We start from the raw sequence: 288,358 nt of genomic DNA on the forward strand, positions 1-288,358 counted from the left end.
CATGATCATTCTCATTATGTTTGTAAATATTTAGATTAGTGTTATTAAATGTTGATTGTATAAATACATTGTGTTTGTCTTGTTATTCTGGTAAAGAACTCTCAATTGATTCTCAAAATAATTCATACCTTCAGATAAGTCAACTATTACTATTGTTCCTATTTTACTCTTAAGAGTTATTACTAAAATATCTCATAAACCACATCTTCTTAGAATACTGTTTTTGTCCATTACAGGACTGATGCCTTGTTAATAATCTCATAGACATGTGTACCACTACCACACTAGGCTAAATGTGTGATTGAGAAAGGAGCCCCAAAGTTTCACTTTCGCTTGGGGGTAGAATGACAGAGACGGTGGAGATTGCCCAGTGAACATGCCGACCAGTGGAGGCTCCTTAGGGGAGGACAGCTCCTAATAATGACTGGAAAAGAGCAAATGGGAATGGCATCAAACATTTGGAAACCATGTGTTAGATGTATTTGATACCATTCCACTGATGCTGCTCCAGCCATTACCATGAGCCAGTCATCCACAATTAATGTGTCACCAACCTCCTGTGATGCCGTCTCCTGTGAATGTCTACAGAGAGACTACAATTTCCATAAGTGATGGAGGCAGGCGATGGCCCATACCTAGCCCATTTAACCATCTAATCAAGGGACACATTACATTTTTTTCTTTGAGGGATACTTTTTTTGCAGGCGGGGTGAGCAGATTATGTTCCAAAACAGATTCCAAACTAACAACATGGCTGTGCAGACATAATCATCTTTTTTAATGGAAAATAAATCATGCATTTTATTTTTCACAACCAGATCTGACCTACCCTATATACCCAGCTACCTCAAGAGTAGCCCCTAGGTGGCAGCAAATCTATGACTCACAAGAAATGAAAAGACAAAACTACTATTGTTAACCCAACCTGTAAATGGTGAATGTACACTAGATTGCGGTAAATTGCCGGGTGCCGTTCAGGCCGCCCATTGTGACTCGCTTGCTGGCAGCATGATCGATTGTGCGTCAAGAATTCAGCATAGCAAGTATGTATGAAGGTCTGGTTATTAAATGGGTACATAGTTCAATAGTAAAATCCTCTAAAACACTATGGTGATGAACACTTTGCTGCCCTTTTTCCAATTGTCCACATGGCTGGGAGAACCTATTCAAGTAAGTAAATACTTTTCGAAGAAAAAAAAGAGGTATTATTAGCTACAGTGCAGGCTAGCTCAAATGAGCCAGCTGGTTGGCTAGCTAACATAAACTTACCCCATTCCGTACAAATGTGCGCAACCGTAACATTCACACGAGGCTACAAAGAAAACGAATGGGACTGTAGCGACTGTGTTGACTTCAAAATCGGGGGTGTGAACTATGTTTCTATTCAAGTGTTGATCGACATGGTAATGGCTCTATAGTATTGGAGAAAAGTTGAAAAAACGGACCCTCCGTTACTTCGGGACGTGTCATGTCGTAACGTACAGCACGCATAAAGCAACTATTTCTGTCTCAACTATCTCTCCCCACCAGGTGTAGCACTTCTCTCATCCTTTAAAAACAAGAAATGGACAGTGACAGGGGGATACCTAGTCATTTTTTGTTTCATCATTGCATGTGATCATCATTCTCAAAGCCACTCTTTACTTCTAAGATCACTTTAGCACCGCCCTAAAAACCTGATTCAAATTCGACACAAACCTTCAAATAATATAAACTCTTTATAGTGTTTTACTTACATTTTAGAGGCGATAAGATGATAAGTTGGACAGATCGAGTGAAAAAAAGCAATTTTCCCACACAACATCTCTCCTTCTCACTATCACGCATTAGTTTCGCTTCCCCACCTCCCATTTTTAAAAAGACCCGACGGGGCTCATTGTTTTCTTGAATCATGCAGAAACGGGCAGCGTGGGGGTCATTTCATTGATTCTGTTGGAAAGGAGAGAAATTGTGCTTTACAATGGTATTGACATAACAGTTGATCTGGAAGTATTACGTTTTTGGGGCGCTAAAATAAGGTCAATTGTACAGACCAAGGCGATGTACAAAAGTGAGTGAGTTTACGTTAGCTATCTAGCCAACTTCACATACTGTATAGAAAGCTAGCTAAGTGAATTAAATATCACCAGCTACATAACTTCATATTAGCTAGCTATCTTGATGTATTTATCACTATAAAAAACAAACTCCAAATGCATTTGTAGGTAGCTAGCCAACAGCCATGGAGGAGGGTGAAAGGATAGCAGCCCCAACTGTCAAAGTGAGAGAGTAGGCTATTCTGGATAGGGCAGGTAACGTTACTTTTGTGTAGTTCCTGTCCCTAAAAGTGAGGACAGAGATAATAGTAACATAATATTCAGTGCGGTGTAATTTGGCTATAATGAAGTCTGTTTCTTGTGAGGTTTTCTGTCCTCAGATAAAGAGAGCTATGAAAGCCTGTCTACATATGAAGAGGTCCCAATGAAGAGCAGTGGTTCTCAGTCCTGGTCCTGGGGACTCAAAGGGGTACACATTTTTGTTTTTGCATTAGCACTGCACAGCTGATTCAAATGATCAACTTATCATCCAGCTTCAAGTGGTATTTATGTATTCATTTGTGATGCTATCCTTGATAGGATCCTGTTATTATCATATGCACATATGTGTGCCCATGCATCTATATATCCAATGTTATCATGATTTGTTATCAGGGATATTATACTTTAGTATTCCACAATGACCTGGTGATGTAAAAGTCAAATAATTACATTGTCTTCCATATTCCTAGATACCTTGTAACTGGAGATTCCTTCAAAACGATTGCCTACAGTGACCAGGGCTATCTGGGACTGCATCCTGGAGAAATTCAGGTGTGTGAAGGCTACCCGGTGTCCTGCATAACTTCATGAAGATGGACACGAGATCCAGGAGGGGATCTGCAGCTCGCCGTCGTGTGCCAGAGGAGAAGTCTGCTGCTCTGCAGGATGTTTCAAGGATGGGGTTCAACAACACAGCAAGAGAGGCAATCCGTGTGCAGGAGATCTTCACCTCCTACTTCTTCGAAGAGGGTGCTGTTCCCTGGCAACACCATAGACCACACTATGCACAACCAAAGGCTATTGTAATAGTCATTCACATTGCAATAAGAGTCTTCTTCCATTTACTTAGCTATGTCAACTGAAGTTATTCAATTCTCAGTTTCTCTCCCTTTGATTTCTACTTCTCAGGTGAGGGTCTGTACAAAAACAAAAGAGGCTATTTCAAATCACCCATATTGAAAAAATGTAGAACAATTAGACACCCTATAACCCACACCTACACACTCATGTATCAATCTGATTGATTGTGTTGTGCACTAAGCAGGCTCGTGTGTATAACTATGTTTTTTTTCTACCTTCAAAGAATAGGCAAGAGGGCCACCCATGGAGAATAGTAAGACACTTCATTATTTCTATAACTACGCTATATTATTTGTCCTCGTGTGTCCGTTCATGTTTTTCAGCATAAAGTACTCTGCAGCCACTTAGTGTGGTGTGGACACCAGGTGAGGCCACACACACAGATTCCTGTTGAACACTGTCTCTTTTAACTACCTTATTTTCTCAATAAGTCTTTCTCCTTCACTTCATCTCTCTCTCCTCTAGGTTATCAGCTGTGCCAGTGAACCCCTCCCACATCCGAACTATCTACATAGAGGGCACAGCATGATCAGAGGTGAGAGGTCACTTGGTCAGGTCAACAGGAAGTATTGTTAGAGATGCTTTACATTGAAATACAGATAGATGCAGTAGTCCCAGAATTAATGATCCAAGGTCAGTTTTGCATTTCACCTCCTGATTATTATGATGACTAACAATGTTAGAATAAAAAATAAAAACAAGGCTTAAACATGCTCGCTCTCTCTCCATCTCTCTCGTCTGCAGAATATGTTTTGATGTGAGAGGATGCCAACCCCTGTGATTCATTAATCATATGCTGCCTTCCCTGCTCCTATGTTCTTACCTCTTTCCCTGTCTGTCTTTTACACCTCTCTCGCCACCTCTTTCTTCCGGATTTTATAATGCACAACAGAAGTACAGATTGAACATGTATTTATAACATTACAATTATAATATTTATAATGCATTTATTCATAACACTTGAATAATGAACTTTCAATAAGGAGTTTCACATCCTCTACTGGTTGAAATGGTCTAATTTGATGAAATACTACACCTATCCTGTTTATCAGATCAATGCAGATGAAGGGCATTAGATATTGAGATGAACTAGTTTTAGAGTATTTACATGATGCGTAGTGTAGTGTGTAGTGTAGTGTACTGTTTTTTAAAATTATATTTCTTTATATATGAATTACAAAGCCATTAACTAGTAAAATCCTGTTTCTAGTCTATTAGTTAGAATGTGTAACCATTGATGTCCCAGGACCAAATTGGTAAACACTGTTGTGCACAAGTGTATAATTGTAATACATACATGCAGAGACAGCATCATACAAAGACTGGAAGACTGAGGTTCATAGCTAGGCTCGGAACTAATATGTATACCGAACTTTTGGGTCTAAACACAGGTCGGCAAGACAGCTAGCTACACATCCATAGGCATACAGGTATTTAAAAAAATATTCCACTGCACAATAAGCAAGAACATAGCTAGCTACGTTATTTAATCTATCTGCATTGCATAGCAAATATCAGCAAGGAAAGCTTACAAACTTGTACATTCAATTTGCAGTAAATGCTTTATGTCACGTTCTGACCTTTATTTCCTTTGTTTTGTATTTATTTAGTATGGTCAGGGCGTGAGTTGGGTGGGCAGTCTATATTTGATTTTCTATGATTTGGGATTTCTATGTTTCGGCCTAGTATGGTTCTCAATCAGAGGCAGGTGACATTAGTTGTCTCTGATTGAGAATCATACTTAGGTAGCCTGGTTTGCACTGTTTGTTTGTGGGTGATTATCTATGTTGATGGCTTGTTTCAGCGCAGCTCGCATTAGCGTCACGGTTGTTTTTTTGTTTACTGTTTTTGTATAGTGTTTCAGTGTTCAGTGTTTTCTTTATTAAAATTCATGCACACATATCACGCCGCATTTTGGTCCTCTGATCCTTCTCGCCTCTCCTCTTCAGATGAAGAGGAGGACGACCGTGACACTTTAGCTAGCAAGATTCTTTAGATCCACTGTTTCACAAGATGACAGCCTGGTTTGCTGGTTGTTTCAGGAGTCCCTCAAACATGAAACAACCAGAATTACAATTTCATACTCATGTCAAAACACCCATAAAGCTAGCCAACCAGCTGGCTAATGTTAATGTAAGCTAGTTTACTAAATTGCGATTTTCATAAATGAACTTTATGATTAAAAAAATATGCATAATTGTTTGTCTCTACATTAACTAACATATTCCTGTCAACTGTACATTTTTTGCATGATTCATCATGATGTTATAATCACTTACATTTGCTTCCAATCTAGTATTTTTGTCTGCCATCTTTGCTGAAGAAAGTCTCCGGCCTTGGGTCGCATAGCATCAAATTTGTCATGGCAACCACTCAATATGATTGGTCATCGCCCAGCAGTCGCCGCTGGTGATTTGCATAATGTTGGGAAAAGTGTATATTTTTCACCGCCTTCCACACTACCTTCACACCGCCCAAAGGTCCCCTGCCCTCTCCACTTTCCTTCCATTGAAATGAATGGGAAGCTGTGTTTCACCGTGCTGCATCCTGTGCTAGTGTATCATACCCGTAAGGGTGTTGCACCCATTCATACTTCTGTAGGCCTATACATTTTTTTAATTCTTCTGTTTTTGTTGAGGAGGGGGGATACATTGAAAGGATGCATTTTTCAATGCATGAGAAGCTAAAATGGTTTGTTTCTCTCGTGCATATTTACTGCAGGTTTGAAAGCATAGCAAGACTAAGCCTACCGTAATTGCTGGACTATTAAGCGCACCTGAATATAAACCGCACCCACTGAATTATTAAAAAAGATGTATTTTGTACATAAATACGCTGCAGGTGCCTACCGGTACATTGAAACAAATGAACTTGGTCACTATCTTCCTCCTCCTGTGCACTGAAACCACTGAAGTCATCTCCTTCGGTGTCGGAGATGAATAGCTTCAGAATTGCTTCATCCAATGTTGGATCGTTTTCATTGTTGCTCTCGTCACTTTCATCCGGAGGCAAATACCCCGCTGAGCTCATGCTGCCCCTTCAACACGCAGCAGTCCAGCCTTTCGAAACCCGTTGATGATAGTAGATTTTTGGACAATGCTCCACGCTGTCAGGACCCACTGGCAGACTTGACCATAAGTTGCTCTTCGCATGCAGCCCGTTTTAGTGAAGGATTTCTCCCAACTTGTCATCCAAGACTCCCACTGAACAAGGAGCGCCACCTTAAATGCACGATTTACACTGATGTCGAGTGGCTGCAAATACTTTGGGCCATCTGCTTTTCTTCCCTCTGAAAGCCTTTGTTGTCTTTTTGCACTGAGTCAGTTCCTCACGCTGCTGTTTCCAACGTCTTATCATCGACTCATTAAGGCCAAGCTCCCGTGCAGCAGCTCTTTCCTTTTCCAACAGCCAGATCGATCGCCTTCAACTTGAAAGCTGCATCATATGCATTTCTCCGTGTCTTTGCCATGATGAGGGTGACAAAATTACTACCGTAATCAGAATGATGGGAAGTTTGAGCGCGCTCGATTTTACGTCACATTATGTGACGGTGCTCAGTTTTTTGGCGGCATGAATCTTGTGAAAGTGGGAAAATCCATAAATTAGCCGCGTCGTTGTATAAACCGCGAGGTTCAAAGCGTGGGATTAAAGTAGCGGCTTATAGTCCAGCAATTACGGTACTTTGCGGGTTTGTGGTGCTTTCAAGACAACTGGTGCCATGTTCAAAACAACTGGGAACTTGGAAATCTCAGACTTCAGTGCGTTCAAGACAACTAGGAACTAAGGACAAAAAAATTGCTCCGACTGGAAAAAATCGTTTTCAATGAAAGGTCATCCAACAAGGGGAACTCAGGCCTCTTTCTAGAGCTCTGACTTTCCGACCTGAAGATCACTACCGTCATGATTCGACCTTGTATTTTTCTGTAAAAAAAAACGAGGTCATATCATAATGTTGGTGATCAGAGCTTGAAACATGGAATTCCGAGTTGGATGACCATTCAAAAAGATTTTCCCCTGTCGGAGCTCGTTTTTTCTGAGTTCCCAGTTATTTTGAACACACTGAAGTTAGAGATTTCCGAGTTCCCAGTTGTTTTGAACGCGGCATAGAGCTCGCCAGTTTGTAGTCTTAAAACCGGGAAATAAATTACCTCTGGTTCATTCAGCCATCCCTTTGGGGGAAATAAATAGGGAAAGAGTAGCGTTTTGGAATAAATTGCGAAAATAAAGTCTGAAGTTAACACAAGTTTAGGAGCAGGGTTGGAAATGAACACCCCAAAAGCTCAATCAGAGCTCAGTGTCGCTGCTCTTCAATGGCGGTGTTTGTGGACTCACGCGACCTATGTTTCTTGGGTTTGGGACCACAGCATTTTTTATTTTTTTTATTTCACCTTTATTTAACCAGGTAGGCTAGTTGAGAACAAGTTCTCATTTGCAACTGCGACCTGGCCAAGATAAAGCATAGCAGTGTGAACAGACAACACAGAGTTACACATGGAGTAAACAATTAACAAGTCAATAACACAGTAGAAAAAAAGGGGCAGTCTATATACAATGTGTGCAAAAGGCATGAGGAGGTAGGCGAATAATTACAATTTTGCAGATTAACACTGGAGTGATAAATGATCAGATGGTCATGTACAGGTAGAGATATTGGTGTGCAAAAGAGCAGAAAAGTAAATAAATAAAAAACAGTATAAAAACAGTATGGGAATGAGGTAGGTGAAAATGGGTGGGCTATTTACCAATAGACTATGTACAGCTGCAGCGATCGTTAGCTGCTCGGATAGCTGATGTTTGAAGTTGGTGAGGGAGATAAAAGTCTCCAACTTCAAAGATTTTTGCAGTTCGTTCCAGTCACAGGCAGCAGAGTACTGGACGAAAGGCGGCCAAATGAGGTGTTAGCTTTAGGGATGATCAGTGAGATACACCTGCTGGAGCGCGTGCTACGGATGGGTGTTGCCATCGTGACCAGTGAACTGAGATAAGGCGGAGCTTTACCTAGCATGGACTTGTAGATGACCTGGATGAATATGTAGCGAGGGCCAGCCGACTAGAGCATACAAGTCGCAGTGGTGGGTGGTATAAGGTGCTTTAGTGACAAAACGGATGGCAGTGTGATAGACTGCATCCAGTTTGCTGAGTAGAGTGTTGGAAGCCATTTTGTAGATGACATCGCCGAAGTCGAGGATCGGTAGGATTGTCAGTTTTACTAGGGTAAGCTTGGCGGCGTGAGTGAAGGAGGCTTTGTTGCGGAATAGAAAGCCGACTCTTGATTTGATTTTCGATTGGAGATGTTTGATGTGAGTCTGGAAGGAGAGTTTGCAGTCTAGCCAGACACCTAGGTACTTATAGATGTCCACATATTCAAGGTCGGAACCATCCAGGGTGGTGATGCTAGCGGGTGCAGGCAGCGATCGGTTGAAAAGCATGCATTTGGTTTTACTCGCGTTTAAGAGCAGTTGGAGGCCACGGAAGGAGTGCTGTATGGCATTGAAGCTCGTTTGGAGGTTAGATAGCACAGTGTCCAATGACGGGCCGAAAGTGTATAGAATGGTGTCGTCTGCGTAGAGGTGGATCAGGGAATCGCCCGCAGCAAGAGCAACATCATTGATATATACAGAGAAAAGAGTCGGCCCGAGAATTGAACCCTGTGGCACCCCCATAGAGACTGCCAGAGGACCGGACAGCATGCCCTCCGATTTGACACACTGAACTCTGTCTGCAAAGTAATTGGTGAACCAGGCAAGGCAGTCATCCGAAAAACCGAGGCTATTGAGTCTGCCGATAAGAATATGGTGATTGACAGAGTCGAAAGCCTTGGCAAGGTCGATGAAGACGGCTGCACAGTACTGTCTTTTATCGATGGCGGTTATGATATCGTTTAGTACCTTGAGTGTGGCTGAGGTGCACCCGTGACCGGCTCGGAAACCAGATTGCACAGCGGAGAAGGTACGGTGGGATTCGAGATGGTCAGTGACCTGTTTGTTGACTTGGCTTTCGAAAACCTTAGATAGGCAGGACAGGATGGATATAGGTCTATAACAGTTTGGGTCCAGGGTGTCTCCCCCTTTGAAGAGGGGGATGACTGCGGCAGCTTTCCAATCCTTGGGGATCTCAGACGATATGAAAGAGAGGTTGAACAGGCTGGTAATAGGGGTTGCGACAATGGCGGCAGATAGTTTCAGAAATAGAGGGTCCAGATTGTCAAGCCCAGCTGATTTGTACGGGTCCAGGTTTTGCAGCTCTTTCAGAACATCTGCTATCTGGATTTGGGTAAAGGAGAACCTGGAGAGGCTTGGGCGAGGAGCTGCGGGGGGGGCGGAGCTGTTGGCCGAGGTTGGAGTAGCCAGGCGGAAGGCATGGCCAGCCGTTGAGAAATGCTTATTGAAGTTTTAGATAATCATGGATTTATCGGTGGAGACCGTGTTACCTAGCCTCAGTGCAGTGGGCAGCTGGGAGGAGGTGCTCTTGTTCTCCATGGACTTCACAGTGTCCCAGAACTTTTTGTAGTTGGAGCTACAGGATGCAAACTTCTGCCTGAAGAAGCTGGCCTTAGCTTTCCTGACTGACTGCGTGTATTGGTTCCTGACTTCCCTGAACAGTTGCATATCACGGGGACTATTCGATGCTATTGCAGTCCGCCACAGGATGTTTTTGTGCTGGTCGAGGGCAGTCAGGTCTGGAGTGAACCAAGGGCTGTATCTGTTCTTGGTTCTGCATTTTTTGAACGGAGCATGCTTATCTAAAATGGTGAGGAAGTTACTTTTAAAGAATGACCAGGCATCCTCAACTGACGGGATGAGGTCAATGTCCTTCCAGGATACCCGGGCCAGGTCGATTAGAAAGGCCTGCTCACAGAAGTGTTTTAGGGAGCGTTTGACAGTGATGAGGGTGGTCGTTTGACTGCGGCTCCGTGGCGGATACAGGCAATGAGGCAGTGATCGCTGAGATCCTGGTTGAAGACAGCGGAGGTGTATTTGGAGGGCCAGTTGGTCAGGATGACATCTATGAGGGTGCCCTTGTTTACAGAGTTAGGGTTGTACCTGGTGGGTTCCTTGATGATTTGAGTGAGATTGAGGGCATCTAGCTTAGATTGTAGGACTGCCGGGGTGTTAAGCATATCCCAGTTTAGGTCACCTAACAGAACAAACTCTGAAGCTAGATGGGGGGCGATCAATTCACAAATGGTGTCAAGGGCACAGCTGGGAGCTGAGGGTGGTCGGTAGCAGGCGGCAACAGTGAGAGACTTATTTCTGGAGAGAGTAATTTTCAAAATTAGTAGTTCGAACTGTTTGGGTATGGACCTGGAAAGTATGACATTACTTTGCAGGCTATCTCTGCAGTAGACTGCAACTCCGCCCCCTTTGGCAGTTCTATCTTGACGGAAGATGTTATAGTTGGGTATGGAAATCTCTGAATTTTTGGTGGCCTTCCTGAGCCAGGATTCAGACACGGCAAGGACATCAGGGTTAGCAGAGTGTGCTAAAGCAGTGAGTAAAACAAACTTAGGGAGGAGACTTCTGATGTTGACATGCATAAAACCAAGGCTTTTTCGATCACAGAAGTCAACAAATGAGGGTACCTGGGGACATGCAGGGCCTGGGTTTACCTCCACATCACCCGCGGAACAGAGAAGGAGTAGTATGAGGGTGCGGCTAAAGGCTATCAGAACTGCTTGCCTAGAGCGTTGGGGGCAGAGGATAAGAGGAGCAGGTTTCTGGGCATGGTAGAATATATTCAGGGCATAATGCGCAGACAGGGGTATGGTGGGGTGCGGGTACAGCGGAGGTAAGCCCAGGCACTGGGTGATAATGAGAGAGGTGGTTGTAAATGGGTGAGGTCACCGCATGTGTGGGAGGTGGGACAAAGGAGGTAACAGGGGTATGAAGAGTGGATCTAGGTGCTCCATTGTGAACTAAAACAATGATAACTAACCTGAACAACAGTATACAAGGCATATTGACATTTGAGAGAGACATACAGCGAGGCATACAGTAATCACAGGTGTTGAATTGGGAAAGCTAGCTAAAAAAAGTAGGCGAGGCTAATCAGCTAGCACAACAAACAGGAGGTAAAATGGCGTTGACTAGGCAACGGGGCCGACAGATAAAACAAACAAGCAGAATGGAGTACCGTGATTAATGGACAGTCCAGCGTGCGTCAGCTAAGTAGCCAAGAGATCAGTGTCCAGGGGGCAGCGGTGGATGGGCAGGGAAGCTGGACTGGCGAGTGTTATCCAGGTTTTTAAAAAACTAACAATTACTAAATAGTTTGTAGCTAGTTAGCTGGTTAGCGTCTGGAGGTTCTTGAGTGTGTCATAAAAATTAAATAAAAATTAAAAGTAATAGCGATTCCGTATCACATTGGGTGAGGCAGGTTTCCGGAAGGTATAAACAAATTAAAAATCAAAAAGAGATAGAAAGTAAATGGGCCTAGAGAGTGTTTGGGACGCGGTGATTCAGACGGTTAGCAGGCCTGTGCTAACAAGCTAACAGTTCGTAGGCCCGGGCTAGACAAGGTAGCAGTTAGCGGACCGGAGCTAGACAAGCTAGCCGTTAGCAGGCCGAATTAGCAAGCAGGGAGATAGCGAGGGCTAGAGAGTTAACCTTTGGGGGACGTCGCGATGGGGTGAGTCTGTTTATTCCTCTTCATGCGGTGACATCGACAGACCGGTCGTGGGCCCGGGTAATTGTAGCCCAGGAGTATGCTACAGGTGCTCTAGTACGCTAGGTGAGCTGGAGACACAGCGATTCAGAAAGCTCGCGGGCCTTGGCCAGCAGATGGATCTTTGGCGATGTCGCAACTGAAAAGCCTGTTGAAACCACCTCGGACGATTATGTCGGTGGACCAGTCGTGATGGATCGGCGGGGCTCCGTGTCGGCAGTAAAGGGTCCAGGCCAATTGGCAAAAGAGGTATTTGTAGCCCAACAATTTGCTGTTGGACCTCTTCGGCTAGTCGGGAGATGGGCTTAGCTCGAGGCTAGCTCAAGGCTAACTGGTGCTTGCTTTGGGACAGAGACGTTAGCCAGGAGTAGCCACTCGGATTGCAGCTAGCTAGTTGCGATGATCCGGTGTAAAGGTTCAGAGCTTGCGGTAGGAATCCGGAGATGTGGTAGAGAAAAAGCAGTCTGATATGCTCTGGGTTGATGTCGCGCTGGTGTCCTAGTTAACTTTGAAGACCGCTAGCAGTGGCTAACTGAGTACTAGCTAGTAGCTAGTTAGCTGGCTAGCTTCTGATGGGGGTTCCGGTTCTAAAGTATAGAAAAAGCAGATCCGTACCACATTTGGTGAGGCGGGTTGCAGGAGAGTATATTCAGCCTGTAGTTGGTGAGATTAAAGTGAGATTAAAATATGTACGAAATATATACCGAAAAAAAACGAGGAAAACTATATTTACACCAGACAGGACGGGACAAGACAAAACACACGTCCGACTGCTACGCCATCTTGGATTGCCCAGGAGTGGCCTCACGGATCCTTTTTTTCAGGAGGCAAGAGGACGTACTCTCAGTATCAAGAATATGCATATCCTTAGTTTCATGTCCTCAGCTACAGACAATAAGATTTGGGTATGTCATTTTAGGCGATTTTTTTTTTTAAAGGGTCCGATCCTTGGGATGGAGGAGCCTATGTGTTGTTTGCTCCATAAAGAGATGACTGTCACAAGAGAACCTCTCTCTCTCTCACTCACACACCCCTCTGGTTGTAGGACTGCCCACCACGGGTGCGTAGTTTAGCACTCACACAAGGTTGGTTTGAGTAGGGCTAATGACAAGGTAGCAGAGTGGACACCTTTAATGAGCCCCGCGCTACACTTCATAAAAACCTCACACCACAGTCTCCTATGAGCAAGGTGGCTCGGGTTTCACATAACAGCCTGCATACACAGCCCGTTTCTGGTCAGGTGACGCAATCCTTGTTGGGGGACGGCGCTCTGACTCAAGCGAGCGCCTCTGTCAGTGCAGTACAGACCCGTGCTGCAATCACGGAGGGCTTGGACAGCAAGGTTACAAGTATAACCAATCTGTCATCACCCCTGTTTCTCACAGAATGCGCTATTGTTTCCTCTCCCTTTCATGGGAGGCCCGCCTTGGGCTGTACCGCCGCTTTATTGTCGGCAGACAGCGGCGGCAAGGGCTATAGGGGATTACAGGCATTTTCTACTGAATGCACCAAAGCTTAGCACTCTCCGCTTTGTCATTTATGGGGTTCGTGTAGACGGTAATGAAATCGCACCAAAAAGTCACCGCTCGTTGCAGATATCACAGAACTTTTGGCGAAGGATGCGGTCACAGTGGTTTCATGAGAGCTAAGGAACAGCGGGCTATATTCGCTCTACTTCCTAGTGTCAAAAAAAGATGGGGGGGGGGGGGGGGGGGGCGATACTGGATCGACGCATTCGCAACAAGAGCGTAGCCAAATGAATGCTCGGAATGCTCACGACAAAATGTCTGCTGGAATGTGTCCATGCGAAAGACTTTTGCATAGACCTGAAGGACGCATACATTCATACATTCAAACGGTGCATCCGTTTTGCCTTTCAATGGGTGGCATACGAATACACAAGGATGCTGTTTGGGTACGCCCTGGCACCTCGCATCTTTTCCAAATGCGTGGAGGTGGCAATAGAACCATTGCATTGCCAGGGGATAAGGGATTTGGATTACCTGGACGACCTACTGGTGCATGCCCGGTCAGCAGAGATGCCGATCGCACACACAACACAGATGGTGATTCATCTCACACATTTGGGGTTCATGTGAATTGTGAAGAGCGCACCTTGGCCCAGTCAACAGGATTGTCTACCTGTGTATACAGCTAGACAAATCAAATCAAATTTTATTGGTGACATACACATGGTTAGCAGATGTTAATGTGAGTGTAGCGAAATGCTTGCGCTTCTAGTTCCGACCTTGCAGTAATATCTAACAATTAATCTAACAATTCCACAACAACTACCTAATACACACAAATCTAAGTAAAGGGATGGAATAAGAATATGCACATATAAATATATGGATTAGCGATGACCGAGCGGCATAGGCAAGATGCAATAGATGGTATAGAATACAGTATATACATATGAGATGAGTAATGTAAGATATGTTCTCCTGTAAACATTTCCACCACTGTCCTCCATTCTCCTGCTAATAGCTCCGGTGAGTTCAGGCGGGTTGTCAATCATATTGATAGCTCCCGATCGCTCAGGGGCTCCATAGTTTGCGGAGATGATTCAGATGCTGATTTCGCCGCCTCGTCTCATTCCACATCGATGGGACACGTTGTTTCAGGCAGGAGGCTGAGTGGTCTGATGGTCTGGTTCCTGAGAGGAACAGGTTAGAGTGCTGTGGGTTATCTGATGCAGTGATCAGAACCATACAGGGCTCACGTGCCAGTTCCACATCCAGGAGCGTGTTTTCACAGTGGTGCGTCACAAAGAACGTTGACCCGTGTGCTGTCAAGTTGAGAGCGTCCTCTCATTCCTACAGTGTATATTTGATAAGCAGTGCTCACCTGTCACTATTAAGGTGTTCGCGGTGGCGAATTCAGCTTGTCATGAGGGTTTTGGCAGAGACACCGTCTTCAGTCACCCACTAGTGAAATGCATCCTATTGGGAACGCTTCGGCCAATGCCTAGAGCCACGCTCCCTCAGTGGGATAAGACTTTGGTACTCTAAGCGCTTTATAAGCCTCCGTTCGAGCCATTGAACCAAATCCCCTTCAAAATGTTCTTTGAAGATGGCACTCACTCTGACCACTGCTAAGCGTGTCAGGGATTTGTGCGCTCTTTAGATGAGCCCCGACCGCCTTACCATTAATGGCAATCAGAGCAGGGCGGTGTTACGTCCTAACCTCTTAAATGTATTAAGATTTCATACAGATAACAGATTGTAGATTTGTGGGCCTTCTCTACCCCTCCGCATGTTGATAGGAGAGGAACGGCTCCATCGCCTGTGCCTTGGCGTACCACTTGGAGCGCACGGCGGCCATTAGGTCATCCCCTCAGCTGTTTGTGTGTCACGGTGCTGCGGCACTCGGTAGACCACTCTCTAAACAGCGTCAGTTTCATTGGCTTTATGAAAGCATTGAGATGGCTTATGAGGCTGCAGAGCCTCATGGGTTTGCCTCCATTGCCTCTGGGTAGAAGAGCCCACTCCACCGATGGAGTTGTGGCTTCTGCTGCTCTTTTCAGAGGAACAGGGATAGAGGATATTTGCTGGGCGGCATCCTGGTCCTCACAGTCCCCTTTTATCAGTTTCTATCTTTCAGATATGTCTTCCAACTCTCTGGCTCAGTCCGTACTCAGTGTTGCTGATGGGAGGACTTGAACTAAAGGAGAAAGATGCTGGGTCAATGGGCATGTTCCCAAGAGGCCCGCTTTTTCTCTATTAGAGTGACATATGAGACTTGTCTCCTGACTGACGTTCAGTGCAGTAGAGTTCATGTATTTTTTTTTACATGCCAACAGTTTAAGACTGTGTTGGGGCAGAATGATGAGGGAAATAGTATTTGTAACCTTGTATTACATTACTATTATACCAATCTTTGAAATGACATTGGAGCGTTATTACTGTCTGAGCGTTCAGTTCAGTATTTGCCCATGTTTTATATACTCTTACCTATCATCATATATTAACTGTCTGCATGTGCAGTACAGTTTCTGGGTTGATGTTTTTTGAGTGAAGCGGATTTACTGATAATACGGTCTAGGGTGACACCTTGTGACGATTCACTGTAATATCAGTTGTGCGGGAATATTGGAATGCAAACTGCCTGATGGTTCAGGTCGTCCTTTTCTTTGCCCGCTAGTCTGTTGATTATTCCTCAGACTAGGTGCGATGGATTTACTGATGACACGGTGAAGGACGACACCTTGAGTTGCATCACTGTTGAGTGTCAGTTATTGAAGGAATATTGGAGAGGTAACTGTCAGCTTGTTCAGTTCAGTTGGGCTCGTGTAATTACTTTTCAGCCCACTAGTCTTCGGTTTCCTTAAGACTAGGGGAGGCGGATTACTAGAAGCACACTGTAGGGCGACACCTTGTGTTGCAAACACTGTAGTGCCAGTTGTTATAGGGATATTAGAGCATTAATTAACGTCTGCTTGGTTCAGTTAATTTCAGCTCATGTCCTGCATCTCTACCCACCAGTCTTTGTGTTCCTCAGATTGAGTGTGGTGGGTTACCGAAAACACAGTGTAGGGTGACACTTTGTGTCACTTCTCTGGTGGGTCTGTTTTTCTTGACAGGATATTGGAGCACTATCTATCTGCTTGTTCAGATTAGCTGTGTTTCATATTCTAGTTGTCTGTTCACTAGTCATTGGCTTTGCCTTAGACTGAGTGTTGCAGATTTACTGAGGACACAGTATATTGTGAGACCTTGTGTTACTGTACTGTGGGACTCGGTCAGGGGCGGACTGAAACAATAATTCAGGCTGGGAATTTGACTCCATCCCAGGCCAACCTGTTCATGCATACCACCAAACCGCTAATTTTGTAGGCTAACCCTATTTGTTGATGCAACGGGTACCAAACTAGTTATACATTTGGACACTATGTTCATCTGGGAAGGAAGTTATCCACATTACAAAATACAAACATTTGGGACTGACCAACAAGTAGCCTATCTGAAAACTGAGTTTTCAAGGTATGCTATGGCTATGGGTGCACCCTCAAAAACTCACTAGGAATGCACCAATCATAGCACATACAAATGTACAAGGTATGCCCCCGATTACAGTCCTACTGATAATCTCATAAATACAGCACATATTAATCTAAAATCATAGCCTACATGTTTAGGTTTGTGCCTTTAAATTGTACCTGAAGGTTCCTGCTCTGAGTCTGACTCTGAATTGACCACCATCTCCAGTTCTGCAGGAGCAGCTGAAGCTCTAGTGCTGCTGCTGCTTCCTTCTTCACCTTTGCAAAGAAAATTACTGTAGCCTGTTTCTCTGTACAGTGTATGTGCACTTTCCCTAGCTTATGTGGCATGAGTCATGACCGAATGCTGGCAAGTCCATAGTCTAGGTTTACTATTTTTTACTAGTTTAAACATATTGCCTTCAAATGTCATATTATGATCGCTATGTTGCACTCATTGCTATGATATAATTACTCCACGAAGACGTGCAAACTGTTTAGCCTACTGGCCGTTATGTCACCATTATTAGCTAGGCTACTTAGCTAGCCATGCTGGGTGTCGTGTGTGTGTGTTTTAGCTAGTGGTTTTGACTGACCTGTTCCCTTACTAGCGAACATGTCGTTTATTTTGCAGCATTTAGCTGCGTCTGTGGCAAGGGCCTTTCTCTTTTTTATTATCTCCCTCTCTGCTCCACCTTTCCTTTTCTGACCGTCCATTTCACCGTACGACTTGTCTAAAATGTTATCGGTAGAGAAGCAGGTAGACGGTTGCTATGTGCGTCGCGGAGAGACCTGATGTCATTTTTGGCGTGGGGACACTGCAGCGAGAGAGTGTAGCGCTTGATTCGTGGCTTCTCCGTCAACTCATTCCTGCTTGCAATATTATCGCTGGTCAAGTTGACTATTCACCTAGAGGCCAAAACGACCCTCAGGCCACCGGGAAATGTCCCGGTGCTCCTGACGGCCAGTCCGCCATTGGACTCGGTCACAGCTATTGCTAGGCCCAACCTTGTCATTACGTGGGAAGTGTTGGGCTCGGCAGGGAGTACATTAGGGAGCGTTTCGCTACGCCTTAAACCAATAGGAGAAGAGGCGGAGCTCCACGATATAGAACGATAGTTATTGAAGTTGTAACTCCAGCTCTATATGTGGAGCAGAGCCCCATGGGCCTTAAAGGCCTTGCCAACCCACAGTCTCACTGAAGATCATTTTCAGGAGGCTGATTGAGGGGAGGCAATCCCCATATATAGGGACACCTGTACTCCCATTGGCTGCAGGTGTGTGCATAATACATTTCTCTGGCTACTCACTGCCTCGGCAGCAGGGTAAACCAACAAGAGCAGAGCTGCATTATGGGGCTCCCCGCCACTCATAGAACTGGAGATACAATTTCATTAACTGTCGTTACCACGGGCCACCTGAAATGTTTTTGGCTCACCTAATGATTGTGCTCGATTATGGATCACTCCCCAAAATGTTTATTCATTAAGTTTTAGTCATTGTTCTCCTAGATTTATTTGTGTGCTTCTACCTTTCTAATTCAGAGCACATCACGTAGGCCCTATCCTTGTAAAAAAAAAAAAATCATCATAGACCCCTGAACTATAATTTTTTTGTATTAATTTTATTTCATCTTTATTTAACCAGATAGGCTAGTTGAGAACAAGTTCTCATTTGCAACTGCGACCTGGCCAAGATAAAGCATAGCAGTGCGAACAGACAACAACACAGAGTTACACATGGAGTAAACAATAAACAAGTCAATAACATAGTGGGGGAAAAAATAATCTATATACATTGTGTGCAAAAGGCATATGAGGAGGTAGGCAATAAATAGGCCATAGGAGTGAATAATGACAATTTAGCAGATTAACACTGGAGTGATAAATGACCAGAGGAACATGTGCAGGTAGAGATACTGGTGTGCAAAAGAGCAGAAAAGTAAATAAAATAAAAACAGTATGGGGATGAGGTAGGTAAATTGGGTGGGCTATATACCGATGGACTATGTACAGCTGCAGCGATCGGTTAGCTGCTCAGATAGCAGATGTGTAAAGTTGGTGAGGGAGATAAAAGTCTCCAACTTCAAAGATTTTTGCAATTCGTTCCAGTCGCAGGCAACAGAGAACTGGAAGGAAAGGCGGCCAAATGAGGTTTTGGCATTAGGGATGATCAGTGAGATTCACCTGCTGGAGCGTGTGCTACGGGTGGGTGTTGCCATCGTGACCAGTGAACTGAGATAAGGCGGAGCTTTACCTAGCATAGACTTGTAGATGACCTGGAGGCAGTGGGTCTGGGGACGAACATGTAGCGAGGGCCAGCCGACTAGAGCATACAGGTCGCAGTGGTGGGTGGTATAAGGTGCTTTAGTAACAAAACGGATGGCACTGTGATAAACTGCATCCAGTTTGCTGAGTAGAGTATTGGAAGCTATTTTGTAGATGACATCGCCGAAGTCGAGGATCGGTAGGATAGTCAGTTTTACAAGGGTAAGTTTTGCGGCGTGAGTGGAGGAGGCTTTGTTGCGAAATAGAAAGCCGACTCTAGATTTGATTTTGGATTGGAGATGTTTGATATGAGTCTGGAAGGAGAGTTAGCAGTCTAGCCAGACACCTAGGTACTTATAGATGTCCACATATTCTAGGTCGGAACCATCCAGGGTGGTGATGCTAGTCGGGCGTGCGAGTGCAGGCAGCGAACGGTTGAAAAGCATGCATTTGGTTTTACTAGCATTTGGAGCAGTTGGAGGCCACGGAAGGAGTGTTGTATGGCATTGAAGCTGGTTTGGAGGTTAGATAGCACAGTGTCCAAGGAAGGGCCAGAAGTATACAGAATGGTGTCGTCTGCGTAGAGGTGGATCAGGGAATCGCCTGCAGCAAGAGCAACATCATTGATAATAACAATAATGAATAAGCTGTATCACTCAGCAATTTGTGGAAGGACATGCACTTTATTGATTCTTGATGTTTATCTTTTTATTATTGGATCTAAATGATTTATTTTAACACATTGAGGCAGGTCACAAAAATGTTATTAAACATTATACCCTATTAATAGTAATACATCTCGTCTTTTAAACATCAGAAAGCATGCTCACCGTTGTTTATGTATTTTCTTTGCGTAATTATGGAGCAAAATATTATTTTGATAGGTAAAAATCTGAGTGGCTGCTAGATTTTTTTGTATCTAACGTTACCTACCACATTGGCTGTTGAAAGAAAAAGTTAAATTTCCCACCGTGCTTATGAGATCTTCTTTGTTTTGATCTATGATATAATGGCAGTCAGTTAACATGACCTTTACGAATTATGAAGCATTTGTGATTTGTTTGTATTATTACATATTCTAAATTCTTCAAAATTCAAAAAAGTGAGGTTAGATGAAGATTACCTCATAGAACAAAACATATAAGATGCCTAAACCTGTGTTAACCATAGACCGAACGGCGTTCATCCAAAAACACCATCCATTTTCCTCATAGGCTTTGTCCAACGAACCATTCATTGCCTACAAAAAGACGCCATTAATATTTCTCTCTATCGTTGGTAGCAGTAGCTCTTACCCCCGCTCCCCAACAATTCGTTGTTTACCAAAATATACTTTGCCCTATTCATCTGTGATATACCTTGCTACAAACACGCTGATTCATGTAACAAATAATTATTTCGTCTTCATAGACTGCTGGCTTTCCACCAAAAATTAAAATAGGGAGGGAGGGTATTTGATTGGCGTGACATTTCCCCCCAAATTTGAGAGAGCAATGTGATCCAATGACAACAGCGATAAACACAACAAACCAATCAAACACGGTCCTCAACTACTCTGATATGCACAGAAAATTCAGGCCAATGAGGGTTCATCTCTTTCAAGCAGTTACCTCTCAAAGCCAATTATATGCGCCTTCTCATTTCAATATCCAATAGGATTTGAAGGCGGGATTAAATTGCAGTGTTTATATTCCGCAGTAGTTCCTTTAGCGTTCATTATTTCCTTGAACCACAGCCTGTTTGACATCTGTCACACCTGAGTCTTGAGAATCTGCATCATGTCTGGAAGAGGAAAAACCGGAGGAAAGGCCCGCGCTAAGGCAAAGTCCCGCAGCTCCCGCGCTGGTCTTCAGTTCCCCGTAGGTCGTGTCCATCGCCTACTGAGGAAGGGCAACTACGCTCATAGAGTAGGTGCTGGTGCTCCCGTGTACATGGCTGCTGTCCTCGAGTACCTGACGGCTGAGATCCTGGAGTTGGCTGGCAATGCCGCTCGGGACAACAAGAAGTCCCGTATCATCCCCCGCCATCTACAGCTGGCCGTTCGTAACGACGAGGAGTTGAACAAACTACTCGGCGGTGTAACCATCGCCCAGGGAGGTGTGTTGCCGAACATCCAGGCTGTTTTGCTACCAAAGAAGACAGGGGCGGCCGCTGCACCAAGCGGGAAGGCGGGAAAGAAGGCTTCCTCACAGTCCCAAGAATATTAGTTGGCGATTTAAATAAACCTCCACCGAACTCTTCAACCAAAAGGCCCTTTTAAGGGCCACCCACACATTCTGAAAATTGTTAAATTTCCATTCCTATTTTCCTTTGTTGAAAATGTGCTGTTTTTTTCGCGCTTAAAATTCTTTAGGTTGCAATAAATGTTCTTTTGATACATCTTGTCACGTTTTGTATCCATTCGAAGGTTAAACAAGTGAGTGAAATGTTTGTTTGAGAGAGCTAACCTTAAGTGTTTGCGACAGGGTTGAGCATGCTAACAATAGCCATTACACTACTGTTGGGGGAACTTGGCTAACCAATATACCAACCGTAGTTCTCAAAAGACATGTCATTGCGATTACCTTTGCCTAGTTTGTCGAGACCACAAATTAACTAGATAACTATGTGTACTGTGTCTCTACATCTCGATGTGACAAGTTCGCGTGTACTCCAGACAATTTGATGAAACAAAGGCGATGTGTAGGTTGTACCCAATGAAGTGTTCAGGAGCCGCACTCCTGCAGCTGAATTATCTAACAACATTGTTTCCAGTGCTGAGCAATTAAACGATTAACTGACCTACATCGGTTCAATTTGAATTCAATTTCGTTCTTCCTGTGCGCAGTTTCTCTAGAGAAATCAGATCAAACCCAAACGATTTAGGGTGTTGTAGTTTTATACAGTTTAACGCAGAAGGTAATGAACTACAATGACCATTATCCAGAGCGCATACGCGGTCTGTTTCTCTTTTACTCCTGCTACAGACATTCAAGAGGGATACATGAGCTCTACCTGATAGTTGGTATTGACAAAAGTATGCACTTCAGTAACTAAAACAGCAGCTCAGCAAATGAAATATCAAACAAGTAATATACACATGAAGTTTGGTAAACTGATGGGCAGTCACCATCATGGGACTTTTGTTTTAGTCTGTTACTGCATTTAATGTATAACTTTTAAATAATTGAAACGACCTCAAAAAGCACTAATCACTCAGTACAACTGGTCGGTATTTATAGAGCTGAAGCAGATAAAGGCTTCATAGAAAGCACATAATGTATACATACATGGCACTATCGGTATGATACATTTTCCAGTAAGAGTTGATAGTTATATATTCACTTGTGACAACATTCTCTTGCTGTCAATAGATTCCAGATTTGAACATCATTTTGTTCTTGCTTAGAAAAGTGATTAAAAAAAGGCCAGGGGCCTTGCCTGAGATGTGTCATACGGTTCAGTTGTAATACTGTGTGTGGAGTTGGTCACAGAAATTTTTGTTTGGTACATTCTTAACCCTCAGCATCTATACAAATTTTCACCTAGTATTTACCCAGAGTAGTAGCTCATACATAAATAGGATCATATACATGTAGCTTATACAATACAACTGAGGTGAATCTATACATATTCAGAGTAAATATTATTCAAGACCCTGCCGACTTCTGCTGGTCTTGGATGCTGACGATGGCTTGCACAGTGTTAGGCAGCCAGTCCCAATCCACTCCCTACTTGTTCCCCTTGGCCAAAAGGTTAGAGAGCCAAAGGAAGGGGTAGGGAGCAAATTGGGACCCGCTGTAGGAGTGGAGAGAGGGCCTTAGCGTGCGTCGTTGAGTTTCCGAGCAGTGGTCAGGATCTCCATGGCTCCTTTGCTGAGCAGGAGATCGGCCAGGTCCACCCCCAGCTTCTCAGCTGCTACCTGGGCACACTGAGGCACATTGTGGGCTGTAACCCCAACATGCTGGATGTCTGCCGCCGACACTAACTGAGAAGAGGAAAATGGAGACAATCAATTGGCTAAAATATCACATTCACTTTCTAGGAATAAAATGAAACTAGCCATAAATCCAAACGTTCACCACAATGTTGAAACTGAGCATATCAGTTTAGATTCCAGGATAATCGTAAGCATGACCACCATACAAAAACAGAAAATATCACATACAGTAAATATTACATTAAGAATATGGCATGACAGCCATATAAAAATAGGTCCTGTCCCCAACCTTATTTCCTGGGTCTACACTGGTTTCCATGGCCTCCTTCAAGCTGTCAGCTCCATCTAGGCTGTACACAGCACCAGTCAGAGAGAGCTGGAACAGGAGAGAAGAGCATTAAACTCATGAGCACACCCACTCATCAATTACAGAAAACTTCCATCTGTAGATAATTTCGACAGTCTACTGATTATTTTAAATAGGCCATTGGAAGTGACTGAATAAAATCAGCAATCTGCTTAGAGGTAATTCTGCTCAGCTCTACGGTTGGTGGTTTCTGCATCTATTCCCGATTCTGATTAGATGTCTAACTATTTCCTTACCACCGAGTCCTTCACTTCTGTGTTCACAGCAACTGGTACACTGCAACCTCCCTCCTGTGTACAAAAAGGATCAAAGCAGCAAGGGTCAGAGTGATAATATAGAAGGCTTTGTAATATTGATGCACACAAATTATGATCCATGCAACAAATTGATTGTGTGAGGCAAGAAAAATACACATTCAGTTCTATAAGCGGCAGCTTTTGAACCGCAACTATTCGGCATCAGCAGGTGCAGCTGCCAGCTAGTGTCCTGTTTATGTTTTTGTCAGGCGTGTGTATGGGGAAATGCATGGTTAACTTGCCAGGCGTCTGAGAAAGGCCCTCTCTGCTATGCAGCGCAGCACAGTCTCTGAGTGGTGCAGGGTAGACACCATCTCCAAGATGTCACAGTCTCGCGCCCGCACCTCCACGGCAAGGGCACCCTGGGGGATACAGACTCTCTTAAAGTCTCAGTGCAGTCAAAAATGTGATTTCCCTGTGACACATTGGTGTCCTTTAGTAGTGGTTTCTTTGCAGCAAATCGAACATGATGGCCTGATTCATGCAGTGTCCTCCGAACAGCTGATGTTGAGATGTCTGTTACTTGAACTCTGAAGCATTTATTTATTTGTGCTGCAATTTCTGAGGCTGGTAACTAATTAACTTATCCTCTGCAGCAGAGGTAACTCTGGGCCATCCTTTCCTGTGGTGGTCCTCATGAGAGCCAGTTTCATCATAGTGCTTGATGGTTTTTGCAACTGCACTTGAAGAAACTTTCAAAGTTCTTGACATTTTCTGGATTGACGGACCTTCACGTCTTAAAGTAATGATGGACTGTCATTTCTCTTTGCTTATTTGAACTGTTCTTGCCCTAACAAATAGGGCTATCTTCTGTATACCACCCCTACCTTGTCACAACACAATTAATTGTCTCAAACGCATTAAGAAGAAAATAAATTCCACAAATGTACCTTTAACAAGGCACATCTGTTAATTTAAACAAATTAAAGCAGCATGGCCCCATCCTACCTTTTGTCAACAGTACAGGCTGCTGGCAGTGGTGTAATGGTGTGGGGAATGTTTTCTTGGCACATGCCCCAAAGAATTCAGGCTGTTCTGGAGGAAAAGAGGGGTCCGACCCAGTACTAGATGGGTGTACCTAATAAACTGTCCACTGTGTGTATATTTCCACATTGATGTTGGAATAATACTGTGAAATTGTGAAAATGATAATGCCCTTTTAGTAAATTAGTTAATAAACCAACAAGAAAGAGATCCAAAGTTCTCTGCCAATAATAGCTAGTTTTCAATGTTCCCCTCCCCAATCAGACCACTCCCAGACAGTCCTAACAGAATTCTTGCTTGAGAAATGTCTCTGCTATTTTTGTGATTTTTTTTGAATATTTGATTGAAAACAATCAGAGTAATGTGCTTTATTGTTACCAAGACATTTTTTCATATTGAGATAAAAACAGCTGTATTGGACCTTTAAATTTCATCAAAGGATTCATAAGCCTTCAGTCTCGCAAGATGAAATATTTTACAGTGAATCTACGCCAACATGCAGAATAGATGTGCACGGTGTGGCACTCATGGTGTAACGGTTATAACGGCTGGCACCCCAGGTGCTTCCTGTAAACAACAACAATAGCTAAAAACTGTACCCACCTGGCCAACAGCATACATACAGTCCTCAGGGCCAAGAACCTGTGGAGACAAACCCAACAAACATTTAATTTCTACAGCAGCTTCTATAGCTACCAAGAGACATACAACACAACAACATTATCAAATAAATGTTCCTGGCATATTTATCAACTTAAGGAAAGGGGGATATCTATTCAATTTATAGGTATGCACTCTGAAATTGTATTGTTTGGTGAAACGTATGTGTCTTGTGTTATGCCATGACATTTGCCTTGAGGGCCAGGCACACCAGAGATGTTTGGGGAGGCTGGTTGCATTGTACCTGGCTGACTCGTGCCTCCCACCCCATCCTCTTCAGCCCTGCTGCCGCCAGGATGATGGCAGCATAGTCCTCCTTTTCATCCAGCTTCTTCAGACGAGTGTTGAGGTTACCTCGCTATAGCGCTCAGGTTAAGGAACAATTACTAGGGGAGATTGGGGGCAATTGTAACACCTTGAATTTTGCCAAACAGAAGCTAGCTAGAGTGATGAAACACACAGTACATGCCCATTTAGTTTTTTTCCTGCTTGAAATATCTCACATTCTATGGGCAATTTTGTAAACTTATTTTTTTTAGGGGTGAAAGTAGTTTTGTGTATTTTAAAAAATTGGCTGTATTTTTCGTATATTGCGCTGAGCATTAATGTCTAATAAATCCAACTAGCATAATTTGTTCACTATATGTTGGCTAAATATTGACGTGGTCACTATTCAAGATGGCACGACAGATATGGCCGCTCTGCTTCTAGCGCCTAAGCAACTTTGCAGTATTCTGTTTTTTTGTGTGTTATTTCTTACATAAAAATGTTCACAAGCGTTTCACTACACCGCAATAACATCTGCGAAATTTGTGTATGTGACCAATAAAATCTGATTTAATTCGTTGTCTCTTGCTAGGCACATGAGGTTGTGACATGGCTGCTGGGTTGGGGGCATTCGTAACACAGTGTTAAAATGACCCTGAGCCAAGCAGCCAAATGATGAAAACAAGTGAATTTAACTTTAAGATTGTATGAATTCTACATATAATAACTGTAAATAGCCTTGGGGTCCTGTAAAGTGCCAAATAAGTTGTAAACGGATATAATCTCGGTACCATCGACTATTCAGATGTTTTGAGAGGAACCAAATGGCCATGTAATTTTTGGTTACGTACGTAGAAATTGTCATATTTCTTGCAAAATCATTACATACGTCTCTGATATAATTATTCATAAACATGACTTTTTTTCATTTTAATACATGTATTTGGTTGATTTTGTAGGTGTTACATTTGACCCCAGCTACTATTACAATTGCCCCTGCATGACTTTTCGGATTAAAATCAATATTGTGATCCGACAGGTATGAATGATTAGGTGAAAGATATATAAGACACTTGAATGACTGGCCGAGTTCAAGTCTTCTCTGAGCAATAGAGTAGGACAAAAACTGTTATAGTTGCCTCCAGTCTCCCCTGCAATAGCTACATGCACGAATACCGACAGCAATAAGACACACAGATGGACAGACAGTAAATCATAGCAGTTCTGCATTAGAAAACGATACAATGTCTTTAAACTCCAGATGAGGAAACCTCTTCTTCAGCTGAGCAGCTCGACGCAGAGAGCTAGTACCAATCACACTGTGAGAACAGAACAGACACAGACGTCAGTGGAGTTTGGTCTGAAAAATCATCCATTGAAGTTCTCAAAAGGATCAAATATAGATATACACATTGACCATTGCATTGTAACAGTCAGTAATTCAAAAGGACATGGTCGCAAAAAACAAAACAAAAAAACAACTAAGTTTTGTCTTTTTTTGCAGGTGCAGTTTTGCAATTGCTCCAACTGAATATCATAGGATATGTCATGTCCTAGTCTTAAAGCTTGATGAAGACATTATAGGCTGTGTGATGTGTGTCAGTTTACCACAGAACACTGAGAATTGGTCTCTTTCATTCACTATTCTCCCTGGCATAGTGGCACACCTACCTGCCATCTGGCAAAGTGTCCAGGGTCAGTCCACTGTTCTTTGGATGTAGCACGACTGCATCATGTGGGCTTTCACGCCTTTGAGAAACATTGGAAAGGAAGAGAAAACATATACACAGAGAATCTTAGTATTCAAAAGGGAAACTTATTTAGCAAAAAAAGACATAGGCCCAGACTCAATGAATGTGAAAACTAAAACGAATTTCCATAGATGGACATTTATTGGAAGACATCAGCTTCCGGCTGTTGTTGTTGGTACTATCCATCCCACAACACTGTCACTGCTTAGTCCAACTATAAGAAGAGTGTGGATGACAATGGACAGTGCTGATGATGTACTAAGTAGGGTTTGTACTCACTGAAGCACTGCTCCTATAGTGAAGCCATTGGGCAGAGTTGTAGGGAGGTCTTTGAGAGAGTGCACTACTAGGTCTACCCTGTTAGAAAGAGAGATGCTGGTTATAGAATAGTTGTACACTCCAAGTTTTTGCATTAACTCCACAGCCTTGTCATTTCCAAACACCAAAATAAACCCCCATTTCACAATATAGTTAATACTATAATAAAGAACTGCTCTTTATTTTCCAACCTCTAACGCACTCATCTACAAGTTACTGTTTTGTTGATGGTGGTAGAAAACGCTTCAGAATCTTCCTTAAGTGTTCAAGTTGGTTGAGATCTGGTGGTCTAGCCATGGTAGTCAAAATAATGGGCAACTGAGCATTTTTACACATGACTCTAAGCATGATGGGATGGGGGCTTTGTCATCCTTTGGGGACATAGCCATGGTAGCCAAAATAATGGCCTGCCCACCATTTTTATACATGACCTTAAGCATGATGCAATGTTAATTGCTTAATTAACTCAGGAACCACACATGTACGGAAGTACTTGCTTTCAATATTCTTTGTATTCTTTGTTTCTTTTATTTTGGCAGTTACCTGTACGTGTTCTTACGCAATGAAATCTGATAAAGTTCAGAGTTGTGTCAACAGAGGGAGCTATTTATCACTTGCTACTTGTCACCAGGAGAGTGTCAGTCAAATCAATACTTTCATTAACATTGTCCATACTTACTCATTCCTCTCCAGAGCATTCTCGAGCTCCTTTGTGAAAAGACTTTTCTCACCTATCTGAAACAACCAAGACACATTTTGAGACGCTAAATACAGACATACCAGCCACGTTGCCATACCAACAGCACTGATAAAGTTAATAAAAATAGCATCCTGCAATGGATTGACAATGATCTCAAACCTACAAATACAATTCAAGCATTATTTATTCTGAACTAACCTTTGATAATGCAGTGTCCAAGATTTTGTCACCAATTGTGGACATGGCAACTGGAATGAATGAAAAAGTAGTGTATTACAATCATGACTATGAATGACAGTGGTAGTGAGGTCATCAGTTCCATTTCAGCAGATTCTCTTTAAAAGACAGTCAGAGCAACAAAGCCGAAAGACAGTAAACTGTGTGTCAGTACAGTTGTATGCTTTACACCATCTTCTCCCAAACACAATCTACTATTTGTTCAGTAACTGAAAGGCTGACAAACAGAGGAAAGAAATACAGAGAGAGAGTCAGGGAGGGAAAGAGAGAGCGGGAGGAAAAGTGAGAGAGCGAGAGAGATTGTATGGCTGTATGAGTGTTCTTGTATTACGCATCTCTACTTTTCTCACCTATTTCAAGATGGACATCTGGATAAAGTGTCTTCAGTTTCTCTGCCACATAATTAGTCTGGATGCGAGCCAACTGAAATATAAAAATACATTATTTTATATTATTACATACATTATGTAGATATGAAAGGAATGATGTGCCAGGTGAAACTGATTTATCATCATTGCTTAGAGCAAATGTGGGCACTTTCCTTGATAAAGGCTACGACATGGACATTAATGTGAAAAAATAAAAATAGTGAACATTGAACAGTGAACCATCGTATTTTTATATAAAAGATCTAATAATGAGAGAAAGAATAGCGGGTTTTGCATTTGGTCAAGTTAGTGTGGGAGAGGTTGAAGAACTATTGTTATCCATCAATAATGATAAGCCACCATTTATTGGTATTGACAACCTAGATGGGAAACTATTGAGAATGGTAGCAGACTGTATTGCCACCCCTATTTGTCATGTCTTTAACCAAAGCCTAAAAGGAGTGTGTCCCCACAGGTGTGGAAGAAAGCTAAAGTAATTCCACTACATAAAATTGTAAAGCACCATTTGCTGTCTCTAACAGCCATCCAATTTGTTTGCTGCCTATTCTTAGTAAATGCTATTTTTCTAAATAACAAGTTAACTACTGACCATTCAGTGACCACTCGTGTCCTGTGGATGGGGGCTATGTCATCCTATGAGGGCATAGCCATGGTAGCGAAAATAATGGCCTGCCCAACATTTTTATACATGATAAGCATGACGCGATGTTAATTGCTTAATTAACTCAGGAACCATGCCTGGAAGCACCTGCATTCACTATACTTTGTATCCCTCATTTACTCAAATGTTTGCATTATTTAGGCAGCTAGCTGTAACTCTCCAACCATGTGATGTAAAGGTGATGTTTTTTCAATAACAAATGAGGATCAATAACATTAAAGGCTGCACTGAAATCTAACAAAACAGCTCCAACTATCATCTTATTATACATTTCCTTTAGCCAATCATCAGTCATCTGAATCAGTACAGTACAAGGGGGAGTCCACACCGGAGTAGGCAGAAAATATTTTGGTATCTCGGATTGTTCTGGCAATTTTCACATGTAAAATTAATTGGGAGGAAGGATGCTTGACAAACTTTTTATTTATTTTTATCATGATGAAAGTGACCATTTCAGGTCCTTTTTTAGATCTATACATGACTCCTGTAATGTGAATCGTACATAAGACAGACAACATCTTGGTGTCATTATCCTCCTTATAGTGTGGTCTAACATATGGAGTATATCTAGATTCTGAAATAAAAATGTTCACATTGAACATAAAAAATATTAATATCTCAAAAAGTACACTTTCGTATTTTGCCTCTATAGACAGTATTTGGAACAATATACTCTTTAAACATGTCACATTTCTAGAGTAGGCTCTCTGCTAATTCTGAAGTGATGATACATTTTATGAGCAACACCAACACAGTAAATGGGTCAATGTCAATGGAGCTGTGCATAACGAGTGTGACCATTGAGCAAGTTGAGGAAGCTGAGCTCCTAGGAGTAACATTGGATGGTCAAGTAAGTCATATTGACTAGGTTGCATTAAAGAAGGGGTGAGGTATGTCTGTTACAAAAAGTTTGTGTTTTTGACTAAACTCGACTGTACTAGTTGTTCAGGCGCTGGTCTTGTCCGATCTTGATTACTGGCTCAAAACAGAGCAGCACAACTTGCCCTTAACTGCACACACAGAACTAATATCAACAACATCAATTATAGTCTTTCCTGGTTGAAGAGAGATTGACTATTTCTCTTCTAGTCTTTTTAAAAACATTTGTGTATTGAAAATTCCAAACCACTTGTATAATATATTTGCATACACTTCAGTTAGACATACATATCCCACTAGACACGCCACTATGGGTTTCTTCACGCTACCCCCCCCCCCCCCCCCAAAAAACAGATTTAATGCGTCAATCAGTTATGTAGAGCAATGTCATCATGGAATGTTCTGCCACCAGAGGTGGCAAAAAGCAAGTTCAGTAAAAACTTGCACCTCTTCTCTTTCTAAAGATCTAAATGAACTGTACTGTATGTACAGTTGAAGTCGGAAGTTTACATACACTTAGGTTGGAGTCATTAAAATTTGTTTTTCAACTACTCCACAAATTTCTTGTTAACAAACTATAGTTTTGGCAAGTCGGTTAGGACATCTACTTTGTGCATGACACAAGTAATTTTTCCAACAATTGTTTACAGACAGATTATTTCACTGCATCACAATTCCAGTGGGTCAGAAGTTTACATACACTAAATGGTGTCATGACTTTAGAAGCTTCTGATTGACTCAAATGATGTCAATTAGCCTATTGGAGGTGTACCTGTGGATGTATTCAAGGCCAACCTTCAAACTCAGTGCCTCTTTGCTTGACATCATGGGAAAATCAAAAGAAATCAGCCAAGACCTCAGAAAAATAATTGTAGACCTCCACAAGTCTGGTTCATCCTTGGGAGCAATTTCCAAACCCCTGAAGGTACAATGTTTATCTGTACAAACAATAGTACGCAAGTACAAAGACCCTGGGACCACGCAGCCATCATACCGCTCAGGAAGGGGACACGTTCTGTCTCCTAGAGATGAACGTACTTTGGTGCGAAATGCAAATCAATCCCAGAACAACAGTAAATGACATTGTGAAGATGCTGGAGGAAACAGGTACAAAAGTATCTATATCCACAGTAAAACGAGTCCTATAATCGACATAACCTGAAAGGCCGCTCAGCAAGGAAGTAGTCACTGCTCCAAAACCGCCATAAAAAAGCCAGACTACGTTTTGCAACTGCACATGGGGACAAAGATTGTATTTTTGGAGAAACATCCTCTGGTCTGATGAAACAAAAACAGAACTGTTTGGTCGTAATGACCATTGTTATGTTTGGAGAAAAAAGGGGGAGGCTTGCAAGCCGAAGAACACCAGCCAACCGTGAAGCACGGGGGTGGCAGCATCATGTTGTGAGGGTGCTTTGCTGCAGGAGGGACTGGTGCACTTCACAAAATAGATGGCATCATGAGGTAGGAAAATTATGTGGATATATTGAAGCAACATCTCAAGACATCTGTCAGGAAGTTAAAGCTTGGTTGCAAAAGGGTCTTGACCCCAAGCATACTTCAAAGTTGTGGCAAAATGGCTTAAGGACAAGAAAGTCAAGGTATTGGAGTGGCCATCACAAAGCCCTGACCTCAATCCAATAAAACATTTGTGGGCAGAACTGAAAAAGAGTGTATGAGCAAGGAGGCCTACAAACCTGACTCAGTTACACCAGCTCTGTCAGGAGGAATGGGCCAAAATTCACCCAACCTATTGTGGGAAGCTTGTAGAAGGCTACACCGAAGCGTTTCACCCAAGTTTAAAAAATGTAAGGCAATGCTACCAAATACTAATTGAGTGTATGTAAAATTCTGACCATCTGATGAAATAAATAAAAGTTGAAATAAATCACTCTCTTCTATTATTCTGACATTTCACCTTCTTAAAATAAAGTGGTGATCCTAACTGACCTAAAACAGGGACTTTTTACTAGGATTAAATGTCAGGAATTGTGAAAAACTGAGTTTAAATGTATTTGGCTAAAGTGTATGTAAACTCCCGACTTCAACTGTAGGTATGTGAATATGTATACATGAAGAGTGTGTAAATAGTTTTTAAATAATTGTCTCTTGGTGCCTTGACAATATATTACTTTTAATGTAATAATATCTAAGGCCGTTTTTATCTATAACTGTTCTTTACCTTTTCATGTATTTTCTGTTTTATGTGGACCAAGGAAGAGTAAATGCTGCATGTGCAACAGCTAATTGGGATACGAATAAACATCAAGTTAACCACAAATGTATGCATTGTCATCAGTTATATAGCCTGTGCAGTATCTGTGACACATGGCCACAGACACTTGTGTGACTATCACAATGGTGACAGATCAGGGATGAGCTCTTATCAGATGAGTACACACAGACCCACCCTTTTCAAGTTGACCTCCCTTCCTAACCTCTCAACTGAAAAATCCTTACTAATATAGAGGTTAATACAGGGGCTTTTTGAGAGGACATTTTACTGTGATGACTGAATGATTTTAAGTCAACATTTGGTGACCAGAATTAGTGAACGGTAATATTAATGACATGAAGTGTTCAAATATCCTACAGTGGATCATCTGAACAAGCTTGTGAATCAATTAATGATTCCATTTTTATTTAGTCACATGCACAGATGTAGTTGCTGTGTACAGTGAAAATCTTAAGCTCTGAGCGCCAACAGTGCAGGTGTGAATAAAAATAATTATTATAATGATATACATTTACAACTAAATGAATGAATGAATTTACCTGGCTCTTCCTGGTCCCCATCCTAATGACCCGATTCACTGTTCCGTTTCCATCCTGTTAAGAAAATATAAAAAAATACATCAACTTCCTTATAAGCCATCTTCCTAATAACTCCAGCTTATTAGGCAAGTACCAGGTTAAATCACTCACTCTAACACACTTATAAGGTCCTTCCTCCATTCTTTCGGGTGACTTAAAAAGGGGGATCTTCCTGGTAAGGGTGAAAAAAGACGAGAGCTCTTCCTCAGGCTCTACAATGATGTGTCTGTGAGGAGTATGTGAAGAGCACTGCTATGAGTGTCCCTGCCCTGTAGTGTCTTAGACTCTAGCCTCCACCCTCCTGGCATATGCTGATAAATTAAGAATGCAGATTCATTGTGTCAGTTGTTGGGTGGTGTGTGGTAAGCCTACACATAGCCTTCACACTGTATTATTTAGGGACAAATTAAGAATTTAGGCTATTCTTTTCGCATTTTTTTCTTGTCATTGTCAGTGCATGTAACACTTATCAATCCAATAATAATACAATCATTCAAATTGAATTACATAATATTATTTTAAATGTTTAAAAAAAATGTCTGATCCACTCATAAAATTGAAAATGTTCAACCCTGCAAAATTGAGATTGATATAGTTTTTCCAATTTTCTAGTTGATCTTTTTTTGTTTGTAGAGTAACAGCTAGGCCTAGCCTGTATGTCAAAACGGAAGGTTAACTTACAAATCTGCACATAATGACATTTTATGTACACTTCCTATGAAGTCGCCTTATAGGCCTATGCTTATCTTGTGAATTTAGCCTAATGCATGGATTGCGTAAAGAAGAAAGATTAAGCTTCCCTGCCAGACCCCGAACCCCTGTGATGGCTACCTTGCATAGCCACTGGACAGGGGGCATGGGTATAGACCCATCTGGGACAAAAATCCGAAAAAGTCAAGCGGTCTGAATACTTTCCGAATGCACTGTAGACAGGTGTGTGCCTTTCCAAATCATGTCCAATCAATTGAATTTACCACAGGTGGACTCCAATCAAGTTGTAGAAACATCTCAAGGATGATCAATGGAAACAGGATGCACCTGAGCTCATTTTCGAGTCTCATGGCAAAATATCTCAATACTTATGTAAATAAGGTATCTGTTAATTTTTTTTAAAATGTGCAAACATTTATAAAAACCTGTTGCCACTTTGTCATTGTTGGGCAATCTGTGTATATTGATAAGGATTTTCTTTTTTAAATCAATATTAGAATAAGGCTGTAACGTAACAAAATATAGTAGGAGAAAAGGGGTCTGAATACTTTCTGAAGGCACTGTATGTAGCCTATTGGCCTACTGGATTTAGTTTTTTAATGCAGTCATCTCGGTTTGCATTTGAAATATATTTGTATCCTTTGCTTGTTCAATTGCAAAGACATTGCCAATTTTGTATTGTAGTCAACTTTGTTTCCGAATTATCAACGGTCACAGAGAGACAAACAAACAGCTTGATTCTATGTTGAGCAGAGATCTTGTGTATAAAGTGATGCAGAATTGAAAAAAAAAAAAAACATCTTACGACGCTGTTCTAGGAGTAGTCTGAGGCAATCAGTAAATAAATAGCAACTTTAGTAACGATGGTTTTGGGAAACAGCTTGTCGATTTAACAATGCTCCTAAGAAGGTTCTATAAATTAAACTTAGCCTTAAAATGCTTTTGGGAAACTGGACCCTGATGAATTACAGATACTCACGGCCAAGACTCTTTGAACGCGTTAATTCAGATTTCCACGCCAAAGATTTTTATAACTAAACCAATATAGACCACAGCCTGTCGTTTCCAATGGGAGCAAATTAATCAAAGTGGGCACAACAAGCAAGGAGGTGGGCAGAGCCAAGCACGAGCTAGCGAAATCCTATTGGCACGCTCTAGCATGTATTTGCATATTTCTGTTAGGGAATGCCTGCTCTGAAGTGCGTGTGTGCAATAACTCAATCCGTCCTTACACTCCAAACAAAGTATAAAACAAACTGTTTTGTATTCCAGCCAATGTGGCAGTTAGATTTATTTATTTTAATATACCAGCCACTCAGATTTTTTACCAGACAAAAAAAAATCCGCCATAATTACACACAAAAAATGGATGAGCATACTTAATTATGCCTTACTATTAAGAAGTAAATGTGGTATATTGCTCGATTTAATATTCTGCGACCTGAATCTTCAGAGACTAAAATGTTCAGCTGCCCCTTTTAATTGGTAACAGGGCCACTGAGCATAGATAGAACAATTAGAATACTTCATATATAAATGTGAAGCATCCAGTTGGTTTCCACTCACTACCAAAATATGGTGGCGAGAACAAGCCCAGTGGCCGGCAGTGGGGAGAAATGGATTTGGGTCGACGTCCTGCAAATGTGGGGAGAAATGGATTTGGGTCGACGTCCTGCAAATTCTCTCATCGATGAAGCATTTAATGTCAATACAGTTCTGTTTCCAAAACTAGAATATGTTACTAACAGAGTGGACTACCTTTTGTAAACTTTACCCTTTGCCAAAGATTTTTTTAAATGGGTTGTTTAGGAGTGCAAGGGCGAATTGAGTTATTGCACTTCACAGAATAGGTGTTCCTTAAGGGAAATATGCAAATACATGCTAGAGCATGCCAATAGGCTCTCACCTCCTTGCTTGTTCTGTGATTAATGATTAATTTTCTTCCATTGGAAAAGACAGGATGTGGTCTATCTGGCGTTAGTTATACAAATATATGACTCGAGTCATCACGTCTGCCTGTGAGAATCTCACTAGTAGAGGCTGACGATGTCTCTTTCTGCTAGCTTGTGAACAAAACAATGTAAATATCCAAGATACACAAGGACAAAGGCTCACTTTAGTAGACTTGAGTAAATTAGACCAACTTTTATGCCTGTGCGCATTGCTTCTAAAAACATATTTTAGCACTGCACTAGCAGTGCTCACAGCCCCCCAGACAGGCAGTGTTGCTGCGTAAGGTGGGATAACGTTAAGATTCAGATTTCTTTGTGCATTACAAGATATGAAACAAAACGGCAGAAATACTTTGAAAACAGATATTGCAGCATTTATTTAGCCACAAATCACAACTCGCACTATTTGTATGAAATGCTGCACTGTTGAGCCTTGACTGTGAACCTCCACGGGTGTCAGCTGTTAATTTTAGGCCCTGATTTAGGCAAAAGGGTCAAGTCTACAAAACGTACTCCACTCTGTGGGTAAACTGAAGAAAAATACACTGATTTACAGTTCATATAAGGAAATCAGTCAAATAAATGACTGACTGGCTTTATTACAGACAGAATGGATACACGTGGTCTGCGGTTGTGAGGCCGGTTGGACATTCCTGCAGTCAGCATGCCAATGGCACACTTCCTCGAAACTTGAGACATGTGTGGCATTGTGTTGTGACAAAACTGCACATTTTAAAGTGATCTTTTATTGTCCCCAGCACAAGGTGCACTTGTGTAATGATCATGCTGTTTAATCAGCTTCTTGATATGATTATCTTGGCAAAGGAGAAATGCTCATTACAGGGATATAAACAAATTTGTGCACAAAATCTGAGAGAAATATGAAAATGTCTGGGATTTTTTCATCGGACCAACACTTTACATGTTGTGTTTAAATTTTTGCTCAGTGTAATTTTGGGAACAAGAAAAACGTATTGACATCAAATGTTTAATTGATCAGAACATTTGCAGAATGTTGGCTAAAATTTATCTCGTTCCATCTTCTCCCACTAGGCTTCCTCTTGTCACCATATTTGGTGGCGAGTGGAAATGCCAACTGGATAATTATACATCCAGTGAAACATCTGGCTCATTGTTCCATCTGTGGCTACGCTAGCTTCGACCTTATGTTGGTGCTAGCAAGTAGGCAAGGTGTCAACAGACCCCTTCAAATTAGTGGATTCGTTTATTTCAGCCAAATTCGTTGCTGACAGGTATATAAAATCGAGCACCAAGCCATGCAATCTCACTAGACAAACTTTAGTAGTAAAATGGCCTTACTGAATAGCTCAGTGACTTTTATCGTGGCACCGTGATAAGAACTAGTCAGTTAATCAAATTTCTGCCCTGCTAGAGCTTCCCCGGTCAACTGTAAGTGCTGTTATTGTGAAGTGGAAACATCTAGGAGCAACAACAGCTCAGCCGCGAAGTGGTAGGCAACACAAGCTCAGAGAACGGGACCACCGAGGGCTGAATCGTAGAACAGAATGGTCTGTCCTTGGTGGATTGCAACAATCACTACAGATTTCTAAACTGCCTCTAGAAGCAACGTCAGCACAAGAACTGTTAGTCGGAAGCTTCAATGGGTTTCCATGGCCGAACAGCCGCACACAAGCCTAAGACCAGCATGCGCAATGCCAAGCGTCGGCTGGAGAGGTGTAAAGCTCGCCGCCATTGGACGAAACGCGTTTTCTGGAGTGATGAATCACGCTTCACCATCTGGCTGTCTGACGGACAAATCTGAGTTTGGTGGGTGCCAGGAGAACGCTACCCACCCGAATGCTTAGAGCCAACTGTAAAGTTTGGTGGAGTAAGAATAAGGGTCTGGGGTTGTTTTTCATGGTCCGGGCCAGGCCCCTTAGTTCCAGTGAAGGGAAATCTTAACGGTGCAGCATACAATGACATTTTAGACGATTCTGTGGTTCCAACTTTGTGGTAACAGTTTTGGGAAGGCCCTTTCCTGTTTCAGCATGATAATGCCCCCATGCACAAAGCGAGGTCCATACAACTTTTTTTTTATCGAGATCGGAGTGGAAGAACTTGACTTCGCCCAACATCAGTGCCTGACCTCACTAATGCTCTTGTGGCTGAATGGAAGCAAGTCCCCGCGGCAATATTCTGCTAGTAGAAAGCCTTCCTAGAAAAGTGGAGGCTGTTATAGCAGCAAAGGGGAACCAACTCCATATTAATGCCAATGATTTTGGAATGAGATGTTCGACGAGCAGGTGTCCACATATGTACACTACATGACGAAAAGTGTCTCTCCGCCCTAACAATGGCAGTCGTTGTCCACCAAGCGGCACTACGGCATCTTCATGCTTGTGTGACACTTTTGAATTTGCGTCAAAAAGGTTTAAAAAAGTGTTTTTAGACCGTGTCCTTCGCTTCCCGCCTGCCGAACACCTGCCCTCACTGTCGTTAACAGAGCTGCAGGAGAACAGTGCCCGACAGGCGGGGGTGAAGAACACCGTCAACCTGTCGTCCCCACCTCCCGCTAGCACAGCATCAGACAGAAGGCTAAGACAACACTGTGTATTAGCTGGCTTGCTAGTTAGCTAGCACACGGTGTCGCTCTTGCCTCCAACCTGCTGTGTACCGGAGTCCTCCTGAGGACTAGCTGGCAAAGCTACCACAGAGTCCTTTGCTCCCGCCTGCCGAACACCTGCCCACGACATCTTTAACAGAACTGCGAGAAAACAGTGCTCGACAGGCGGGGGTGAAGGACAGTCTACCAGTGTACGGATAACTACCTACCGTTAGGTTGGACAATAGAATGAGTCAAAATTCACCCAAGGCTGAAAAATGTCCAAGGAACGTTGGCTGAGCTGGAACACTAGAGCAAGGCCATAGAATATAAACTTTGCCAAGCCTCTTCTGATTAGAGTGATGCTTAGAATTCCATTTACCCTAAATGTCACAAAAAATGTATCCCTATTTATTTTACCACTACAATCTGTTCTTAGGACAAATCTGAAAAAGAACAACTTGTGTAGAAAATAAACATCCGCACCTCGATGGTGTCAACTGTGCTTACATCTGCATAATGAGAAATTATTGAAAAAAATGAAAAAAACTTCTGACTATTTCTCTAAAATGAATAACATAAAATACAAATCCTCAGCAATCTACACATTTTTTGCAAATGAGACTCAAAACTGAGCGCAGGTGCATTCTGTTTCAATTGATCATCCTTGAGATGTTTCTACAACTTGATTGAAGTCGACCTGTGGTAAATTCAATTGATTGGACATGATTTGGAAAGACACACACCTGTCTATAAAAAGGTCCCACCGTTGATAGAGCATGTCAGAGCAAAAACCAAGACACGAGGTTAAAGGAATTGTCCTTAGAGCTCTGTGACAGGATTGTGTCGAGACACAGATCTGGGGAAGAGAACCAAAACATGTCTGCAGCATTGAAGGTCGCCAAGAACACAGTGACCTCCATCATTCTTAAACGGAAGAAGTTTGGAACCACCAAGACACTTCCTAGAGCTGGCTGCCCGGCAAAACTGAGCAGTCAGGTAGCAGACAGAGAGGTGACCAAGAACCCGATGGTCACTCTGACAGAACTCCAGAGTTCCTCTGTGGAGATGGGAGAAGCTTCCAGAAGAACAACCATCTCTGCAGCACTCCACCAATCAGGCCTTTATGGTAGAGTCACCAGATGGAAGCCACTCCTCAATAAAAGGCACATGACAGCCCGGTTGGAGTTTTCCCAAAAGGCACCTAAAGACTCTCAGACCATGAGAAACAAGAAACCAAGATAGAACTCTTTGGCCTGATTTCCAAGCGTCATATCTGGAGGAAACATGGCACCATCACTACAGTGAAGCATGGTGGTGGCAGCATCATGCTGTAAGGATGTTTTTCAGCGGTAGGGACTGGGAGACTTGTCAGGATTGAGGAAAAATTAACAGAGCAAAGTACAGAGAGATCCTTGATGAAAACCTGCTCCAGAGCGCTCAGGACCTCAGACTGGGGTGAAGGTTCACCTTCCAACAGGACATTGAGCATAAGCACACAGCCAAGACAACACTAGAGTGCCTTCAGGACAAGTCTCTGAATGTTCTTGAGTGGCCCACGCAGAGCCCGGATTTGAACCCGATCAAACATCTCTGAAGAGACCTGAAAATAACTGTGCAGCAACGCTCCCCATCAAACCTGAGCTTGAGAGAATCTGCAGTGAAGAATTTGAAAAACTCCCCAAATACAGGTGTGCCAAGCTTGTAGCGTCATACCCAAGAAGACTCGAGGCTATAATCTCTGCCAAAGGTGCTTCAACAAAGTACAAGGGAAAAGGGTCTGAATACTTACGTAAATGACATATTTCCATTTATGATTTTTAATAAATTAGCAAAAATGTATAAAAACCTGGGGTATTGTGTGAATAAGGGGGGAAAAACTATTTTATAATTTTTATAAATAAGGCGGTAACCTAACAAAATGTGGAAAAAGTCAAGGGATCTGAAAACTTTCCAAAAGGTACTGTATACTAGGTTGAGGTTAGTTGTATTACTTTTACCCATTTTTCTCCCCAATTGGTAGTTTACAGTCTTGTCCCATTGCTGCAACTCCTGTACGGACTCGGGAGAGGGGAAGGTTGAGAGCCATGCGTCCCCCGAAACACGACACTGCCAAGCCACACTGCTTCTTGACACACTGCACACTTAACCTAGAAGCCAGCTGCACCAATGTGGCAGAGGAAACACCATACAGCTGGCATCTGAAGTCAGCGTGCATGCGCCTGGCCCCCCCAAAGTCGATAGAGCGCAATGGGACAAGGACATCCCGGCTGGCCAAAGCCTCCCCTAACCGAGACAATGCCGGGCCAATTGTGCTTTGGTTGCATGCTACTTTATGTCAAACATATTGCTGCTATAGCCTATACCTGATGCTTAGTGGTCTTATGCTGCCATCTATTGGAAATATTTATCAGTTAATTTATTCATTCATATAAAGACTGAGAAATAAAGTGTATTTTTCTTATTAATACCTGAGATCAGTCTCAAACCTGCCCCACCTATCTCACCCCAATTGCTGGACTTTTACATAGAGGTTACTAGGTCACACCCAGTTCAAACCACATTTGAAATATAAAACATAACATGTGGCTTGTTTATCAAGTGTTCTGCCTTGCAATAATAAATACACTGCTCAAAAAAATAAAGGGAACACTTAAACAATATAACTCCGAGTCAATCACACTTCTGTGAAATCAAACTGTCCACTTAAGAAGCAACACTGATTGACAATACATTTCACATGCTGTTGTGCAAATGGAATAGACAACAGGTGGAAATTATATTAATATAAATTAATTAATAAATTATTATTATTATATATAATTATATAAATTATTATTATCCACTGGCTTCCAGTTGAAGCTCGCATCCGCTACAAGACCATGGTGCTTGCCTACGGAGCTGTGAGGGGAACGGCACCTCAGTACCTCCAGGCTCTGATCAGGCCCTACACCCAAACAAGGGCACTGCGTTCATCCACCTCTGGCCTGCTCGCCTCCCTACCACTGAGGAAGTACAGTTCCCGCGCAGCCCAGTCAAAACTGTTCGCTGCTCTGGCCCCCCAATGGTGGAACAAACTCCCTCACGACGCCAGGACAGCGGAGTCAATCACCACCTTCCGGAGACACCTGAAACCCCACCTCTTTCAGGAATACCTAGGATAGGATAAAGTAATCCTTCTCACCCCCCTTAAAAGATTTAGATGCACTATTGTAAAGTGGCTGTTCCACTGGATGTCTTAAGGTGAACGCACCAATTTGTAAGTCGCTCTGGATAAGAGCGTCTGCTAAATGACTTAAATGTAAATGTATAGGCAATTAGCAAGACACCCCCAATAAAGGAGTGGTTCTGCAGGTGATAACCACAGACCACTTCTCAGTTCCTATGCTTCCTGGCTGATGTTTTGGTCACTTTGAATGCTGGCGGTGCTTTCACTCTAGTGGTAGCATGAGACGGAGTCTACAACCCACACAAGTGGCTCAGGTAGTGCAGCTCATCCAGGATTGCACATCAATGCGAGCTGTGGCAAGAAGGTTTGCTGTGTCTGTCAGCGTAGTGTCCAGAGCATGGAGGCGCTACCAGGAGACAGGCCAGTACATCAGGAGACATGGAAGAGGCTGTAGGAGGGCAACAACCCAGCAGCAGGACTGCTACCTCCGCCTTTGTGCAAGGAGGAGCAGGAGGAGCACTGCCAGAGCCCTACAAAATGACCTCCAGCAGGCCACAAATGTGTCTGCTCAAACGGTCAGAAACAGACTCCATGAGTCTGTGCTTACAGCCCAACGCCGTGCAGGACGTTTTGCATTTGCCAGAGAACACCAAGATTGGCAAATTTGCCACTGGCGCCCTGTGCTCTTCACTGATGAGAGCAGGTTCACACTGAGCACATGTGACAGACGTGACAGTCTGGAGACGCCGTGGAGAACATTCTGCTGCCTGCAACATCCTCCAGCATGACCGGTTTGGCGGTGGGTCAGTCATTGTGTGGGGTGGCATTTCTTTGGGGGGACCGCACAGCCCTCCATGTGCTCGCCAGAGGTAGCCTGACTGCCATTAGGTACCGAGATGAGATCCTCAGACCCCTTGTGAGACCATATGCTGGTGCGGTTGGCCCTGGGTTCCTCCTAATGCAAGACAATGCTAGACCTCATGTGGCTGGAGTGTGTCAGCAGTTCCTGCAAGAGGAAGGCATTGATGCTATGGACTGGTCCGCCCGTTCCCCAGACCTGAATCCAATTGAGCACATCTGGGACATCATGTCTCGCTCCATCCACCAACGCTACGTTGCACCACAGACTGTCCAGGAGTTGGCGGATTTTTTAGTCCAGGTCTGGGAGGAGATCCCTCAGGAGACCATCCGCCACCTCATCAGGAGCATGCCCAGGCGTGGTAGGGAGGTCATACAGGCACGTGGAGGCCACACACTACTGAGCCTCATTTTGACTTGTTTTAAGGACATTACATCAAAATTGGATCAGCCTGTAGTGTGGTTTTCCACTTTAATTTTGAGTGTGACTCCAAATCCAGACCTCCATGGGTTGATACATTTGATTTCCATTGATAATTTTTGTGTAATTTTGTTGTCAGCACATTCAACTATGTAAAGAAAAAAGTATTTAAGAATATTTCATTCATTCAGATCTAGGATGTGTTATTTTAGTGTTCCCTTTATTTTTTTGAGCAGTGTATAATAACTAATAAAAAATAATACAGCAAAAAAAAATGTTTTGATTTTTTAAATGATCAAAATGCTACTAAGTACTATAATGGCATATACTAACGTAATATTACTACTAAAATAGTTTCTAAAAGTGTTTTAGGCTACCCTACCCTAGAATTAGGTTTTAGGGTTAAGGCTAAAATAGGTTATACATAGGTTTAGGGTTTTTAAGGCAAAAACCAGTATGGGTTTATGGCCTTCTGCAAGTACTAGATAACTCATTTGCGACACTTTTTTCCCCTCCCTTTTTTATTAACAACAAATCAATACAGGAAGTACATGAGGGACCACAAGTATATATGGATAATAATATGGATAATATACAATGGACAATTGAGCTTGGGGGTACAATATCACAATACACTTGTAATTCTAACAGCTTTTTTGTTAGTAGAGTATTTAATTATTTTTGTAGGGTAAGAAATTTTGTTTTTTTTTGTTTGTAGATTTACATTTGTGAATATGAAATTTGGCCAAAAGAATAATGAAATGAATTACATAAAAATGTTTCAGCTTATTCCTAACGTAGGTAAAGAATCCAAGCAGTACATCTCTCCACAATAATGTTAAACCTTCATAAAATTGTTCAATTATAAATCTACTGATGTCTTGCCCCAGTTTTCTTACATGAATACAATGCCAAAGAAGATGCACTGTTTCTGGGTGGTCATTACAAAAAGAGCAATTTGAGTTGATGTTTTCCTTAAACTTCTTCATATAGTGGTTGGCAGGATAATATTTATGAATAATTTTAAAGGAAACTTCCTTAATTTTGTTAACAAGTAGGTATGTGTGTGGCAACATCCAAACTTTTTTCTAACGGATATGATCAATAAATCCATTCCAATAAGAAATGACATAAGGTATACAACATCCTGCTGCAACAAGGTTTATATCGCTCTGTTGTTGAATGGACCAAAAGAGAAACAAATCTTTCCTACTGATAAGTCAACAGGGTCAATACAAGGTAGGCTTTGAGGGTCAGGTTTTGACACGTTCCTGAATAACAGAGCAAAACCTGAGGGAATGGCATCTAAAACAATTGCAAAATCTTACATGGACCTTGTAAAGTGATAAGAATTCCTTATAACTGAGTAAAAGACCCTCTGCATTTACAAGTTGGCTCACCAATAGGATATTATTTCGGAACCAATATTCTAAAAACAAAGAAGTATTTTTATACAATATATCCCAATTATTTCATATATAATATCTGTGTGGAGAAAAATTGTGTTTATAAAATAAGGGCCATGACAAGAAAACCTGCCGATGAAAAGCAGAAAGTTTCACTGAAACTTTGTCAATATTATAATTGCAAAACAACATGAAGGCCACCAAAAGTAGAGATTATATGATGATGAACACAATTCCAGATAGAAGTGGGTCTTCTTAGGAATTGTTTTATCCAAATAAAAGTATTATTTAAGGTAGTAAAGTCCAGAAAATTCAGCCCACCATTCTAATCAGTGTTCATTACAACAGTTTTCCTAATGTAATGGGTACGGTTTCTCCACAGAAAGTTGAAAAGCATCTGGTCTATCTCTGCTTATTTTACTGTCAACATAGAAAAATAGAGCTCCATATGTTAGTCTAGAGATACCTTCAGCCTTGGTTATTAGGACTTTTCCTTTTAAAGATAAGTCCCTCTGTAGCCATTTATTTAGCTTCTTCTGGGTTTTTTTAATAAGAGGGTTCAAATTTAGTAAGCCTCTAGACTTCTGATCCTTTATAATGGTTATGCCTAAATATGTAAGTTCTTCTTTTACTGGAATACCATAATATGAAGGTGTCGCAATCTTTGACAGCCATGAGTTCACATTTATTAATGTTAAGATATAGACCAGACACTTTGGAAAAGGATTGTATCACATTGATCGATATGGGAATTTGGCTAGCATCTTTCCGAAAAAGTGTAGTATCGTCAGCCAGCTGGCTTATAATCATTTCTTTACCAGCTATGGAAATACCTTGTACAGGACTATTATTTAAATAATTTGCAAAAGGGTTGGGTGATTAATAAAAACAGGTACGGAGAGATAGGACAACCTTGCCTGATTCCTCTCTTTCACTCAAATCTAGGTGAGGTGCCATATTTCAATTTGATAGAGCTGTTACCATTTGCATAGAGAGTCTTAATAGCATTACAGAAAAAAATCCCCAAAGCCAAGTCTCTCAAGGGAGTGGAAGAGGAACTGATGTTCTACTGTGTCAAATGCTTTATAAAAATCTAAAAAATAATATAAAGCTATCCTCGGTTATTAGGTCTGAGTAGTCAAGTATGTCTAATACTAGTCTGACATTGTAAGAAATATGTCTGTTCCTCATGAAGCCAGACTGTGTTTCATCAATGATTGCATCCAGGACTTCTTTAATTATTTTTTGCAAGTAGTAAGGCTAATATCTTATAGTCATTATTAAGAAGACAAATTGGACGCCAGTTATCGATGAGCAGCACTTCTTTTTTAGGCTTAGGTATCAGTGTTATTAACCCCTGACTCATTGTAGGAGGGCGAACATTGTGTTTAATACTCTCTAAAAAAGACTTCAAATAGGAAGGGAGCTACTTTTTCAGAAAATAATTTGTAAAATTCTGATGTAATTCCATCAACACCTGGTGATTTATTGTTCTTTAGATGTTTGATAGACTCTATAATCTCTTCAAGTTTGATGGGTTCATCACACTGTTTATATTCTATATCACTGATAGAGTGAACATTATTCAGTGAGTCAAAAAACATATCTGTGGATTCCTGACAGTACATAGAACTATACAATTATGTAAAAATTGCTACAGTATTTAGCGATAAATTTTTGGTCATCTGTAATAACACCATCAATGTTTAACTTATGGATAGTGTTATTTTCAGAGTGAAATTTCTCAAGTCTAAAGAAATAGTATGAATTCTGTTCTCTTTCCTCAATCAATTTTTTCCTAGATCTAATAAAGGCCCCTTCTGCTTTTAATCTATATATATTATCCAATTTATTTTGTACCTCAATTAATTCCATCTTCTCCTCCCCCGAGAGGCCGGCTGGGGACCTCTGACAAAGGGAAGTTATCTTAATGATCACCTTTTCCTCCTCAGCTCTTCTGGTCTTAGCAAGATTACTCCAATATTTTCTAAGGTATTTGGACACCTCAAATTTAAAGAGCTCCCAGTTCTTGCAATAAGATTTTTCTTCACAAGTCCTTTCCCAAAAGTGTGAAAGCAGATCTTTAACCTCAAACTTAACTATATCATTATATAATAATGAGCTATTTAACTTCCAGCAGGATGCTCTACCAAGGTTAGTATCAGGGGTAAATATTTTGATATCAATGTAAATGGCCCTATGGTCTGTGAGGGGAGTAGTACAAATATTTGTAGTAACACACTATCAATACATTTGGATAAAAGCCAAAAATCTATTCTGGATTGTCTGGAACCTGTTTTGTTACTCCAAGTGAATGATCTGTCGGCCAGAAACCTCTCTCTCCATATATCAGTATAATCAAACCTTTCCATAAAAAGTATTAAACCCAAATTCTGATTGGTTGGCCTACCTTGGGGCCATCTATCAGTTAAATTATCTATAGTAATGTTAAAGTCCCCTCCTATTAATAATAACGAATTGGGAAATTTAGATAACCAATGAAGTATATGTTTCCCTATAGATTCAAGCAACTCATCATTCTCATGTTTGGTGTTGTACCCGTAGAAGTTTACAGTAATGAGCGTACTGTCATTGTAACTGATCACAAGACAAATAAAGTGACCAAAGGGGTCACATTCCGAGTGTAGAATATTACCACCAAAGGTATTTCTCATTGTAGTGACACCAGCGGAGGGTTCAGATCCATGGGAGTGCAAAATATTGTTGCCCCACTGTGACCTCCAGAAGTTGGCATCAGCCGAAATTGAGTGAGACTCTTGCAAAAAATCTAAAAGCTGTTTGAAATTGTTTAGCAAATAAAAATAAGGCCTTGCGCTTCCCATTTTTTCGTAACCCCCTAGCATTAAGAGAAACTATAGACAAAGACAAAACAACAAAGATTATATAAAAGTATTAACTTTGGTAGGATAGGTCAAAAACGTAGGAGCAGTGAATATAAATGACAAGGAACAGAGATCTGCACCATTTAAGTCAATTTAAAGTGAAAATAGTTTATTCCATAAACTTTGAGCTAGACGTTATCCAGCTTTTGAAATTCAACTCAACTGGAAATTATGTTCAAGACAAGGGTTCTTGTAGTAAGAGAGACTAAAAACCCTCTTTAGTGTAATCAGGAACTATTCTGAGAAATAAAATACAAAATAATATTTTAAATAAAAGGGTACCTATTACTTTAAGTGCATATGAAAACTGATCATTAAAAAAAATGAATAAAAAATGTTTTACATATTGTATATATATTACATGTTCCTAAGACCTTTTTCACTTGGAAATAAGTATTAATAACTAAATAGAAAAATAACCGTGTAAAGTCAGAGCAGACCTGTATGCCCTTTAAAATAGTATCTTAGTTACTATATACATAAAAGATAAATACTGCTTTCAGTCTTCTTCGTCAGTTTGTAAACAAAATAGGTTTTCTGGTCATACAAGAACAAACTAATAAATTGAAGGACCTGAGTATTCCGAAAAATTGTCAAAATAGTCATGCCACACTTGCTAGACTCATAATCTGAGTTAACTGCGTCAGATTTTACAAATCAATGAGCTCGACTTCTAGATTCCTAAAAATGAACAGATTGACGCATATAAAATTACTCAGCAGCCATTTAGAAACAAATCACCCCAAAAAGTTAGTTATTTAAAAAAAAATGTACTGTCTGTTTAAAATCGGCCACATCTTTAAGAAGAGGACAGGGACATGCGTTTTGTTTAGGTTTTACAACTTTTTCTTAAAAAAAAAAAAGTGGTTAACCTTGACCAGAAAATGTTTAATGGTTGAGGGCTATGCGCCAGCCATCACTAGCACTGTGGGTTACCACAACGTATACCCAGGAGAACAGTGAGCTTGCTCACCAAGTAGCCGTAACCCTGTTAATAATGAATTACCCGAGGTAAATCTACAGGGTTAACGCCCTAAAATAACATCTGCTTTTTTCAAGATTACTTCAACTATGGCAAGTAGCTGTGACATATGGCAATATTATGAAACTGAGCTCCATGGCGGATGCATTTAACTCGTTTTTATCAGAAAAAAAGCGTTAAAAATGTAATGTGTCCAGCCTACTACCGTTGTCGCAGCTGGAATCAAACATTATTTTTGCATTAACGTCACCTACTATATTGGAGCGTCCCCGCCTCCCGCTAATTTAACATTTACCGATATATAAAATGTATAAGTACAAGTACCCCTCCCCAAAAACATTCCGGCAGTTATTTGTCGGACGCTGCATATTAACCACACAGGACGCCCATGGGCGGCGTCTTTTATATGGCTATTAACTGGCTAGCTACACAGAAACAAGTCTATGTGCGATATATATCTGGAATGATTAATTGAACGACAACTAACCACTTCAGAGGAATACATGTTTTTATAACTCTGATATTTTTCGGCAGTACGTAATCGCATGCTAGATTATTTCTTGAACGTTTCCTCCCCGAGGAGCCAATAACAAATACCCATTCATTTGTTTAGCCAATAGCAGCGCGTGTTATGTAGTTTTCCACCAATCGATGTTCAATGAAGGCTGTCCCAAAAACTAAACTCCTCGTGCACCGTACTCTCAGATTCTTACCTGTGCGTTTAGAACTTCACCAGACATCTCCTCGCAAACAAACTGCCCAGAGATGTTATCAAAATGGTGTTCAAAATCATTAAAATATATATGCTGTTATCGTAACGAAATAGTAAATGAATGTCAAATTCCAATCCACCTTGGATCAGTGACCTCGACGACCATGTCATTTCCGTCAGAGTAAAAATGAGGCGTGGCGAGTGTAGTTATGTGGCGCGTTCAAGGGAGTTTGACAATGTAGGCAGCGCTGCCCTGTCTGTCCGTTAGTTTCTTTGCTCACCATAGTTGAGAGACCCAAGGCATAAGCCTACTTTTCTTACTGATAGCATGGCATGTAAGTTCATAACTAGTGTAGCTATATAAAAGGCATCTTTCCCATAATATTTATACACAGACAATGGTTTCTCTGCTAATAGTAATATATTGTATTGAACATTAGCTACTTATTTCAATTGACAGTCTTGTGTAAACACATTTATTTGTATAATGACTGTTTTGTTTGTTTATTGTAATGGGTAAACCTGGGAAATAAGATGATGTCTGATGGGTTGCAGTGCACTTAGTTAATAAGTCTGTGTCATTTGGATTCAATGCACTTTCGGGGGAATCATGGCGGAATTGGATGTCGATATTGAAACGAAAAGCGAGTCGAGTGGAGTTGCAGAAGATGAATGGAAAACAGTAGTGTTGAAGAAAGTGTTGAAAACTGAAGGGGATGATGAATGTGTGTCAGACAAGTTTTTGTTTCTTGTTTGGATGCGATTTTTGGATAACAATGTTTATCTGGGATATCAGTTTGGGGGTTTCGAAGAAGGTGAATCTTGTGCTGGTAAAAGTGGGATCAGTCAGTGTGACCACGAGTGGACTTGTCCTGATTAATAGTGTGTCTGAGGAACAGAGGAAGAAGGCAGTGACCACTGGGCACAGACATCAATTCAACATTTATTCCACATTGGTTCAACACCATTTCATTGAAATGACATGGAAACAATGTTGATTCAACCCGTGTGTGGGCATCACAAGAGTTGTGTAGTGCTTCGAACTCCAGAGTAGAGCACCTGTTAAAGGAGTCATCTCTGGGGTGTTGTTGGATACCCTTGCGACAAGAATCCCCAGTGTGGTTAGTGCCCGTCACACTGGCATGGGCACAGTTTTGCAGGTCTGAGCAAGCCCCCCCCACACAGTTTAATAGTTAATCTAGTTCTATTTTACACATTGTGATCATTTTGCAGTTTTAAAGCAAATTTCCAATAAATAAATGTTTTATCATGGCTTATGTCGTGTTTATATGCTATCTGGGGGGCCTAACCCCCATGGCCGTGATGCAATTGTGGTGGGGATCATGACTCAGAGTTCATGGAATGCCCTGTAAAGGCATTTTCATACATAGGGTTGGTTTACTTCTAGCAGAACTTGGCTAAGTGAAGCGAATATCTGTGCTCGCAAACTCCCTAAAGACCTTCGCTTGAAAAATTAGAAAAAAAACAGCAACATTACTGTTGTTTGAGCTACTGTAGCAACAACATAGCCATAACACTTCCTCAAAATAATCTGAATTGATCTAAGATAAATCAAGAAATCTGTAATAAATGTATGTTTTTGCCAAAGAGGTCTTAATCAAGGAATTTTTCAATCTAACAAAGATCATGAAAACTAGTAGTCTCGCGAATGACAACAAACACTTCACTGAAGAATCCCCTTCCATAGTTCATTCCTACAAGGAGTAGTACTGTTGACCAATCACCGACCGAAGGGGCGTAGATGTTGGCAACCGAGCTTCAACTTGTGTCAAGAAAAAAGTGTGTGTGCAGGGAATAGACAAAAATGTGGACAATAACTTCAAAATATATTGGCATAATATATGCGCAAACTGTTTAGACTGGGAAGCATGCGACAGGCTAAAGAAAGTAGGATGTTGATGTGGCAAAAGTTAGGGTGGTCCATCAGATTTGCTATGTGTAGGCAATTAAAATAATTGTGGGAGCTAGTGACACTAGTGTTGAAGATATGGTAGTGGATGTACCAGAGCCCACAGTGAATATCCGTCAATCAAGAGCACCGGATATGCTACATGTGAAGAAAGTGGATTTGTGGCATTCATTGCAACTATGATAAACTGCACGGGTCAAATAAAAAGGAAGACGAAGGAAAATCTTTGTGGATGCTGAGGAAAAATATCTCGGTCTTCAGGAATTCAGATCTGCAAGGGTTATTGGCGACGGAAAATGTGATGGCCCTCCCAGGCTCCTGGATAATTAATTTTAACAGACGGAGGGAGCATTTTGATGAGTGATTTTGGGGTAGTTAAACGAGTTTTTTTTCTTTCTAAATATTTTATTTTATGATATTTTTTTGCTGCACAGTAGGTGGCGGCAATACAACTTTTTGGACGTAGTCCGCTGCAAAACCCCAACGAAGACGATTCAATCAAATACAGAAGGGGAAACCCAGAAATGTCACAGGGGCTATAAAGCTGATGCATCTGTTTAGAATGTTTTCTCAGCACAGAGCTGAAGATGGAGTTACATCGGTATGTCACTGATAGCAAAGCCCGGAGAAGAGGAATATTGGAACAGGGACACGGAAAGGTTGATTTCGGTCTGTGCCAAGCAACTTGACTAAAGGTAATTGAAAGGAGTGATTTCTGGGGTAGTGTTAAGTGTGAAGGTGGAGCAACTGAAGTTGAAGATTCCTGGTATTTGTAATGCCCATCATTTGGTGCGACACAGACTCGGTGGGGAGCGTGGTGAAACGGAGGTGTCAGTCTGTCCTTTTGAGTTTTGATTCTTTACCTAACAAAGTCATGTTAGGATATATAAGTTATGCGGTTGGAGCTTTTGTGCCAAATCCCACTGCGGTGTTACAGGTGCCACGATTATGTGTTGGAGAGAGATTCCAAAATGTGGAAAGTGTGCAAGAGGGCATTGGACAGAGGATTGCATAGTTTCTGTGGGAAAAGTTGTGTGTCATCTGAAGGGGCAACCATGTTGCTAGGGATCGGAAGTGTCTGGTAGGAGAGAGGCAGGTTGAAGTGGCCATGCTCAGAAGTGAAGAAGGTGTTTTATGCTGAAGCAGTCAAGAAAGTAGAGGAAGATGGCTCAAGGGTGAGATCCTGAGAGGGTCCCTGTGAGTAGTAGATCTGTGCCAGCACAGAGGGATAGGCCAACCTGTACTTGGGTGTACGAGATTTGACTTCAGAAGAGTTACAGAGTGTGTTGAGAGGTGGTGTCCCGTCCACCCAGGCCTTTGGCGTGGTGCAGGAGCAGATAGGGTCAAAGTAGTAGGGTGGGGTAGTGGGTTTTTTAATGACTGTAGGGTTAGTTGGAAGGGTGTTTATATTTTTTCTATACATTTTTTTCTTCCATTTTGTATCACAAAGTGTAACGTATTTATACTATTGTCCAGTTGGGGACGATAATGCACCATATTGGATGCCCACCACCATTAAAGCCCACTGCAGAAGAATAACGTTTTCTTACCACCAAATATGGTAGTGACAGGAAGTTCAGTCGTAGGTAGTGGGAGATTTTGTCAACAATGAAACATCTGATCTCAATACATTTTTCTATTCCCAAAACTACAATCTGTTACAAACACACTACACTAAGTCTTATAGACTTGACACTTTGCTAAAGTGTAAAAAAAATGGTTGTTTAGAAGGAGTGCAAGGTCGAATTGAGTTTGTGCACACACAGACTTCACAGAGGAGACGTTCCCTAACGGAAATATGCAAATACAAGCTACAATGAGCCAATAGGATCTCGCTAGCTCTTGATTTAACCACCTCCTTGCATTTCTGCCCACTATGTTTTGCTCCCACTGTAAACGACACAGATTAACCATCTTGGGTTAGTTGTAAATATCTTTGATTCAATGCATTATTTTGAATGAGTGTTGCTTGCTGTTGATGGTGAATAGGGCTCCAACGAGGGGTTCCGGAAGTGGATTCTCACTATTGTTATTTTACTGCTGCTCTTTAACTACTTGTTATTTTATTTCCTTTTATAATTCATATTTAGACTGCATTGTTGGGGCCTGTAAGTATGCATTTACTTACTGTAAACCTGTTGTATGCAGCGCATGTGACTAATAACATTTGATTTGAGCAAACTCCAAGCGGGCTGTCATTTACTGAGGAATGGCTTCGGTCTTGCCACTCTACCATAAAGGCCTGATTGGTGGACTGCTGCAGAGATGGTTGTCCTTCTGGAAGGTTCTCCCATCTCCTTAGAGGAACTCTGTCAGAGTGACCATCGAGTTCTTGGTCACCTCTCTGACCAAGGCCCTTCTCCCCCGAATGCACAGTTTGGCCGGGTGGCCAGCTCTAGGAATAGTCTTGGTTGGTTCCAAACTTCTTCTATTTAAGAATGATGGAGGCCACTGTGTTCTTGGGGACCTTCAATACTGCAGAAATGTTTTGGTACCCTTTCCCAGATCTGTGCCTCGACACAATCCTGTCTCTGAGCTCTACTGACAATTCCTTCGACCTCATAGCTTGGCTTTTTCTCTGACATGCACTATCGACTGTGGGACCAAACCATGTCCAGTCAATTGAATTACTGCAGTTTAACTGATTCCCGGCCCAGAAAAAGGCCATTTCCATAGACGGCCACAGAGAGAATTCAAATTAGAAAATGACTAATAAGACACTTTAGTCATCACATTTGCGCACAAAACATCCATTGAATTATTCAAATTATTGTCGCAGAGGCCGATTTTTTTTTCTCCAGCACTCATAAAGATATTAACTTTTTTTTTTTCATTTTCAATGTTTGCCATGTTTTTGGATGACGTCGCCGTTGCTCACGCTGCTCCCTGTACGCACTGAGTGCTAGTGCGCATGTGATGTTGGTCCATATAATCCGGATGAAACCTGGAAGGTCTATGAATCAGTGTATGCGTACATGAGGGCATGCTGCTCCAGTTTCAACTGTACTGCCTGCGGCTATGGAATCTTGACCTGTTCACCGGACGTGCTACCTGTTCCAGACCTATTATTTGACCATGCTGGTCATTTATGAACATTTGAACATCTTGGCCATGTTCTGTTATAATCTCCACCAGGCACAGCCAGAAGAGGACTGGCCACCCCTCATAGCCTGTTTCCTCCCTAGGTTTTTGCCTTTCTAGGGAGTTTTTCCTAGCCAACGTGCTTCAACACCTGCATTGCTTGCTGTTTGGGGTTTTAGGCTAGGTTTCTGTACAGCACTTTGAGATATCAGCTGATGTACGAAGGGCTATATAAATAAATTTGATTTGGTTTGATGAGTAGATTACCTTAAAATGAGGGAAAGGCTGCTTACTTCGTCGGAGGACGAGGCTTCATCAACGTTTAAGAAATCCATATTCCTCCCTAAAATCTCACCAGAAGGAACAGATTGATGGTTTCAGCCATGGTATTCTCATTTTCCTTATATTGTTTAACTTTACCTAACAAGCATCAATTGACCATTTTTCGGAATACTCAGGTACTTCAATGTATTAGTTTGTTCTTGTATGACCAGAATACCTATTTTTTTTACAAATGTACGAAGAAGACTGAAAGCTGCATTTATTTTTTATGAATACAGTAACTAAGATACTGTTTTAAAGGGCATACAGGTCTGCTCTGACTTTACACGGTTATTGTTCTATTTAGTTATTAATACTTATTTCCAAGTGAAATAGGTCTTAGGAACATGTATATGTAGGAACATGTATATGTAAAATATTTTTTATGATCAGTTTTCATATGCACTTAAAATAGTACTGTAATTGCTGGACTATTAAGCGCACCTGAATATAAACCGCACCCACTGAATTATTAAAAAATATGTATTTTGTACATAAATAAGCCGCACATGTCTATAAGCCGCAGGTGCCTACCGGTACATTGAAACAAATGAACTTTACACAGCCTTTAAACGAAACACGAATTGTAACAAAAATTAAACAGTGGCCTACCAAGAAAGTCATTGGTCACTATCTTCCTCCTCCTGTGCACTGAAACCACTGAAGCCATCTCCTTCGGTGTCGGAGTTGAATAGCCTCAGAATTGCTTCATCCGATGTTGGATCGTTTTCATTGTCGCTCTCGTCACTTTCATCCGGAGGCAAATACCCCGCTGAGCTCATGCTGCCCCTTCAACACGCAGCAGTCCAGCCTTTCGAAACCCGTTGATGATAGTAGATTTTTTGACAATGCTCCACGCTGTCAGGACCCACTGGCAGACTTGACCATAAGTTGCTCTTCGCATGCGGCCCGTTTTAGTGAAGGATTTCTCCCCACTTGTCATCCAAGCCTCCCACTGAACAAGGAGCGCCACCTTAAATGCACGATTTACACTGATGTCGAGTGGCTGCAAATACTTTGGGCCATCTGCTTTTCTTCCCTCTGAAAGCTGTTGTTGTCTTTTTGCACTGAGTCAGTTCCTCACGCTGCTTTCCAACGTCTTATCATCGACTCATTAAGGCCAAGCTCCCGTGCAGCAGCTCTATTTCCTTTTCCAACAGCCAGATCGATCGCCTTCAACTTGAAAGCTGCATCATATGCATTTCTCCGTGTCTTTGCCATGATGAGGGTGACAAAATTACTACCGTAATCAGAATGATGGGAAGTTTGAGCGCGCTCGATTTACGTCACATAATGTGACGGTGCTCAGTTTTTTGGCGGCATGAATCTTGTGAAAGCGGGAAAAATCCATAAATTAGCCGCGCCATTGTATAAACCGCGAGGTTCAAAGCGTGGGAATAAAGTAGCGGTTTATAGTCCGGATTATTATTTTGTATTTAATTTTTCAGAATAGTTCCAGAATAGTTCCTGATTACACTTTTTAGTCTCTCTTACTACAATAACCCTTGGTTTGGTATTGAACATCATTTTCAGTTGAGTTGAATTTCAAAGCCGGATAACGTCTACCTCAAAGTTTATGGAATAAGCTATTTTCACCTTAAATTGACTTAAATGGTGCAGATCTCTGTTCCTTGTCATTTATATTCACTGCTCCTACGTTTTTGACTCATCCTACTACAGTTAATACTTTGTTGTTTTGTCTTTGTCTATAGTTTCTCTTAATGCTAGGGGGTTACGAAACAATGTGAAGCACAAGGCCTTATTTTTATTTGCTAAATAATTTAGAACAGCTTTTTCTTTTTTCAAGAGTCTCACTCAATTTCGGCCTCGGGTCACAGTGGGACAACGATATTTGGCTTTCCAGTGGATCTGAACTCTCCGCTGGTGTCACTACAATGAAAAATACCTTTGGTGGTAATATTCTACACTCGGAATGTAACCCCTTTGGTCATGTTATTTGTCTTGTGATCATTTACAATGACATTATGCTCATTACTGTAAACTTCTACGGGTACAACACCAAACATGAGAATGATGAGTTGCTTGAATCTATAGAGAAACATATACTTCATTGGTTATCTAAATTTCCAAATTCGTTATTATTGATAGGAGGGGACTTTAACATTACTATAGATATAGTAGGCCAACCAATCAGAATTTGGGTTTAATACTTTTTTATGGAAAAAGTTTGATCTTACTGATATATGGAGAGAGATGGTTCTGGCTGACAGATCATTCACTTTGAGTAACAAAACAGGTTCCAGACAATCCAGAATAGATTTTTGGCTTATATCAAAATGTATTGATAGTGAGTTTGTTACTACAAAATATTTGTACTGCTCCCCTCACAGACCATAGGGCCATTTACATTGATATCAAAATATTTACCCCTGATACTAACCTTGGTAGAGCATCCTACTGGAAGCTAAAAAGCTCATGATTAAATAATGATATAGTTAAGTTTGAGGTTAAAGATCTGATTTCACACTTTTGGGAAAGGGCTTGTGAAGAAAAATCTTATTGCAAGAACTGGGAGCTCTTTAAATTTGAGGTGTCCAAATACCTTTGAAAATATTGGAGTAATCTTGCTAAGACCAGAAGAGCTGAGGAGGAAAAGGTGATCATTAAGATCAGAGGTCTCCAGCCGGCCTCTCGGGGAGGAGAAGATGGAACTAATTGAGTTCCAAAATAAACTGGATAATATATATAGATTAAAAGCAGAAGGAGCCTTTATTAGATCTAGGAAAAAAATGATTGAGGAGGGAGAACATAATTCACCCTGTTTCTTTAGACTTTAAAAAATTCACTCTGAAAATAACACTATCCATAAGTTAAAGATTGATGGTGTTATTACAGATTACCAAAAATGAATGCTAAATACTGTAGCATTTTTTACAGAAAATTGTAAAGCTCTACGTACTGTCAGGAATCCACAGATATGTTTTTTTGACTCACTGAATAATGTTCACTCTATCAGTGATATAGAATCTAAACAGTGTGATGAACCCATACAACTTGAAGAGATTATAGAGTCTATCAAACATCTAAGGAACAATTAATCACCAGGTGTTGATGGAATTACATCAGAATTTTACAAATTATTTTCTGAACAAGTAGCTCCCTTCCTATTTGAAGTCTTTTTTTAGAGAGTATTAAAAACAATGTTCGCCCTCCTACAATGAGTCAGGGGTTAATAACACTGATACCTAAGCCTAAAAAAGAAGTGCTGCTCATCGATAACTGGCGTCCAATTTGTCTTCTTAATAATGTCTATAAGATATTAGCCTTATTACTTGCAAAAATAATTAAAGAAGTCCTGGATGCAATCATTGATGAAACACAGTATGGCTTCATGAGGAACAGACATATTTCTTACAATGTCAGACTAGTATTAGACATACTTGACTACTCAGACCTAATAACTGAGGATAGCTTCATATTATTTTTTAGATTTTTATAAAGCATTTGACACAGTAGAGCATCAGTTCCTCTTCCACTCCCTTGAGAGACTTGGCTTTGGGGATTTTTTCTGTAATGCTATTAAGACTCTCTATGCAAATGGTAACAGCTCTATCAAATTGAAATATGGCACCTCACCTAGATTTGAGTTAAAGAGAGGAATTAGGGAAGGTTGTCCTATCTCTCTCTCCATACCTGTTTTTATTAATCACCCAACTTCTTGCAAATTCTTTAAATAATAGTCCTGTACAAGGTATTTCCATAGCAGGTAAATAAATTATTATAAACCAGCTGGCTAACGATACTACACTTTTCCAGAAAAATGCTAACCAAATTCCCATATCGATCAATGTGATACAATCCTTTTCCCAAGGGTCTGGGTCTATATCTATATCTATATCTTAATATTAATAAATGTGATCTTATGGCTGTCAAAGATTGTGTGACACCTTCGTATTATGGTATTCCAGTAAAAGACGAACTTACATATTTAAGCATAACCATTACAAAGGATCAGAAGTCTTGAGGCTTACTAAATTTGAACCCTCTTATTAAAAAAACCCAGAAGAAGCTAAATCAATGGCTACAGAGGGACTTATCTTTAAAAGGAAGAGTCCTAATATCCAAGGCTGGAGGTATCTCTAGACTAACATATGGCGCTCTATCTTTATATCTTGACAGTAAAATAAGCAAGGAGATAGACCAGATGCTTTTCAACTTTCTGTGGGGAAACCGTACCCATTACATTAGGAAAACTGTTGTAATGAACACCGATGAAAATGGTGGGCTAAATTTTCTGGACTTTACTACCTTAAATAATACTTTTAAGATCAATTGGATAAAACAATTCCTAAGAAGACCCACTTCTATCTGGAATTTTATTCCTCATCAAGTCTTCTCTACTTTTGGTGGCCTTAACTTCATGTTGTTTTGAAATTATAATATTTACAAAGTTCCAGTGAAACTTTCTGCTTTTCATCAGCAGGTTTTCTTGTCATGGTCCTTAATTTATAAACACAATTTTTCTCCACACAGATATTATATATGGAATAATTGGGATATATTGTATAAAAATACTTCTTTGTTTTTAGAATATTTGTTCCGAAATAATATCCTATTGGTGAGCCAATTTGTAAATGCAGAGGGTCTTTTACTCAGTTATAAGGAATTCTTATCACTTTACAAGGTCCCTGTAACACCTAAAGATTTTGCAATTGTTTTAGATGCCATTCCCTCAGGTGTTGCTCTGTTATTCAGGAACGTGTCAAGACCCTGTTGACTCATCAGTAGGAAAGATTTGTTTCTCTTTCGGCCCATTCAACAACAGAGCGATACAAACCTTGTCGCAGCAGGATGTTATCCTGCCAACCACTATATGAAGAAGTTTAAGGAAAACATCAACTCAAATTGCTCTTTTTGTAATGACCACCCAGAAACAGTGCATCTTCTTTGGCATTGCATTCATGTAAGAAAACTGTGGCAAGACATCAGTAGATTTATAATTGAACAATTTTATGAAGGTTTAACACTATTGTGGGGAGATGTACTGCTTGGATTCTTTACCTACGATAGGAATAGGGTGAAACATTTTTATGTAATTAATTTCATTATTCTTTTGGCCAAATTTCATAGTCACAAATAGTCACAAAAAAAAAAAAAAACATTTTCTTACCCCACAAAAATAAATTGAACTGTATTTTAAGACAATTAAATACTCTACTAACAAAAAATCTGTTAGAATTATAAGTATATGTATGTCCCTTAAGGTCCTTGTGTAATGTGATATTGTACCCCCTAGCTCAATTGTCCATTGTATTTAATCTATATATACTTGTATTCCCTCATGTACTTTCTGTATTGATTTGTTGTTAATAAAAAATACATGTTCAATATTTTAAAAAAAAGATTACCTTGAAAGATTACCTTCAGCTAACATCAGTTATTGTGAATATTGAAGCATTTGTGTAATCATAAAAAGCGTATTATTTATGAAGGTCATGTTAACTGATTGATAAATCATAGAATTAAACGTATTGGATCTCTTAAATCTGTGTTGACCTCAGATCTTATTTTCGGCGTTAATCCCAAAACTTTATTATTTCCCCATTGCCATGGCTGAACTAAGAGAGATAACTAATTTCCGGGTTATTTGACTACATGCTGGCGAACTCTATTATACATCAGTTACATTGGTGTCTATGGGAGACCCACCCCGTTAAGTAGACCGGAACTGATCATTTTTTTCAATGGTAAACGTCTTGAGAGGACTATCTTCATTTATCCACCATCATTGACCCTATCCTCCACATGTTCCTTTTCTCGTCGCTGCCTTTTCTGGTCGTCACTAGTTACCACAGCCACAAAGTCATAAACCCGGCCCATTTATACACTTTCTCTTCTTAAAATCCGATTTTAAACCTAACTTTGATCATAATCACACTGCTACATGTGTCTAACCTTAAAGTAAGACCAAAAAGCGATTTAGTGTTTTCATGAATCTTTACGACATAGCCCATTTGTCTTTGTGGCTGTGGTAACTAAGTGATAACCCTTTTACCTTGCTGACGAGCTCTTTCCGGTGGAGACGTGGCTAGAGGTCCTTCCATATTGAGACAGTAAATCAAACAGACGCAAGTTTCACTCCGCATAAATATTATAGTTTAGACACTAATACGTGGTATTACATTACGGAAACGGCACAAGGATTTGTAGCACAAGGAATAACAAAAAAATGGTGAGCTATGAAATGTAATTGATCTACTGTATTTAGCTTCTAGCTATCTGTCTTGTTCCGCTTGACTGTGAACATTGCATTTGCTTATAGCTAACAATCTAGCAAGTTAACATAGCTAATTTTGCTGCGTATGCAGGCAAATATACTCCCCTTTAGTATATATTGGGCTTTATATCATTAGCAAGCTATCAATAGCGCTTTCAAGCGCCATCTCGTCGATTAACGCCAGCTCAGCTAACGTCAGCTAGTTAGCCTTTGCGTCTGTTTTGTATCAGCAGGCCTAGGTAGCTAATGTTATATTAGCTGTTAATTGTAAGTCATTTAACTGGTATTGGTTAGATTGCAGAGTTTACAAAATAGCCACTCTGTAAATGACTGGTGAAAAGTCTAGATTCCCTATTATGTCTCGAGTTAAAATTGAGGATCCCAGCTTCTATACCAAGCTTGCCAAGTTGATAGCTGTGTGAAGCTAGCCACAATATTGGAATAGTCCATGCTATCTTGGATCCTTGGGACGCCTACCCCGTTGAAGTTGACATGTTAAAATGGTAAGGGTTAGGTGGAACCAGTACCTGAGTTTGAGGAGACGATGAATATGACGATCTCTGACGCCCAGGATCCTTAAATTCAAAGTCAGTCCCAACATTAGCCAGCTCTGCAAACGTTGTCAAAAAACGATCGGTACTTACTATACATATTTATTTGAACCTTTTATTTAACTAGACAAGTCAGTTAAGAACAAATTCTTATTTACAATGACGGCCTGGGAACAGTAGGCTAGCTGCCTTGTGCAGTGGCAGACGACAGATTTTTACCTTGTCGGCTCGGGGATTCGATCTGGCAACCTGGCCCAACGCTCTAACCACTAAACTACCCACAGCCCCGAATTATTGCCGTTATGCGTACAAAAAAATGTCTAAATACAAATAAAAATCTATGATTTTTAGGGATACTGTAGCGCTGCCGAAGGTGAATTTGGCGCATGCGCACTTGGTTAAAGTTATTTTATTTAACCTAAATTTAACTAGGCAAGTCAGTTAAGAATACATTCTTATTTACATTGACGGCCTAACCCGGATGACCCTGGGCCAATTTTGCACCTCCCTTATGGTACTCCCAATCATCATGGTCGGTTGTGATACAGCCTGGAATTGACCCAGGGTCTGTAGTGACGCCTCTAGCGCTGAGATGCAGTGCCTTATACCGCTGCACCTCTCAGGAGCACCCCCCCATTAAAAAATAAAAAAAAGAATGCTAAAGAAGGTTGGAATGTTAGATCATTTACAAGGATTACAATAATTAATTAACGTTTCCCACTGGATTTATTAGACTGCATAATTGCATTGGGGGTGTACATATATTCAATGTACAGCGTTTGCTACGGAGTGTGCACCCATGATACAGGATATCACCTAGAGAACGACCAATATAGATTGTTTTAGGGCCGCTACCGATATTTGGGCGCCAAGGAGGTTGATGGATGATATTTTAGGTCGATATTCAATGTCATTAAATTTGAACATTTTGAATGAAAAAAATTACCAAAATGTACCAGTCTTAACTACATAACATCGGTGGTAATTTTATTTCAATCATTAATCTCTTGACCCCAATTAGTTGACTGGTCTATTGTTTGGTCGATAGGCTGTTGGTCGACCGTTTACATTTTTTTTTTTTTAAGTCGAGCAGTAGCAGATATTTATATTTAACTTTTGACTGGTACTGTGTATGCATGTGTGTACATACTTATTCCAGGGTTTTTAATTTTTTACAATTTTCAACATTGTAGAATAACAGTGAAGACATTAAAACTATGAAATAACACATGGAATCATGTAGTAACCAAAAACATGTTAAACAAATCAAAATATATTTGCAATTCAACAAAGTAGCCACCTTTTGCCTTGATGACAGCTTTGCACACTCTTGGTATTCTCTCAACCTGCTTCATGAGGTACTCACTTGGAATGCATTTCAGTTAACAGGAGTGCCTTGTTAAAAGTTCATTTGTTGAATTTCTTAATGCTTTTAGACAATCAGTTGTGTTGACAAGGTAGGGGTTGTATATAGAAGATAATCCTATTTGGAAAAAGACCCAAATCCATATCATGGCAAGAACAGCTCAAATATGCAAAGAGAAATGACGGTCATCATTACTTTAAGACATGAAGGTCAGTCAATCTGGAAAATGGCAAGAACTTTGAAAATTTCTTCAAGTGCAGTCGCAAAAACCGCCAAGAACTGTGATGAAACGGGCTCTCATGAGGACTGCCACAGGAAAGGAAGACCCAGAATAACCTCTGCTGCAGAGGATAAGTTCATTAGTTACCAGCGTCAGAAGTTGTCGCCCAAATAAGTGCTTCAGAGTTAAAGTAACAGACACATCTATCTCAACATCAGCTGTTCAGAGGAGACTGTGTGAATCAGGCCTTAAGGGTTTGTAAGTAAACATTTTACGGTAAGGTCTACACCTCTTGTATTTGGTACATTTGAGTTTTCTCCTGTAACTGTTTTAAAGTCACCATTAGCCTCATGGGGAAATCATTGAGTGTATTTTTTTCCCTCTCCGGAAACCGAATTAGGAAGGACACCTGTATCTTTGTAGTGATTGGATGTATTGATGCACCATCCAAAGTGTAATTAATAAAATGTCTGCTTTTAAAATTTTTTGTAGCCATCTACATTTGTGAGGCTAAGGAAAACCTCCCTGATCTTTGTGGTTGAATCTCTGTTTTGAAATTCACTGCTCAACTGAGGGACCATTTTTATAGATAATTGAATGTTGGGTACAGAGATGAGGTAGTCCTAAAAAATCATGTTAAACGCTAATATTGCGCAAGGTCCATGCAACTTATGTGACTTGTTAAGCACATTTGTACTCCTTATTTAGGCCTGCTATTACAAAGGGTTTGAATACTTAAAAAATTTGAAAAACACGGAATTCCACTTTGACATTATGGGGTGTATTGTGTGTGGCTGTTGACCAAAAAAAAACAATGTTATCCATTTTTTAAATCACCTTGTAACACAATAAAATGTGGAAAAAGTCGAGGGCTGTGAATACCTCCTGAAGGCACTGTACATCCAAACATTTCAGGCCAACTGAAGTGTCTAGTAGGGGCTGTTTGGAATTTAGCGATAGACTTGAGTTGGCACTCATTGACACCTTTTCCATGATCAAACAGTTATGGAGTCATAGACTTCCTTATATAACAAGAGAGAGACAGGAAGGTTGATTTTTAGATTAGGCCTAGTAATTGGTAGTGTGGCTGAACTTTCCCAAATGTATTTATATACATTAAATCAAATTCAGGCCACAGACAAACACTTACTGTCAGAATTAATTTAGGCTATTTTACAAGTAACAAAAACCTGAAGTCAACTTCTTGGTGTTCTGTTTCCAGTCACACTAAAGGAAACTGAGACTATGTTTGTGCGTGTGGTCAACCGTATTTGCGGTGGTTCATTGTGTTAGTATTAGCCTACCTCTGAAAAAGATGATTGAAAACATAAAACCAAGGTAACACAATGTGCTCATTTAACTGAATCTTTGAGGTTGAATGAAAATAACATTTGTTTTTCTCTCAGAACTTAAAGAGCAGCTACTGCTATGTTACCTAACCAGGATATTTTTGCCCCTTATGGTGTTGATGTTCATTAATTCAAGACATCTCATGTGTCTTGTTAGAAGTGACCACTGTGATAGCTGACTTCAAAAGCCGTACACCGAGTGTACTAAACATTAGGAATATGACACTGACAAGGTGAAAGCTATGATCTCTTATTGATGTCACCTGTGAAATCTACTTCAATCAGTGTAGATTAAGGGAAGGAGACAGGTTAAAAAAGGATTTTGAAGACTTGTGACATTGAGGATTATGTATGTGTGCCATTCAGAGGGTGAATGGGCAAGACAAGATATTGAAATGCCTTTGAACGGGATATGGTAGTAGGTGCCAGGTGCACCGGTTTGTGTCAAGAACTGCAACGCTGCTGGGTTTTCACGCTCAACAGTTTCCCGTGTGTATCAAGAATGGTCCACCACCCAAAGGACATCCAGCCAACTTGATACAACTGTGGAAAGCATTGGAGTCAACATGGGCCAGTATCCCTGTGGGACACTAGCGAAACTTGTAGTCATGCCCTGACGAATGGAGGCTGTTCTCGTGCAAAAGGGGGAACAACTCAATATGGTGTTCCTAATGTTTTGTACACTCAGTTTATATTGTAATATTAGCTGAATAGGAGCAACACTTGAATATTTTGTCTACACGTCTTGAATCCTATCCATGCATGGACTCAATCATTGCTTTTCTGTAACTATGGCCTCTTCCTCTTGTCCCAGGTGCTGTTGGCAGCAGCGGTGTGCACCAAGGCGGGCAAGGCCATCGTGTCGCGGCAGTTTGTGGAGATGACCCGGACGCGCGTGGAGGGCCTGCTGGCCGCCTTCCCCAAGCTGATGAACACAGGCAAGCAGCACACGTTTGTGGAGACTGAGAGCGTGCGCTACGTTTACCAGCCCCTGGAGAAGCTCTACATGGTGCTGGTCACCACCAAGAACAGCAACATCCTAGAGGACCTGGAGACACTACGCCTCTTCTCACGCGTGGTATGACATACTCTCACAGATGCCCTGTTCACACGCACGCACCTTCACAAATATCCTCAGTCGCCGACTCACACATGGTCTCACCCACACATACTTCTAGAAGTGGCAGAGGACACACATTATGTAAACAGTGTTTGTTACGCGTAGCCCAAACAAACTGTTTCTAAGTTTAAAGTAAAAAACAGTTGTTGTTTTTTCAGTTTGGCAGAGCCAATACAAAGTTTGCCGCTGAGTAAAAGTATCAGTAGGAATTTGTGATGAGTTGAGCATGGATGACTAAATGACCAAATATATTTCTTCCTTAGATCCCAGAGTACTGTCGGGTGCTGGAGGAAGGGGAGGTCTCGGAACACTGTTTTGACCTGATCTTTGCCTTTGATGAGATCGTGGCGCTGGGCTACAGGGAGAATGTCAACCTGGCCCAGATCAGAACATTCACAGAGATGGACTCTCACGAGGAGAAGGTGTTCCGCGCCGTCCGAGAGGTGAAAAGAGAGCAGCAGCAGAACTAATGAACAGATTTACATTACGTTATTACTGAGTCTGAATGAAGGGGAGCAGCAGAACTGAACAGCAGAACTGAACATAATTACATTATTATTGTAATGTAGCTGAATTGCTAAATACAACACTAGTCTGAATGAAGGGGTTTTGGTCCAAAAGACATTCATGTTTTATTCCGAAAGTCTCCTTTGTTCTCTCTCCATCTCAGACCCAGGAGCGAGAGGCTAAGGCAGAGATGAGGAGAAAGGCGAAGGAGCTGCAACAGGCCAGGCGGGACGCGGACCGTTCAGGGAAGAAGTCTCCAGGGTTCTCCGGCGGGTTCGGCAGCATGTCCAGCAGCAGCAACGCTACCATCATCACAGACACCCTCATGGAGCCAGAGAAACCCAAGGCTTCACCTGTCCCTGCCAGGTACTACCCTCAGTATATTAGGATTTTGAGGTGTTTTGATTGTTATGATGAATGTATCCTGTGTTCTATGTGTAAGACGTATTTGTTAGTATATTTCTTGGTTGGTTATGCTCAATGGAATTTGTGAAACTTGTTTTGTCATGTATTTTTAATATTGCAGAAAGTTCATGAGCTATGTATTCCTCCGTAGGGCTAGTGGTCCCAGTAAGGCCCTGAAGCTGAGTGCCAGAGGGAAGGAGGTAGATGACTTTGTGGACAAGCTCAAGTCTGAAGGTCAAGTCATCATGCCCAGCTCAGGGAAGAGGCCCTCCGAGGCATCCAAAGCCCTGCCTCCACCAGTTAACACAGAGAGGTAGGTTTACCAGGTTTTATATTATATCCCACTGATTACAGGCAGTGTGTTTGAGGAATCAGTTTGCACAAGGCAAGGCACAGAATCGCTCATCTTGATCCCATAATGCAGAGTAATTTGGGATGCAAAGTGATTGTAGATCAGTGATTCTACACAGTCCAGACTGCAATGTAGTTGGACTCAAACACCTGCAGGTTGATATGTTCAACTGTATCTTACCTCTGCCCCCTGGTTCCCAGTGTGCACCTGCGTTGTGAGGAGAAAATCAGCCTGACCTGTGGGAGAGATGGAGGGCTACAGAACCTGGAGGTCCTGGGTATGATCACCCTCCGAGTGGCCGACGACAAGAACGGACGCATTCGCCTCACCATCAACAACGGTGACAAGAAGGGAGTCCAGCTGCAGGTAGGTTCCAAACAAATACATAATTTGTTCCAAAGGGGGAAAGGTTCACTACCTCAACACAACAGATATACATGTCAAGGCATTCATGGATTTGGCCTGTGTCAAGATTTAAAATGGTACACAACCACAGTTGTATTTGCTTTTGGTGCAGCATGATGCCATGGGAATTTTAACAATGTGTTTTTAAAATATTTTTAAAATATTTTTTTTACCCCCTTTTTCTCCCCAATTTCGTAGTAAAAAAAGTATCCAATTGTTAGTTGTCTCATCGCTACAACTCCCGTACAGGCTCGGGAGAGACGAAGGTCGAGAGTCATGCGTCCACCGAAACACAACCCAACCACTTCTTAACACAGCGCGCATCCAACCCGGAAGCCAGCCGCACCAATGTGTCGGAGGAAACACCGTGCACCTAGCGACCTGGTCAGCGTGCACTGCGCGACAGGAGTCGCTAGTGCGCGATGAGACAAGGATATCCCTACCGGCCAAACCCTCCCTAACCCGGGTGACGCTAGGCCAATTGTGTGTCGCCCCATGGACCTCCCGGTCTCGGCCGGCTGCGACAGAACCTGGGCTCGAACCCAGAGTCTCTGGTGGCACAGCTAGCACTGTGATGCAGTGCCTTAGACCACTGCGACCTGTGAAGCCATTAACAATGTGTATCTATCAATTTTTCCCTCCCTGCACTGTCCAGACCCACCCTAACGTGGATAAGAAGCTCTTTACCACAGACTCCGTGCTGGGCCTGAAGAACCCAGACAAGTCCTTCCCTCTGAACAATGATGTGGGCGTGCTCAAGTGGAGGCTACAGACCACAGATGAGACCCTCATACCACTAACGAGTCAGTACACTTTACTAGAGTTTTAAGTATTTCTATACTAGTGTATACTGTTTTTCCTTAGTGTTTCTCTCTCTGGAGAGCTGGAACCCATTATGTTCCAAGCATTCCAACTATTTTGTTCCAAGCATTCTAATAGGTTGTTATCAATATAGCATCACAAGGTGTAGTGCGTTAAATTGGCCTGCTGGGGGGCAAGGAGACCCCCAGCTCCGCTAAAACCATTGACAACCGTGTCATTTTCGAGGGATTGTTAATTAAATGTTAACTATTTGGTTGTAACATCACCTCTTGAGGAGCATAGTCACAACTACAGATTTCTGATTATTCCATGTGAAACAATTATGCACATTTAGCTCTTGTCATCAGAGTTATACAGCAAGTAACTGCATGCTTTTCATGATCAGTAAACATAAATTAGACTTCAGTGCAGCTTTGGATGTTATTGATCATAGTCTGCTGTTGGAAAAATGTATGTGTTTTGGCTTTACACCCCCTGCTGTAATGTGGATAAAGAGTTACTTGTCTAACAGAACACAGAGGGTGTTCTTTAATGGAAGCCTATCAAATATAGGGTAGCTGTTTAGGCCCCTTGTTTTAAAAATGTTTACTAACGGCATGCCACTGACTTTGAGTAAAGCCAGAGTATCTATGTATTCTATATATACACGACAGCTACTACAGCGACTGAAATGCCTGCAGCACTCAACAAAGAGCTGCAGTTAGATTCAGAGTGGGTGACAAGGAATGTTAGCCCTAAATATTTCTAAAACTAAAAAGCATTGTATTTAGAACAAAACACTCACTAAACCCTAAACCTCAACTAAATCTTGTAATAAATCATGTGGAAATTGAGATGACTGAACTGCTTGGAGTAACACTAGATTGTAAACTGTCATGGTCGAAACATATTGATGAAGTAGTAGCTAAAATGGGGAGAAGTCTGTCTATAGTGAAGTGATGCTCTGCCTTAACAACACTGTCGTGTGGTCAGGTGCCACAAAAAAGGACTTGGCTTTTGGCTCAGAACAGGGCAGCACGGCTGGCCCCTGGATGTACACAGAAAGCTAATATTAATAATATGCATGTCAATCTCTCATGGCTCAAAGTGGAGGATAGATTGACTTCTTGACTACTTTTATTTATGAGAGGTATTGACAAGTTGAATGCACCGAGCTGTCTGTCTAAACTACTGGCACACGGCTCGGACACCCATGCATATTCCACAAGACATGCCACGAGGTCTTTTCACAGTCCCCAAGTCCAGAACAGACTATGGGAGGCACACAGTACTACATAGAACCATGACTACATGGAACTCTATTCCACATCAAGTAACTGACACAAGCAATAAAATTAGATTAAAAAAAACACCTTATAGACACATGCACGCACACACACACAAAATAACATACCCACTATACATACACATGGATTTAGTGGTGGAGTAGGGGCCTGAGGGCACACGGTGTGTTGTGAATGTATTGTAATGTTTTAAAAAATTATATGAACTGCCTTCATTTTGCTGGACCCCAGGAAGAGTAGCTTCCTGCCTTGGCAGCAGCTAATGGGGATCCATAATAAATACAAATTGATAATGTAATTTCAGATACGTGAGGGTATACTCATGACATCTCTCCACCATTAGCTGGATATTTGAGTGATAGAACATTTAAAAAATAACTGTACTTGACAAGTATGAGTGGTGTCGGTTAATTTCCAATCCTTTGTGGGCTCTGCCTGTCAAGCAGCAGAAGGGAGCATTTGCTGATGTACTGTTATCTGATAATGTGTACTTTGCCAGTTACCGGTAAGAAACTTTGTACCGTTGGCTAAACATAGTGGTAAGTAGACCTGATGTACTTTTTCTCTCCAACTTAACATAGGCCTAGCGAAGTTTGCTAACATTATCCCCTTTTCAACATTGTTTTTAATGTTGTTTAATCAAGAGTTCTGCTGACAGACCATGGACCACATCAATATGGCTAGTTAACAAGTTACCTTTCAGGGGATTAACTAGATGGCTATATCCAAATATTGCGTGATTTGCTTGCCATATATAGTGGTGAGGACAGTGGTCCGACTGCCAACTTTACCAGGACAATGACTTGCCGAAGTGAAGCTCTTTTCAAAGTCCTAACCTCTGGTGAAGCAAGCTGATGCATGTTGTGTGCTTAGCTAGCTAGCTAACTACATGCCAAATGGATAGGCTACCCTCGTGTATCATGAACATACATGATCAATTGATGTTTACTGATCATGAAAATCATGCCGTTCTTGCTGTATAAAACTCTGATAGTTATATGTGTAGTTCTGACTATGCTCTTCAAGAGGTTATGTTAACCAAATAGTTATGACATTTTATTTCACAATCTTGTGAAAACGGCACTTAGTTGTCAATGGGTTTAGCGGAGCTGGGGGTCTGCACCGTATTGTGACGGTTTATTGATAAAGGCCTCTTGTGTTCAAAACATTCTAAATCTTATGTTCTAGGCATTGTCAGCATTCTATTTTTAAATTGGAACTGACAGCATTTTAACTACTTTGCAAATATGAAACAGACATGAAACAAACAGACAATCATTTGAGTCAAAAATATGAAATTCCAAGTTTATGCTTCAAAACCAACTTTAAGAAGTAAAAAAAAAAAAAAACAGGTTATATTTGACTCAAATCCATGATGTACAGAAAGGCAGAATAGTGCCTTTCTTACTGGCAGAATAGATGGATACAGTTTAATGCATAATTAATTTAATTCATCAATACCATTTCATGGTAGTCAAAAAAATACTGCTGTCAGGTTGTAAATCACAGCTGGCCTGGTAAATTGTTTGCTGCTGCCACCAATTCGGGATGCACTGTTTCAGTTTCAATGACTCACTATTTTGAACAAAGACATACAACTGTCTAGCATCACAATACAATTAAACTAGCAAGGGCAATGATCACAAGTCAATCATAATGTGGCTAATAGCCTAGCGCACGTGTCAAACTCAAGGACCGCTGGCCAAATGGGACGCACAAATAAGTATTAATCAGTCAACAGTTGAGTTTGAATGTGAATTCAGCTTCACTTGTGCTGCTTTCCTGTGTTCCGTTTACAGCCCCTCCCCGAGGGAAAGTGTACAGACACATGCCACTGTCCTAGCTAGGCTACTAAAATGTTGCAGTCTGGCTACATTTTGAGTGCACCGTACAGCAATGCTGCATTCAGCTGCACTGGTGATCCATGCAGTGGAAAAAGGAAAAACATGTTTTAAGTTTAAATTAGAGGTTGGTCGATTTTAAGATTTTAACGCCGATACCGATTATTGAAGGACCAAAAAAAAGCCGATACCGATTAATCGGACAATTTAAAAAATAAAATAAAAAATAAATTAAAAAAACATACAACATTTTTATAAATTAAAAAAAAAGAAAAACACGTTTACTTTTAAAAATTATTATTTGTAATAATGACAATTACAACAATACTGAATGAACACTTTTATTTTAACTTATAATACATCAATGAAATCAATTTAGCCTAAAAAAAATAATGAAGCATGTTCAATTTGGTTTAAATAATCCAAAACAAAGTGTTGGAGAAGAAAGTAAAAGTGCAATATGTGCAATATGTGCCATGTAAAAAAAGCTATGTTTAAGTTCCTTGCTCAGAACATGAGAACATATGAAAGCTGGTGGTTCCTTTTAACATGAGTCTTCAATATTTCATGGTAAGATGTTTTAGGTTATAGGAATTACAGGACTATTTCTCTCTACCATTTGTAATTCATATACCTTTGACTATTGGATATTCGTATAGGCACTTTAGTATTGCCAGTGTAACAGTATAGCTTCCGTCCCTCTCCTCGCCCCTACCTGGGCTCGAACCATCGACAACAGCCACCCTCGAAGCATCGTTACCCATCGCTCCACAAAAGCCGAGGACCTTGCAGAGCAAGGGGAACAACTACTTCACGTCCTCAGAGCGAGTGACGTCACCGATTGAAACGCTATTAGCGCGCACCCCGCTAACTAGCTAGCCATTTCACATCGGTTACACCAGCCTAATCTTGGGAGTTGATAGGCTTGAAGTCATAAACAGCTCAATGCTTGAATCACAGCGAAGAGCTGCTGGCAAATGCACGTAAGTGCTGTTTGAATGAATGCTTATGAGCCTGCTACTGCCTTCCACCGCTCAGTCAGACTGCTATATCAAATCAGACTTAATTATAACATAACACACAGAAATACGAGCCTTAGGTCATTAATATGGTCAAATCTGGAAACTATCATTTCGAAAACAAAATGTTTATTCTTTCAGTGAAATACGGAACCGTTCCGTATTTTATCTAACGGGTGGCATCCATAAGTCTAAATATTCCTGTTACATTGTACAACCTTCAATGTTATGTCATAATTACGTAAAATTCTGGCAAATTAGTTCGCAACGAGCCAGACGGCCCAAACTGCTGCATATACCCTGACTCTGCATGCAATGAACGCAAGAGAAGTGACATAATTTCCTAGTTTAATATTGCCTGCTAACCTGGATTTCTTTTAACTAAATATGCAGGCTTAAAAAAATATACTTCTGTGTATTGATTTTAAGAAAGGCATTGATGTTTATGGTTAGGTACATTCGTGCAACGATTGTGCTTTTTTCGCAAATACGCTTTTGTTGAATAATCCCTAGTTTGGCGAAGTTGGCTGTCTTTGTTAGGAAGGAATAGTCTTCACACAGTTTCAACGAGCCAGGCAGCCCAAACTTCTGCATATACCCTGACTCTGTTGCACAGAAGGCAAGAGAAGTGACACAATTTCCCTAGTTAAAAGAAATTCATGTTAGCAGGCAATGTGAACTAAATATGCAGGTTTAAAAATATATACTTCTCTATTGATTTTAAGAAAGGTGTTGATGTTTATGTTTAGGTACACATTGGTGCAACGGCAGTGCTTTTTTCGCGAATGTGCTTGTTAAATCACCCGTTTGGCGAAGTAGGCTATGACTCAATGATAAATTAACAGGCACCGCATCGATTATATGTTGCATATACAGGACAAGCTAGATAAACTAGTAATATCATCATCCATGTGTAGTTAACTAGTGATTATGTTAAGATTGTCTTTTATAAGATATGTTTAATGCTAGCTAGCACCTTACCGTGGCTCCTTGCTGCACTCGCATAACAGGTAGTCAGCCTGCCACGCAGTCTCCTCGTGGAGTGCAATGTAATCGGCCATGATAGGTATCCAAAAATGTCGATTACCAATTTTTATGAAACTTGAAATCGGTCGACCTCTAGTTTTAAATGTAACAACAACCTACAGCTATGTTTTTGTTATCTGGAGTTAACTACTTTTTGATTAGGATCACAGCATATAATGCACATCTGCAAGCATAGCAGCAAAGGCTGGACAAATATTATGTATCTCTTGTTTGAATGTTAAAATGCTACATACGGCATCCTATGTACATAAGTGGACATTATAAAAGGCCATATTTTATCTAATAAAACAATGACCAGTTTGGGTCGCAGTTGCATGTTTTCTTTTTTTTTTAAATCAAATAGGCTATGTCTGGCTTGTGAAGTCAGAAGTTTACATACACCTTAGCCAAATACATTTAAACCTAGTTTTTCACTATTCCTGACACTTAATCCTGGAAAAAAATTCCCTGTCTTAGATCAGTTAGGATCACCACTTTATTTTAAGAATGTGAAATGTCAGAATAATAGAGTGATTTATTTCAGCTTTTATTTCTTTCATCACATTCCCAGTGGGTCAGAAGTTTAAATACACTCAATTAGTATTTGGTAGCATTGTCTTTAAATAGTTTAACTTTGGTCAAATGTTTCGGTGTAGCCTTCCACAAGCTTCCCAAAATTAGTTGGGTGAATTTTGGCCCATTCCTCCTGACAGAGCTGGTGTAACAGTCAGGTTTGTAGGCCTCCTTGCTTGCACACGCTTTTTCAGTTCTGCCCACAAATGTTCTATAGGATTGAGGTCGGGGCTTTGTGATGGCCTCTCCAATACCTTGACTTTGTTGTCCTTAAGCCATTTTGCGACAACTTTGGAAGTATGCTTGGGGTCATTGTCCATTTGGAAGACCCATTTGCGACCAAGCTTTAACTTCCTGACTGATGTCTTTTCCAAAATGCCTTACTATATGTCATTCCCAAACATTCTATGATTTTGTGAAAATAACCATTTCTAAGTGCTCACTTGTCAGAAAATGTTTTTTAAAAAATATATATATATATATATATGTGATATATATCTTCCTAGGGGTGTATATGAATAGATTTTAATAAGATTGAATGTAGCTAAAATCCTGTCAGTTCCGCTTGAAGTATTCTATCTGTTGTGTTCTTCTACTTCTCCCCAGTAAACTGCTGGCCCTCTGAGAGTGCCACTGGCTGTGATGTCAACATAGAGTACGAGCTTCAGGAAGAAGCACTTGAACTGAATGATGTAGTAATCTCTATTCCCATCCCGTAAGTAAATCGCTCTGAAGCACCTCTGAGATCCCATTTCTCATTTTATCTTTTCCATTCTATACAATGGATTCCGTATTAATTTCCAGTACTAGGGTCTTAGACACTGTTGCAGTCTGTCATCGGAGTTTAATTTCATATGTTTATCTGTCCCTGCAGGTCAGGTGTGGGTGCACCTGTGATTGGTGACCTGGATGGAGAGTATCGTCATGACAGCCGGCGGAATGTTCTAGAGTGGTGTTTACCCGTAGTGGACGTCAACAACAAGACAGGAAGTCTGGAGTTCAGCGTGGCAGGCCAGCCCAATGATTTCTTCCCTGTCAACGTCTCCTTCGTCTCCAAAGGAAACTACTGTGACATAACGGTCAGTGTTTTTTATTTATTTATTTGTATTATATTTCACTTTTATTTCACAAGGTGAGTCAGTTAAAAACAAATTCTTATTTACAATGACAGCCTGTAAGTCTGTTTAGCAGTTTGTGAGACCATGTAGATCTCCATCTATTGTGTTAACCTAATGGTATTTGGATTTTATTTCCATTGTGACGATGTGACTCCTGTTCTCCCTCCAGGTGGCCAAAGTGTCCCAGGTAGATGGAGAGGTTCCAGTGAGGTTCTCCTCAGAGACATCGTTCCTGGTCGACAAGTATGAAATACTGTAATATATTCACATACAGTATTACCAACAAACATCAAGATCAGTGGATTGACATATGAAAAAATGAAACAAAATGAAAGTGAGAAGTGGACTTGAAACCCTTTTCAAAAAGAAAAACCCTTCCCACCATGGCTTGGCTTGCCAGCATTTAGTGTCTTTGTACATTTTTACCAGAAATCTATCAACTGATCGGCCTATAGCTGTATGTATAAAGAACCGCTCGATGCACCTGCAAGAAGGAATGGTAAAGTCAAACAGGACAACGTTAGATAACTGTATCCGGGTTAGGTTGGGTGGACCTGGGGGGTGATGACATCTGGGGTGGGCTATGTGAATGACCCTCTCATTGGCCCAGTTTGTATCAAATCCATTGACAGACAGATTCTGTGAACTATTGGCTAATAGTTTTACAGATATGTCGTAATCATGTACGGAAATACTCTTTGATTACACATACTCCAATACAAACAGGCTTGCGGTCCATGGTAATAACACTACAACCACATTTTGTGATTGGTACTGAACTGATCTGAACTGCCTGTCTCCCGCAAGGCTAAATCTTAGCTAAAATTATTAAGATTGCATGTTTTATAGTTTAGCTTCGCTCGAGTTTGAAAGACCTCATTATTAAATCATTTATTTTTCATTACACTGATCTGTCTACAGGCTAGTTAATGTATAATGGCATATTTTGTTTGTGATATGCTATCAAATCAAATGCATGGAGTAATTCAATGCTGAAATAAGTTTTTATACCAGACCAGTACAACTCAAGCACAGTAGTTGTATGTACTTTTTGCAATGGCGGGAGGTCATTCAAAGAAAAAGTCCTGTCTGAGATTTCAACTGTTTTGAGTCTACTTATCAAATGCAAATGATCTATCCAAGAACCATGACTGTCTAACACTCCAAACATCAAACCTTTTTATATGTCAATTATCAGATGCTTTTATCCTAAGCGTCTTGGAGTACAGTGAGTGCTTACATATTATAACATACGTAACCCCAATGGGAATCGAACCCACAACCCATGCTCTTATCAACTGTGCCACAGGAGAACCCTGTCCATCAACATCACCCACGGTCCAACCTCAAACCAGCCCCGTTACAATAAGCCCCCATGGTTATTATGTATGTATGTATGTATGAATGAATGTCAGGGCTCTTCTTGTTTCAGAGTGTATCTATATAGATGGCCATATTCACCTTGACTTTGCTTATGAAATACAATTGAGAGAGGGAGAAGTTAAATAATATTTGTCTTTGTTGGATTTTTTTGAATTTCTGAATTGTATGGGATTCAGATTGGCGGTAAATAAGTGAATCAGACTTTTGTAACCCTATAGAATAATGATCATGGGTAATTAACATTCCAATGTAAACATGAAAAAGATTAAAGTGTATTATAAACTCTGAAGAGGGTCTTTTATAATGAAGTATTTTCAGAATCATGCGCTTTACCAAGGTTACTTGTCGTCATTTCAATAATCAGTTATCTAGTGACTGCATATAAAAAATGGTTTCCACAATCAAAGTGTGTTTGAGTAGTGATAGATGTGGTACTATGTTCTGTGATTACTAGAGTAGTGACAGCACGGGGGGGGGGGGGGGTTACATGATTTGATATGGAATTGATGCGCAAGTGAACTTCAAGACCAGAGTTTAACGTTTGTCACGTGCGCCGAATACAACCGGTGTAGACCTTAGTGAAATGCTTACTTACAGGCTCTAACCAACAGTGCAAAAAAGGTATTAGGTGAACAATGGGTAAGTAAAGAAATAAAAAGACAGTGGAAAAATAACAGTAGCGAGGCTACGTACAAGCACCGGTTAGTCTGGCTGATTGTAGTAGTATGTAGATATGGTTAGTGACTATGCATATATGATAAACAGAGTAGCTGTAGCGTAAAAGAGTGGTGGGTGGCGGGACACAATGCAGATAGCCCGGTTAACCAATGGGCGGGGGCACTGGTTGGTCAGGCCAATTGAGTTAGTACACACAATGATTCAAATAATCCCAGTCATGGTGTATGTGTTGAACCTTTTTGAGGTGAAGCTTTGAGGGAGCTGTCCCTGTCTACTGTTCACTAGGGCAACACCGTAGCAGAACGCTTTGCAAAATGAAAAACAGTGATTCTATTGGGCAAGTTCAGGTAGTACCTCCCGGTTTCACTCAATTTCTAAAAAAATTCTCCCTACTGAACAGGCGGTCCCATGAGCTCAACCCGCCTCCACAGAGGATATTCGGGTCACTAGAGCAACAGGATGATCCCCCAGGGACAGGGCAAGTTCTGATTGAATCTCGCTTTTATTCCATCCCTTTTCTGTCGTAAGTGCATTTTATAAAGGGATTTCAGTGGCAGAGAATGCATGTCGAAATGATCTGTTTTACTGCTCTGTACTTGAGAGAGAGAGAGTGTGTGTGTGTGAGAGAGAGAAAGTAAGGGATTAATGATTTGGCTTCCCTGACCAGCTTTCGTAGCGTGTGTGATGGAGACACACGATCAGGAATACGTAGAGAGTTGAAAACAGGAGGATTGGAGGGTGAGTTGAGTTGAATGCATATAGCTAAATCAAAGCAGGATATTACAACTCTAATGAGAGAAAGGCAGACTTATTATAGCTAGGGAGTGTTTTCCATGCGCCTCACACACACACTAATGCATGGAATTAGTATCTGGAGAAGGTTAGAGAGGCAGCAACTTCCTTCTTTGAGTGCGTGGGACGAGAGAGCGGGTGTGTCGCCTTTTGGAAATTAATGGACGTACTGTTTGGTGTGTGACGGACAGTGTCTCAGAGAGAGAGGTATGTCGGATGGTGGCCACAACCCGAGGGCTCTCCTGGAATAAAGTGTTCTCTGTTATTAGATCTGAGGAAGAAGCTCTTTCTTTTGGACTATTGGCTTTCTTCATCTGTATTTCTTATTGTGGCTGGGGTGTGACAGTCGTGGAGTGAACCTGTAAGGAAAACTAAAGGGGAGACACCTGGGGATGTATTGTGATTCTCAGTTGGATGATGGCACAAAGACAGGGATGATGATTATCCCAGGATACTGCAGTGACGGAGGAGAGGCTTTCTCCTCACACCCAGCACCCAGACTAAAGCTCAAGCGGGTCAGATTCAAGGTAAGTTATTTATGTTTTTTATTTGGCATATTACGCAATGCAAGTTTATTTTGTTACTGATCACACAAATATTGTGTTTTATTGGGTATATACAGTAAAATGTTACATTTAGATATGATCATCTGTATGCTAGATACACCGATGTGCAGATGCAGCTGTACTAGTAGGCATACTTTAAAATTAAAAACACTGATAATTTCTCCCTGATTTTATTTTTATTCATTTAGCTTAGGTTTATTTCAACATCTTGGTATATATGCAGAAACACAGTGCCATTAACAGTATTCCCACCCGTTGACTTTTTTCACATTTTTCAGGTAACAGACTGAATTTAAAACGTATGGATTATATTGGATAATTTGATGGTCATTGGGCTACACATAATACCCCATGATGTCAAAGTGGAATTGTGTTTTTCAACATATTTTACAAGTTAAAAAATGTAAAGCTCATGTCCTGTATCAATAATTATTCAACCCCTTTGTTATGGCAAGCTTAAATAAACTCAGTAGTAAAAATGTGCTTCACAATTCACATTAAAGTTGTATGGACTCACTCTGTGTGCAATAATAGTGTTTGTGATTTTTGAATGACTACCTGATCTTTGTATCCCAAACATACAATTATCTGTAAGGTCCCTCAGTCGAACAGTGAATTTCAAACAGATTCATTCACAAAGACCAGGGAGGTTTTCCAATACCTCGCAAAGAAGGGCACCTATTTGTACAGGGTAAAAATAAATAAGCGGACATTGAATATCCTTTGAGCATGGTGGATGTTGGATTAATACACCCAGTCACTACAAAGATACAGGGATTTCACCATGAGGCCAATGGTGACTTTAAAACAGTTAGAGTAGAGTTTAATGGCTGTGATAGAATGAGTTACTCCACAATACTAACCTAATTGACAGAGTGAAAAGCAGGAAGCTTGTACAGAATTAAAATATTCCAAAAGATGCATTCTGTTGGCATCAAGGCACTAAAGTAATACTGCCCCCAAAAATGTAACTTTTTGTCCTGAATATAAAGTGTTATGTTTAGGGCAAATTCAATACAACACATTACTGAGTACCGCTCTCCATATTTTCAAGCATAGTGGTGGCTGCATCATGTTATGGGTATGCTTGTAATCGTTAAGGACTGGGGAGTTCAGGATAAGAAAGAAACAGAATGGAGCTAAGCACAGGCAAAATCCTATGGGAATACCTGGATCAGTCTGCTGTCCACCAGACACTGGGAAATGAATTCACCTTTCAGCAGGACAATCACCTAAAACACAAAGCCAAATCTACTCTGGAGTTGCTTACCAAGAAGACAGTAAATGTTCCTGAGTGGCAGAGTTATAGTTTTCACTTAAATCTATTTGAAAATCTATGGCAAGACCTGGAAATAGTTGTCTAGCAATGATAAACAACCAATTTGATAGAGCTTGAAGAATTTTGAAAAGAATAATGGGCAAATGTTGCACAATCCAGGTGTGTTAAGCGCTTAGACTTACCGAGAGAGACTCACAGCTGTAATTGCTGCCAAAAGTTATTCTACAAAGTATTGACTCAAGGGTGTACTTATATAAATGATATATTTCTGTATTTAATTTCCAATACATTTTCAAACATTTCTCTGAACATGTTTTCACTTATTCATTATGGGGTGTTGTGTGTCGATGTGTAAGATGTTTTATTGTTTTAATCAGTTTTGAATTCAAGCTGTAAAACATGTCGAATATGTCAAGCGGTATGAATACATTCTGAAGGCACTGTACATAAAATGCAATGTCATGAAATATAAAACACAAGTAAAAAGATATGTTCGGCCTAACTTTAAGGGCAGTGCATCATCAGTAAGTCACAAGTCATAAACAACAAATTAACATACCAGTAAATCAATAGGTTGAGTTAAATGCGGAAGACACATTTCAGTTGAATACATTGTTGAACAACGGACTAGGTATCCCCCTTCCCCTAAATATGCATATCAAATGTCTTAGGTCATAGAGAGTGTAATTTGCATAGTTTGACAGCCCTAGCCAGAAAGACCTCTGGTGTGATGTGGCTTGTTACAATAGATGATGATTGCCTTGAACTCCTCAGATCATACTCTCTCTGTGTAAGGGTTGTAAACTTGTGCATTGGACTTGTGTGGTCTGCTCTACAGAGATGGGAGTGAGTTGTAGGGAGTGCCAATGATGCGGCAGAAGAACTCGAAGTTCTGCTACAAACATCATTGCCTGAGTCTCTTGGTCTTCATCCGTAATGATGAGGAGTTGCATTATAATTATAAGTCTGTTCAGCATCAGCTGGGTCCCCTCCATAACAGGTCTTTGTTGTCATTGCCTTCACTGCCCTGTACGGTGTACTTTCCAGCATGTACTCAAGCCCTCTCAGCTCAGGTATGTACAATGCCTTTCTTAGAAACCTTAGCCGGCCATAAGGAATGAATGAATATTTTTCCTGGCACGGATGTGACGTTCTTCTCTTGAGCGAGCAAAGTCCATTAAGTTCAAGAGGTCCATAAAGAGCTCATTTATAAAGTATTTGCTTCCCCTTCACTGGCTCTGGGTTCATCCCTCACTCCCTCTAGTCTACATAACAGACTCTGGCAGATTGGCACAGGGATGAGAAATAAGCATACAATATATAAGGCATAGCTACAGAATGGTTCAGCAAGGGGGAGAGTATATTTTGAGCAGTTTGGATATTAGGGTGTGTTTTCACAGGCAGCCTAATTCTAATCTTTTGCTACTATTTGGTATTTTGACCAATTAGATGCTGACCTGTTGCACCCTCTTCAACCACTGTGGTGATTATTTGACCCTGCTGGTCATCTGTACACTCGATCCCTCCGATGTCAACAACTACAGACCAGTATCCCTTCTTTCTTTTCTCTCAAAAACTCTTGAACGTGCCGTCCTTGGCCAGCTCTCCCGCTATCTCTCTCAGAATGACCTTCTTGATCCAAATCAGTCAGGTTTCAAGACTAGTCATTCAACTGAGACTGCTCTTCTCTGTATCACGGAGGCCCTCCGCACTGCTAAAGCTAACTCTCTCTCCTCTGCTCTCATCCTTCTAGACCTATCGGCTGCCTTCGATTACTGTGAACCATCAGATCCTCCTCTCCACCCTCTCCGAGTTGGGCATCTCCGGCGCGGCCCACGCTTGGATTGCGTCCTACCTGACAGGTCGCTCCTACCAGGTGGCGTGGCGAGAATCTGTCTCCTCACCACGCGCTCTCACCACTGGCGTCCCCCAGGGCTCTGTTCTAGGCCCTCTCCTATTCTCGCTATACACCAAGTCACTTGGCTCTGTCATAACCTCACATGGTCTCTCCTATCATTGCTATGCAGACGACACACAATTAATCTTCTCCTTTCCCCCTTCTGATGACCAGGTGGCGAATCGCATCTCTGCATGTCTGGCAGACATATCAGTGTGGATGACGGATCACCACCTCAAGCTGAACCTCGGCAAGAAGGAGCTGCTCTTCCTCCCGGGAAGGACTGCCCATTCCATGATCTCGCCATCACGGTTGACAACTCCATTGTGTCCTCCTCCCAGAGCGCTAAGAACCTTGGCGTGATCCTGGACAACACCCTGTCGTTCTCAACTAACATCAAGGCGGTGGCCCGTTCTTGTAGGTTCATGCTCTACAACATCCGCAGAGTACGACCCTGCCTCACACAGGAAGCAGCGCAGGTCCTAATCCAGGCACTTGTCATCTCCCTTCTGGATTACTGCAACTCGCTGTTGGCTGGGCTCCCTGCCTGTGCCATTAAACCCCTACAACTCATCCAGAACGCCGCAGCCCGTCTGGTGTTCAACCTTCCCAAGTTCTCTCACGTCACCCCGCTCCTCCGCTCTCTCCACTGGCTTCCAGTTGAAGCTCGCATCCGCTACAAGACCATGGTGCTTGCCTACGGAGCTGTGAGGGGAACGGCACCTCAGTACCTCCAGGCTCTGATCAGGCCCTACACCCAAACAAGGGCACTGCGTTCATCCACCTCTGGCCTGCTCGCCTCCCTACCACTGAGGAAGTACAGTTCCGCGCAGCCCAGTCAAAACTGTTCGCTGCTCTGGCCCCCAATGGTGGAACAAACTCCCTCACGACGCCAGGACAGCGGAGTCAATCACCACCTTCCGGAGACACCTGAAACCCCACCTCTTTCAGGAATACCTAGGATAGGATAAAGTAATCCTTCTCACCCCCTTAAAAGATTTAGATGCACTATTGTAAAGTGGCTGTTCCACTGGATGTCTTAAGGTGAACGCACCAATTTGTAAGTCGCTCTGGATAAGAGCGTCTGCTAAATGACTTAAATGTAAATGTAAATCTGTGAACATTTTGAACATCGTGGCCATGTTCTGTTATAATCTCCACCCGGCACAGCCAGCAGAGGACTGGCCACCCCTCAGAGCCTGGTTCCTCTCTAGGTTTCTTCCTAGGTTCTGGCCTTTCTCCTGAGTTTTTCCTAGCCACCGTGCTTCTACATCTGCATTGCTTGCTGTTTGGGATTTTAGGCTGGGTTTCTGTACAGAACTTTGTGACATCAGCTGATGTTAAAAGGGCTTTATAAATACATTTGATTGATTGATAGATCATATATTTTGCCAATAATTAAACAATGGATCAGAATTGGACTGCCTGTGTAAATGCATCCTTAGTGAACTTGAACCTGTTCTCCGTTTGAAGCAAGATTAGCAGAGGGACTGCACTTCATTGTTTTAGCCACAAGGGGACACTAGTATAACATTCCTCCCAGGCATACCCTCGCTCCTGTGTGTCGTTCTGAATGCCATCAAGAAATCAGTCAGATGTCAGTCACACAAATATTGTGATGCATTGATGGTTTTTATAAGTCCTATGCTTTAAAATCAATGAATTAATGTGTGCTCCTTCAGTCACTGAACAGTGGCGCCAAGGGTAACATCTTTGATAAATCCTTGTGTGTTGGTTCATACCGGTCATATGCTGTTGGTAAATTCCACTCTGGATGGACTGGACCTCATCCCTACCCCACCCCACTCCCCCAATGTAGTGCTAATTAGCTCTCTTTGTGAATTGATTAAAAAAATCAAATCACCTTAGAACAGCTGCCCCCTCCATTAGCCTGCCTACCTTTCATGTTCTCAATGAGAGCTTTCATCTAATTCTTCCCTGTGGCCGTACATTGGAAGTTAGGGAGCTTAACTTTGACTGCATGGGAAAGGAGGTAAAGGGCTTCCTGCTCTTATAATACAGTAGAACTTTGTCAATTTGTGACCTTACCCCATCTGTTAAGACTCATGATGAGACCAGTGTTTCCTGGGAAATGCAGTATTGTAATGTGTGGCTAGTTATGGTGATTGTTTTGGTATCAGACAATGAAGTTCCTATGGTGCATTTTGAGACACTTTCTCCCATTCCTTGTTTTTGGATGTTAACCGGTGGGCTATGTATCCATTTAGGATGCAGGGTGTCATGTCATTGCAGTCTCTATGGGGGTGCCACAGGGTTCAATTCTTGGACTGACTCTCTTCTCTGTATACATCAATGAGGTCGCTCTTGCTGCTGGTGAGTCTCTGATCCACCTCTACGCAGACGACACCATTCTGTATACTTCTGGCCCTTCTTTGGACACTGTGTTAACAACCCTCCAGGCAAGCTTCAATGCCATACAACTCTCCTTCCGTGGCCTCCAATTGCTCTTAAATACAAGTAAAACTAAATGCATGCTCTTCAACCGATCGCTACCTGCACCTGCCCGCCTGTCCAACATCACTACTCTGGACGGCTCTGACTTAGAATACGTGGACAACTACAAATACTTAGGTGTCTGGTTAGACTGTAAACTCTCCTTCCAGACCCATATCAAACATCTCCAATCCAAAGTTAAATCTAGAATTGGTTTCACAAATAGCACAGCTATTTTCAGGTCTCTCCAGAGATGTTTTATCGGGATCAAGTCCAGGCTCTGGCTGGGCCACTGAAGGACATTCAGAGACTTGTCCCGAAGCCGCTTCTGCGTTGTCTTGGCTGTGTGCGTAGGGTCATTGTCCTGTTGGAAGGTTAACCTTCACCCCAGTCTGAGGTCCTGAGTGCTCTGGAGCAGGTTTTCATCAAGGATCTCTCTGTACTTTGCGCCGTTCATCTTTCCCTCGATCCTGACTTGTCTCCCAGTCCCTGCCACTGAAAAATATCCTCAACCATGCTTCACCGTAAGGATGGTGCAAAGTTTCATCCAGACGTGACGTTTGGCATTCAAGCCAAATAGTTCAATCTTGGTTTCATCAGACCAGAGAATATTGGGTGTCATGTGCCTTTTTCTGAGAAGTGGCTTCCATCTGGCCAATATCATAAATGCCTGATTTGGTTGAGTGCTGCAGAGATGGTTGCCCTACGGGAAGGTTCTCCCATCTCCACCTCCCTGACCAAGGCCCTTCTCCTCCGATTGCTCAGTTTGGCCGGGCGGCCAGCTCTAGGAATAGTCTTGGTTGGTTCCAAACTTCTTCTATTTAAGAATGATGGAGGCCACTGTGTTCTTGGGGACCTTCAATACTGCATAAATGTTTTGGTACCCTTTCCCAGATCTGTGCCTCGACACAATCCTGTCTCTGAGCTATACTGACAATTCCTTCGACCTCATGGCTTGGCTTTTTCTCTGACATGCACTATCGACTGTGGGACCAAACCATGTCCAGTCAATTGAATTTTCCACAGGTGGACTCCAATCAAGTTGTAGAAACATCTCAAGGATGATCAATAGAAACTGGATGCACTTGAGCTCAATTTCGAGTCTCATAGCAAAAGGTCTGAAGACTTATGTAAATAAGGTATTTCTGTTTTTTTAAATATTTAATACATTTGCAAAAATGTTTAAACTGTTTTCACTTTGTTATTATGGGGTATTGTGTTTTCATCAATGAGGGATTTTTATTTATTTAATCAATTTCAGAATAAGGCTGTAACGTAATAAAATGTGGAAAAAGGGAAGGGGTCTGAATACTTTCCGAATGCACTGTACATTTCCCTGTTACCAATAACAATAATTCTGGGTAATTAATGGCTGCCTGTGAGTGGAAGATGTTTATAAAGTTAATTTATTTACAATTCAACCCCAGATTTAGTAATGTAGTATACTCCACGCACATTACAGACATAGGAGGGAGAAAGGCCCATAACCCAGTGGAAGGGGTAGAGGGAATGTTTGTGTTTTATTTGTGGCAAAACCAGCATGACGCACCACAGAACTGAACCAAACCCAGGACAGCAGGAACCAATTACGGCGTCCTAGGCAACATGTCCAAGAGAAACAGGAGTCTACAATTTCCATCTATGAGGGAAAAAATGTGAAAATCTCCACTGCTGCGTTAACTATTATTTCCGTACTGTCGTTCTCTCCAAGGCTGTCTAAATTTAAGAGCACACCATTTCTCATTCACATATGTCACAAAGTTATTTTGTTAACCATTCCAAAATAGTTTTCATAATCTTTTGGGTTTATTCTGGTTGTGTTGTGGTCATGGTTTAGTCTCAGGAGCCGCCTGGTCTCGCGACCTTACATTAATGGTTCGCAACACGGATATCGAACCATTAATGTAAGCTCGCGGCATCAGGCGGCTCGCGAGGCTAGTTATGGTTGGTGTGTTTTGTAAATTATGTTTCCTTTCCCGATATTACCATATACCTTCCTTCCTAAATGAGATATTACAAAGAGGGATGGAGAACTCTCCTGACAGAAGGAGAGAGAATCTGTCAAACAGCTCAAATGAACCCAGATTATGTCAAACAAGAGGTGCACATTGCTATATTGTTATAGTCTTTAGGAGAAACCCATGACTATATGACTCTGGAACCCTGTGACGGCACAAATCAAACTGTCTTATCTGAGTGTGTCAATGTGTTGTCTCATCCTCAGTTAAATCTCTCTCTCTCTCTGGTCCAGGGGTCCGAACAAGTGGGCTACCGCTCAGCTAGAGAATAAATAACACCCTTGTGTTAGCTCAGAGAGGGAGAGAGAAGGGAGGTGGGAGAGAGAAGGTAGAGAGAGAGAGAGAGAGAGAGAGAGAGAGAGCAAGAAAAGGAGTAGAAAGAAAGGGTGGGTGGATGCAAATGGTAAAAAAAAAAGAAAAGAGGGATGGGGAGGGAAAGAGAGTGGTTGTAAGAAAAGGGAGGGATAGAGGGTGGGAGCAGGGAGGGAGAGATATGTAAAGAGGCTGGCTGTCTCTTTCCCATCCTCTGTCTGACAGTCTGTACAATGTGTTAATCTCTAACCACTTTTAGAATGTGTAAACTAAAGTGAACTCTTCACTGGAGAGACAGCATAACAAAAACAATCAGGATACGTCTTCCTAAGGATATCACCAGCTAGGACATTTCTCTTCTCTCTCTCTCATGCAATGTTGGAATCATGCCTTGTCTCTGAAAACTATTGGATTTTACCATTTCTATGACTAAAAACTCTTCTGAGACCAGGTAATTATATTTTCATTCTATTTGCTGTGTTTGTGTAAGGAGGTATTAAATGTACACTGAATGTACAGCACATTAGGAACATCTTCCTAATATTGTATTTGCACCCCCTTTTGCCCTCAGAACAGCCTCCATTTGTTAGGGCATGGACTTTTCAAGGTGTCGAAAGCATCCCTCAGGGATGCTGGCCCATGTTGACTCCAATGCTTCCCACAGTTGTGTCAAGTTGGCTGGATGTCCTTTGGGTGGTGGACCATTCTTGATAGACAAGGTAAACTGTCAAGCGTGAAAAACCCATTAGCGTTGCAGTTCTTGACACACTCAAACTGATGTGCATGCACCTACTACCATACCCTGTTCAAAGGCACTTGCATCCTTTGTCTTGCCCATTCACCCTCTGAATGGCACACACACATTCCATATCTCAATTGCCTCAATCCTTATTTAGCCTGTCACCTCCCCTTCATCTACACTGATTGAAGTGGATTTAACAGGTGACACCCATAAGGGATCATCGCTTTCACCTGGTCAGTCTATGTAATGGAAAGAACAGGTGTCCTAATGTTTTGTACACTCAGTGTATATGTGACACACCGTGCAACCTGTCTTTCAGTGCTTGTAAGCATCAAAAGGGTATTTGTCCCCTTAGTTTGCTGTCCTACAGCAGAATGAGTTTATGAGTGAGATTGAGGAAAAAAATGAGGAAAAATGTAAAGAGAGAAAGTGTCAGGGGAAATGGAAAAACTTAGGAGAGAAATGTCATATTTACTCATCACTGAATACAAGCAGTAGATCATGCATACTTTTGGTCACAAATAAAGGGTAGAAATGGCGATACTAGACAGTGTAATGCAGAGGGAGCAGAGCTGGGATAGAGTGGTGGCTTTGTCTTACCTCAAGCAGAAGGATAATGGATCTATTGTACCAGTGTGTGCCAGGGTTCCTAGCCTCACATGGCCCACTTATTCCTGCACTGTGTGTGTGTGTGCTGACCATCACAGTAGGAGTAGACCACAGAGCTCCACCAATTGAGCGCTCATATTTATAATTGTGGAAGATCAACCAGGAATGTCTGGTGGCATTGACATTTCTGAAACTCTGAATGCTCAGATCAGATGTATGGTGCGATTATAGTATGAGTGCCATGTTTGTGCTAGTCCAAGTTACACATGTGCACTATAATAGCCAAGAAACACAGCTGTTGAACTCCCATGGCCGGATATTGGTGTAGGACTAGAGAGCACAGGTGTGTGTGTGCGTGCCTCCGTGTATGTGTAAGTAAGCCAATGTGATTCTGGGCCAAACCCAGCAGGCTCAGTGAATGGAGGCTTTCATGTGTGGGAGATCAAGCTGCTTCATTGGCACACAATTTTCTGCAGCTTTGCATTCTTGAATCAATTGTTTCTCAGACTGCAGTAGTGTGAGTGTGTAGTGAGTGTGCAATGTTATTTTAGTAAAATGCTGAAAAAGAAGAACTTGTCTTTCTGAACTGCTGTGCTCCCACCATTGGGACAGAATCACTACGTGTGGATTAGAAGCCATATGTAATTGTAAAAAGTTGAAGTGTGTGTTTGTTCATTTCTTTGTGTGTGTGTTCATGAATTCCATCAGAGAGAAACAGCATAAGAGAAGGAGAGATGAGGGCTAGAGTCGCTGTTGGAAACATTACACCTACTTTACCCGGGTGAATGTGATGTGTCTTGTTTTGTGAGAGCTATTTTGCATGCAGTAGTAGATCATTGAACTTGGGTATAAATTGGCGGAGTGTAAAGACATCTAGCGTGTTCGTAAGATGATGTTGCCTATTCAGTGATGGTACAGTGGTTGCGATGGTGAAATAAAAAATAAAATAAAATAAAATAAAAAAAGCACACATTTTTTCCACTTCTCACAACTTCTTGTTTATTCACTGAATAGAAACTTGCCTGAAGCTAATTGAATTGAAGCAGCTGGATTATGGGTTTCAGTGGCGAAGCAGGAGAACAGTAGTCATCTGAATGTGCTCCAGTTTAGGTGGAAATAACTTCTCCTCTAGGCCAAGTCTGTCTCCATTTAGTACTCACTAAGTCACTGCTCATCGCTGTCTAGAAATATAACCAGGTGTGCAATCCTTATAGTAGCTGCCATTCCGCATGTGTTGGGTTGGGAATATAAAATACACTGAGTATACAAAACATTAAGAACACATGCTCTTTCCATGACAGACTGATGAGGTGAATGATCCCATATTGATGTCACTTCTTAAATCCACTTCAAATGGTGTAGATGAAGGGGAGGAGACAAGTTAAAGAAGGATTTTAAGTCTTGAGAAATGTATGTGTGTCATTCAGAGGGTAAATGGGCAACTCATTACTAGGAAGGTGTTCCTAATGTTTGGTATACTCGGTGTACAGCATATTTTTTATTGATTCTAAATGGTTTTCTTTTCATTGTTTCTCAATGGCTATTTGGAGACAGCTGAGTTAATGTTCATGAATGTGTTCCCTGTTTACGCTTGATCCAACCACAACTCCCATCCCACCTGTGTTCTCCGGACCCCTACCTTCCCAGACTCAGTGAGAGTGTGCATGCTTAAGTGCTTTAATGCTGACTCTATTCACAGTATGCTTCATAATCTCCAAAGTGAAAAGAGCTCTCACTGCCAAAGGAAAGTGACTGGAACATGTGGAGCCCTCTGAATCCGTGGATAGGAAAAGCGAAGCGTGACAACATAATACACAACGAAACATTTGGAACCCAAAAATGTGCAACAGTAGAATAATGTGTTCCCAATGTTCTACCATCCCATTTCCCCCTGTCCAAGCCTTCCTTTGAACAAACACGCATTCCATCATGCGCCATTGCCAGGGAGGCAACCGGCCTTCTCACATACTTGCACATAAACATGGACACACACACACACACACACACACACACACACACACACACACACACACATATACTGGCCGAGAAGAACCAGAGAAAGACTGACTCATCCCCAGTATAAGTGTAGCTTCCAGACCCGAGGCTATGAAGCTATGGTATTCAGACACACTGGCACACCATGCAGCGGGGCAACCATACTTTTTCACGGAAGCAGACCTGGGTTCAAATTCTATTTGAAATCGTTCAAATACTTTGAGCGTTTGCTCTAGCGGGTCTGGAATGCCTGCAGATGGTCTGGGTTTACAGTTTTGGATCTCTTGTATTGGTCAACTAAGTCAGGCAAGCTCGAACAAGTGTTGGGAATTGTTTCAAATAGTGTTTGAACCCAGGTCTGAACTGAGGAGAAGTGTGGTCACACGAGGACATGCTATCCTCTACTGATAATGTGCCCCAGACCCAGACTTTATGGTGAGCATTTGTGGTGGGAAATTCTGGAATCTCAGAGACTGATCTTATACCCAACACTTTGAATTAAGATCCAGAGGTCTCCAAGGAGTCAGTAATAATAGATTGGAATTTTTGATTGGTAACTTTGAACTATAAAATATAGGCTGGACTACCACATTTGGGACTCAGCTAATTTACTGCATTTCAACAACTTTTGCAACGGTGCAGGGAGGAAAAATGTGCAGTTTTATAATCCTATTTTGTTAAGAGGCTAAAAGAAGATTTTGCAATTTAAAAGATAATGTCCTACTATTCTACACATACCATGAGGCTGAGAGAAAAATGTGCAGTTTCAAGACTAATTTCCTGCAATTCTACACATTTTGCTATCATATGCTGTCTGGGGTAGGGCCCAACGTCGTCCAGGTTAAGGGAGGATTTGGCAGGCTGGGATCTCCTTGTCCCTTCGCTCTCTAGCGACTCCTTGTGGCGGCCGGGCGCATGTGCGCTGACTTCGGTCACCAGCTGTACGGTGTTTCCATCGACACATTGACGCGGCTGGTTTTCGGTTTAAGCAAGCAGTGTGTCAAGAAGTAGTGTGGCTTGGCGGGGTTGTGTTCCAGAGGATGTATGGCTTCCGACCTTCACCTCTCCCGAGTCCGTACGAGAGTTGCAGCGATGGGACAAGACTGTAACTATCAATTTGGATATCACGAAATTGTGGAGAAAAGGGTTTAAAAGTACCAAACAAATAAAATGTAATAAAAATGCATTTGTAAAGTTATTTGACAATAATTGTGCTAGCCCTAATCTGAGGGAACGGGTCACATGCCCTGCATGCCCGTTCGGTAATCTGGCCCTGATAACGTCTTTGAATTCCTCTTTTGGGACTTTGAACCTCTTATGAAAGTTCCGTATCAAATGAACATAGTACTCCTACTACAGTACTTACAGTGGGGAGAACACGTATTTGATACACTGCCGATTTTGCAGGTTTTCCTACTTCCAAAGCATGTAGAGGTCTGTCATTTTTATCATAGGTTCACTTCAACTGTGAGAGACGGAATCTAAAACAAAAATCCAGAAAATCACATTGTATGATTTTTAAGTAATACATTTGCATTTTATTGCAAGACATAAGTATTTGATCACCTACCAACCAGTAAGAATGCCGGCTCTCACAGACCTGTTAGTTTTTCTTTAAGAATCCCTCCTGTTCTCCACTCATTACCTGTATTAACTGCACCTGTTTGAACTCGTTACCTGTATAAAAGACAACCGTCCACACACTCAATCAAACACACTCCAACCTCTCCACAATGGCCAAGACCAGAGAGCTGTGGAAGGACATCAGGGCTAAAATTGTAGACCTGCACAAGGCTGGGATGGGATACAGGACAATAGGCAAGCAGCTTGGTGAGAAGGTAACAACTGTTGGCGCAATTATTAGAAAATGGAAGAAGTTCAAGATGACGGTCAATCACCCTCAGTCTGGGGCTCCATGCAAGATCTCACCTCGTGGGGCATCAATGATCATGAGGAAGGTGAGGGATCAGCCCAGAACTACACGGCAGGACCTGGTCAATGACCTGAAGAGAGCCTGGACCACAGTCTCAAAGAAAACAATTAGTAACACACTACGCCGTCATGGATTAAAATCCTGCAGCGCACGCAAGGTCCCCCTGCTCAAGCCAGCGCATGTCCAGGCCCGTCTGAAGTTTGCCAATGACCATCTGGATGATCCAGAGGAGGAATGGGAGAAGGTCATGTGGTCTGATGAGACAAAATTCGAGCTTTTTGGTCTAAACTCCACTCACCGTGTTTGGAGGAAGAAGAAGGATGAGTACAACCCCAAGAACACCATCCCAACCGTGAAGCACGGAGGTGGAAACATCATTCTTTGGGGATGCTTTTCTGCAAAGGGGACAGGACGACTGCACCGTATTGAGGGGAGGATGGAGGGGGCCATATATCGCGAGATCTTGGCCAACAACCTCCTTCCATCAGTAAGAGCATTGAAGATGGGTCGTGGCTGGTTCTTCCAGCATGACAACGACCCGAAACACACAGCCAGGGCAACTAAGGAGTTGCTCCGTAAGAAGCATCTCAAGGTCCTGGAGTGGCCTAGCCAGTCTCCAGACCTGAACCCAATAGAACATCTTTGGAGGGAGCTGAAAGCCCGTATTGCCCAGCGACAGCCCCGAAACCTGAAGGATCTGGAGAAGGTCTGTATGGAGGAGTGGGCCAAAATCCCTGCTGCAGTGTGTGCAAACCTGGTCAAGAACTACAGGAAACGTATGATCTCTGTAATTGCAAACAAAGGTTTCTGTACCAAATATTAAGTTCTGCTTTTCTGATGTATCAAATACTTATGTCATGCAATAAAATGCAAATTAATCAACTTAATACAATGTGATTTTCTGGATTTTTGTTTTAGATTCCGTCTCTCACAGTTGAAGTGTACCTATGATAAAAAATTACAGACCTCTTATGCTGGTTCTCCCCACTGTATATCCGTCTCTAAGTTCCACCTCTTTAATAGCTAAGCTGAACTCTCGCTATTTAACAGACATATCTATTAAAATCCCCATATATGTTCCTTGCAGACTGAAGGTGGATGTTTAGTGAAAGGTTTCTCGAGGTCCAGCTGGAGCATCCACTTCACCATTCCCAAGAGACTTCCACGTCCCTGGGTTGTCTCACAGGAAACAGCCCTGCTTTCTTGGCCGGATCCTGGAGGAATCCATTCCATCTGGTTACTTGGTTGTCTGCCTTTATTTGTTTATGTTTTTATGATCCATCATCTGTACTCCATTTGTTACATCACTCCTTTGGGCTTGACCATGGGAAAAGACATGAGAGATCAGAGATAGTGGACTCTCTCTCTCTCTGATTGTTCCTGAGGGACATCACAACAACAGGCTCATACATTCTCTCACATCCTATGGAACGATAGTTGTATCTCTATACGTATGTCATTATCAATGCTACAATGATCATCTATGTCATATAAAACCATTCCCAAATGGCCCTGAAAATGTGCAAATATTACCACATTTCCAGTTTGCCCCCCCCCCCCCCCCTTTGTTTTGCCAACAATACAGAGACCAACAGCAGGAAGCTGCCTGGTGGAATTCCACTTATGACTCAAGGTCTTTTCCCTCTTTTCTGTCTCCTCCTCTTCCTGCGCCTACGCTACAACTCCACGTATTTCCACTGTGGGTCCCCGACCTCCTGTGACTGTCAATGTCTGCTTTTATAAAAAGACTGGAAACACTGAGTGTTCAGTGTTATTAGTGGTTCGTATCCATAGCAAACCAGAGTTGGGCTGTTGGGCTGTCCAGCTGGGCTCATCTGTCCTGCCTCAACTCTCCCCGATCAATGGTAGGACTGTCTGTGGATGAGGAACAGATTGGGTTAGGTCAAGTTCACTCTCTCTCTTTCCTTTAGACTTGACCTCATGGCTATTTGCTCTGTGTGTGTTTAGACCACAGATGTTGGCGCTGAACTTTAAATTACACCCAAGAGTTACACAGGGTGTCTGAGTAGGAAGTTTAGGGAAGTCCTGGGAGGTACAACCTTTGACCTGACGGCATATCTACTTCGGAGGACACCTCTGATGTTGTTGCCCCCCAGTCATTAATGACGAGGGTGTAACGTTGCACCCTGGGGCCCCCTAGAGTTCAGCTTAGTGAGTGACTGAAGTGAACGAGAGGTTAGACGTAAACAACCATGTGTCCGCTTCGCTGCTGCAAAAGCTCTGTGGAATATATTACAGAAATTACAAGAACTTTACTGCAACTTGTATTCCCTATGAGTGGAGATGGTGAGTGATTGTCTGCTATACCCGCTGAAGTTTTTGACATGTTAGCAGTATTGACCTTTTATACATCGGGGATCATTGATATACTCAGAAGTCAATTCATTTAAATCCTGTACATTTTATATTACAGCACCACTCTATACATGTGCTTTTTAGATGTACAGTATCCAAGTTTTTCTCTGTTTTCCAATGTCCCCTTGTCTCTCTCTTTCTTAATTTCATTTCTCTTTACTGTGAAAGGGGAGCAGGGATCAGCCCAGAGCAGAGCCCAGACTGTGTGGCTGGCTAGGTCTATTTCTAGCAGCCCGTGGCATAATTGCCCCCGTAATCACACGTTACAGAGGAAGGCCCAACGTTTACAAGCATGAGACATCTCTCCCACATGGGTGTGTGCACTGTATGAGATCAGAGTGGCCTGTGCTGTGTAGGAGTGTGTGTGTGTGTTTCTGTGTCTGTGTGTATGAGACTATGTGTGTGACACATTACACTGTCCAATGCTCCCTGTCCCTCTGTGTCTGAGTTCTTCAGTCCATTCCTCTGTGTGGATGGGTCTGTTGACTACTGTTGCTGTGTTGTGTGCAAGGTGGTAAGGCAGGGTAAGACAGGGTTAAGGAGCCAGTGGCCAGAGCCAGTGGTGAACAGGACAGGAGGATACTCTGTTCTCCATGCTATTGGCTCTCTGAGAATCCAACAATGGAGAGGATTGTCAGAGATGCCCATGTGGCACTGCCCAGCTGCCTGGGCTGATATGACATCACAGAGAGACCGAGGGAGACACAGTGGGAGAAAAATGCTTTTAGCCTATTTTGCTTAATTACTCTAAAGTTATATGCACAAGATTATAAGGGGGAAAGCAACAGGTAACACCACTGTATTACTATAGTAATATCACCGGGGCGGCAGGTAGCCTAGTGGTTAGGGCCAGTAACCGAAAGGTTGCTAGATCGAATCCCTGAGCTGCCAAGGAAAAAACTGTCGTTCTGCCCCTGAACAAGGCAGTTAACCCACTCTTCCTAGGCCGTCATTGTAAATAAATGTTCTTAACTGAGTTCCCTAGTTAAATAAAGATAAAAAATAATGAAATAAAGATAAAACAACTATTTTCATCAACTGAGCATAACCAAGGATTCTCAGTCATACTATCTCCAATAACTATCGTATTGTGAGAAATGATTCCTGAAATTCACACTAGCTCTGTCTTTTCTTGCTTGAGCGAGCAAAGCTCCAAATTCAAGCAATCTCCCTGATAAAATGCAGAACATGCATGAGAGGGAGAGAAAGAGACAGAGGCTTTAGAAAAGTTGTTGTCCTCAGATAGCATTTTTGAGGGGGAAGGAGAGAAGGTGTTTTAAGGTGTGTTCCTTATCTACTCTTTAGCCATAGAAACCATAAAACTGTTTGCTTTAGGAGTTGTTCCCCACAATGTGGATCAGTCTCTGTCTGTTAGCACTTTACTGCGTTCGTAAGTTAGTCTCACGCGATATCTCAGACAGCACTGGCTCGATTTTGACTAAACTTCGGTGATGCGTCTGGATAGAGATCCGCATTTACAAAACTACACTGACTGACAGGCTAGGTGGTGGCGCTATATAACATCATTGAAAATGCTAAATTTGAAAGGTCACACGCCTCACCCTATATAATCTAAAGTCATGCAATTCGTTACACAAGTCCCTCTCCTCACGCGGAACAAATTAGCCTCTTAATACAACATTTTACAGACTACAATCTAAAATATGGCTGCTATTGACCAATAAACATTTACGTGGGCAAGGTCTGGCACACAAGTGCTTATAAATCAGCCAATGATATTGGTATTGTAACACAATTTGGTACACATCAAACCTCCAAGACTCAATATTTTGAAGAACATTCATATTGATCACACGGTCGTGCTATAACAGGCACATGTTTATATCTCTTGATCTGTTCGATTGAGTGATGAAATTTGGCACACATGCTCAGGGATATGAATCTAGCTAACCCAGGTGATATCTCAGACACCATTAAACCAATTCTGATGAAACATGGGTGAATGATGCATCTTGCCATAGAGATCTGTCATTTACAAAATTACACTGATTGGCCCAAGGATGCTGCATCCTTCGTGGGGGACGACATGTTTACTGTTGCCTTGTTTAACTTTACCATAGGATATGGTTTAGGTTTCTAAAACAACATCCTAGATGGATGAAGTAGGTGGTAATGGAGGGTTATGCTAAATGTTTGTCTGCTTCCGTTTGTGGTTGAGACAGCTCACTGGATATGTTTGTAATGGGAGACAATTACTTAAATTCAAGTGTAGAGACTAGAGTGGAGTAGAGATGAGCAGGTGGAGTCTACATAGCAGTCCACACAGTCACTGCTGTGACATAGAGCATTTTATGTGTATGGTAGACTGGTAGCCATAAAAGGTTTAGAGTTAAAAACAGTGTGTGCAACATCAGCTATCAACTGATCATATCAACCGTCTTTCTATAGATACAGTAGTTCCCTTTCAGTCAGTACTCTCTGTAAAACGTAACTATGGGGAGTTGTACTCTCGCGACTTAGACTCAAAGTCCCGCCTTCCACAGGTGATAAGCCCGAGATTTGGATTAATTCCATCAATTCTTCCGCTCTTCACCTCGATATGAGCAGGAATGATTCACACTACTAAAAACAAACATTCTGTGAGACTATCTGACTTTGCACCAACTAAACTGTCCCTTTGTGGAAGCGCGTGTTCACCCCCTGGACATTGTGTGCTGGAGTTTGTATTTGTTCTCTTAGTTTCCTAACCACAAACCAATGTATTATTTTTTTGATCGTTTGGCCTGGCTGTAGCAATGAGTAAGATGGCTAACGCGACTGAAACGATGAAGGCTAACAAGCCGGGTTTGGGTTGGCGACCATGCCCAAATGAATAAAAAGATACTCAAGTGTGTTGTCTTGTATGTCTCGGCTCGGTGCGTGCTCTGGCTGCTCTCGCTTGAATCAGTTTGTGTGAGAGACTAGGAGATGGTGCCAGTAACAGTGGCTTGTCCGCAGCTGGCTCTGTTCCCCTAGTCCACGGCTCAGGTTCTCTTGACAACCCTGTAACATTCTAGAGAGGGCTATGCCGGTAGGTGCCCTCGCTCAACCCAGCTCCTGTGCATTCTGTCTCCGGTTGTGGGAGGCTACTCGAAGAGAGAGGGCGGCCAGGTTCAGTGGGTACACACCCGCAACCTGTGTCTGCCTTGGACAAGCACCGCTTGCCTCTCTTCCCAGACTTGTTGATGAAGGGTCAGGTCCCACATTCATGATCCAGTCCTACGCACACTTTCGAGACCAGATTAGCTAAGCAAGCACTGTTATGCTCTTTGAGACTGCGGTCAACGAGACTAGGTAGCCTAGCTTAGACTAAAAAGTCTACTGGCTTATGTCGGCTAACATGCCTGACTTACTAACTTTCCCACGATGTTATGGGAACCCCATTCCTATTTCCATATCCTGGAGTTGGAGGGAGTGGAGGAAGCGGTGCTTGCGTGCACCTCAGGTGAGGAAGCAGCCACCGAGTGAACCTCCGGAGCAAGGGGCACGGGCCTGAGCGACAAAAGCATTACTGTGACAACAGTGTCCCCACATTTGGTTACGGCCAAACAGGGTACTACGTCAGCCATTACTGAAGCCCTGTATGCTTGTAAGGGAGACGGGCTTCATGCAGGCTATACAGTCTCATGGAAGCACAACGTACTGTATGTTGGAAGCTTGTCCAAGTTTAATGCCCCCCATTGTTACACCGTGTTCCATGGTGTTTACTTGGTCCAAGGGGTATATCAATCTCCCCAGGGTGAGAGTAATAAGTTGGGCAAATCGTTCTCTATCCACAAGGAGGTACCCCTCCCCAATAGTTGGGTCATTACTGAGATTCATTGCTGATTCGTGCCTGTGGCTCATTAGTCCCTATGCGGTGTCTAGTGATACATGTAATGGGCTCTATAGGCAATTGGCTGTTGGTAGCGGAGTCGAGGGAACGTGCAGGTTGGACATGACCCTGCTATTATTCCACACACAGTCTCTGTAGTTCATATGAACTCTGTAATGAGCTGTCTGTCTCCAGCTCAATACTTTTAATTAGATTAAATTACAAATCTCCCCTATCTGTTACCACAGAAGCCGTCTGTCCCATTCCCAGCTAGGTTACTAGGCGCTTTGTCACCAGTACCTATGACTGGCCAGTAGAGTAACCTCCATGATAATGAAATTGTATGTGTGTGTGTGTGTTCAGCACTGGGCACTGCCAATCGGGGTACATCACAGATCGTAGGAGCCCTTGTACCCAGACTGGCCCGGGGCTTTAGGCAAATCTTGGCACATAAACAAAACATTTTCAACCCCAAGTTCCACAGTATTCACGGGTGTCAAAAGGGTTGTGAGTTCAATGAAAGGTGTCTCTTCTCCACATTCAGACAGACGGTTGTCAACAGTGGTGGAAATTGAAAAAATAATCAGTCTCTCCCTGTCCACAAGGTGGCATCTTGCCCCTTCAGATGGCACTTCACGCGAGGCTCACTGTCTGCCACGACCAATGGGGGGCGCATGCACGGTGTCGCACTGGATCATGGAACATGGACGTTGGGGTCCGGCTACAATTTGTTGTGCGTCATCACTTTGACTGTTTCCAAGTCCGCAGCGCCCGTTTTGGGGGAGAAAATATCCTCCCTTCTCCAGAAGCAGGCAATCCGAGTGGTTCCTATGTCAGAGATCCAGGACGGCTGGTATAGTCGGTGTTTTCTGGTTCTGAAAAGGGACTTTGTGTCCCATTCTAGACCTACGTGCCTTCAACAGGCACTTCAGAGTCGACAAATTCAGAATGCTCACAAGCCACCAGCTAATATAGTCGATAGCTACAGCCATGCTAATGTCCCGTATTCAGTCTCTAGGGGGGCACTGCATGTCACATGGCACTGCATGTCATTAACGTGGAGCTCCTAACGGTGTATATGGCGCTCAGGCGCTTCCTCGTGCTTTTGTCGGACCAGCTTGTGCTGGTCAGAACCGACAGTATGTCAGTGGTGGCGTACATCAAACAACAGGAGGAGACTAGGTCTCTCTCCCTCCTTACCTTGTCTCGCTCCCTATTGCTGGGGAGCAGTGCACACATGCTCTCGCTTCAGGCGACGCATGTTCCCGGTTGCCTCAACTTGGTGGTGGATCTGCTAACCAACTTATAGTTGATTTACGTGGCTCCCCGTTGACCCAAGCAGCCTTGTTTCGCCTGTTGGGCTGGGTCCTGTGGCAACTCCTGTTGCGCAGGGACCTGTTGTCCCAGGAGCACGCGCAGTTTTGACATGCAAAGCCAGAGATTTGGTTCCTGTTGGTCTGGCCCTTGAGAATGCCAGTCTGATGGCTAGATGTTTAACTCTGAACATTATTGCTACTATTCAGTCCGTCTCTGGCGACTCTTAATGTGACTTTGCTTCCGAATGCGGCCTTCGTCCCGAAAAGTCTTTAGCGTTGAGCTATTCCCTTTGAGCCTTCTCCTTTTGCTTCTGAAGAGCAACATAGTCTGCATGCCCTGTGTCCAATACAAGCTTTGCATAAGTACATTGAGCAGACCCAAGATATTAGTTTATGTGACCAGCTTTTTGTCTGTTTTGCTTATCCAGCTTGCGGCAGGGCGCTCTCTTTAGTTAAGTTTTTTCTTCATTTTTTTATTTTAAGTGGGTGACAGTGCAACTCCCCATAGTTGTGTTGTACCTTGTTTCCCTCCTTCAGGGAACAATATTTATGACTATTTAAGTTTTGTTTGGGCTCAGATCAACTCAGAGTTATGGAATGTTGGTGAGATTAAAAGTGAGTGAGTGAATGGTTGGAGGATTCTTGAGCTAGAGCAGACCAGACAGACATGACTCTTCAGAGTTGTCTATTGTTTGTATTTGTGTGTCTACAACGTCTATGGGTTGTGTATATTGCAGTAGACATGTCTGATCCTCAGAGGCTTTTCCTCTTCACTGAGGTGAGAACGTGTCCACAGCTGGGCCTTATCTACAGTATCTGTGTGTGTGTGTCTGTGTGTGTTGTGCGAGGCTGAGTCAAAGACAGTGACCCATGGTGAGGGGAAGCAGCCAGGGTAAATATATAATTATTTACATTTTAGTCATTTAGCAGACGCTCTTATCCAGCTCTTATTCATCTTAAGATAGCTAAGTTGGACAACCACATATCACAGGCATCACAAAGCTAATTTTTCCTCAATAACATAGACGTCAGTAGTCAGAGCGGGGATCAAGTGCTGCATGTGCTGGGGTGCCAGGACAGAGAAGAACTTGGGTTGAGCGAGAGCTACCCTCCTGTTGGGGTGGCAGGGCCAAGAGACCTAAGGTGGCAGAACAGAACGGAGTGCTCGGGTTGGGGTGTAGGGTTTGAGCATAGCCTGAAGGTAGGTAGGGGCAGTTCCTCGTGCTGTTCCTTAGGTAAGCACAATGGTCTTGTAGTGGATGCGCGCTTAGACTGGAAGCCAGTAGACTCAGACATTTACGAAAGATGCATTTGTGTTTAGTGAGTCCGCCAGGCCAGAGGCAGTAGGCGTGACCAAGTGTTCTCTTGATAAATGTGTGAATTTGACAATTTTCCTGTCCTGCTGAAATTGCCTTTCGCCATATGCCTGATAGACAGTATGTGGATCCCATATTTGTATTTATTATGGATCCCCATTAGTTGCTGCCAAAGCAGCAGCAGCTACTCTTCCTGGGGTCCAGCAAAATTAAGGCAGTTTATACAATTTTAAAACATTACAATACATTCACAGATTTCACAACACAATGTGTGTCCTCAGGCCCCTAATTCACCACTACCACATTCAGTGGGGCAAAAAAGTATTTAGTCAGCCACCAATTGTGCAAGTTCTCCCACTTAAAAAGATGAGAGAGGCCTGTCATTTTCATCATAGGTACACTTCAACTATGACAGACAAAATGAGAAAAAAAATCCAGAAAATCACATTGTAGGATTTTTAATGAATTTATTTGCAAATTATGGTGGAAAATAAGTATTTGGTCAATAACAAAAGTTTATCTCAATACTTTTTATATACCCTTTGTTGGCAATGACAGAGGTCAAACGTTTTCTGTACGTCCTCACAAGGTTTTCACACACTGTTGCTGGTATTTTGGCCCATTCCTGCATGCAGATCTCCTCTAGAGCAGTGATGTTTTGGGGCTGTTGCTGGGCAACACGGACTTTCAACTCCCTCCAAAGATTTTCTATGGGGTTGAGATCTGGAGACTGGCTAGGCCACTCCAGGACCTTGAAATGCTTCTTACAAAGCCACTCCTTCGTTGCCCGGGCGGTGTGTTTGGGATCATTGTCATGCTGAAAGACCCAGCCACGTTTCATCTTCAATGCCCTTGCTGATGGAAGGAGGTTTTCACTCAAAATGTCACGATACATGGCCCCATTCATTCTTTCCTTTACACGGATCAGTCGTCCTGGTACCTTTGCAGAAAAACAGCCCCAAAGCATGATGTTTCCACCCCCATGCTTCACAGTAGGTATGGTGTTCTTTGGATGCAACTCAGCATTCTTTGTCCTCCAAACACGACGAGTTGAATTTTTATCAAAAAGTTATATTTTGGTTTCATCTGACCATATGACATTCTCCAATCTTCTTCTGGATCATCCAAATGCTCTCTAGCAAAATTCAGACGGGCCTGGACATGTACTGGCTTAAGCAGGGGGACATGTCTGGCACTGCAGGATTTGAGTCCCTGGTGGCGTAGTGTGTTACTGATGGTAGGCTTTGTTACTTTGGTCCCAGCTCTCTGCAGGTCATTCACTAGGTCCCCCGTGTGGTTCTGGGATTTTTGCTCACCGTTCTTGTGATCATTTTGACCCCACGGGGTGAGCCCCAGATCGAGGGAGATTATCAGTGGTCTTGTATGTCTTCCATTTCCTAATAATTGCTCCCACAGTTGATTTCTTCAAACCAAGCTGCTTACCTATTGCAGATTCAGTCTTCCCAGCCTGGTGCAGGTCTACAATTTTGTTTCTGGTGTCCTTTGACAGCTCTTTGGTCTTGGCCATAGTGGAGTTTGGAGTGTGACTGTTTGAGGTTGTGGACAGGTGTCTTTTATACTGATAACAAGTTCAAACAGGTGCCATTAATACAGGTAACGAGTGGAGGACAGAGGAGCCTCTTAAAGAAGAAGTTACAGGTCTGTGAGAGCCAGAAATCTTGCTTGTTTGTAGGTGACCAAATACTTATTTTCCACCATAATTTGCAAATAAATTCATAAAAAATCCTACAATGTGATTTTCTGGATTTTTTTTCTTCATTTTGTCTGTCATAGTTGAAATGTACCTATGATGAAAATTACAGACCTCTCTCATCTTTTTAAGTGGGAGAACTTGCAAAATTGGTGGCTGACTAAATACTTTTTTGCCCCACTGTATCTACAGTACTAAATCCATGTGCATGTATAGCGCGTATGTTATCATGTGTGTGTGCCATATGGCACCCTGTTCCATTTTGACCAGAGCACTATAAAGGGAATAGGGTGACATTTTGGATGGCGCTATCGTAATCTTCTACTGTTGTCCATGTAGGCAACGTTCATTAATATTGAACATCAAAAAAGCTGACAGCATATTTCCTACGTTAACAAATGATCAGCTGGACAAATATATACAGCTTCTGTCTCATGGTCAGGAGATGGCGATAGAGCCTATAGGATCCATTCATATCACTTAATAGACAGCCTACAAAGTTACAAATCAATGAGATTACTATATATTTTAGGATCTTAATTTCTCTAGTTGAACTGTTATCTGGGACAGCAGGGATCTCTAAGGAGAGCAGTGTTTCTATAATGAGTATGTCGTGTGTGTGTGTGTGTGTGTGTGTGTGTGTGTGTGTGTGTGTGTGTGTGTGTGTGTGTGTGTGTGTGTGTGTGTGTGTGTGTGTATGTGTATGTGTGTTACAACAGGATGTCTTCATGTGTGTCCTCTCCTCTGTGTGTGTTTCCGTCAGGATCTTCATGTGCCAGTAGGTGTGATTGACAATCCAGACAACATGGACAGCCTGAAAAGGAACGTATTGGAACATAATGGACGACAGACTCGCCAACACCAGGTCTTACAGGTGAGTCCTGTGTGTGTGTGTGTGTGTGTGAGTGTGTGTGTGTGTGTGTGTGTGTGTGTGTGTGTGTGTGTGTGTGTGTGTGTGTGTGTGTGTGTGTGTGTGTGTGTGTGTGTGTGTGTGTGTGTGTGTGTGTGTGCACGTGCCTTACAGGTAACTCAGGTGCCATGGGTGTGATTCAGGTGCCATTTTTCACATGCAGAAAGCAGTGCAGATCTATTCAACTTAGCTGTCATGAGAAATCAAAAGAAAAATATTGAAGAGTGACTGACCCATAAGGAACAATGTGTAAGGCACAGTAAAGCGTAGTTCAGTGTGGTAAAGCGTAGTAAAGGTCAGCAAACAATAAAACCAGCGCTTACAGCGAAGGTCAGGGGGTGGCCAGGGAGGAGAAATGGCTTAAATAAACTTCTGTGACATTATGAATTCTAGGAGAGAAATGTTGGTTAACTTTAGACAGACAGGAGAACCCGAAAGGTCTGGGCTCAAGAGGTGAAATCAGTGGTTACTGACTAAATCCAGGGGGAGCAAATTATGCTATAGCAAAAGCATTTCATCATGTAAAATGTAACAAGTAAAGCTTCTAAAATTGCTTTATCAAGTACTTACAATAAAAGTAGTAGTGTCTGTGTAATTTACACATACACGCACAGGAAATACTTATCTAGCTTGTTAAACTGCAGGTGAAAGGCTGAAACAGTGCCTTCTGGCATATTGGCTGCTTGATCTGGGCAACACTAGTTTTATCTTCATACCTTCTTCAAAGAGCAGGGGAAATTGTAACTACTTAAAGACAGACTCCAAAGGCATGATGCCAAGACCTTAATTTAATGTAAGCAGTCCAAAGGTGAGTCATCTAGATGCCATAAAGCTACTCTGTTTTCTTTCTATGCATTACAGGCTACATATGGAGTACATAGACTTGGTTCAAATGCAAGAAAACATGTCAAATAGGCCTACATTTGAAGTTATTAAATATGCTTTCATATGTCATGATTTAGTGTCCTGATAGTGTACTGTAAGACCAGTCCATATTTGACTGACACGCATGGACAGTCTTGTGCTTTTGTCTTCAAAGCTGAACAGATTGGTCTCTCCCCGCTTGTCTGGAGGGGGAGGGGGGGGGGGGGGTGAACCCACTTATCCTGTCTAGCTAAAGCCTCTTATTAATCCTGTAAGGGGAGCAGTGGGGTGTGGGCCATGGGCAGACATAACACAGCTTAGATTGGGCAGACACACACAGACCAGTCTGCCCTATTGTTCCAGTAACGCTTCAAGGAGTAAAGAAGAAGGGGGATCACTGGGACTCTGCTCTCAGGAAGATCGCAATGTGGACATGGGTATGCAGTCACTGAAATGCAAAGATGAGGGAGTGCTAGGACTGAGCAATCATAAGTGGTGTATCCTCTAAAATAAGGCTCATCTAAAAATTAATGTCTCAGGTCTCATGCCAGTTTTCTTCTGTCTTGTTTGTGTCATTACCAGAGTACTCCATTGGACCTGATCGAGATGGGCAAGTCACTGAGGTTCCAAGCAGAGCACCCCCACCTGGTCAGTCTGGGTAGTGGCCGTCTCAGCACAGCCGTCACCCTGTTACCCCTGCAGGAAGGTAAGCACTTCTGCATCTCAGAAACATTAAAAGGGGTCTTCTATTCAGTACTTTGTTCATGCAGACTGGTCTTGAAAAAATACCTTGTGCTGAAAGCTTGAAGAAATATTGATAAATAGAGAGAACTCCTAAATGGTTTGACAGTTACACCAAGAAATATTATGACCATAAGTGACAAAAGGTCCATTACAGGAAATGAGCTGACAAAATGTCCATTAAAACTATTAAACAAATCATCCCAGACTGGTTTCCTAGAAGCATTCAAGTCTTTCCATAAGACGCTGATTGAGAATGATACCGGACACTCTTACACAGTAATGACCAAAGCTGGTACTTCTGAAGAGAAAAATCCCCTACTGATTTATTTATGGCAATATCCATCCATCCATGAACTCACTTATTTCCTGGCATAGAGCCAGCTGGTGGATGATATCATAGGCATCGGGGAGGAGGAAGAGGAAAGAGGGAGGGAGAGAGGGATGAAATGAAAGTGACGTGCTGTAGCTGAACAGTGGAGCCAGTGTATTCAGAGCCCTGCCATATCTAATCATCCTAAGAATGACAACTAGAGGACTTTGTGATACGGAGGGGATGGAGAAGCTGAAACTGAAAACAGGGATTCATTCGAAAGGTTTGAGATACACCATAAAACACTGAGAGGGAAAAATAGGACCATAGCCTGACCTTGTCTTCACCCCCTGAAAAAAACACAGTTGAAGCACACTCTCTCTCTTTCTCTCTCTCTCTCTCTCTGCACACACTCCCCCTCTGCCCTTCTCACCCTCAGCATTGTAACTCTGCCAGTGCCAGTGTGTTAGTTCCTCCAATGTCTTGTTATTCCTTTATCCACATCTGTCCGTCTGGAAGGCCCAGACGCCAAAACAAAAGGAGCAGTGCTGGGAGGCTGGAAGGAGGTGAAGTGGAATAGCCCACTGGACATGGAGATAGTGAATAGGAATCTAAGGCAGCCTGCTGGGGTATTCTCAGTGGTGTCTCTCCCCTATGTTCCAGGGCTATTTTAACAGTGTGGTGAGGCCAGGGGAAAGGCAAGGGACTTGTTAGATGAAGGTTTGATTTGTCTAATCTTAGCAATTTCTTCTTAGCTAGCTACATAGCCGTCTTTGTATCATAGATAATTGCGTAATTATCGTATTTCGTCATCCTAACGCAGTCTACACTGCCCTGCAGCTAGCCAGCTAGCTAACGTCCACCGTTAGCTAGTCCACCGTCTACCGATTAGCAGCACAACTATTACACTCAACTGAACGACTTGATTAGTGTAGTGTTAGCTAGCTACATAGTTGTCTTTGCTGTCTTCGTATCCAAGATAATTGTGTAGTTTAGAGTGTGTAGTTTTAGAGTGATTATCTTAATTTACCGAGGTTAGCTAGCCAGCTATTTGTCGTCCTTAACGTAGGAGACACTGCTAGCTAGCCAACAGCTAGCCAACGTCTACCGAACAGTACTTCCGCACTCAACAATCCGGTCGCATTTCGCTTCGCTCCACAGGTAGTATCACATTTTTCATTTCATTTCATTACAGTACAACGACTTGATTTGTTTGATCGTAGCTAGCTACATAGCTAGCTACATAGCCGTCTTTGTATCAAAGATAATTGTGTAGTCTTGAGCGATTTCCTAGGTTAGCTAGCCAGCTATTGTCGTTCTTTTAACGCAACGTAACGTAATCAACACTGCTAGCTAGCCAGCTAGCCCCGAATAGCAGCACAGTAGCACAGTAGAAACTATTACACTCAATGGAACGACTTGATTAGTGTAGTGTCAACAACGCAGACACTGCCAGCTAGCCTACATAGTCAACAACGCAGCCTCTGCCAGCTAGCCTACTTAAGCAGTACTGTATCATTTTAATCATTTTAATCAATAAGATTCTTGCTACGTAAGCTTAACTTTCTGAACACTCGAGACGTGTAGTCCACTTGTCATTCCAATCTCCTTTGCATTAGCGTAGCCTCTTGTGTGTCTGTCTATCCCTGTTCTCTCCTCTCTGCACAGACCATACAAACGCTCCACACCGCGTGGCCGCGGCCACCCTAATCTGGTGGTCCCAGCGCGCACGACCCACGTGGAGTTCCAGGTCTCCGGTAGCCTCTGGAACTGCCGATCTGCGGCCAACAAGGCAGAGTTCATCTCAGCCTATGCCTCCCTCCAGTCCCTCGACTTCTTGGCACTGACGGAAACATGGATCACCACAGACAACACTGCTACTCCTACTGCTCTCTCTTCGTCTGCCCACGTGTTCTCGCACACCCCGAGAGCTTCTGGTCAGCGGGGTGGTGGCACCGGGATCCTCATCTCTCCCAAGTGGTCATTCTCTCTTTCTCCCCTTACCCATCTGTCTATCGCCTCCTTTGAATTCCATGCTGTCACAGTTACCAGCCCTTTCAAGCTTAACATCCTTATCATTTATCGCCCTCCAGGTTCCCTCGGAGAGTTCATCAATGAGCTTGATGCCTTGATAAGCTCCTTTCCTGAGGACGGCTCACCTCTCACAGTTCTGGGCGACTTTAACCTCCCCACGTCTACCTTTGACTCATTCCTCTCTGCCTCCTTCTTTCCACTCCTCTCCTCTTTTGACCTCACCCTCTCACCTTCCCCCCCTACTCACAAGGCAGGAAATACGCTCGACCTCATCCTTACTAAATGCTGTTCTTCCACTAACCTCATTGCAACTCCCCTCCAAGTCTCCGACCACTACCTTGTATCCTTTTCCCTCTCGCTCTCATCCAACACTTCCCACACTGCCCCTACTCGGATGGTATCGCGCCGTCCCAACCTTCGCTCTCTCTCCCCCGCTACTCTCTCCTCTTCCATCCTATCATCTCTTCCCTCTGCTCAAACCTTCTCCAACCTATCTCCTGATTCTGCCTCCTCAACCCTCCTCTCCTCCCTTTCTGCATCCTTTGACTCTCTATGTCCCCTATCCTCCAGGCCGGCTCGGTCCTCCCCTCCCGCTCCGTGGCTCGACGACTCATTGCGAGCTCACAGAACAGGGCTCCGGGCAGCCGAGCGGAAATGGAGGGAAACTCGCCTCCCTGCGGACCTGACATCCTTTCACTCCCTCCTCTCTACATTTTCCTCTTCTCTCTCTACTGCTAAAGCCACTTTCTACCACTCTAAATTCCAAGCATCTGCCTCTAACCCTAGGAAGCTCTTTGCAACCTTCTCCTGAATCCTCCTCCCCCTCCCCCCCTCCTCCCTCTCTGCAGATGACTTCGACAACCATTTTGAAAAGAAGGTCGACGACATCCGATCCTCGTTTGCTAAGTCAAACGACACCGCTGGTTCTGCTCACACTGCCCTACCCTGTGCTCTGACCTCTTTCTCCCCTCTCTCTCCAGATGAAATCTCGCGTCTTGTGACGGCCGGCCGCCCAACAACCTGCCCGCTTGACCCTATCCCCTCCTCTCTTCTCCAGACCATTTCCGGAGACCTTCTCCCTTACCTCACCTCGCTCATCAACTCATCCCTGACCGCTGGCTACGTCCCTTCCATCTTCAAGAGAGCGAGAGTTGCACCCCTTCTGAAAAAACCTACACTCGATCCCTCCGATGTCAACAACTACAGACCAGTATCCCTTCTTTCTTTTCTCTCCAAAACTCTTGAACGTGCCGTCCTTGGCCAGCTCTCCCGCTATCTCTCTCAGAATGACCTTCTTGATCCAAATCAGTCAGGTTTCAAGACTAGTCATTCAACTGAGACTGCTCTTCTCTGTATCACGGAGGCGCTCCGCACTGCTAAAGCTAACTCTCTCTCCTCTGCTCTCATCCTTCTAGACCTATCGGCTGCCTTCGATACTGTGAACCATCAGATCCTCCTCTCCACCCTCTCCGAGTTGGGCATCTCGGCGCGGCCCACGCTTGGATTGCGTCCTACCTGACAGGTCGCTCCTACCAGGTGGCGTGGCGAGAATCCGTCTCCACACCACGTGCTCTCACCACTGGTGTCCCCCAGGGCTCTGTTCTAGGCCCTCTCCTATTCTCGCTATACACCAAGTCACTTGGCTCTGTCATAACCTCACATGGTCTCTCCTATCATTGCTATGCAGACGACACACAATTAATCTTTTCCTTTCCCCCTTCTGATGACCAGGTGGCGAATCGCATCTCTACATGTCTGGCAGACATATCAGTGTGGATGACGGATCACCACCTCAAGCTGAACCTCGGCAAGACGGAGCTGCTCTTCCTCCCGGGGAAGGACTGCCCGTTCCATGATCTCGCCATCACGGTTGACAACTCCATTGTGTCCTCCTCCCAGAGCGCTAAGAACCTTGGCGTGATCCTGGACAACACCCTGTCGTTCTCAACTAACATCAAGGCGGTGGCCCGTTCCTGTAGGTTCATGCTCTACAACATCCGCAGAGTACGACCCTGCCTCACACAGGAAGCGGCGCAGGTCCTAATCCAGGCACTTGTCATCTCCCGTCTGGATTACTGCAACTCGCTGTTGGCTGGGCTCCCTGCCTGTGCCATTAAACCCCTACAACTCATCCAGAACGCCGCAGCCCGTCTGGTGTTCAACCTTCCCAAGTTCTCTCACGTCACCCCGCTCCTCCGCTCTCTCCACTGGCTTCCAGTTGAAGCTCGCATCCGCTACAAGACCATGGTGCTTGCCTACGGAGCTGTGAGGGAACGGCACCTCAGTACCTCCAGGCTCTGATCAGGCCCTACACCCAAACAAGGGCACTGCGTTCATCCACCTCTGGCCTGCTCGCCTCCCTACCACTGAGGAAGTACAGTTCCCGCTCAGCCCAGTCAAAACTGTTCGCTGCTCTGGCCCCCCAATGGTGGAACAAACTCCCTCACGATGCCAGGACAGCGGAGTCAATCACCACCTTCCGGAGACACCTGAAACCCCACCTCTTTAAGGAATACCTAGGATAGGATAAAGTAATCCCTCTCACCCCCCCCCCTTAAAAGATTTAGATGCACTACTGTTCCACTGGATGTCATAAGGTGAATGCACCAATTTGTAAGTCGCTCTGGATAAGAGCGTCTGCTAAATGACTTAAATGTAAATGTAAATGAAGAGAGGGAGGGGGCTTTTGGGGTAAAGTGTTTCACCCCTCTTGGGCTGGTGGAGTAATGTGCTCCACTCCTTGTTTCTTGTCTTGTGTCTCATCCCGACAGACAGACAGACAGACAGACAGACAGACAGACAGACAGACAGACAGACAGACAGACAGACAGACATGTAATTTATCTATTTGAAAATTAAGGTCCTGGAAGTATTCAAAATAGGAAGACAGTGGTTATTCTAATACATTCCCTCTAACCATCATTCGTCTGCCATCTGCCAGTGGTCTGTCTCTCTCAGGGCTAGCACCTGCTGTTAGCTTGAATCTACACTCTACAAGTGACTTGGACCCGTGATGGCCTTGACCCCAGGCTCTATTCCTTTACTGTGACATCAGAGGGATCAGCGTTCCACTGACTGACTGTGGCTTTGAACTACAGTCCAGTCCTTCTCGAAAATAATTTACTACCAAACGTGGGCATGATATAATAGAACAGAAGATAATACAATTGAATAGAATAGTTTAATATCCCAGTGGGATATTCTTTCTGATGATGTGTATAAAGGATTCATGTTGACATGTATGTGTAACTCATCATTGTGTTGTTGCAGGGAGGACGACCCTGGGCAGTGGGAACACAGACATCCCTCTGCAGGGTCCAGGCATCACTGATCAACACTGCTATATCGACAATAGGGCAGGCAATATCACCCTCAACCCCTGTGGGAACCATTGCTCCATGGATGGTCTCCCCATCTCCAAGCCTGTACACCTTTCACAAGGTACTAAACTGGTTAATAACACATTTTGTACAATGTTATAAGAGTGATTTGGATTATTATCTGACATTTCATGCCATAGTGTCTTCATATATCTGTACCTGTATGTAGCCTAATATCTCCAGTTGGTCATCTCAAAATGAAACCAGGTTTCCATTTCACTAAATCACCATGCTCATTAATTGAATACCTAGCTAGCGTTTTCTCCTTTAATAAGAAACACAGGCAAGACATAGAGAACCGCCCATGCTTTATGGCTCATGCATGACCTTGACCTAGATGGAAGGGAAACTTGATTAAACAGGCTGTAATAATTGCTTCACACAGTCAGCCTCTCTCTCTCAATTTTCAATTACATTTCAATGTCAATTTAAAGGACTTTATTGGCATGGGAAACATATGTTTACATTGCCAAAGCCAGTGAAATAGATAATAAACAAAAGTGAAATAAACAATACAAAAATGTACAGTGCACTCACAAAAGTTCCAAACTAATAAAGACATTTCAAATGTCATATTATGTCTATATACAAAAGGGAAAATAAATAAACATAAATATAGGTTGTATATTTACAATGGTGTTTGTTCTTCACTGGTTTGCCCTTTTCTTGTGGCAACAGGTCACAAATCTTGCTGCTGTGATGGCACACTGTGGTATTTCAACCAATAGATATGGGAGTTTATCAACCTCATATTTGTTTATGAGAACTTTGTGGGTCTCTGTCTGTATATATATAGGACAGCAGAGTCCTCCCTCCCTCCCCTGCAGTTCCACATTTGATTTAGTTAGGTTTGCTGCATATTAATTCTGATTTCTCTCAACAAGTAAGACAGAAAATCTCTATACTCTCTTCAGTAACGTGTGGACTTTCATTCCAACCAAAAGAGATGCCTGTAAACTGTTAAAATGACCCCAATTAGACTTGTATTTAAAAAAAATCTCTAAACGTTTAAGGGCCGGCTATTCATGAATCATGAATATATTTTCATATAAAATAGCTAAGTGGAGTAGGGATGTATCTTTGCATGTAACCTAACCACCAAATATATACATAGGCCTAACTCTAGTCTACCTTTTCCAACATTATTTGCATGTTATAGGCTTAACACTTAATTACTTGTTGTAGTGTAAAGTGCTAGGAATTGGGTGGGCTGCAGCATTAATGAGAGAAGTGGTGAGTAAGAGTAAGGCTCAGGTTATAATACAATAGAAAACTAAACCAATCTCTTATCCTGCCCCGGGTTATGCATTCCATTTGTAAAACTCGCAGCTCACTGGGACATGGTCGCATAATAAATAAACTCCACGCCCCCCTCCGGCGTTATGCAGACAGGGTTGGGCAGGCAGTTTGACAATAATATCATTTGTGGACTGGACAGCCGGTGTGTGGGACACGGAGCCAACAGACAGCTCTTAGGACGACACCGACAATAAGGCATTGGTACTCCGGATTCAGCGTTGTTGGCTATCTGCGTTATTTTTGGAACTTGGATCATTGGCCAGCAAAATGCTATTGATGAAGCATATCACAAAAGCCTGCTTAGCCTAAAGGGTCTTCTAATTCACTTTAATCGGACGCTGGACATCAGCGCTTTTTGTGCTGAAGAAGCAGGACGTCAAGGAACGCACGGAATTGTATTTATTCGTACAAAGACGCTGCAGACGCACGTGCTACATGCACGTTATAATTACATTTCAAAGGAACGTGAGCTCTTGCTTTTAAATGACAATTATGCCAGTGAATGTATCAAATTAATTGCAGATACACGTAAGTGCATATACCTATTTGATTATTAGAGAGCAATTCCGCCACTTTTCAACCTCATATTCATTATCTCCATAAAAAGAAAAAAACGCGTTTATATGATCTGTGGTTAAAAATATATGAAAGGTCCTATAAAATGCTTCTTTGTGACATCACATTGTAGGATTAAAAGTAAGAAAAACAGTGATTCTCATAGTGTTTTTTAAAATGTTTTAACTTTTTAACATGTTTTTTTTTCTATGCAACGTAGAAATGTACCGTTTTCACATATGTAGACTAGTATTGTGCTGGAGATAATTACAATTAGGTTGGAAAGTGGTGGAATTGCCCTATTGACTGTTACTCATTATTTTTCAAAAGCTCTGCCAGATTCCTAATTGTGTGAGAGTCATTTTCATAAAGTGTGCTGAGCACCAAGATTGGATATGTTGGGGTGTGTGGTCATTGCTTTGTTGATGAAAAAATACCAATGCTTTATTACACAGACACTGTTTGCAAACAGTTTATGAGCTGTTATTGTAGTGACAGGGATTATTTAAAATACTATTTGAAGAGGTAGAGTTTCAGATGTTTTCGGAAGGGACTCTGCTGTCCTAGCTTCAAGGGGAAGGTTGTCCTGCCATTGGGGTGCCAGGACAGAGAATAGTTTGGACTGGCCAATAGACTAGAGGTGGCAGAACGGGGTACTCGGGATGGGGTGTAGGGTTTGAGCGTAGCCTGAAGGTAGGGAGGGGCAGTTCCTCTTGCTGCTCCACAAGCAAGTACCATGGTCTTGTAGTGGATGCGAACTTTGACTGGAAGCTAGTGCGGAGGAGCGGAATGACATGTGAGAACTTGGGAAGGTTGAACACCAGACAGGCTGCAGCGTTCTGGATAAGTTGCAGGGGTTTGATGGCACAAGTGGGGAAACAGCCTATAACAAGTTGCAGTATTCCAGACGAGTATGGATGACAAGTGGCTGCATTATGACCTGCGCTGCTTCCTTTGTGAGGTAGGGCCATACTCTACGGGTGTTGTAGTGCATGAATCTGCAGAAGCGAGTAACTGCTTTGATGTTTGCAGAGAACGACAGGGTGTTGTCACACCAAGGTTCTTTGCACTCTGGGAGGGGGACACCGTGGAGTTGTCAACCATGATGGAGAGGTCTTGGAGCGGGCAGCCATCCCTGGGAGGAAGAGCAGCTCCGTCTTGTTGAGTTTGATGTGGTTGCCAGACATCTAAGATGAGATATCTGCCAGGCACACAGAGATGTGTGTCACCACCTGGGTGTCAGAAGGGAGGAATGATAAAAATAGTTAAGTGTCATCTACATAGCAATGATAGGAGAGACCATGTAAAGATATGACAGAGCCGAGTGACTTGGTGTGCAGAGAGAAGAGGAGAGGGCCTAGAGCTGAGCCCTGGGGGACACCGGTAGTGAGAGTACGTAGTGAAGACACAGATCCTCGCCACGTCACCTGGTAAGTGTGCTGAGCCTGAGACGCCCATCTCTGAGAGGGGTAGGATCTGATGGTTCACAGTGTCAAAGGCAGTGTATAGATCTGGGAGGATGAGAACAGAGGAGAGAGCTTTGGCAGTGGGGAGAGCATCTGTGACACAGAGAATAGCAGTCTCGGTTGAGTGACTCATCTTGAAGCCTGACTGTTTAGGGTAAAGAAAATCGTTCTCAGAGATAGTGAGAAAGTTGGTCAGAGACAGCACCCTCAAGTGTTTTGGAAAGAAAAGAAATAAAGGACTGTCTGTAGTTTTTTTTACGTCAGAGGAGTCGAATGTTGTTTTTTTGAGGACGGGAGTGACTCGGTCCATTTTGAAGTCAGAGGGGACGCAGCCAGTGGTCAGGGATGAGTTGATGAGGGAAGTGAGGAATGAGAGAAGGTTTCAAGAGATGTTCTGAAGAAGGGAGGAGGGGATGGGGTCGGCAGGCAAGTTGCCAAGCATTTTATCAATGTTATATGTCACATTAGTACATTGTTATTTACAGTATGTCTTGCATATGTTTTAACCTTGTGTTGTCTATGTGTGTCATTCATTTAATTAAATTGTATTTTAATACAAACCTTGGCTGTCATCTCCTACACGACGCGATCATCTCTGTGCCTTGACTCGTTCCCTCAGCACATTGGCACATTCGAGGGCGCCGAGTGCACTTGCCTTGGTGCTCTGTAGGGTCCTGGCGACTGCTTCACAGGGCCCGAACAGTGCTTCACTACACAGCTGAGCGCCTGTTTGTGTAGTCACTCGATTTTTGCTCTTGTTTCCCCTTGACACTCTTGTCATCCTTCAGTATGTTGAGTGTGGAGAGGAGAGTGCTGCAGACAAGCGAGATGGCTTTTGTGCGCATGCACCTCCTGGTTGGACACAGACCTAGGATATTGGTCACTACTTCTTCCACACCAAAAAGAGACTTGCACAACTGTTTACGCTTGCGTGATTCCCTTATGACGACTGCCACGCCCTGCACAAAGTTCAGTGTGTCAGACACAAGGCTTACCTTGGGCAAAACGTCTTGCAAAACCAGATCCAGTGAATGGTTACTACAGTGCACACACTGCACATGGACCCTGGACATGCCTCTTTCAGTCGAGTCTGCACACCTGAAAAATGGTTTGACATGCTTGCTCCATCAAAGCAATATCCCTGGAACCGTTCCATGGGAATGTTTAACAACGCAAGAAGATGCCCTTCACACACAAGAACAGATTTTCAGCCGTAGAGTCGGGGGCTTTGTAAAACCCCCAAAACTCAGTTTGACACCAGGTTCTGGTTGACGTACTGGAGATTGTTCCATAGTGCACACGTCAGTGGTGCCACCATCAGTCAGGCCATAGAAGAGACACTGATACGCGAGACACAATCACCCTCTGTACGGCGTGAGCCAGTTGTTGAATAATCTCATTCTGTATCGTGTCCCACATTCAGTTGTCTCTCCTGAGAACCCATTCCTGTTCCTTTGGTAGATTGTAAATGGGCTCTATCATCAACTTGTAAAGCACACCGTCACGAGTTTTGTCACCCCTGAAAGGAACAACAGCTTTGTTCCTGGCAATGCACTGTTCTGTAACAGCCATATCTGAAACCTGTAATCCGCTCAAACATTTTCCTCACTGATAACATTTTTCTTCACTGTTTTAATGCATGTGAAGCAAAGCACTCATTCATCTTCCTAAACATAATGCAGCCACTGACATTTTGCTAATCAACCTGACTTAAAAGCACAGGAGAAGTTTTCTGTTCCAAATTGCCTCCCTGGGGAAGGCAGTCATCCTACAGCAGTTATGGCTGATTAGCTAGCTTAGCCTTGGGTGCCGGAATGCAGTAGGCTAACGGGGGCTCTTACAGTTGGTGGAGTTAGCATCTTGCTCCATGGAGGCTATGGTTTCTGTGCCAGTCACATTACTGGTGGCTTACTGCTGCAGGTACTAGATGCAGCAGACCCACGGATTTCATCTGTTAGGGCTGCTGTGATGGCAGTTTTTTTTGGTTGGCTAGTACCAGGATTGAAGAAATCTGAAATGATTTGTGATACATTTTTGATTGACCTTGATCTTGTAAATGCTAACTGCTAGCCTACAGGAAGGAATGAACCGGAAAACTTCAACATCACGGTAGTGCATTGTCAGTGATTGGTTGTAGCTTACAGTATAAAGATTTGATTAAAAATATATATTTATCTCCCCTACCCCAATCCCATTATAATTTATATCAATAATGCAATGGACATTTTTGGATTTTTTTTTTTGGGTGCAACAACACAAATTCTGACACCTCTTCTGTAGGGGGTGCTGCCGTTTTGCCATTTCACCACAACTTGATGACATCAAGACAACTTGCGGGCAGTGGGTTCAGAAAAACAACATAAAAACTGTATAACAACAAATGTATATATATATATACTGTATACCACCACCTAAAAGGGCACTTGGCAAGTGGGAAGGCAAAGGGACATGTGCTCTGCAGAGGTAGACTCTATATGTGTGTGGGAGTGAACTATTTTAAGGGTGAAATTTAACAATATACTTTAGGCTACTCACCTGTTGTTCATCTCTCTCTCTCTGCCTGCTATTCATCTGGCTTGTTCCTAGAATGTATGTGCTGTTCTTGTTATCGATAAAACATCTCCCCTTGACCCTTTCACCCTGGATCTGGACCACCACGTGCTGTCACCCTAGCTCCCTCCCTTCACACCTGTCCGAGAGTGGAATGTGGTTCACATTCCACTGTTGTTGTGTCAATACAGTAGGTTGTCACTAGCGCTAAGGAACATTTTGACCGGGATCCTCTGACCAACCAAATGTTGGCTAACAAATATTTATTGTGCCATATTGTATTTTCAGGTATTTTTTATTTATTTTTAGTTCATTTGTAAATCTAAGAGCAGTGTGTAACAGGGAATCCTAACCATTCAACCAATACATTGATTAGTGACCTTTCAGAATTTACGGGACGTGGTACTAAGATGAATTTGTGGGAGAGTTATACTTTTTCAATTTCAGCCCGGGAAGGGTTTAGTATTTTTTTTTATAGTATTGTATTTTTTTCTCAGTGTTTCTGAATTAATTGCTTATTAAATCTCAATGTGTGCTCAATGCCTCCCATCATTTCTGATCCTTTGCTGGGTGCGCAATATCAAGTGTGTGTGCGCCTAATTATTTAGTGTGGTCTCAATCAAGTGAGCCATAGGCTATACGAAGTGCATTAGTGGAGAAGCACATGGTAAAGTCATATTTATAAGACAATTTCCTAAATATGATAGGCTATTAACATCAAACATCCATTTTCATTTTTTAGTGGTACAATTTTCTCCATGTACCACTTATTATAAATAAAGCACAGTCCCTTAGGTCTACATGACATTATGTCATTTCTCTCTCTGTGATTTTGTGTTGGCTGAGACTTGTCCTACACAGCATCTCCTAACATGTTACCTCAGACTTACGACTCTCTCGCTCTCTGTCTCTCTCTCTCTCTCTCTCTCTCTCTCTCTCTCTTTCTCACTCTCTCTTTCACTGATTGTTCTGCTCACACAGCCAGGGACATTTTCATAATTAAATGGCCTTTAGAAGTCATAACTCACCACGAGGTGTCTATCCTCCACTGAAACACACCTGGCTGAGATTGATTAATCAGCTCTTTACTCACTACAATGTCACCAGCCAGCCCCGAGGTCTGAGTGGTCTGAGTGGTGTGAGTCAGAGACAATGACTGTGTATGAAGGAGTCGGAGATGACGAGAAGAGTATGAATAGAAACAAGGACTAAGCTTCGTCATTCTGTTTTGATATAGGTTTGTGTGTGAGGTGTGTGGAAAGCTTAAAAATGCAGCGCTGGCTATCTATATCTATCATGATGGATGTGAACCACACCTGGAAGTACTAGCTTGACTCTCAGATGTATAGAGCCAGGAGAAGTAGTAGACTAAGGACTGGATTAAATCCGTAGCTCTTCAGCGGTGTTGCGCTGTTGAAATGTAAAAGTAATTTTCGATTGAGCCGAAAATTATGCAGCGTTATTATGCAGCGTTTACCGTGAATTAAGTCTCTGCAATTGCGGAAACATGGCCTATAAATATCAATCAAGCTACAACACTGATGTTGGGTGCTGTGTAGTTTGTCCAGTCCTAAGTGGTTTGAAAAGCACAGCACTGAAATATGCCCTCCTGCCCTGAAGAACATGGTGTTACTTTGTTTACAGTACATGTAATAGAGGTGGTATAGGATAGGCTCTTGTTTGTGGTAGCAGGGAAAGTATCAGGCACTCTGGCCAGTGACTGCAGAAGTGAACAAAGGGACATAATATGGTGCTTTAGCTGTTTTCACAACACCGTTGTCAAGTTTTCATGTAAAATTATTCATTATTTTCTCCCCCAATCTTATGTTCTTATCTGCCTTCAGCAGTCTTCGTTTCCAGAGTGCTCCTGACCCACTGTGGTGTCGGGCCTATGTTTCATGTAGGGCGACCCTATCAAACTTACATACCTAGCAAGCAAGCATAGATCGGATCATTGTCGTTTTGGAAAACGCGTTTCACAGGTGACAAATTTCCATTTCACCCATAGAAATCCTATTTAATTCCTAATTATATGGTTCCACCACCATTGGGAATGCATGTTAACACAGTCTTGGAAGCCTAACCTTCCATCTCCTACAGTAGTCCTTCTCTTGTCCCTCCAGGGTGCATGCTGTGTTTTGGTCAGTCAGCCTTTTTCCGCTTCAACCACCCAGAAGAGGCCCTCAGAATGAAGAGCATGCTGCCTGGAGGAAGCCAGGGGCCCAGCGCCTACAAGAGCCATCACACAGGTAACCATCACACCACACCAACTCACATCACACTACACTACACAGCATGCTGCCTGGAGGGAGCCAGGGGCCCAGTGCCTACAAGACCCACCACACAGGTAACCATCACATAGGAACCACACAGGTAATGATAGAGCAGGTGTACTCAACTCTTATTTGAGAAGGTCCGGTAAAAACACATTTAGTAGGTGGCAAAGATCCGGATGGATGTTTTCATTTATTGGCATAGTAACAATAAACGTCTCGCAATCCATGCAACCCCAAACTGTTCAAACTGCTCACACCCCTCTTGTTGGACATTTTAAATCTCAGTTCCTGCAATTCTACACATTTTGCCATGGAGCGGAAATAACAGTTTTGTTCAGTTTTCTAAGCTAATTTGCTGCAATTCTATACATTATACAATGGCTTATGTGTGTTCATATGATACCTGAGTGACTCAACAAAATCAAATGGTGGTCCCCTGGGGGTTGAGGCCCCTGGGCACATATTCTGGCCATGATAACTACAAGATTTAGATTGTTAAATTAAGCTAACAAGCTATCTAACAAGTGTCACTGTTCCAGACTCAGATGTTCTGTTAGCTGGTTACAATATCTACAGAGCAGATAGAGTGGGTAGAGGAGGAGGTATTGCCATTCAGTGGGGCAAAAAAGTATTTAGTCAGCCACCAATTGTGCAAGTTCTCCCACTTAAAAAGATGAGAGAGGCCTGTAATTTTCATCATAGGTACACTTCAACTATGACAGACAAAATTAGAAAAGAAATCCAGAAATTCACATTGTAGGATTTTTAATGAATTTATTTGCAAATGATGGTGGAAAATAAGTTTTTGGTCACCTACAAACAAGTAAGATTTCTGGCTCTCACAGACCTGTAACTTCTTCTTTAAGAGGCTCCTCTGTCCTCCACTCGTTACCTGTATTAATGGCACCTGTTTGAACTTGTTATCAGTATAAAAGACACCTGTCCACAACCTCAAACAGTCACACTCCAAACTCCACTATGGCCAAGACCAAAGAGCTGTCAAAGGACACCAGAAACAAAATTGTAGACCTGCACCAGGCTGGGAAGGCTGAATGTGCAATAGGTAAGCAGCTTGGTTTGAAGAAATCAACTGTGGGAGCAATTATTAGGAAATGGAAGACATACAAGACCACTGATAATCTCCCTCGATCTGGGGCTTCACGCAAGATCTCACCCAGTGGGGTCAAAATGAACACAAGAACGGTGAGCAAAAATCCCAGAACCACACGAGGGGACCTAGTGAATGACCTGCAGAGAGCTGGGACCAAAGTAACAAAGCCTACCATCATTAACACACTACGCTGCCAGGGACTCAAATCCTGCAGTGCCAGACGTGTCCCCCAGCTTAAGCCAGTACATGTCCAGGCCAGTCTGAAGTTTGCTAGAGAGCATTTGGATGATCCAGAAGAAGATTGGGAGAATGCCATATATATATGATCCCAAACACACCGCCCGGGCAACGAAGGAGTGGCTTCATAAGAAGCATTTCAAGGTCCTGGAGTGGCCTAGCCAGTCTCCAGATCTCAACCCCATAGAAAATCTTTGGAGGGAGTTGAAAGTCTGTGTTGCCCAGCAACAGCCCCAAAACATCACTGCTCTAGAGGAGATCTGCATGGAGGAATGGGCCAAAATACCAGCAACAGTGTGTGAAAACCTTGTGAAGATTTACAGAAAATGTTTGACTTCTGTCATTGCCAACAAAGGGTATATAACAAAGTATTGAGATAAACTTTTGTTATTGACCAAATACTTATTTTCCACCATAATTTGCAAATAAATTCATTAAAAACGCTACAATGTGATTTTCTGGATTATTTTTTCTCATTTTGTCTGTCATAGTTGAAGTGTACCTAAGATGAAAATTACAGGCCTCTCTCATCTTTTTAAGAAGGGAGAACTTGCACAATTGGTGGCTGACTAAATATTTTTTTGCCCCACTGTATATACACTACCTGTTAAAAGTTTTAGAATACCTACTCATTCAAGGGTTTTTCTTTATTTTTAATATTTACTACATTATAGAATAATAGTAAAGACATCAAAACTATGAAATAACACATATGGAATCATGTAGTAACCAAAAAAGTGTTCAACAAATCAAAATATATTTTATATTTGAGATTCTTTAAATAGCCACCCTTTGCCTTGATGACAGCTTTGCACATTCTTGGCATTCTTTCAACCTGCTTCACGAGGAATCCTTTTCCAACAGTCTTGTAGGAGTTCCCACATCTGCTGAGCACTTGTTGGCTGCGTTTCCTTCACTCTGTCCAAATCATCCCAAACCATCTCAATTGGGTTGAGGTCGGGTGATTGTGGAGGCCAGGTCATCTGATGCAGCACTCTGTCACTCTCCTTGGTCAAATAGCCCTTACACAGCCTGGAGGCGTGTTTTTGGTCATTGTCCTGAAAACAAATGATAGTCCCACTAAGCCTAAAGCGGATGGGATGACGTATCACTGCAGAATGCCGTGGTAGCCATGCTGGTTAAGTGTGCCTTGAATTCTAAATAAATCACAGACAGTGTCAACAGCAAAGCACCCCACACCATCACACCTCCTCCATGCTTCACGGTGGGAACCACACATGGAAAGATCATCCGTTCACCTACTCTGTGTCTCACAAAGACCAGATTAGTTTGGACTCATCAGACCAAAGGACAGATTTCCACCGGTCTAATGTCCATTGCTCATGTTTCTTGGCCCAAGCAAGTCTATTATTATTATTGGTGTCCTTTAGTAGTGGTTTCTTTGCAGCAATTCGACCACGAAGGCCTGATTCATGCAGCCTCCTCTGAACAGTTGATGTTGAGATGTGTCTGTTACTTGAACTCTGTGAAGCATTTATTTGGGCTGCACCTGAGGTGCAGTTAACTCTATTGAACTTATCCTCTGCAGCAGAGGTAGCTGTGGGTCTTCCTTTCCTGTGGCGGTCCTCTAGAGATCCAGTTTCAACATAGAGCTTGATGGTTCTTGCGACTGCACTTAAAGAAACTTTCGAAGTTCTTGACATTTTCTGGATTGACTGACCTTCATGTCTTAAAGTAATGATGGACTGTCGTTTCTCTTGCTTATTTGAGCTGTTCTTGCCATAATATGGACTTGGTCTTTTACCAAATAGGGCTATTTGAGAACATAGCCCAGCAGACAAATCATTATAAACAGTAACCAGCCAAGTAGAAGAATTACACAAGTCAGAAATAGAGATAAAATTAATCACTCACCTTTGGTGATCTTCATATAATTGCACTCAGACATTCATTTATTCAATAAATGTTCATTTTGTTCGTTAAAGTCTCTCTTTATATCGAAAACCTCTGTTTTGTTCGCGTGTTTTCTTCAGTAATCCACAGGCTCAAACGCAGTCACAACAGGCATACAAAAAGTGTATCCGTAAAGTTCATAGAAGCATGTCAAACGATGTTTATATTCAATCCTCAGGTGTTTTTTTAGCCTAAATAATCGATAATATTTCAACCGGACAATAACGTCGTCAATATAAAAGGTAAACAAGAAAGGCACTCTCTCGGGATTGCTCATGAAAAAGCTCTGTGACACGGCAGGGTCCACTCATTCAGACTGCTCTTACTCCCTCATTTTTCAGAATACAAGTCTGAAACAATTTCTAACGACTGTTGACATCTAGTGGAAGGCATAGGAACTGCAATTTGAGTCCTAAATCAATGGATACTGTAATGGCATTGAATAGAAGAAAAAAAACAACTTCCTGAATGGATTTTTCTCAGGTTTTTGCCTGCCAAATCAGTTCTGTTATACTCACAGACATTATTTTAACAGTTTTGGAAACTTTAGAGCGTTTTCTTTAATTAGGGCACGTTGCTCCCTACCCTAGTGAAGTTAAGAAGGAAAGAAATTCCCCAAATTTAGCAGACAAATTATCCAGATCAACTTAGTTTGTGCATTCATCTGAAGATGAATGCACAGCTCGGTGGGACAACCACATGTCACAGGCATAGTAAGTATACGTTTCCTCAATAAAGTAGCTATCAGCAAAATCAGAGTAGGAAAAGGGGGAAGGGAGGAGTCAAGTGCAAGTGTTGGTTCAGGAAAGTGTGGTGAGGGGGGGGACTCTGCTGTCCTAGCTTTAGGGGAAGCTGGTTCAACCACTGGGGTGCCAGGACAGAGAAGAGCTTGGACTGGGCTGAGGGGAGCTGCCCTCCTGTAGGGTTGGGGGGGCCAAGAGAATAGAGGTGGCAGAACGGAGTGCTCTTGCCGGAAGCAGTAGCAGCAGAAACAGCAGTAACAACAACCAACAATAACAAAAGGATGGAAATAGTGCCAGGACCATCATCACAAGAGATGAGTCATTCGGCAGCTTGAGGATGTCCTACTTCACCATTAATGGCATCGTCCATTTTAATTTCAAAAAGTAGCTGGCAATACAGCTAGCTCTGAAGAACCTAGCAAGCTAAACTGGTTAAGCGCTAACTCACTAACATCACTAACAACTAATTCAATTATTGTCATCATTTTTTTTTACTTGTGTTTTTGTAAAAACAAAACAAATGTTTTACATTGATGGAACATATTTTTTATGCCATTATTATAGGCTTAGTCAAAAAAACAATCACAGATCTGAGTTATCTTGTTGCAGGTGTGTTGGACACAATGCAATAACTTAAAAGAAAAGAGAAACAAACACACTGCTCTTGTTATATTAATGCAATACATTTTGTATGCCATCATCTACACTGTAGATAGCTAAGCCTTATAGCCTACAAACTAGCTGGCGCTAGTGCTGTCAAATAGTCCCACGTGTGCAATCAAGGGATGTGCTACTTTGATGAGTGAAGAACCTTAGCAAGCATGCATAGTGTTCGAAACAAACGACTGGATCCATAGATATAGAACAAAAATAATGAAAGACTGGGTCACGTCTCTGGCATGTATGAATTTACTTATCAAAATGAAAATATCAATGAAAATATGTAATTTCTATTCCAGTAAATATGTGCTTTAGTATTGTTTCTTTGGCAGCTGTGGTATAATCAAATAACATTTTATTGGTGGCAGATGCTAATGCGAGTGTAGCGAAATGCTTGTGCTTCGAGTTCCGACAAGGCAGTAATATCTAACGAGTAATCTAACAAATTCACAACAACTACCTTATACACACAAATGTAAGGGATGAATAAGAATATGTACATATAAATATATGGATGAGCGATGGCTGTGCGGCATAGGAAAGATGCAGTAGATGGTATAGTGCAGTATATACATATGAGATGAGTGATGTCGGATATGTAAACATTATTAAAGTGGTGTTATTTAAAGTGACTAATGATAGGCATAGGCAAGATGCAGTAGATGGTTTAGAACAGTATATACATATGCGATGAGTAATGTATGATATTTAAGGTGACTAGTGATACCTTTATTAAGTCCATTTATTAAAGTGGCCAGAGATTTGAGTCTGTATGTTGACAGCAGCCTCTCTATGTTAGTGATGGCTGTTTAACAGTCTGATGGCCTTGAGAGAGAAGCTGTTTTTCAGTCTCTCGGTCCCAGCTATGATGCACCTGTACTGACCTCGCCTTCTGTGGACCTATTGGGGCGGTAAGCAAATTGGAGTGTGTCTAGGTAAAAAGTACCAAATTTGACTTTTCTGTTTTAAAATGCCTGTGTCTCAGGTAGGGTGGAGGTGATATGCTCCTTGACTAGTCTCTCAAAGCACTTCATGATGACATAAGTGAGTGCAACGGGGCAGTAGTCATTTAGTTCAGTTACCTTAGCTTTCTTGGGAACAGGAACAATGGTGGCTATCTTGAGGCATGTGGGGACAACAGACTTGGATAGGGATTGATTGAATATGTCCGTAAACACACCAGGCAGCTGGTCTGCGCATGCTCTGAGGACGCGGCTATTGATGCCGTCTGGGCCGGCAGCCTTGCGAGGGTTAACACATTTTAAATGTTTTACTCACGTTGGCCACGGAGAAGGAGAGCCCATGGGCTTTGGTAGCGGGCCATGTCAGTGGCACTGTATTGTCATCAAAGCGAGCAAAGAAGTTGTTTAATTTGTCTGGAAGCAAGACATCGATGTCTGCGACAGGGCTGGTTTTCTTTTTGTAATCTGTGATTGACTGTAGACCCTGCCACATACGTCTCCTGTTTGAGCCGTTGAATTGCGACTCTACTTTGTCTCTATGCTAACGCTTTGCTTGTTTCATTGCCTTGCGGAAGGAATAGCTGCACTCTTTGTATTCGGTCATGTTTCCAGTCGCCTTGCCATGTTTTTAAGCGATGGTTTGCTCTTTCAGTTTTGCGTAAATGCTGCCATCAATCCACGGTTTCTGGTTAGGAAATGTTTTAAAAAGTCACAGTGGGTACGACATCTCCGATGCACTTGCTAATAAACTCGGGCACCGAGTCAGCGTATGCATCAATGTTTTTGTCTGAGGTTATCCAGAACATATCCCAGTCCACGTGATCGAAGGAATCCTGAAGCGTGGAATCCGATTGGTCAGACCAGCGTTGGACGGACCTGAGCACGGGCGTTTCCTGTTTTATTTTCTGTCTATAGGCTGGGAGCAACAAAATGGAGTCATGGTCAGATTTGCCGAAGGCAGGGCAGGACTTTGTATCCATCGCGGAAGTTAGAGTAGCAATGATCCAGAATGCTAGCAGCCCGTGTCACGCATTCGATATGGTGATAGAATTTAGGAAGTCTCGTTCTCAGGTTAGCTTTGTTAAAATCCCGGCTACAATAAATGCAGCCTCAGGATGTATGGTTTCCAGTTTACATAGAGTCCAGTGAAGTTCTTTCAGGGCCGACGAGGTGTCTGCTTGGGGGGTGGATATACACGGCTGTGACTATAATCGAAGAGAAATCTCTTGGAAGATAATGCGGTCGGCATTGATTATAAGGAGTTCTAGGTCAGGTGAACAAAAGGACTTAAGTTTCTGTATGTTGGTGTGATTACACCATGAGTCGTTAATCATAAGGCATACACCCCCTTCCCTTCTTCTTACCAGAGAGATATTTGATTCTGTCGGAGTGATACATGAAGAAACCGGGTGCCTGTAACGACTCTGACAACATATCCCGAGTGAGCCATGTCTCTCTGGAAGGCAACTCGTGCCCTAATTTCGCCCACCTTGTTATCTAGAGATTGGACATGCTCGGGAGCGGTGGATGGTGTGCTCTCCTTCTGAGTGTGACCAGTAAGCCGCTCCGGCTGCCTCTCCTGTTTTGGTCGGCCTCCGGGATAAGATCCCATGTCCAGTGTGGAGGTCCGAACAAAGGATCCGCTTCAGGAAAGACATATTCTTGGTTGTAATTACTTTTATATCTAATAGATCTTCTCGGCTGTATGGAATAACACTTGAGATTTCCTGGTGATTTCTGGTGCTAACAATGTAAGAAATAATATATAAAAACAATCACTGCATAGTTTCCTAAGGACCTGAAGCGAGGCGACCATCTCTGTCGGCGCCACCTTGCAATCGTATAAGCGGGATAAAACCCTCCACACTGTACATTACCTTGGAAATAATTAACTCTGCGGAGGGACTCCACTCCGAATCGTCCCACTGTGTTTTCCATTATTCCTAAGGTAATGTACAGAATGTCGGCATTTATGCCTTACTTATACTATAGGGACTTTTTGTACCCTCTATACACTTTATTGTGTCTTAATTCTGGCCCTGTGCTGATGATGTCTCTTGGCCTGTGCTGTGGGTGGTGCTGACTGAGAGTCCATTCTCCTCTGACCTTAGTGCTGCAGCTGGTCTGAGAGCCACACCCGATCGTGTGTGTGTGTGTGTGTGTGTGTGTGTATGTATGTGTGTGTGTGTGTGAGAGAGTGTGAGTGAGAACCACACTTTCCTGTCTGGGCCCAGTGAGATTGAAGTAGAGAGTGTTTAAATTTAGCAGCCCCAGATCCCTATAGGATTACAGCACACACAGCTGAGAAACAAAACTTACAACACACACAGGGTGTTGCTACAGTAGCCAGTACTGGATGTTTTAGTAGGCTATAAAATACTTTTGGGTGTGTCCGTCTGTCTGTCTCTCAGTCATTGTTGATGTGTGTAGACTACTTTAGAAACATACAGTATATACCTTTAAAACACTGACTGGTTCCTTTTCCTGTCTTACCATAGACTCCCACACGGTGCTCAATGGGAACCACCAGCCTGCCCCCCATGAGAGGACCCGTTCCGGCTCTGGCCCACACCAAGGCCCCCTGACCAGCACCATAGAGAGGGACCTCCAGGACATCATGGACTCTCTGGTGATGGATGACCCCCAGTCCTCCGGGAAGCTGGACCACCACCCCATCCCTCAGTCCCCCCTCTCCCCCATGCTGAATGGGGGAGGACGTTACCTGCTCTACCCTCCCACCAGCCCTGGGGCCATGTCCATGGGCTCCAGCTATGAGAACGTCTCCCCGCCCGGCCCCTTCTCCCCGCTCTCCTCACCTCTGTTGGCTGCCAGTAGTGATGCTTTCCCGGGGCCTGGTACTCCTCCAGTGCCTGCCCGCTCCTCCAGCTACACACTCACCACCCAGACCCCTGTCACCCAGCCACGTACCACCCCTCCTGGGGGCTACAGTGGACCTGCTGATGTGCAGAGGGTCCCGGAGAGCCCCAGGCCTATGAGGAGGGCCCTAGCGGAGTCCTTGCCAAGCCCCACTGCTTCCCGTAGAGGTGTGGGTCAGGACAGCCCAGTAGGCAGTTCAGAGACTCCTAGAGCAGTACATGGACCATCTCACATCCCAGTCTCCAGCGCCAGACTAAACTCTAAGTTCTCTGGATGTCAGGCATCCATGGCCCCCTCCAGCCCTAGGGTGAGGGTGGGTGGCTTAGGCTCTCGTCCTCCCAGCCCACAGCACCCCTTCCAGGCCCAGTCCCACACAGACAGCCCTCAGCAGACACGTAGGACCCCAGAGCCCTCTGGACCCTCCAGCCTGAGGGAGCTACCCCCTCCCAGCCCCTCCATGTCTCGTAGAGGGGCTTCTCCAGCACAGGGCTCCCTCCAGGATAGGGGGCTGCGAGCCAGGAGTCCCTCTCCCACCTCCGGGGGAGGCAGGCAGCAGAAGGGCAGCCCGGGTATCGCCATTACCCCAGCCTTGGGCTCTCTGTCTGGGTCTGGGACAGGAACTGGGCCCTCTCCTCTCACGAGCCCCCAGGGACAGAGGAAGAAGTCTGGTAGTGCTGGGGCCACCAGGGACCCAGCTGGAGCATCTAGGGACCCCAAGGGGCCTATACGGCCCCGGACCCGGGAACGCAAGAACAGCATCTCAGAGATCAGTGACAACGAGGATGAGCTGCTGGAGTACCACCGCTGGCAGAGAGAGGAGAGACTCCGCGAGCAGGAGATGGAGAAGCTGGTGAGTATTCAGGTGTGGTGTGTGTGTGTGTGTGTGTGTGGGTGTGTGTGTGATAGCTGTGTTTTTGTTTGTGTGTGAAGGTGGGCGGCTATATGTGCTCAGAGGAGTTCTATAAAGAGGGGGTGGTGTCTATATGTGCTGGGTGGGTGTTCCAGTCTAGAGGAAGCTTGCCTTGAAATTGACTGCTGCTCCCCCGCTCCTGTGTTGGGTATATATGGCAGTCAGGGAGACACCCACGCCCTCAGCACATGGACTTTCAGACTCCCTAAGGAATTTACACAAGCATGTCACTCTGATTGCATCCCAAATGACACCCTATTCCCTACAGTGGGCTCCAAAATTACTGGCACCCCTGACTGGCAATGCACAAACAATACTTTAAAAAATATAAATAATATAATTACAGAGAGAAACTCAAAATACCAACATGTGAGAAATAGTAGAGTCCACCAAAATAATTTATTGATTTAATTAAACATCTATGTCCTCTAAATCAAGGTTTCACAATTAATGGCACTCTTAAAGATGATTGTAAACATCTATCAACATTATTGTAAATTGTAAACATCTACCAAAATCACACCAGGAATTAAATTCCACTTATTTATGTTTATCTTAGTCTTAAGGAACTATATTGTGCCATTACATCCCTTCCTGTTTCACTAGGGTATACAAATGAGGTAACATGCATGCAATATCCCTTCAACATCCAAAACCATGAAGAAAACAAATGAGCTGGCAATTCAAAAGAGACCGATGGCTGTAGACCTTCATAAATCTGGTAGTGGCTACAAGCAGATCCACAAACGATTGAATATACCACTGAGAACTGTCAGGGCAATTATTTAAAAAAATCAAAAGATAAGGAACAGTTGAGAACCTCACGGGTAGAGGACGCAAGGATAGGGAGGAGGATGGTGAGAGAAGCAACAAAATCCCCAAGAATCACTGTGAAAGAATTGCAGGCCTTGGTGGCATCTTGGGGTCATCAGGTTTCAAAAAGCACCATCAGATAGGCTCTTTGGAAGCGCTTGGAGTTTCCTAAATGTCATTTAAATTATGACTGGAAGAAGATGATCTGGTCAGATGAGACCACAATTGAACGTTTTGGTCAGATACAGCATCGGCATGTTTGGCATCGAAACAGAGATGCATTCCAGGAGAGGCACCTCATACCCACGGTGAAATATGGTGGTGGGTCAAATATGTTTTGGGGCTGTTTTAATTCCAGATCTCCAGGGGCACTGATTAAGATTGATGGCAGAATGAATACCACCAAGTACCAGTCAATTTTGGCTGACAATCAGGTTGCCTCTGCCAGAAGGCTGTGACTTGGCCGTAGGTGGACTTTCCAACAAGACAATGACCAAGATCCACACAGAAATGGTTCTTTGTCAACAAAATTAATGTTCTGCCATGGCCATCTCAGTCGCCGGACCTCAATCCAATCGAAAACCTGTGGGCTGAGTTGAAGAGGGCAGTTAATAAGCGCAAACCCAAAAATGGGAAGGATCTTGAAAGGATCTGAATAGAGAAAGGGTCCAAAGTATTGTTTGTGCATTGCCAGTAATTTTGGAGCCCACTGTATATAGTGCACTACTTTGGACCAGAGCTCTATGGGCCCTGGTCAAAGGTAGCTTACTTTTTAGGGAATAGGGTGCTATTAGGGAATAGGGTGCACACACGCACGCACGCACACACACACACACACACACACACACACACACACACACACACACACACACACACACACACACACACACACACACACACACACACACACACACACACACACACACACACACACACACACACACACACGTAGCTCAGGGATCTGGGTTCATGCTCCTGGCAGATAGCAGCTGATGAGACCACAGGGGGGGGGGGGGGGGGCGCTATTTCTGGAGCCAAGAAGTCTCTGGGAACAAACAGGACAGTTATTGACAGCATTTTGCAATAAGCATGGGAGAGAGCCAGAGAGGGGGCAGAGTGTTAGCATGTATGGAAGAAAGGTCAGTGTGGTCAGAGCTGTGAGTTGGGAGGGAATGTGTCAGGGGCCTCATTTATGAACTTTGCATACGTACAAAATATACCCCATTTATAAAAAACGGAACTTGACATGAGAAAGTGCTTATCTTACCACAAACTTTAGACAATTCGTACACACAATATCTAGTGGTTGAAGTTTTGCATTACAAGCATGTATTTTGTGAAAATAGGTTATATGATGACACCCTTATGCATAAAAAAGGGAAATATAGTAACAAGATGCAAACATTTGCCGTTAGCGAAATGAGCTAAAATCTTTTTCTTTTATCTTTGCAATCTAAAATAATTACAAATAGGAATATATTTCATATGAATGTATTTAATTTCCATTAACATTTACAGAATACATTCCTCACCTTTTCTGACTGTGATGGTTTCAAATAAAATAATACAGTGGGGCAAAAAAGTATTTAGTCAGCGACCAATTGTGCAAGTTCTCCCACTTAAAAAGATGAGAGAGGCCTGTAATTTTCATCATAGGTACACTTCAACTATGACAGACAAAATGAGATAAAAAATCCAGAAAATTACATTGTAGGATTGATGCATAGTCACTTTACCCCTACCTACATGTACAAATTACCTCAACTAACCTGTACCCTCGCACATTGACTCAGTAACAGTACCCTATGTATATATACTATGTGTATATAAACTCAGCAGAAAAGGAAGCTGTCTTTCACAGATCTTGATTGTGAAGGGTTAAAACACTGCTTCCCATGCTTGTTCAATGAACCATAAACAATTAATGAACATGCACCTGTGGAACGGTCGATAAGACACGGACAGCTTGCAGACGGTAGGCAATTACGGTCACAGTTGTGAAAACTTAGGACACTAAAGAGGCCTTTCTACTGACTCTGAAAAACACCAAAAGAAAGATGCCCCAGGGTCCCTGCTCATCTGCGTGAACGTGCTTTAGGCATGCTGCAAGGAGGCATGAGGACAGCAGATATGGCCAGGGCAATAAATTGTAATGTCCGTACTGTGAGATGCCTAAGACAGCGCTACAGGGAGACTGGACGGACAGCTGATCGTCCTCGCAGTGGCAGACCACGTGTAACAATACCTGCACAGGATCGGTACTTCCGAATATCACACCTGCGGGACAGGTACAGGATGGCAACAACAACTGACCGAGGTACATCAGGAACGCACAATCCCTCCATCAGTGCTCAGACTGTCCGCAATAGGCTGAGAGAGGCTGGACTGAGGGCTTGTAGGCCTGTTGTAAGGCAGGTCCTCACCAGACATCATCGGCAACAATGTTGCCTATGGGCACAAACCTACTGTCGCTGGACCAAACAGGACTGGCAAAAAGTGCTCTTCACTGATGAATCGCGGTTTTGTCTCACCAGGGGTGATGGTCGGATTCGCATTTATCGTCGAAGGAATGAGTGTTATAACGACGCCTGTACTCTGGAGCAGGATCGATTTGGAGGTGGAGGGTCCGTCATGGTCTGGGGCGGTGTTTCACAGCATCATCGGACTGAGCTTGTTGTTATAGCAAGCAATCTCAATGCTGTGTGTTACAGGGAAGACATCCTCCTTCCTCATGTGGTACCCTTCCTGCAGGATCATCTTGACATGACCCTCCAGCATGACAATGCCACCAGCCATACTGCTCGTTCTGTGCGTGATTTCCCGCAAGACAGGAATGTCAGTGTTCAGCCATTGCCAGCAAAGAGCCCAGATCTCAATCCCATTGAGCACATCTGGGACCTGTTGGATCGGAGGGTGAGGGCTAGGGCCATTCCCCCAGAAATGTCTGGAAACTTGCAGGTGCCTTGGTGGAAGAGTGGGGTAACATATCACAGCAAGAAGTGGCAAATCTGGTGCAGTCCATGAGGAGGAGATGCACTGCAGTACATAATGCAGCCGGTGGCCACACCAGATACTGACTGTTACTTTTGATTTTGACTCCCCCATTGGACACATTATTCAATTTCTGTTAGTCACATGTCTGTGGAACTTGTTCAGTTTTTGAATCTAGTTATGTTCATACAAATATTTACACAAGTTTGCTGAAAATAAACGCAGTGGACAGGGAGAGGACGTTTCTTTTTTTGCTTAGTTTAGCTTCTTTATTGTTATTCTAGTGTTCTTAAAAAAAAAATATTTACATTTTTTACTTTATTTAGTAAATATTTTCCTATCTATATTTTCTGAAAACAGTGTTGTTTGCAGTGTTGGTTAATGGCTTGTAAGTAAGCATTTCACTCTAAGGTCACTACACCTGTTGTATTCGGCGCATGTGACAAATAAAGTTTGATTTGATACAACAAGGATACTATTCGTCCCATCTCTCATTTAATTGGAACTACTTCACAGTAGTAAATAGATAAGCTATTTAAAGTATTTTGCTCTATGCGATCCGGAGCATGATTCAAAAAATAGGCAACAGGAGATCTTAAAGGAATACTTCCGGATTTTGGCAATGAGTCAGATAAACTCGGGAATACCATTTGTATGTCTCTACGTGTTGTGTGAAGGGAGTTGCTAACTAGTACTAGCGCAATTGCTAACTAGTGTTAGCGCAATGACTGGAAGTTTACAGGTTTCTGCTAGCATGCTAGCCAATACCCATCTGCTACGGTGCTGATGGTCTGTCTATCTGTGTTTCTGGTGTCTGTGTGTGTGTGTCTGTGTGTGCATGCATGTGTATGTAATCACGAGTTGATCAGATATCCAAATTCTTTACACAAGATTACACTTATCCTCATAATGTTATTTTATGAGTAAGAGAGATAAAGAGAAATGCGGGGAGAAGGATAAGATAACAAAGCTAAAAGGATCAGAGAGAGAGAGAGAGAGAGAGAGAGAGAGAGAGAGAGAGAGAGAGAGAGAGAGCGAGAGAGCTTTTATTTTGTCCTCTCTCCTGTCCTGTGCTGTCAGTGAGGTAATGTGGGTCATGGTGTATCTGTGGTCTAATTCCCAGAAAGAGTAGGGGCAGAGCAGCCCATAGAAATTGAATTGCTAAAATGGAAAAAGACCCTCAGACCACAGCAATTGACTGTACAGTCACAGCGCTGACTGAAAATAGAGCCAGTCTGAAAGACAAGTCCGCTCACTCAACAGTTTTAACTAACTCAAAGATATCCAGTTTCCAGCAGAGCCATAGATAGAGATTGGTTTCTGTTGTAGATTTAGGTCATTATCAGAGGCCCATACCTTTGTACTGTATCTGTATCTGTTCCTGGTTTACCCCGGCCTACCCTGGCTGTTTGACTGTTGTTGCCTTTGGAACTGTTTGTAGTTTAGGCTACTCACCATCAGGGGGCAACCAAGTACCATATCCTTGAACCTACAAACATGGAGGAATTTTTAGAGTAGGATTAACTGGTGCTAGGAAGGTTATTAATTGTACCTGTTATTAGATATAGTGATGTCAGTTCAGCCTGCTCTCTTTGTGTCATGCTGTGGTGCTTTGGTAGACTGACTGCCGACATCTCCTTTTTACATTTTTATCATATTCACTTTGGGATTAACAGATCCTTCTCCCAAGACTGGAATGAATGACACAAAGAACAAACTGGCAGTTACCTTTCTCACTGTTCCACTGAACAACATTTGGGAGTCTTGTTGCTGTTGTTAAACTCTGAATCCACTCTTAAGGAATTTGACTTTAGGACCCTATGTAAATGCAATCAAAATATGTAATATCCTGACAAAAAGGCTGAGTGTTCCACGCTAAGCCATAAGGAATGTCTGAATGTTTGTAGATACTTAGAAAGTATATTATAGTTGGGCATTCACAGGCTTTTCTCTCGTCACTCTCTTGTGCATTTCCTCCCTGGTGGTTTCACAAACATGTTACATGGGTCATTAGTGGGTGGGTGGCATGAGACATTTGTTCTTTTGTTTCAGTCACAGTGTTGTTTACACACACACACACACACACACACACACACACACACACACACACACACACACACACACACACACACACACACACACAGCGTTAAGTACCCTATTCTGACCCTCATGTTGTAGACTTAGACTTAAGACACAGCTATGTATATGGTTCTACATGCTGATTCGGACACATCTTTTCACAAGAGTTGGCCTTTTACAATATGCCTCTATTGATTTGAAATCCCTTTTCAGTCTGGGCTACAGTGGTCATGAGTTCATATGATTTTAGCTGTTTGCCAAGAGTTTTGACAAAATAATATACTGTAACACTGTCATAATATCTACAAATGTACCTATACTGAGTTGTACTTTGTAGGTGCAGTATGATTCAATTTGTTATATGCAGAGTGACAATACATAGCAGTATGTGTCTGTGAATACATTGCATGACTCGATCAACCTGTTTGCAGGTCATGGTGAGCTGTGGTGTCTGTCATCTCATGCCACTATTATCATTTAGCCTAGCTTCTCTGGCCTGAATGGTGTGGAGTAATGGGTGGCATGGGTGGCATGTCCTTCCAATGGTACTGCCAACCTGGCTGCTCTACAGGCAGTCTAGAGGCCATATGTATATGGTAGAAATGAAGTAGGACCTACATACACGATTACTTCACTAGATACCTTTAATCAGTCTAGTAAGTACACAACATTTTAATCAAAGTTTTCTTCAGCAAGCTCAGCACCCCCTAACAAGTGATGTTTGTTTAACTATACAGACTATATGTACTGTGTGTAGTACACAGTGTAGTGGGGCAGAGTGGAGATACATGTGAGGGTAAATGACTGCAGCAGATGGTGAGGTCAGAGGTGAAAGGTCGGCTGAAGACACTGATGGGGTCACAAAATGGGTAGCAGCAGGGGGTACTAAGGGAATGATGGCAGCATCGTGTGTGTGTGTGTGTGTGTGTGTGTGTGTGTGTGTGTGTGTGTGTGTGTGTGTGTGTGTGTGTGTGTGTGTGTGTGTGTGTGTGTGTGTGTGATAGCTGTGTTTTTGTTTGTGTTACTTAATGTGTCTATATTGAGTGTGTGCATATCTGTATATTTGTACTGGAAGTAGGTGCATTGGTTTACACCTTTATTTGGTTGGTGTATATGGGAGTTAATGTTAGTTAGGTTTAGCTTAGGTGCTCTCAACATATCTGTTTCCTAAGAATAGTGCTCTATGGAAGTCTAAAATATATGTGATTTAGAAGAAGAAAGCTCTAGCCTGGGTGGGGCCAGAGAGAAAGTTGAACACTTTCCCTGTTCTATATCAAAATACAGACCTAGCCTATACAGTATGATTCTGGCATGATGGCTAGAGGACCCCTGTAAAGGAACAGTTATGCTCATGCCTGTTCCGTCACTTCTGGTGTCTGGTTACAGTCAGCCAATAGGAACAGCCGATCGCTCTGAGACAGCTGCCTGAACGGGACAATGTCACACAAGGACAATTTTAGAGGCAATCTGAGCTGTGTCATTGTGTGGTTTGTAGGCCTTCTTACCACTTTGCTCTGTGTGTGTGTGTGTGTGCGCGCATGTGCGTGTGGATGTGTGTGTAGGAGCGACAGAGGTTGGAGACCATCCTTAGCCTGTGTGCGGAGTACACCAACTCTCCCCAGTGTCTGGGTGGTGAGACAGGGAGTACAACAGGGCACTTCCCTGGACCAGGGGAGGGGGGCGCTAGAGAGAGACCCTGTACAGAGACAGGTGGTGGGGCGACTCAGCGAGGAGGAGTGACTCAGAGGCAGAGAGAGAGTGACGAGGAGAACCAGAGAGAGGAGTCCAGCAGCACAGAGAGCACTCACCAGGAGGTGAGAAAAAACACACGCACAAACAAACACACACACGCGACACAGGCACTCACACACACACACAAGCACACATGCATGCTCAAGCAGACAAACACACGCACACACTCATTCTCAGACTGTGCAATTGCCGTACCATGTGGTAATACAGACTGACAGGATGCTCCCGACGGTGCATCTGTAGACGTTTGTGAGGGTCTTAGGGGCCAAGTAGAATTTCTTCAGCCTCCTGAAGTTGAAGAGGCATTGTTGCGCCTTCTTCACCACACTGTCGGTTTGAAGGGACCATTTCAGGTCCTCAGTGATGTGCACGCCGATGGACTTGAAGCTTTTGACCCTCTCCACTACGGCCCTGTCGTTGTGGATCCCTTCACACCAACGTGCTCTCTACTGTGTCCTGTAGTCCACGATCAGCACCTTCATTTTGTTGACGTTGAGGGAGAGGTACCACGCTGCCAGGACTCTCACCTCCTTCCTGTAGGCTGTCTTGTCGTTGTTGGTAATAAGGCTGTTGTGTCATCAGTAAACTTGATGATTGAGTTGAAGACATGCGTGGCCACACAGTCATGGGTGAACAGGGAGTACAGGAGGGGGCTGAGCACACACCCGTGTGGGACCCCCGTGTTGAGGATCAGTGTGGCAGGGGTGTTGTTGCCTAACTTCACCACCTGGGGTTGGCCCATCAGAAAGTCTAAGACCCAGTTGCACAGGAAGGGTTTCAGACCCAGGGCCCAAGGCTTGGTGATGAGCTTGGAGGGCACTATGGTGTTGAAGGGTGAGCTGTAGTTGATGAACAGCATTCTTATATTGGTAATCCTTCTTCCAGGTGGGATATTGCAGTGTGCAGTGCAATGGCGATTACGTAATCTGTTTAACTATTGGGCGGTATGGAAATTGTAGTGGGTTTAGGGTGTCGGGTAAGGTGGAGGTGATATTATCCTTAACTAGCCTATCAAAGCACTTTATGATGCCATAAGTGACTTCTATGAGGCGATAGTCATTTAGCTCAGTTAACTTGGGTACAGGAACAATGGTGGACATTTTGAAGTAAGTGGGGACAACAGAAGGGTAGGGAGTGATTGAACATGTCCGTAAACAATACAGCCAGCTGGTTGGCATATGCTCTAAGGGTGCGGCTTGGGATGCAGTCTTGCGAGGGGTTATTAACACACTTAAATGTCTTATTCACGTCGGCCACGGCGATCAGGAGTACACAGTCCTCGTGAGCGGCGTGGGCCCATGTTGGCGGCTCAGTGTTCTCTGAATGTTCTCTTTTATTATGTAAGTACTCACATTGGTGCATGTGTGCTTTATCCAGCAGGAAGACTCAGGGTCAGGGTTAGGTCTGGGTGTGTCAGGGTTAGGATCAGGATCAGGTGTGTCTGGGCGTCAGGAGCAGCAGTACCTGGAGGAGGAGAGGACCAGGGTTCTGTCCAGGGTGGATAAGCTGAAACACAGAGTCACAGAGCTGGAGCAGCAGCTACAGGAGTCCAGACAGGAGGTAGGTTAACAAACAGCAACCCTTGTCCATTTCCCATAAGCACTGCAATACTCTCCAGTTGTAAGTGCACTGTTAAAATAAAGTGATTTGTAAAACTTAAACTAGTGGCAACTGAGCTGCCACCAACTTAATCAAAACTAAATCTTAACTTTGCGGGAGGTAGCCTTGAGGTTGGAGCGTTGTGAGTCGGTAACCAAAAGTTGGCTGATTCGAATTCCAGAGCTAACAAACATTTAAAAATAATAATTTCGCTGTGCCCTAGGCGCTTAACCTTAATTGCTCCAGGGGTGCTATACAATGACGACCCTGGCCGTGACCCCACTTTTTTATTACAAACTTTATATATATATATTTAACTTTATTTAATTAGGCAAGTCACTTGTGTGTAACAGGAAAAATAGAAGCACCCCCCAAATTATATTATTATAGGATAAACAGTAACTTCTACCTGATACAGCTAGCTAAGGATGGACTTTAGAGTCTGGTTCCTCTCCAGGTTTCTTGCCGCTGTGCTTCTACTTGCTTTTTGTGAGTCTAGGCCGAGTTACTGTAAACTAAGCACTGTTGTCTTGTTTGCCTGTCTGTCCCTCCTAGGCGGAGATGGAGAGGGCTCTGCTGCAGGGGGAGAGGCAGGCTGAGCAGGAGCAGGTCGAGGCAGAGACAGAGATCATCTCTCAGCTCCAGTCTAAACTCAGCCAGCTGGACAGGGCCACCCAGAGGGAGAAAGACAAGGTAGGACCATCTAGTAACAGATCACACAGCTACCTACACGTGCACGCATGCAAGTGTGCATAGAATTTGTACTAGTAGTTGTACATCAAAGCTCTGTATCAATGATCAACCTTAATTTATATGGCCAAGTGTGTTGAGTACTGATAGCTATACACTTTTCAGCTTATTTTTTTCCTTTTGACTCAAAAAGATGCTTGAAGCCTTGCAACCTTAACCCCCGGCACCCTAATCCTCCTACCCCGTCACTCACCTACTGCCTTTGACCTCTCTTTAAAGCTGCTTGGCTGCATGGCGTGGTTTTGAGCTGTGTGTTTTGTTTCTCCCTGGGACGATGTGTGCGCTTGTGTGTGTACGGTGTGTGCGTGTGTGTGTATGGTGTGTGTGTATGGTGTGTGTATGTGGTTTGTGTTCTAGGGGAGGGCTAATGTGTCTACTGAGCGGCAGCTGCTGGAGAGACTTCATGAGGGGTACAGTGAGCTGAAGAGCCAGGTTCATAACTGTCCTGAATCTCTGAGGGAACAGTTACAGGAGCAGCTACGGAGGGTCAGTGCTCTTCACACACCCTAGTCTACTAGAAATAGAACACTAGGAAATAGAACACTAGAACTAGAACACTAGAACTAGAACACTAGAACTAGAACACTAGAAATAGATCACTAGAACTAGATCTCTAGAACTAGATCACTAGAATTAGAACACTAGAATTAGAACACTGGAACTAGAACACTGGAACTAGAACACTGGAACTAGAACACTAGAACTAGATCACTAGAACTAGATCACTAGAACTAGAACACTAGAACTAGAACAATAGAACTAGAACACTGAAACTAGAACACTGGAACTAGATCACTGGAACTAGATCACTGGAACTAGAACACTGGAACTAGAGCTAGAAACACTAGGAACTAGAACACTAGGAACTAGAACACTAGGAACGAGAACACTGGAACTTGAACAGTGGAACTTGAACACTAGAAACGGAATACTAAAAATTGAACACTAGAACTAGAACGCTAGAATTAGAAGACTAGGTAGGGGCTGTATTTTTGGCTGTGTCAAACGCACGTTAGTTTGCAATTTCGCATTTAAAAATTGGCGCACTGGCATTTTCCAGCACAATGCCAGGTTCGGCAATTTATCTGTCTAACATAAGCTCACTTGCACTGAGGTGGGAGGGGTGGCAATATTTGAGGTGTGTTCTTTGAGGTGTGTCCAAGCACAACAGTGTAAATTTCATGCAGTGCTAATTGTAAGTTTTAAGACCCACAAAAAGCAGCTCTTAATGGTTACGCAGTGTATAATGGCATGGATTTTGAGAGCTGAAGCGCAGCCTATCCAGCCATGACGCACAGTGCCCATGGAAGGAGAGATGTACCTTTTTGTGCCAGTGAATCTCGTATTTAGAAACATAAAAAATATTTTATTTAGTTTCCCACCATTTTGTTTAATTTGATTAAAAACCAAGCCTACCCTTAATCAAGGCTGGTTTAGCAGCATCACATAGGTGCATATTTTTATCCTTGCCATTAGCCAAAAGTAGCTTATGAATAAAGGGGTTTTAAATGGTCTACAGTTGTGGCCAAAAGTTTTGAGAATGACACAAATATTAATTTACACAAAGTTTGCTGCTTCAGTGTCTTTAGATATGTTTGTTAGATGTTGCTATGGAGTACTGAAATATAATTACAAACATTTCATAAGTGTCAAAGGCTTTTATTGACAATTACATGAAGTTGATGCAAAGAGTCAATATTTGCAGTGTTGACCCTTCTTTTTCAAGACCTCTGCAATCCACCCTGGTATGCTGTCAATTAACTTCTGGGCCACACTGATGTTAGCCCATTCTTGCATAATCAATGTTTGAAGTTGGTCAGAATTTGTGGGTTTTTGTTTGCCCACCGCCTCTTGAGGATTGGCCACAAGTTCTCAATGGGATTAAGGTCTGGGGAGTTTCCTGGCCATGGACCCAAAATATCGATGTTTTGTTCCCCAAGCCACTTAGTTATCACTTTTGCCTTATGGCAAGGTACTCCATCATGCTGGAAAAAGCATTGTTCGTCACCAAACTGTTCCTGGATGGTTGGGAGAAGTTGCTCTCGAAGGATGTGTTGGTACCATTTTTTATTAATGCCTGTGTTCTTAGGCAAAATTGTGAGTGAGCCCACTCCCTTGGCTGAGAAGCAACCCCACACATGAATGGTCTCAGGATGCTTTACTGTTGGCATGATACAGGACTGATGGTAGCGCTCACCTTGTCTTCTCCGGACAAGCTTTTTTCTGGATGCCCCAAACAATCGGAAAGGGAATTCATCAGAGAAAATGACCTTTCCCCAGTCCTCAGCAGTCCAATTCCTGTACCTTTTTTAGAATATCAGTCTCTCCCTGATGTTTTTCCTGGAGAGAAGTGGCTTCTTTGCTGCCCTTCTTGACACCAGACCATCCTCCAAATGTCTTCACCTCACTGTGCATGCAGATGCACTCACACCTGCCTGCTGCCATTACTGAGCAAGCTCTGTACTGGTGGTGCCCCAATCCCGCAGCTGAATCAACTTTAGGAGACGGTTCTGGCGCTTGCCAGACTTTCTTGTGCGCCCTGAAGCCTTCTTTACAACAATTGAACCGCTCTCCTTGAAGTTCTTGTTGATCCGATAAATGGTTGATTTAGGTGCAATCTTACTGGCAGCAATATCCTTGCCTGTGAAGCCCTTTTTGTGCAAAGCAATGATGAACGGCATGTGTTTCCTTGCAGGTAACCATGGTTGACAGAGGAAGAACAATGATTCCAAGCACCACCCTCCTTTTAAAGCTTCCAGTCTGTTATTCGAACTCAATCAGCATGACAGAGTGATCTCCAGCCTTGTCCTCGTCAACACTGTCGTGTCTTTGGCTATGCAGGATTAAGTGATATGACATGCTATTCTATAAAATAATTTATCCGTAATTAATATTACCTGATTGAGCTAATCATGTAAATGTAATTAACTAGAGAGTCGGGGCACCACGAAAGAACATTTATAGAGCTGTTATCTTCCGAATAAACTCTTAAAGACCTAGTAATATTTGACATCAATAGCAATCAATATTAATCGTCATCTTAATTCAGTCTCATCTGAAAGTTGTAAATTCTTGGTTATCTGCACGAACCCTGGCTAACAAGTTGAATCAGCGATACAAAATAGGGTTTAATTGTTTATGTACTAAATACATAACTAATCACACATACACATAATTAAATCATAACTTGATTACAAATGACGTCATAAAGGAAAACGGCCCTAGCGGGCAGAACAGATATGACAGCTTGTTACACAAAAGAAAAGGGGCTGGGTTTGAGTGAAAGAGCGGGAAGACTGAGGGACACAGGGAGAAGCTGTGCTATCGTAAATACAGTATCTTATTCATTCTAAATTACCGCCCATTTGGAAAAGGAAAATGCAATAAATATTTACTCTGAGCTGCGCTTCGGTAGGTTGGTGGTAGATGGAAGGCCGTGTTGCCCAACCGAGTCCTTTGTCCTTTGAAGAATGTCTCTGCTGGTCAATTGGATACGTTGTAGTAACTTCGTTGTGTGGTAGACGGGATACTCTGTCTGTTCCTTCCTATCCCTCGTTTGCATCTGCTGTTGCTAACTCAACGGCTAGGAGGTATCCCTTCTGTAGTGAATAAGAGTTCAAAGTTCATACCATTTGCAACCAAAGCTCACGCTGATGTTGGCTTCGTTCTGTAGTTATTATCTGAACCATTCTGACATCGGACCGTTGTCCTCACATCCTCGGAACAGCAGGTTACATTGTCGTCAAGGCTTTATATAGCAAGGGAGAGGAGGTTGTGTTTGAAAAGTTTTATAGCCCATGTCCCTTCACAGCCACTGATTGAGCAGAGCCCTACCTTATTAAAACCCAAATCTCACAGTTTAGAAGCTAAAATCACAATTCACCCCATCACGAATAATTTCATATTCAAACATTTAAATTGAACAACAATTCCATGTGAATCCGATAACTCTGATGTGTAGACTTTCCACTGTAGAGTTTATGTTATCTTATCATTGATGAGAATGTCTCCGATGACCACCGAACTGACACCATATTCATTAATTACCACCGCATATGTTCAATTGGTCGGATTACCAGAATATAGTTAATTTCCCCCCACCTTCTGAATCTCTATGTTAACCAAGGGTTTTGCAAATGTAACATCAGTAGGGTAGAGAGGGGAAAAAGGGGTGAAGAGGTATTTATGACTGTCATAAACCTACCCCCAGGCCAATGTCATGACAACACTCACACCTGTGTTAACGAGCGAATCACTGACATGATGTCATCTAGTCCTTTTATGGCAAGGCTGAAATGTAGAAATGTGGAAATGTTTTTTGCATGACAAAGAGGGACTTTGCAATTAATTGCAATTCATCTGATCACTCTTCATAACATTCTGGAGTATATGCAAATTGCCATCATACAAACTGAGGCAGCAGACTTTGTGAAAATTAATATTTGTGTCATTCTCAAAACTTTTGGCCACGACTGTACTTAGAGTGCCTTGAAAAGTTTTTGCCCTCATTATTCACAATTCACATACCTGCATTTGCTTGTTCAAGTAGGCTATCCATCCCCATTTAGGGCAGCAGGTAGCCTAGTGGTTAGAGCATTGGGCCAGCAACAGAAAAGTCACTAGTTTGAATCCCAGAGCAGACATTGTGGAAAATGTGTCGCTGTGCCCGTGAGTGAGTCACTTAACCCTTATTGTTCCAGGACAGCCGTTGATAATGGCAGACTCTTGCCGTGACCCCATTCTCCGAGAGTATCTGAGGGAATGTTGGATACGCAAACAACATTTCCAACATACACATGCGTATACATTACATGCACACTTGTACATGTGTGAAATAGGACAAATGTTAGCACACGCCAAATTAGTGTTTTCAAAGAGTGCCCCTCGTCCGATTACCAAAGACACGCCCCTATTCAGTCATCCTATAATGTTATATCAACGACAGTTTTCTGTGACAATCTGGCTTGCATATCTGCAAGGATACAACTGACAGGAGCCTGACCCTATCCTATTTAGAAATATTGTTTTTGTTTTTAAAACAGATTGATTGTTTTTTGTTTAATTTCTTTAACCTCTCTGCGAGTAAGGCTAGTTTCCTGAATTTCCGCCTGTCTGACGTGCCCAAAGTAAACTGCCTGTTACTCAAGCCCAGAAGCTAGGATATGCATATAATTGATAGAATTGGAAAGCAAACACTCTGAAGTTTTTAAAACTGTTACAATAATGTCAGTGAGTATAACAATACTGATATAGCAGGTGAAAACCAGAGGAAAATTGATCCGGAATTGTTTGTTTTGGAGCTCACAATGACTTCCAATGCAATGCTATTGAAAGATTCTAATTTCCACCTCCCAGATTGCAGTTACTATGGCTTCCACTAGATGTCAACAGTCTTTATACAAGGTTTTAGGCTTGTTTTTTTTTTTTAAATGAAGAAGTGTTTGTAGTCGTTCCAAGTTGAGCGCTAGGGCAAATGTAGTCTTTTGCGCGCGTGAACGTGGGCGCACTCTTTGTTCTTTTCTTTTCCTTTGCTATTGAACATCTATTGAACATCTCCGTCTGAAATATTATCGTTAATTTAGATATTAGACAACCTGAGGAATAATTAAAAACCTTGTTTGACTCGTTTGGACAAAAATTGCTGGTATCTTTTTGGAATCTTTTGTATGCATGTTGAAGGACTGGATTATTGAATTCAATGGCGCCAACTAAACAGCGTTTTTGGGATATAAAGAAGGACTTTATCGAACAAAACGACCATTCATTGTGTAGCTGGGACCCTTGGGATTGCAAACAGAGGGAAAGTAAGTAAGTCAAAGTAAGTGATTTATTTTATCGCTATTTTGTGATTTTGTGTCGCCTGTGCTGGTGTGAAAAGGATGTTGTTGTGGGGCGCTGTCCTCAGTCAATCGAATGCTATGCTTTCGCCGTGAAGCCTTTTTGAAATCTGACAACGCAGTTCGATTACCAAGATTCTAAGCTAAAGAATCATGTATGACACTTTTATTGTCATGAATGTTTAATATTACGATTTTGTATTTTGAATTTGGCGCGCTCCGATTTCACCGGATGTTGTCGAACTTTATCCCGCTAACGGGATCTCCGCTCTAAGAGGTTTTAACAACCAAACTTATTAGAACGATTCACTGTCTATGGGTTTATGGCTGAAATACAATGCAATTTCATCTGCTATTTCTGGAGAAGAGCAAATATGATCTGTAAGATGGTTCCATGATGGCTATAAAACACTATATTTGCCTTTCTCTTTATCCAGTTGCCTTGTCTGTATTATACACCCATGGGGAGCAGTTATGGTGCCTGTAACTGTATTTAGACATAGCCTATTTAAAACAAGTTATTTTTTTATTTTTTTTAATTATACATTGTCTTTTTAGGCTTTATCAATAGCCTAGTGAATTTAATCTTGCTTATTGAGTATGTTTGGCATGTCAGACTGCAATGTACAGTAGACCTAGCCACTATATCAGTGCAAATGTTATAATCTATGTTTAACAATGTATTTCCATATTGAAGCAATGCAATTAGAACAATGGGGACTGAAAACATGTTCAACATATTTTGCAAATATGGGCAGGCTATTTAACGAACTAGGCTATAATGGGACTAACATTTTAATTGGAGTTGATGACAAAGCAATACATGAAATACAGTAAATACACAACTTGAAGCAGCTACTTATTTAGCCATGGAGCACGTTTTGATTGGTCATTGAGGGGCCAAGCCTCAACTCACCCACAACTTGTTTATTCATAAAAAAACCAGCCCTTTCGCGCCACTGCCAGCTACTACTCCCATAATTCCGGTTCTGAAGATATCTAAAATATTTCTGACAGCCCCCTGAACCTATAACACTACCTCCAGCGCTAAGATTTACCATTGCGATAGGTTTGTTAAAATAGAGCCCTCGAACTTTAACACTAGAAATTTAACACTAGAACTTGACCACTAGAATTAGAATACTACAACTAGAAAACTGTAGAACACTAGAACTTGAATACTAGAACTAGCTGCCTCAAAACAGAACAGACTCCAGAGTCATAACAAACCATGGGCTACAATCAGACAGAAACACCTGAAGAACAGCAGATACAATCATAACACATCATACAGTCATACTGTCAGAACCCCTTACAAAACATCACCCATCCTCAACAAATAGAGCTGGGCCTTTCCACGAAATGAGTCCATTTTGGGTAGTGTAACTTCATGAAAAGAAGGCGTTTTAATTCACATAATTTTAACATTCTGTCAGAAAGGGCATGTGTTCAACTTAATAAAAAACTAGTTTTTGCGTTGACCCATTCAGTTTTCCACCAAAAAACACCAGAAAATGGACAAAAAGAGCAGAACCAAAACCACTATGATTTTACTATTAGATGTTTAATGTTTCTTTAGATTTTTTTTTTAATGAATATTTCACCATATTGAAACATTAAATCAATTCATTAAATCAATCAATTTCCTAGAAGTCACAGAGGGTACACAGAGGGACATGCCAAAATGTTGAATCTTGGAACAAGTTTATATAATTTTACATGTGGTCTATATTAAATGGCACTTCATTGAACATAACAGGCTTTTAAATGCAATATTGGTGCTCAATTGCTACTTAAGATATCAAAGGGACCCAGAAAGTACCCAGCAACTGCTTAAATGTATTGCCTTGGAAAAGAGCAAGCATATCAAAGCTGTGAATGAAAGGACATTTGGACACTGGACTTCATTCAGGACTTTGGAAGTTGTATCGCTTTGCATGTGCTTGTTTTATTTTAAAAAACGATTGTGAAGTAGCCTAGAAGTATACTGTGCCCTTTCTGCTATGTATGTTGCAATACCATATAAAAATGTACTTTACTAATGAAATAACTAGCTGCATGCTATAGGATTTTAAAAAATCAGAGAACATGTTTTCATGCTGTTATTACTCCTATTTGTCAGTGAATTAGACCTCTCCATTTTGAATTGGTGTGACCTGTCTGTGTGTCTGTCTTGCCTCTTGTCTGTCCGTCTGTCTGTGTCTCTGGCAAGATGCAAGATGGCACCGACAGACATCGCAGCTCTTTTTGTTAGATACTGCGCTGTTGGAGCTAGGAACACAAGCATTTCGCTACACCCGCAATAACATCTGCTAAATATGTGTATGTGACAAATAACATTTGATTTGATCTGTCTGTCGGTCCATCTGTCTACCTGTAGGAGGCAGATGCGCTTGAGGTGGGGACCAAGCAGTTTGAGGACTTGGAGTTCCGTCAACTGGAGAGAGAGAGCGGTCTGGAGGAAGAGAAGGAGACGCTCAGCAGACAGCTGCTCCTGGAAAGGGCCGAGTACCACCGCAGCGTGGCCAAGAGAAAGGTAGAACAGGACACACTGCTACACAGTAGTCTACACCATATTGGTCATGATGAACCTTTTTCACACTACTGAGCTGAGCTGAGCTGAGCTGAACTGTAATACGCTGGCCTGGTTAGTTGTTAGCCTCTACGGGATTGGTGTCCCTATACTGGGATAGTTGCGCTAATGTGATTAGCATGACATTGTAAGTAACAACAAACTTTCCAGGACACAGACATGTCTTATATGGGCAGAACGCTTAAATTCCTGTTAATCTAACGGCACTGTCCAATTTCAGTAGCTATTACAGTGAAAAAATACCATACTATTGTTTGAAGAGAGTGCACAACAACAACAAACTTATCATGGCAACTGGCATGATACATTCACCTCTGAAGGTAAATAATGTACTTATATTCAGTAATCTTGCTCTGATTTGTCATCCTGAAGGTCCCAGAGATGCATGTTTTTTTAATATAAAATCCATTTTTATATTAAAATGTAGGAACTGGGTTCCACAGTTTGAACCCCTGCTTTCTCTGTCTCCACACCCACCCCGCCTGGCCATCTAGATGTGTGAAAGTTAGTGTTTAAGCTAATGATCCATCATGTATGACATTCCTGGGAGTGTGTAAACTTAAATAGTTTATTACCATAGCATACCATATCATTGTTGTATGTTCTCTATAGTTATGTACTTGAAAATGTATCAATTGACCAATTCGGCATATTGGGCAGACATAATATTGTCCAGTATTGCAATGCTTCACTGGATCAATCTGAAACTGCACACAATTTAGATGTTGGCCATCTATTGGCCAACATCTAAATTGCGGCTAAACAGCAATATTATATTATGGCATTTCTCTTGCATTTCAAAGATGATGGAACAAAAAATATATAGAAAACGCATGTTTTTTTGTTGGTATTTTCTTTTACTAGATCTAATGTGTTATATTCTCCTACATTAATTTCACATTTCCACAAACTTCAAAGTGTTTCCTTTCAAATGGTACCAGGAATATGCATATCCTTTGCTTCAGGTCCTGAGCTACAGGCAGTTAGATTTGGGTGTCATTTTAGGCCATTTGTTTTTAAAAAGGGTACGATTCTTAAGAGGTTTTTAAGCATCCACCACAGTTGCTAATACCGTACTGGAAAGGACAATGAGAAAATAAAATATCAAAACTAGTTCAGTATGGTTCAGGTTGGGACAATAGTGTGAGAGCGATAATAGTCATACCATCATGGAAAAAGTATGTAATTAAAAAATAATTTGAGCTTGCATTGTAAGATGGGATGTAAAGCGAAGTGCACCTTGTTCTTTAGGAGAAGATGGCTGCTCTGGAGGTGCAGGCCAACCAGTTAGGGGTGCAGGCAGCTCAGGACTGTGAGAGGATGGCTAAAGACAGGACCCTGGCCCTGCAGCTGCTTCATAAAGAGAAGGACAGGCTGTCCACTCTGGAGAAGAGATACCACACTCTGACAGGAGGACGGAGCTTCCCCAAGCCCTGCAGCACCATGAAAGAGGTGAGAAGGAGGAACACAATCAATTGAATTCATCTTGATTTGTCCAGATAGTATTTAAATTATTTAATTATTCGTTTCTTAGGCTTAAAAATCTAGATACTTTTTTGTTTGTTTTTGTTTTAGAATCATTTGAAAGGGGGAGGTGCTTTACAAGCCTCAGTTTTTTTAACCTCTTCGGCACATGCTCTTTTTGTTTGCCTTTAAAGCTCTCTTTATATTGATTTACATTTTCTTGTGTGCAAATAAATAAACACATAAATAAATAGTCCACTCAGCAGCAACTGTCACTGTTTCCTAGAGAGTCATGGGATCTATAAAAACAACCCACAAGTGAGGCCGCAGTACCTCAGAGATGCTGAGGACTCTTGTTAGTGTAAATTGCTGACATCACTGAGCTGGCCTCTCTTACTGAGAGGTGATCAGCTATGTTTGTCAAGCTGGACTCTAGTCTAAATTATATAGGTGAAGGCTTTTCTACTGCTGTGTTGCTGTAATGAATAGAGGATAGTCATTAGGGTTAGTATGTGTTGTTTACAGTGTATTTACAATAGTAGGGTAACAGGTTAAACCATAGACATTTGAGTACACGTTTGACTGAAAACTTTTACTGAAAACAGGAAGTACCAGTGCTGCATATTAGCGAACCTGACCTGGTACAGGGGGAGGTTGTCCCTCCTCCACATCCTCCCTGCCCTCCTCCTGCCTCCTTCTCTTCTTCCTCATCATACACCCCCTCCCCTGACCTCTGTCCCACCAGGCCACAGGAGGTAAACACACTGACGCATGTGGACTGACTAAACTACCCATAATGCAGCCTGACTACACTACCCACAATCCCCCTTCCTTTGGGGATGTATCCTACCTGGCTTGCTCTGCATTTGTCTTGTGTCCACTAATAGAAATGGACATGAGAGGAATATTTCACCTTTATTTAACAAGGCAAGTCAATTAAGAACAAATTCTTATTTTCAATGACGGTCTAGGAACAGTGGGTTAACTGCCTTTTTCAGGGGCAGAACGACAGATTTTTACCTTGTCAGCTTGGGGATTTGATCTTGCAACCTTTCGGTTACTAGTCCAACGCTCTAACCACTAGGCTACCTGCCGCCCCAATATGTGTTTTTGAGAAGCTTGAAAAATAATCCCTTCTTTGTATTAGTCTGTAGGTGTGTCTTATGACAAGGTGGCCTGTGCCTGAATGTTTCTGCATCTACATTTGTATCGTTTGTGTTGGGGTTGTCTCAATTTGTGACTTTGGATCCAGTGTGTTTGGACCAAGTGTCTGTTTGTTTTTTTGTGGCTTGGCTGGCTTACCTTTACCCTTTGTGATGAGTACCTGTACTGTAGTTTGAGGTGAGTTATTTTTTGTGTGATAATGATCAAATACAAAATTAATTTTAGGAACTCGTGCATGTGTGTGGGAATCTCTGAATCTGTGTGTGTGTGTGTGTGTGTGTGTGTGTGTTTGTTTAACTATCCTTGTGGGTACAAGAAGTCCTCACAAGGATAGTAAAACAAGGGATATTTTGGACATTTTGCCAGTCCCACAAGGAAAAATGCAATTTTAGGCTTAGGGGTTGGGGTTACAATTAGGGTTAGGGTTAGAATTAAGGTTAGGGTTAGAGTTTGGGTTATGGTTAGGTTAAAGGTTAACGTTAAGGTTAGATTCAGGGTTATGCGTTAGGGAAATAGGGGGGAATCAATTATTTGGTCCCCACAAGGATAGCAATAGAAAAGTGTGTGTGTGGGGGGGGGGGGGGGGAGTACAAACATGTATGCATTCCCTACTGTTAGTAGCTCTGGGTAAGAGCGTCTGCTAAATAACTAAAATGTAAAAATAAAATAAAAATTATGGGAATGTAAGGGTATTTTGTCTTTAGGTATACAATATATCCCTTATTTCAACTTGTGTGTGCTTGTGTTGTGGGTGTTGGTGTTGATGCAGGAGTACCTCAGGCTCGCTGATGTCTATAAGATGTATGGGAGCGGTGGTCCTCTCCCGACCTACTCTACCTCCCCTGCTCCTCACTGCCTCTCTCTCACTGTTGCTGCAGCAGCTCTGCCCGGCGAGGTAGAATATACCACCTACTTTCTATTATTCCCTCTGTTTCTGTTGGCTTTCTTGGACATATACCCTTGGTTAACATTCCTACCTCTCTCTGCTCTCTCCCAATATCTACAACCTTTGCCTTGTGTTTGTGTCTGTGCGCATTTGTGTGTTGATTATCTTTGTAAAGGAATACGTCACAGTTAGTCAGTTAAGCCAGATGTTGGGGATGCAGAAACTTGGCCCCTCCCCCGCACTTTCTATCCAGTCATTCCAGCTTGCGCTCGCTGATGCTGCCTTCTCCTGCCACACAACTCCATGTGACACCTCCCCCACTATCTCAGTTGAGGTGTGTGCATCCCTCCTGGCTTTAAACCCCTCTTACCTTTCAGACTGTCACACGTAGACCACGTTTATATGGTTTATGAAGATATGGAATAAAATGTATTGTGGATGAAGTTATCTTGGGATTTGGTATAGATAAACTGAGCTTTCTCCTTTTTCATATAGTGTGGTTAGAATTTAGTTTTTGGTGAATGGACCAACCTTTCTGCGCATAGAATGTTCTGAAATAACTTTACTTTATTCACTATGTTATGGATGGTTTCTATTACTGTCTGGGTAAAAGAAAGTATTCGCCATCAGCTTTATATTACTCATATCAAGGAATTTCCGTTCTATTACTTCTTATTTTTCCTGCCTCCTACCTCTTTTATGCTTCTCATCCTGTCTCTGTTGCTCTCCTTCTTTGCTCTCCTCTGCCTGGACTCTCTGCACCACCACCCCCCTCAGAGCCAGCCTGAGTGGATTAGACCTCACAACCCGGCCCTTAACTTAGAGCGCTGGTACCAGGACATAATGTCAGCAGGCGAGCCCCACCACCAGTCATGCCCTCCCCCTCTCCCTGCTAAGTCTCACTCCTCACGCAGACCTAGCCAGGTAAACCTCTCGCCTCTCTTTGCTTTAATCTACTACGCTATTTGTTCTATTCTTTATTTCATTCCCTGATATTATGTTTGGCATTTTGATCAGGGTTGGGTTGCTGGCCAGTGTTGGTTATTGTTGACATCAGTCATCTTGGTCTCCGGTTGTGTCATGGAGACCTCTTCTGGTCACCTGTCTAACTGACTTGTTTGACTCCTCTGGTTTTGTCTTCAGGTGTACCGGTCAAAACCAGATGGTGATGTAGGTCAGACAGCATCACGCTCAAGTAGTGTCAATGGTACTGCCAGCCCTCCACAGTCCAATGGGGTTACACTGGGCCGAAGCACACCCATCAAGGTAAGGGACTCTCTTATACATCCTCTACCCATAGATCATGGTGGTAGGAACTATTTTATTCTACTCTATGCTCTTCCCTTCTCTTTTATTATATTCTAATCCATATTATATTCTGATATTCTCTATTATATTCTACATGTATATGTAATACCTCTTCATAACTCCCAACTCTCTCTGTCCCCTCCCAGGGTCTCCAGCTGGTGTCCAGGGAGCTGTCGGCATCAGGCCCTCCAGACATGGTGATGGACACCAGGAGACAGCTGTCACTGCAGAGCAAAGGTAACAGAGCCCCTCCCTTTCCCCTGTCTGGTTCCATCTAAACTCAGCAAAAAAATAAACATCCCTTTTTCAGGACCTGTCTTTCAAAGATCTTTATTGTAAAGGGTTTAAACACTGTTTCCCATGCTTGTTCAATGAACCATAAACAATTAATGAACATGCACCTGTGGAACGGTCGTTAAGACACTAACAGCTTACAGACGGTAGGAAATTAAGGTCACAGTTGTGAAAACTTAGGATACTAAAGAGGCCTTTCTACTGACTCTGAAAAACACCAAAAGAAAGATGCCCAGGGTTCCTGCTCATTTGCGTGAACGTGCCTTAGGCATGCTGCAAGGAGACATGAGGACTGCAGATGTGGCCAGGCTAATAAATTGCAATGTCCGTACTGTGAGAAGCCTAAGACAGTGCTACAGGGAGACAGGACGGACAGCTGATCGTCCTCGCAGTGGCAGACCACGTGTAACAATACCTGCACAAGATCGGTACGTCTGAACATCACATCTGCGGGACAGGTACAGGATGGCAACAACAACTGCCGAGTTACATCAGGAACGCACAATCCCTCCATCAGTGCTCAGACTGTCCGCAATAGGTTGAGAGAGGCTGGACTGAGGGCTGTAGGCCTGTTGTAGGCAGGTCCTCACCAGACACCATCGGCAGCAATGTTGCCTATGGGCACAAACCCACCGTTGCTGGACCAGACAGGACTGGCAAAAAGTGCTCTTCACTGACGAGTCACGGTTTTGTCTCACCAGGGGTGATGGTTGGAATCCCGTTTATCGTTAAAGGAATGAGCGTTACACCGAGGCCTGTACTCTGGAGCGGGATCGATTTGGAGGTGGAGGGTCCGTCATGGTCTGGGGCGGTGTGTCACAGCATCATCGGACTGAGCTTGTTGTCATTGCAGGCAATCTCAACGTTGTGCGTTACAGGGAAGACATCATTCTCCCTCATGTGGTACCCTTCCTGCAGGCTCATCTTGACATGACCCTCCAGCATGACAATGCCACCAGCCATACTGCTCGTTCTCTGCGTGATTTCCCGCAAGACAGGAATGTCAGTGTTCAGCCATGGCCAGCGAAGAGCCCGGATCTCAATCCCATTGAGCACGTCTGGGACCTGTTAGATCGGAGGTTGAGGGATAGGGCCATTCCCCCCAGAAATGTCCTGGAACTTGCAGGTGCCTTGGTGGAAAAGTGGGGTAACATCTCACAGCAAGAAGTGGCAAATCTGGTGCAGTCCATGAGGAAGAGATGCACTGCAGTACTTAATGCAGCTGGTGGCCACACCGGATACTGACTGTTACTTTTGATTTTGACCCCCCTTTGTACAGGGACACATTATTCAATTTCTGTTAGTCAGATGTCTGTGGAACTTATTCAGTTTATGTCTCAGTTTTTGAATCTTGTTATGTTCATACAAATTTTTACACGTTACGTTTGCTGAAAATAAACGCAGTTGACAGTGAGAGGACGTTTCTTTTTTTGTTGAGTTTACTAGTACACATCACTGCTTCTCCCACTTCTACAGTATAATTCCCTCATAGCCAAAAGACCATGGACGTTACCGTACCTCTGAGACTAGAACCAAAACTATGATGTTGTTGGAGAAAAGATCAACTGTAGGGGGAAACTGTTGGGAAATTGTTTGATGAATTGCATGTATACAGCAGGATTCATTTGTAAGAGACCTGGGTCTCAATATGACTCCCTGTTGAAATAAAGTTTAAGTAAAATAAATGCAAAACCAGATAAAATGCCTCATATAGTAGAATGCTGCACTTAAAAGGGTGCCGTTGTTCTTCACTTAAATTGTTCTTACATTGTGGTTTCACAGAGTCCCTCCCACCTAACTCTGAACCTTCCCCAGTTGTAGACAGTCCAACAGGTAGTGGGTATTTTCTTCCTCGTGGCGCCTATGCGCTAGAAAAAATGTATGTTTTTTTTTGTATTCGAGCCTATACCACAGAATTCAGACCAGCTATGACTATGATGCGAAAATATAGCCCTCCAAAATGTCTGGATCAATGATATGGCATCAACAGAGCCATACAGTGCATTCAGAAAGTATTCAGACCACTTTAATTTTTCCACATTTTGTTACGTTACAGACTTATTATAAAATCTATTAAATACATTTTTCCCCCTCATTAATCTACACACAATACCACATAACGACAAAGTGAAAACAGGATTTTAGAAATTCTTGCATATGTAATAACAATAAAAAACAGAAATACCTTATTTACACCCTTTGCTATGAGACTCAAAATTGAGCTCAGGTGCATCCTGTTTCCATTGATCATCCTTGCGATGTTTCTACAACTGGATTGGAGTCCACCTGTGGTAAATTCAATTGATTGGAGATGATTTGGAAAGGCACACATCTCTCTCTATAAGTTCCCACAGTTGACAGTCCATGTCAGGACAAAAACCAAGCCATGAGGTCGAAGGAATTGTCTGTAGAGTTCCGAGACAGGATTGTACATCCAGGCACAGGTCTGGGGACGGGTACCAAAACATTTCTGCAGCATTGAAGGTCCCCAAGAACAGAGTGGCCTTCATCATTCTAAAATTGAAGAAGTTTGGAACCACCAATACTCTCAATAGCTGGCCGACCGGCCAAACTGAACAATCGGGGAGAAGACCCTTGGTCAGGGAGGTGACCAAGAACCTGATGATCACTCTGACAGAGCTCCAGAGTTCCTCTGTGGAGATGATTGTCCTTCTGGAAGGTTCTCCCATCTCTGCAGCACTCCACCAATCAGGCCTTTATGGTAGAGTGGCCAGACGGAAGCCACTCCTCAGTAAAAGGCACATTTTGCTTTGTCAGTATGTGGTATTGTGTGTCGATTGATGAGGAAAAACAACAATTTAATACATTTTAGAATAAGGCTATAACGTAACAAAATGTAGAAAAATTCAAGGGGTCTGAATACATTCCGATTGCACTGTATATCATTGAGCGTTAGCATTCTAGCTTAATGCTGCATCCAATGCACTGTAGATAGAAGAATGATATAGATGTAAATATTTCCTCTGCTAAATATCTGTCTGAGTATTTCATGCTTTCTCAGCTGACGCTGCTGTTAATATGTCCTTTACAGATAGTTGTTTCAGAGTTGCCCAGATGTTTGGCATGTGTAGGTGCTCTTGACAATGTTCCAGACCTTAATTAAAATAAAGCAAAGTAATAGCTTAATGCACTGTTGCAAATCTGAAAAGAAGCAGATTATTTATTGTACTCCATCTGATTCAACACAATACACATCAGTTACCACAGTAAGTGAAATCACTGCAACACTTAACAAAGAGCTGCAGTCAGTTTCAGAATGGGTGGCTAGAAATAAGTTAGTCTTAAATATATATAAAAAAAATGAAAATCATTGTATTTGGGACAAATCATTCACTAAACCCTAAACCTCAACTAAAACTTGTAATTAATAATGTGGACATTTTGCAAGTTGAGTGTAACCCTGGATTGTACATTGTCATGGTCAAAACATATTGATGCAACTGTAGCTAAGATGTGGACAAGTTTGTCCATAATAAAGGACTGCTCTGCCTTCTTAACAATGCTATCAACAAGGCAGGTCCTACACGCCGTAGTTTTGTCGCACCTGGACTACTGTCCAGTCATGTGGTCAGGTGCCACAAAGAGGGATTTAGGAAAATTACAATTGTCAATCTCTCCTGGCTCAAAGTAGAGGAGAGATTGACTTCATCACTACTTGTATCTGTGAGAAGTATTGACATGTTGAATGCATCAAGCTGTCTGTTTAAACCACTAGCACACAGCTCAGACACCCATGCATACCCCACAATACATGCCACCAAAGGTCTATTCACAGTCCCCAAGTCCAGAACAGACTATGGGAGGTGCACAGTACTACATAGAGCCAAGACTACATGGAACTCTATTCCACATCAGGTAATTGATGTAAGCAGTAGAATAAGATTTTTTTTTTAAACAAGTAAAAATATACCTTATGGAATTAACGGGGACTGTGAAGAGACAGTCACAGACACACGCATGCACACACGATAACATATGCATTATACAAACACGTCCACATGGATTTTGTGTTGTAGATTTGTGGTAATCGAGTAGTGGTCTGAGGGCACACACTTAATGTGTTGTGAAATGTAATGTTTTTACTATTATATATTATTTAATTTTTTAATTATTTTATATACACTACCGTTCAAAAGTTTGTGTTCACTTAGAAATGTCCTTGTTTTTGAAAGAAGAGCAAATTTTAGTCCATTAAAATAACATCAAATTGATCAGAAATACAGTGTAGACATTGTTAATGTTGTAAATAACTACTGTAGCTGGAAACGGCTGATTTGTTATGGAATATCTACATAGGCGTACAGAGGCCCATTATCAGCATCCATCACTCCTGTGTTACAATGGCATGTTGTGCTAATCCAAGTTTATTATTTTAAAAGGGTAATTGATCATTAGAATACCCTTTTGGAATTATGTTAGCAGAGCTGAAAACTTTTGTTCTGATTAAAGAAGCAATAAAACTGTCCTTCTTTAGACTAGTTGAGTATCTGGAGCATCAGCATTTGTGAGTTCGATTACAGGCTCAAAATGGCCAGAAATAAATAACTTTTTTCTGAAACTCATCAGTTTATACTTGTTCTGAGAAATGAAGGCTATTCCATGTGAGGAACTGCGTAGAAACTGAAGTTCACGTACAATGCTGTGTACTACTCCCTTCACAGAACAGCGCAAACTCTCTCTAATCAGAATAGAAAGAGGAGTGGGAAGCCCCGGTGCACAACTGAGCAAGAGGACAAGTACATTATAGTGTCTAGTTTGAGAAACAGACACCTCACAATTCCTCAACTGGCAGCTTCATTAAATAGTTCCCGCAAAACAACAGTCTCAACGTCAACAGTAAAGAGGCGACTCAAGCCCACAGGATGCTGGCCTTCTAGGCAGAGTTGCAAAGAGACTGGCCAATAAAAATAAAATATTAAGATGGGCAAAAGAACACAAACACTGGACAGAGGAACTCTGCCTTGAAGGCCAGCATCCTAGAGTAGCCTCTTCACTGTTGACATTTTTACAAATATCCTGGCCTCTGTCAGGTCTAAACAATGGCCTGCTATGACATCTCAGTACCACTGGGTGGTGCTTGCGCTGCAGACATTAGATAACCATTTCACTGTCCTGTTTTCACCTCCTCCCACAGGCCCTTCTCCCATGGTCCACCACTCCATCCTGCACCACCAGACACCCCCCTCAGGGGACCCGCAGTATGACACCCTCAGCCTGGAGAGCTCTGACAGCGTCGAGACCTCCGTCTCCACCGGCAACAACTCTGCCTGTTCTCCAGAAAGGTGAGAGACGAGAAGGGGAGAGACGGGGATACCACGGCAACTCAGTCTGTTTCCATGGGAACACTCAAATCTGCCCTCTCTGTGTCCCTGACGATGAGGGGTCACTGTGTTCACTTTTGTTCCCCTGACAACATGTTTTGTTACACGTCTGTTCCCTTGACAACAAGTTTCACTCTAGCTTGTTGCTATGCCAACCCACTCAAGCGGTAGGCAAGGAGAACCTCACCTGTTTGAGTTGTTTATGGAGTTCCCCCGGGGAAGATACTACAGTAGAAACTGTTTCATATATAACTGAGGCAGATATAATAGCAGTTCCATAGTGTTGTACAAAAGCTTCTTGAATGTTATCCACAGAGGAGTGCTACTCTGGTAACTGGTTCTGCTTTGGAGCTTTGTTGTTTGTAGAATGTTGGATTTGGAGTCATGTTTTTATTTACTTCTCATTCCCAGTGCAGTACTGTAGTAAACATCTAATTTGAGATTCACCCCCCCCTCCCTGTGTAGTAGTAACATAACATCTCTCTTTCTCCATGTAGTGGCAGTGGGCTTGAGGCCCTGAGGATCGAGGAGATGGAGAAGATGTTGAAGGAGGCTCAGCAGGAGAAAGCCAGGCTGGTGGAGAGCAGAGTGTGTACAAACAACATGTCTCCCACCAACACCAATGGAGCATATAACCTACAGATAATTATGGCAAATGGAGATTCCTTCTACTACAATGCAACTGAATTTTAGTTGTCTCAACACCCTTATTCTCTTCTATGTGTCTCACTCTCAATCATTAACCCTTATTTCCCCTGACCCTACCATTCACCTTGTTATTGTTTACGTCCTGCACTCTACTAACATGTCTATACTTCCTGTCTCTCTCATCTCTATTACTCCACTCTCCCTTCCTCCATTCTTCTCTCCATCTGTTCTCCTCTCTTTTCCTCCCGCCCGTCCCCAGGAGAGGGAGGTGCAGGCGCGGAGGCAGATGTTGGAGGAGGAGCGGAGGAGGCGCGAGGAGGCCGAGAGGAGGTTGCAGGACGAGACGACCCACAGGCAGAGACTGGTGGAGGAGGAGGTGAAGATGAGAGAGAAGCACTTCTCTCAGGTTAGTGTAACAACGCAGCAGGAGAGGAGGACAGGATGGAGGGGAGGGAGGATGGAGAAAGAGGGGGGTGGAGAGAATGAAAGATAAGAAATGGGGAGTGAGGGTGGGAAGATCAAACGGTGAGTGAAGAGAGAAAACAAAAAGAGAGGGAGGGGAATGGAGAGTTTGAAGGAAGAAGAGAGAGAAAAAGACAGAGGGAGAGAAGGGAGAGAGTGCTAGAGAGAGAGAGAGGGTTCACGCTAAGGTATGATATATATCACGAGTGCTTTTAGTTGATTGGGTTTAATTGTCTATATTTTCTGCCATGAACAATGAAACTAAACAAACATCCTCTGGGATGATGAAGGTGCACCTGGTGTGCCTAGTTAAGTAATACTTATATTATCATACATATTAAGTCTCCCCACTACACTGCTGCCTCAGCATGTGCAGTATATGGATGGAACTTTCATTCACACGGGGATAGACATAAAAATAGAATTACTAAAAGGGACATAGCCGAGCCTCAGACCACTACAGTTGAAATAGAATACTCATGGGCACACTCAACATGGCCGTCGGTCCACCCATCACAAACCATTTATTTGAACGGAATATCCATACTAGTCATTCTAATTTTATGGTGAAGCCTCTTTTGTGGGGTGTGTGTTAGTGTGTCTGGGGGGGTTTGGATTAAGGAAACAGACACATGTAAGTGTCTCTATGATAATAAAGTAATGTTCTTCACCTCTCTGTCTGTCCTCTTCCCAGGCCCGCCCCATGACACGCTACCTACCCATCAGGAAGGAGGAGTTTGACTTGCGTTCGCACGTGGAGTCATCGGGTCACAACGTAGATACCTGTCCCTATGTCATCCTCTCAGAGAAGATGTGCAAGGGACACCTGGTCAAGATGGGTGGCAAGATCAAGTCGTGGAAGAAACGCTGGTTTGTCTTCGACCGCCTCAAGAGGAACTTCTCCTACTATGCTGGTGAGGAAGGAAGCCATTCCTTAATTAGTAATCACAACATTTATTTCTATGAACCACATAGGAAAGAGGCAATGGCCTAACCACTCTATTAGTGGGTTAATGACAGATTTCTGTTATGTAGCCCCGAAGATAAGATATGGCACCCTATTCCCTATGGTGTGGTTTGCCCACTTCTGCCCTATTCTCCGAATCTCCACTCCTCTCTCTCTTTCTCCCTCTCTCGGATCACTTCCGCCTAGCCTTTTCACCCCCTCACTCCTGACGATGATGATGGTGATGAAATAAGCTGCAATACTTTCTGGTGCTGTGCGTTTCTAAGGGAGGCAAAGAGGCTAGGCTAGCTCCTGGCTGGCTTGGTCGTGACTAACAGAACCAAACTCACAACATCTTCAAAAACATTTATCTCATTACGAAGCAGATTTGGCTAATCAAAAAAGGCAAGATGGTGAAAGAGAGAAAGTAGGATGGGTTTCAAAGGATTTGGTTTTTAATTGTTGTCAGCTATTGGTCTGCTTTCTTAGTTTTCCATGTACACTAAAGTGCCTCGCTGGCTGAATATGGATAAATAAATAAATAAATATATATATATATATACACACACACACACACACACAGTCCCAGTCAAAAGTTTGGACACACCTACTAATTCAAGGGTTTTTCTTTATTTTTACTATTTTCTACATTGTAGAATAATAGTGAAGGCATCAAAACTATGAAATAACACACATGGAATCATGTATTAACCAAAAAAGTTTTAAACAAATATATACAGTTTATTATTTGAGATTTTTCAAAGTAGCCACCCTTTGCATTGAGGACAGCTTTGCACACTTTTAGAATTATCTCAATCAGCTACATGAGGTGTGCCTTGTTAAAAGTTAATTTGTGGAATTTCTTTACTTCTTAATGCATTTGAGCCAATCAGGTGTGTTGTGACAAGGTAGGGGTGGTACACAGAAGATAGCCCTTTTTGGTAAAAGACCAAGTCCATATTGTGGCAAGAACAGCTCAAATAAGCAAACAGTCCATCATTACTTTAAGACATGAAGGTCAGTTAATCCTGACATTTTCAAGAACTTTGAAAGTTTCTTAAAGTGCAGTCGCAAAAACCATCAAGCACTATGAAGAAACTGTCTCTCATGAGGACTGCCACAGGAAAGGAAGACCCAGTTACATCTGCTGCAGAGGATAAGTTCATTAGAGTTACCAGCCTCAGAAATTGCAGCCCAAATAAATGCTTCACAGAGTTCAAGTAACAGACACATCTCAACATCAACTGTTCAGAGGAGACTGTGTGAATCAGGCCTTCATAATCGACTTGCTGCAAAGTAACAACCACTAAAGGGCACCAATAAGAAGAGGAGACCTGCTTGGACCAAGAAACACGAGCAATGGACATTAGACCAATGGAAATCTGTCCTTTGGTTTCATTTGAGTCCAAATTTGAGATTTTTGGTTCCAACCGCTGTGTCTTTGTGAGAGGCAGAGTAGGTGAATGGATGATCTCCGCATGTGTGATTCCAACCGGGAAGCATGGAGGAGGAGGTGTGATGGTGTGGGTTGCTTTGCTGGTGACACTGTCAGTGATTTATTTAGAATTCAAGGCACACTTAACCAGCATGGCTACCACAGCATTTTGCAGCTATACGCCATCCCATCTTGTTTGCACTTAGTGGGACTATCATTTGTTTTTCAACAGGACAATGACCCCACACACCTCCAGGTTGTGTAGGGGCTATTTGACCAAGAAGGAGAGTGATGGAGTGCTGCATCAAATGACCTGGCTTCCACAATCACCCGGCCTCAACCCAATTGAGATGGTTTGGGATGAGTTGGACCGCAGAGTGAAGGAAACGCAGCCAACAAGTGCTCAGCATATGTGGGAACCCCTTCAAGAATGTTAGAAAAGTATTCCAGGTGAAGCTGGTTGAGAGAATGCCAAGAGTGTACAAAGCGGTCATCAAGGCAAAGGGTGGCTACTTTGATTATATGAAATTATATTTTGATTTGTTTAACTTCTTGACGCTACCCATCCCTTAACAACACTGTCATCTCAGATTTTCAAAGTATGCTTTTCAACCATAGCAAAACAAGCATTTGTGTAAGAGTATTGATAGCTAGCATAGCATTAAGCCTAGCATTCAGCAGGCAACATTTTCACAAAAACAAGAAAAGCATTCAAATAAAATCATTTACCTTTGAAGAACTTCAGATGTTTTCAATGAGGAGACTCTCAGTTAGATAGCAAATGTTCCGTTTTTCCAAAAAGATTATTTGTGTAGGAGAAATCGCTCCGTTTTGTTCATCACGTTTGGCTAAGAAAAAAACCCGTATCCGGGAGTGTAATTATAGCCTCAAGCTCATTACCATAACGCAACGTTAACTATTCATGAAAATCGCAAATGAAATGAAATAAATATATTGGCTCTCAAGCTTAGCCTTTTGTTAACAACACTGTCATCTCAGATTTTCAAAATATGCTTTTCAACCATAGCAAAACAAGCATTTGTGTAAGAGTATTGATAGCTAGCATAGCATTAAGCCTAGCAGTCAGCAGGCAACATTTTCACAAAAACAAGAAAGCATTCAAATAAAATCATTTACCTTTGAAGAACTTCAGATGTTTTCAATGAGGAGAATCTCAGTTAGATAGCAAATGTTCAGTTTTTCCAAAAATATTATTTGTGTAGGAGAAATCGCTCTGTTTTGTTCATCACGTTTGGCTGAGAAAAACACCCGAAAATTCAGTCATCAAAACGCCGAACCTTTTTCCAAATTAACTCCATAATATCGACAGAAACATGGCAAACGTTGTTTAGAATCAATCCTCAAGGTGTTTTTCACATATCTATTCGATGATAAGTCATTCGTGGCAGTTTTGTTTCTCCTCTGAATCACATGGGAAAATACATGCAGCTGGAGATTACGCACCAATTTCGACGGAGGACACCAGGCGGACACCTGGTAAATGTAGTCTCTTATGGTCAATCTTCCAATGATATGCCTACAAATACGTCACAATGCTGCAGACACCTTGGGGAAACGACAGAAGGTGTAGGCTCGTTCCTGGCGCATTCACAGCCATATAAGGAGACATTGGAACACAGCGCCTCAAAAATCTGGCTCACTTCCTGTTTGAAGTTTCATCGTGGTTTCGCCTGTAGCATTAGTTCTGTGGCACTCACAGACAATATCTTTGCAGTATTGGAAACGTCAGAGTGTTTTCTTTCCAAAGCTGTCAATTATATGCATAGTCGAGCATCTTTTCGTGACAAAATATCTTGTTTAAAATGGGAAAGTTTTTTTCTCCATAAATTAAAAGAGCGCTCCCTATATCCAAGAAGTTAAGCAGTACAATTGTCATCAGCAACCGCTGTCAAATAATATTAGTCAAAAAATATAATATACAGTCAAATAATATTACAAAAAATATTGATATTCATGAAATATCAAAACAAATATCAAAACACAGCTTAGCCTTTTGTTAATCCCCCTGTCGTCTCAGATTTTGAAATTATGCTTTACAGCGAAAGCAATCCAAGCGTTTGTGTAAGTTTATCGATCGCATGACAAAACATTAAGTACACTTAACATCAGGTAGCTTGGTCACGAAAATCAGAAAAGCAATCAAATTAATCGTTTACCTTTGATGATCTTCGGATGTTTTCACTCACGAGACTCCCAGTTACACAAAAAAATTCATTTTGTTCCATAAAGATTATTTTTACATCCAAAAAACCTCCATTTGTTTGTCGCGTTATGTTCAGAAATCCACAGGAAAGAGCGGTCATGACAACGCAGACGAAAATTCCAAATAATATCCGTAATGTCCACAGAAACATGGCAAACGTTTTTTATAATCAATCCTCAGGTTGTTTTTAAAATATATAATCGATAATATATCAACCGCAACGGTCTTGTTCAGTAGGAGAGGGAAAGGAAATGGCTGTCCGAACTCTGTTGCGCGAGCAAAACTCATGTGACCACCTGACGCGATGTTATCTCTCTGGCTCATTTTTCAAAATAAAATCCTGAAACTATGTCTGAAGACTGTTGACACCTTGAGCAAGCGATAGGAAAATGAATCTGGTTGATATCCCTTTAAATGGAGCAATGGGAGGCTATGGAACATGGAGTTTTCAAAATAGAAGCCACCTCCTCGTTAGATTTTTATCAGGGTTTCGCCTGCAATATCAGTTCTGTTATACTCACAGACAATATTTGGACAGTTTTGGAAACTTTAGAGTGCTTTCTATCATAATCTGTCAAATTCATGCATATTCTAGCATCTGGTCCTGAGAAATAGGCAGTTTACATTGGGAACGTTATTTTTCCAAACATAAAAATAGCTTCAAGAGGTTAACACTTTTTTGGTTACTACATGATTCGATATATGTTATTTCATAGTTTTGATGTCTTCACTATTATTCTACAATGTAGAAAATAGCCAAAATAAAGAGTAAGTGTGTGTAAACTTTTGACTGGTACTGTATATAAAAATCCTTATTTTGCCACACAGGAGGCAGAATTAATTATTAACTCCAATATCAGTTTGGCTCTATTAAACTCAGTTATCTTAATTAAGGGCATTTTTAGACAGTTCCACATCCATCCTAAGACTTATTTTAAGTATATTTATTAATTAATTTGCAGTTTATATTTTGGACTGCACTTGACCATTGAGTATGTAGGAAAATCAAAAACAGAACACTTAGAAATTCTTGTTGAATTCCAATTCAATACAGTACAATGAAAAATAGGGTAGATTCATTCAATATCTTCATTTCACGATTTCTTATGTTTGTTTTTGCCTTGAAGCAGCAAGAAAGCTTGACACAATTAAATTCAGTGTTATTTTGTCTGAGTTCATACTGAAACCGAAAGGCCTGTTATTGCATCAGTATAAGACTATGAAATACTGTGATTCTCCCTTCTCTCCTCTGAGACAACTTAAAACACTGTTTTTTTCTCTTATTCTCTCAGATAAGCATGAGTCCAAGCTGAAAGGACTGATCTACTTTCAGGCTATAGAGGAAGTGTACTACGATCACCTGCGCAGTGCCACTAAGGTACAGAACCCTTCACTCTATCCGCTACAGCTCAATACTCAATACATTGTCATTACATTCTTCAGTCATCTTTCTGAGATAGTTCTGAATTTATTTTGAATGTCTGATCATTATAAATACTTTAAAGGTAATTAACAAGAATGTGGAATTTTTGCAAAGAATGCTCTTACTAGATGTTATTTACTGGAGATATATGTGAATTTTCAAATCACAGAAGAGTGTGTGTAAGAGCTCTCGACAAAGAGAGAGCTGCAGTAATTAACTTATTTGTCAACAAAATGTATTAATATTCAAAGACAAGTTACCAATTATATTCTTATTCTTGCCCAATTTGTAAGTGGCTCTGGATAAGAGCGTCTGCTAAATGACTTAAATGTAAATGTAAATGTAATTTTGTGATAATTAACACACTGTCAAATAAAGTTGAATTGATGGTGCAATTTATTTTTACAGAGTGACTGTGTGTTCACAATATACTCTTTTCCACAAAGTATTCTTCACCTTGATAATACTTTATTTTATTTTCCTTCCCCTCTCCCTCTCCCTTTCTCTCTCTCCAGAGCCCCAACCCGTCGCTGACCTTCTGTGTGAAGACTCACGACCGGCTCTACTTTATGGTGGCCCCATCTCCAGAGGCCATGAGGATCTGGATGGACGTCATAGTAACCGGGGCGGAGGGATATACACAGTTCATGACCTGAGGGACTGAGCTCTCCGGGTGACAGACCTTCCAACCGGGTTGTGTTTGTTAGGGCATGTAATGGAAAAACATTTTTAAACCATTTGCAACAGAAAACAAAAATGTTCGTTTATTTTTGGACAAGTCCTAGTAGTTCCTCTATGTTTCAGTCCTTCTTCTTCCGTTTGGTGCCTAATGAACATGACCCAGGAGAGAGAGAGACCATGTGCTTGCTGCTCCCAGATTTCTGTCTGCAGCGCTGCACTCCACTACTGCTGTTCTTTGAGTCCTTTGTTTATTTGGCCTTTATTTAACTGTGCAAGTCAGTTAATAAGAACAAATTCTTTTTTCATTGACTGCCTAGGAACAGTGGGTTAACTGCCTTGTTCAGGGGAAGAACGACAGATTTTTACTTTGTCAGCTCGGGGATTCGATCTTGCAGCCTTTCGGTTACTAGTCCAACGCTCCAACCACTAGGCCTACCTGCCACCCCTCCAACCACTAGGCCTACCTGCCACCCCTGTACCTTTCAGACGTATAGATCTCTGTAACTCACATGGATAGGACTCACATGGATAGGATGCAAAATTATCCAATAAACAGGTAACTGCATAAATTAAAGGAAACGCTTGAGAAAATTAGTGATCCCATCATGCTTAGGGTCTTGTACAGTATAAAAATGCCTGGTTGCCGATTATTTTGCTATGTTGGCTAGAATAGGAGATCTCAGTGACTTTGAAAGAGGGCTCTCAAAGGAGCACTGCCTCCCGAGGGGCACAGCAGTCTAAGGCACTAGGTGTGTCACTACAGATCCTGGTTCGATTCCAGGCTGTGTCGCAGCCGGCTGCGACCGGATGACCCTGCGTCATGGTTCAGCGTTGTCTGGGTTAGGGGAGGGTTGGGCTGGCCGGGATGTCCTTGTCCCTTGTCTCTCTAGCAACTCCTGTGGTGGGCTGGGCGCATGCAGTGCGACTTGGCGGGGTCGTGTTTTGGAGGATGCACAGCTCTCGACTTTCGCCTCTCCCGAGTCCGTACGGGAGTTGCAGCGATGGGACAAGACTGTAACTACCAATTGGATACCATGAAATTGGGGGGAAAAATAAAGAAGCATATGGGGTTTAGAGGGTGTGTGTGTGTGTGTGTGTGTGTGTGTGTGTGTGTGTGTGTGTGTGTGTGTGTGTGTGTGTGTGTGTGTGTGTGTGTAAGTCACTCTGGATAAGAGCGTCTGCTCAATGACTAAAATGTAAATGTATATATATATCTCAGTCACCAGATCTCAACCCAATTGAACACTTATGGGAGATTCTGGAGCGGCGCCTGAGACAGCGTTTTCCACCACCATCAACAAAACAACAAGTGATGGAATTTCTCGTGGAAGAATGGTGATGCATCCCTCCAATAGAGTTCCAGACACTTGTAGAATATATGCCAAGATGCATTAAAGCTGTTCTGGCGGCTCGTGGTGACCCAATGCCCTATTAAGACTCTTTATGTTGGCGTCTCCTTTATTTTGGCAGTTACCTGTAGCTTTCCAGAGGTAGCCCTGGGTCTCAGACCAGTAAAGATCATAAAGGAAGAAAGGTTTTACATACGATACTTAAAGGGATGTGTTTTTACTCACTCTGTTTATTATAATAGTCAGTTTAAGGGCTCTATTCAATCCGTATCGCAGAAGTTCAGCATTACAGGGTGATTGAAATGTAAAGGCAATGTTCCTGCATTTAGCGGAGACTACATTCATGGTAAACATGTCGGCTCAGTCTGAAATTACTTTTACATTTCTAACGCTTCAGCGACACAGATTGAATAGAGCCCCTAAGCGCTGTATTTATATTATAGAATTTTAGCCAGACTAGCTAAATGAGAGTTTATACTACCTGACTGTCTCTGGATCTATAAAGGGAACTTTATAAAGACAATATGAACATTTGTAAAGGATCATTTCCCTTTTTTTGCCAAATGTGTTTAACAGAGTGTATGTGCTACTATATTGCCTCTGAAAATAATTCCTATTTTATTGAATTTGTCTAATATTTGATTAACTATAAGTCATCATATTAATGGCATATTATTTAGATTTCACTCATTCTGATGAAATCTAAATCTTTGTGCCAGCTATTGTATGCTTTATGTATGTTTGGTCAGACTGTCAGAAAAATTGTATTAGTTTTTTATATTATTTTAAAGACCTTTCATATGGAAAATAACATAACACAAGCACACCAACATTTAAAACCAGTCTTCTACACCGCGAACAGGGCGGTACTGACAGTGTTGACACTTTCTCCACATAAACACTTTTAAATAAAATTTGCAAATGCATAATTACCAATTGTGTAATCTTAATTTTGTCACTGACAAATCAGGCAGCTAGAACAGTGAATCAATGTGTACTAAATAGATACAACAAAGTTCAATAGTTACTTTGTACCTTTGCGGATGTGAATGCCATACAAGGCCTTGTTGTTTAAGCAGACATAGCTTATTCCAGGCAGTTCTACAAAGAAAAGCTCATTTCTTTCCTTTTTGTATTTTTTTATTAAAAGAAACTACAACAGTGAATTAACAGTTTATTTATTTAAAAATAATAATAATAAAAAACATATTCAACATTTTTTTTTTTTTTACATGACAACTATTCTGGATGGCATTTATAGGTGAAGGTGCATTTTAAGAAGATCCTTCATATGCAATACATCTAGGATAAGATAGAGAAGTCCAGTGGGATGTAACTATCTATCTCCCTCCCACTTCCCTCCACAGGACCTATGGGATTAGAGTGATTTTCTCTACCTGCAATGTTATACTTTATTTGTTTCATTCCTTGTAATACAACAAGAACGGTTCAAATACATGCATATGCACAACACACACCCACACACACATAAAGCGTTCAGCAGCTTTCCCTCAATATTGCCACAGCACTAACCAGAATGAGTGGTGGGCGGGTGATGGGATGGTCTGAATAAAATGGGCATTGGATTCTCCCATTCCCACTCCTGCTATTGCAGTCCTTGGGCTTTCCAAATATTAGATTTTGTGCTGGCACCCTCTTTCAATAGGGGCTGAGATCCCCCTATGGCTATTGTCAAACAACAGCCAGCCAATGTCGACAGTCAGCCGGCCGGTGTCGACTGACAGCATGCCAGTGCCAACAGACAGTGTCCTGCGGAGTGACCTGAGGCTAACGAGGGTGGGCTAGGGGTCAATGGATGGGTCAGGGAGGACCCCCGCGGGGCTACGGGTGCACAGCCCCCAACCAGTCTGAGTTTGTCTGGGCAGAGGGCTCCCACAAAACTAACTATATACACTACTGTTCAAAAGCACATTTTTTGTTCAATAAAATAACATAAAATTGATCAGAAATACAGCGAAGACATTGTTAATGTTGTAAATAACTATTGTAGCTGGAAACGGCAGATTTTTCAAAATGGAATATCTACATAGGCGTACAGATGCCCATTATCAGCAACCATCGCTCCTGTGTTCCAATGACACATTGTGTTAGCTAATCCAAGTTTATTATTTTAAAAGGCTAATTGATCATTAGAAAATCCTTTTGCAATTATGTTAGCAGAGCTATAAACTGTTGTTCTGATTAAAGAAGCAATAAAACTGTCCTTCTTTAGACGAGTTGAGTATCTGGAGCATCAGGATTTGTGGGTTCGATTACAGGCTCAAAATGACCAGAAACAAAGTACTCTCTTCTGAAACTCATCAGTTTATTCTTGTTCTGAGAAATGAAGGCTATTCCATGCGAGAAATTGCCAAGAAACTGAAGATCTTGTACAACGCTGTGTACTACTCCCTTCACAGAACAGCGTAAACTCTCTCTAACCAGAATAGAAAGAGGAGTGGGAGGCCCCGGTGCAAAACTAAGCAAGAGAACAAATACCTTAGAGTGTCTAGTTTGAGAAACAGACGCCTCACAAGTCCTTAACTGGCAGCTTCATTAAATAGTACCTGCAAAACACCAGTCTCAACATCAACAGTGAAGAGGCGACTCCGGGATGCTGGCCTTCTAGGCAGAGTTGCAAAGAAAAAGCCATATCTCATAAGATTACGATGGGCAAAAATAAACAGACAGCCAGCGGTGAGACACACAGAGGTTTGTGTCTCACCGCTAGCTGTCAGCATATGATGGCATCAGCAACAAGAGAATGGCGGAGGAGGAGCATTTGCGTACCGATAGGATACAGTCTATCACAGTGCCATCCGTTTTGTCACCAAAGCCACATATATTACCCACCACTGCGACCTGTACCCGCTCGTTGGCTGACCATCGCTTCATACTCGTCGCCAAACCCACTGGCTCCAGGTCATCTACAAGTCTCTGCTAGGTAAAGCCCCGCCTTATCTCAGCTCACTGGTCACCATAGCAGCACCCACCCGTAGCAGGTGCTCCAGCAGGTATATCTCACTGGTCACCCCCAAAGCCAATTCCTCCTTTCGCCGCCTCTCATTCCAGTTCTCTGCTGCCAATGACTGGAACGAACTGCAAAAATCACTGAAGCTGGAGACTCTTATCTCCCTCACTAGCTTTAAGCACCAGCTGTCAGAGCAGCTCGCAGATCACTGCACCTGTACATAGCCCATCTGTAAACAGCCCTTCCAAATACCCCCATACTGTATTTATTTATTTATCTCGCTCCTTGCACCCCAGTATCTCTACTTGCACATTCATATTCTGCACATCTACCATTCCAGTGTTTAATTGCTATATTGTAATTACTTTGCCACCATGGCCTTTTTTTAATTGTCTTTACCTCCCTTATCTTACCTAATTTTCACTCACTGTATATAGACTTTTCTTTTTTCTACTGTATTATTGACCCTATGTTTGTTTATTCCATGTGTAACTCTGTGTTGTTTTATGTGTCGAACTGCTTTGCTTTATCTTGGCCGGGTCGCAGTGTAAATGAGAACTTGTTCTCAACCAGTCTACCTGGTTAAATAAAGATGAAATAAAAAATAAATAAAAATGGGAAGAGTCTAGCTCCGTTTTGTAAGAGCAAGACTGTGGTTATATGAAGAAACCAGACAACATATGCTGAACAGAAATATAAACACAACATGTAAAGTGTTCAAATGTTTAATGAGCTGAAATAGAGATCAAATACATTTTTCATACGCACAAAAAGTGTACTTCTCAGAAACAAATTTGTTTATATCCCTGTTAGCGAGCATTTCTCCTTTGCCAAGTGGTTTGCTGATGTAAACGTTGTGAACAGAGTGCCCCGTGGTGGCAGTATGGTATGGGCAGACATAAGCTATGGACAACAAAATATCATTTTATCGATGGCAATTTGAATGCACAGAGATACCATGACAAGATCCTGAGGTCCGTTGTCGTGCCATTCATCCACCGCCATCAGCATGTTTCAACATTATAATGCATGGCCCCTTGTCACAAGAATCGTTCTTCCGTGGCCTGCACATTTTTTTATTTTATTCTAGGATCCTTTCTAGTCCTCATTTGGACTAATCTTCCAAGAGTTCTTAAACATTAAAATACAATTTCTAATATGTCACCCATTGCCATTGAGCAGATTTGGGATGCTCTGGATCGACGTGTATGACAGCGTGTTCCAGTTCCCACCAATATCCAGCAACTTTGCACATCCATGGAAGAGGAGTGGGACAACATTCCGCAGGCCACAATCAACAGCCTGATCAACTCTATGAGAAGGAGATGTGTCGCGCTGACTAGTGGTTACACTAACTGAGGAAATACTTTTTATTCTTCTGGATTTCATTCTTTAATAGCTCTTAAACAAAGTGTGTCTTGACTAGGAAACATGTATCTAAGACCAACAGATGGATTTCTGTATTCCCAGTCATGTGAAATCCATAGATTTGGGCCTAATGAATTTATTTCAATTGACTGATTTCTTTACATGAACTGTAACCCAGTAAAATTGTTGAAATTGTTGCATGTTAAATTTATAAATTTATATCAGTGTACTCTAAATGAAGCCTTTAAAATTGATAAATCAATATACACTGCATTTGGAAAGTATTCAGACCCCTTGACTTTTTCCACATTTTGTTACGTTACAGCCTTATTCTAAAATGACGAGGGGGAAAAAACTATTTAATCCATAATTGCAAAGTTAAAACATGTTTTTATTTTTTTGGGCAAATTTATGAAAAAAAAAAAACTGGTATCACATTTACATAAGTATTCAGACCCTTTACTCAGTACTTTGTTGAAGCCCATTTGACACCGATTACAGCCTTGAGTCTTGGGTATGACGCTACAAGCTTGGCACACCTGTATTTGGGGAGTTGCTCCCATTCTTCTCTGCAGATCCTCCCATGCTCTATCAGGTTCAATGGGGAGCGTCGCTGCACAGCTATTTTCAGGTCTCTCCAGGGTTGTTGTCCTGTTGGAAGGTGAACCATTGCCCCAGTCTGAGGTCCTGAGCACTCTGGAGAATTTCACGGGTCTCTCTGTACTTTGCTCTGTTAATCTTTCCCTCAATCCTGACTAGTCTCCCAGGACCTGCCACTGAAAACCATCCCCACAGCATGTCCCGAAGGGATGGTGCCAGGTTTCCTCCAGACGTGATGCTTGGCATTCAGGCCAAATCTGAGTTTCATCAGACCAGAGAATCTTGTTTATTGTCTGAGAGTCCTTTATGTGCCTTTTGGCAACCCCAAGTGGTCTGTCATGTGCCTTTTACTGAGGAGTGGCTTCCGCTTTCCACTCTACCATAAAGGCCTGATTGGTCGAGTGCTGCAGAGATTGTTGTACTTCTGGAAGGTTCTCCCATCTCCACAGAGGAACTCTGGAGCTCTGTCAGAGTGACCATCGGGTTCATGGTCACCTCCCTGACCAAGGACCTTCTCCACCGATTGCACAGTTTGGCCAGGCAGCAAGCTCTAGGAATAGTCTTGGTGGTTCCAAACTTCTTCCATTGAAGAATGATGTGCCCCCTGTGTTCATGGGGACCTTTAATGCTGCAGAAATATTTTGGTACCCTGCCCTAGATCTGTGACTCGACACAATCCTGTCTCGGAGCTCTACGGACGATTCCTTCAACTTCATGGCTTGGTTTTTGCTCTGACATAAACTGTCAACTGTTGGACCTTATATAGACAGGTGTGTGCCTTAATTGAATTTACCACCCGGTGGGTCAATGGAAACAGGATGCAATACTTGTGTCAATAAGGTAGTTCTGTTTTTTATTTCTAATACATCTGCAACATGAAAAAAACAACAGTTTTCACTTTGTCATTATGTCATATTATGTGTGAAGATTGATGAGGATTTTTTCTATTTAATCCATTTTACAATATGGCTGTAATGTAACAAAATTTGGAAAAAGTCAAAGGATCTGAATACTTTCCGAATGCACTGCATATGTCGTAAACGCCTTTAGTAATGAGTTGATACAATTCTAAGTCTGCAAGGTTAAAACCACCCTCAGATTTAGGAAGATGAAAAACTTTCCTTTTTATTCTGTTAATTGTATTTGCCCATATAAAGTCTGTTATGACAGAGTGTACGTTTTTAAAGAACGGCTTCGGTGGGATAAGTTAATCCTTACCATTGTGACAATGAGTCGTCATAATGCTGCATCAAATGTAAATGATCTTAGGTGCATTGAATACATCTGTTACAGCTATTGTAAGCAGTAATAATGAGCCTATAAACCAGAGTTACACTGTTAGCACTGAGGTGGTATGCAATAGTAGGAAGACCACTTTATGCAGTTCACCCTGCACTATTAGCTCCAATGTAAATAACACGAGTAAGTCTAACTCTGATAAGCTTCACAGTAAAGCATTAAAAACAATCAAGCAACCAAGAAAAGTGCTACAAATAGCCCATATTAACATATGTAGCCTAAGAAACAAGGTCCATGAAGTCAATAACTTGCTTGTAACAGATGACATTCATATTCTGACTATCTCTGAAACTCACTTAGATAATACCTTTGATGATACAGTGGTAGCAATACATGGTTATACATGGTTATAACATCTACCGAAAAGACATAAATACCAACGGAGGCGGTGTTGCTGTCTATACTCAGAACCACATTCCTGCAAAGCTTAGAGACGATCTAATGTTTAATACAGTTGATGTGATATGGCTACAGGTTCATCTGCCTCACCTAAAGCCCATTCTTGTGGGAAGCTGCTATAGACCACCAAGTGCTAACAGTCAGTATCTGGATAATACGTGTGAAACGCTTGATAATGTATGTGATATGAACAGAGAAGTATATTTTCTGGGTGATTTAAATATTGACTTGCTATCATCAATCTTCCCACTCAGGAAAAACGTCAAACTGTAACCAGTGCCTGCAAACTTGATCAGGTTATCAGTCAACCTACCAGGGTAGTTACAAACAGCACAGGAATGAAATCATCAACATGTATTGATCACATTTTTACTAACGCTGCAGATATTTTCTTTAAAGCAGTATCCAAATCCATAGGATGTAGTGATTACAATATAATATCCATATCTAGGAAAACCAAAGTTCCAAAGGCTGGGCCTAACATAGTGTATAAGAGGTCACACAATAACTTTTGTAGTGACTCATATGTTGATGTAAAGAATATTTGCTGGTCTGTGGTGTGTAATGAGGAGCAACCAGATGCTGCATTTATGAAACTACTTATTCCAGTTACTAATAAGCACGCAACCATTAAGAAAATGACTGTAAAAACTGTTAAATCCCCTTGGATTGATGAGGAATTGAAAAATTGTATGGTTGAGAGGGATGGCAAAAGGTATGGCAATTAAGTCTGGCAGCCCAACTGATTGGCAAACGTACTGCAAATTAAGAAATCATGTGACTAAACTAAATAAAAATAAACTACAATATGAAACAAAGATAAATTATATAAAGAATGATAGTAAAAAGCTTTGGGGCACCTTAAATTAAATTTGGGGAAAGAAAGCCAACTCGGCTCCTTCATTTATTGAATCAGATGGCTCATTCATCACAAAGCATCCAACTATATCGGACCCAAATATGAAAGACAAGAATTGTACTTTTGAATTCCGTAAAGTCAGTGTAGAATAGATGAAAAAAATCATTGTTGTCTATCAACAATGACAAGCCACCAGGGTCTGACAATTTAGATGGAAAATTACTGAGGATAATAGCAGACGATATTGCCACTCCTATTTGCCACATCCTCAATCTAAGCCTACTGGACAGCGTGTGTTTAGTAGGCTTAAATTGTAGGGAAGCTAAAGTCATTCCGCTACCCAGGAATAGTAAAGCCCCCTTTACTGGCTCAAATAGCAGACCAATCAGCCTGTTACCAAACCTTAGTAAACTTTTGGAAAAAAATGTTTTTGACCAGATACAATGCTAGTAAACAAATTGACAACAGAATGTCAGCATACTTGTAGAGAAGGACACTCAACAAGCACAACACTTACACAAATGACTGATGATTGGCTGAGAGAAATTGATGATAAAATGATTGTGGGGGTTGTCTTGTTAGACTTCTGTGTAGCTTTTTACATCATTGATCATAGTCTGCTGCTGGAAAAACGTATCTGTTATGGCTTTACACCACCTGCTATAATGTGGATAAAGAGTTACTTGTCTAACAGAACACAGAGGTTGTTCTTTAATGGACGCCTATAAAATATAATCCAGTCAGAATCAGGAATTCTGAGGGTAGCTGTTTAGGCCCCTTGCTTTTTCAATTTTTACTAACGACATGCCACTGACTTCAAATCAAATCAAATTTTATTTGTCACATACACATGGTTAGCAGATGTTAATGTGAGTGTAGCAAAATGCTTGTGCTTCTAGTTCCGACAATGCAGTAATAACCAACGAGTAATCTAACCTAACAATTTCACAACAACTACCTTATACACACAAGTGTAAAGGGATGAAGAATATGTACATAAAAATATATGAATGAGTGATGGTACAGAACGGCATAGGCAAGATGAAGTAGATGGTATCGAGTACAGTATATACATATAAGATGAGTAATGTAGGGTATGTAAACATATAAAAGTGGCATTGTATAAAGTGGCTAGTGATACATGTATTACATAAAGATGGCAAGATGCAGTAGATGGTATAGAGTACAGTATATACATATGAGATGAGTAATGTAGGGTGTTATTATTATTATTGCACATTATATTAAATGGCATTGTTTAAAGTGGCTAGTGATACATTTTTTACATCCATTTTTCCATTATTAAAGTGGCTGGAGTTGAGTCAGCATGTTGGCAGCAGCCACTCAATGTTAGTGGTGGCTGTTTAACAGTCTGATGGCCTTGAGATAGAAGCTGTTTTTCAGTCTCTCGGTCCCTGCTTTGATGCACCTGTACTGACCTCGCTTCTGGATGATAGCGGGGTGAACAGGCAGTGGCTCGGGTGGTTGTTGTCGTTGATGATCTTTATGGCCTTCCTGTGACATCGGGTGGTGTAGGTGTCCTGGAGGGCAGGTAATTTGCCCCCGGGAGTGATGCGTTGGCATTGTGCAGACCTCACTACCCTCTGGAGAGCCTTACGGTTGTGGGCTGAGCAGTTGCCGTACCAGGCGGCGATACAGCCCAACAGGATGCTCTCGATTGTGCATCTGTAAAAGTTTGTGAGTGCTTTTGGTGACAAGCCGAATTTCTTCAGCCTCCTGAGGTTGAAGAGGCGCTTCTGCACCTTAATCACCACGCTGTCTGTGTGGGTGGACCAATTCAGTTTGTCCGTGATGTGTACGCTGAGGAACTTAACTTACTACCCTCTCCACTACTGTCCCGTCGATGTGGATAGGGGGGTGCTCCCTCTGCTGTTTCCTGAAGTCCACGATCATCTCCTTTGTTTTGTTGACGTTGAGTGTGAGGTTATTTTTCTGACACCACACTCCGAGGGCCCTCACCTTCTCCCTGTAGGCCGTCTCGTCGTTGTTGGTAATCAAGCCTACCACTGTAGTGTCATCTGCAAACTTGATGATTGAGTTGGAGGCGTGCATGGCCACGCAGTCGTGGGTGAACAGGGAGTACAGGAGAGGGCTCAGAACGCACCCTTGTGGGGCCCCAGTGTTGAGGATCAGCGGGGTGGAGATGTTGTTACCTACCCTGGGGGCGGCCTGTCAGGAAGTCCAGCACCCAGTTGCACAGGGCGGGGTCAAGACCCAGGGACTTTGTCCTCAAAGCGAGCAAAGAAATTGTTTACTCTGTCTGGGAGCAAGACATCCTGGTCCACGACGGGGCTGGTTTTCTTTTTGTAATCCCGTGATTGACTATAGACCCTGCCACATACCTCTTATGTCTGAGCCGTTGATTTGCGACTCTACTTTGTCTCTATACTGACGCTTAGCTTGTTTGATTGCCTTGCGGAGGGAATAGCTACACTGTTTGTATTTGGTCATGTTTCCGGTCACCTTGCCCTGGTTAAAACCTTTTTGGAATAGGGGGCAGCATTTTCACTTTTGGATGAATAGCGTGCCCAGAGTGAACTGCCTCCTACTCTGTCCCAGATTCTAATATATGCATATTACTATTGATATTGGATAGAAAACACTCTGAAGTTTCTAAAACTGTTTGAATGATGTCTGTGAGTATAACAGAACTCATATGGCAGGCGAAAACCTGAGAAAAATCCAAACAGGAAGTGGGAAATCTGAGGTTTGTAGTTTTTCAAAAGCTTGGTCTACCGAATACACAGTGTCTATGGGGTCAAGTTGCACTTCCTAAGGCTTCCACTAGATGTCAACTGTCTTTAGAAAATAGTTTCAGGCTTCTGCTATAAAGGAGGGGGGAATGGGAGCTGAATGAGTCATGGGTCTGGCAGAGTGTCTCAGGCTCGTGACGCGCGGTCCCGACAGAGTTAGCTCTCGTTCCAGTGCTTTTCTACAGACAATGGAATTCTCCGGTTGGAACCTTGTTGATGATTTATGTTAAAAACATCCTAAAGATTGATTCCATACATCATTTGACTTGTTTCCACGACCTGTAACGGAACTTTTCGAGTTGTTGTCTGGACGTAGTGCTCGCGCCTCATGAAGATGGATTACTGGGCTGAACACGCTAACAACAAGTGGCTATTTGGACATAAATGATGGACTTTATGGAACAAATCAGTCATTTATTGTCAAACTGGGATTCCTGGGAGTGCATTCTGATGAAGATCATCAAAGGTAAGTGAATATTTATTTCTAACTTCTGTTGAATCCAACATGGCGGATATTTCTTTGGCTGGAAGGGGCTCTGAGCGCCGTACTCAGATTATGCTTTTTCCGTAAAGGTTAAAAAAAAATATCACACAGCGGTTGCATTGAGGAGAAGTCTATGTTTAATTCTGTGAATAACACGGGTACCCTTTATAAATGTTTATTATGAGTATTTCTGCAAAATCACCGGATGTTTTGGAATCAAAACATTACTGCACGTAATGGGCCAGGTTTTCCTTGCAAAACGTTTAATACTGCAAAGTGTTTCACTATGGTTGGCTATGGTCTTCACTAAGGAATTACACCCCAGTCTTCAGATGCATTCAACACAAATGGAGATGTCTTTGAATATGAATTACGTTTGTCAAAAATATCTAGATATAGCTACTAAGAGACAAAGCCTGTATGTATAATGACCCTTATGTAATGTATATGCTTGGAGTCAGAAAGCAGGTGCAGAAAGTAAGTTTAATGATAAGAAGGGTTATAAATAAAAACAAGAGAAGCGTACTGAATGTGACAAAAACCAATACTGCCTGAACACTGAGCCTACTGAGGGCTAAATAAAGGGAGAGTAATCAAAGTGATGATGAGGTCCAGATGTCCATAACGATGGGGAGCAGGTGTGCGTAATTGCCAGGACCGGTGATTAGTAGAATGGCGATGTCAAGCGCTGGAACAGGGGAGCGGAAGTAGGAGTGACACATTAGCTAGATACAGTCTAATAACAGAGCTAACGTTAACTAGCTAACTAGCTGTTGTTCACGCACACTGACTTTCATACACTTCTTTTCACATTACATTTAATTAATGTACCGTTTTTTAAAGTGTTTTTTTTTTACAGATAATTAATGTTATCACTGCCCATTAAATGGGTTGGCATCAAATAAAATAACTACCTTAGCTTTCAATAAAACATACCTACGAAGTCCTGTCTTGTCTCTTCCATAGAGGTATAAAACAACGGTATCTGTCCGAACAAAAATAATGCATCATTTTCTATAGTTTATTTTTCTTCTATGATATAAATAGTTGCTCAAACGCAACTGGTTCAGCTCACTAGCGCATCACTGAAAGGAAGAATGTCAGAGGAATATGTCAATAGTCACCTGACAGTTACTAGACAGTTGGAACGGAATGACCTCAGCCAAACTGCCTTTTTCTCTCATTCGGGACGATATCTCTTCATAAATATCTTTATTTCTAAATGTGTGAACTAATTTCGATTGGACAGTGGCATCCGACCACAGTGTTGGTCTTCCATCTGTTATGACCCCGTTTCGCTAGAAAATCCAACTTTGAAAACGGTTTCACATACAATATGTTCGCCATACTGATCACCAAAAGGAAGCAGATGATAGGCCATAGGCAGGAGCGAGCTCTGCCTGTCCTCCTTCCTATCCCATTACTTTTTTAACAGCAATATGCATGCACATTTATTATTTGAGTGCAATGAAAAGTAATGGGACATATTGGCCTTACTTGAGAGCATCAAAACGACTGCAGGCGACTGCCGACTGACTGATCTACAAGTCACCTTGCATCATAAATAACGACTCATTATTTGTCTGTCAGTCAGTCACAAGTTACCTCTGATACATTGAGGTTTTGATCCTATCAAACACAGTAGAAACACGCATGCACAAGTCATGTCAGTGGGCGCATTCGAGCAGATCACTTCTGTCAAGTCGGTGGCGCCTTTCAAAGGGTGCTGCATTATGGGGATAAAAAAAAATCAGTTTTGTGTCTACATGTTCGACTGCATGAACGTTGCAAAAAACGTGATCAAAGGTCACTGTATTATGAGAGGCTCTATTGTCAAGCAATCATTAGGGTGTTTTGTTTGACCCACGCGAACGTGACCAAAGACGTGACTGAAACAGGAACCAACTTTGCCGAACTTCATTTATACAGTGGATATGTACAAATAAGTATGATATGAGTCACTCTCTCACCAATTGATTGTACAATGTACACACATACAGTTTATTAGGTACACCCATCTAGTACCAGGTTGAACACCCCTTTGCCTCCAGAACAGTCTGAATTCTTTGGGGCGTGGACATGTTGCTGAATTGGTATAAAGGGACCTAACGTGTGCCAGGAAAACATTTCCCACCGACGAGTTGTGCATTCCGAGGTGCCGTTTCTGCACACCACTGTTACACTGCGCCCTTATTTGAGAGTTTGTGGCCTGCCTATCAGCTTGCAGGGTTCTTGCCATTTTCCTTCGACCTCACATCAACGAGCTGTTTTCACCCACAGGACTGCCGCTGACTGAAAATCGATTTTATCATGCAGAAAAAACTAAGATGAAAACATTTATATGTATTTTTTATTAGTTATTTTTTCATTCATTTGTGTGCCTACCCTGCCTACCCTGACTGCAAGTCATTGCGTTGTCCACAATTATGGCGCCATCACGTGCTAGTCGGAACTAGGAAACTCTGAAATGTCGCACTTGCTAACTGGTTGAATGTGGCACTTGTATAACTACAACCAATTTGCAAGTTATTTCGTGACATTGGCCAAACGTATATGCTTTAGTTGTCAGGATTAATTTACACTTCAAGACTATCTGTACAACACACGCCTTCGACTACCTCTGGATGTGGTCAGGAAGATCTCACAATCAGATCACAATGTGTCTTGATTGTCTACACCTGCCGACAAATGTGGGCACAATCAGAATGTGGACAAGATCGGGACAAACAGACGCATGTTAGAACCAGGTATTAACTTTTGTGTTCATGTAGATTATTTCAGGAGAGGGAGTTTTGGGAAAATCTGGTTTGAATTTGAGAAAGTTAAAGGGGGAGGTGTTGTTGACAGACGAACACTAGCGTGTGACATTCTATATGATTAATGTATGAACACAGATCCCCAAAGACTAGTAAAGGCTGAAACAGACACACGCAGGGTAAGGTCATCAAAGGCACACACTTAGTGCAGGTTAACAGGCAAATACTTTATTTTGAGAGGTAGATTAGATGGAATTTAGCGCTGCTGAAGAACCCAGTCAACTTGTCATTCCCTCGCGATCTAGAAACGGAGCAGAGGTGCAACTGAAAAACACCCTAATGCTCTTTCCTCTGATGGTGATAGAGTCAGACAGGTACATGGCACACATACAGTCCCCTCGGTTCAGCACAGGTGACGCTATAAACCTACACTCCAACAGCCATATTAACCTTACCTGAAAACACTTATCAACCATAACAGGTTCTCTTTTACATGTCTCTGTGAATAACAATAAGAGCTGTTTGAGAACCTATAGTGGGTCTTTGTTTGACATTGAGAATTCCACATGCCAACATGAAGTAATACCTGTGAGGCTTCAGAGACCTGTGAGGATGCCATATTGAATAATAAACAGGATCTTTAAAAGGCCCGTCTACGCTCATTACCAAGGAGAGCAGGTGTTGAGTGACACCCAGGTTCAGTGTGGGTGAAATATAGATGAGCAGTGAGTGAGTGATCTCTCTCCAGTTTCACACGCACGCGTTGACATGGTCCCTCCTTGAGCTGTAGAGACGCATTAATAGGAGGGTCTGGTTCTGAGTAAGCAAAGCGGCATCTTATAGGATGGCATGGTGTCAATCAATATTCATGGAAAATGTTAAGGCGGGCTAAAAAACATCCGGAAAATATGGTGAAATTAAGAATTTGGCATTCGAACAATATAGTACTGCATAACAAAAATACATAGGTGTGCCAAACTGAAAAATTCAAAAGTTACTATGTCCATGCTGGGTGAATATTTCTCATAGCATAGGGCAGTGTTACCCAACTCTGATCCTCGAGTACCCCCAACATTATATATTTTTGTTGTGGCCATGGACAAGCACATTTGATTATACTTGTCAACTACTCTTCAAGCCCTTGACAAGTTGAATCAGTTGTTTTTGTCAAGGAGCTAAAACAAAAATGTGTGCTGTTGGAGGTACTAGAAGACTGGAGTTGGGAAACACTGGCATATGGTCTGAAACAACCACAGGCAACCTAAAGTGCAAATCCCACCTTGGCCAGAAGAGGGCAACATATGTCCAATATCATTCAATTTATCTGTTTTACAATCTACTGTAGCCTAGTTTCATATAAGATTACTAACTGAAAGTCAAGACTGTTGCCAAGTGAGTTTTCCACAACACTTAATCATTGTCTTTCTACCACCACATTTACCACCACTTTTCAGGACTACCACAAAGTTTAATAAATGTATGTTATATTTATTTGTATTTATCTGTGTCATGTCGATTGTATTTACACTATTTTAACTTGCATGCTTTACATTTGAATATTAATAATTTAAATCCTATGACTGAACCAAAGAAACAGAAAATGTATCATGGAGGTATAGCCTATATGTCGACAATTATAGGCTACTGTTAGGCTACATTTTTAGACCTGAGTTACAACACAATTGATTTATTATTATTTATATTACTTTTTAAAATGGGCCCCCCCCATTTTAAAAAGGGGGGGGGGCAAATGTAGGCCTAGATCATGTACAAAAAAGACAAATTACAATTTTCTAATTATTCTACTTTGAGTAATTTCCCTACCTTTGAATGAGATGTATAGGCCTATACCCTATATAAGTATCTACTGCCCGAGCTCAAAGGTGAGAGACGAGCCTGTCCAAGGGCTCTCGCGGTCTCAGAATGTGAATATCAACCTGACGAATCACGAGCGCAGTTGATGACAGAGGGGACACCTGGGACAAGATTGCACTTGAATGTGAAACATTGCTTCACTGAATAGATTTAAGTCATGCCTCAAGCTGACAGAAGGTTAAATAAGATGCCATAGACCTGTGGCCCATAGGGCCCCTACCTCTTGTGAAATTGTTTGTCATTAGTGTACTTGATACATAATTAATTCATGGCCATTATATTCCTTCTTTACCAATTATATACGTTGTGAGGATGAAAGAACAACTGATCTCGAGGTTTGGAAGTTTTGCACCTTATTGAGCCCGGCTCCACTGTGGTTTCGGGTTCCTGCTTGTCGCGCTATGGCCGCGCCTTTTATTTGGGATGCAAGAAGCGCTCTCGTATTCCTAACACCCTGCCATCCCAAAGGAGGACAAAAACAAATGTTCGTCCACAAAATCAAACAGTTCTCATTTACCACGGTCTCCTTGTGGAATATTAAACAGATCAACCTCCCTGGCTGTGCCACGGTTTTAATATAGGTTACACCAGTCCAGCTTACTTTACGGTGATTTTTACGCAAGCATGCATGATGGAAACAAATTTGGAGATTTTAGCTTTAATTACATATTTCAAACCTATTTTGTTTGGGTTCATCGTGACTAATATTTTCATTAATGCAGACATGGAAAAAAACATGCAAGCTACACAGCTTAATGTTAAAATCACAAATCCCTATTGAAATGCATGCATACCCTTCACAAGTCAGTCATTCTTTCAGTTTCAAATGTTTTGATCGTATGTTCAATGAGGGGATGTAAAAGTTGTAGACAACAATGAATTCAGAGAGAGTTGGTTGGTGTGTGATGAAATGGTGATGAAACCCGTACTAATGTGCCATACATGCACTTGGCATGCTGTGCTCCTAGCTTTCTGACTTGCTTACTTCATGTGCTGTATGTTCACTTTAGACTCATAAATAAACTAAATAACTCGCAGACAAGGCATTATATCTGGCTTTGACTATTTCAAATAGCGACGGGAGCAATGTTGAGGACATTAATTAGGTTATAATTTTCTAATTTCACCCGAAGCTGGTTTGGATGGGTGACGTGTGATGTAGGCATACGGTTGCTTAGTTAATTGACAGAAACTATACATTGAGAATAGATTGATTGGTAGACCTATCGATTTGTAACAACATTCTTTAACCAACGTAGTCGTTGTGTTTTCAAATTGAAGGCCAAATAAGAAAATCCACAGTTTTTTACCCCTTGTAGACAAGGCTACTTTAAGTAGGCCTACCTTGCGTTTCTTTTTTTTTAAAGCTTCAATATTTGCTGCACTTGTATACACTTGTGGAGACTGGGAGATAAAAAATATTGACAGAGGGAATTAAATCTAGGTTTAGTGGAGTGGAGACTTGGGAACAAATCCAGCATAAGGCCATGTGCGGTACACTGGATACCTCTCACACTGCGCAAACAGTAGTGCTCTCCGTGGACCAATTAACACGGCCCGCGAGAGGAGTCAGCGCTTTCCTGTGAGACATACTCACTTTAACAACCATTATTATATCTCACTCTCGTCTCCGTTACGATCGCGCTTATCTAGATTGCATCAGGTCGCTCTTCTACAACTCAACTGTGAACCGTCATGTGCGTTAGTACAGTGTTACAACTTCAAAGGACGTGCTATGATACTCGAAGGTTTAGTGTTATTTGGGACGGCAGGTGTAGAGAGGTTGTCTCCATCCTTTGGCTGTAATTAGCCTTCTTGTCTCAATGAAACAGGGTGTTTCCCATGCAGATTATACCCCATTGACCTTTAGTAAATACTCTATTTTGAGTTAGGCTACTCTAACTCTCTGGGTAGGGCTGCTGGTTATCGGGAAGCTTATAGATGACAAGTTAATAAATGATCACCTGAAAACATTACCTCTAGACAACAATATAGGTAGGCTATGCGACCAAACATAATGTGGTGATGCTTAAAACCATTTCCCTGAATAGATTACATAAGGTGAGGTCCACGTTATCCATATGTTGTTATTGTTTATGTTTTTAGTTAGACATCCAAAAAACAAGGACTCAAGAGCCTTAGACATTGTACACAGCCATAAGCAGTTTGTCCTTATGGATGTGGCAAAAGAATACTGCAAACATGAAAACTTTTTTCGGAGATGCAACTCAGCAGGTGTGAGCTGGTAGAGGGGAAACATGGTTCGAGCTCGAGACAAGAGGAGAGAGGAAAGGAAAGAGAGCAAGCACTGCAAATCCCATGGCAACAGCAACCAGAAAACACGTCTAAAATAGGGGGCAGTGTTCGCTATTACTATAGCAACAGGAAGACACCGCTCCTTCAAATCAGCTTTTGGATTTGCTGAAAGGGGCGAAAAACAAGGCATTATTATTTTCATAATCGTCATTAGCTGGATTTAATGTATCAGTGTATTAATTTGATTAGACCAGCTGTGTCTCCCAGGGCAAGCCTTTAGGCTTCTAAGTACAGACATAAACCTATGCCTAAACATAACCCCCATGAGATGCATGCCATTTTCAAGTGAATTAGGATACTACCAAAACAAAGAATTTAGCCTAACACTTATCCAGTGCGGTTTGTTTACATCACAACCTATCATCCAGTTACAGGAGCGCGCGTGTCAGGTGTGCCAAGGCAGCAACAGGCAGAGGGGAGTAGGGGGTGCGAAGCGGAAGATTCCTTCAAGCCAACCCCCTACAGGCTAAATAAAATGTGCTGAAGATGCGATTAAATGAGTCGTTTCCACTTGCTATCGTTTAATCACAATAGGTAGCTACACTTTCCACATCACCCTGTGGGTCTAGAGTGTAAATTGGTCTACATATGATACAACATTAGGCTACGCACGAACAAGGGATGGGGTGATTGGAGTGGTTGTTTTTCTTCGTCTGTTGTTCATTTACTCACCAAGCAGTTGTCTATAGCCTAGATAAGACAATTGAAATTGAATACAGGTTTAATAGGTGTTTAATCGGTGTAACCGTGTTATCTTTTTCAACGTGGATTTGGGGATTTTGGGCCGCATGAATAATTTCCCATAGCCTACATTTCTCACACGTTCTTTGTAGCACATCTTTATGACAATGTTACAAACCAGGTATAATCCACTTTACATGAGTAATGCTTGGGCTACAACGTAGTTTATAGTGGAATCCCAATACAACATGCTAACCCTTTTCAAAACATAGATGATGTGCCGCAAGCCGCCTTTTTAGAAACGTTCCGTCTTCCTCCGTTTACACTCGGGATGTTGTTTACCTGGAGCATGTGCACACAGAGCGGTAAACTGAAAAACCACCGGGATGAATCAATAGCACCGGGTAGCCAATCGGGCAACATATCTCTCCTTCCACAGCCAATAGCGGAGCGACAGGTTCGGTGCATCCAGCGAATCTGCGCTCTGCCTGAAGCGCTGATGCAACTGAGTTGCAATAGCAACCAAGCATCCCCTGTATAGCATATGGTGTCCTTCCTCGCAGCATAAAATTAAATAGTCCCCATGTAAACAATGAGGCGCATAAGTGTGTTTACGCCTCGTGGCATCAAGAATAAGTCACATTTTTGGCATCAGGCATGTTTACATTTCCTGTGCACCTGCTCTGATAGGGAACCAGCTGTAGCCTACCTCCTCCTCCCACCTAAACATCGATTTTCAATATAATTGTAAAGACATCTCCACCAATAGCAAATATATTGAATAGATATTCTTCAAGTCTAAAAACTGGAACGTGCGTGGATGTTTCGAAAACAAGAGGTTGGAGAGAGAGGGCGGAGGAATCTACAGCATGGTTTGCCTGCCCATCGTGACGCAGCCGGTTGCTAGGTGTGAATGAACTGATGCTCTCACTCAATAAATCGTCTCTCAGTCATCAAGTTCATCACAACAAAGAAGCAACAACAAGACTTCACTTCTGTCCCGGATTTTCCAAGGGAGCCATGGCTTGTTAAATTAGAGAAGAACTCGGACCCCCGAAAGAAGCCGTGCTTTGCTCTTGCAACGCACCCCAAACTCACAAGAATTTTCAGCAAGAATGGAGTAAGTGAAACTTGTTACATTGTATCCTTTCTGAAGCGTTCGAAACTTTGTTGCCAGCCCACTCACCTGAACTGTTGTGCATATTACATTGTATCTGTTTGAGATACATTTAACTCAATAAAGTAATCTACGGGTGGTATGTTTAACCGAACGTTTTTAGTGCTTATAATAGCTACAGCGTTGTGATGACTGCTGAAAACTTTGTCAACAACAACAGTAATCACACCACTACAATAGAAATAGGCGGCAGCGGAAGATTCTTTCAAGCCAACCCCCTACAGGCAAAAGGCAAATAATAACAGTATGCTATGTTATTGCTGGTAAAACATTTTAACACACTATTTTTGTGATAAATGTACAGTATGGCCAATACTGTAAACTTTATTGGCTCAGTATATTTGAGTCTGCCTTGGCAAAAGGTGTTGTCATGTGGGAATAGGTTTCTTTAAAAAAAATGTATTCACTTTGTCTGAGTATCCATTAATTAAGCTGTTGTTATAGTTAGACAACCATTAGGCTAAGGTGTTTCTCTATTATCAATGACGTCCTAAAATGGTGCATGTGAAGGCTGATTGTTTAGAGTAGGCCAATTAGATAGTTAACCATATTGAGGAAGTAACGGTGCTCCAGATGAGTCTGGGTTATCCTAGAACATAAACAGGTGTGCATTATGTCATTTGCTTCAGCCCACGTGCTTTGAATGCATCAAGTGCATCAACATAACATTTGTGGTGTGGTCAGTATGACAGCACACCCACGGACTCTCAGTTCCTGTGAAGTTATTCTGACTTTTGAGAGATCTTTTATTTCTGACGATTATACAGGCATTCTTTTTTTTTTTTACTGTATGTAAAGTGAACATAATGTGTGAATGTTGCTGTCTGTATTGTGGGTTTTGCTTGGGCGGTTATCTCACCTTTATGATCTGAACCTTTAAGATTTTGTAAGGTCAGATAGGTACGTTCAAAAACCCAATAACCTCAGTTGGGAGTGGGACCTTGAGGACATGTGTTACTTGCACTAATAACAATATGATAACATGGTAATAGTGCAACATTAGGTTACATTTCTATTTATTGCGATTGCCTGCTAGTCAAAAGCACAATTTTTTACGTAATGTTTTAAGTGTTGGGCTTGCAAACCTGTTGAGGTCATTACCTACCTAGCCACCTAGAGACTGAATGGGTTCATCCCAATATGTTTTCTTCTTGTTCCTTTGTTAAGTGGGACATCTATTCTTTTTGTATGAGTGACGCATACTGTCTTAAGAAATGTTTCAGCCACTGTTTTTGTGATGATGATCAGCAACCCAAAGTGTCAGTTTATAGTTTTTAATGACTCGCTTTAAACACCTCCCTACTCATTCTTTATCTCCTATAGGTGTCATTATGCTCACCCAGCCCTGCTCACTGTGGCTCAACTCTCAGACCCCACCAACTCATATTGTACGATCGGACTAATCGGATTGAATCAAAAGACCAATAAACAAAATGATGGCAACGTCAGCAGCTCCTCTCTGGAAGACTCTTCGCGTCTGCCCGGCAGACCCCCTCGCTCTCTCTCACCCACAGGCTAACCTCAGCCAATCACAGGAGTGCAGGGGGGAGGTGCCAGAGGAGAGCCAGCACTTAATTGGTGAGTTGCACAGTACGCTTTTTTATTTTTCCACATTTCAGGTGGGCACCGCACTGCAGCACATTCGTTCTCCTTCGAACAGTGAGTAATAAAGTAGTTAACGTCTGAAGTTTTTTCCTGTTGAAATGTAGCTACTTTATACGATTGAAGTTGTTTTCACTCATTTTAATGTTCAAGCTTTAAAATACAAACACATTATTTGTTTTTCCATTATCGACGTTTAAGATTACATTACCATTGCTATGTAGGTTTAATTAATTACAATCAATTAACGATGATGTTTGTTGCATTTATGACATTTTGTATTTTTCTTCTCTCAATAGGTGATGGTCTCACGGACTGGATGACGGAAGAAGTGGATTTCTCCTCGTACCTCCCAAACCCTCACCCCTCTCCCTCCCCCAATTCCTCCCTTCCTCCCTCACCCCTCCAGCATGACATCCAGGTGCCCTCTGACTTGGAGGTCATGACTTCTCTGCTGCAAGAGGAACTCGCTCAACTGGAGGACTACTTCCTGTCTGAACCGCTGCCGGAGAAAGGACCAAAACTGGGAAAATGCGACAAGGGTCCAGCGCCAGTGGGTCCCCACCAGTCATACTACCAGTTGCCCTTTCATGCGTCATCATACTCCACCTCCAACCAATCGGAACACAGCCCTCTACTTGTTACCCTGGCAACTGGGGAACTAGACCTGCTGAGCTTTTGCGGAGGTGGGCCCATTGGGCGATCAAAATTGCCTAGACACACCCCTTACAGTTGTAGTAATCGCCCCAATGGGTGTAGTCGCAAAAGAGTTTCAGATGGGGTGAGGGTGGGCGAGGTCTATGAGAATAGCATATGGAGTTCCAAAGGAAGTAACCCATCTGTGACTCTAAGTGGCAGTTACAGCTGTGTAGAGGACGAGCGGGTAGTCGGGAAAGGTTACTGTCTAGGCAGCGGAGTTGAGATTCGAAGATGCCCTTTTTTACCCAAGGAAGAGAAAAATTGTCAGTTCGCGGAAGAGGTCATAGCTGTTGGCAGTGGGTATGGTGGCTTTGGCGGGCCGCTGGATATCCCACACAAGAAAGAGGAGCTGTTGATGTATGGCATGAGAGAAGTGAATGTCAGTTGTGGTGGTGGAGGATGTGCTAGTAGCAGTGAGATAGAATTGTTGAGTAGTAATGTCAAAGTTGGCGTAGTCGATGAGTTGTCTTCCAAGATGTCCACTATTCCTTGGAAGACAGAGACTAGTGAGGGTTGTTATCTTCAGGCAGCGTCCCAATCAGAGGCCTCCTACCACCACGGCTTCCAAGGGACGGTCAGCGAGCAGGTCAAGGCAGAGGGTTTAGAGATGGGCCGTCAACATCATGACTTCCACTGTGGTGGGTTCCTAGAGGACCAGCAGGGCTCTGAGTGTCTGGCAATGGATAGGGAGGCTCTTGACAGGCAGGTGATGTTGGGGTTGAAGCAGGACCCCTGTCCCCTCGCGAAGCCTGAGCTGGACGAAACAATGCCAGGGGAGGTCCACCACCCACCAGAGCGCAAGCAGAAGAAGAGAGACCAAAACAAGACTGCCGCTCATAGGTATGATGATTCAACCAAGCGCTGAAAACTTAAGGTGGTGTTCAAATTTGAGCTCTGCGCACAATTTCTACACAAGTCTCCCATTGACATCAATAAATGATTTTAGCGAAAGTCTGAGTTGTGTGTGCTTCTCTCAACTCTAAATTGACAGGTTTGTGGTTATCCAAATTTTGTTGTCTGATTTGTTGATAACAGAACTAAATAGAACATTGCCACTTTTTGACTTTGATTTCACTAAGATTAATCCTATATCTCCCGTTTGACCCCACCCTACCAGGTATCGCCAACGTAAAAGGGCAGAGCTGGACTGCCTTGAGGAGCAGCTGCACGGTCTGGAGGGGCATAACCGGGAACTTCGGGACAAAGCAGAGTCAGTGGAGAGGGAGATCCAGTATGTTAAAGACCTACTGATCGAAGTGTACAAGGCCCGCAGTCAGCGGCTCAAGCAACCGGACACCGACGCCTGATGATGAAGATAAGATGACGAAGACTTTCTGCAAGTAGATTTGAAGAAAAAATGACAGGGAAATGTTAGTTTTTCAATGTTTTGAAATTGAATATTACATTTTTCTTTTTCTTTGGGAGGGTCAGGGTGGGGGGCAACAAAGGGGTTCAATTGCATGTTTTGATGACGTGTTTTTTTTTTTTTTTTACGAGTCAAACAACTACTTTATACTTCCACTGTTTCGGCAATCGGCACTAACCAAGCAAGCCTGCACTGTGATGCTGTAATGTCTCAGCTGACAATCAATTTCTGAATGGGTTTCCTGTTGAATGGAGATGGGTTTGATTTCCACCATTGGTGTTTTTTATATACTGGTTAGACTAATGTGATTCAACTAAGGCCTTACACTGGTCTTGATGTCAATAACTTAGCTACTGGTTCAATATACTCATTAGCTTTTTATCAAAAGACAATCTTTGTTTATTTGTGGGAGCTTTGCACTATTTGTATATTTTCCCAAATTATTATTCCAATAATTGAAAGCAAACTAATATAAATATGAATGCAAAAACAGCCTTTAGGGAAGACTTAAGATTTTGTTGAAAGTGTTGTCCCCTTAAATGCTAATTGCAATATGATACAATCAGTTTTATAGCTCAGGTTATGCAATTCATGCCCAAAGTTCTAGAAGTATGTAAGTTGGTAATTCTTGACTGAAGATTTTTTTGCATGGCAAAGACATTCATGGCTACTAAAATTAACGAGTTCTGTCTGTCTATATGATGCTGTATAGCTACTGTGCACTGATTCCATAGCAGCCTCACATTCCATGCTCTCTCTCAGCAAATTCACTTGTCTCTAGCTCTTTCCTAGTTGTTTCTCTTCACTGGATTAGATGGTATAGGATTTCAGAAATCAATGTGGGACCCTCTGTCTCTTTACTTGCTGTAAAAGCAAAATCAGGGTTTGTGATTTTATATGGCGGGTATGCTCGTCTGATTTATAAAGACTTTTTCAATTGTGTCTTGAAGGAGAGATGGTAGGTAGCTAGTTAGCCTTTGCTTTTTTCTAAAAAGAACAAAAAAACTATTTTTCACTAGAACGTTTGTGATAGCTTTTCATGTTGTTTCCCGCTTTTGTCTACGAGGATGCAGTGTCAATTAATTTAGTATAAACCTTTATTTTATAATTAGGTACAATTCTCAATTTTTCTAAAAACGGTCAATCTGCTTTAAGCAAATGTAACAATATATAATCTTTAAATTTGAAAATCTAATTGCATCTTTAGTGAATTAATCCAATTGAATTGCTGTTGCTTTTTGAATGAATTTAAGTTGAAATGCAATAACTCTTAAATGTCCGAACGAATAGTTAAGATCTTAATATAATGTAATTATCTGTTATCAATCTTTTGGATGAATGAGTAGGACACTGCATCTTTTTCAAATATGGTCTGTTATCTTGGCGATATACAATCATGTTTCTGAAATACAGCTTTTAATGCAATGTGTATTAATGTTATTTTGTGATATTGAGATTCTATTACTTTCAATATTAAGCCTCACGCATTTCAGCAACACGATTACGACCAATAAATGACACCAGATAAAATAACCAACCATTTAGTAATTTGGAAATAATTCCAATGTTTCCTCTCAATATATTTCCTTTGTGTTACATGTCACTCGTTTTATTCAAATAAAGTGATTTGTGTCTACGCAGTAGCCTAACAGTTTATTCTTGTTTTGAGCTCATCTCCGTTATGCATGGGTAATTTCTGGTGAAAAGCCAGGGGAGATTTAGCCCACATAAATGAAATAACGGATAGATTAGGATACTTCTTGGAACTGTTTCGAAATGAGGCATTAAAAGTTTTTTTTTTTTTGGATGCTTAGGCTGTTGTTGTCTTTTACACAGCTTGGATTACATGGACTGTTGTACAGAATCTGGCTCGATTTCAAATATATTTAACGTTTTATTGCTTTATCAATCTGCTCCTCGGAGGGTAAGGCCAAAAACACCCGTCTATATTTTTGTTATGGAGGGCAAGCCATTTCTATACACGACAGGATTTTCTTTGACATACATACCTGTAGCATATATATTTATACATTTTTTCAAACAAGTGCAACCAGTCATTCCATGTGAGATGGACCCAGTATTCACTCCAGAGGGTGTCATTTTCTGTGAAAAGAAGACAGGTTTTAAGTGGTGTAGACCTACATATATATAAAAAAATGACATGCTAAAAATCCCAACATGTCATTTTACATATAAAATAGTGTTACTACATACATATTACACTGTCATATAGGCCCTATTCAGCACAAAATCAGGAACTAGCCTACTCAACAACACATTAAATTATAATTGAAGGTGTGTATCGACTCTATCAGTCACATTATATCACACAGCCTAGGACCAAATGTTATCAAGCATATAATGTTCAACAGTATTTTATATATATTTTATCTCCTCAAAAATGATGTTTTAAGGGGATGCATTACTCAAATATTGATTTATAATACTCCGGGGGAAAAACATTTACTTTGACAAATACTAATTTGAGACATTTTCACAAGAGACCTTATGCCCATCTAAAATGGAATTGGATCATACGAAACATATCTGTGCCACAAGGAAATCCACAACATGATCTCTCTCTTCCTGGTAATTGCCGCAAACTGCACTTTGGCAAGAATGTTGTACAACCAACATGTGCAATGCCAATGTTCTAAATCCCTTTATATTCATACATGAATGATATTCCGTCTCATAAAATGGGCTAATTTAAATGTTGACAACATCTTAATAATGCAATCAAAATAAACAGATTTTTAGAATATTATTTTGTTCTGAAAACTTGCTCACTTGGCCACCTGTAGTTTTTTTGTTTTACAATTGAGTTATTATACTTCGTTAAATTATGATTTGAATGAATGCATTGATAGTGTGTGCATGTCATTTTTATCTAATTATTAAGATTGTTTTACCTGCTTTTGAGCCAAACTATCACAAATTTAACCCTTGTCATTACACACAGGAGGGTTTATTAATAGCAGTGCATAACAAATCAAAAGTCTTCATCAAGAATTACTTGAAAACTACCTTTTTACATAGTTAAACAAAATCTATCAATTTATGATAGGCTTACACTACATACTTTATTCAAATTCAAAGCATTACAAATTACATTACACTCAAAAAACTTGACTTACACCGTACAAGTCCAGACCACATTGCCCAAACTAAACAAATCAATTACTCACCTTTCAATTCAAGAGAGTAAAACATGTTAACAAGTTATACCAAATTACAAATGACAATCCCTCAATTGTAATGAAATGTACTTTTATCTTCTAAAACAAAGACATAAAATATTGATGGCAATAATTTTATCAACCAGCGTGCTGCACCGATGAGTTATGGGTAGGGGATATAACATCCGGCATCCAGCTTATACATTGAATCCCGGTATTAAGGCAAAGGCAGACGGGCTGATCCACAAGTCTGATCTTACCAAATAGACACACTATTCTCTCACTCGCTGCATTGGACTTCATAGCAGCTTGATGATCTGACAGTAGTCACACTGTGGAGGTGCGACATGCTGTGAAGCCTGACGAAGTTTCTCACGTGCATCAAGGGACAGCAGAGCCTTAAGGCACAGATGAAAGAGGTTGGAATATGGTCTTAGTAGAGACAGAGTTAGTCTGTTTGTGTATGTGTTAGAGAGAGCGAGAATGTGTGTGTGTGTGTGAGAGTATGTTTGTGTGAGAGAGTATGTGTATCTGTGTAAGCATGAGAGTGATAAGAGAGTGAATGTGTGTGTGTGAGCAGACATGCAGTGTTGCATCCAGAGTTAAATGATTAAAGGCAATGGTGAGTAAAGAAAGTTTTGGTGTTTGATTATGACATATGGCAACATTTAAGAAACTCAATAAATTATATAATAGAAAGACTAAATAAAAACGTTTTGTGTAAGCAATGGGTTCGGAGGGGATAACATTCTACAACAGCCTGGCCTCAACACACTGAAAAAGGTTTTAGAAATGTAGAAAGTCTAATAACTACATAAACACTTCAAAGAGTAGTATTATTTGCATTCTAAATTAGATAACAAGCCACAGTTATTATTATTTTATTTTAAAATGTGTGTTAGATAGACATTCACCATCTCATGGAGGATATGAACCCATTTTTCTTTAAAAAAAATTGAAATTTGATCCACTGTGACTAAACTATTCTATGGTGCTTATATTTATTTCAATGTCTACCCCTTGGTAATATCACCCTCTATTACCTGTCGTAGTGCATCCTGTTGGCTGTATAAGCTCAGGGTAGCGACAGCCGCTTGTTGGACTGTATGCTGGGAGTCGGTACAGGCGGCCTGTAGGAGGAGAAGGGGCACGTCTCCCTCCAGCAGTGAGGCCACACCCCCTTCCACAGCAGCCATGTTGCCCAGGGCAGCGCAGCAGTGGCGGCGCGTCAGGGCATCAGGGTCCGCTATGAGGGAGAGTAGCTCAGTTGTTGCCCAATTGGCTTCCGCGACCCATCCACGCCCACCCCCCTGGTCTGCTACTTGCTGTTTGAGTGTTGTGGATGAGTCTCCTCCGTCTCCTACCAGGGACTGGGAGGACACAGTCTTGTCTGACTTGCCCTTCTTCCTGTCCCGGGCAGTAATAGGGGCACTACTGTTCTCTCTCACATTGGCTCGCCGTGTTCTAAACTCTGCCTTTCCAATAAGCCCCAGCCAATTGCCCACGGCCTTGCAGGCCATCCTCCGTACAGACGTGGAGGGGTCGTGGAGACAGCCAATTATGTCTCTGAGGATGGCGGGTTGCAGCCGGGTCCATTGTGGGTCACTGGTGGAGGGAGGAGTATGAGGTGTAAACGGGTCCAGGTTACCTAGCAGGCTACAGGCAGCAGCTCTGACCCTGTCGTCTGGGTGAGCCAGGGCCTGGTGCAGGGGAGCAGGATCCAGGTAGATATGAGGGGTGGAGGGTCGGGACCTGGGGGAGCAGCGGGCAACCTGGGATAGTAGGGTGAAGAGCTCTACGGCCGACCCCCACAGGGCTTCACTTTCAGGCTTTAGCAGGTCAGAGAGAAGGGAGCTGGCAGTCCTAGATACAGACACTGGGTGCCCAGCCTGGTCCCTGACCCTGGAGGCTGGGGCCTGGTCTCTTCTATCCTCCTTGGGGTCACTGCTGGGTTGAGAGAAGAAGCCTTGGGCCCTGGCGGCGGCTGTGAAGCAGGGGACAGAGCGGCCGGGGTCACACAGCAGTAGGCGACATAGCAGAGAGAGAGGCAGTTCCAGGAGAGATGGAGGAACGGACTGGATAACCTGATCCAGAACAGAAAAAAACAAACACACACAATCCAGTTCAACCATCAATGACACCAGACATTGAACAACACAATGTATCTCCCAATGGTGTCAAGACAGCAGTGTGGTAGAGTAGCAGTTGTGGGATGTGTGACTAGAGCAAGCGGCGGCTTAAATTGCATCAGAAAAACTGTAAAGTTTTCAGTCACTCGGTATGTCAGACAGACATATCAACAGAGGGAGATTAATTAAGAGTGGGGTTTTTGCGCATTGTCAATATATACTCATACATCCAAAGGTTTAACAATGTTCTTGTAAGGGTGCTGTAAGGGGAGAGCCTGACCTGCAGCAGGCCAGAGACAATGCCAGCGCTGTGGTACAGCTGGAGTAGTCTGTCCATGGTCTCTGAGGACAGGTCCAGGGCAAAGGGGAAACACAGCAGGTGGCAGCTCAACACCGATAGGCTGTTCACACTGGAGTCACAACCCCAAAGCTGGCCGTGAGTCTCGTCAGACGGCCTGGAAACACTGGAAAAGAGGCACTCTCCACATATCACCACCGTAACAGTATGGTATTGATTGACTGTTGATATGCTATAAGTATTATTAGGACAATCACAAGTGAATAAGAAGATGTGTTATGCAAGACAGCTAGACGGAGAGAGAGCGAGAAAGAGATGGAGAGGTCACTAACCAATCAGTGGTGAGCAGGTGGCCCAGGGTGAGTATGCAGTTTGTGTCGCTGTCTGAGAACAGGGGAACACAGCAGTACGGGTCCCTGGTAAGGACAAAAAGGGCGAGGGACAGGAACACATACAGTCCTGATGGGAGAGGAGATGGAAACCATTTATATTAGATTGGTGAGAGCTCAACCCAAAACTTGCCAAAAAAATGAAGGGTAATAATAATAACAATAAGACAGAATTCCAGAAAATAATTGTTTGTTGTTCAATGTCTTTTTTAAGTAGGCAGGGAAACAGATTAGACAGACGTTTCGGTTTTAGCCTTCTTCATTGTGTTCAACGTTGGTGAGAGACCAACATCACCAGGTAGTGTAGTTTATACCATTTGAGGAGCAGAACTTTGTTCTGGCTGATGTTTTCTCCAGTGAAGTACCAACTTTCACCCACAGGAGGCGCAGAATGCTTGGATCCAAAGAAGCAGAGTGTGGAGGACTTTCATGCTGTTCAGAGAATAAAAAGGGATCTTTTTTTAAATGGATCAAAATATTTTTTGTTATTGACAAATCTGTATGCAGGCACAATTAACCTCAATTAGGGTGTGGAGAACCAATGACAAGAAGCCATCACAGAACCCCCAGCCTGATGGTAACGGGACGCGTGGCTGGGAGAGAGAACATTTCAGGGAACAGTCTAGTCAGATATAGATTTTTTCATTGCAAAACTATTTCTAGAAGTAAAAAGCTGTCATACAAATAATTTGTATAAATATTTACACACAAAGATAACACCATTCAATCATACACATTAGCTATGCAAGTCATAGCCTACCTCATCGGAGTCTGAGAGAAGCTTGTTGAGCTGGGTAGTGATCCTGTCCATGCTAACAACCACAGAGACTCCACACTGGCTGAATATGGCCAGAATGGCTGCAGCCAGAGGCTAGATGAGAGATGGAGAAAAGGAGTCTGTCCAGAGCCAATTCAACACGACTAGCCTACTGCATTTCTTTGAGTGGTTTCATACTTACTGCCAATGGGTTAGGGTCAGGCCGAAGAAGAATCTTGAAAAAGGGCATGGCGTAATCTTCCAGTCTACAGTGAGAAAAGGTTTTGTGTCATATGACATTGAAATATTGTTAAACATTGTCATTTTAAACTATGACCTCTAATTATGTAAATGTGCTAAATACAAAAATGTTAAGCCACTAAGAGGGGAGAAGAAATAAAGAAACAAACCTGTTCTCTGCTTGTTGCCAGTCACGGTGCTTCTCCCAATAGTTCAAGAGTAGAACAATAACTTCCCCCAGTACTGTCACACTCCATGGTTGCTGATGGAGATTATTAACATGATGAGAGAGACAGAAAAAGCGAGTTAGCAGTTGAGGGGATATCCACCGAAATTAACATTGCAGTCCTTACTGGCACATATTTACTTGAATAAAACAGCCATCAAATAGTTCTCACAATCTCATTGGATTATTGAAGACCAAGTCCTGATCTATGAAAATATAACATGTATACCCAGGGCCCAGCTGTAAAAGAGACCTTGGTCTCAGTTTGTGTTCCTTGTTGAAATAAAGGTCAAATAATAATACTGGTTAATATCACCAAATTAACCTTAACGACCACTGGATTCTCCACAATATCCTGGACTAGGTTGAACAGGAAATTAGGTAGTCCAACTTCCTGTCTAAGTCGATGGGAGTCCTCTGAGTCGGAGGTCAAGATCAGGTTGGACAGGACCTTCAGTGGCTGACGGATCTGACATGCCCCCTCCAGGATACCATCCAATAGCTGACCAAGAACACAGAACCACAGGGTTTATGTCAAAGAAAACATTTGAATAAATGTTATTGATCCTTAGAGGGGAGATTGGATTTGTCACCAGCATAGAAGACATCCCACACTTTATGGTGTCATTGAATTCAAATCACACCAAATAATTTTTTTTCTATCCAACTTGAATTCAACTAACTTGATTCTACTGTAGTTGCCTGTAAAGTAGTAGTTACCAGGGTTTTGGATGTCAGCAACTTCTCTTTCAATCGAGGTATGATTTGTATGGTTTGGCCGCTGGAAACGGAGGTCTGCTGGATCAACCTCTCCCACTCCTCATCACTGTCAACATCCTAACAAAAAGTAGTAAAGAACCAACAATGAATTACAAACCAAGAAAAACTCATGAAACCCAAAACCCTATCCTAGACTGTGTCTTCGTCACTCAAAGAGCACTTGACACTAACCTGGCTGTGGAGCCTCACAGCACTCAGGCTGGTCCTGGCCTGGCCCCGCTCCTGAGTCTCAGGTCGCCTCAGGGCCTGTCGGGGGCCAACCTCCACAGAGGGGAACTCCTGTTCGTAGTCCCGGCTGATCTGACCCCTGCTGGGGACACGGGGGAAACCCCTTTACATTTACATAAACGACTTTTATAAATTAGTAACGTTTCAGGTTGACATCCTTTGTCAAAGCTTTGAACATTTACAATGCACCTGGAGAAGCAACCCTCAGATGTGTGAGTGCTTTCCATTGATCATTTTCATAGAACACACCTGTCTGTGGGGAGTAGACTGTCTGGAGTTTTAAAGGCTAGCCACATTGTACCTGTTAGTGGAAATCTCAATGGCAGACTGTTTTGGGGTAAGGCTCAGATTGGCGGTTAATTGTGACAGATCTTGATCCAAACCATCTGAGGGAGCCACCAGGCTGTCACTGGACAGGGGCTTCACTACAGGGGCTGTCCTTGAAAGTGCCCGACTAGATGATTCAGTTTTTCCGTTTCCGTTTCCCACCTGAACATAGAGTGTACATGAGTGTTAAAGTTACAGTGAATAGAACAGCTTGTCCTTCCTTTCCATTTCTATGTACGTTCATGATTACGACACACACAATTATGATACACATGATACTTTACTTTTACAACATTTCTGGCCTGATACTGTGTGTTGATTCAACAGCTCTGTCTGTCACTTTGTGCACACAGTGTTTGACATTAACCTTCAGACAAGTAGGACAGATTTTTGAAACACAATTTTTACATCATTGTATGATGCAAGGAACCACTTTACAAAATAAAATGCATTATCATTATTATTATTACCATAGAAAATCTTTTTTTTTTAGCCTACATTCTGCCTATCAAAATACAACAAGGCTCCCTTGGTTGGCCACCCTAAAGGCGTCCACATGCTTCCCAGTTTAGTGGAGTTCGTGAATTTATTATGATGACATTTTGTGACATTTTTCTTTGTTTTGGACTTAAGGGTTGTCTTGGCTTATCAGGCACACAAAAAGTCTATGCCCCTTCGTCAGTGATTGGTCAACAGTAGAGATTCTTCAATAAAGTGTTGTCGTTCAATGAGAGACAACTTGTTTTCATGCACATTCTTTCATAGAAAAATACTGCACCAAACATCTGTTAGATGTAAAAACTAAGATCTCTTTGGGCAAAAAAAAATGAAATTAATGACAGATTTCTTGAGTTATCTTAAATTCATTCGGACTCTTTTGAGGAAGTGCATACTGGCTACTTCGTCTCAAAACGGACAAAGAGTACTATTGCCGTTTTTGTTCTAGTTTTTCAAGCAAAGATCTTTTAAGGGAATATGCACGCACACTCATTCGGTTAGGCTAGGCACCAGCCGAACTGAAGCATTCTGACGCCTTAAGTAGCCTATAAAATATTGCTACACTACAATTAAAACTAATACTTTATGTCTTTATAAAATAATTCCCTCATTCAATTAATCAGGGATCAAATGGCTAAGGTAGGCTACTTCAAAGCAAGGTAACTAAGATATGTTTATCTATAACCTTGTAAGGATAAAATATTCTTAAACTCCCAAAGCCACCAACTGTTAATAAATTAAAGCAATAGTGGAAGATATTATAATTTCAGCACTTGTTTTGATTGGGACAGCGCCATCGTGATGCTTTGAGACAAGCTTGGGGGACATGTCTTGATAAATCAATCAATGTCAAACTTGAGTTTTCACTAAATCCCCATTTGGATATTTGGTTGCAATTAGGTCAGGAAGATTTTAGCTTAATTGAGGTGAGTGCTTATGATCACCCTTAGTCTAGTTTGCTCATCTCAACAAGTGGATTGTTTTTCTCTTCACTCCCAACCAAAAACCCATGACTTGTCTGATAAACAAAACCACATTGATTGATTAGTCTAACTGAATCGGTCTGTGTATTTGGTTAATTCATCTCTAGCTGGGCAAATAAGTGGAGGTGATAGCTCATATATTTGTTGTCTCATCTATCACTGATAAGAAACATTTAGCTTGCTAATGTAACCTTAAATAACCTCACGCATATGCAACTCCAAAAGCCTGCAGAGTGTGTGTGCAATATGAATCCGAGACACGTAAAAAAAAGAGATTGCTAATATTTTCTTTGCCTATCATGATATAGTCCCAATTTAACACCATACGCCTGCCCCCCACTAGTCTTTGAATTTGCGCCATTTGTAACTCATAGAAGGGCTGGTGCAACCAGTGATTGGTGATTGAAAAAGACTGCTCGTTCTTGTCATCGCAAAACAATTCTACTCCGATGCGCTCTGCTGAAATTGGGATAATAGTGCGCAAATCATTGCATCCGGATGACATTCTGATCAGAGTAATATATTGTTTAATTGATTGATTTGTGTGATTTTTTTTACTTGTCCATTCGGTCTACTGCTATTTTTTTTTTTTTAATTTTACTTGTCATTTTTTATTTAATTTATTTCACCTTTATTTAACCAGGTAGGCTAGTTGAGAACAAGTTCTCATTTATAAACTGCGACCTGGCCAAGATAAAGCAAAGCAGTTCGACACATACAACAACAGTTACACATGGAATAAACAAACATACAGTAGAAAAAGTCTATATACAGTGTGTGCAAATGAGGTAAGATAAGGGAGGTAAGGCAATAAATGGGCCAAAGTAATTACAATATACCAATTAATAAACTGGAGTGTTGTGCAGAAGATAAATGTGCAAATAGAGATTTTTTATTTTACCTTTATTTAACTAGGCAAGTCAGTTAAGAACAAATTCTTAATTTCAATGAGGGCCTAGGAACAGTGGGTTAACTGCCTTGTTCAGGGGCAGAACGACAGACTTGTCAGCTCGGGGATTCGATCTTGCAACCTTTCGGTTACTAGTCCAACGCTCTAACCACTAAGCTACGCTGCCGCCTCAGATACTGTGGTGCAAAGGAGCAAGACAAATAAATAAATACAGTATGGGGATGAGGTAGTTGGATGGGCTATTTACAGACGGCTATGTACAGGTGCAGAGATCTGTGAGCTGCTCTGACAGCTGGTGCTTAAAGCTAGTGAGGGCCAGTCTACCTACCTGTCTGTTCCTCTTGTCCCTCTGTTCCCTGGCCTTGTGCAGTAACCTCCCCTCTCCACCATGTGGTGCTGCTTTTTGTACTGCCTGCTGGAGTTTCAGCACCTGCAGGTCTGGGCTGGCGGCCACTGTTAGCGGGCTGGACACAACGGGGTCTGAGAGAACTACAGACAACAATAACACAAGGAATAGACGAGGTCTCTATGTCTACTATAGAAGCCTGTTTTTTAAAAAGGTCTATCATAAAAAGTAGAATATAGAATAAAAAAAGGGTCTTACCTAGAACTCCATCAGCAACAAATGGGTGTTTTAGGAGGTGTGGCCATGACAACCTCTTCTGTGGGTCTTTGGTCAACAAACCTTTCAGGAAAGTCTGGCATGGAAAGATTATAGACAAGCCATGTGGTGATGGGACTCTAAATGCTATCTTAATTAATATACATGAGCTTAAAATCAATAGTTTAAATTCCAAATTGAATTACACAAACTAAATGTTTCACTATTAGTTTCACTATAGTTTCACTGTGAAATGTAGCATGATTCAGTTTGTATTTCAAGTTAAAACACTGGATTAATTCAGAGTTAACAGGGACTCTGTAGTACCATGCAGGTCTGGCTCATGGTGTCCGGCCACTTGACCGGGTCTCTGACTATGAGCTGGACCAGCTGAAAGATGGAGTTGGTGTAGAAGGGTGGCGCCCCCGTGTGGAGCTCATAGAGGATGCAGCCCAGAGACCAGAGGTCAGCTGTGTGGTCGTAGGGCTTCTCCTCTACCAGTTCTGGGGACATGTAGAGGGGCGTCCCCTTGATAGAGGTCAGGACCAGGGTGGACACACTCATTGCTCTAGCAAATCTGGAGGATAGGACATCAGTTAAAGGCAGGCAGACAGACAGACTTGCTATAGGGTATAATTAGGCATCATTCTCCACTTGAGTTTCCTCTAGTTTCCTCTTCTCATACATATAATGAAGAGTGTACCCTCATCAGTGAGATTTCTATAACTGACTGAATCAAAATTCAAAAAAAGCACTCGCACATCTGAGCTGTCTGTTGCAGGTGCATGGTAACAATGAGAATACTCGAAAGAAAAGAGAAACCCGCACACTGTTCTTGCTAATAGCTATCACTATTTTTATTCAAGCTTACGTTTTGGCCTCGCCAGAGCTTTTCTTAACAGATTGAATGTCACAGCTTTCAACATCACAAAGTTCTCCTTCAACACAAAGGCTGTCCTTTCAGCACCAAATATACTCACCCAAAATCACACAGCTTCACCACCCCTCCTTTACCCAGCAGAATGTTCTGTGGTTTCATGTCACGGTGGAGAATCCGATGGGAATGCAAATAATACAAGGCAGAGACCAGCTGGCATGCAATATCACGGACCTTTGCATAGGATGAAAAATACATGGATGAATATCTGCTGTTTGATTGATAATATGTTTCATTTCACAGTACTTTGTCGTTCTTATTGTAGTACGTTGAGAAATAACCTACTACATCATGAGTCAATGGCTTTACCTGGCTCTCTGGTAAGTTACCATCATCTTCAAGGATCTGGAACAACTCTCCCTCTGCATACTCTGTCACAACAACAACCTGCCATGAATAGGCAGCATTATCGTCATGTTATTAATTAAATTAAAATGTATTGTAAGCATTTATCTTCCATACTAAGTAATAATGTAACGTATAAGTGATGACATTAATATGCAGGTGAAGACAACAGCTTTTACATACCTCTCTTTCGGTCTCAAAGCTGTCTAAGAGCAGGACAATGTTCGGATGTTCAAGTCCCCTCATGATGTCAATTTCCCTTTTGAGATTGCGCAGCTCCTTCTCAGAACGGCCCACCTTGGGGATAAACTTAAGTGCCACGACCTACAACGGACCAAAACAAAATGGATACGCAATGAAAGGGAGCACTACAAGCTATAAATGACAGACAAAGCTGATGTTAACGTACAGCAGAAAGGTGTGTAAACTTTATATTTTCCCAATATACCATATACTCACTTGGCCACTGAACTTTTTACGTCCTTTATACACTCGTCCAAACGAGCCCTCTCCTATCATCTCCAAAACGTGATACAAGTCCATGCTGAAGAGTGTTTGAAAACTTAGCTAGCTCGCTTAACGACGTTAACGTTCGCTAGCAAAACTGCAATATCCACGTTATCCCTCGAAAAATGATAGAGAGGTGAAGTGAGTCGCAGAGACTAGTTATTTGAAGGACCTTAACATATATTAAATTTGCTCCATGAGTATAAACTATATGAATATTTGTTATTTTTCTGCAATGACGTGCTAACCAATGTGCAGAGGAAGAAAACAAAGAGCGCTTGACCACCTGTTGCGTCTAAAGAAAGCGCCGTTTTAAAAACAGTCTGACAAAGAAGCATAGGGACAATACTAATGATTATTACTACATCGCATGAATTATTTCATAACAAATTATTATAATTATTGGTAAAATACTTCATTACGTTACTTTGAATGGTTTGTATTAAACCGTAATACATATTCGAGGCAGGCTACTGAGAAGACAGCAAATTGAACATGGGTCCTTAGCCTAACAACCGATTTTGCGTCTCAGTAACCGATACTGTCGGTGGAGTTGGGCTATAGAAATATAATGAATAGATGGATGTGGAAAAAGATAGATTAACGAGTTTCTAAACCATACTAAACCATATTTGGATAAACTACAGCTCTGGATGATCAAAAACGACAACCTTTTTCAGTTTCATTTTATTGACTTGAAAAATAATTATGGCAATCTATAAAAAAAGTTCCTTATCTCACTTTCTCTCTCTCATACACTCACACACACAGCTGGTAGACCCTGCCAGCCCTAAACCTCAGGTTGATCTCCAGATGGGAAACAGAACAGAGTGCGCCCAGCCAGCCACCATCTCCCCGCCACCCTCCAGAAACTCTGTATTTAAACATGACTCATGCTTGACATTTGCCATTTATAATAACAGTTGTCCAAAGTTGACCCATAATAACCTGTGCTACTTAGGTCAGGGCATCCACTGTATTGTAGAGGTCGATTCAGTAGGGTTTGAGTACACAGAGGTATCATATTGAGTGACATTTGTATTAAGAGATATGTAAGTGGGATCCACAGGGTCTGAGTATTCTTGTAGTGAGGAGGGGAGATGATGGGTGTCCAAAGGATTAATTTTCTCTGGTGTGCAGGCCGGAGTCCAAGTCTCTAATGAGGACCAGGAGGCCTGCAACAAAACATGAAAAGATGATGTTCAAGAGAATATGCATCCAATTGTACCCTTTTCATGCACAATAGCGAAAATGAATCAATTACAAAAAGGGCCGCATCAGAAGCCTCTGTACCTTTTTAGACTGTAGAATTCTGCTCCTCATAGAATGTTCGGGATTGTATCCACGACAACAATAAACCTTACATATTGATGTGCTATTGTGTTGCCTTTCTGTTTTTTTTATGGTAAGGTAGATATGTGTTTTCTTTCTTACTAAATGTATTGGAAAGTCATTGTATTTAACGAATTTCAAAGTAATTATCTTAGGATAGTGGTCTGCACGCAGGCAACATGCAGACAGCTCAATATAATTTGATTGACAGTGCTGGATGCCTTGATGGACGTTAGACCCCCTTCAGAAGCATCATTCCTTCCCAGACACGTTTACACCCCTGTTCGGTGGCGCTTCGAAACTACACTATTTCCAGAGAAGTCTTCGCTGCAGCATTTAAAAAGTCGTAGTGTGTCCTTTCAGACAACCAAATATGCCTTAGCCAAGGCGCTTTCAAGGCGCCACATTCTGAAAGGGATATTCAAGACTTGGGAACATTCAAATAGGCTATTTAACAGTCCTAGACATCTAGGAAGATAATCAATTAGCCTACAGCTAGAACAGAGGGAATTAGCGATAGATCCACCACATAAGCATTTAAGAAGGGGGAAAAAAACAAGGGAGGAAGCTAAAGTATATCACTGTGTGAATGGCCATTATGCGTACCTGTCGTCCCCTATAGTCCTTGTGCAATATAAGTCCAAGGGACCAGGGCTGTTGATGAGTGTAGTTGCAGGGTTCACTGTATGCTGCAGGTTCAGTCTGTTGAGCCGAGCTGAAGTTATCACTGTATAATGAGAGACACTCTGTCCCATAGTCACTGGGGTTGTCCTCACAGGGCCAGGGTTGTGCACTTGGCTCTGGCACCAGACTTAAGGAAGGTGTGGCAACAGCATCTTGATACCAAGAGTTTGCACATTCCTGTAAGATATCAAAAATGTGTTATTTTACACAAAATCGTATGTTTAAAAATACCACATAGTAAAGGTGCGTTGTGAAGTTTATCTTATCGTATTTTACTGCACGTTACTTTTTTGCAAAGTTATTTAAAGTGGAAATGATGATGATGGCGAGAGCGAGCATGTGTGTTCTTTCTCTGGTTTTGGAACGAAGGATCTCAGCTTACCGATGACAATTTCATTTGACGAGCTCTGCGCTTTTCCAGCAATTCCTTTACGGTGATCTTCACCCGAACACCTTCGTAGACCTTTGGCTTTTCTGTGTCAAGGAAATTAGTAGATTTATACATAGGAAATGGCTTTTCCCGCGGCCCTCTCACACATGCATTTACGCAGGTGCTGAAGTTTGATAGCCTATCCATTTTACGCAATGTGCGTAGTTTCTTTTTTTGCGCACTTAAATCCTTAATTGGTGAATATGCCGCCAGCCTTATTGTCGACCGAATCTTAACATTAGGCTACACTTCAGTAATTTCCTGCCAATGGTCCATTTACATGAGTTTAAGCATGAGAATAACAACGTCCTCAACTTATTTTATTTCACTTACTTACTTGCTGATGCTTTTTCAGCCAACCAATACACAGTTATCAAAATATAAAATAACTCACCACCCGACATTTTGCTTGGAGACACAAAACTGAGAAGAATGCAGTGCAAAGCCGATCAGGTAGAGGATTCAGTCAGTGGACAGCGGCAAGGTGCTGGATCAACTCACTCAATGGAAACAAACGAAACACGAGGTAGGACCTCCAAACGTGGCTAAGACGTGAACCAGAAATACAGGTCCGTTGTATTTATTCTGTATTTACTTCTGCGTTTTGTGATTCCTATATATACACAGTGTACAACCTTGTCGTCAGAACGATTAACAATGATTGTGGGGTATGCATTTGAATATTCAAATATGCATCTCAAAAAGAGAAGCTTTTTCCTGGTCTAAGGCGACCTCTATTGTCTCATCCATGTAGTTACAATGCTCCCAAAAGAGGTAGGCCTAATGGTGCATTTTCATACTAGCTTCTTGAATAATGTTTTTAAATGGTTATACACACACACACACACACACACACACACACACACACACACACACACACACACACACACACACACACACACACACACACACACACACAGACAGAGAGAGTTATAAAACACAGACACATATGTCCCAATCAAAGATTTATATCTGTATTTTATCATTTGCACAATTAAATGTTTATATACAGGTCAAACGGAATACAAAGTATATCATTATATTGTATAACAAACCCACATCCACATTCAGCCACATTCTCTGTGGTAGTGACTCTGAAATGAACTGTACTGTAGCTATCCATTAATGTCCACAACAACATGTCAGTTTGTGTCTCAGTCAGTGTCCATGCGTATCAATAGGCCTTCCTGGGTTCATATGGCAACCAAGAGCCAGTCCCGTCATCCTTGGCCCACGAGGCATCACTGAGGGTGACGGCTACACTGCCAGGGTCCTCTGAGGGCACAGGTGATACCTTGACCCCTGAAGTCTCCCCCGGGGATGTCAAATATGTGTAACTGGAGGGGTAGCTGGATGAGGGGCTGTACGAGGCACCAGGGTAGTGCACCTCTTCCAGGGGGTGTAGAGAGTAGGGCTGGGAGCCGGACAGGGTGGATCCTCCACTACGGCCAGGTATCAGCCGATAGAGGGAGGGGCTGTCAGTGTCAGGTGAAGCCAGGCCAGAGGTGGCTGTGGTGGGCACTGGGACCTCATCCTGGCTCACTGAGTGTCCGTCAGACTGCTCCCAAGAGTCTCTCTTTTGAGGGAAGACATATGAGAACAGTGAGGGGAAGGTTAAGAGAGCAACACAGATCTACTGTATTCACATAATACTCAGAAGTTGTGATGATAAAACAAATATGAAAGTAATGGAGAAGCATTTGAGGACTGACTGGTGTCTTTTACAACTTAAAGGTCTTACACTTGACTTGACCGTAAAGGGAGACCTTTACGTTTTATAAGACAGCAGCTCAAATGTACTGTGACACACTAAAGGAAGACTCTCTGTCTCTGTATTATTTTTGAAACGGTCTCCATAGCAGTTAAGGTGAAATGTGTTTGTACCAGGAGGAGATTTGATGATTCCCCAGGGAGAGGTGGTAGCAGATGAGGTAGAGACGAGGTGGGGAAGAGGGATCCTCCGCTGGTAGAGAAGGCTGTGGCACCACGGTAGTCCCCAAATGACTCGGGTGTATAGTAGCTGTCAATATAGGCAGGGTAAGTGGAGGTGTGGTCGAAGGAAAGGGCCTTTCCCCCCAGGGCTGAGCTGTAGGGATCTGAGGAGTACTGTTTAGTGGACGGGCTGAAGTCTGAGTCAGTCAGGTAGGGGGGCCTCCTCATGCTATAGTAACCAGGAAGCATATGGGATCCTGTAGAAAGAGTCTAGAGGTGAAGCTTCCAGTGTAACAGTGGAACCCCCCCCCCCCCCATAATATATAACATTTAGAAGATACTTTTATCCAAAGAGACTTAAATTACTGTGTGTCCATACATTTTAGTATATGTGATCCCAGCCAGACTTGAACCCATGACCCTGGCGTTGCTAGCGCCATGTTCTTACCAATTGAGCTAAATAGGAGCAGGTATATTTACATATTAACCCCACATACTGTATGCTGTTGTAAAAGCTTCAGCCATAGTGAGTATTACAATAGGCTCCAGCAATAGACTCACCTGGCATCTGCACAAAGGCTGCCTGGGAATTACTTGTCCCAGCCTGCTGGTGAGACAGAGACTGATGAGTACTACCTACCACACTGGCACCACTTGTGTGTGTGTGTGTGTGCGCGCATTATGCAAAACAGTGCACTGAACTTGGATCAAGCACAATTCCGGTGAGACAGAGTGAGAGGAAGTAAGCAATGAGCATGAGAGAGAATGGGAGAGACTGAGTGAGACCGAGGGGGAGGGAAGGTAGGCTGAACGGAGGGCAGGCAGGCAAATGTTGTGGGTAAAAATTTGAATGTAATTTGCCAATTCGCCATTGGGATGTGCCCTACCCCCTCCAAGTGCCATTTCCCTAGTGAGTACACGTTGCTTGCTCTTTGGGGTTTTAGGCTTGGTTTCTGTATAAACCATTTGTGACATCTGCTGATGTAAAAATGACTTTATAAATAAACGTGTTTGATACACAAACTAGTATACTACAGCACAGACAGAATACAGAGCCAATACTGACTGGGCCTGATGGCTGAGAAGACATCACACCTGCAGAGTTGGACTGGTTTATTTAATTATACCATACCTATCTAAACACTTGACCAGTGAAAAATATATGAGCGTTAAATGGACTTGTATTTTCCAATTACTCTGAGTAGCAATGCACGGGCAAAATGAACCCAGTCTATCATTCCGTTTAGAATAAATCAGTTGTCCTTCCAGTTTAGTCCATTTTATTCAAATCACCACCAAAATTCTCCTTCACACAGGTTTTGTTATTATTCTCAACTGTTTGGACGGTAATGATTACAGGGTAATAGCAGAACTAGGTAAATTCCCTCATGCTCTGCTGCATGAACCATTTGAAATGGTTTCACATAAACTGTCATAAGACGCACATGTGAACCAAGCTTTTCAGGCAGCCAACAATGACCAACCATATATCTGCATTCTATTTTCATAGAGGTGCGTGAACCAAGCTTTTCAGCCAGCCAACAATGACCAACCATATCTATGAGAATACAAATATATGTCAATTGATAATACATCAGTTTATTTAAACAGTCCCCATTCCCATTGAGAGTTAATGAAAAAGAGTCGAGCTCTTTGTGATCAGTCATCAGACTGACCTGTCCCCAACTGAAAACAAGCAGCCATTTTATGATTTGGTGGTGACTGATGAAAGGAGCTTGTTGTCTTTCCCTGTTTGATCTAGGCCTGGGTTTAGAGATGGCCTAACCTCAGCTTAACTGCCTGGGGCCCAACAATGGCTTGCTTGTCTGAAATGATCTGCTGGGGAGAAGGCTAGTAGCATTGGCAGGTGTGTCTGATTTCAGGATTCTGATAGGTGACCTGCTAGTGCTACCACAGAAAGCCCAGCAGGGATGTAGCCTACTGTCAACCGAAGCCTCTTGGGAGCACACACTTTCACTCTCTCACACACTCTCTCCATGGGTATTTCCTTTGTGTGGTCGATGGTGGTCGCGTTGATTGTTTAATTGAAAGAAAGACGATACAGAATGTAAATAATCTGAGAGGCGACTAGGGAGCGAAAGACCGAAACAGAGAAAATGGATGGGAGCAAAAGAGGACAAGCCTGAAAAGTAAACTCACGTTGAACCTGGGAACACTTGTCTGTCTCTGCCTCTTCTCTGCCAGAAGGTCTTTGACAGTGTGTTTGACCCTGACACCCTGGTACACTCTTTTGGAGTATTCTGCAAAGAAACCACGGGAGAGTCATAACCTGTTTATCCAGAGAATATAAATAGTGATCATTGTTATGATAATGTTATTAAACATTTGACCTGTATGTATTGGTCAATATATTAGTAGCCTACAGGCAGGATATTCTCTCTCTCCCTAGACACATTGTACAATCAAATGAAAAGGAAAATCTGCTCAGTCTAGTAGCTCCAAATGTAATAATTATGCAAGAGCTGCGGGACAAAGTAATACTTTTTTTGGCAGCATATTTTCCTCAGGACTGTCAAAAGAAAGGATATGATACAGAAAGTCCCTATTTGAGATATTATATTAACAATGGCTACAACGTGCATTGGCATTGTCCAATCTGATTTCTTTCATCCCTTGTGATGTTCTAGTTTCCATACCATGAGATCATGGGAGAAGTTAGATGGAACCCACCCTGTCATATGATTTAATTTCAGATAAAATCATGTTAGATAATACAGTCTAGAAGATGCAAGATACGCCTAAACAAATTCAAATTAAACTTTATTTGTCAGATGCGCCGAATACAACCTTACTGTGAAGTGCTTACTTACAAATCCTTAACCAACAGTGCAGTTCAAGAAAGAGTTAAGAAAATATTTACCAAATGAAATAATAATAAAAAGTAACACAATTAAATATCAATAACGAAGCTAGATTACAGGGGGTACTGGTACCGAGTCTATGTGCGGGGGTACAGGTTAGTCGAGGTAGGTAGGGGTGAAGTGACTATGCATAGATAATAAACAGAGAGGAGCAGCAGTATAAAAACAAATGGGGGGGGGGGGGGTCAATGTAAATAGTTCGGGTGGCCATTTGATTAATTGTTCAGCAGTCTTATAACTGAGGGTAGAAGCTGTTAAGGAGCATGTTGGTCCTAGATTTGGCGCTCTGGTACCGAATGCCGTGCGGTAGCAGAGAGAACAGTCTATGACTTGGGAGACTTTGACAATTTTTGGGGCTTTCCTCTGACACAGTCTAGTATATCGGTCCTGGATGGCAGGAAGCTTGGCCCCAGTGATGTACTAGGCCGTACATCAATGATATAACAGTGATGTCAGCAGTCATTCTAAGAAATGGTAGGCTATTTCTTGCTACTCAGAAATGTTACACATCCATAAAAAAGTGGATGTCAAGAAATTGAGAAATAAATTAAATATTGACATGGAAAATGTCATTTTGATTTATTCAGTTGAGCCCTAGTGGCTTAAACTTCAAAGTTACCAGATACCAGTACTATAATATGCTAAACTACCTACCTTAAGCAAAAGATTTTAAGGCATTGAACAAATGCCATAGGCTAATCCATCAGGACACAAAACATACATGTTGTTTTTCCTCAGTTGTAACCTAACATCAATTAGGTCAACGTCAATTGAATCTATAATAAGGACTTAGCCAGGCTCTTTTATACGGCCACTAAACATAAACAATTCTTGTTTGAAGATGTTTTGCACAAAGGCCTTTCCATGTTGAGATGAAACATGAGAAAATATACTGTACCGTACCCTCCATGAGCGTACCTGCTTCCATCTTGTAGGCCTAGTTATCCACACAAGGATCTTAAAGGGTATTCTCTTAATGTATCCAGGAGTTGAAGTGAACAGTGTTCATGATACCAAACTTCAACCCCTTACAATCTAACTCTGTGCCAGTCCTATAGAAGTTCAGATGTGATAACCCAGTCATTGAAGTGCCTCTGAGGCAGTCTTTTGCTTTGTGTAAATGCAAATTATTGGCTGGACGTTTAAAAAAAAATCATTTGCATCATTATTCCAGATTAGACAGAGAGAACCTACCTTTCCCATCGTACTGATGCAGGGGGATGTGTTTTGGGAATTGTGATGGTGGAGATGATGGTGTTGATGATGAGGAAGAAGATGAGATCGGTAAGAGAAAGAGGAGGGCAACAACTTTTGATGATGAATACTACAACATCATTTTCTTTTTTTTTAAGCCCTAACTGAAAAGTCAGGCTTGTTCACCTGTCAAGCTACAGTATATCTCACAAAGCCAACTTGTTCTAGTAGAGGGGGTTTTCCCAGGACTCAAACGGCTGTATGTGGGTAGACCTGATGACCCCACACTGGGTAGGGGATTAAACAGTTGTCCAATATGAATCTCTGGTAAAAGTCCTGTAAAAGTCTTTTATTATGTCAAACTGTAATTCGCTTGGGTTAAAATGTTGTCTTCTAAAATGCATGTATATTTTATTTTCTATTTTTTTACCCCTTTTTTGTGGTATCCAATTGTTTAGTAGCTACTATCTTGTCTCATCGCTACAACTCCCGTACGGGTTCAGGAGAGATGAAGGTTGAAAGTCATGCGTCCTCCGATACACAACCCAACCAAGCCACACTGCTTCTTAACACAGCGCGCATCCAACACGGAAGCCAGCCGCACCAATGTGTCGGAGGAAACACTGTGCACCTGGCAACTTTGGTTAGCGTGCACTGCTAACCAGCGTGCACTGCTAATCCAACAACTTTTCGGTTATTGGCCCAACACTCTAACCACTAAATGACCTGCCGCCCAACTAACCGCTTTTGTAACCCCCTGCAGGGGAGCCTATGTAGAAAGCACCATCTCTTTCCACAGAAATGGAAATAGCCAGGCTTAGTGAATCATTATAGTTTCAAGCTGCATTTCTGTTTTCATGGGAACATTATAATCAGGCTAACTAACTCCACCCTCTCCTAGAGAGAAACCCCCTGCCCATGCTCTGTGTGTACAGTTTGATAACGCAGTGCCCTCTTTATCTCTCTCTGGCAACACAGAGCTACAAAGGCCAGTGGCCACTGTCTGCTGGTTTGCAGAAGAAGCAAACATTGAACAGACTCAATATCAATGGAGCCTGGGCACCTCAAACTTGTGCATGTTTGTTAATATGTTTTGTACCCAATGTAATTGGGTCATGGTTGATGTGGGGGGTAGAGGCCTGTGGGTTAGAGATGGCCTGACAGAGTGGAGTATAGCCTAAGGCGCTGGGTGTTCGTTATTGTCTGAGTGGTACATCAACAAGTGCAGTTGCGTTCAGACAGTTAGGTGGGAGTCATCGATCAGAGATAGCATCTCGTTCAAAATAACAGTACAGTATTAATAGCACAACTTGACCTTATCTTTGCTCCAGTTCTTTCTATGGCAGGCAGACAGACCGAGAGACACAGGTAGGCACAAGCAACAGTCATTGCAGGACTTGGTCTTCATTGACTTTATTCTATAGACAATTTCTCAGGTCAGTAGGGACAGGCATTGGCTCAGGATGCTTCATGGCAGATCCAATATGGTGGGTGAACAAAGTGGACTTTGACACGCAGCCACCCGCGTCCCGGGCAGCTGAGAGGAGGAGGACGGCAGGAGGAGGCGCATGAGGACGTTCACGCTCCTGACCTGTCAGCACTCTTAATTAAATACAGGAAGGAGCACTAAACTAGGCCCGCAGGCTCTGTGTGTCGATGGCTATCGGAGCGAGGAGGAAGTGGGCAGAGGGAGCGGAGGCAGTGTGACATGGTCTACACCTACGACATGCCGGGCAGCCTTTGAGGTTTAAGAGAGGCTGGCTGGCAGCAGAACACAACAGATGAACCTGTGACATCAAACTCTCTTTATAGTTAATTTGATCATGGTTTTGTAGTTTGTCTTTGGGGCACAAAATTACATGGGTTTAAACTAAATGGTTTCAAAAGATGAATAATGAATTGATTCCTTTCTCACCTGGCCGTGGTCTTTGACTTCAAAATGGACTTTGAATTCTTGAGGAGAGGTGATTTGTGTTGTGATGTGGGCTTAGCTCAGGTGTGAGAGAGTGTTGATGGCAGAGAGAAAATGTAACTTTTTGTGTTTTAGGACCTTTTCTTGTTGCAGTGGAATTTCAACTTCTTATCAAGGAGTAGCAGTGGCTTCAAACATTTCCCCTTCTTCAAAAGAGGGATGTCATCAGAGGGAGAGAGAGAGGGATGGTTGTGACTGACATCGTAAAGAGACAAACAACAAGAGGAGAGACCAAAGAGCATCCTAGAACATAGAATGAGAGAAGGATGGAGACAGACCAGTTAATCATTTTGGAAAACTGACCAAAAAGTCCCTAACATTGCAGCATCCATCTTTAATTAAGGCCACCAACAGCACAGGCATCTGACACTCATTCACATATCAGAACGAGACATCCTCTGATAGTCAATCCACAGGATGTAAAGTATCTGTGCCTTTAGCCTATTTTTTTATCATGAAAAAACTAATTTCAGAAACAAAGGACCCTTATTACTTCTAAAGCCCACATAAATGGATCCCTGATTAAAAAACAGCCTCAATAGACCTACAAAATGATATTCTCAGTCAATGTCAGTGCCATCTCTTCTCTAGTCTCTTTTAATCAGTGGAGGGTACTGAGAGTACTGTCTGGCCTATAGTGCAGGCTACTGTTTGGCCTTGGTCTAATAGCAGGTGGGGTACTGTAGACACTGCAGGACTGACACCCGAGGCACACTGGGCCCTGTATCTGTCTGACACTACAAAGGAGCCAACAGGAAATCCCATCCTGACTCCTTCCTGGCTACGGGTGAATCACTGTTCTCTCCTTCCTGGCACTGGGCCAATCACTGCTCAGGATTCAATATACTAAGGAATTCTTATTCGACCTACAGTATATCACCACTAAACTAGATGACCATGGAGATATATTAGTCAAAATCAACAAAACAGCAGGTTAGACGGCTGTAAGAACCATATATTTACGAAACATCAGCTCTTTGACCAACTGGCTCCGAGACAGCTTCTACCCCCAAGCCATAAGACTGCTAAATAGTTCATTAAATGGTTACCCGGACTATCTGCACTGGGTCTATCTTCCACTGACTCTATGCACACTCACACTCCTATATATATACACAGTATATAGAAACTCACTCACACACACTACATTGACACTCTCACTCATAGACAAACATTGGCAGTAGAATGGCCCGTACTGAAGAACTCAGTGACTTTCAATGTGGCATCGTCATAGGATGCCACCTTTCCAACAAGTCAGTTCGTCAAATTTCTGCCCTGCTAAAGCTGCCCAGTCAACTGTAAGTACTGTTATTGTGAAGTGGAAACATCTAGGAGCAACAACGGCTCAGCCACAAAGTGGTAGGCCACATACTCTCACAGAACGCGATCGCAGAGTGCTGAAAGCGCGTAAAAATCGCCTGTCTTCGTTTGATACACTTACTACCGAGTTCCAAACTGCCTCTGGAAGCAATGTCAGCACAATAACTGTTTGTCGGGAGCTTTATGAAATAGGTTTCCATGGCCGAACAGCCGCACACAAGCCTAAGATCACCATGCACAATGCTAAGCGTCAGCTGAGTGGTGTAAAGCTTGCCGCCATTGGAGCAGTGGAAACGCCTTCTCTGGAGTAAAGAATCACGCTTCACGATCTGACAGTCAGACGGACTAATCTGGGTTTGGCGGATGCCAGGAGAACGCTACCTGCCCAGATGCATATTGCCAACTGTAAAGTTTGGTGGATGAGGCATAATGGTCTGGGGCTTTTTTATCATTTGGGTTAGGCCCTTTAGTTCCAGTGAAGGGAAGATCTTAACCTTACAGCAACAATGATATTCTAGGCTTCCAACTTTGTGGCAACAGTTTGGGGAAGGCCCTTTCCTGTTCATCATGACAATGCCCCATTGCACAAAGCGAGGCCCATACAGAAATGGTTTGTAGAGATCAGTTAGGAAGAACTTGACTTTCTTGCACAGACCCCTGACCTCAACCCCATCGAACGCCTTTTTGATTAATTGTAATGCCGTTTGAGAGCCAGGCCTAATCGCCCAATGTCAGTGCCCGACCTCAGTAATGCTCTTGTGGCTGAATGGAAGGAAGTCTCCACAGCAACTTTCCAAAGACTAGTGGAAAGCCTTCCCAGAGGACTGGAGGCTGTTATAGCAGCAAAGGGGCAGTGGCAACACCATATTAATGCCCATGTTTTTCGACAAGCAGGTGTCCACATACTTTTGTTCATGTAGTGTATCTACCTCATACCTCGTGCCCCTGCACATTGATTTGGTACTGGTTCTCCCTGTAAATGGCTCAATTCTTGTGCATTTTATTCCCCTTGTGTTACTATATTTTTTAAATTTTATTATTATTTTTTAACTCTGCATCTTTGAACAGTTTGTAAGCAAGCATTTCCCGGTAAAGTCTACACCCTTTTTATTCGGCTCAAGTGGCAAATAACATTTCATTTTATTTGACGATTTATGAGTTGTTCGTTCACTCATTAATTCATTCATTTAGAGCAAGATAAATTATTAGAAAGCCGTCATTGCTGTCTGTTGGTTGACTAATTTCTATGATGTAAAGACAGTCATAGAGCACATACAGGTACATACAGTAGATGACATCTGCTGATTACTTTCATTGACGGATTTGTTCAGGAAACTCTGCCCCTAAAGGCAATCACTCATCTGCCAAGTTTTTATAGTCAGATGACAACGTGTTGCTATCCTTCCATGATGCTGTGTTGGGGAGCCAAGCTAAGGGCAGATCCTGACAGAATACAATAATGCCTAACAACCTACCTGTTTATCCAAACCAGGTAGATAGGTGTCGTCATCCAACTGAGAATACTGTAGCATCACCTTTTCCCAAAGGTGTGTTACTGTTAGTTACCTGTGTTTCCTCACTTGGGGATGATGTCAGAGGCAACTGTCACCTCACCTGTAGTGGTATTATGTTTGCTTAGTGACCACACCCAACAGTTGAGGAGTCAATACTGCTTACAATAACATTACATTTATCTGTCTGTTTACCGCTGTGTGGGTGATCTGATCAGTACACACTCCGTTGCTATGCTGTTTCATTCATACAGTTGTGTCATCCTATTTATAAATCCTAAGTATAAATAATGTCATTGGATCACTCATGGGCCTTTGGATCTGAGAGATGAGGTAGGGTGACAGGGCAAGATAAATAAACATCGGGTTAAGGAGCTTTAATTTCAGTCAACCTATGTCTCACTGTTGACATTCTGCGTTAAAACCAGTGTAACACCCACGTTATTGATATACTTACTGTACAAGGTAATGGAGAACTGTAAAATATCCCTCTAGTTCTATTTTACCTTCACTAGGTGTCAGTATTCCCCTTGCTTACAGTAGGCTAAATCTGTCTGACTGTCTCAGATGGTTAAACAGGGAGCCACAAGACCAAGCCACAAGCCACACAGTTTGATATCCGAACCAGGAGGCCACATGCCAAAATCCAATAGTCTTCTGAAATACCTGAGCACAGCCTTTGCTTATGGAACTTTTGAATGAGCCCCATGCATGTTGCTCACAGCATATTCTCTGCATCCAGAATCCTGTTGCTTTCCAGGAAACTGCCTGGGATATGTTGACCATACGAGAGAGGTTATGGTGGTGGAGCCTAGGAGATGTGGCTCTGTCTGTCTCATCCATTGTGTCTAGATGACGCACACAGGCACGCATGAACACACACACACACACACAGTCTGGAGTTACAATCAGGAGTCAACCATGACATCAACCTGCACCGTCAGCCTCCATCACCTCATCTCTTAGGCTTAGGGTTAACCTCAACATCCTCTCATAACAACAAGCTGTAAATACACTCCATTCACTCCATTCTTCTGATTTTATTCTCTCTCTACGACATCATCTTTCCTCTTCCTCCTCTGATCCTTGATCTCTTCTTTCCTCCCCATTCCCCATTTTCACCCCCAAAGTCGCCAATTATTATTTCAAAAGAAATTGGCAAAACAGTCCTGTATTGTCAATGAATGTTGGTGTTAGGTATTGTGCAGTATACAGTAGATTCTCATTGTTCACTTTCGAGGTTCTGTGATAACTGCTTCCGTTGTTTCTGGGATAGCAATCATTAATAAACATCCAGGGGACCAACAGACGAACGTCACAGCATGAGGAAGTGACTGAGAGGTCAGCCATGGCGCTGGGTTCCTGGAGGAGAGAACCAAGCCAGGAGTAGTCAAGTCTGGTCCTTTCCTTCCCATCATAAATAAGCATAAGTGTTAGCTGCCTTACTGGGCTCTGGACTCCAACTCAGTGACCAGGAGCTAGCTAAACCTGATGACACTACCATCTGTGGACTGCACTCTCTTTCTCTCTTTCTCTCTTTCTCTCTCTCTCTCTCTCTTTCTCTCTCTCTCTCTCTCTCTCTCTCTCTCTCTCTCTCCAAGTCTCTTTAAATCCCTTACAATAGCTTTTACAGATAACAAGAACCTACGTTCTATCATTGTCTCCCCATGCCCGGCCCGCTTTTGTCATTCGACTCCGCCGATTTCTTTATTTTAATTTATTTGTCTTATTTTTTCCACACCAAATACAATCACACACGTACAAACAACAATTTACAGACGCACATAAACAACTACTACATCTCCTCTGCCCAGTTCTGCACCTCACTGTACATTTTTTTTTGTGTGTCATTGACTGCACGTTTGTTTATCCAATGTGTAACTCTGTGATGTTGTTTTTGTCAAGCTTTATCTTGGCCAGGTCGCAGTTGTAAATGAGAACTTGTTCTCAACTGGCCTACCTAGTTAAATAAAGGTGAAAAAAAATGCTTACATCATCATCACTAGTGCCTGCATTATTGTTTGCCACATGGCTTTAAATTGTACCAATTAGTTTTTCCCCCATGCTATTTTAATAATGAATCATTCGATTTTTACATTTTGTTCATGATGGCAGATTAATTGATGTCCATTTTTTTAATATACATTTTTTTTCAAGATGAGTGATGAGAAGAGAATCGTCCAGCTCATGTCATGTCTTGAAATATGCAGACAGACGGATTAAAAGTAACTTTACATTGCAATACTTCTGACAACCAACTATCTAGTGCCGCCCATAACTTTTGGACTTTGTAGCATTCCCAAAAAGCATTGATTATTGAATCACTGTTAGTTTGAACTTCTTTGGGACTGGGGAGCAGTATTGAGTAGCTTGGATGAATAAGGTGCCCAGAGTAAACTGCCTGCTACTCAGGGCCAAAAGCTAGAATATGCATATAATTAGTAGATTTGAATAGAAAACACTCTGAAGTTTCTAAAACTGTTTGAATGATGTCTTTGAGTATAACATAACTCATATGGCAGGCAAAAACCTGAGAAAAAAATCCAACCAGGAAGTGGGAAATCTGAGGTTTGTAGTTTTTCAAGTGATATACAGTGTCTATGGGGTCATATTGCACTTCCTAAGGCTTCCACTAGATGTCAACAGTCTTTAAAACATGTTTCAGGCTTCTACTATGAAGGGGGAGCGAATAAGAGCTGTTTGAATCGGGGGTCTGGCAGAATGCCATGAGCTAAGTCACGCGCGCGGCTGTGAGCGCGAGCTGCGTTCCCTTTCATTTCTAAAGACAAAGGAATTGTCAGGTTGGAATATTATTGAAGATTTATGATAAAAACATCCTAAAGATTGATTCTATACATCGTTTGACATGTTTCTATGAACGTTATTGTAACTTTTTTGACTTTTCGTCTGGACTTAGTGTCCGCGCATTGTGCATTTGGATTACTGGACTAAACGCACAAACAAAAATGAGGTATTTGGACATAAATGATGGACTTTATCGAACAAAACAAACATTTATTGTGGAACTGGGATTCCTGGGAGTGCATTCCGATTAAGATCGGTAAGGTAAGTGAATATTTATAATGCTATTTCTGAGTTTTGTGACATCTCTCCTTGGTTGGAAAATGGCTGTATGGTTTTCTGTGGCTAGGCGCTGACCTAACATAATTGCATGGTGTGCTTTTACGTAAAACGTCAAATCTGACACAGCGGTTGCATTAAGGATAAGTTTATCTTTAATTGTATGTTTAACACTTGTATCTTTTATCAATGTTTATGATGAGTATTTCTGTAATTTGATGTGGTTCTCTGCACTTTCACCGGATGTTTGTTTGAGACAATGTATTTCTGAACATAACGCACCAATTTCAAATGAGGTTTTTGGACATAAAGATGAACCTTATTGAACAAAACACACATTTATTGTCTAACATGGAGTCCTGGGTGTGCCATCCGGTGAAGATCATCAAAGGTTAGTGATTAATGTTAACGCTATTTCTGTCTTTTGTGAAACCTCTCCTTCTTTGGAAAATGGCTGTATGGTTTTCTGTGGCCAGGCACTGACCTAACATAATCGCAAGGTGTGCTTTCGCCGTAAAGCCTTTTTGAAATCAGACACTGTGGCTGGATTAACAAGAAGATTATCTTTAAAATGGTGTTTAATACTTGTATGTTTGAGGAATTTTAATTATGAGATTTCTGTGGTTTTGAATTTGGCACCCTACAATTTCACTGGCTGTTGGCGAGGTGGGATGCTAGCGTCCCATTTAAGACATCTGACTCTAGTGTTGTCCTGTAGAATTTGCGAATTTTGTATAATACATTTTTTTGTATAATATATTATATGCAACAGTTTGTACTGGATTAATTAAGCGTACATTTTTGTGAACAGTAATTTCAATACTGTCTTAGAATGGCGTCGTAGGGGATGGCTGCCATTTTACAGGCTCCAAACCAACTGTGCTATTTTGTTCGTTTTTTCCCGCGTTTTTGAAATTATTATGTACTTAATATTGCTGCTACTGTCTCTTATGACCGAAATCATCTTCTGGACATCAGAACATCGATTACTCACTCTCTATAATAAGTCTGACTCAAGGGATATACTGCTTTCTCGGGAACAGGCCCAAATCCCCAGGCAAACTTAAATCTGTTTTTCCTCATTTCTACTAGCATGTCACATGTGCAACCAGATGAAAAAAACTATAGGCCACCTTTACTCCACACACAGAGACGCATACAAATCTGTCACTGGCACTCCATTTGGCAAATCTGACCATAATTATATACTGCTGATTCCTGTGTGCAAGCAAAAACTAAAGCAGGAAGTACCAGTGACTCGCTCAATACGGAAGTGGTCAGTTGACGCGGCTGCTACGCTACAGGACTGTTTTGCTAGCACAGACTGGAATATGTTCCGGGATTCATCCAATGGCATTGAGGAGAATTCCACCTAAGTCATCGGCTTCATCAATAAGTGCATCGACGACGTTATCCCTACAGTGACCGTGCGTACATATTACAACCAGAAGCCATGGATTACAGGCAACATCCGTATCGAGCTAAAGGCTAGAGCTGCCGCTTTCAAGGAGTGGGACACTAATCCAGAAGCTTATAAAATATCCCTCTACGCCCTCAGTCTAACCATCAAAAAGGGAAAGCGTTAATACAGGATTAAGATTGAATCCTACTACACCAGCTCTGACACTCGTCGGATGTGGCAGGGATTGAAAACTATTATGGACTACAGAGGGAAACCCAGCCGCTAGCTGCCCAGTGAGCCTACCAGATGAGCTAAATGCCTTTTTTATGCTCGCCTAGAGGCAAGCAACACTGAAGCATGCATGAGAGCACCAGCTGTTCCGGACGACTGTGTGATAACGCTCTCGATAGCCAATGTTAGCAAGACATTTAAACAGGTCAGCATTCACAAAGCCGCAGGGCCAGACTGATTACCAGGACATGTACTCAAAGCATGCGCGGACCAACTGGCAAGTGTCTTCACTGACATTTTCAACCTCTCCCTGACCGAGTCTGTAATGCCTACATGTTTCAAGCAGACCACCATAGTCCTTGTGCCCAAGGAAGCGAAGGTAACCTGCCTAAATGATTACCGCCGGTAGCACTCACGTTGGTAGCCATGAAGTGCTTGGAAAAGGCTGGTCATGGCTCACATCAACACCATTATCCCGGATACCCTAGACCCACTCCAATTCCATACCACCCCAACAGATCAAATTTTATTTGTCACAGGCGCCGAATAGAACAGGTGTAGATATTTACAGTGAAATGCTTACTTACATTAACCAACAATGCAGTTTTAAGAAAATACCTTAAAAAAAGTAAGAGATAAGAATAACAAATAATTAAAGAGCAGCAGTAAATAACAATAGCGGGGCTAGATACAAGGGGTACCGGTACAGAGTCGATGTGCGGGAACACCGATGTCGAGGTAATTGAGGTAATATGTACATGCAGGTAGACTTAGTAAAGTGACTATGCATAGGTAATAACAGAGTAGCAGCAGCGTATGAGGGGGTGGGGCAGGCAATGCAAATAGTCTGGGTAGCCATTTGATTAGCTGTTTAGGAGTCTTATGGCTTGGGGGTAGAAAATGTTTAGAAACCTCATGCCGTGCGGTAACAGAGAACAGTCTATGACAAGGTGGCTGGAGTCATTGACAATTTTTAGGGCCTTCCTCTGACACCGCCTGGTTATAGATGTCCTGGATGGCAGGAAGCTTGGCCCCGGTGATGTACTGGGCCATACGCACTACCCTCTGTAGTGCCTTGCGGTCGGAGGCCAAGCAGTTGCCATACCATGCAGTGATGCGAGCCATCAGGATTCTCTCGATGGTGCAGCTTTGGGGTGACAGGTAGCCTAGTGGTTAGAGCGTTGGGCCAGTAACCGAAAAGTTGCTGGATTGAATCCCTGAACTTGCAAGGTAAAAATCTGTCATTCTGCCCCTGAACAAGGCAGTTAACCCAGTAGGCCGCCATTGTAAAGAATATTTTTTTCTTAACTGACTTGCCTAGTTAAGTAAAGGTTAAATTCCAAAACTTTTTGAGGATCTGAGAACCGATGCCAAATCTTTTTTTGTCATGCCCTCTTCACGACTGTCTTGGTGTGCTTGGACCATGTTAGTTTGTTGGTGATGTAGACGCCAAGGAAATTGAAGCTCTCAACCTGCTCCACTACAGCCCTGTTGATTAGAATCGGGGCACTCTTGGTCTTCCTTTTCCTGTAATCCACAATCATCTCCTTAGTCTTGGTTACGTTGAGGGATAGGTTGTTGTCCTTGCACCACACGGTCAGGTCTCTGACCTCCCTATAGGTTGTCTCATCGTTGTCGGTGATCAGGCTTACCACTCTTGTCATCAGCAAACTTAATGATGGTGTTGGAGTCGTGAGTGAGTGAACATGAGTGAATAGGGAGTCAGGAGGAGACTGAGCACACCCCTGAGGGGCCCCCGTGTTGAGGATCAGCGTGGAGGATGTGTTGTTACCTACCCTCACCACCTGTGGGCGGCCCGTCAGGAAGTCCAGGACCAGTTGCAGAGGGAGGTGTTTATTCCCAGGGTCCTTAGCTTAGTGATGAGCTTTGAGGGTACTATGGTGTTGAACGGTGAGCTGTTGTCAATAAATAGCATACTCACATCTGTGTTCCTTTTGTCCAGGTGTAAAAGGGCAGTGTTGAGTGCAATAGAGATTGCATCATCTGTGAATCTGTTGGTGCGGTATGCAGTGGGTCTAGGGTTTTTGGGGTAATGGTGTTAATGTGAGCCATGACCAGCCTTTCAAAGCATTTCATCGCTACAGACGTGAGTGCTACAGGTCGGTAGTCATTTAGGCAGGTTACCTTTAGTGTTTTTGGGCACAGGCACTATGGTGGTCTGCTTGAAACATGTTGGTATTACAGACTCGGACAGGGAGAGGTTGAAAATGTCAGTGAAGACACTTGCCAGTTGGTCAGCACATGCTCGGAGCACACGTCCCGGTAATCCGTCTGGCCCTGCGGCCTTGTGAATGTTGACCTGTTAGATGAATTTAATTATTATGTATTCATTAACCAATTCAATTAAAATACTCAGTCTGTGCCCAGTTTTTGTAAGGTTCTGGGGGAAATTAAACAGACGGAGACCAGCCAAAAATAGTCAGTGATGTTAATCCTCGAGAGCTCTATCATTTCCTGTACATTGGTTTATATACCTCTCATTTCGTCATAAATGCCCCTCCTCCTCTCAGACAATGACAAAGCTGCTTTTCAATTCAATTCCAACACATACACATTGCTTATCTTCTGCTACCATATGTCTACTGCAGCCCAACGGTTTCTCCCCTCCCTGGTTGAGGACCAGACATATTTCCTGTTGTTTCACTGTGATCACGAGTTGTCTGTTGACCCTACCTCTTGGCCTATGTACCAACATATTCTTTTAACCTCTTCAACCTATGGGGGCGCAATGTCATTATTGGATAAAAAAACGTGCCCGTTTTAAGCGCAACATTTTGTCACGAAAAGATGCTCGACTATGCATATAATTGCCAGCTTTGGAAAGAAAACACTCTGATGTTTTCAAAACTGCAAAGATATTATCTGTGAGTGCCCCAGAACTGATTTTACAGGCGAAACCAAGAAACCAGGAAATGAGCAGGATTTTTGACGCTCTGTTTTACTATCGTCTCCTTATAAGGCTGTGAATATGCTGTGAACGAGCTTAAGCTCTGCCGTTCGTCCAAGATGTCTGCAGCATTGTGACGTGTTTGTAGGCATATCATTGGAAGATTGACCATAAAGAGACTACATTTACCTGGTGTCCCGCCCGGTGTCCTGTGTCGAAATTATTGCGTAATCTGTAGGTCCATGCGCGTTCCATTTCTTCAGAAGAGAAAGTCAACTGCCACGAAGGATTTATCGTCGATAGATATGTGAAAAACACCTTGAGGATTGATTCTAAACATCGGTTTGCCATGTTTCTGTCGATATTATGGAGTTAATTTGGAAAAAAGTTAGCGTTTTAATGACTTAATATTTTTTTTCTTTCTTTTTCTTTTTTTTCTTACCCAAACAAAACGGAGCGATTTAGTCGACACAAATAATATTTTTTGTAAAAACGGAACATTTGCTATCTAACTGAGAGTCTCCTCATTGAAAACATCTGAAGTTCTTCAAAGGTAAATTATTTTATTTGAATCCTTTTCTGGTTTTTGTGAAAATGTTGCATGCTGAAAGACAGGCATAATCCTATGCTAGGCTATCAATACTGTTACACAAATGCTTGTTTAGCTATGGTTCAAAAGCATATTTTGAAAATCTGAGATGACAGTGTTGTTAACAAAAGGCTAAGCTTGAGAGCAAATAGATTAAATTCATTTAATTTGCGATTTTCATGAATAGTTAACGTTGCGTTATGGTAATGAGCTTGAGGCTGTAGTCACGATACCGGATCTGGGATGGCTCGACGCAAGAAGTTAACAGACGACAGACCACTCTGTGAATTATATTATAACTCTACGACCAATGTATACATTATTTAGTCATATTTGATAAAAACCCTTCCAACACCTGTTTGAAGATCTTACTCACATCGACTGCAGAGAGCATGCTCACATAGTTGTCCGGAACAGCTGATGCTCTCATGCATGTTTCAGTGTTACCTGCCTCAAAGCGAGCATATAATTTATTTAGCCCATCTGGTAGGCTTGTGTTACTGGGCAGCTCTTGGCTGTGCTTCCCTTTTGTAGTCTGTAAAAGTTTTCAAGCCCTGCCACATCCGAAGAGTGTCAGAGTCGGTGTAGTACGATAAGCTTCCGGGATAATCAATCAAATGTATTTATAAAGCCCTTCTTACATCAGCTGATGTCACAAAGTGCTGTACAGAAACCCAGCCTAAAACCCCAAGCAGCAAGCAATGCAGGTGTAGAAGCACAGTGGCTAGGAAAAACTCCCTAGAAAGGCCAGAATCTAGGAATAAACCTAGAGAGGAAGCAGGCTATGAGGGGTGACCAGTACTCTTCTGGCTGTGCCAGGTGTAGATTATAACAGAACATGGCCAAGATGTTCAAATGTTCATAGATGACCATCAGGGCCAAATAATAATAATCACAGTGGTTGTAGAGGGTGCAACAGGTCAGCACCTCAGGAGTAAATGTCAGCTGGCTTTTCAAAGCCGATCATTCAGAGTATCTCTACTGCTCCTACTGTCTCTAGAGAGTTGAAAACAGCAGGTCTGGGACTGGTTGCATGTCCGGTGAAGAGGTCGGGGTTCCATAGCCACAGGCAGAACTGTTGAAACTGGAGCAGCAGCACGGCCAGGTGGACTGGGCACAGCAAGGAGTCATCAGGCCAGGTAGTCCTGAGGCATGGTCCTAGGGCTCAGGTCCTCCGAGAGAGAGAAAGAAAGAGAGAATTAGAGAGAGCATACTTAAATTCACACAGGACACCGGATAGGACAGGAGAAGTACTCCAGATATAACAAACTGACCCTAGCCCCCTGACACATAAACTACTGCAGCATAAATACTGGAGGCTGAGACAGGAGGGGTCAGGAGACACTGTGGCCCCATCCGATGACACCCCCGGACAGGGCCAAACAGGAAGGATATAACCCCACCCACTTTGCCAACGCACAGCCCCCACACCACTAGAGGGATATCTTCAACCAACAACTTACCATCCTGAGACAAGGCCGAGTATAGCCCACAAAGATCTCCGCCACAGCACAACCCAAGGGGGGGGGGGGGGGCGCCAACCCAGACAGGAAGATCACATCAGTGACTCAACCCACTCAAGTGACGCACCCCTCCTAGGGACGGTATGAAAGAGCCCTAGTAAGCCAGTGACTCAGCCCCTGTAATAGGGTTAGAGGCAGAGAATCCCAGTGGGAAGAGGGGAACCGGCCAGGCAGAGACAGCAAGGGCGGTTCGTTGCTCCAGAGCCTTTCCTTTCACCTTCACACTCCTGGGCCAGACTACACTCAATCATATGACCCACTGAAGAGATGAGTCTTCATTAAAGACTTAAAGTTTGAGACCGGGTTTGCGTCTCTCACATGGGTATGCAGACCATTCCATAAAAAATAGCTCTATTAGGAGAAAGCCCTGCCTCCAGCTGTTTGCTTAGAAATTCTAGGGACAAATAGGAGGCCTGCGTCTTGTGACCATAGCGTACGTGTAGGTATGTACGGCAGGACCAAATCAGAGAGATAGGTAGGAGCAAGCCCATGTAATGCTTTGTAGGTTAGCAAGTAAAACCTTGAAATCAGCCCTTGCCTTGACAGGAAGCCAGTGTAGGGAGGCTAGCACTGGAGTAATATGATCACATATTTGGGTTCTAGTCAGGATTCTAGCAGCCGTATTTAGCACTAACTGAAGTTTATTTAGTGCTTTATCCGGGTAGCCGGAAAGTAGAGCATTGCAGTAGTCTTAACCTAGAAGTGACAAAAGCATGGATTCATTTTTCTGCATCATTTTTGGACAGAAAGTTTCTGATTTTTGCAATGTTACGTAGATGGAAAAAAGCTGTCCTATAAACAGTCTTGATATGTTCTTCAAAAGAGAGATCAGGGTCCAGAGTTACGCCGAGGTCCTTCAGTTTTATTTGAGACGACTGTACAACCTTTAAGATTAATTGTCAGATTCAACAGAAGATCTCTTTGTTTCTTGGGACCTAGAACAAGCATCTCTGTTTAGTCCGAGTTTAAAAGTAGAAAGTTTGCAGCCATCCACTTCCTTATGTCTGAAACACATGCTTCTAGCGAGGGCAATTTTGGCGCTTCACCATGTTTCATTGAAATGTGCAGCTGTGTGTCATCCGCATAGCAGTGAAAGTTAACATTATGTTTTCGAATGACATCCCAAAGAGGTGTCAAATTCAATCTAAAAACTCCAGATTTTCCCTTGGATATACAATGAAATCAATGTGTATTTTTCACCATGTAAGGTTCAATTCAAAATTAGAAAATGGCCTCCTTGGTCCCGGTGCTGGGATATATGGGGAAATGTTGTATTCTTATTTATCAGGATGCCTACACTTATGCTGTTACTACAGTAGGTGGTAGTGTAACAGTATTACTTTAGTCCGTCCGCTCGCCCATACCCGGGCTCGAGCATCGTTACCCATTGCTCCACAAAAGCCGCAGCCCTTGCAGAGCAAGGGGAACCACTACTTCAAGGTCTCAGAGCAAGTGACGTCAACGATTGAAACGCTATTAGCGCGCACCACCGCTAACTGGCTAGCCATTTCACATCCGTTACACTAGCATGGGCCTCTCCAACACAGCTTCTCTTTAAATGTTAAATTTCTCCTTTTTTAAATGTAACTTACAAGAAAACCACCTCTGCTGACAATCTCTAAGTGTTAGAGAACCATATGCTTTTTTCCCATCATGGAGCCAGTGCACATTCCATGTGATACATTGGGTTTTGTTGGTCTTTACTTGTATAGAATCAAAGTTAACCTTATCATTGAAGAACCAAGGAAAACATTTTAGCAGACATGACATATGAGGGTGGTGGGCATTCCATAGAATGGGAGGTTCGTAGTATAAATACATAGTTACTGTATACATGACATATACAGCACGTGGGCTGAGCAGACATTTAACAAAAAACTAAGAAAATTACCTTTTTGTACTTGAGGTGCTATGCCTTATCAGGACATTTTAGTGCCGACTTCTTAAGTACCCCAAAAAATGTGAATACATACATTGTACATACATTTGAAGAATGACTGCCACTTAAGTACTGTGGTTGGTTTGTATTACCTTATCAATTAAAGTATAGTGTCTGTTGGGTGTCTACTTGGGGCGAGTGGATCCTCTGAGAGATTGAAATGGGATGAGTGGAGGACCCAATTAAAAAAAAAAACGGACATTATGGTCATAAATGTTTGTCTGTAAAAGAGAAAAAGTATGTGGGCAAATCTGACCCACAGATTGACCCCTGTTAATCGTGCATGTGTGTAAAATCACTCTACTAGCGTTTTTATGCAACGTTATTGTACAGGTGTTCCAACTTCAGCCTCTGTTAAAATGCCATAAATATGCGGTTAAGATATACTGAGACGAACCAAAGTAATGACTATCTAGCTCTTTGATATGGCTTCAGTTGCCATCTGTCTCCTATTTACTGTCATTAGAAATAATGTTCACATACCTTGAGGCTGTATAAAAGCCTTTCCAATAAAAGGTAACTGGACTGGCCTGGTCTGCATATGACTGTCACTCTGAGGCCTTGGACTCTGTGTTCTTTCTACCTGACTGCAGCAGAAAAATGTAACAGTCAGTGAACCCTGGGAAGGAACACACTCAGTTTATACAGACAGCCATTTTTATATGTCTATACTCGGACAGACTGACGGGGAGACTGGAAGGGCTGATATGGAGGATATTAGGCTCATTGAGAGGACAGGGGAGTGAATTGTTCTTCCCGCTGGCTAGCCCACCAACACCAGCCTCATGCAGCCACACTGCGGAGGGGAGATGGTGGCTGTTTGTGTGTGTGCACATGTTCTGTGCTATATGCCACTCATGTCATACATTTCTAAGCTGCAGCTGTATCCAAACACTGAGGAAAATGTAATAAGAAGGGAAAAAAGCTGCTGACTGGAATCTTCCTCTGCTCTGCCCACTCAGCCAGGAAATGATGGGATGATGCTCTCCTCTCCACCATCTGTCTCTCTGTCTGTCCCAGAGCAGCGTTCGTTTGGCCTGCCATGGTAACAAACATTTCCTTGGAAGCCAGAGGCTGGAGAAATGCTAGGGCTTTTTACATCCAAGACTTTGGATCGTGCTGCATGGTGACATTCTTTTATCAGATCAGAGACAGAACTTGGCTATTTTCTGCTGCTGCAGTGGCTCGGCTACTAAGGCAGTGCTTTTGGAGATCTTCTCCCAGTTGTGTCTGGTCATTCAAGGTAGGCTGTCAATATAACAAATAATTTGTTCTTAACTGACTTGCCTAGTTAAATAAAGGTTTTAAAAAAAGACTCATGACCTAAATTCCTTGCCATGATTGGTCTTGTCCAGCGGTGTAGTGGTGCCTGGAGAAGTGGGTATACAAACATTTTGCCTTACTGTCTGCCCAGAGAAGGAAAGGCACCCCGTGTGAAAAATTATATGACACACAGTGCATTTGGAAAGTATTCAGACCACTTTACTTTTTCCAAATGTTGTTACGTTACAGCCTTACTTAAAAATGGAGTTAAAAAAAATTTCCCCTGACCAATCTTCACACAATACACCATAATGACTAAGCCAAAACAGGTTTTTAGAATTTACATAAGTATTCAGACCCTTTGCTATGAGACTCGAAATTGAGCTCAGATGCATCCTGTTTCCATTGATCATCCTTGAGATGTTTCTACTTAATTGGAGTCCACCTGTGGTAAATTCAATTGATTGGATATGATTTGGAAAGGCACACACCTGTCTATACAAGGTCCCACAGTGCATGTCATAGCAAAAACCAAGCCATGGTTAAAGGAATTGTCCGAGACAGGATTGTGTTCAGACACAGACCTGGGGAAGAGTACCAAAACATTTCTGCAGCATTGAAGGTCCCCTAGAACACAGTGGCCTCCATCATTCTTAAATGGAAAAAGTTTGGAACCACCAAGACTATTCCTAGAGCTGGCCGCCTGGCCAAACTGAGCAATTGGGGGAGAAGGGCCTTGGCCAGGGAGGTGACCAAGAATCTGATGGTCACTCTAACAGAGCTCCAGAGTTCCTCTCTGCAGATGGGAGAACCTTCCAGAAGGACAACCATCTCTGCAGCACTCCACCAATCAGGCCTTTATGGTAGAGTGGACAGATGAAAGCCTGCTTAGAATTTGCCAAAAGGCACCTAAAGGCCTCACAGACCATGAAAAACAAGATTCTCTTGTCTGATGAAACAAAGATTGAAACTTTTGGCCTGAATGTCAAGTGTCACGTCTGGAGGAAACCTGGCACCATCTCTACGGTGAAGCATGGTGGTGGCAGCATCATGCCGTGTGTATGTTTTTCAGTGGCAGGGACTGGGAGTCAGGATCGAGGGAAAGATTAATAGAGAAAAGTACAGAGAGATCCTTGACGAAAACCTGCTCCAGAGAGCTCAGGACCTCAGACTGGGTCAAAGAAGGGTAGACACTCACCATATACAGGTGAGCCAAGCTGTAGCATCATATCCAAGAAGAATTGAGTCTGTAATAGCTGACTAAAGGGTCTGAATAGTTATGTAAATGTCATATTTCCAGTTGTATTTATTTTCTTTGTCATTATGGGGTATTGTGTGTGTAGATTGGTGAGGGGAAAAAATGATTTAATCCATTTTATAATAAGGCTGGAAGGTAACAAAATGTGGAAAAAGTCTAGGGGTCTGAATACTTTCTGAATACACAATACACTCTAAAAGACCAAAAAGAATGATAAATCCCATATTGGTCTTTCACAGTCAGGCCAACCCAAGCTGTTCTGTGCAATCAGGCTAATAGTAGGGCTACTTTTGAATTAGGTAAATTACGCTGTCAACTGATTCAGAAATTCACAGGGTTCTGATTTTTCATTATTTTTGCAAGTCACACTTTATTAATAGAAAACAACAAAATTGTATGTTCTACAACAATTCTACAACCATGCTTAAACCACATTAGGAGATCACTTTTGAGGCCTGGAAAAAAATCTAAGATATTTAGAGTTTTGAGTGTAGTTAATTCAACTGTGCAGGCACCTGCACTCTTGTTTGGTTAGCGATATTTCTGTTGTGCACTTGAGATCAAAATCAAATGAAATTGTATTTGTCACATGCGTGTAATATAACAGGTGTAGACCTTACCGTGAAATGCTTACTTACATGCCCTTAACCAACAATGCAGTTCAAGAAATAGAGTAAAAAAAATATTTACTAAACAAACTAAAGTAAAAAAAAAGAATCTAATAAACAAAAATCTAATAAATCAAACCGTAACAGGGCGGGGGGTCAATGTAAATAGTCTGGGTGGCCATTTGATTAGTTTAGTTGTTGAGCAGGCTTATGGCTTGGGGTAGAAGCTGTTAAGGAGTTTTTATGGTCCTAGACTTGGCACTCTGGTACCTCTTGCTGTGCGGTAGCAGAGAGAACAGTCTATGACTTGGGTGACTGGAGTCTTTGACAATTTTTTGGGCCTTCCTCTGACACTGCCTAATATATACAGTAGGTCCTGGATGTCAGGAGGCTTGGCCCCAGTGATGTACTGGCACTACCCTCTGTAGCGCCGTACAGTTGCCATACCAAGCGGTGATGCAACCAGTCAGGATGGTGTAGCTGTAGAACTTTTTGAGGATCTGGGGACCCATGCCAAATCTTTTCAGTCTCCTGAGCTGAAAATGTGTTGTGCCCTCTGTGTTGGTGTGTTTGGACCATGATAGTTTCTTGGTGATGTGGACACCAAGGAACTCAACTCTTGACCCGCTCCACTTCTGTCCACGTCGATGTTAATAATCATGATATTACTCTGCCAGGTAAGCATAGGCTACTTTGTAGCTAGTTAACATTTAATTGAGAATGTTTTTGGGAAAGCCTTTCCATCTACCAGAAGACGGTTAGGCCTATCATTAGCCTCACTATATTTTTCCTGTTCCTTATTTGTTTGAAACCTGGACGTTTTACTATGAGGAATATCTTCGCTTCAATGTAGCCTAGACAAAATCCCACCATAGAAACATGGAGGCAATCATTTTATAAAGACTTCCTCCTATGCGCTCTCCTGTTCTATTGGTTTTCAAATCAACTTTCTTTCATTGTCTAGCAGGCAAAGCCATTATCCTAGTCATATTAGTAACCCATGAAGTTGTTCCATCTCTGTCCATGAAACTGTTTGCATGTGTAGTGCGCATTTTAGAACGGCGTTTTCCAACAAATTGCATTTTGGAACATTTCTTGTAGGCCTACTGCCGTGTGCACATTTCTGTACTTAAAATGTGAAGAAATAATAGTTTATTAACATTTTAAGCTAAACATTCTGATTTGTTACATCTGCATTATTAATGGATTACTTTGATACATATCGTTGGGATTAAGAAGTCAGTATACACAATGCCCACTGAAAAAGAAGTGAGTATGCGGCGTATACCTGCATATACCCTTCACTACGCTACTGGTCTTGTGCTATTATTTTGGGTGTAAGACAAGGACACACACAACAAGGTCCATCTTTGCATTACCCCTGTCTGAGTAAGGATTATGTTGGCCCCTGTCAGGGTTATAGTGTATTTATGTGACAGGATCAGGGAGTGTTTATTGGGGGGTGAAAATTAGCTGGGGGATGGTGTTGAAGAAGTTGAGTGATAGATTAAGAATGTTATGAACCTGAGGGCAGAGATAGAGGGAACAACAATGCAATTATCACACAGGTTGTAATATAGCTTTTTTTTCTGGCTTCCCCAGTGATTTTTACCTACGCACCGCTACTGGGTGCAGTGCACCTGTTCCTTTCTTTTTCTTCAAATATTGACTCTTATATTCAGGTCAACTGTTGGAAGTTTGCTCCTTTGATGGAACAAAGTATTTGTCTCTTTAAAAAGAGAACAATAGGGATATTTCAATTTTCTGTATTCCCCCCTCAACATTTAATAGTCAGACAGACTTTTTTGGGGGTTTGGCATTTCCAGTTATTTTCAGAGCAAACAATAAGTGATAGGTTTTAATGGGTATCCTTTTATACATTCTCGTCTATCAGCTGCTGGGGTTGCTGGTAGAGAAGGAAGATGTCAAGGAAGTTGTCAAGGAAGTTGGTGACATGAAAGTTACATGGAAGTCCCCACAACATTAGACACTGAGCCCTATTTCATCTGGTGGTTATGATTGCATCTTTAGGACAGTGGTCACCAACCGGTCAATCGAGTGACTGATCGATCTTCAAGGCATTCCTAGTCAATCACCAAACATTTTCTGTATAAAAGCCAACGATAAAGCCTTTGGAATTTGTCTTGCGCAGTTGACGGTAGGTGCACTTTATTCAGAAGGCCTGCATGCCGGGTATGCAAAGTGTTCCCATTTTTAACCATTTAATTTGTCTGATGGGACTAACTCTGCCTACCCGGTGAACCAGGAGGGCTAAATCAAGTGTGCCTACTGTGCAGGCCAATCGGATAGCTCAAATCACCATTCCTACAGTTTCCATGACCCGACAGCAAAGTTTGATACTAGCCTTAGTGATGTTTCAGAACTTTTAAAATCATGAAAGAATACAGCAAAGAGCACTTATTCAGCACTTTTACAAAACATAAAATGCACTTATACCTACTGCCACTCGTGCTACATCCAGCTCTGCATCTGCAATTAATGAGAAGACAAGTGTATCGATAGGCCTGCATTTTTTTTAAATGAGCAGCTCATTGTTTTTATTTTAATATCAAGGAATATTTCACTTTCTCTGGTCATGGGAACAACATGAATTTGTGCAAGAAGCAGAAGTAATGTGTGCTACTCGAGTTTCGCTATCAAGTGAAAGACGTGTTCCCTCTCTCTGGTCAGTCTCACCAGAGGAAAGGAGAGAGCAGGCACCGTGAGAGACGTGTTCCCTCTCTCTGGTCAGTCTCACCAGAGGAAAGGAGAGAGCAGGCACCGTGAGAGACGTGTTCCCTCTCTCTGGTCAGTCTCACCAGAGGAAAGGATAGAGCAGGGACCGTGAGAGACGTGTTCCCTCTCTCTGGTCAGTCTCACCAGAGGAAAGGAGAGAGCAGGGACCGTGAGAGACGTGTTCCCTTTCTCTGGTCAGCCTCACCAGAGGAAAGGAGAGAGCAGGGACCATGAGAGACGTGTTCCATCTCTCTGGTCAGTCTCACCAGAGGAAAGGAGAGAGCAGGGACCGTGAGAGACGTGTTCCCTCTCTCTGGTCAGTCTCACCAGAGGAAAGGAGAGAGCAGGGACCGTGAGAGACGTGTTCCCTCTCTCTGGTCAGTCTCACCAGAGGAAAGGAGAGAGGAGGGACCGTGAGAGACGGACCCTCTGCTGCTTTTTTCTTCTTCTCCAAATTAATAAAAAATGAAGTTGAAAGAGTCTTGAGTTAAATAAGTACAGTTGTTATGGCAAGCCTACATAAGTTCGGGAGTAAAAATGAGCTTAAGTCACATAAGTTGCATGCAATAATTAGTATTTAACATTATTTTTGCATGACCTACCTCATCTCTGTATACAATTATCTGTAAGGTCCCTCAGTCTAGCTGTACATTTGAAACATGGATTCAACCATAAAGATTGGGGAGGTTTTCCAAGGCCTCACAAATAAGGGCTCCTATTGGTATACACAGTGGGGCAAAAAAGTATTTAGTCAGCCACCAATTGTGTAAGTTCTCCCACTTTAAAAAGATGAGAGAGGCCTGTAATTTTCATCATAGGTACACTTCAATTATGACAGATAAAATTAGGGGAAAAAATCCAGAAAATCACATTGTAGGATTTTTAATGATTTTATTTGCAAACTATGGTGGAAAATAAGTATTTGGTCATCTACAAACAAGCAAGATTTCTGGCTCTCACAGACCTGTAACTTCTTCTTTAAGAGGCTCCTCTGTCCTCCACTCGTTACCTGTATTAATGGCACCTGTTTGAACTTGTTATCAGTATAAAAGACACCTGTTCACAACCTCAAACAGTCATACTCCAAACTCCACTATGGCCAAGACCAAAGAGCTGTCAAAGGACACCAGAAACAAAATTGTAGACCTGCACCAGGCTGGGAAGACTGAATGTGCAATAGGTAAGCAGCTTGGTTTGAAGAAATCAACTGTGGGAGCAATTATTAGGAAATGGAAGACATACAAGACCACTGATAATCTCCCTCGATCTGGGGCTCACCCCGTGGGGTCAAAATGATCACAAGAACGGTGAGCAAAAATCCCAGAACCACACGGGGGGACCTAATGAATGACCTGCAGAGAGCTGGGACCAAAGTAACAAAGCCTGCCATCAGTAACACACTACGCCGCCAGGGACTCAAATCCTGCAATGCCAGACGCGCCCCCCTGCTTAATAAGCCTACCCCCTACTTTTTCGAACATTCTGTTAAAAATCGTGCAACATTTCAGCGTCCTGCTACTCATGCCAGGAATATAGTATATGCATATGATTAGTGTGTGTGGATAGAAAACACTCTGACATTTCTAAAACTGGTTAAATCACGGCTGTGACTATAACATAACGTATGTTTCATCGAAAAGCGCAAGAAAAACTGATCAAAAACTGATCACTTGCATGTATTGTCTATTGGAAAGCAAATTACATGGGGCTGAGATTGCAAGTCCTACAGCTTCCACGCGATGTCGCCAGTCTTGTCAATTGCCTGGGCTTTGTTTCTTGGTCAAACGAGTAAGAGAGAGCCCATTCCTTCCGGTCTCCGACAGGATGTTTTGGAGGAGAAATTTCCGAACATGATTTCAAGACGTGGAGCTATTGAATACACATCGCCCCGTGATCAATTTGATAGATTATTAACGTTTACTAATACCTAAAGTTGGATTACAAAAGTATTTCGAAGTGTTTTGTGAAAGTTTATCGTCGACTTTTTTCATTTAAAAAAATGACGTTGCGTTTTAAAACGCTGTTTTTTCCTGGATCACACACTTTTCATAGATCGATATTTAGGGTATATATGGACCGATTTAATCGAAAAAAAAAGACCCAATAGTGATGTTTATGGGACATCTAGGAGTGCCAACAAAGAAGATCGTCAAAGGTAATGAATGTTTTATATTTTATTTCTGCGTTTTGTGTAGCGCCGGCTATGCTAATTATTTTGTTTACGTCCCCTTCAGGTATTTCGGGGTGTTGTATGCTATCAGATAATAGCTTCTCATGCTTTCGCCGAAAAGCATTTTAAAAATCTGACTTGTTGGCTGGATTCACAACGAGTGTAGCTTTAATTCAGTACCCTGCATGTGTGTTTTAATGAATGTTTGAGTTTTAATGAGTGCTATTAGCATTTAGCGTAGCGCATTTGCATTTCCAGATGGCTAGATGGGACGCATGCGTGTCGGGTGGGCTTAACAGGTTAAGCCAGTACATGTCCAGGCCCGTCTGAAGTTTGCTAGAGAGCATTTGGATGATCCAGAAGAAGATTGGGAGAATGTTATGTGGTAATAACAAACCAAAATATAACATTTTGGTAAAAACTCAACTCGTCGTGTTTGGAGGACAAAGAATGCTGAGTTGCATCCAAAGAACACCATACCTACTGTGAAGCATGGGGGTGGAAACACCATGTTTTGGGGCTGTTTTCTGCAAAGGGATCAGGACGACTGATCCGTGTAAAGGAAAGAATGAATGGGGCCATGTATCCTGAGATTTTGAGTGAAAACCTCCTTCCATCAGCAAGGGCATTGAAAATTAAACGTGGCTGGGTCTTTCAGCATGACAATGATCCCAAACACACCGCCCGGGCAACGAAGGAGTGGCTTCGTAAGAAGCATTTCAAGGTCCTGGAGTGGCCTAGCCAGTCTCCAGATCTCAACCCCATAGAAAATCTTTGTAGGGAGTTGAAAGTCTGTGTTGCCCAGCAACTGCCCCAAACCATCACTGCTCTAGAGGAGATCTGCATGGAGGAATGGGCCAACATACCAGCAACAGTGTGTGAAAATCTTGTGAAGACTTACAGAAAACATTTGACCTCTGTCATTGCCAACAAAGGGTATATAACAAAGTATTGAGATAAACTTTTGTTATTGACCAAATACTTATTTTCCACCATAATTTGCAAATAAATTCATTAAAAATCCTACAATGTGATTTTCTGGATATTTTTTCTAATTTTGTCTGTCATAGTTGAAGTGTACCTATGATGAAAATTACAGGCCTCTCTCATCTTTTTAAGTGGGAGAACTTGCACAATTGGTGGCTGACTAAATACTTTTTTTGCCCCACTGTATATTAAAAGAAGACATTGAATATCCCTTTGAGCATGGTTAAGTTATTAATTATGTGTATCAATACACCCAGTCACCACAAAGATACACACGTCCTACCTAACTCAGTTGCCGGAAAGGAAGGAAATCTCTCAGGGATTTTACCATAAGGCAAATGGTGACTTTAAAACAGTTAGAATTTAATGGCTGTAATAGGAGAAAACTGAGGATGAATCAACAACATTGTAGTTACTCCATAATGCTAACCAAAATGACAGAGTGAAAAGAAGGAAGCCTATACAGGATAAAAATATTCCAAAACTTGCATCCTGTTTGCAATAAGGCACTATAGTAAACTGCAAGAAATGTGGCAAAGAAATAAACTCCATGTCCTGAATAAAAAGCGTTATGTTTGGGGCAAATCCAACACACCACTGAGTACAACTCTTTATATTTTCAATCATGGTGGTGGCTGCATCATGTTAAGGGTATGCTTGTAATTGGCAAGGACTAGAGATAAATAAAATAAAAATACAAATAAACAGAATAGAGCTAAGCACAGACAAAATCCTAGAGGAAAACCTGGTTCTGTCTACTTTCCAACAGACACTTGGAGACAATTTCACCTTTCAGCAGGACGATAACCAAAAACACAAGGCCAAATATACACTGGAGTTGCTTACCAAGACAACATTGAATGTTCCTGAGAGGCCTAGTTAGAGTTTTGACTTAAATCGTCTTGAAAATCTGTGGTAAGACTTCAAAATGGCTTTCTACTAATGATCAACAGCCAACTTGACAAAGCTTGAAGTCTTTTTAAAAGAATAATGTGCAAATATTGTACAATCCAGGTGTGCAAAGCTCTTAGACTTATCCAGAAATACTCACAGCTGCAATCACTGCCAATGGTTGAATGGTTGAATACTTATGTAATGAAGATATATTAGTGTTTAAAAAATAATAATTCTATGACAATTAAATATATTTTAATCCAACTTTGTAACACAAAATGTGGAAAAAGTCGAGGGGTGTGAATACTTTCTGACGGCACTGTAATTGACTGTATTGTCCTCTCTATGTCCAATGTTTCACCTGTTGACAGCAGCTCACCTTGATTAGAAGGGCAGCTCTCTAGATTTTCAACACCAACCACACCCCCAGTTACAAATTCAGATCTGTTGGAAAATATCACTGTTATTGTGTGATGTTGTCATTTGTGTCAGATCGTCGCAAATGATCATATCACACAACAAATGTGCAATGGAAAAAATCTCTGAGCATACTACTCATGAAAGAATGGAACATACAACAAAATATATATATAACCTATCACTTATTTCACAGGGCTTGGCCTATCAGCAACATTAGGACACAGTTATGAGATACTTAATCCTTGTCAAGCGAAATAAAGGACAATTGTCCTCATGAAAAATCACACCGCTGCTCTGTGACAATGGAAAAGACATTGTGCCAGTTGAGTTTGAAGCCCACAAAAGTAGCTCCCTATAAATCAAGCATGATATGTGATCCAAATGTTTATTATCTAACATCTGTTTGAAATCCATTTGAAACCTTGATAGGTGTTATGAAATTATACTGTAGTTTATGAAATGTTGGAGAAATACTCAATTGGATCCAGTATATCAGGTTAAAAGTCTATTACACAAATGTATGTTACTTTTCATTAAAACACAGCCAAAGCAGCCAGGAGATTCTGACCTGAGGAGACACTGTTTTGATAGCCTGGTCCCAGATGTGTTTGTGCTGTCTTGTCAACCAACTCCCATGGTCATTGTCATGCCAAAGACGATAATAGTTGGCAACACAGCTCAAACAGATTTGGAACCAGGCTACTGTGTTGATACAATACAATGGTCCCTTTAGAAGTCTGATGTTGATTCCTATAAATCATAATAGAATTACTCATAGTATAATCATGTCAGAATGAAGACGTCAGCAGCTGACAATGACCTCAGTTTGATTTGGGCTGAACATAACCGGGTGTCATCATCATATCAACATCATCTATGTTTGAGATATCGTAGTGAGGAAAGAAAAGGGTTTTGAGTGAGAGACTTCGTCACCAGGACATTTAATCCTTCTCACCTTTACAAACTCTCTGAGGAGACAGACACAGTAGCTTCCTGCCTGGCTCTCTCTCTCTACACTCGGCTCCAAGGTACATGGATAGTTTCCTGGCAACAGTGGCAAACGTCAGATGACAGTATGAGTAAGTGCATGTTACAGTCAATGGAGTAGTGGAGGGTAAACGCAAGTAAACAAAGTTTACCCACCTTTTTTCTTTTGCCAAAAAGTTTACCTACCTTTGTAGGAAGCATTACTTTTTACCCACCTATAAGATTTTACCCACCTATATTTTTTTACCACTACATCACTTGTTACAGTAAGAGACAGTGCCAGAAAAGTGATTTCACTGTTGTGGTAAGAATTTCACTTTAATTTGACAGGAAAATGGATGCATATACAAATAAGCTATCTCTGCGACCGGTGTGATGAGATAACTCGGGCCGTGGAACAAGACTGTTCTATGTCTGATTGTTCTATTCTCAGCCAGGCCAATTTTTTCAAAGAAACGCCATTTATTTCAACCTCTAGCCAAGCAAAATAAGTAGTGTTGTCAAGATGATCCAAAAAATTCAGGTAAAGTGCGCCAGTCATGCAGATAAATTGGAATGTTCTATCCTCTAAAGTGAGAACAAGTTGTTGTTTCCCTAGCTGCTACCAATGGTTCCTACTCAGAAATACTATAGCCTAACAGTAAATTAATAGATAACATTCACTGCAATTATAAACATGTCTCCAATATAAAACTGCATACACAGACCCACTGTGGACCTTTGTCAAATAAATATCTGTGTGAAAAGGCACCCCAGGTCTGTTTTATCAACAAGCACAATTTATTCCAAACACTGGTGGTAAGATAGTCCCCAATTTTTTTATTTTTTTAACCTTTATTTAACCAGGCAAGTCAGTTAAGAACAAATTCTTATTTCCACACAGTGGGTTAACTGCCTGTTCAGGGGCAGAACGACAGATTTGTACCTTGTCAGCTCGGGGGTTTGAACTTGCAACCTTCCGGTTACTAGTCCAACGCTCTAACCACTAGGCTACCCTGCCGCCCCAATTAATTCAGGTAGTAAACAACACCCTCCTCACCCAGAAAATGTTCTAGCGTGAACTGTCTGGATCTCATTGTTTCACTGTTTGCTATCGTGTAACAGATGTTAATCATACTTTTGTTCAAAGAAATCACCCCAGCCAGTGGTCGCAGTTGAGCATTATTATTATCTGTAGCTAAATAGGAAACAGCACGTTAGTTGTGCAGGGCTTAATGATGTTGATGGCTGTCAATGGTAAAATCCTTTGCATCACATTTTCATACTGGGCATATTCAAAATGTAACATGAGTAAATACCTGCAGTTAAATTAGTTCTGCAGGGCTTAATGCTGTTTGTATTTGAATTGATTATGGATCCCCATTAACTGCTGCCAAAGCAGCAGCTACTCTTCCTGGGATCCAGCAAAATTAAGGCAGTTTATACAATTCTGAAACATTACAATACATTCACAGATTTCAGAACACACTGTGTGTGCCCTCAGGCCCCTACTCCACCACTACCACATATCTACAGTATTAAATCAATGTGTATGTATAGTACGTATGTTATCGTGTGTGTGTGTGTATATGCATGTGTCTGTGCCAATATTTGTGCTGCTTCACATGTTGATGGCTGTCGATGGTCAAATCTGTAGCATGTAAACAACTGTGTTATAGCAGTGAGCTTATGTGACCGTTACATCGGTGCATGCTAGCTAACACTCATATACAGCAATCATATAACAAAGCACATCCCAAAAAGCCCCTCAATCCCTAACAGGTACCATATACCCACACATGTATAAATCAGGAATGTACAGCAAACTTGTACTCATTGTAAAATATATAAAAATAATACAGTATTCAGAACGTGACCTACCCCTTGCATCACATTTTCATACTGGGGAGACTTGACGTTCGCGATCTCCCACTATATGCAAGCGGTGCCAATAACACGCCTTATTGTCATCGGAATTGAACCAACCAATAAAAATACATGAATATTAAATACACATTTCTTTAGAGGCAAGAGGAAACATAACCAACCCTGTTACCCTACCCAAAGATATTTTACTTATTAAGTCAAAAGACAAAATTATCTGCAAACTTGTCTCAAATATATTAGCATAACTACACAGAACCACCGTGGACCCATTGTGAAGTGAGAGGTCAATCTCCATATTAAAATGTGTCCCAGTGCATCATGCCTACTGTAGATCTGCCCACTTGGGCGTGGTTTACGGGCGCTCTTTGCAATTAGCACTTGTACCATCTTGTTCCACATTCCCAGTTATCTCATCACACCGGTCCTAGCTGGAAAAAAACCCCAAAGACATGAACTAATTCTGTAGACATGATCTGTATTAAACTATAATGTAATAGTTTATTTTCAGTGTCTTTTCATGATGGAGAGAAGCAACAACATTCATCTCTAAGATAAGGAATGTCTTGATATGACGTCCTCTTATCGTGTCTTTAAGAGTCTGTCTAAAGCACATTACCTCATCTGTTTCATCATTAGCCTTTATTAGGATATCGCATGCATTGCGGTATCTTACCTAATAAAATACCACAGCTATAGCATTGTCCTCAATGGAATTATATCCTGTAACCTTACAGTCATTGATCTGATGAGGAAGCCTGGTTAAAGCAGACTGAACATTGCGCTCACAATGTTCCGTCTGGTTTAACCTTGGCTTCAGTCTGGCGTTCACAGTGTTCAGGCTAACCTTAGCAAATATATTCCATTGTTTTGTTTTAGCTAACAGTCTGAGAAGGTAGTGTGTGATGAACTTAGGTGTCTGTTTTGGGTCTAAACTCATTCAAATCATCCAACAGAAAATTGTTACTGGGGAACGTGTTTGCTGCAAATGGAAGCCTTGTTCAATGCATTCATAACGTTCAGTCTGGTTTAACCGGGCTACACGAGAAGGTGTAAGAACATAAAATCCAGGAGCCTTGACAAGTTAGACATAAAGTATATACAGACACTTTGCTCACTGTTGTAGCAACCTGTTTGACAGTAGAAAATTCTCCATCCTAATACTGCCAGAGGAAAAAGATAGTTTGTTGATGGAAGGGAGCCAGACATTTTTTTGTTTGTTAGAACAAAGTGACCTACTTTTAGAGTTATATAAAAAAAAAAGATTGTTTGTATGAATCAGCAGTAACCACACACGTACCATTATTCTTCTCCTTCTATGGTGATAAGAAAATACAATCTATACTCACTAAAATCATGGAAAAGTTAAATAAATTGGTACCCTCAACTCTTCATACTCAACATACAGTGCCTTCAGAATGTATTCAAACCCCTTGACTTTTTCCACATTTTGTTTTACAGCCTGAATTTAAAATCGATTAAATTGATTGTTTTGTCACTGGCCTACACACAATACCCCATAATATCAGAGTGGAATTATGTTTTTCAATTGTTTTACTAATTAATAAAAAATGTAAATCTGAAATGTCTTGAGTTAATAAGTATTCAACCTCTTTGTTTATGGCTGGAGTAAAACATTTGCTTAACAAGTCACATAATAAATTGCATGGATAATATTGTTTAACATGATTTTTAAATGACTAATAGTAGTGACAATTTTTTTTCTTACCATTTTCTGTAAGGTTCCTCAGTCGAACAGTGAATTTCAAACACAGATTCAACCACAAAGACCAGGGAGGTTTTCCAATGCCTCGCAAAGAAGGACACCTATTGGTAGATGGGTAAAAATAAAAAAGAAGACATTGAATATCCCTTTGGGCACCCAGTCACTACAAAGATACAGGCATTCATCCTAACTCAGTTGCCGGTGATAAAGGATACCATGAGGCCAATGTGGACTTTAAAACAGTTACAGAGTTTAATTGCTGTGATTTGAGAAAACTGAGGATGGATCAACAACATTGTAGTTACTCCACAATACTAACCTAATTGACAGAGTTAAAAGAAAGAAGTCTGCACAGAATAAAACTATTCGAAAACATGCATCCTGTTTGCAAGACAATAAAGTAATACTGCTGAAATTGTGGCAAAGCAATTCACTTTTTGTCTTGAAAGAAAGTGTTTGGGGCAAATCTAATATAACAGATTATTGAGTACAATCTCCATAGGTTCAATCATAGTGGTGGCTGCATCATGTTATGTGTATGCTTGTAAGGACTGTGGTATTTTTCAGGATGAAAAATAAATGGAATGGAGCTAAACACAGACAAAATTCTACAGGAAAACCTGGTTCAGTCTCCTTGCCACCAGACACTGGGAGAGGAATTCAATTTTCAGCTGGACAATAACCTAAAATACAAGTCCAAATCGACACTGCTGTTGCTTACCACGAAGACAATGAATGTTCCTGGGTGGCTGACTTACAGTTTTTATTGAAATCAAGACCTGAAAATGGTTATTTAATAAAGACCTTTTACATCAGCAGTTGTCACAAAGTGCTTATACAGAAACTGAGCCTAAAACCCCAGAGAGCAAGCAATGCAGATGCAATGCACGGTGGCTAGGAAAAACTCCAGAGAATGCAGGCACCTAGGAAGGTACCTAGAGCGTAACCAGGCTCTGAGGAGTCATCAGTCCAAGTAGTCCTGAGGCATGGTCCTAGGGCTCAGGTCCTCTGGGAGGGGAAAAAGCCAGTGACTCGGCCCCCGTAATCGGGTCAAAGGCAGAGAATCTCAGTGGAGAGAGGGGAGCTGGCCAGGCAGAGACAGCAATAGCGGTTCATCACTCCAGTGCCTTGATGCTCATCTTCACAACCCTATGCCATTGTATAATAAAGATAACCCTTCACATTGAACAGCTACAGTGCTGCTCTTTGTTTATGCACCTTTTAGCATCTTTCACACCATCTAAAGCCTTAGACCCACCCATTGGAACATGTGAAGGTGGCCGTGTGCTAAAGCAGTGACCTCACACCCTTTGCCTTGATGACAGCTTTGCACACTTCTCTACAGATAGAATGCTTGGGCCCCTGTTGAACACACACACATCCCCTTTGTTTTTGAAACGCACACAGACTCCTGCTGCTCCGTCACACGCACGCTCACGCACTGATTTTACGGGTCTTTTTTTGTTCGTGACAGACCGGGGTGATGGCTGGAAAGGACATTTTCCCAACGTTAAAGGGTGAGATACTGTTTTAAAACCATTGATTTAATACCAAAATATATAGTACAAACTTTTTAAAGACATTTTAGAATTAATTACCAAATTGTACTACTATTTAAACATGCATCATTAGTGTTTTTATGTAAAAACATTGGAGGCCTACAGTTGTACATTATTACAAACTTCATGACATACCATTGTAGGAAAGACTATAAAATAATACACGTTTTTTTCAGACATTACATTTCTCTGCGACAGACCCTGGCGTGAGAGAAAAGACAGCTTCCCCTTTCGTTAAAGGGTGAGATACATTTTCAAAACCAATGATTTAATTCAGAATATTTAGTACATACATTTTAACACATGTTATAATTCAACATTTTTTACTATTTCTTACAGATAAAGGGTCCGGTTAGCCCTGACCATTATCCGTTTCCAATTCACCATCGCATAGTCGCTTGCCGGCTCCATCGAAGCTCCGGACGTTTTCACTCCAGGGAAAGATCCGCCTTCGGCCTTGTGGGTCCTTGGTATGTCTCAACAATAACCTCGGCCATCGCCGTAATTGTTCACGATTTCCTTAAAGACTGTCCAGCTTATGCATCAGTGTTCGGAAAATATGGTAATCGCGCCATTTAAAACTGAACACTATTGTAAAGTAGTTTACATCCTTGCATGCTTTGGAAAATACATATGAACTGACAGTTTTCGGCGCATTTGCACTATCAAATTGTTCACATGCTAAAATTGTCACTCTGGAGTCAGGGGTATACACCATTGAAGCGATTCTTAGGGCCATCAGATCACTTCGTCCGCAGACCAGTTCTTCCAACGCATATCCGGGTAGACTTGAAGCACTCAGGGCCTGTTCAATTTGACACAGCGCGAGTCTTATTTTAAGCCATTCCCTCATCCTTAGCGCTGGAGAAAAACTCTGGGGTTCTGCCCGATAAAGGGGTTTGGGGCCGCTGTCTGTGAATATCTTAACCGTAGATTCCTCAGGTTGGAATATGTAAGACATATGTCCCTCACTCGTACCCAAAACTCCTTTAAAACATTCTGGAGCCTCACGCAAAACATCCTCCAGGCTTTTGTCATTGGGTTCATGACATGAGCTGCAGAGCACCCCGAGAATTGGCCTAGGAGACATATTTTTATGTTTAATATTCTGGGCTTTATTTAAAAAATTGCATGCCTTGTTCTGGACATTTATTTATAATGCGTCTGCCACAGCCAATACCCCGGACATTCCTGCTTCATCAGATAACAACCATAAGGGCAATAAAACTGGGGGTGGGGGACATACACGTTCAAAAGTTCAAACACTGAACCCCCCCAGTTCAACCAGGTCCCTAGACATCAATCAGCATGACTACTTCAAAGGATGCAATATAGATATAGAATAACACACCCACTAACACGTGGAACAGGATGGCCTGGCCGGAGGCCCATATTTGGACATGTACACGTCATCATGGACACAGGGTCATCAATCAAAATTTTGACCCGTGCCGTCTACTTTATTCTCTCTTCCATATGCGTTATTTCCTAGTTTTGATGTCTTCACTATTATTCTACAATGTAGAAAATAGAACAAATAAAGATAAACCCTGGAATATCCAAACTTTTGATTGGTACTGTACATTCTGAAATATGGTGCAGTCTCACTACCATATGGAAGACATTGGATCTGTACGATAGTATAATGTCAAAACCACAACGAGAATCGATTGTATTGTGTTTTCCTCAATACCAGAACGTTAGAATTGCTTGAGTGGATGCAACTTCAGTTCTGGGCCTCTTAGCTTTTTTCTATACAGTTCATCCATTCTACATGACACAATCATCAGATAATTGTTTCCATTTGGTTGATCACCTTCAGCGATTCATAGCAACACGTGGATGCTATGGGAACTGACCCAATTCCTCAAAGTAACAAGGCTGAACCTCGGTCCCGGATCGCAAATCAGAGGGACACCAAATCACATACATGTGTCTTGGAATCTGCTTACATGACATTACACCACACTACGGACCTTATCTGGTTCGCCAAGGCAAATGTCCTGAGCTTAGGCTGCTCACCCATCATCTGGATCATTTCATATGACTTTTTCCATGTTGGGCCTGAGGTCATAGCCAGAACTATGAGTGTCCTGTCCTTAAGCTGAACCTGATGTTGGTCACTACCGGTAGTGACAGTGACCTACAGGCCATTCTGTAGTAATGCTATGAAGTAGACACCAATTCAGAATGCTGCAGAGACCTTAGTACAGCACCTAGCTTCCCTGTTGAGAGGTAAGGACCTTCTGGTGTACTATTCAACTATAGCCCCTCTTCCCCATCCTGGGCCTGTCTATCTGTGGGGGAGAGCAGGAGATCAGCTACAACTGGCCCAGAGACAACTCCTGCAGCTGGCTCAGGTACTGAAAGGAGGAAGGGAGGGGCCAGGGGGGTGAGAGAGAAAGCATTATGATGTCATGGTCAATGGAGATTGACACTTATGAAAACAACACATTACTAACACCGAAACCACTGCTTATTAGAGATGTAAACAAAGGACCGGAGTATAATATTGCTGAAGAGAACCTAGATTATTGTGATCTTTAATGATGGGAAAACATGCAAGCGCTGAGCCTTTACTGGAGTAAAGTAATATCTCTATTCTGGCTGTTTACATCTGCATATAAACAGCAGCTGCGCAGCTGAAGGAGCAGGGGGGCCAATGAGAGTCTGTTTCTGATTATCTGGATGGAAAAATATGTATCGGATCAGCATCATCGTGCAGCACTGCGATGGAGGGGCCTGCCAACTCGTTCGCTACGCGTCGCACATCTGACGTCTGGCCAGGCCAGAGCATTACCTCACTGGAGATCAGGGTCCGAGCTGCTGGGCTGACTGGGTCTGAGCTGCGGCAGATTGTTTTTGATGGATGCAGATGTGCAGGATGAGGCCCAGGGAGAGGCCTAATTTGGAGCATTACGGGGCTCCACGTCTGCAGGGGGTCGACTCTACCCAGAAATGTCATTATCTAGGCTGATACACAATGTGGACTTTGGTGGGGTTGAGGTATTTGCATTTCTTATGGATCCCCATTAGCTGCTGCCAAAGCAGGGGTCCAGCAAAATAATGGCAGTTTGTACAATTTTAAAACAATACAATACAATACAGTACATTCATACATTACTAAATCCATGGGTATGTATAGGGTCGGCAGGGTAGCCTAGTGGTTAGAGCGTTGGGCTAGTAACCGGAAGTTTGCGAGTTCAAACCCCTGAACAGGCAGTTAACCCACTTTTCCTAAGCCGTCATTGAAAATAAGAATTTGTTCTTAACTGACTTGCCTGGTAAAATAAATAGTGCGTATGTTATCGTATATGTGTGTTTGTGTGGCTTCCCAGTCCCCGCTGTTCCATAAAGGTGTTTTTTAATCAGTTTTTTAAATCTAATTTTACTGCTTGCGTTAGTTACTTGATGTGGAATAGAGTTCCATGTAGTGATGGCTCTATGTAGTACTGCATGCCTCCCATAGTCTGTTCTGGACTTGGGGACTGTGAAGAGACCTCTTGTGGCATGTTTTTATTTAATTTAATTTATTTTTTTCACCTTTATTTAACCAGGTAGGCTAGTTGAGAACAAGTTCTCATTTGCAACTGCGACCTGGCCAAGATAAAGCGTAGCAATTTGACACATACAAAAACACAGAGTTACACATGGAATAAACAAAACATACAGTCAATAATACAGTAGAACAAAAGAAAACAAAAAGTCTATATACAGTGAGTGCAAATGAGGTAAGTTAAGGAAATAAATAGGCATGGTGGCGAAGTAATTACAATATAGCAATTAAACACTGGAATGGTAGATTGGCAAAAGATGAATGTGCAGGTAGAGATACTGGGGTGCAAGGGAGCAAAATAAATAAATACCAGTATGGAGATGAGATAGGTAGATAGATGGGCTGTTTACAGATGGGCTATGTACAGGTGCAGTGATCTGTAAGCTGGTGCTTAAAGCTAGTGAGGGAGATGTGAGTCTCCAGCTTCAGAGATTTTGCAATCCGTTCCAGTCATGGGCAGCAGAGAACTGGAAGGAAAGATGACCAAAGGAGGAATTGGCTTGCTATGAGTGGGTGCTGCTATGGTGACCAGTGAGCTGAGATAAGGTGGGGCTTTACCTAGCAGAGACTTGTAGATAACCTGTAGCCAGTGGATTTGGCGAGTATGAAGCGAGGGCCAACCAACGAGAGCGTACAGGTCGCAATGCTGGGTGGTGTATGGGGCTTTGGTGACAAAACGGATGGTACTGTGATAGACTGCATCCAGTTTGTTGAGTAGAGTGTTGGAGGCTATTTTATAGATGACATCACCGAAGTTGAGGATCGGTAGGATGGTCAGTTTTACGAGGGTATTTTTGGCAGCATGAGTGAAGGATGCTTTGTTGCGATATAGGAAGCCGATTCTAGATTTAATTTTGGATTGGAGATGCTTAATGTGAGTCTGGAAGGAGAGTTTACAGTCTAACCAGACACCCAGGCATTTGTAGTTGTCCACGTATTCTAAGTCAGAGCCGTCCAGAGTAGTGATGCTGTACGGGCGGGCAGGTGCGGGCAGTGATCGATTGAATAGCATGCATTTAGTTTTATTTGAGTTTAAGAGCAGTTGGAGGCCACGGAAGGAGAGCATGGCATTGAAGCTCGTCTGGAGGTTAGTTAACACAGTGTCCAAGGAGGGGCCAGATGTATACAGAATGGTGTTGTCTGCATAGAGGTGGATCAGAGAATCACCAGCAGCAAGAGCAACATCATTGATGTATACAGAAAAGAGAGTCGGCCCGAGAATTGAACCATGTGGTACACCCATAGAGACTGTCAGAGGACCGGACAACAGTCCCTCCGATTTGACACACTGAACTCTATCAGAGAAGTAGTTGGTAAACCAGGCGAGGCAATCATTTGAGGAACCAAGGTTGTCGAGTCTGCCAATAAGAATGTTGTGATTGACAGAGCCTTGGCCAGGTTGATGAATACGGCTGCACAGTAATGTCTCTTATCGATGGCGGTTATGATGTCGTTTAGAACCTTGAGCGTGGCTGAGATGCACCCATGACCAGCTCTGAAACCAGATTGCATAGCGGAGAAGGTATGGTGGGATTCGAAATGGTCAGTAATCTGTTTAACTTGGCTTTCGAAGACCTTAGAAAGACAGGGTAGGATAGATATAGGTCTGTAGCAGTTTGGGTCTAGAGTGTCACCCCCTTTGAAGAGGAGGATGACCGCGGCAGCTTTCCAATATTTGGGAATCTTAGACGATACGAAAGAAAGGTTGAACAGGCTAGTAATAGGGGTTGCAACAATTTCGGCAGATATTTTTAGATAGAGAGGGTCCAGATTGTCTAGCCCGGCTGATTTGTAGGGGTCCAGATTTTGCAGCTCTTTCAGAATATCAGCTATCTGGATTTGGGTAAAGGAGAATTGGTGGGGGCTTTGGCGGGTTGCTGTAGAGGGTGCCTGGCAGTTGACCCGGGGTAGGGGTAGCCAAGTGGAAAGCATGGCCAGCCGTAGAGAAATGCTTATTGAAATTCTCAATTCTAGTGGATTTATCGGTGGTGACAGTGTTTCCTAGCCTCAGAGCAGTGGGCAGCTGGGATGAGGTGCTCTTATTCTCCATGGACTTTACAGTGTCCAGAACTTTTTTGAGTTAGTACTACAGGATGCAAATTTCTGTTTGAAAAAGCTTGCCTTAGCTTTTCTAACTGCCTGTGTATATTTGTTCCTAACTTCCCTGAAAAGTTGCATATCACGGGGGCTATTCGATGCTAATGCAGAACGCCACAGGATGTTTTTGTGCTGGTCAAGGGCAGACAGGTCTGGAGTGAACCAAGGACTATATATATTCCTAGTTCTACATTTTTTGAGAGGGGCATGCTTATTTTTAAGATGATGGGGAAGGCACTTTTAAAGAATAGCCAGTCTTGTGGAGTATAAATGGGTGTCTGAGCTGTGTTCCAGTAGTTTAGACAGACAGCTCAGTGCATTCAACATGTCAATTCCGCTCCTAAAAAAAGTAGTGATGAAGTCAATCTCTTATACACTTTCAGCCAGGAGAGATTAACATGCATATTATTAATATTAGCTCTCTGTGTACATCCAAGGGCCAGCCGTGCTGCCCTGTTCTGAGCCAATTGCAGTCCTTTTTTTGTGGCACCTGACCACACGACTGAACAGTAGTCAAGGTGCGACAAAACTAGGGCCTGTAGGACCTGCCTTGTTGATAGTGTTGTTAAGAAGGCAGAGCATCGCTTTATTATAGACAGACTTCTCCCCATCTTAGCTACTACTGCATCAATATGTTTTGACCATGACTGTTTACAATCTGCTCCAAGCAGTTTAGTCATCTCAACTTGCTCAATTTCCACATGATTTATTACAAGATTTAGTTGAGGTTTAGGGTTTAGTGAGTGTTTTGTTCCAAATTACAATGCTTTTTATTTTAGAAATATTTAGGGCTAACTAATTCCTTGCCACCCACCCTGAAACTAACTGCAGCTCGTTGTTGAGTACTGCAGTCATTTCAGTTGCTGTATTAGCTGACGTATATGGTGTTGAGTCATCAGCATACATAGAAACGCTGGCTTTACTCAAAATCAGTGGCATGTCGTTAGTAAAAATTGAAAAAAGCAAGGGGCCTAAACAGCTACCCTGGTGAATTCCTGATTCTAACTGGATTATATTTGATAGGCTTCAATTAAAGAACACCTTCTGTGTTCTGTTAGACAAGTAACTCTTTATCCACATTATAGCAAGTTGTGTAAAGGAATAACACATACGTTTTTCCAGCAGTAGACTATGAACAATAATGTCAAAAGTTGCACTGAAGTTTAACAAGACAGCCCCCACAATAAGTTTCATTAAAATCATCATTAATTTCTCTCAGCCAATCAACATTCATTTGTGTAAATGCTTGTTGAGTGTCCTTCCCTATAAGCATGCTGAAATTCTGTTGTCAATTAGTTTACTGTAAAATAACATTGTATCTGGTCAAACACATTTTTTCCCAGAAGTTTACGAAGGGTTGGTAACAGGTTGATTGGTCGGCTATTTGAGCCAGTAAAGGGGGGCTTTACTATACTTGGGAATGACTTTAGCTTCCCTCCAGGCCTGAGGGCACATGCTCTCTAGTAGGCTTAAATTGAAGATGTGGCAAATAGGAGTGGAATTCCGTCTGCTATTATCCTCAGTAATTTTCCATCTAGATTGTCAAACCCTGGTGGCTTGCCATTGTTGATAGACAACAATATTTATTTCACCTCTTCCACACTGACTTTACGGAATTCAAAAGTACAATTCTTGTCTTTCATAATTTGGTCCCCATATACTTGGATGTTTAGTGACAGCGTTTGCTTATCTTGCCAATGAAAAAGTTATTAAAGTAGTTTGCAAAATCAGTGGGCTTTGTGATGAATGAGCCATCTGATTCAATAAATGAAGGAGCCGAGTTGGCTTTTTCCCCCAAGAATTTAATTTCAGGTGCACCAAAGCTTTTTACAATCATTCTATATAATTTATATTTGATTCATAGTGAAGTTCCTTTTTATTTAGTTTAGTCACATGATTCTTAATTTGCAGTACGTTTGCCATCAGTTGGGCTGCCAGACTTAATTTCCAGACCTTTTGCCATCCCTCTCAACCATACAATTTTTCAATTCCTCATCAATCCAAGGAGATTTAACAGTTTTTACAGTCATTTTCTTAGTGGGTGTGTGCTTATTAGTAACTGGAATAAGTATTCATAATTGAGTCAAGTGCAGTGTCTGGTTGCTCCTCATTATTCAACACAGACCAGTAAATATTCTTTACATCATCAACATATGAATCAATACAAAAGTTATTGTGTGACCTCTTACACACTATATTAGGCCCAGCCTTTGGAACTTTGGCTTTCCTAGATATGGCTATTATATTGTGATCACTACATCCTATGGATTTGGATACTGCTTTAAAGAAAATATCTGCAGCATTAGTAAAAATGTGATCAATACATGTTGATGATTTAATTCCTGTGTTGTTTGTAACTACCCTGGTAGGTTAACTCACAACCTGATCCAGGTTGCAAGCACTGGTTATAGTTTGAAGTTTTTTCCTGAGTGTGCAGCTTCATGATAGCAAGTCAATATTTAAATCACCCAGAAAATATCACATACATTATTTTCCAGATACTGACTGTTAGCACCTGGTGGTCTATTACAGCTTCCCACAAGAATGGGCTTTAGGTGAGGCAAATGAACCCGTAGCCATATTACTTCAACAGTATTTAACATTAGATCGTCTCTAAGTTTACAGGAATGTGGTTCTGAATACAGACAGCAACACCGCCTCCGTTGGCATTTATGTATTTTCGGTAGATGTTATAACCATGTATTGCTACCACTGTATCATCAAAGATCATCAAAACAAGCAAATTATTTACTTCATGGATCTTGTTTCTTAGGCTACATATGTTAATATGGGCTATTTGTAGCACTTTTCTGGGTTGCTTGATTTTTTAAAATACTTTACTGGAAAGCTTATCAGAGTTAGATTTCCTCATGTTATTTACATTGGAGCTGATAGTGCACAGTGAGCTGCATAAAGTGGTCTTCCCACTATTGCACACCGGCTCAGTGCTAACTCTGGTTGATAGGCTCATGATTACTGCTTACAATAGCTGTAGGATAAACAGATGTATTCGATGCAATTAGGGGTACATAACTTAAATTACTTACATTGTGTTTGCCAATGCCCCTAAGATCATGTACATTTGATGCAGCATTATGACGACTCACTGTCACAATGGTAGGGATTAACTGAGCTGGTCCTGGATCATTTACCAGTCATTGTTTCAATGCGGCCTTGAAATGCGGGGACAGAGTCCAGGAGCCAAGATGATTTAGATGGACTCCGTCATTCCTGTAGAGTATCTTCTGTTTCCAGAAGTTGTCAAAATGATCAATAAAAGTGACTCCAGCAGAGCTACAGTAGTCTTTCAGCAGACTGCTGGCATTACACATCTGGCTAAATCTTTCATACCCGTGGCCCAACAATGGTACTGGACCTGAAATGATTGGCCGTTTTTCTGGAGCACTTTAATGCTAAAATCAGTTCTTTAAAATCTATTTTCAAATGTTCCGAGCTAGCCCTCCTTATATCGTTTGGCCCCACATGGACTACGACAGTGTCATCTCCCAGCATCTATGGTAGAGCAGTCGGAAGCAACCTTGTTATGTCCTGTACTTGTGCTCCTGGGTAGCACTGGGTTTTTTGCCTTGGGGACTGAGATGTTTCTCACCATTGAGCTGCCTATGATGACAGCTAATGATGTTGAATGGGCCGGTCTCTCAGGCAGCCTCACGGTCCGATGATCTGAACCCAAGGTAGAAGCCACCGGAGAGGGAGACAGAGCCAAGGACTAAGACTCAGGTACCTCCGGATCCGATCTTGATTCAGAAGCCATCACGGACGAAGGTGGTGGAACCTCTGGAACCAGGGTGGCAAAGCTGTTTCTGGTCTGTGTCATTTCCGGGCTCAACATCTCCACGGAGACTCCCATTGCCAGAGGACGTCTTCTTTGATTTTCACGGCGTGTGACGTACCTCCATGGCTGGTTGGTTGAGTCGAGATCAGCTTTGTTCTCCAGGGAAGGAGGAGACCCCTTTGGGGATAGAACCCCTGCCTAGCACCGGCCAGTCGGCTGTGGAGAGTCAACACTGCGGCGAAACTTCCACCAGACCAGAGCGGCATTCTCCACTGGGGTGGAGAAAAAATCTAAAGTAGGTGGGCGTGGGTTCCCCTGTAGCTTATGTAGGTTTGCTACAAGCAGTTGCTACATTGAAAGTCAACGCGGTCCACATTGTCCCGGAACAAAGCAAAGTAAACGCAGCTCCTGCAACGTTGGAAACGTTCAATAGCAGCCTCTTCTTGAGACTAGCTTGAGGCTAGCTGGGCTTTCACGTCTCTCCTATACAGAATCTGGCAGGATCCCAGGACAGATAGCAGCGCTCACAGCAATTTAGCCCAACAGAGCCGCAGGATTCAAAATCCAATAAAAGTATATAAAAACACTGTCAGCTTTTAAACTGAGGTCTTTAGTTCAGGTTTCAGCATTCGACAGTGTTCAACAACAACAAACATACATCGCGCTCTAATGAGGTCAGTGTCAGGTATGGGAGGTGACGTTGTTTTAATTGGTTTTAAAATTTATTACACTATAGAGGGGTTGCAGTTGCATCAGAAATGACGTAGTAACCACAACAGGTGCCATTTTGGAAGACCAGAGTCACTGTGATGGAACTTTGTTGCCCGGTGTCCTCCAATCATCCACATGGCTGGCTGTGTTTTGCTACCACCAAAAATATTATTAAGATTGCCCATTATTTAATTTCAAAGGACCCAGAAAACGGAGGCAGTGGGAGAACCTATTTAATTAAGTAAATACATTTTGAAAATGTTAAATTATGTATTATTAGCTAGCTAGCTTGCTACAGTAACGTTAGTATGCAGGCTATCTCAAATGAGCTGCTAACGTAGCTAGCTAGCTTACTTTACTTGCTGTATAACATTAGCTGCTTAGCTACATGGGTATAAGGCCCTCTCCCATCCTCCTTTTGGAAAATCCGACCATGACTCCATCTTGCTTCTCCCCACCTACAACCAAAGACTCGAGGGAAGTTCCGGTGATCACGTGTATACCGAGTTGGTCCGACCAATCAGAATTCACACTCCAAGACTATTTTGATCACGTGGACTGGAATATGTTCCGGGTTGCCTCTGGAGATAATTTCAAGAAATATGCTGACTCAGTCACCCGATTCATCAAAAAATGCATAGATGGCCTCCCGAGTGGCGCAGCACTCTAAGGCACTGCATCGCAGTGTTTGAGGCATCACTATAGCCTCGGGCTCGATCCCAGACTGTGTCACAGCTGGACGTGACTGTCAGACCCATGAGTTGGCGCACTATTTGCCCAGCATCGTATGGGTTAGGGGAGGGTTTGGCCGGCCGGGATTTCCTTGTCCCATTGCGCTCTAGTGACTCCTTATGGCGGGCTTGGGTGCCTGAATGCTGACTTTGGTCGCCAGTTGGATGGTGTTTTCTCCGGCACACTGGTGCGGCTGGCTTCCGGGTTAAGCAAGCAGTGTGTCAAGGAGCAGTGCTGCTTGGTAGATGTCACGTTCTGACCTTTATTTCCTTTGTTTTGTCATTATTTAGTATGGTCAGGGCGTGAGTTGGGGTGGGCAGTCTATGTTTGTTTTTCTATGATTTGGGTATTTCTATGTTTCTGCCTAGTATGGTTCTCAATCAGAGGCAGGTGTCATTAGTTGTCTCTAATTGAGAATCATACTTAGGTAGCCTGGGTTGCACTGTTTGTTTGTGGGTGATTGTCTATGTTGATGGCTTGTTTCAGCGCAGCTCGCATTAGCTTCACGGTTGTTATTTTGTTTACTGTTTTTGTATAGTGTTTCAGTGGTTTCTTTATTAAAATTCATGATGAACACATATCACGCCGCATTTTGGTCCTCCGATCCTTCTCACCTCTCCTCTTCAGATGAAGAGGAGGACGACTGTGACAGTAGGGTCGTATTTCGGAGAACCCATGGCTCTCGATCTTTGCCTCTCCCAAGTCCACAGGGGAGTTGCAGCGATGGGACGAGACTGTAAATACCAATTGGATATCACAAAATTGGGGAGAAAAATCATATATGTTCATATATAATAATAATAATAATAAATAGTAATAAAAATGCACAGATGACATTATACAGATAGTATCTTTCAAAATGTACCCGAAAATAAAGAAATGTGCATTGATAGCAGCCTTGTAGGAAAACTGCTTATTAACATGGCAAGGTGACCACGGACAATAGTTTGGTTAAACAGTACAAATATGACTTATGCAGATTGATCAAGATGGTGAAACAGAAGTAGAGAGACAAAGAGGAGGAGCAATTCAGTAGGTCGAACGAGTGGCAGGGGATCCTAACAATCATTACAACGTGGGCGACACACTCAATCTCCACTTAGGATGTATGTGTTAACCCTCGCAAGACTGCCTGCCCAGATGGCATTGTTAGCCGTGCCTTCAGGCAAAATCCTACAGGACAACCTGGTTCAGTCTGCTTTCCAACAGACAGTGGGAGACATTCACCTTTCAGCAGGACAGTAACCTAAAACACAAGGCCAAATATACATTGTAGTTGTTTACCAAGATAACATTGAATGTTTATGAGTAGACTAGTTACAGTTTTGATTTAAGTCTGCTTGAAAATCTATACCAAGACTTGAAAATGGCTGTCTAGCAATGATCAACAACCAACTTGACATAGCTTAACTTTTTTTTAAAGAATGTGCAAATATTGTACAATCCAGGTGTACAAAGCGCTTAGGGACTTACCCACAGAACGAATCACAGCTCTCATTAATGCCAAATGTGATTCTAACATATATTGACTCAGGGGTGTCAATACTTATGTACAGTTGAAGTTGGAAGTTTACATACACTTATGTTGGAGTCATTAAAACTCATTTTTCAACAAATTTCTTGTTAACAAGCTATAGTTTTGGCAAGTCGTTTAGGACATCTACTTTGTGCATGACACATGTCATTTTTCTAACAATTGGTTACAGACAGATTATTTCACTTATAATTCACTGTATCACAATTCCAGTGGGTCAGAAGTTTACATACACTAAGTTGACTGTGCCTTTAAACAGCTTGGAAAATTCCAGAAAAGGAAGTCATGGCTTTAGAAGTTTATGATAATTGACATCATTTGAATCAATTGGAGGTGAACCTTAACACCATGGGAAAAACAAAATAAATCAACCAAGACCTCAGGAAAAAAATTGTAGACCTCCACAAGTCTGGTTCATCCTTGGGAGCAATTTCCAAACACTTGAAGGTACCATGTTCTCCTAGAGATGAACGTACTTTGGTGCAAAATGTGCAAATCAATCCCAGAACAACAGCAAAGGACCCTGTGAAGATGCTGGAGGAAACAGGTACAAAAGTATCTATATCCACAGTAAAACGAGTCCTATATCGACATAACCTGAAAGGCCGCTCAGCAAGGAATAAGCCACTGCTCCAAAACCAAACATCGTACAACCGTTTTTAAACCTCCGTTCTAGCATACGGACACACACACACACTGATAATGAATATGGTTTTCCTAAAACTACCACAGCAATTACGTTGTCTATGCTAAATGTGTTTAAATTGTAAAGTAAAGAACGTAAAGAATAGTGTTACGCTATAATAAATACATGGCGTGACATTGCTTGGAGTATACCAGGAAAAGCAAACTGAAACAACAACACTAACACCATGTAATTATGCAAAATTATTATGGAGGGTACCTACTTCATGTTTGAATACTAAAACGGCTCTGGTATAAACTTGAAGTCATTTATAGTAGACTGCAGTGAACCTCTCCACAGCATCCAAGCATGTGCCAAGGCCACATCTTCTTCACTTATCTGTGCTTCTTCTACTAGTCTTCTTTTCTTCCCAGCTCTCCATCTGGGTCTTTTTTTATATCTTGAAAAGGAAAAAGTAGTAGAAGTGTAAACTGATGCTGCTGCAGCGTTGCTCATCTTCACAGTGGGACTCAAGTCGACATTCTTCAGGTCACCTATGCCATCAAGGCTTTTTGATTGTTTGGTTGTTAAATTCATTCAGGTGTTTAAGTGTCATTAAAATATGAGATCAATTGTTGGGCTGGAACAGAAATAGACAACAGGTTGGCCTATCCCATTGAGGCCTTTGTCCTATGCTGTAATGTCCATACATTTTCCCTCCTCTTATGAACAAAGTTATCAACCAATTCTCATTCGGTCACTGCCACTAGAGAATTAAATTTGACAATAATTTCCTCCTCCATGATAGATGGACGTCATATTGTACAATTTGTGTCTCCCCTTTTCATAGGCCAAGATTAGATGGTTGCATTCAAGAAAAGGTTGTTTTTAATGATATGTGAAAAAAATTGCTTCACCAAAACCTGAAACTTGCATGCCGCCTATGAGAGAGACTCATGCTAATAGCTAGACTGCAAGCAATCTAGTTTATGTTGGCAACTTAGTCTTGTTGTTAATTAACACCTGGTTAGCATAACAGATAAACTACCCTTGTTATGGATCAGACTTACCAGTGATGAAATGATAGTAGCAGACCCTGTACTGACTGTTGTCTGCAGTCAGGTCTTGATGGTTAATGAAGGCAATCCAACCAAAGGATTCTTGGCTTTTCGGACAATTATTGAGGCCTATCTCCTTTTGCCCCAGTGTCTGTGCATTTTTTATTTCGATGAGCATGTCAAAACACGTTCATTACTCACCAAAAATGGAGTTTCGCTGAGAAACTACCTTCATTTACTCCGGTTACGGACAGTACGTAGTTCCAAAAAAGGTCTAAATCCAATTTTTCAAGCAACCGAAAAATTGCCTATTCGGCACCTCTAGTGTAGTCATCTGTTGTGAGTGGAAGTAATGCATGATTTACATTGGAGGTGTTGAATAGAGTCAGTAAGAGATGATTTGTACCTTGATTTGTTATGTTTCATCACTGAAAATGTCTGTTCACATACAGTACATCTTCTGTGCATGACTCCTGATCTTTGGAAAATTTTGTTCATCGAGAGATGCATAGAAACTCATCAGTGACATTGTTTTGAATAGTTCTCCAATCACTGCATCAGACTGAAGATCAATGAGCTCAAGTTGCAGGTCAGTGGGAGCGTTATCCACAATGAATGTGAAAGGAGAGGAAACCAGCAGTATTTAATTTTCCAACACTTTGAAATCCTCAAAACGATGAGAGAACTCACTGTTCAAAGCACTTAGCAGCGATGTATACTTCTCCCGCTGGTCATCTGATAGGGAACAGACTAGTGGTGTCGGAAGGTGGGTGAGATTGTTGGCTTCTACTTGGCGGGTCAGGAGGAATACTTTCCCCTTGAAGGCTTTGACAAAGCTGTACATCTGATGTGGAAAAAAGCCCTTCCCTTGTAGTTTGGAATTCAGTTCATGAGGGCCATGATGTCCACAGTGAAGGCAAAATCAGACAACCATTCTTTATCTTGCAGTTGAGGGAAATCCACATATTTTCCTTTCATTTGCAAAAACTCCAATCTTCCGGTCCAACACCCTTTTTAAGCATCTTCTCCAAACTTAGCCATCACATGTTTGTGTGGTAGGGCAGATCTGCAGTGAGAAAACTGCCTGTGGTTTAAAGATTTTGCTCTTATGAAGTTTACCACTTTAGTGACTGCATCCACAACATAGCTCATTTTCAGAACACATTTACAGAGCACCTCCTGATGAATAATGCAATGCTGGAAAATATTTTTCTGATATGGGTTCAGCTCAGCTACTTGATCTTGTATCCTTTTCAAAAGGCCAATGTTTTTTCCTGTGAAGTTTGGGCACCAATCAGCGGTCACAATGGATAACTTTTCAAAACTCAGTCCCAGCTTTGCCACACACTTACTAACCTCCTCCAATAAATATTTCCCTGTGGTTGTGCTCTTTATTGACTGCACTGAAGCAAGCTCCTCTGTAATTTCAAAGTCTGGGGTTATGCCTCGTAAGAATATCAACAACTGCGCCGTGTCACGTGCATCACTGCTCTCATCCAGGGCCAAGGAGAAATAGGTGAAATCCTTTACCTTTGTCTTTCAACTGTTGTTCCATATTCTCTGCAATGTTCTCAACACGCCGTGTCACTGTTCGTCTTGACAGGGAACATTTTTAAACAGCTCTTTCTTGTCGGGACAAGGTATTGCTGCAGAGTCAATTAAACATTCTTTAATGTATTCGCCCTCAGCGAATGCCTTGCTATGCTTAGCAATTTTAGCTAGCTCTCGCAATTCCGTCATTTGCTAAATGCAGTTTTGGGGAAAGTCCTTGCTACTTTTGCAACTAAGAAATCAACTCTTTTGACGCACTTGCCCTCTGCTCAGAAGACATCTTTCTATATTTTTCTGCATGCTTCGTCTAGAAGTGTCGGGACAAGTTGTAGTCTTTCAAGACAGCGATTCTCTCTTTGCACACTAAGCACACAGCCTTCCCTGATACCTCAATAAAGAAATATTTAACCCTACATTTATTGTCTACTTTCCTTTTCTTTGAAATCTTTGAAAACCTATTTTTTGGGCAATTTCTAGCTAGCTACTTTTTGTAACTGTTACATGTGTGTCAGCCTGTCATACATTGTCTGTCCTCGTGCAGTTGTTATTTATACGTGCCTTCAAAATAAATGTCCCAAAAGTGGTGGGAGTTAAATCATTACACAAAGACATTTTCATTTGGCTTTTCATTTGTATAGTAAATACGTTTTTGAAAACTTTACTATCGTAAATTCTTTAAGTGATCTGAGCATGATTCTGCAGGCCGTATTGAATCAGATCGCAGGCAGCATTACGGTCCCCGGGCCGGCCTTTTCCCAGGCCTGTCATTAGTGCTGCTTTTGACACGATTGATCATCACAATCTTTTTGAGAGAATGGAAACCCTAATTGGTCCTCATGGACAAGTTCTTCCCTGATTTAGATCTTATCTGTGGGAAATATATCAGTTAGTCTCTGTGGATGGTTTGTCCTCTGACAAATCAATGGTAAGTGTCTGTGTTACTCAAGGTTCTGTTTTAGGACCCCTATTGTTTCACGATATATTCTATATTACTATATATTTCTAAGCAAACAGATGGAGGCAGGGCTTTCTCCTATAGAGCACATTTTTTAATGGAATGGTCTGCCTATCCATGTGAGAGATGCAGACTCGTTCTTGACCTTTACATCTTTACTGAAGAATAATCTCTACACTCAATCATCGGACATACTGTAGTCTGGCCTACGGGTGCGAAGGTGAACGGCAAGGCACTGGAGTGACGAACCGCCTTTGCTGTCTCCCCTCTCTCCACTGGGATCCTCTGCCTCTGACCCTATTACGGGGGCTCAGGCACTGGCTTACTAGTGCTCTTCCATGACATCCCTAGGAGAGGTGCGTCACATCGTGCCAGGCCTTTTCACTATACTGTCACCCCCCCACCCGTCTCAGCCTCCAGTATCTATGCTGCAATAGTCTATGTGCTGGGGGGCTATGGTCTTATCGAGCGTGAACTTATGTATGTTCCCTTTTATTCTCCCATCTCGCTCTTTCTCTCTCTCCCCTCCGGAAGGACCTGAGCCTTAGGACCGTGCCTCAGAACTACCTGGCCTGTCCCTGTCCTCAGTCCATTTGGTTGTGCTGCTGATCCAGTTTCTACTATTTTGCCTGTGGCTATGGAGCCCTAACCTGTTCACTGGATGTGCTACCTTGTCCCAGACCTTATATTTTCAACCCTCTCCCTCCTTCTCTCTCCCTCTCTACCGCACCTGCTGTCTCGACTTCGAAAAGCCAACTGACATTTACTCCTGAGGTACTGACCTGTTGCACCCTCTACAACCACTGTGCATATTATTTGATCCTGCAGGTCGTCTATGCATGTTTGTACATCTTGAAGAACGATCTGGTCTTAACGGCCATGTACTCTTACAATCTCCACCCGGCACAGCCAGAAGAGGACTGGTCACCCCTCAAAGCCAGGTTCCTCTAGGTTTCTTCCTAGGTTCCTGCCTTTCTATGGAATTTTTCCTAGCCACCGTGCTTCTACATCTGCATTGCTTGCTGTTTGGGGTTTAGGCTGGGTTTCTGTATAAGCACTTTGTGATATCAGCTGATGTAAGAAGGACTTTATAAATATATGTGATTTGATAGGCATTTCCAAAATGTACAGATTACAGAATAGATAGACAATCACAAAATGTACAGATTCATGCACTGGCATAACGCAGTCCACCCCCCTATGCGGCAGCCTATCAAATGGTTGATAGGCTTTCTGTGGTGCTAGGGCATGTAAGCCTATAGCTTTGCTTTAGCTAATGGATAAATGTTTATTGGTAGGCCTATTTGGTCATACTTTTCTCATGTTAAGCCTAATATTTCACGAAGCTTTACACAGTGTCTGCCGCCTGGCGGCAATAATGTAATTACTTATTCAGTAATTAAAGTTGGAAATTGCAGATTGTAAAATACATTTTCAATAACAGCATACTAATCAGCTACCAATTTATTTTTGGGAATATGCAACGGTCCTGTATAGCCTGCCTGAACCTGCATAACAGGTTCGCTCTCTCCCAGCTGGGATATAAAGTTGCTATGTGTAAAACCAGTCTTTTAATGCCAAATAATACAGTCAGTCCCCACGCTCAAAACACATTGCTAAACTACTGCATTTATACTATTTATAGTTACACTTTTTATAAAAATTACACATCAAATAGCCTAACAATGAGGAAAAAAGTCATCACCGTGAGGATAAATTCAACCACTATTTATTGTCTAACTCAGCGGATTTTCTCTGGCCTACACAAATGAGGCCGGAAATGAAGGAGAATGAGAGGCTCAGTTAAATATGTTACACAATTGCTGTATTTGAAGTATCACTCTTTTGTGCCCACGACCGGAAATCAAGCATTATTTACCATCCCTGTAACTGTCACTGCTGCAGAAAGATCCTTTTCTAAACTAAAACTCATAAAGAACTATAGAAGCATTAGGCTCTCGGTCTGATATGCACTTTTGAACACCTGAGTAAGCTCCACTCATTGCATTAGCGCCACCGTAGCCTTGACCACGGCATTTGTTCACCGATATCCCCTTACTTTCATTTACTTTTTTTTGAAGGTCTGTGGCACTTTTTCTGTCACATTCTTGAAGCCCAAGAAACAAACAAAGTACATTTGGAAATTAAAAAGGTTTATGAATGACTTTTGGAGGGTTACTGTCAAAATTATTGATTCAATAAAAAAATATATACATGGTTGTAGGCCATTTGGAAGCTGTGGTTTCATTGATGGACAATCACAAAATGTACAAATAGAGTTACAAGACTTGTGTAAGTGACTAACCGAATGTCACTTATTCATAACACTTTTTGGTGTTTTGTAACTGATGTCTCTTTGCATTTATCAAATGGCGGTTGCACAGCGCACTGGATGTGAGAATTATTTTAGAGTGGAGTAACATGCACAGGTATCCTACAGCAGCCTTTTGAAGTAATTGTTTGACATTCAGATGGAATCATGACTGGTTGTGTTTATGCCGAATTAAAAGGTACACTGTAAAAAATGTCCCTACAAATTTACAACATAATACGGTCACCAGACTAATACTGTAATTTTGCTTTACAGTAGAGATGCTGTGATATATTTTACAGTACTATTTTCTTACTGCATACATTACAGCATCCCTGCTGTAAATGTACAGTGATTCTGTAATGTTTTACAGTAAAGAAAATAGTACTGTAAAATGCAAGCAATGATATACAGTGGGGCAAAAAAGTATCTAGTCAGCCACCAATTGTGCAAGTTCTCCCACTTAAAAATCCCAATCTTCTGGATCATCCAAATGCTCTCTAGCAAATTTCAGACGGGCCTGGACATGTACTGGCTTAAGCAGGGGGGCACGTTTGGCACTGCAGGATTTGAGTCCCTGGCGGCGTAGTGTGTTACTGATGGTAGGCTTTGTTACTTTGGTCCCAGCTCTCTGCAGGTCATTCACTAGGTCCCCCCGTGTGGTTCTGGGATTTTTGCTCACCGTTCTTGTGATCATTTTGACCCCACGGGGTGAGATCTTGCGTGGAGCCCCAGATCGAGGGAGATTATCAGTGGTCTTGTATGTCTTCCATTTCCTAATAATTGCTCCTACAGTTGATTTCTTCAAACCAAGCTGCTTACCTATTGCAGATTCAGTCTTCCCAGCCTGGTGCAGGTCTACAATTTTGTTTCTGGTGTCCTTTGACAGCTCTTTGGTCTTGGCCATAGTGGAGTTTGGAGTGTGACTGTTTGAGGTTGTGGACAAGTGTCTTTTATACAGATAACAAGTTCAAACAGGTGCCATTAATACAGGTAACGAGTGGAAGACAGAGGAGCCTCTTAAAGAAGAAGTTACAGGTCTGTGAGAGCCAGAAATCTTGCTTGCTTGTAGGTGACCAAATACTTATTTTCCACCATAATTTGCAAATAAAATCATAAAAAATCCTACAATGTGATTTTCTGGATTTTTTTTCTCATTTTGTCTGTCATAGTTGAAGTGTACCTATGATGAAAATTACAGGCCTCTCTCATCTTTTTAAGTGGGAGAACTTGCACAATTGGTGGCTGACTAAATACTTTTTTCCCCACTGTATGTCGCACAGCTGAGAGCCAAGTGAACTGAATCACACAGGGTTGTGACAGCTAAGGAGGACATTGTTGCCATTCATGCTCTCACCATTGAGTAGACTATATATATATATATTTATTTTATTTTATTTCACCTTTATTTAACCAGGTAGGCAAGTTGAGAACAAGTTCTCATTTACAATTGCGATCTGGCCAAGATAAAGCAAAGCAGTTCGACACATACAACGACACAGAGTTACACATGGAGTAAAACAAACATACAGTCAATAATACAGTATAAACAAGTCTATATACAATGTGAGAAAATTAGGTGAGAAGGGAGGTAAAGGCAAAAAAGGCCATGGTGGCAAAGTAAATACAATATAGCAAGTAAAACACTGGAATGGTAGTTTTGCAATGGAAGAATGTGCAAAGTAGAAATAAAAATAATGGGGTGCAAAGGAGCAAAATAAATAAATAAATTAAATACAGTTGGGAAAGAGGTAGTTGTTTGGGCTAAATTATAGGTGGGCTATGTACAGGTGCAGTAATCTGTAAGATGCTTTGACAGTTGGTGCTTAAAGCTAGTGAGGGAGATAAGTGTTTCCAGTTTCAGAGATTTTTGTAGTTCGTTCCAGTCATTGGCAGCAGAGAACTGGAAGGAGAGGCGGCCAAAGAAAGAATTGGTTTTGGGGGTGACTAGAGAGATATACCTGCTGGAGCGTGTGCTACAGGTGGGAGATGCTATGGTGACCAGCGAGCTGAGATAAGGGGGACTTTACCTAGCAGGGTCTTGTAGATGACATGGAGCCAGTGGGTTTGGCGACGAGTATGAAGCGAGGGCCAGCCAACGAGAGCGTACAGGTCGCAATGGTGGGTAGTATATGGGGCTTTGGTGACAAAACGGATTGCACTGTGATAGACTGCATCCAATTTGTTGAGTAGGGTATTGGAGGCTATTTTGTAAATGACATCGCCAAAGTCGAGGATTGGTAGGATGGTCAGTTTTACAAGGGTATGTTTGGCAGCATGAGTGAAGGATGCTTTGTTGCGAAATAGGAAGCCAATTCTAGATTTAACTTTGGATTGGAGATGTTTGATATGGGTCTGGAAGGAGAGTTTACAGTCTAACCAGACACCTAAGTATTTGTAGTTGTCCACGTATTCTAAGTCAGAGCCGTCCAGAGTAGTGATGTTGGACAGGCGGGTAGGTGCAGGTAGCGATCGGTTGAAGAGCATGCATTTAGTTTTACTTGTATTTAAGAGCAATTGGAGGCCATGGAAGGAGAGTTGTATGGCATTGAAGCTTGCCTGGAGGGTTGTTAACACAGTGTCCAAAGAAGGGCCGGAAGTATACAGAATGGTGTCGTCTGCGTAGAGGTGGATCAGAGACTCACCAGCAGCAAGAGCGACCTCATTGATGTATACAGAGAAGAGAGTCGGTCCAAGAATTGAACCCTGTGGCACCCCCATAGAGACTGCCAGAGGTCCGGACAGCAGACCCTCCGATTTGACACACTGAACTCTATCAGAGAAGTAGTTGGTGAACCAGGCGAGGCAATCATTTGAGAAACCAAGGCTGTCGAGTCTGCCAATGAGGATGTGGTGGTTGACAGAGTCGAAAGCCTTGGCCAGATCAATGAATACGGCTGCACAGTAATGTTTCTTATCGATGGCGGTTAAGATATCGTTTAGACTTTACAGTGTCCCAGAACTTTTTGTTAGTTAGCAAATTTCTGTTGAAAAAGCAGCCTTGGACCTTGATGACCAGCTCTGCGTGGCTGAGGTGCACCCATGACCAGCTCTGAAACCAGATTGCATAGCAGAGAAGGTATGGTGAGATTCTTCAGCTGAATGGAAATGGTGAAATGGGGTAATCTGTTTGTTGACTTGGCTTTGCTTATTGAAAAGACCTTAGAAAGGCATGGTAGGATAGATATAGGTCTGTAGCAGTTTGGGTCAAGAGTGTCCCCCCTTTGAAGCTGCATATCACGGGGGCTGGGGGATGATGGGGCCATATGGTGGAGCAGCTGCTTTCCAATCTTTGGGAATCTCAGACGACACGAAAGAGAGGTTGAACAGGCTAGTAATAGGGGTGGCAACAATTTCAGCAGAAAATTTTAGAAAGAAAGGGTCCAGATTGTCTAGCCCGGCTGATTTGTAGGGGTCCAGAACAACAAAAAAAATAAAAACAATAGATATAGTTATAGAGGCCCAAGAAGAAACATAATAATAATAAAAATAAATAAATTGTCCGATTGTCTATTCTGAGAGCAGCCGGTAAGACAGCTAACCGTTAGCAGGCCGCAGATGGCCGTTCAGGTAACGTCGCGACGGAGGAGCCAGCCGGATCTCCTTCGGGTAGATAACGTCGGCAGTCCAGTTATGAAGGCCCGGTGGCAGTAGGCAGTAAAACGGGTCCGGATAGGTGACTGCAGCCCAGGAGTGATTGATGGATTGATGGAACTCTTCACCTGGCTAGCTCCGGAGTAATTGATGTTTGCTCCGGAATTGACGAAAGCAGATAGACACACGGATAGCAGCCAGCTAGCTGTGAGATCCGGGAATGAGTGTCCAGAGAGCAGTTGAAATCCAGGGACATGGGAGAGAAAAATTGGTCCGGTATGTTCCGTTCTATTCGAGCAGCCGGTAAGACAGCTAACCGTTAGCGCGCTGCGCCCGCGACGGAGGACAAAACTGGCGATAGATTTTCGAGCTAAAGGATAGCTGATGACCACAAACCGTGGTTAGCTGAATACTAACGCAGCCAGCTAGCTGTGAGTTGCCAGTAAAGAAGCTAACTAGCTTCTGAACTAGCTTCTGATTAGCTTCTGGCTAGCTCCTGGCTAGCTTCTGGCTAGTTTCTGGCTAGCTTCTTGGAGTTTCTGGCTAGCTTCTGGCTAGCTTCTTGGAGGATTGCAGATTTGAGGTAAATAATCCTTATTTATAAATATAAATTGGTGAGGCGGGTTGCAGGAGAGTGTTTTGAAGATGAGTTGATGGAAAATAAAAATAAAATGTATGTGAAAAAACTTGTAAATATATATATATACAGGACACGACAAGACGAGGACAAAAGACGTCTGAACTGCTATGCCATCTCGGGCGATTGTTCCCAAGGTCACATCTAGACGGCTACCAATATTAGTTATTTCTTGGATAGGCTGCTATCCTACTTGAAATATAATCCTGGGAGGGAAAAAAAATGGCCACTGCCGGCGACACTGTGAAAAAATACCTACCGCCAACGACACTGTGAAAGGCTACCGCGGCCCAGTACCCACTGCACCTTAGGTCGGCAGTTACCTCGTTACAACACTGGTGCACTCATCATTCACATCAGCTTTAGCGGTGCCCTCAATATGGTTTATGTGTAAAATGCGGCCCGACAATCCCCCCCAAAAAACTTTCTGCTGGTATTATGGGTATTATCTTTTAAACTGCTAGAAACAAGCCATTTTCTTCGTAGTAATGGTGAAAAAAAACGGTCATGAATCTGCACTCAGTGTATTCTCTATGGGACTCAGAGGCTGCGGTACACCGGAGCCTATCACCATTGCAGCAATTATTATCTGGGTGATGTTTTTCTATGTTGCACAGCAAGATATTTAAGAGCAATTTAGAGCAGACCGAAATGGCTTGTCTTAATTTGAGCTAACTAACTAGCTAGATTCTTCGGGATCGGTGTCCCTTTCACGGGACAGTTGGGCTAATGTAGGCTAATGCGATTAGCATGAGGTTGTAAGTAACAAGAATATTTCCCAGGACATATCTGATATATTAATTATTGTTAATCTAACTGCAATGTCCAATTTAGAGTAGCTATTACATTGAAATAATACCATGCTATTGTTTGAGGAGAGCCTTCTCAGGGTGGAGGACCCTGAAGTGACGAATGAGGTCAGGGTCCAGTATGTCTTTGGCAGGAACCTAGGAGCGCTCCCCTATGGGGGGGGGGAGATTCTGTCAGGATTTGGCCAGGATTGTTCAGGTTTTGGTCACTAGATGCCCCCATTATGCTTTTTTGGCCCTTTTGTTTTTCCCTTGTTCTAGTTATTAGTTGCACCTGTGCCTCATTTCCCTTGAATGTATTTAAACCCTTGGTGTTCCTCAGTTCTTTGCTCTGTGTTTGTATGTCAGCACCCAGCCCCAGCCATGCTGTGAACTTTTGTTTCTCTAGTTGGATTGTCTTGAGGTACTCTGGTTTTGTTCTTGTTTATTTTTTTTATTCTTTTGAGGTTTTTTTGTTCCCTGCTGTTCTTAGGTTTGTTGTTTTTTCCCTGCTGGATTTTCCTTGTGTCTTGGAGGATATACATTTTTTCTCTTGGAATTACTTTTGACGTTGTGGATTTATATTTTTGCCTGAAGATCTTTTCCTTTTTTCTTTATTAAATCACCGTCTCTAGTACTGCTGTGTCTGCCTCATCTTCTGGGTTCTGCCGACTATTAGTGGCTCAGTTTACTAAGTGACTTGTTCCTCACCCCGAGTTCATAACCGGTTCCTGACAAATAGTGAAGACATCAAAACTATGAAATAATACATATGAAATCATGTAGTAACTAAACAGGTATTAAACAAATCAAAATATATTTTAGCAAACCGTTGCCTTGATGATCGCTTTGCACACTCTTGGCATTTTCTCAACCAGCTTCACCTGGAATGCTTTTCCAACAGTCTTGAAGGAGTTCCTACATATGCTGAGCACTTGTTGGCTTATTTATCTTCACTCTGCAGTCCAACTCCTCTCAATTGGGTTGAGGTTGGGTGATTGTGGAGGCGAGGTCATCTGATGCAGCACTCCATCCCTCTCCTTGAGAAAAGCCCTTACACAGCCTGGAGGTGTGTTTTGGGTCATTGTCCTATTGGAAAACAAATGATATCCCATCTGGTTTGCGCTTAGTGGGACTATTACTGCAGATTTATTTTTTGTACTTTTATTTAACTAGGCAAGTCAGTTAAGAACAAATTCTTATTTTCAATGACAGCCTAGGAACAGTGGGTTAGCTGCCTTGTTCAGGGGCAGAACAGTCAGTGTCACCAGCAAAGCACCTCCACACATCACACGTCCTCCATGCTTCACGGTGGGAACCACACATGCAGAGATCATCCGTTCACCTATTCTGCGTCTCACAAAGACACGGCGGTTGGAACCAAAAATCGCAAATTTGGACTCATCAGACCAAGGACAGAATTGATTTGTTTAACATTTTTTTGGTTCCTACATGATTCCATATGTGTAATTTTATGGTTTTGATGTATTCTCTATTATTCTACAATGTAGAGAATAGTAAAAAAAATTTTTTTAAATAACCTGGAATGAGTAGGTGTGTCCAAATCTTTGACTGGAACTGTATGTGTTCTGGCGGGATGACAGGATTACACCCTGATGTAGTATACAGTTCACTGCCAAGCTATTGGACGGGTCCACAATCTCCAAAGATAAGTTTTTCCTCTCTCCCATAAATTATGAAAACACTGGTTTCAGGCCAAATTGAGTAGCCATCCGAGCCACTCATGCCCTCATAAATGCATCGTATGGTATACCTTTGATCCTGCCACACATATATTACAGGTTAGATGCCTGTTTTCACTATGAGGTTTATGAACAATCTTCTGTGCGATATGAAGTCTGGAGACATCAGTCAGCATTTGCTCTTTGGGATTTCTCAAGTCTGTTGAAATGTAAATTAATAGTGAGGAACTTTTGGACTGTTGTTAGTCTCTCTTTGTCTCCATCTCTCCTTCTCTCACTCTCTTTTTATCCTATTGTGCTTGTCACATAAGCCCTTTTTAGGGCCAGGAAAAACCCTGAATGTGACCTGTGTGTAAACCCAACAAAGACTGCCCTCTAGTGCACAACAACAGTGATATTACAAGTCAGGGGATGGCCCTTACAAGTGCCACCAGTGATGGTATTATACAGCTGAAGTCGGAAGTTTACATACACCTAAGTCAAATCCATTTAAACTCAGTTTTTCACAATTCCTGACATATAATCCTAGTAAAAATGCCCTATTTTACGTCAGTTAGGATCACCACTTTATTTTAAGAATGTGAAATGTCAGAATAATAGAAGAGTATGATTTGAGAATGATCCCACAGGGTTCAATTCTCGGGCCGACTCTTTTCTCTGTATATATCAATGATGTCGCTCTTGCTGCGGGTGATTCCCTGATCCACCTCTACACAGACGACACCATTCTGTATACATCTGGCCCTTCTTTGGACACTATATTAACTAACCTCCAAACGAGCTTCAATGCCATACAACACTCCTTCTGTGGCCTCCAACTGCTCTTGAACTCTAGCAAAACCAAATGCATGCTTTTCAACAGTTCGCTGCACACACCCTCCCGACTAGCATCACTACTCTGGACGGTTCTGACCAAGAATACGTGGACAACTACAAATACCTAGGTGTCTGTCTAGACTGTAAATTCTCCTTCCAGACTCATATCAAACATCTCCAATCCATAATCAAATCTACAATCGGTGTTCTATTTCGCAACAAAGCCTCCTTCACTCACGCCGCCAAACTTACCCTAGTAAAACTGACAATCCTACCGATCCTCGACTTCGGCGATGTCATCTACAAAATAGCTTCCAATACTCTACTCAGCAAATTGGATGCAGTCTATCTGTTACGCCCTACCTTAGAGAGCCTTTTTATTTCTCCATTTGGTTAGGTCGGGGTGTGATTTGGGTGAGCATTCTAGTCTTTCTATTTCTTTGTTGGCCGGGTATGGTTCCCAATCCCAATCGTTGTCTCTGATTGGGGATCATACTTAGGCAGCCTTTTTCTAGTTTGTGGGATCTTGTTTTTGTGTAGTGCCTGTGAGCACTCCAGTCGTTTTTTGGGAGGGGCACACGGGGGTGGCCGGCGGTGTGCCAGAGTGCCAGAGGCCGCCTGGGATTCAATAGAACAGTGCGAGGAGGGACACCGGTGAATGGAGTTGGCGAGGAGTATGCGGAAACGTAGGCGTTTGGAGGAGCGTGTCACCAGTCCGGTGAAATCTGTGCCGGTCCCACGCATCATGCCTCCAGTGCGTCTCCCCAGTCCAGTACGTCCTGTGCCCGCTCCCCGCACTCGCTCTGATGTAAGCCTCCACAGCCCAGTACGTCCTGTGCTACCTCCCCGCACTCGTCCTGAGGTGTGTGTCACCAGCCCGGTATCACCAGTGCCGGCCCCACGCACCAAGCTCCTGGCGACAGTTCCCAGTCCAGAGCGTCCGGCGACGGTCCACAGTCTGGAATCTCCGGCGACGGTCCGGAACCTCCGGCGACGGTCCACTATCCGGAACCTCCGGCGACGATCCACGGTCCGGTTCCATGGAAGCGGAGGGATCAGCGAGCGGAGCGGCGTCTACGTCCCGAACCGGAGCCGCCACCGAGGCTAGATGCCCACCCGGCTCTCACCCATGGAGTCAGGTGATAGTGTCTTTGAGCACTCCAGTCGTTACATCTCGGTTGCTGTTTATTGTTTTTGTTGGTGAGTTTTATTTTAATAAGAAACATTTGGAACTCTATGCATGCTGCACCTTGGTCCGCTCATTTCAACGAACGTGACACTATCACAGTGCCATCCGTTTTGTTATATTTATTTTCTGTAATACCATTTACCCCAACGAAGACATTCTTTAAAAAAGTGTACTCAGTCATAAGTTTTAAATCAGGAAAGCAAAGACGAGGCAAAAATTTGCATCCTGTAGCTCTAACTCCAAAGAGTTTTGGGACACTAAAGTCCATGGAGAATAAGAGTACCTCCTCCCAGCTGCCCACTGCACTGAGGCTAGGTAACACTGTCACCACCGATAAATCCACGATAGTCAATAATTTCAATAAGCATTTCTCTACGACTGGCCATCCTTTCCTCCTGGCTACCCCAACCCCGGCCAACAGCTCCACACCCCCCGCAGCTACTTGCCCAAGCCTCCCCAGCTTCTCCTTCACCCAAATCCAGATAGCAGATTTTCTGAAAGAGCTTCAAAACCTGGACCCATACAAATCAGCTGGGCTAGACAATCTGGACCCTCTCTTTCTAAACTGGTCCGCCGCCATTGTTGCAACCCCTATTACCAGTCTGTTCAACCTCTCTTTCGTATCGTCCGAGATCCCTAAAAATTGGAAAGCTGCCGCTGTCATCCCCCTCTTCAAAGGGGGTGACACTCTAGACCCAAACTGTTATAGACCTATATCCATCCTGCCCTGCCTCTCTAAAGTCTTTGAAAGCCAAGTTAATAAACAGATCACTGACCATTTCGAATCCCACCGTACCTTCTCCACTGTGCAATCCGGTTTCCGAGCTGGTAATGGGTGCACCTCATCCACGCTCAAGGTACTAAACGATATCAATAACCGCCATCGATAAAAGACAGCACTGTGCAGCCATCTTTATCGACCTGGCCAAGGCTTTAGACTCTGTCAATCACCGTATTCTCATCGGCAGACTCAACAGCCTTGGTTTCTCAAATGACAGCCTCGCCTGGTTCACCAACTACTTCTCAGACAGTTCATTATGTCAAATTGGAGGGCCTGTTGTCAGGACCTCTGGCAGTCTCTATGGGGGTACCACAGGGTTCAATTCTCTGGTCGACTCTTTTCTATGTATATATCAACGATATCGCTCTTGCTGCGGGTGATTCCCTGATCCACCTTTACGCAGACGACACCATTCTGTACACACCTGGCCCTTCTTTGGACACTGTGTTAACTAACCTCCAAACGAGCTTCAATGTCATACAACACTCCTTCCGTGGCCTCCAACTTCTCTTAAACGCTAGTAAAACCAAATGCATGCTTTTCAACCGTTCGCTGCCCGCACCCGCCCTCCCGACTAGCATCACTACTCTGGACGGTTCTAACTTAGAATTTGTGGACCACTACAAATACCTAGGTGTCTGGCTGGACTGTAAACTCTCCTTCCAGACTCTTATTAAACATCTCCAATACAAAATTAAATCTAGAATCGGCTTCCTATTTCGCAACAAAGTCTCCTTCACTCACGCCGCCAAACTTACCCTAGTAAAACTGACAATCCTACCGATCCTTGACTTTGCCGATGTCAGTTACAAAATAGCTTCCAACACTCTACTTAGCAAACTGGACGCAGTCTATCACAGTGCCATCCGTTTTATTACCAAAGCCCCTTATATCACCCATCACTGCGACCTGTATGCTCTAATCGGCTGGCCCTCGCTACATATTCATCGCCAGACCCACTGGCTCCAGGTCATCTAGAAGTCGATGCTAGGTAAAGCTCCGCCTTATCTCCGCTCACTGGTCACGATAACAACACCCACCCATAGCACGCGCCCCAGCAGGTATATCTCACTGGTCATCCCCAAAGCCAACACCTCCTTTGGCCAGCTTTCCTTCCAGTTCTCTGCTGCCAGTGACTGGAATGAATTGCAAAAATCGCTGAAGCTGGAGACTTACTTTTCCCTCACAAACTTTAAACATCAGCTATCTGAGCATAATTGGCAAATAAATTCATTAAAAATCCTACAATGTGATTTTCTGGATTTTTTTCTCATTTTGTCTGTCATAGTTTAAGTGTACCTATGATGAAAATTACAGGCATCTCTCATCTTTTTAAGTGGGAGAACTTGTGCAATTGGTGGCTGGCTAAATAGGTACGGGGCAACAGAAGACAAACAGCAGAGGGGCTAATGATCTTGGAGATGGGGAAAGGGATGATAAACCGGGGGAAAGTTTGCGGGACTCCACCCAGTGGGGCAGATCTTGGGTGGACAGCCATACCCTCTGCCTGAGACGATACCGGAGTGCCGGTAAGGTCTTGAGAAAAGCCTACCGGGCTCTCTTTCAGGTACGTCGACAGCGGTGGACGAGCATCTTGGCCGAGGGTATGCCAACCTCTTCCTCTTGCTCCGGGAAGAGCAGGGGCTGTTAACCCAGGGAACGCTCAAAGGGCGAGAGACCGGGGTCACTAATGTTTCATCCCTTCTCGACTGAGGTGAATGAATAAGTTATGCTAATGAGTAGCTACCACAATCAGGTCAGCTCTAGCCTCTAGTTATCTGGCTATTTTTACTATCTAACAGCAGTTGTTTGTATGGAACATTTTTGTAGCCATTGTTTTGTTACATTTCAGAAGTACATGCTGGAAGAAGAAGAAACGGTGTGACCTAGCATTTACTGTATAGGGGGGGCTAATAAATGCATTGCCATTAATTGAAAGGTACGGAAGAAATGTCAAGTTATGTACAGTATCACTATATTTGTTTTAAGATTAAGGGTATACTGTGCAACTTTCATAAGGTCTGGGTGCCTTATATGGAATACTGTATAACGAAAGGTATTGAAAACATGCCCACGTCAGGGGAGATACCTATTTTATTTTGATTTTTTAACCAGGGAAGTCAGTTAAGAACAAATTCTTATTTACAATGACGGCCTACACCGGCCTGGATCCGAACCAGGGTGTCTGTAGTGACGCCCCTAGCACTGAGTGCCTTAGAACGCTGCACCACTCGGGAGACAATCCCTAGCTGCTGGGCTGCTCAGTCCTGGACCTGGGGGTTTGCTGTACTGCTGTCACTCTGTCCTTGGCCTAACACACCTGAAACCCATAATGTGTTGGGTTGGGGCACTGCAGGGCCGTGGACCCCTAGGGGCAGGGCGGGGTGACCCAGATATATTGTGTGCAAGTAAAAATAGCTTTACAGTGCTATTAGGCCTATGATATGAATTATATGGTGGGTGTACTGTTTCTGTGTGTTAATGTGTAGGCGTATGTGTGTTTTCATTCAACTTTTGTTATCCAAACCTTTCCCTAGAGACATTAAAAAAAGATGGGTAGGAAGTTGTGTTGGGGAGAGATTTGAGTTATTGACTAGAGCCGCGTGTAGGCGGTTGGCTGTGTGGTTTGGCTGAAATTTGATATGGAGGATGTCTTTAAGACAATCAAAAGTTGTCTTTGTACTTTAATTGTAAGAGTTGTTCATTTGTTAGGCAATTGGTTAAAGGTGGAACACAATGTTGATTACTTAATTATCATGGATGTAGTTCAATCTTATCATTCACTTAAATATATTTTATAATCTCTTACCTAGGTTGATGACTGTGGGCATTTTTGCTTACTTTTTGTTGTTGTAAATAGAGAGGGCTAGAAGGGCCATGGGTCATATTAGATTGTGTAGAAATGCAGGAAATGTGGTTTAGATGCGCCAAAAAATGGGAGGGGCCTCAGACCCCTGCCAAGTTATGTCCCAATCTGCAAATAGCACTGCTGGGTGATTTAAAAAGTCCTAGTCAATCGATCAATACTATAATAATAATCTTAGCAAAAATATTTATTTTTAATGTACAATATGTAGAATCTATGAAAATAGAAAGGTTCAGAACTTTTGGGAAACATCACAGCACAGTTGAAAAACATATGGAAAATAGAAATCTAAACTGGATGGTGTTCAGAGATAGATGGAAGTGGTTGAGTGGAGCTGAAAGCTGGGACTAAAAACAAACAAAAAATAACTATTGTAAAATATACTGTGTCCATAAAATGTATATAAACTCAGCAAAAAAAGAAACTGAACCCTGTCTTTCAAAGATAATTCGTAAAAATACAAATAACTTCACAGATCTTCATTGTAAAGGGTTTAAACACTGTTTCCCATGCTTGTTCAGTGAACCATAAACAATTCATGAACATGCACCTGGGGAACGGTCGTTAAGATACTAACAGCTTACAGACGGTAAGCAATTAAAGGTCACAGTTATGAAAACTTAGGACACTAAGAGGCCTTTCTACTGACTCTGAAAAACACCAAAAGAAAGATGCCTAGAATCCCTGCTCATCTGCGTGAACGTGCCTTAGGCATGCTGCAAGGAGGCATAAGGACTGCAGATGTGGCCAGGGCTCATCCTGACATGACCCTCCAGCATGACAATCTCACCAGCCATACTGCTCGTTCTGTGCATGATTTCCTGCAAGACAGGAATGTCAGTGTTCTGCCATGGCCAGCAAAGAGCCCAGATCTCAATCCCATTGAGCAAGTCTGGGACCTGTTGGATCAGAGGGTGAAGACTAGGGCCATTCCCCCCAGAAATGTCCAGGAACTTGCAGGTGCCTTGATGGAAGAGTGGGGTAACATCTCACAGCAAGAACTGGCAAATCTGGTGCAGTCCATGAGAAGGAGATGCACTGCAGTACATAATCTTTGTGCTAGGCCCCTTTTTTCTCCACTTCCTGTCTGAATGACGTGCCCAAAGTAACCTGCATGTAGCTCAGGCCCTGAAGCCAGGATATGCATATAATTGGTACCATTGGAAAGAAAACACCTTGACGTTTGTAGAAATGTTAAAATAATGTAGGAGAATATAACACAATAGATATGAGAGGAGAAAATCCCAAGAAAAACGAACCAGAATTATTTTTGGAGAGAGACCATCCTCTTAGAAATGCAAGAGAGATTGTAAGAGAGATGAGAATAGCGAGAATTGAGAATGAGCTCCCTGGATGCAATTCCTATGGCTTCCACAGGGTGTCAGCAGTCTATGTTCCAGGTTTCAGGCTTGTAATTTAAAAACGAATAAGAAATATCAGTTTAGCAGAAGGACACAGTCTTGGAAATCCGTGTTTGCGTGCGTCATGAAAACATTACGCATCTGCTAAAATTGGTTTCCTATTGAACATACTTCTTTCCGTAAGAAATATTCTAGTTTGATTACATTTTAGGGTATGTGAGGAGTAAATAGAAACTAATTTTGACTTGTTGAAACAAAGTTTAAGGGTAGATTTTCAGATTCCTTTCTCTGCACATTGATTACTCAAATCGATGGCGCCAACTAAACTGACTTTTTGGGATATAAAGAAGGATTTCATCTAACAAAAATACACTACTTGTTATAGCTGGGACCCATTGGATGACAAATCAGAGGTAGATTTTCAAAAAGCAAGTGAATATTTTATCGTTATATGTGAATTTATGAAACCTGTGCCGGTGGAAAAATATTTTGATGTGGGGCGCCGTACTCAAACAATCGCATGGCATGTTTTCGCTGTAATAGCTACTGTAAATCGGACAGTGCAGTTAGATTAACAAGAATTTAAACTTTCAGCCGATATAAGATACTTATATGTACCTATTATTATTTTTTTAAATAGCATGGTTGGTTAAGAGCCGATACGACGGCAGCCCTACCCTCCGGCGCCATCTTGTAGATCTTTAATTCATTTTCTGTGTTAAAACAGAGAAATCGGCAACATGAAAACAACCCTTTTTTAATTACATTTTTTATGGAAAAATTTAAAATGGCTTGATTTTTTTTGTTGTGTTGTTTTTGCACATAAACCAAAAAACTACTTAATTGTTTGATTTTCACAAGTGGGCAGGGTTAAATGCACAGCTAACACTTCCTGTCCTTTCAAAACATGAGTTCACCTTTTTAACTTCATTCTATTAATCTAATATCTATTAATTTATTAATGCCAATATAAGGTGATATTTCTCAATTTCTACATTAGATTTAAGATTATAAACTAGTCACAGCATTGGTAGTGTTTATTCACTCATTAATGAACCTTAGTGCTGTAAATGGTTTGTTAACTGTCCTAGCTACCTAGTTAAACATTGGTAATCTGAGCATTTTAGACCATATCATTTCTAAAGAGGTGCCATTTCAGAATTAGGGGTGCTGTAGCTCTGCTGGTGTTGCTATTCTGTCTGTCGAGGGCATGGGCTCAGGAAAGGAGGAGAGTGGAGGAGTCAGAGAATGACAGCACAGAGTGACAGTAAAGAGGAAGAGAGCAGGGTGAGAGTTTCAGATTAAGAGCCAAAGGCCTGAGGCTACAGAAACAACCCACAAAGGACTGGCCAGGCCACCACACACACACCTGCAGTATACTCATCTCCCCCTCATTATAGAAAAAGGCCCATTTAACAAATGATTGTGTAGATGATTTGTCTTTATACTGCGTTGTTGTGTCCATGTTTGATGTTTTATTCCAGGGAAAATCATGGAACGTAGCCTATACTCAATGTTGTACAACATTTGCAACCGCAGTGTTTTCACGAGACAAGTCTCTCCCCTCTATTCTATCAAGGGACACATATCCTGTCACCCTGATTCAGACTCTTCACACCTTTTTCTTTATACCACAGTGCAAAAAATTATTCTAGAAATGTCCAATATTTTTCATGCTCTAATCTATACACACCTACAACTCAGATATCAGATATGTGCTTTAATGGATAGGAACAATGATTTTGGGGGTTCTTATCAATAATTTCAGAAAAAGGCCTATTTAATCCATTTCAATTGTATGTAGTAGCCTGTTAAATTCCGCCAGATAGCAGTAAGGAGCAGCAATTAACCCTGGATTCCAGTTTAGCCCTGTTGGTATCTTGTGTCAGTATGTTGGTAGCTTGAATATATTACATTCAATACAATGATATAAGTAGGAGTGTTACACACACACGGCATTAAAAAGAAAGACGGTCAGACTTTTATATCACTATGCTTTCTTTATGGTTATATTGCATTTTACCTACACACCTACACGCCTCCTCTGTCCTCAAATCCATGTATCCTTCATTCCTTACCTGTCTTTCAAAGCGCATCGGAGGAGGAGGCCCGAGGGGAGGAACCTGCAATCCTTTCCCCAAATGTGGTTTCAAATCAAATCAAATCAAATTTATTTGTCACATACACATGGTTAGCAGATGTTAATGCGAGTGTAGCAAAATGCTTGTGCTTCTAGTTCCGGCAATGCAGTAATAACCAACGAGTAATCTAACTAACAATTCCAAAACTACTGCCTTATACACACAAGTGTAAAGGGATAAAGAATATGTACATAAAGATATATGAATGAGTGATGGTACAGAGCGGCATAGGCAAGATGCAGTAGATGGTATCGAGTACAGTATATACATATGAGATGAGTATGTAAACAAAGTGGCATAGTTTAAAGTGGCTAGTGATACATGTATTACATAAAGATGCATTAGATGATATAGAGTACAGTATATACTTATACATATGAGATGAATAATGTAGGGTATGTAAACATTATATTAAGTAGCATTGTTTAAAGTGGCTAGTGATATATTTTACATCAATTCCCATCAATTCCCATTGTTAAAGTGGCTGGAGTTGAGTCAGTGTGTTGGCAGCAGCCACTCAATGTTAGTGGTGGCTGTTTAACAGTCTGATGGCCTTGAGATAGAAGCTGTTTTTCAGTCTCTCAGTCCCAGCTTTGATGCACCTGTACTGACCTCGCCTTCTGGATGATAGCGGGTGAACAGGCAGTGGCTCGGGTGGTTGTTGTCCTTGATGATCTTTATGGCCTTCCTGTGACATCGGGTGGTGTAGGTGTCCTGGAGGGCAGGTAGTTTGCCCCCGGTGATGTGTTGTGCAGACCTCACTACCCTCTGGAGAGCCTTACGGTTGTGGGCGGAGCAGTTGCCGTACCAGGCGGTGATACAGCCCGACAGGATGCTCTCGATTGTGCATCTGTAGAAGTTTGTGAGTGCTTTTGGTGACAAGCCAAATTTCTTCAGCCTCCTGAGGTTGAAGAGGCGCTGCTGCGCCTTCTTCACAATGCTGTCTGTGTGGGTGGACCAATTCAGTTTGTCTGTGATGTGTACGCCGAGGAACTTAAAACTTACTACCCTCTCCACTACGGTCCCATCGATGTGGATAGGGGGGTGTTCCCTCTGCTGTTTCCTGAAGTCCACAATCATCTCCTTAGTTTTGTTGACGTTGAGTGTGAGGTTATTTTCCTGACACCACACTCCGAGGGCCCTCACCTCCTCCCTGTAGGCCGGCTCGTCGTTGTTGGTAATCAAGCCTACCACTGTTGTGTCGTCCACAAACTTGATGATTGAGTTGGAGGCGTGCGTGAACAGGGACTACAGGAGAGGGCTCAGAACGCACCCTTGTGGGGCCCCAGTGTTGAGGATCAGCGGGGTGGAGATGTTGTTACCTACCCTCACCACCTGGGGGCGGCCCGTCAGGAAGTCCAGTACCCAGTTGCACAGGGCGGGATCGAGACCCAGGTCTCGAGCTTGATGACGAGTTTGGAGGGTACTATTGTGTTAAATGCTGAGCTGTAGTTGATGAACAGCATTCTCACATAGGTATTCCTCTTCTCCAGATGGGTTAGGCAGTGTGCAGTGTGGTTGAGATTGCATCGTCTGTGGACCTATTTGGGCGGTAAGCAAATTGGAGTGGGTCTAGGGTGTCAGGTAGGGTGGAGGTGATATGGTCCTTGACTAGTCTCTCAAAGCACTTCATGGTGACGGAAGTGAGTGCTACGGGGTGGTAGTCGTTTAGCTCAGTTACCTTAGCTTTCTTGGGAACAGGAACAATGGTGGCCCTCTTGAAGCATGTGGGAACAGCAGACTGGGATAAGGATTGATTGAATATGTCCGTAAACACACCAGCCAGCTGGTCTGCGCATGCTCTGAGGACGCGGCTGGGGATGCCGTCTGGGCCAGCTGGCTGGTGTGTTTACGGACATATTCAAATGTTAAATGTTTTACTCACATAGGCTGCAGTGAAGGAGAGTCCGCAGGTTTTGGTTGCGGGCCGTGTCAGTGGCACTGTATTGTCCTCAAAGTGGGAAAAACAGTTATTTAGTCTGCCTTGGAGCAAGACATCCTGGTCCGTGACTGGGCTGGTTTTCTTTTTGTAATCTGTGAATGACTGTAGACCCTGCCACATACCTCTTGTGTCTGAGCCGTTGAATTGCGATTCTACTTTGTCTCTATTCTGACGCTTAGCTTGTTTGATTGCATTGCGGAGGGAATAGCTACACTGTTTGTATTCGGTTATGTTTCCGGTCACCTTGCCCTGATTAAAAGCAGTGGTTCGTGCTTTCAGTTTCATGCAAATGCTGCCATCAATCCACGGTTTCTGGTTTGGGAATGTTTTAATCGTTGCTATGGGAACGACATCTTCAACGCACGTGTATTCGTCAATGTTGTTGTTTGACGCAATACGAAACATTTCCCAGTCCACGTGATGGAAGCAGTCTCGGAGCGTAGAATCAGATTGGTCGGACCAGCGTCCCTCAGAGGGAGGCAAAGAATGAAGGAAACAAGGTGGGTTTGTAGGGTACCTTTAGCACCAGTGTTAATTTTGTCAACAATAACTATGACGAAAAACATCAATCAACTACCTATTTTTCCTGAGAAAAACATTTACAAATTACTTTTAATTTTAGTTGATGAAAATGTAATGAGAAGAGAATTCCACGAGAGACAAATGGGCATTCAGTTTCATGGACATTCGGCTCATTTTGATCTCCTTTTGATCTGTTTTGTCCGATCATAATCACCCATGCCTTAGCAGAATATAATTACAATCCTCTCATTGGTCTTGCAGTTGTATGGGCTGATTGAGCTGATCTGCCTGGCTTTCCCACACACACAGCTACCATTCGGTCACTTCAGTCACTCATCTCTCTTTTGAACTAATGCGTAACCAGGACATTTCAATTGTAATTTACCTCAATTAGAAACAATGTATTTGATCATCTTTGCTTTCATATATGCATTTAAAAAAAATATATATTTGCTCACATCCAAAACTGTATTTTGCCATGTGCATTGTTAATTAATCTGTTTCCTCTCTTGCATTTTTCAAATGTAAGTGCAGTTGCCTCTTCCCGATATTAAAAATACTATTTGTAATAATATTAGGAGTACAGTAAATATTCTGGGCATTGTTGGAAAGCTCAGATTCCCAACTTTTTAAGGAAATGCACCACACCCTCTTAGGGGGAAAAATGTCTTAATCATATCACAATCAAATTTAGCAGCTGAATATAGACACAAAAATAAGACTTTTTTTTGTGATACAATTTAAAAAAATATATTGTATTAAAATATGCAAACGAGGTGAAATCTCATTATACAAATACATTCTTCTGGACACTGGATGAAGTCACTCCAGGATTGGACTTGTCCACAGCTTTCTATCTGTAAAATCCAGTACTAAAGACATGTACAGAAAATGTTTTTTTGTCGCATTTTTCTAAAGAAAATGTAATCTAGAAAAAAACTATTACAACATATCAACAATTCCCTCTGGGCAAGTCTGGAGAATATATCCAAAGATAACCACACATAATTTAGTGAATGAAGAAAAATATTTTGGCGTGTGGGAATATAGCCCAATTTGTAACACTTTTAAATTATGTGTAATTTTATGTAGTCAGCTTTACAATTATTGATGTATGTTCATTATAAAGTGTTCATTATAAAATCATTCAAATGTTGATGACGGTAATATGATAAACTAAAGAATATATACATTTTTGTCAAGGGTTTTACATTTTTATGTTTACTATTTGAAAATACTAATACTCCCAAGGTTATGAGACTCGAAATTGAGCTCAGGTGGAACCTGGTTCCATTGATCATCCTTGAGATGGTTCTACAACTTGATTGGAGTCCACATGTGGTAAATTGAATTAATTGGACATGATTTGGAAAGGCACACACCTACAGTTGAAGTCAGAAGTTTACATACACCTTAGCCCAGTACATTTAAACTCAGTTTTTCACAATTCCTGACATTTAATCCTAATAAAAATTCCCTGTTTTAGGTCAGTTAGAATCACCACTTTATTTTAAGAATGTTAAATGTCAGAATAATAGTAGAGAGAATTATTTATTTCAGCTTTTATTTCTTTCATCACATTCCCAGTGGGGCAGAACTTTACATACACTCAATTAGTATTTGGAAATGTTCTATTGGATTGAGGTCAGGGCTATGTGATGGCCACTCCAATACCTTGACTTTGTTGTCCTTAAGCCATTTTGCCACAACTTTAGAAGTATGCTTTGGGTGATTGTCCATTTGGAAGACCCATTTGCGACAAAACTTTAACTACCTGGCTGATGTCTTGAGATGTTGCTTCAAAATATCCACCTACTTTTCCATTCACATACTTTTCCATCCTCATCATGCCATCTATTTTGTGAAATGCACCAGTCCCTCCTGCAGCAATGCACCCCACAACATGATGCTGCCACCTCGAAGCTTCACGGTTGGATGGTGTTCTTCGGCTTGCAAGCCTCCCCCTTTTCCTCCAAACATAATGATGGTCATTATGGCCAAACAGTTCTGTTTTTGTTTCATCAGACCAGAGGACATTTCTCCAAATAGTACGATCTTTGTCCCCATGTGCAGTTGCAAACCGTAGTCTGACTTTTTTATGGTGGTTTTGGAGCAGTGGCTTCTTCCTTGCTGAGCGGCCTTTCAGGTTATGTCGATATAGGACTCGTTTTACTGTGGATATAGATACTTTTGTACCTGTTTCCTCCAGCATTTTCACAAGGTCCTTTGCCGTTGTTCTGGGATTGATTTTCACTTTTCACAACAAAGTACGTTCATCTCTAGGAGACAGAACGCATCTCCTTCCTGAGCGGTATGACGGCTGTGTGGTCCCATGGTGTTTATACTTGCGTACTATTGTTTGTACAGATGAACGTGTTACCTTCAATCGCTTGGAAATTGCTCCCAATGATTAACCAGACTTGTGGAGGTCTACAATTTTTTTTCTTGTCTGATTTCTTTTGATTTTCCCATGATGTCAAGCAAAGAGGCACTGAGTTTGAATGTAGGCCTTGAGATACATCCACAGGTACACCTCCAATTGACTCAAATTATGTCAATTAGCCTCTCGGAAGCTTCTAAAGCCATGACATCATTTTCTGGAATTTTCCAAGCTGTTTACAGTCAACTTAGTGTATGTAAGCTTCTGACCCACTGGAATTGTGATACAGTGAATTATAAGTGAAATAATCTGTCTGTAAACAATTGTTGGAAAAATTACTTGTGTCATGCACAAAGTAGCTGTCCTAACCGACTTGCCAAAACTATAGTTTGTTTACAAGAAATTTGTGGAGTGGTTGAAAAACGAGTTTTAATGACTCCAACTTCAGTGTATGTAAACTTCCTACTTCAACTGTATATAAGGTTCCACTGTTGACAGTGCATGTCAGAGCAAAAAGCAAGCAATGAGGTCAAAGGGATTGTCCTTAGAACTCTGAGACAGGATTGTGTCGAGGTACAGATCTGGAGAAGGGTACCAAAGAATGTCTGCAGCATTGAAGGTCCCCAAGAACACAGTGGCCTCCATCATTCTTAAATGGACTAAATTTGGAACTTTACATAAGCTTTACAAAGGTTATTTATTTATTATTTAATTAAGAACAAATTCCTATTTACTGTGATGGCCTACCCAGCCGAACCCGGACGACGCTGCAGCCCTATGGGACTCCCATTCACAGCCGGATGTGATACAGCCTGGATTCAAACCAGGGACTGTAGTGACGCCTCTTGCACTGAGATGCTATGCCTTAGACCCCTGTGCCGCTCGGGAGCCCATAAACTGCGCATGACTTTCAAGTTTGGGGAAAATAATTTTCACCATAAAAAATATGCATGTTTAAAATGAAAGCATTACATGCATAACTGTATTTGCGGTCACTTTTGATAATGGTGTTTTCCGCTAATGGAATATTTGCGTTTATAACCTATATTATAGCGCATTGCTGCGCTTATAATGTGAAGAAGTAGCCAAATAGTTGATCAACATTTTAAGCTAAACGTTCTGCTATGTTGCGTCTGCTCTGTTGCTAGTGGTTGTATTTTTTGGGATCTATCCTATCCCACAACTGTCCTAGACTATGTTTGTAATATTTATTTATCGCACAGAATAGAATATGGCGACCTTTGCACTATGGGGAATAGTAGAATGACATAGACATAGGCTTTTGCTGATCCCATTAGGCCTACTCGTCTTGTTGGCTGACAAAAAGTAAATGTGGACAGTTTTTCCAATATCTTCAATATGCACCTCGGAATTAGATAGAGAGAGATAGAGATCCGATCACGTGGTGGAGAGCCATGTGAGTGAGAGGTGACTCGGAGCACTCAGCACTTAATAAATAGGAGAAGGGCACAACGGACACTGGCCACAAAAGGCATGGATTTTTTTTAGGCATTCTAGGCATTATCAAATGCTTGTCAAATTATGAGTGAGTGAATGATGCAAGTGTACAGCCTGCGCAAAAAAAACAAAGCAGAGCTCATGCCTGCAAGCAACTGTTTTCAAATCATCATTAGAGTCGCATCATGCAGCCTTACCTATTTCTTTGTTAACTGGCATAGCCAGATCAGGACCTAACATAAGGACAACTCAGAGTATACTATTATGTTCTTCTGAAACAGACTACATTTTCTTCATATCATGTTTCTTTAGACCTGTCTAAAATAGATAATGGATTTATTGTGAAGGTGTAGGCTATATTACATGATATGATACGTGTTTTGTCTTGGGGTTTTAGTAGGTATTGGGATTGTGGCTTAGTAGGGTTATCTAGAAAAGTCTATGGTTGCCTGAAGTGGTTCTCAATCAAAGGCAGGTGTTTATCGTTGTCTCTGATTGGGAACCATATTTAGGCGGCCATATTCTTTGAGTGTTTCGTGGGTGATTGTTCCTGTTCCTGTGTTACTGTGTACCAGTATAGGCTGTTTCGGTTTTCGTGTTACGTTTTTGTATTGTTCATGTTTATTCGTTATTAAACATGTATGAAAATTACCACGCTGCATTTTGGTCCGATCCTTGCTACACCTCCTCTTCAGAGGAGGAGATAGAAGAAAACCGTAACAACAATTTTAAAATGTCAATGTGGCCTGTCTAGATACTTGTACTAACTTTGTTGACACCGCATTTTATGCATTTACACCAAACATAATTTGTTCTGTGGCACATTTTGATATATACTAAATATATCACAACCAAATATTAAAATCGGTTTCTTATTGAAAGATGGGAATCTGTAGGATTACCCATTGAGCACAAATTACCACATTTCCACTATCTTTCTTAAACGATCAGTATTTATTTATTCTATATAGCTGAGCATCTCTCCATCGTCTTCTTGAAACGCACTTTGAAGTAAATCTCAACTATTTTATTGACCACCAATATTAGACCACTATACAAAAAGCCCTAAAATTGCTGAAATAAGTAGTCAATGAGAGCAGTCAATGAGAGAATATTTGATTAACTGATAACTCACACAGACATGGTGGCGTAGCAGGAAGTTTGGAATGACGTGAACTAAGCGGTTCAAATCCCAGATGAGGATATGCTGAATAATACATTCTGTATATATTAACATGCACAACATTATCATGTACACTGAGTATACCAAACATTAGGAACACCCTCCTAATATTGAGTTGCACCCCCCTCCCTTTTGCCCTCAGAACAGCCTCAATTCTTCGGGGCATGGACTCTACAATGTGTCCAAAGCATTTCACAGGGATGCTAGTCCATGTTGACTCCAATGCTTCCCACAGTTGTATCAAGTTGGCTGGATGTCCTTTGGGTGGTGGACCATTGTTGAAACACAAGATAAACTGTTGAGTATGGAAAAACCCAGCAGCATTTCAGTTAAGTGATAATGCCAGAGAAGCCGGTATTTGGGGGATAATATTGACACGGGTTCTGTTAGGCACGAAACGAAGTGGCAACACTGGCAACCATGTCCTGTATATTTTTTTGTGGGACATTAAATGAAATATTGTCCTAACCCTCAGAAAACTGGACAAAGGAATGTTCTTGCAACATTCCAATGAAACGTGTCTAGGATATTAATATTGAATATTCTGAGAAGTTCTGTTTGCCATTTAGAGAGTGTTCTCCTAACTCTAATCCCAAACTGGTTCTCAGGAGGTTTTTGCAACAGACATGTTCCCCTAATTATCGTAAAACTGGACACTCAAACATCTGGGGAACATTATGGGCAACATTACGTAATTGTTCTCTCACCCTAGAATTGTTAGCTGGGATGCCTGGAATGTTTCATGCCAGGCGTCCTTGTGGTTGGTGGAACAACGGGGGATTGAACACAGGTTCTGTTAAATTGCCATGCTGGCATTCCCTCTCTTTTACGTCCTGGATTAGTGAGCTTTCTCTCAGAGTTGGAGATTTGTGATTTGTGTATAAGGATTTATTTGGCATAGGCTACAGTAACCTGTTTGAGTTGCATAATAAACCATTTAATTCGAGAACACGATCCACTGTCCTGGAAATTATTTTATTCATGATATATCGAGGTCATTACATTGGTGTCAGAAGCAGAAACAAAATATTGAGGTAGTTAGCTGACAAACATTGCGGTGGCTAGGTACCTACGTGGATTACGGTAGCTGAGAAAAAGGACTGAAAATACCTTGTGGTAGTCCGAGAGTAAAGGAGGAGGAGGAGGCACATTGGGAAGCTTTTCATGCCCAGTTTCAACTGTTAGCTTAATCACGGAAGTGGTTAGTTGAAGATAAGGCACTTCAGCTAGCTTTGTGCCTCACGGACGATGCTCTGTTCTGTTTGATATTAATTAGCCCGGAGGACAGACGTGATTATGGGGCTTTAGTTAGAGCACTGAAGAGGCGTTTTGGACATTGTTTACAACCTGGTTGTCACGACTCCGACTGAAGGTGGCTCCCCTTCCCGTTCGGGTGGCGCTCGGCGGTCGTCGTCGCCGGCCTACTAGCTGCCACTGATTATTTTTCTCCCCCTCCTTATGTGTTTATCGAGTACACCTGTTTTGAGTTGGTTATAATTAGTGAGGCTTTATTAGTCAGCCGGCCCGCCTGGTTCTTTGTGCGGGATTGATTATTGTAACCCTGGTGTTTGCATTAGATGTACATGTTCGCTCAAGCGCTCTCCATCTTACGCTCCCGAGGGTTTATGATGGAGCGGCGGCGGGGTGCCAGGGGTTCTTACTCCAGCTGGAACTGTACCTGGCCACCGTCAAACCCACTCCCTCGGGAGCGGAGAGGGTGAGTGTCCTCATCTCCTGCCTCACGGGTCGTGCTCTGGAGTGGGCGAACGCAGTCTGGAATGGCCCAGACTCAGCGAAGGATCAAATCAAATCAAATGTATTTATATAGCCCTTCGTACATCAGCTGATATCTCAAAGTGCTGTACAGAAACTCAGCCTAAAACCCCAAACAGCAAGCAATGCAGGTGTAGAAGCACGGTGGCTAGGAAAAACTCCATAGAAAGGCCAAAACCTAGGAAGAAACCTAGAGAGGAACCAGGCTATGTGGGGTGGCCAGTCCTCTTCTGGCTGTGCCGGGTGGAGATTATAACAGAACATGGCCAAGATGTTCAAATGTTCATAAATGACCAGCATGGTCGAATAATAATAAGGCAGAACAGTTGAAACTGGAGCAGCAGCACGGCCAGGTGGACTGGGGACAGCAAGGAGTCATCATGTCAGGTAGTCCTGGGGCATGGTCCTAGGGCTCAGGTCCTCCGAGAGAGAGAAAGAAAGAGAGAAGGAGAGAATTAGAGAACGCACACTTAGATTCACACAGGACACCGAATAGGACAGGAGAAGTACTCCAGATATAACAAACTGACCCTAGCCCCCCGACACATAAACTACTGCAGCATAAATACTGGAGGCTGAGACAGGAGGGGTCAAGAGACACTGTGGCCCCATCCGAGGACACCCCCGGACAGGGCCAAACAGGAAGGATATAACCCCACCCACTTTGCCAAAGCACAGCCCCCACACCACTAGAGGGATATCTTCAACCACCAACTTACCATCCTGAGACAAGGCTGAGTATAGCCCACAAAGATCTCCGCAATGGCACAACCCAAGGGGGGGCGCCA

At 42.2% G+C, this 288,358-nt stretch overlaps 8 protein-coding genes across 25 annotated transcripts; 4 read left to right on the top strand and 4 right to left on the bottom strand.

Moving 5' to 3' along the window:
* Positions 1 to 20,776: 20,776 nt before the first annotated feature.
* LOC115135397 (histone H2AX) lies at positions 20,777 to 21,447 on the top strand. The gene has a single exon (XM_029670051.2). It carries the CDS (start codon positions 20,849 to 20,851, stop codon positions 21,275 to 21,277), a length of 429 nt encoding a protein of 142 aa, XP_029525911.1. The 5' UTR covers positions 20,777 to 20,848; the 3' UTR covers positions 21,278 to 21,447.
* An 818-nt stretch (positions 21,448 to 22,265) lies between these two features.
* Positions 22,266 to 55,735, bottom strand: hmbsa (hydroxymethylbilane synthase a). Of its 3 annotated transcripts, none has more exons than XM_065023454.1 (14): positions 54,934 to 55,735; positions 33,274 to 33,327; positions 28,920 to 28,992; positions 28,531 to 28,580; positions 28,312 to 28,367; positions 27,594 to 27,671; positions 27,235 to 27,312; positions 26,807 to 26,882; positions 25,541 to 25,654; positions 25,240 to 25,278; positions 23,895 to 24,014; positions 23,593 to 23,646; positions 23,279 to 23,365; positions 22,266 to 23,037 (listed from the first exon to the last, which is right to left on the bottom strand). In XM_065023454.1, the coding sequence occupies exons 1-14, from the start codon at positions 54,943 to 54,945 to the stop codon at positions 22,870 to 22,872; spliced, it is 1,059 nt and encodes a 352-aa protein (XP_064879526.1). In that variant the 5' UTR covers positions 54,946 to 55,735; the 3' UTR covers positions 22,266 to 22,869. The 3 variants fall into 3 exon arrangements, with proteins under 3 accessions (XP_064879526.1, XP_029525910.2, XP_029525909.1); XM_029670050.2 differs by lacking the exon at positions 54,934 to 55,735 and adding an exon at positions 48,991 to 49,168; XM_029670049.2 differs by lacking the exon at positions 54,934 to 55,735 and adding an exon at positions 33,424 to 33,582.
* A 4,608-nt stretch (positions 55,736 to 60,343) lies between these two features.
* Positions 60,344 to 76,188, top strand: arcn1a (archain 1a). The gene is made up of 10 exons (XM_029670053.2): positions 60,344 to 60,514; positions 64,860 to 65,123; positions 65,429 to 65,608; positions 65,836 to 66,038; positions 66,229 to 66,390; positions 66,630 to 66,795; positions 67,490 to 67,637; positions 74,005 to 74,113; positions 74,273 to 74,477; positions 74,686 to 76,188. The coding sequence occupies exons 1-10, from the start codon at positions 60,512 to 60,514 to the stop codon at positions 74,773 to 74,775; spliced, it is 1,530 nt and encodes a 509-aa protein (XP_029525913.1). The 5' UTR covers positions 60,344 to 60,511; the 3' UTR covers positions 74,776 to 76,188.
* A 9,901-nt stretch (positions 76,189 to 86,089) lies between these two features.
* Positions 86,090 to 166,481, top strand: phldb1a (pleckstrin homology-like domain, family B, member 1a). 9 transcript variants are annotated; one of them, XM_065023456.1, is made up of 24 exons: positions 86,090 to 86,346; positions 102,471 to 102,581; positions 104,064 to 104,187; positions 109,840 to 110,010; positions 117,943 to 118,068; positions 126,221 to 127,449; positions 134,955 to 135,206; positions 136,522 to 136,704; positions 137,299 to 137,436; positions 137,851 to 137,979; positions 145,711 to 145,866; positions 147,175 to 147,375; positions 147,993 to 148,142; positions 149,321 to 149,446; positions 149,613 to 149,771; positions 150,215 to 150,361; positions 150,581 to 150,703; positions 150,892 to 150,982; positions 156,195 to 156,342; positions 156,879 to 157,032; positions 157,289 to 157,435; positions 158,186 to 158,405; positions 163,389 to 163,474; positions 164,035 to 166,481. In XM_065023456.1, exons 2-24 carry the CDS (start codon positions 102,513 to 102,515, stop codon positions 164,173 to 164,175), a joined length of 4,470 nt encoding a protein of 1,489 aa, XP_064879528.1. In that variant the 5' UTR covers positions 86,090 to 86,346; positions 102,471 to 102,512; the 3' UTR covers positions 164,176 to 166,481. The 9 variants fall into 9 exon arrangements, with proteins under 9 accessions (XP_064879528.1, XP_064879527.1, XP_029525914.1 ...); XM_065023455.1 differs by lacking the exon at positions 86,090 to 86,346 and adding an exon at positions 93,382 to 93,481; XM_029670054.2 differs by lacking the exon at positions 86,090 to 86,346 and adding an exon at positions 93,382 to 93,481 and having other exon boundaries at positions 156,879 to 156,969.
* Positions 166,482 to 176,772: 10,291 nt separating this feature from the next.
* Positions 176,773 to 202,387, bottom strand: stk36 (serine/threonine kinase 36 (fused homolog, Drosophila)). 7 transcript variants are annotated; one of them, XR_003864495.1, is made up of 22 exons: positions 202,062 to 202,387; positions 201,786 to 201,926; positions 201,567 to 201,644; positions 201,301 to 201,431; positions 200,648 to 200,897; positions 200,324 to 200,417; positions 200,048 to 200,208; positions 197,303 to 197,490; positions 196,945 to 197,104; positions 196,714 to 196,830; positions 196,319 to 196,495; positions 195,938 to 196,029; positions 195,730 to 195,793; positions 195,531 to 195,641; positions 195,289 to 195,363; positions 195,085 to 195,202; positions 194,714 to 194,840; positions 194,364 to 194,547; positions 192,998 to 194,038; positions 192,215 to 192,352; positions 190,785 to 190,878; positions 176,773 to 176,991 (listed from the first exon to the last, which is right to left on the bottom strand). XR_003864495.1 is itself a non-coding variant. In XM_029670066.1 (21 exons), the coding sequence occupies exons 1-20, from the start codon at positions 202,143 to 202,145 to the stop codon at positions 192,254 to 192,256; spliced, it is 3,468 nt and encodes a 1,155-aa protein (XP_029525926.1). In that variant the 5' UTR covers positions 202,146 to 202,387; the 3' UTR covers positions 190,657 to 190,878; positions 192,215 to 192,253. The 7 variants fall into 7 exon arrangements, 5 of the variants coding, with proteins under 5 accessions (XP_029525926.1, XP_029525925.1, XP_029525924.1 ...); XR_010464878.1 differs by lacking the exon at positions 176,773 to 176,991 and adding an exon at positions 187,662 to 188,743; XM_029670066.1 differs by lacking the exon at positions 176,773 to 176,991 and having other exon boundaries at positions 190,657 to 190,878; positions 196,945 to 197,080.
* On the top strand, positions 186,542 to 190,411 carry atf5a (activating transcription factor 5a). The gene is made up of 3 exons (XM_029670069.2): positions 186,542 to 186,686; positions 187,010 to 188,249; positions 188,527 to 190,411. Exons 1-3 carry the CDS (start codon positions 186,542 to 186,544, stop codon positions 188,714 to 188,716), a joined length of 1,575 nt encoding a protein of 524 aa, XP_029525929.1. The 3' UTR covers positions 188,717 to 190,411.
* Positions 202,388 to 203,071: 684 nt separating the features above from the next.
* Positions 203,072 to 205,227, bottom strand: LOC115135402 (POU class 2 homeobox associating factor 3-like). The gene is made up of 4 exons (XM_029670071.2): positions 204,950 to 205,227; positions 204,508 to 204,599; positions 204,048 to 204,302; positions 203,072 to 203,284 (listed from the first exon to the last, which is right to left on the bottom strand). The coding sequence occupies exons 1-4, from the start codon at positions 204,957 to 204,959 to the stop codon at positions 203,072 to 203,074; spliced, it is 570 nt and encodes a 189-aa protein (XP_029525931.1). The 5' UTR covers positions 204,960 to 205,227.
* A 286-nt stretch (positions 205,228 to 205,513) lies between these two features.
* Positions 205,514 to 210,533, bottom strand: pou2af2 (POU class 2 homeobox associating factor 2). Of its 2 annotated transcripts, none has more exons than XM_029671969.2 (5): positions 210,273 to 210,533; positions 208,648 to 208,748; positions 207,049 to 207,094; positions 206,440 to 206,744; positions 205,514 to 206,131 (listed from the first exon to the last, which is right to left on the bottom strand). In XM_029671969.2, exons 1-5 carry the CDS (start codon positions 210,295 to 210,297, stop codon positions 205,730 to 205,732), a joined length of 879 nt encoding a protein of 292 aa, XP_029527829.1. In that variant the 5' UTR covers positions 210,298 to 210,533; the 3' UTR covers positions 205,514 to 205,729. The 2 variants fall into 2 exon arrangements, with proteins under 2 accessions (XP_029527829.1, XP_029527830.1); XM_029671970.2 differs by having other exon boundaries at positions 207,049 to 207,091; positions 210,273 to 210,531.
* Positions 210,534 to 288,358: the final 77,825 nt, after the last annotated feature.

The sequence above is a fragment of the Oncorhynchus nerka genome, linkage group LG10 (genome assembly GCF_034236695.1).
Source record: "Oncorhynchus nerka isolate Pitt River linkage group LG10, Oner_Uvic_2.0, whole genome shotgun sequence".
Taxonomy (NCBI): domain Eukaryota; kingdom Metazoa; phylum Chordata; class Actinopteri; order Salmoniformes; family Salmonidae; genus Oncorhynchus; species Oncorhynchus nerka.

Coding starts and splice junctions, on each gene's coding strand:
- LOC115135397 (XM_029670051.2), top strand. CDS start 20,849: ATGTCTGGAAGAGGAAAAACCGGAGGAAAGGCCCGCGCTAAGGCAAAG.
- hmbsa (XM_029670049.2), bottom strand. CDS start 33,453: ATGGAGGAAGGACCTTATAAGTGTGTTAGA. Junction 24,015..25,239: donor GTATGTATGCTGTTGGCCAG/GTGGGTACAGTT, acceptor TGTATCCCCCAG/GGTGCCCTTGCCGTGGAGGT. Junction 23,038..23,278: donor GTGTAGACCCAGGAAATAAG/GTTGGGGACAGG, acceptor TCCTCTTCTCAG/TTAGTGTCGGCGGCAGACAT.
- arcn1a (XM_029670053.2), top strand. Junction 65,609..65,835: donor TGTTCCGCGCCGTCCGAGAG/GTGAAAAGAGAG, acceptor TCTCCATCTCAG/ACCCAGGAGCGAGAGGCTAA. Junction 74,114..74,272: donor GTAATCTCTATTCCCATCCC/GTAAGTAAATCG, acceptor CTGTCCCTGCAG/GTCAGGTGTGGGTGCACCTG.
- phldb1a (XM_065023455.1), top strand. Junction 137,980..145,710: donor TACAGGAGCAGCTACGGAGG/GTCAGTGCTCTT, acceptor GTCTACCTGTAG/GAGGCAGATGCGCTTGAGGT. Junction 157,033..157,288: donor ATAACCTACAGATAATTATG/GCAAATGGAGAT, acceptor GCCCGTCCCCAG/GAGAGGGAGGTGCAGGCGCG.
- atf5a (XM_029670069.2), top strand. CDS start 186,542: ATGATGGCAACGTCAGCAGCTCCTCTCTGGAAGACTCTTCGCGTCTGC. Junction 186,687..187,009: donor GGAGAGCCAGCACTTAATTG/GTGAGTTGCACA, acceptor TTCTCTCAATAG/GTGATGGTCTCACGGACTGG. Junction 188,250..188,526: donor AACAAGACTGCCGCTCATAG/GTATGATGATTC, acceptor CCACCCTACCAG/GTATCGCCAACGTAAAAGGG.
- stk36 (XM_029670064.1), bottom strand. CDS start 202,145: ATGGACTTGTATCACGTTTTGGAGATGATAGGAGAGGGCTCGTTTGGA. Junction 200,209..200,323: donor TGTTGCTGATGGAGTTCTAG/GTAAGACCCTTT, acceptor TGTTGTCTGTAG/TTCTCTCAGACCCCGTTGTG. Junction 196,030..196,318: donor AGAATCCAGTGGTCGTTAAG/GTTAATTTGGTG, acceptor AATCTCCATCAG/CAACCATGGAGTGTGACAGT.
- LOC115135402 (XM_029670071.2), bottom strand. Junction 204,303..204,507: donor GTCAAATGAAATTGTCATCG/GTAAGCTGAGAT, acceptor GATATCTTACAG/GAATGTGCAAACTCTTGGTA. Junction 203,285..204,047: donor AGGACTATAGGGGACGACAG/GTACGCATAATG, acceptor GTTTTGTTGCAG/GCCTCCTGGTCCTCATTAGA.
- pou2af2 (XM_029671969.2), bottom strand. CDS start 210,297: ATGGAAGCAGGTACGCTCATGGAGG. Junction 208,749..210,272: donor AGCAGGTACGCTCATGGAGG/GTACGGTACAGT, acceptor GTTTCTTTGCAG/AATACTCCAAAAGAGTGTAC. Junction 206,745..207,048: donor AGCCTTTGTGCAGATGCCAG/GTGAGTCTATTG, acceptor CTCTTTCTACAG/GATCCCATATGCTTCCTGGT.